This window comes from Schistocerca americana, chromosome 10 (genome assembly GCF_021461395.2).
Source record: "Schistocerca americana isolate TAMUIC-IGC-003095 chromosome 10, iqSchAmer2.1, whole genome shotgun sequence".
Classification (NCBI taxonomy): domain Eukaryota; kingdom Metazoa; phylum Arthropoda; class Insecta; order Orthoptera; family Acrididae; genus Schistocerca; species Schistocerca americana.
The window spans coordinates 177,497,403-177,736,327 of record NC_060128.1 but is presented as its reverse complement, the minus strand read 5'-3'; the positions used below and the strand labels follow the sequence as shown (position 1 = coordinate 177,736,327).

Below are 238,925 nucleotides of genomic sequence, written 5' to 3'. Positions count from 1 at the left end.
GATAAAGGTGTAGAAAATGTGGCATTATATTTTTTAAAAAACACGTCTGGAGTGCATAGTATAATCACAAGAGCAAATAAAACAGGTGCCATGGTAATATCAGGGCCCCTATACATAATAATTAATCACTCATTTTAAGAAAAATGCTCCCCAGATTCTCTAAAGTATATAATGGTGAAGCAGTTATTGAAAGAAGGCTCAAGGAGAGATCTATGAAACTGCTGACCAGTAAGTGTTCCTCCAGTTTTTTCAAAAGTATTTGGAAAAATAGTTGCAGCTCCGATCTAGAACTACAAAGAAAAATCTCATCTCACGTCATTAAATCACTTTAGCTTTGAGAAAGGCAAAAGTACAATATGTGACATCAACAAAATTACTTGAGAAATGATATTCATCTTATGACAGTCCAAAGAGTCACAAGAATTTTTTGTAAACAACTTATGAAGGCCTTTGACTGTGTAGTCCACTGCTTTAAGTTGGGAGTATCCATCGGTGTTCTGATTGGTTTGATGTGGCCTTCCATGACTACCTTGTCAACCTTTTCATCTCCAGGCAGCACACTTACACCTAACATCCTCCGTTACCATTCCATATTGTTCTATAAATTAGAAATTTATAGAATCAATGGTTGTGCCTTGCATTCACATTTAACAGAATTAAAACAACATAAATCGCAGGAAATAGTTTGTCTGATGGAAAGTTATTTCACTCATGGCCTTGCAAGGTTCCATTACAGACCCATTTCTGTTTTTATTTTATAAAATGATTGACCCCTACATATAACAACACATTTCTAAAGAAAGCAGGTGTTGACAGATGTGAAAAATACCGAACTATCACTTTAATAAGCCACGGCTGCGAAATACTAACACGAATTCTTTACAGACGAATGGAAAAACTGCTAGAAGCCAACCTCGGGGAAGATCGTGTTTGGATTCCGTAGAAATGTTGGAACACGTGAGGCAATACTGACCCTACGACCTATCTTAGAAGCTAGATTAAGGAAAGGCAAACCTGTGTTTATAGCATTTGTAGACTTAGAGAAACCTTTTTACAATGTTGACTGGAATACTCTCAAATTGTGAAGGTGGCAGGGGTAAAATACAGGGACCGAAAGGCTATTTACAATTTTTACAGAAACCAGAAGGCAATCATAAGAGTTGAGTGGCTCGAAAGGGAAGCAGTGATGGAGAAGGGAGTGAGATAGGATTGTAGCCTATCGCCGATGTTATTCAACCTGTACATTGAGCAAGCAGTAAAGGAAACCAAAGAAAAATTCGGAATAGGAATTAAAATCCAGGGAGAAGAAATAAAAACAGTGAGGTGTGCCGATGACATTTTAATTCCGTCAGAGATGGCAAAGAGCTTGGACGAACAGTTGAACGTTAATGGATAGTGTCTCAAAAGGAGGATCTAAGATGAACATCAAATAAAGCAGAATGAGGATAATGGAATGTAGTCGAATTAAGTCTGGTGATGCTGAGGGAATTAGAGTAGGAAATGAGACACACAAAGTAGTAGATGAGTTTTGCTATTTGGGCAGCAAAATAACTGAGGATGGTCGAAGTAAAAAGGATGTAAAATGTAGACTGGTGATGGCAAGGAAAGTGTTTCTGAAGAAGAGAAATTTGTTAGGACGAGAAAAGAAGCATTTGAAATGTGATGCTATAGAAGAACGTTGAGGATCAGATGTGAAGATCAGGTAACTGATGAGGTACTGAACAGAATTGGGGAGAAGAGGAATTTGACTAGAAGAAGGGATCGGTCAGGAGGACACGTTCTGAGGCATCAAGAGATCGCCAATTTAGTACTGGAGGGAAGCATGAGGGTAAAAATGATAGATGGAGACCAAGAGGTGAATACACTAAGCAGATTCAGAAGGACGTAGGTTGTAGTAGTGACTCGGAGATGAAGAGGCTCGCATGGGATAGAGTAGCACGGAGAGTTGTGTCAAACCAGCCTTTGGACTGAAGACCGCAACAGCAATAATATAACAACACACTCAGTTTTAACTGCATATAATGCATATGTACTCATTGAAAGTGAAACTGGAGAACAGATTTCCTGAAGGGCCATTGATACCCTAGATAGCTTAGAACACGGATTTGATCTGAACGAATCAAAATTAATCACGACAAAGACCCAAATGACACAGTTTACACTAAACAACAAAAATTAATAGTTTATAAATCAACTGTAAAAATCGTGAACTTATGAAAGGAAATTCTTTGCAATTCCTGGCGATAGTTCTAGAAAAAGATTATCACTGTTTTCACGTCTAAAGGTTTTGGAAACTACATTGAACACTCGTGCATTTTGAATGACCGTATCGTCCTATACTCTATAAAAAGTGCCTATCACAGCTACCCTGAATCTGTTGTAGCTGTGGAGCTGAGGGAGTGTAAGTAGTGTAGTAGTGTAAATAGAGTATTACATATGGCTTGACGACCAGGATCTGAACGAAATATTCCAAGTCACTTGCTGAATGCGTATTTCACGGCTACAGCTGCAATGGGTATAGATGTATTACTCAGTTGTGACATATGAAAATTTGTGTCAGGTCAGGACTCAAACCCAGACTTTCTACTTATTGTGAGAACTAGGCTAAACCAATTTGGCTATCCATGCAAGCTCCCTGGCCATATCCAAACGTCCATATGCCACTGTCCATTTCCTTATATTTTAGTCTTATGCACATCTCCCTTTGACCTTTAAAAACCATTCAAAAGCCAGATCGCACAATTTTTTTTTTTTCCGCAGGTTCAAGACAACCGGTTTCAACAGTCTTAGCTGCCATATTGAGGTCTCCATTTTTTTTTTTTTTTTAGTGCCACATGTTCGTTTCACGCTCATCTCATGTACAAGATGTCACCTGGATGAAATGAGAATGTAAAAAAAATTTAAGACCTGAAGATGACAGGTAAGACTGTTGAAACCGGTTGTCTTCTGCAACCTTGGCCCCTGAATGTTTTTTAACAATTAAAACAGACCGCCCTTGTACTTCTATAATGAGAAAAGTCAATCTTCCTTTAACCGTTTCGCTGCTATAGGCGTGATGCCTGCATTCTGTACTGAGGGCGGCGTTTGTTACGGCTGTACTGCTCGCCAAAATGCTGGTGCCGGTTCTCAGAGACGGCGTTCCGGCCGATGTGAAATACTTGTCACCCTATTTTTCGAAAACTATTTGGCTAACAAATTTTATTTCACATCTTACAGTCTATCTTCATTCGATACAGAACTTTTCGTTATGCGTCATACTTCCTGCGCTGCATCTAATTAAGTAAAACATTGCACGACATTTTAAAGAGTTTGCAGAGCCAAAAACGCGCTGCATAAACTTTGCGTTTGGTTGATTTTAGCTCATACGTTTCAGGGAATGAAACGTAGATAAGCTATCGAAATTTTATTTAAAATTGAGAGCAGAACGACATTTCATTTCGTTCTCGACTTACTGGCTTTTATATCCGAATGATGGTTCGCACGTCGCGGCCATTCATGTCCTTGTGCATCGCGGATCATGTGGACATTACAATAGTCATAATCTCATAAATGATTCAAGATACCGAAATGAGTGTATTTGCAAATGATAGACGCAATGAGGCACATATGTTGAATGATAAATACTCAAAACTATATTTTTCACCGAGGTATGGAAGTAACTCGTCTGCAGCAGTGAGAGGTCGGCGGCTAAGTACGCATTCAGATGTCTGTAGCGCTTCAGGAAATCCCAAGCAGCGCGGTCATACGTGTTAACTCCTGGGGAACGGCTTAGCAGGACGTGTGTACACGTCCACAGCAGCGAAAGTGTTAAGTTCGCAACAACACTTGATTTCCGCTCAGGGAGAATGACACATGCCACAAGATCATGTTATCGTCGTATGCCCCAGCTCAGCTTATGATAGTTACACATGTTTTGACGATCAGCAGCTGGTCTCGATTCCTTGTGGGAGTGTCATTCTCTTCGAGTGCAAACGAAGTAATGTTGTCAGCTTGAAGGAAGACGTGCCTGAGAAACGATACAAAGAAGGGGACAGTAAGATATGGAGGTTTGGATCGGGCCATGGAGCGTGCACAGATAGCCAAAAATGGGTAAGACGGTCATTCTTGATAAAGTAGGAACTCCGGCCACGAGTCCCGGTCCAGAACAATATATGTCACAACTGGTTAATATATCTCTACCAATTGCAGGTGATGTCATGAAATTCGCGTTCAGCGAATAACACGGAAGAACATGGAATATCATCATAAAAAAACTATTATTATGAGTGTGTGTGATGTTAAGCCAAGAGATTCACGATAACTACTAATTTAGGGTCTAAATACACTGACGGAAATAAATCGAATTAGAGTAATGAAATTTCGGTAATATACAGGGTGATCAAAAAGTCAGTATAAATTTGAAAACTGAATAAATCATGGTATAAAGCAGATAGAGAGCTACAAATTGACACACATGCTTGGAATGACATGGGGTTTTATTAGAGCCAAAAAAATACGTTCAAAAAATGCCCGACAGATGGCGCTTCATCTGATCAGAATAGCAATAATTAGCATAACAAAGTAAGACGAAGCAAAGATGATGTTCTTTACAGGAAATGCTCTATATGTCCACCATCATTCCTCAACAATAGCTGTAGTCGAGGAATAATGTTGTGAACAGCACTGTAAAGCACGTCCGGAGTCATGGTGAGGCATTGGCGTCGGATGCAGTCTTTCAGCATTCCTAGAGATGTCGGTCGATCACGATACACTTGCGACTTCAGGTAACCCCAAAGCCAATATTCGCACGGTCTGAGGTCTGGGGACCTGGGAGGCCAAGCATGACGAAAGTGGCGGCTGAGCACACGATCATCACCAAACGACGCGCGCAAGAGATCTTTCACGCGTCTACCAATATGGGGTGGTTCTAATAAAACCCCATGTCATTGCAAGCATGTGTGTCAATTTTTACATCTCTATCTACATTACTCCGCGGTTTATTAAGTTTTCAAATTTATACTGACTTTTTGATCACCCGGTATTTGTCTAGGCTACATATTTAAGTGATTACCATTGCAAGATCACAGGCTATGAAATTGTGAGATAAGCCATTGCAAATGTGAAGTGCTGCTACATTAATAACAGTAAAACTGCGAGAATGCAATGAATGCATTGTGTCACACAGTGATGGATGTCGGTTTTGGGATGGGGTTCGATGCCTGTTGCACCTGGTCGCTCAGAACAAAAAAATGGTTCAAATGGCTCTGAGCACTATGGGACTTAACTTCTGAGGTCATCAGTCCCCTAGAACTCAGAACTACTTAAACCTAACTAACCTAAGGACATCACACACATCTATGCCCAAGGCAGGATTCGAACCTGCGACCGTAGCGGTCGCGCGGTTCCAGACTGTAGCGCCTAGAACCGCTCGGCCACCCCGGCCGGCCGCGCAGAACAAGGACGCTTAATGCTATATGTGGATGACGCTGGAGTTGTCCTCCGATGATGTCCCATATGTGCTCGACTGGTGACAAGATATGGTAACACTGCAGGCCAAAGCAACATGTCGACACTCTGCAGAGCATGTTGGGTTACAACACCGGTATGTGGGCGAGTGTTGTCCTGTTGGAAAACACCCCCTGGAATGCTGTTCGTGAATGGCACCACAACAGGTCGAATCACCAGATTGACGTACAAATTTGCAGTCAGTGTGCGTGAGATAGCCAGTGCTCTTGCTGTCGTACGAAATTACACCCCCGACCACACTTCCAGGTGTAGGTCCAGTGTGTCTAGCACCCAGACAGGTTGGTTGCAGGCCCTCCACTCGCCTCCTTGTAACCACTACAAGTGCATCACTGATACCGAGGCAGAACCAGCTTTCATCGGAAGACACAATAGACCTCCAGTTTGCCCTCCAGTCAGGTCTCCCTTGACACTACTCGCAAATGGCGGTGGTTAGGGGCCAGAGGGATGCACGCTGCAGGGCATCTGGCTCAGAGCTACCCGTGAAGTAACCGATTTGTAACAGTTCGTTGTGTCAGTCTGATGCTAACTGCTGCTCAAATTGCTACTGCAAGTGCAGTATGATGCGCCAGAGCCATTCGCCGAACACGACGTTCTTCCTTATAGGTAGTACCATGTGGCTGTCTGGAGCCCAGTCTTCTTGGGACCACACATTTTCGTGACCACCACTACATTCCTGCCTAGTCTTTCTGCTGTATTGCAGAAGGAACATCCAGCTTCTCGTAGCCCTATTACACGACCACGCTCAAACTCAGTGAGGTGTTGATAGTGGCGTCTGTATCACCTTATAGGCATCCTTGACTAACATCAACTCACCAGGTCCCAATCTCACGATCGCGTGCAGCGTGTATTTAAAACAAACCTATAAGGGCGTTCAAAGAGAAACGAGCTGTAGGCATAATTACAAAAATGTTCAAATGTGTGTGAAATCTTATGGGATTTAACTGCTAAGGTCATCAGTCCCCAAGCTTACACACTACTTAACCTAAATTATCCTAAGGGCAAACATACACACCCATGCCCGAGGGAGGACTCGAACCTCCGCCGGGATCAACTGCACAGTCTATGACTGCAGCGCCTGAGACGGCTCAGCAAATCCCGCGCGGCGCATAATTACACAAACCAGTACCTGTATGTTAGAAGTATTGACCTGGCTGTGAGACACTTGTCCCACTCTGACACCAGGCGGTGAATGGCTGTCTCACAAAATTCCCGGGGCTGCGATGTTAACCAGTTCCGCACGTACAGCTGAACGTCGTCATCCGAGGTGAATCTTTTGCCCCTCTTCTGATTCACTTCCTGCAGCACGGGACAACAGTGAATGGCCAACGTTACTCGCAAACGAGCACCCTTCGTCAAGCAATCAAATCAAAACGACCAGGCAATCTCACCTGTGGAGTCATTCTGCTCCACGGCCAACACAATCGCGGCACTCTCGCAGAAATTCAAATGGCAGGTTCTCGGCCGCCCTCTATACAGTCCGGACCTCTCTCCCTGTGGTTACGCCATTTTTGGTCCCCTTAAAAAGGCTCTGAGGGGCAAACGATTCACCTCGGATGACGACATCAAGCTGTACAAGCGGAAATGGTTAACATCGCAGCTCCGGGGATTTTATGAGACAGCCATTCACCGCCTTGTGTCACAGTGGGACAAGTCAACACCCAGGATCAACACTTCTAACACACAAGTACTGTAATTACGCCTCCGGCTCGTTTCTGTTTGAACGCATCGTCAAAGTGGCTTGCGTCCCTTTTATGCGACTGGCGTAAAATTTGAATAGACATCATCTTTCAGATGTAGAAACACGCCTATAGTCCTTTCATCATAAGAATAAACCTGACGTAAATAAACATAAACGGGGATGATTGGTCAGAAGCCATAGCACACGTACACTGGTGCTGTTACGCTCTTGGCAGTAGACTCTACTTTGTATGAGATACATTATTACTACGTCACATCAAATGAAACTTTAAGACATTCCAATGTATTAATAGCCATCAACGTTTCACGCTTTAGCTATGTAGCGTTTATTTCAAAAGTCGTGTCTGCGCTCTTGTGATCTGATTGTCGCGCTGTTAATACGCAGTGTGAAAATGTCTGAGGCTGCTTACTGTTCCGCAGTGAAACACGCGTTTGGAACACGGTTAAAAAGTGCCGAGAAATTGGTTGTTCTTAATGTTTTTCATAAATTCTCAGGTATAATCGGCTTTGAAGTTTTCTACAGGTATTACATACAGTTGAGACGTCAACTCAAATTGTATTTATAGTGGTATCGGTAGTGTAGTAGGCTGAATATAAACCGTAGGCCATGGTTCGCTCGTTCAAGTTTTACCAGAGTAATTCTTTTTTTTCTCGTTCAGTTTGAAATGCCTACATCCCATAATAGTAATTACGAATACTGCAGTTATGATGGCCTAGCGGTTCTAGGCGCTTCAGTTTGGAACCGCGCGACTGCTACGATCGCAGATTCGAATCCTGCCTCGGGCATGGATGTGTTTGATGTCCTTAGGTTAGTTAGTTTTAAGTAGTTCTAAGTTTTAGGGGACTGATGACCTCAGATGTTAAGTCCCATAGTGCTCAGAGACATTTGACCCATTTTTTTGCAGTTATGAATAAATCACGTCTTCTTGTTTCTAATTACATATCGCACGCGAAATTCCTGTTTTCATTTCAAATATAAATTCTCAATTATCGATATTGTATGAAACACTGTTAGAAAAGGTTGCTTAAATTAAGAAAAAATAACAGTCTAATTTTTGAGGGCAAAAATGAAAAACTATATACTCTTTATTTGGACTGTCCATTATTTTGTACTACAGATGTACGAAGTGTCATAGAATCACAGAAAACAATCATTTTCACAACATCGAGCGCACCATACAAATGCTGCATTTTTACATTTACCGCTATACCATTACAATATGAACCCAACAGAACTGATCTGGAGCCAAGTTAAAGGATTTGGCCACGACAACTAAAAAGGCTGTTAAGCTGCCAGACACGCAGGAACCAACACACGCAGCTTTTTCACATGTCACTGCCGTGTACTGGCGGAATAGGAATAGCACATCATATAACAGAAGAGGAGAAAATGCGCCGCCTGTGTGGCTTCGTGGATTCTGTTGTTGATCGGTTCGTTATCAGTGTAGCAGATGACAGTTCAGAACTGAGACGTATTTCTCGGATTCGGATAACGAAGGAGCTAAGAGATTACCTGACGACTGACTGTAGTTAATACCTTCATTGGCTTCAATATTAGTACGGTGAAATTCTTGCAGCACGCTACTGCATCATATTGTTTCTTAGCTCGTCTCTTTTTACGTCGGAACTGCAAATGCTCACACCATTGCAGGTTAGTTGGACCGCTGGCTGGCCAGTGCTGAGCTGACAAAGTTTAATGCCCTGGTAAAGCTGTTGTCCCGCGTTATCGCTCAGTCTATGTAAGTATCACAGCATAAATCGTATACCTACGATCGTACTTGAATGTACTGGTCACAGCTTGGCTTCTGCTCCACATGAAACGAATTCCAGCGAGATTCAAGCAAACGCAGAAGAGTACATGGCGTAATGTTTACATCAGGTTTATTCTTCTGATGGACAGAGTATACCAACTTTCGTTTATGTCGGACAATTCCTCATTGGTGTTGCGATATTTCTTCTGTCAGTGTGTTTTAGCCAATGCTTTCATTTTGACTTATGACTGTATCGATACACATAGGATATCGATACATAGAGGATATAAAATGTAGACTGGCAATGGCAAGAAAAACGTTTCTGAAGAAGAGAAATTTGTTAACATCGAGTATAGATTTAAGTGTCAAGAAGTCTTTTCTGAAAGTATTTGTATGGAGTGTAGCCATGTACAGATGTGGAACATGGACGATAAATAGTTTAGGCAAGAAGAAAACAGAGGCTTTCGAAATGTGGTGCTACAGAAGAATGATGAAGATTAGACGGGTAGATCACGCAAGTAATGAGGAGGTACTGAATAGAACTGGGGAGAAGAGGAATTTGTGTCACAACTTGTCTAGAAGAAGGGATCGGTTGGTAGGACATGTTCTGGGGCAGCAAGGGATCACCAAGTTAGTACTGGAGGGCAGCGTGGAGGGTAAAAATCGTAGAGGGAGACCAAGAGATGAATACACTAAGCAGATTCAGAAGCGATTTAGGTTGCAGTAGGTACTTGGAGATAAAACAGCTTGCACAGAAACCAGAACGCCATTATAAGAGTCGAGTATAGATTTAAGTGTCAGGAAGTCTTTTCTGGAGTGTAGGCATGTATGGAAGAGAAATATGGATTGGAATAGAAGCGTTTGAAATGTGATGCTACAGAAGAACGTTGAAGATCAGATGTGTAGGTCACGTAACTAATGAGGAGGTACTGAACAGAATTGGGGAGAAGAGGAATTTGTGGCACAGCTTGACTAGAAGAAGGGATCGGTCGGTAGGACACGTTCTGATGAGTCAAGAGATTACCAGTTTAGTACTGGAGGGAAGCATGAGGGAGGGTAAACATGGTAAAGACATGAATACACTAAGCAGATTCGGAAGAATGTAGGGTACAGTAGATACTTGGAGATGAAGAGGCTCGCATGGGATAGAATAGCATGGAAAGCTGCATGAAACCAATCTTTGGACTAAAGATCGCAACAACAACATATCGATACATAACAAATGAGAATATGTATGGGGAACTATTACAATCATGTGAATGATACCAGAAGCCAAAAAGAAATAAACTTCATGCTACCCTCGGATTTGCACATGTGATTTCTCAGTGCGTGAGACTAGTTTGTGAATGTAGAGTAGAGAGAGAGAGAGACAGACAGACGCAAAGAGTGGGCTGTTGACGGTACCTGCCTGTGAGCCATCTTGAGGCGGGAGGTGAGCTGCTTCTTCCACTTGGTGCGCCGGTTCTGGAACCACGTCTTGATCTGCACCTCCGTCAGCGCCAGAGCCTTGCTCAGCTCCATCCGCTTGCTGACGCTCAGGTACTTGTCCAGCTGCCGACAGACACCACCTGTACGTCACAAGCTGACACCCACTTTCTCCATGAAGTTCATATTGTGTATTACAAGACTGAATGCTAGATACATCGTTGAAGTGGCTGTGTCTCATCAGAAATGGAAGGGCTCAATGTGTTATCGTGGTCGATGAAAAAGAGTTGTGGAACATGCAGCCTACACAACATTATTATTCAGAAATTAGCCCAAAAAGCTGTCCAAGGGATACCAAAACTGTGGATATGGTGTGTAAAACATTTTCAATCTTCTTGTCGCTTTAATTCGGGGTAAAACCTCGAGCTTTTGACAATTACCTCCACCGTCTTGATCAGGAGCGACTGACTGTCAAAACTAATGTTGTGGTGGCCGCATGTACACCATAGACTGCTTCTGATTGATAGCTAATTGGATATAGCACATGGTGTCAACGTCTGCACTGGTTGGCGCCATAGTGTATAACATTGCGACGAACATCCTCTGGCTCTCCTCTGCATCGACAGCTCGCTTCCATGCACCGCTAAGATTATATCCGCTATCACGGTTGAAGTTCTTCTCTCGCATTCTTATTTCAACTGCCTCTTTACCTACAGAGCGCTAGTATGTGGGAGCCTGGTACGAAATGTTTGTTTGGTCAAGCAGTATTTTATGTTTTTTTGTGAGGTTGTGCCTAGTAACTGCAGATTTCTGCGCTTCTCGATTTTTAATATGTCGTTGATGTCCTGCACAGCAGTCGGAAACAGAGCGGGTGAACTGACTAATGTAACTGCTTTTGTGCTCAGGATTGTTGTAAATCCCTGGGCCGAGGCTGTCGTTAACAGGGCGGTGGTACCACCAGCGCAAATGTCGACACCATCTGCGACAGCTTTACGTAATTACCGACCAATCAGAAGCCGTTTATGGGCTGCATAAGGCCACCACAGCAGCTGTTCTGACAGTTACTTGCTCCTGACGAAGACGGTGGAGGTAGTGGTCGAAAGCTCGAGGTTTTACCCTGAACTGACTCGGAAAGTAGTCCGAGAATGTTTTATACAACAGTGGCATCGCGAAAGACTTTGTTCTCACAATGTATATGGTATTATGTAGAAAGCAGGCAGCGAATAGCGGCATTAAGACGTGATAACGTAACAGAAAGTCTCATTTAAGCAACACATTTAGCTTAAATACGTGTGGAGTACCGCAGGGCTCTGTTCTAAGACCTCAATTGTTTCTTCATTACGTTAATGATATTTACTTTCAGTAAAGCAAAAAAACAGAAAAAAATTATTTGCAGATGTCACTGGCATTTTAATTACATCAAATTCGAAAACATTTCTTAATGGTGTGCAAAATTATATTTATTTGGTCACGAACCAGTGTTCGGTTTCTTAGCATATCTTCAAGTGACAACTGAGTACCGCAAACATGGATAAAATGACGAGCAACTTACAATGATATTATTTTTACAGAAGATACAAAAATGATACAGAGAGTTTACACAGCAAAACATTACTCTTTTTGTCACATGTAAACAGTTACATTAACTAGAAATGGAGGACAAAGTTTTTATGTGGAGATACATTAACAGTTGATGAGAAATAGATTAATTTATAATCTGAATCTAGTGTCTGTAACGAAAACTTAATTTATCAAAGGAGAGAAAGGAACTGAGTCTGATCATTTAATAATAAGCAGGCAGCAGTCTGTGCCATTTGTTGTTGTTTTACAGCTTTTCAATTATGGTTAAAATGTTTATGGAATCAGCAGTGTATACATGTTAATGTCTAATTACTAACAGGTTTCAATAAAACAAGATAATAAATAAATAAAAAACTGTGTTCATGAACCTTCACTCCTCCCAACTTCTACAAGAAATGTATGAATCGGCGAGTAGGAAAAGGAGTCCATTTCTTTTTTCTTCAACTTACATTTACGGGAGTTAACTGATCTCTGTCGTCTGGTATAACAAAGGATCATGCACCAACAATGGAAGTGCTCGTTAGATGGGTATTGTATTAGAGAAGGGGCCATTTCCAGTAAAGAAGCGTATAGAGGATGTGTTCGAGTAAAAGAGAAGAAACGAGATGATGTAAAGAAAATTCTGCGATACATACCAGACGACCAGAAACCATTTTATAACAGTATCTCTTAGTGGCCTGCGAAGGACTGATAAGTTAAACAGGAAGCAAGCCACCATTTTCTGCTTTGTTGTATTTTGATGGTGGTTGTTACAGTGTGAATAAACCTGTATGCTCATAACACATACTTTTATTCCTGAAATGAATATGATTAATATAAACTTCCAGAACACAATCATTCCTCTGCAGACAGGACGCTAGTTGGCTCATCAGCATCATCAGGCTAGAAAGGGTCACCTCCCGTACGTTCAAAGTGGGTTACTGACCGCGCTCCGTGGTTAAAGTATAACGTAATGGTGTAAATTGTTTCGCCTTCGGCCACCTGCTACATAGCATCTCTACGACACTACTCTTAAAACCATTGTGTAGTAAAACAGTTTATTGTGGCCACTGAAAAATTTGCTTTCTGGGACATGACCGCTTCTCCAACTCACCAACTTGAATGCAATGGCAAGTCTTGACAATACATCACTGAAGTCAGTTACTCAAACAAAAGTTCTAGGAATATGGTTGTAGAACAATTAAAAATGAATTGCCACATGAAACATTTCGAAACAAAGCTTTCAAAATTGTTATGCTCTTCGTGTCTAGGCCACACTGCAAACAGGTCTACAATTGTTCAAACACATTGTGCATGCTTTGATTCATTACTTCGGTTTGGCCTTACCTTCAAGGGAAATTCAACCCTCAGCGAAAGTCTTGATGGCCCAGTAAAAGCGGGCAGGGCTATTTGCGAAGTAAAGAAATTTGAATCATGTAGACCACACTTCGTATAATGAGAATAATGAGCCTGCCAAGTCTTTACATATATGCATCTATCCTTTTTATAAATACTTTTCAAAATATATTTAACTTGTGATTGGTTTTTGGTAATACTTTTGTTTGATTTAATTTCAGTTATTGATTATTTATGTGTAGTAGAGTAATAATGTATCACGTAGACTATTAAATACCGTACTGACAATTTTTTTAAATCACAACGTATTTAAATTTCAGTCTAGTACTGCATTTATTCTTGGATGTGGTATCATTTTGTACCCTGGATCCTTTTTTTTTTTATTGTCGGGATAAACTAAATTTTCCGGAGTAATTTTTGCAATTTCAGAAAACGATTGCGACACGTAAAAATTGAATGCCATCATTTAGAAATGATTTTTTTTGAATCCTCGGTCTTCTGACTGCTTTCATGCCGCCAGCCACGAATTCCTCTGCTGTTCCAAACTTCTCGTCTCAGAATAGCACTCGTAACCTATGTCCACAGTTATTTGCTGGATTATTCCAATCTGCGTTTTCCTATAAATTTTTTGTCCTCTACAGCTCCCTCTAGTACCATGGAAGATATTCCGTGATGTCTTAACAGATGTCCTACCATCCTGTCCCTTCTTCTTGTCAGTGTTTTTCATATATTCCTTTGCTCACCGATTCACGGGGAACCTCACCATTCCTTGCCTAATTTTCAAATTCCTTTTGTAGCACCACATCTCAAACGCTTCGCTTCTCTTCTGTCCTGGTTCGCCCACAGTCAGTGTTTCACTGCCATATAATGCTGTGGGTCCGAACGTACATTGTCAGTAATTTCTTCTTCAAATTAAGGCCCATGTTTCATACTAGTAGACTCCTCTTCGCCAGGAATGCCCTCTTTGTCAGTTATAGTCTGCTTTTGATATCCTCCTTGTTCCGTCAGTCAGTGATTATTTTGCTGCCTAACTGGTAGAATTCCTTAACATCATCTACTTCGTGTCCATCAATCCCGATGTTAAGTTTTTCGCCGTCTTTATTTCTACTACTTCTCATTACTTTCGTCTTTTTTTCGATATACTCTCAATCTACATTCTGTATTCATTAGACTGTTCCTCTCATTCAGCAGATCCTATAATTCTTCTTCACTTTCACTGAGAATAGCAATGTCATCGACGAATTTTATTATTGATATCCTTTCACCTTGAATTGTAATCCCACTGTTGAAACTTTCTTTTATTTCCATCGTCGCTTTCTCGATGTATAGATTAAAGAATAGGAGGGAAAGACTACATCCCTCTCTTACACCTTTTTAAATCCGAACACTTCGACCTTGATCTCCCACTCTTACGTTCCGTCTTGGTTCTTGTACACATTGTATATTACCCGTCTTTCCCTATGGCTTAACTTTATTTTTCTCAGAATTTTGAACATTTTGCACCATTTCACATTGTCGAACGCTTTTCCCAGATTGAAAAAAACCTAGGAAGATGTTTTCATTTTTTTTCTATTTTGCTTTCGGTGCGAACCGCTACTTCAGAACTGCCTCTGTGATGCCTTTACGTTTCCTAAAGCGTAACTGATCATCATTTCATAGATCCTCAATTTACTCTCTATCATTCTGTATATCATTCCTGTCAGAAACTTGGATGAATGAGCTGTTAAGCTGACTGTGCGGTAATTCTCGCACTTGTCTGCTCTTGCAGTCTTCGGAACTGAGTGGATGGTGTTTTTCCGAAAGTCTGGTGGAATACTGCCACTCTCATAGATTCTAGACGCAAACGTGAATAGTCATTTTGTTGCCATTTCTCCTAATGATTTTAAAAATTCTGAAGGACTGTTATCTATCCCTTCTGGCTTATTTTACCTTAAATCTTCCAAAGCTCCTTTGAATTCTGACTCCAATACTGGAGACCCTTTTTCTTCTATATCGACTCCAATTTCCTCTTCCAACACGTCGTGAGACAAGTCCTCCCCCTCATAGAGGCCTTCAGTGTACTGTTTCTACCTATTCGCTCTCTCCTCTGCATTTAACAAAAGGTTCAAATGGCTCTGAACACTATGGGACTTAACATTTGAGGTCATCAGTCCCCTAGAACTTAGAACTACTTAAACCTAACTAATCTAAGGACATCACACACATCCATGCCCGAGGCAGGATTCGAACCTGCGACCGTAGCGGTCGCACGGTTCCAGACTGAAGCGCCTAGAACCGCTCGGCCACACCGGCCAGCTGCATTTAACAGAGGAATTCCCGTTGCACTTAATGTTACCGCCATTGCTTTTAATTTCACCGAAAATTGTTTGATTTTGCTGTATACTGTGTAAGTTCTTCCCACTATGAGTTCTGTTTCGATATCTTCACATTTTTCATGCAGCCATTTCGCCTTAGCTCCTCTGCACTTTTTATGTCCTTCATTCCTAACTGAGTTATGTTTCTGTATTCCTGAATTCCCCTGAACATTTTTGTACTTCCTTCTTTCATCTATCATGTGAGGTATTTCTTCTATTACCCTTGATTTCCTCGCAGTTATCTTCACTGTACCTATATTCTTCTATCCAACTTATGTGATTGACCTTTTAGAGATGTCCATTCCTCTTCAAGTGAACTACCCACTGAGCTATTCATTAGTGCAGTATCTATAGCCTCAGACATGCGTATCTCTTAATCCTGTAGTATTTCTGTATTCCCCTTCTTGACCAGTCTCTTAAATTCAGCCTACTATCACCATTACTAAATTGTGATCTGAATCTATATGTGCTCCTGGGTACACCTTACAATTCAATATCCGGTGTAATGTAACTGAAATCTTCCCGTATCTCTCGCCCTCTTCCTCTTGTGATTCTTGAACAGAGTATTCGCAATTACTAGCTGAAATTTATTGCAGAACCCCATTAGTCTTTCCCTTCTCTCATTCCTTCTCTAATTTCTTCTCTTCTCTCATTCCTAGTACCAATTTTATATTTTCCTATATCCCCTTCTTATACCACTTCCCCTATAAGCGCATGCCAGCCCCCCTTGACTATTACATTTTTGTCACCCTTTACGTACTGAATTACCCGTTCAGTATCCTCATATACTATCTATCTCTATCTTCAGCTTGCGACGTCGGCATGTATACCTGAACTATTGTTGTCAATGATTTTTGCTGTCGATTCTGATGAGAACAACCCAATCATTGAACTGTTCACAGTAACTCTCTCTCTCTGCCCTACTTTGCTATTCATAACGAATCCTACTCGCGTTACACCATTTTATGTTGCTATTGGTATTACCATACATTCATCTGACCAGAAATCCTAGTCTTCTTTCCATTTCATTTAACTGACCCCTAGCACATTGTAATATATTGATTATTCCTTGTTAGTGTTATCTTGAAGCTGTGAGAAAGGTCATCAGTCCCCTAGAACTTAGAACTACTTAAACCTATCTAACCTAAAGACATCACACACATCCATGCCCGAGGCAGGATTGGAACCTGCGACCGTAGCGGTCGCGCGGTTCCAGACTGTAGCGCCTAGAACCGCTCGGCTACTCCGGCCGGCTTTGGACAGCTTTAGAAGCGTTGATTGTCCCTGATGGGTTCTTTTACTCAGATGATATTTAATTACTATTTCACGTTGGAAGTCGCCGAGCTTCGTGACCGTCCCCCTCTGCTGTTGCTGCCTCTGTGCTGACAACACAGCACTCTCGGCCTCCTTTTGTACTGGCGGGTCCTCCTCCCGTCTCTTCTAGTGCTCAGTCCGTGCTACGTGGGTATGTCCAGATACACTCATGCTCATAAATTAAGGATAATGCTGATACATGGTGAAACAACGCTCTGGTGGGCGGTTTGCGGGTTTAAATCACCTCGGGGTATGACCATGCGGTGCCTTTGACCTGCGGTCGTCGCACGGTGGCGCTGACAGCAGTCCACATACGCAGACGTGTGTTAGTGCATGTCAGAGTACGGTGCAGCGAGTAAGTGTGCAGACGTTTTCAGACGTGCTAATAGTGACTGTGTGCTGAAAATGCCTCAAAGAATACACATTGATGACGTTATGAGGGGTACTGGAGGCTGGTCAAACACAGTAGGTCGTAGCACGGGGCCTCCGTGTGCCACCAAGTGTGATCTCAAGATTATGGCAACGATTCCAGCAGACAGGAAACGTGTCCAGGCGCTACAGTACGGGACGTCCACAGTGTACAACACCACAACAAGACCGGTATCTCACCGTCAGTGCCCGCAGAAAGCCACGGAGTACTGCAGGTAGCCTCGCTCGGGACCTCACCACAGCCACTGAACAGTTGTCTCCAGACACACAGTCTACAGACGACTGAACAGATATGGTTTATTCACCCGGAGACCTGCAAGGTGCATTCCACTGACCCCTGATCACAGGGGAGCCCGTAAAGCCTGGTGGCAAGAACACAGTACATGGTCCAGAATTCTCATTCTGGAAACATTCCCCAGGCTGTGGCTAAGCCATGACTCCGCAATATCCTTTCTTTCAGGAGTGCTAGTTCTGCAAGGTTCGCAGGAGAGCTTCTGTAAAGTTTGGAAGGTAGGAGACGAGGTACTGGCAGAAGTTTAGCTGTGGGGACGGGGCGTGAGTCGTGCTTGGGTAGCCCAGTTGGTAGAGCACTGGCCCGCGAAGGGTAAAGGTCCAGAGTTCGAAGCTCGGTCCGGCACACAGTTTTAATCTCCCAGGAAGTTACCGTACATGGTTATCGGAACAGTGGTCCCAGGTTTATGTTCACGGACGAGTCCAGGTATAGTTTGAACAGTGATTCTCGCCGGGTTTTCATCTGGCGTGAACCAGGAACCAGATACCCTCTTAATGTCTTTGAAAGGGACCTGTATGGAGGTCGTGGTTTGATGGTGTGGGGTGGGATTGTGATTGGTGCACGTACACCCCTGCATGTCTTTGACAGAGGCACTGTAACAGTTCAGGTGTACCGGGACGTCATTTTGCACCAGTATGTCCGCCTTTTCAGGGGTGCAGTGGGTCCCACCTTCCTCCTGATGGATGATAACGCACGGCCCCACCGAGCTGCCATCGTGGAGGAGTAGCTTGAAACAGAAGATATTAGGCGAATGGAGTAGCCCGTCTGTTCTCCAGACCTAAACCCCATCAAGCACATCTGGGATGCTCTCGGCCGACGTATCGCTGCACGTCTTCAAACCCCTACGACACTTCAGGAGCTCCGACAGGCACTGGTGCCAGAATGGGAGGCTATACCCCAGCAGCTGCTCGACCACCTGATCCAGAGTATGTCAACCCGTTGTGCGGCCTGTGTACTTATGCATCGTGATGATATCCTATATTTATGTCGTGGCACATGCGCAGGAAACAGTGGCGTTTTGTAGCACATGTGTTTGGGGACGGTTTTCTCAACTTATCACCAATACCGCGCACTTACAGATGTGTGTCGTGTGTGTTCCCTATGTGCCTATGCTATTGGCGACAGTTTTGTGTAGTGACATGTTGCATGGCACCACATTCTGCAATGATCCTTAATTTATGAGCATGAGTGTATTTTTGATCAGACTGCGTATTTGTAAATAATGTGAGAATGCTCCTCGTCTTCGACAAGGAAATCAAGGACAAAAATGTGTGTTTGTTAGCCGTTGTTAAGTGGGCTGCGTGCTCGCACCCCCAGTGGCTTACCTTGAACTCGGCTTCGAGCCGCTCCAGCTGCTTGGCACTGTACGCTTGGCGGGGCTTCCGGTCCAGCCCCGGCTTCCGAGAACGCCTTCCAGAGGGCTTCGGGGCTGCAAGGTAAGGAGGAAATTAGTTACGGCTGGTGTGAACGGGTCAGTAGGACATAGCTTATAAGGTTAGCTTCAGCGCTCAAAAGACAGCAGATTTATTTATTTACCATTGTATGGAACAAGAATTTCCAGAAGGCTTTTGACACTGTACCACACAAGCGGCTTGTAGTGAAATTGCGTGCTTACGCAATATCGTCTCAGATACGTGACTGGATTCGTGATTTCCTGTCAGAGAGATCACAGTTAGTAGTAATTGACGGAAAGTCGTCGAGTGAAACGGAAGTGCTTTCTGGCACTCCTCAAGGTAGTGTTACAGGTGTAAGTAGCGCTCTATATGAAAATCACTGACTGTGCTGTGTGCAGTCTGAGGCTGGTCGGCATTGTTGCAATATTTGCTATTGTAGTGTTGGGCAGTTGGATGTGAACAGCGCGTAGCGTTGCGCAGTTGGAGGTGAGCCGCGAGCAGCTGTGGATGTGGGGAGTGAGATGGCGGAGTTTTGAGAGCGGATGATCTGGACGTGTGTCCATCAGAGACAGTAAATTTGTAAGACTGGATGTCATGAACTGATATGTATATTATGACTTCTGAACACTATTAAGGTAAATACATTGTTTGTTCTCTATCAAAATCTTTCATTTGCTAACTATGCCTATCAGTAGTTAGTGACTTCAGTAGTTAGAATCTTTTATTTAGCTCGCAGTAGTGGCGCTCGCTGTAGTGCAGTAGTTCGAATAACGAAGTTTTTTGTGAGGTAAGTGATTCATGAAAGGTATAGGTTATTGATAGTCAGGGCCATTCTTTTGTAGGGATTATTGAAAATCAGATTGCGTTGCGCTAAAAATATTGTGTGTCAGTTTAGTGTTGATCAGAATAAGTAAAGAGAGAAATGTCGGAGTATGTTCAGTTTTGCTCAGCTGTTTGAAAAGCAAATAACGTAAGGGGTTTTCCAGCACAGTCATTCACTAATTTTTCTAAGGGGACGTTTCATACAGGGCCTCTGTTGTCTGTTATCTACGTGTCAAGGAGACAACCTGTTAGGTTGTCTGCAGATGACGCTGTCGTTTATCGACTAATAAAGTCATCAGAACATCAAAACAAATTGCAAAACGATTTAGAAAAGATACCCGTATGGTGCGAAAATTGGCAATTGACCCTAAATATCGAAAAATGTGCGGTCATCCACATGAGTGCTGAAAGGAATCCGTTGAACTTCGGTTACACGATAAATCAGTCAGATCTAAAGGCCGTAAATTCAACTAAATACCTAGGAATTACAATTACGAACAACTAAAATTGGAAGGAACACATAGAAAATGCTGTGGGGGAGGCTAACCAAAGACTGCTTTTGATTGGCAGGACACTTAGAAAATGAAACAGGTCTACTAAGGAGACTGCCTACACTACGCTTGTCCGTCCTCTTTTAGAATACTGCTGCGCGGTGTAGGATCCTTACCAGATAGGATTGGCAGAGTACATCGAAAAAGTTCAAAGAGGGGCACCACGTTTTGTATTATCGCGAAATGTGGGACAGAGTGTCATTGAAATGATACAGGATTTGGGATGGACATCATTAAAACGAAGGCATTGTTTTTTTTTTGCGGAGAAATCTTCTCATGAAATTCCAATCACCAACTTTCTTTTCCGAACGCGAAAATATTTTGTTGACACCGACCAACATAGGGAGGAAAAAAACGGCTCTGAGCACTATGGGACTTAACATCTGAGGTTATCAGTTCCCTAGAACTTAGAACTAGTTAAACCTAACTAATCTAAGGACATCACACAAATCCATGCCCGAGGCAGGATTCGAACCTGCGACCGTAGCGGTCGCGCGGTTTCAGACTGAAGCGCCTAGAACAGCTCGGCCACACCGGCCGCCCTACATAGGGAGAAACGATCACCACGATAAAATAAGGGAAATCAGAGCTAGTACGGATGGATATAGGTGTTCGTTCTTTCCGGGCGCTATGCGAGATTGGAATAATAGAGAACTGCGAAGGAGGCTCGATGAACTGTCTGCCAGACACTTAAATGTGATTTGCAGAGTATCCATGTAGATGAAGATGTACAAGAGTAATATACAGAAGAACGGAAAAGAGGACTGAGGATTTGTTAGATGACCATGACTTTGGCTGTAGTAAAGGTAGGCACCAGAGAGGCAATTTTGAAGTTGCGGTTGATAATGCAAGCAAGGCTAAAGAAAAATCGAGACACTTTCACAAGATTTGTCGACTTGGAAAAAGCGTTCGACAATGTCAAATGGTGCAAGATATTCGAAATCCTGAGAAAATTAGTGGTAAGCCGTAGGGGTACGATACGTACAATAGCAAAGTACCAAGTACGAAGTGCTCGGATTAAAAAGGGTGTAAGACGAGGATGTGGTCTTTCGCCCCTGCTCTTCAGTCTACTCATACATCGAGGAAGCGATGACAGAAGTAAAACAAAGGTTCAACAGTAGAATTAAAATTCAAGGTGAAAGGATATTAATAATAAAATTCGCTGATGATATTGCCATCCTCAGTAAAACTGAAGAAAAAGTACAGGATCTACTGAATGGAATGAACATTCTAATGAATACAAAATATCGTTTCAGAGTAAATAGAAGAAAGATGAGAGCAATGAGAAGTAGCAGAAATCAGAAAAGCGAGAAAGTAAAATCGGAATTCGTGATCACAAAGCACATAAAGTTAACGAATTGTGCTAACTAGGTAGCTAATAACCCATGACAGATGGAGCAGCAGGACATAAAAGGCAGACTAGCGCTGGCAAAAAGAAGATTCTTGGTCAAGGGAAGCCTACTGGTATCCTACATACACTATGTGATCAAAAGTATCCGGACACCTGACTACAAATGACTTGCAAGTTCGTGCCGCCCTCCATCGGTAATGCTGGAATTCAATATGGTATTGGCCCATCCTTCAACTCTCGCAAACATACGTTCAATCAGGTGGTGGAAGGTTTCTTGGGGAATAGCAGCCAATTCTTCACGGAGTGCTGCACTGAGGAGAGGTATCGATGTCGGCCGGTGAGGCATGGCACGGCGTTCCAAAACATCCCAAAGGTGTTCTATACGATTCAGGTCAAGGCTCTGTGAGGCAAGTCCGTTACAGGGATGTTACTGTCGTGTAACCACTCCGCCACAGGCCGTGCATTATGAACAGGTACTCGATTGTGTTGAAAGATGAAATCGCCATCCTCGAAATGATCTTCGACAGTGGGAAGCAAGAGGGTGCTTAAAACACCAATGTACGCCTGTGCTGTGACAGTGCCCTGCGAAACAACAAGGGGTGCAAGGCCCCTCCATGAAAAACACGACCACACCATAACACCACCGCCTCCGAATTTTACTGTTGGGACTACACACGCTGGCAGATGATGTTCATAGGATATTCACCATACCCAAACCGTGCCGTCGCATCACCACATTGTGTACCGTGATTCTCACTCCTCACAATGTTTTTTCACTGTTGAGTCGTCCTATGTTTACGCTCCTTACACCAAGCGGCGCCGTTTGGCATTTATCGGCGTGATGTGTGGCTTACGAGCAGTCGCTCGGCCATCAAATCCGCCTCCTGCCTAACTATGAACTTGATGCAGTTTGAAATTCGTGAGTGATGGTCTGGATAGATGTCTGCCTATTACACACTACGACCCTCTTCAACTGTCGGCGGTGTCTGTCAGTCGACAGACGAGGTCGGCCTGTACGCTTTTGTGCTGCACGTGCCCCTTCACGTTTCCACTTCATTATCACATCGGAAACGGTGGACCTAGGGATTTTTAGGAGTGTGGAAATCACGCGTACTGACGTATGACTCAAGTGACGCTTGATCAGCTGACCACGTTCGAAGCCCGCGATTTCCGCAGAGCGCCCCATTCTGCTCTCTCACGATGTCTAATGACTACTGAAGTCGCCGATATGGAATACTTGGCAGTAGGTGGCAGCACACTGCACCTAATATGAAAAACGTATGGTTTGGGGGGGGGGGGGGGGCGGTCCGGATACTTTTGATCACATATTGTAGCTCTCCGCACTAATCTTTCTTGCACCAGCCTCTTTATCGCACCTACTGCGGCCTACAGCCACTTGAACCTCCTTACTGTACTGAAACCCTGCTCTCGGTCTGCAATTTTTACCACCCCACCACACTTCCATGCCTGATCAAGCTGACAGTTCGTTGACGTCTTAGGGTCTGTAGTGATGATGCTATAGTGTACGGGAAGTTGTCGAAGTTGAGTGGTTGTAGGAGCATACAAGAAGACGCAGACAAAATTTCTATCTGGAGGCATGAATGGCAGCTGGCCCTAAATGTGGAAAATAAGTTAATGCGGATGAGTAGGAAAAACAGAACCGCAATGTTCGAAAACAGCGTTAATAGTGTCCTGCTTGACGCAGTCACGTCGAGTAAAATATCTAGGCGTAAAGTTGCAAAGCAATATGAAATGGAATGAGCGTGTAAGGACTGTTGTTGGCCGGCCGGAGTGGCCGAGCGTTTAAAGGCGCTACAGTCTGGAACCGCACGACCGCTACGGTCGCAGGTTCGAATCCTGCCTCGGGCATGGATGTGTTTGATGTCCTTAGGTTAGTTAGGTTTAAGTAGTTCTAAGTTCTAGGGGACTTATGACCACAGCAGTTGAGTCCCATAGTGCTCAGAGCCATTTGAACCATTTGACTGTTGTTGGGAAGGCGAATCGTCGACTTCAGTTTACGGGCAGAATTTTAGGAAAGTTCATCTGTAAAGCAGACCGCATACAGGATGCTAGTGTGAACCAATGTTGATTTTTTTTTCGTGTGACATAATCACAAATGAAAAATTTTCGAATTTTTTTCCTTTGGTTGTAGTGTGAATCCTTGCTTCTTGCCAAATTTCTCGATTCTAAGTCGACGGAAAGTACCATGTAGATTCTTATGAATGAATTAGCGAGCATCAAAATACGTGACACAAGTGGCCATATATTTTGATTACATTGACTTAGTAGCTTGACTTTTTTTAAATCGCGAAGGGACCGTAGACCTTAGTATGTGACAGAAATTTCAACTTGATACTCGTTCCCGAGTAAAAAGGTCTTGAAAAGTCGGACGGACAGGAATACAGAGAGGACAACAAAGTGCCGCGCGGGATTAGCCGAGCGGTCTGAGGCGCTGCAGTCATGGACTGTGCGGCTGGTCCCGGTGGAGGTTCGAGTCCTCCCTCGGGCATGGGTGTGTGTGTTTGTCATTAGGATCATTTAGGTTAAGTGGTGTGGAAGCTTAGGGACTAATGACCTTAGCAGTCAAGTCCCGTAAGATTTCACACACATTTGAACATTTTTTTGACAACAAAGTGAGCCTTTGAGGGTCTTGTTTTTACCAACTGAAGTGTGGCACCCGTTTGTCAGTTATTTCGAATTGCAGGCTTCAAGTCATCGAAAAACAGGTATGTCCCAGAATTAGCCACTGTGCTTCAAAAACTGTGAACATAGCTTTTCCTATGCGGGGATTACTGGGTTGGTGTTTCCGTTTCATACTCTGGCGTTTGCTTTCTGATTCAAACTGAGGATCTCATTCTTTATGTCCAGTGATGACTCATTTTAAACACTACATTATTTGTTTATAGTTCATTTAAATTTCTATAATTTTTTGCTTTAAAATTTTCGCATATTGGTACTAAATTTTCTGTATATGTAAAGTGTGCTGTACTGGAGGTTTAAGTTCTTTGCATTGTATATGAATAATGTATGTAAAATACTATGTAAATTGTTCACTACGTTAAATAATTTTCTGATGTATTTAAAAATATATGTGTGTATGAACTGTCCATGTTGATGTCAGTTTAACCGTTGTAAGAAATGATCACGCGTAGGAGCAATGTAAGAAATAGGTGTTACGTAAAAACCAGTGTGCTTTTGTTTGAAACGGAGGTGGATCTTGGGAGTGGAAAAGGTGGCAAGGGCGAATTGGCGCGCTACCTACAGCAAGGGCGGGAAGTAAGTCACACAGTCTGTAGGCAGCAGTGACTGAGGCAACATCCTTGTGGAGCAGGAGAAGCTTTGCCTGCAAATTTCCACAGGAATGCCTCGGATGAAGACTGTAAACGGCTTACGGCAGAGCTGCGAGTTGTTGGGCTACTGTATGTAAGACTGAACGACGGAAAGAAGAGAAACTGAGTCGATACAGCAAGATAATTGCAGGCCGTACTGTGGGTAGTGTAGCCGCCATAACTGCTCGCCACACTCAAGCCCACAGCCACCAGATAAGATTTTTCTTTGGTATTTTACTTTTGTACAGCGTGAATCATTAATTTAAACTGTGTTTTATTAGTGAATAATCATTCTTCAACTTTAAAGAAAATGGTTCACCCTGTTACTTCATCCTAATCATACACCTATATAGGGTTCCCTCCTGGTGTTTGATTGATTCGAGTGTCCTGTTCTACATATTTATGAAGTACCAAGTTAATATAAAGAGGCAACATTCAAATTGTTTCTCTGTTAATAATAAGATGTATGCATGAGGGTAATGAAATTACGTCTCAGTAGTGGAAGAGTTAATGTAATTTGCGCATCATAAAATTAAAGAGTTCATAAATATTTTCATGTTGAGCAATAGTTAAAGAAAAGGCCTCTTAGTTGTTTCACTTAAAAGCGTAATGAAAACTTTAGTTAGAGTAATAACACATCCATGCTTTAGTACACTACAGAAAAATAAAGTCAAACTATTCTTGTTTCAAAAGTTTTCCTAACTATTGTAAAAATTTATAGTAAAAGTTTGCTAACGTAAAATTCAGTCAGAATGAAGCAAAGTTACTAGAATCTGTTAAATGACTATACAGAGTTACTTCAAAGAGTAATAGATTTTGAAATTAAATTCCAGTAAGAAAGTGGTTTTCTTGAAGTGTGCTTTAGTGTCCAACTATTTTAGTATTTAAGTTTTTTAGTTATAGAAGTGCTTTTCTATAGGTCCCCCCTGGCCAAATTTTTTTAGCTTCCTTGAAGTTATCTACTGGGCTTCTCCTCTTTTAAAAACGGAATGTATAAGGGTGTAGTAGTCAAATAATTCCAGTGTCTACACCAGCATTGTTTACGTGGAGTAACATTTTTTTGAAGAAGCGACTTAAACAGTAGCAAGAAAGTAGGCAAAATTGATACTTCTGTTTTGCCAATACTTCACTGTTCCATTGCCTGGATAGACTGGCAACCGTTAGTACTTATTTTAAACCACTAAATGAACCTCGGATTGTGTTGTCCTAGCTTCAATATACTCGTAATATTATTCATACCGCATTTTTTCCAGCTACTGTGTAAGATCTTAGGAAATGAGCTGAATAGTCTGATTTACTTATCCATTAGATATAGCACACGATCAAATCCTGTAAAAAGGGTAACTATATTGATTAGCTTTTCTTATTAAAAGAACTATCCTCCCGTAGTGTACTTTATTTGGAAGTTAAATTTAGTAAGAGGGTTATACGTGGCAACATAAAGATAGGGTTTTCTGTTATTTAGGTAAAAGCATACTAAATTACAGGAGTAGTGGTAGGGTTATAAGGTAAAATACATGCCGTCCGACAACTGTCTCTATCCACACTGTACTAAATCATATCATAAAGGATACATTCGTTGAACGAAACATTTTATTAATAATACTTTGGTGATCATCTGTACGCCGCAAAATAAGTATTCTTCTTAACGAAACGTCGTTTCACACTGAATCTAAGCGCCTAATGACAGTGTCACCAACTACTTGCAGTACACGCTTTCGACTTATTTGACAGTGCAGTGCAATTTCGTACACACGTAAATGAAATAAACAATCTACTAACAACGATTTGGTAACAATGCAAATCACGTAACGTAAATTTTGTTTTCCAAAAAAATGACTTTATTCTTTATTTAAGCACATGTTGGAACTGTTGACCATGGGCTGAAAGGTACATTTGCAATCGCCGTTCGAAAGAGTGATGAACAGAAGTAACCACAGTGGATCACATGGTAGGGTACGCACTGGCGATTCGACGACACATATCGTCTTGCGTAGCTGGGGATTCGTCACAGAGAGAATCTTTGAGCGCTCTCCAAAGAAAGAAATGGAGAGGAGACAAATCGGGGGGACCTCGCAGGCCGTTTGGCAATAGAAATCCGTCATTTCCAACGTCCAGGAACGTAGTCGTTCAGTATGTGCGTTGCAACACTGGGCGAGTGGGCTGGACAACTGTCGTGTTGCAGCCACGTACACTTCCGTGTATCCGGTGGTACCTCTTCTAGAAGAATCGGCAGGATGTTCGTCAGAGAGTGAGCGTGCGAATGTCCATTCAGAACGCGTGTAGTTTCCTATGGCGCTCCACCATACGTTTACGGTCCATGGCCATTGATGTTGTATCTGACGAAGCCAGTGTGCATTTTCTGCTGTCCAGTAGTGCATCTTATGAAAATTTACACTAGTGTGGTTACTAAACGTTGCTTCATGGGTAAAGGGCTCACTTGGGAAAATCGTAGTTTCGACGAAGTGCTGGGCTCTGCCTGTACATCTGGTGGTGGTTTTTCGGCTGAATGGTAACCGGAATCTGCAGATGTTTATTTTTTTTCTTGTTACTTTACGATACATTTTATTATATTGTTACGACGTAGGTAAATTAGATGCCAATTATTCTCGAATAAACACTGCATGGGGGCTTATTTATATAGAATGCAAATAATTTTAATTTTAGTAGCTGAATGTCCGGCTACGAAGTCTCGTAACCGGTTGGCCCTGACTAGTATTAGTACGCAATCTGACTGCATAAAATAACAACCAAGAATGAAAGAAAGTTTCCGTTAACACAATTAATTAATTAAGTCCCCAGCAACAATAAAGCTACGAAACAAAAACTACGAACAACAAAGCCCAAGTGTAACTGTTCTGTGTGTGGAAGTGTGATTCAACGTATACATCTGGCACGATTCTTCCTCAAAAAGACAAGATATTTTAAATACCATTTACACTGAATTAATTAAAAAAAACTGAAATACTATACTTGCACATAGAAACCAGAATTACGCTCTAATACATGAACAGAAGCTAGATGCTTTGTTGACTGAACCTGTGACCAAGAGGCATTATTGTGTAAGACATTTGAAATAAAAATAAAAAAATTTATTACCTTCATATATATTGACGAAACATACACTCTGATCATTGCAACGTCCGCAATCGAACAGCATCGGCTGTCTAGCCCATCAGAACAACTGCGTACAACATGCTCACAACTAGTCACGGCTACATCGGAACTCCTACTGCCCACTTCTCAATAAGCACTCTCCACCACGACTTCTCGACAAGAACTGCCAGTGGAGGCGGCTGAATAATACTCTTTGGCGCAATCTCTGGCGCTGTGACTCAGTGTAGCCACCTTTCAACACTTTATTCACGTTGAAAAATGCAACACTAGTACTCTTAGCACTAAAACACACATGGTCACACTCCGCGTATTTCTAACATCACAAAGCACAACACTGACTGAAGTGCGCGGTAACAGCCAATAATCGCAATTGTTCACTTTTTATCACTTCCAAATTATCGCGACGATTGTAACTTTCAAACTGACTACCTGGCAGCAACTCTGCTTCCCATATATATAATGTGGCTCGGTTCTTTCGACAACATTCGCTGCCAGAATGTACGTTTCCAGACTTTTATGGAGTGTGAACAAATACCCACTGTGAAAGCGACAAGCCAATATGTACCTTACGACGTATAATATAAGGGCGAGTTTCCAACGATGACGTCATCCGGCAATTTACGCGTGTGGAACTTTTATTGTCGATTCCGTTTCTTTCTAGTGCATTCAACAGGGGGCCTATATAGTAACAATGCGTTTGTAGGAATCTTCTCGAAAGTCACTATTACCAGAGATATACACTTCAACAGTAACTATTGCGACGTTATTAGTAAAAATATTGTTACAAGACTCGTAACAATATTTTTACTGACAAAATACTATGAATTACTATTATTAATACTTCACAATCAAGCGACCACTCTCATCATTATCATCATCACACTTGCACTTGCTACAACCAGGACGTTTTACTTATTCATTCTTCAGTCTTTATATTCCTGCTTCTGAATGTAAACTAGCTTCCTATTCGACGCATAGACCGTATTTATAACGCTAGGTGTCGAAGGTTTTCTGTCCCACGTTCTGTGAAGAGTCGTGGACGGCCAACCATTCAGCGGCTACTGGTAGTTACACCGTCCTTTTCCTCTTTCCGTAGATGCTCACGACAGTAGCACGTGACATTCGACCAGTTTCGCTGTTTTCGAGATACTCGTTCACAGGTTCACATCTACATCAACATCTCCAAGCCACCTAATGGTGTGTGGCGGAGGGTCTTTCGGTACCACTATCTGATCCTTCCAACCCTGTTCCACTCGCGAAGAGTGCGTGAGAAGAATGATTGTCGGTAAGCCTCTGTATTGGTTGTAATTTCTCGAATTTTCTCTTCGTGGTCAATGCGGAAGATGTATGTGGAGGTAAGTAATATGTTGCCCGGCTCCTCCTGAAAAGAGCTGTCCAGAAATTTCAGTAGTAAATTTCTCCGTGATGCACAAAGTCTTTCTTGTAACGTCTGCCAGTTGAGTTTGTTTAGCGTCTCCGTAAGGCTCTCTCGCCAGCTAAACTATCCCGTGACGAAACGTGCTGCTCTTTGTTGGATCTTCTCTATCTCCTTTATCAGTTCTGTCTGACGGGGATCCCAGACAGATGAACAATACTCAAGAATCGGGCGTGGGAAGAATGATTGTCGGTAAGCCTCTGTATTGGTTGTAATTTCTCGAATTTTCTCCTCGTGGTCAATGCGGAAGATGTATGTGGAGGTAAGTAATATGTTCTCAGATTCCTCCTGAAAAGAGCTGTCCAGAAATTTCAGTAGTAAATTTCTCCGTGATGCACAAAGTCTTTCTTGTAACGTCTGCCAGTTGAGTTTGTTTAGCGTCTCCGTAAGGCTCTCTCGCCAGCTAAACGATCCCGTGACGAAACGTGCTGCTCTTTGTTGGATCTTCTCCATCTCCTTTATCAGTTCCGTCTGACGGGGATCCCAGACAGATGAACAATACTCAAGAATCGGGCGTGGGAAGAATGATTGTCGGTAAGCCTCTGTATTGGTTGTAATTTCTCGAATTTTCTCCTCGTGGTCAATGCGAAAGATGTATGTGGAGGTAAGTAATATGTTCTCAGATTCCTCCTGAAAAGAGCTGTCCAGAAATGTAAGTAGTAAATTTCTACGTGATGCACAAAGTCTTTCTTGTAACGTCTGCCAGTTGAGTTTGTTTAGCATCTCCGTAACGCTCTCTCGCCAGCTAAACGATCCCGTGACGAAACGTGCTGCTCTTTGTTGGATCTTCTCTATCTCCTTTATCAGTTCTGTCTGACAGGGATCCGAGACAGATGAACAATACTCAAGAATCGGGCGAACAAGCGCCTTATAAGCCACTTCTTTCGTGGATGAGTTACATTTCCTTAACATTCTTATAATGAATCTGAGTCTGGTGTCTGTTTTTTCCCACTACCTGTTTTATATGATCATTCCACTTAAGGTCGCTCTGGACAGTTACGCCTAGATGTTTTACTGCAGACGGTGTCTCCAGCTGTTTGTCATCAATCGTGTAGCTGTACAGTGCTGGATTTCTTTTCCTATGTTTGCCCAGTATGTTAGATTTATTTACGTTCAGGGCCAACTGCCAGAGCCTGCACCATTAATCAATTCACTGCAATTCGTTCTGCAAATTCTTACTATCTTCTAGCGTTGCTACTTTAGTACTGACAACTGCATCATCTGTGAATAGCCTTAGCATCTTACGTTTTCTACTAAATCACTTATACATATATTGTAAACAGCAACGGTCCTATCACAATTCCCTGTGGTACTCCAGATATTACCTTTCCATCTGCTGATTTAGTTCCGTTAAGATGTGTTGAGTTCTATCTGAAAGAAATCTTGATTCCAATCGCAGGTCTGCTCCGATACTCCGTAAGCTCGTATTTTTTTCATTAAACGGCAGTGCGGGACGGTGTCAAATGCCTTACTCAAATCCAGGAACTCGGCATCAACTTAAGTGCCGTTGTCCACTGCGCTGTGGATCTCATGGAGGAACGGATCGAGCTAAGTTTCGCAGGATCTCTGTTTGTGGAAGCCATGTTGATTCTTATGGAGGAGACGTTCATTTTCCAAGAACGTCATAATCCTTGAGCATAAAACATGTTCCATAAGTCTACGTCAACGATGTGGGTCTGTAATTGTGTGGATCTGTCTTACGCCCTTTCTTAAAAACGGGAATAGGCTGCCCTTTTTTCCAGTCGTTAGGTACCTTTCGTTGTTCAAGCGATCTACGATAAATTGCTCCTAGAAGGGGAGCAAGTTCTTTCGCGTAGTCTTGATAGTATCGTATAGATAACTGATCTGGTTCTGAAGCCTTCCCGCTACTAAGCGGTTGTAGCTGTTTTTCAATTCCATGATCGGTTATCTCAATATCTGCCATTTCGATGTTCCTACGTCGACCGAAAGGAGGGACAGTGTTACGACCTTCCGCGGTGAAACAACTTCGGAAGACCGAATTCAGTATTTCGGCCTTCTCTCTGTTATCTTCCGTTTCGGCGCCGGTGTAGTCGCTGAGAGAATGAATAGATGATTTTGACCCACTTACTGATTTTACATACGATCAAAATCACTTAGGGTTTTTACTCAGGTCGGTTGACAACGTCTTACTTTCAAACCATTGAACACTTCTCTCATTGCTTTCCTTATGCTCATTTTCGCTTCGTTCAGCTTTTGTTTGTCAGCTAGGTTTTTACTTCTCTTGAATCTGAGATGAAGTGCTCTTTATTTACGTAGGGCTTTTCTAACACGGGTACTAAACTATGGTGGATCTTTCCCATTCCTTAAAACCTTAATCGGAACATACTTGTCTAGTGCATATTGAACTTTTGAACTTTTTTCATTTCTTCTCCACATCTTCGTCCTCATCACCGAATATTTAATGCTGACTGTGTAATAATAATCTGCCCTCTGTCAAAGTCGCTTATCTCAATGAATTTCCCCATTTTCAGCCCATATCTTCGCTAGGGTGATACGGCGCCTGTGTCAGTTCCGCTTACATACTGTTGCTACCGCGTCAGCTGCCCTCATAGCCACCAGGCGGCATCCGACGTCGCGGTAGCCGGTGGTCATAATGTTTTGGCTTATCGGCGTATATGTTTCAAGTGAGATTACGAAATATTATGTAGACAGCGATCTTCCTCTTGTCTTGAAGGTAAACTCTACAAAATTTCATCAAGATCGGAATAAAACTGCAGATTTTTATGTGTTACAAACAAACAGACACTCTTCTTTACTTATGTACCAGGGCTGTTCGATAAAGAATGATCATAATTTTTTTATGGTCATAATTTCTCGCGCTAAAATTTAATCTTATGATCTTCTGTTAGCTTAGTATGCAACAAACGCGCCGTAGTAGTTTCATTGTTGGGACTCCTGGTTCCCGCCTGTGAGAGGCAGGCAAGGTCAGACATGTTCAGTATCGCCTACTGCTGCAATGGAGGTAACACGCGGGGAACAATACGCGGCTTTGAAATTCTGCTTTCGTCTCAACAAATCTTCAGCTTAGGTCTATACAATATTACAGGAGGCCTGTGGAGAGTCTGTTCTTCCCTACAGCACCGCTCGAAAGCGGTTTAAAATGTTTAAGAGAGGAGAAAATTTTAAAGGAAGGTGGACCCGGTGCTCCAGTTACTGCTCTTAGGGAAGAAAACATCAACACTGCTGCTGTCATTGTGAGAGAGGATCCACGAATTACCTTAAGCTCACTTTCTGAAATACTGAGCATTTCATTGGGTACCACCCACACGTTGGTGACAGAAAAATTACACATGACACGTGTTTGTGCGCGATGGGTTTCAAGACTATCGATTACCGAACAAAAGGACATTCGCGTGCAACTCTGCATGCAGTTAAAGTTGGTTCAAATGGCTCTGAGCACTATGGGACTTAACTTCTAAGGTCATCAGTCCCCTAGAACTTAGAACTACGTAAACCTAACTAACCTAAGGACATCACACATATCCATGCCCGAGGCAGGATTCGAACCTGCGACCGTAGCGGTCACGCGGTTCCAGACTGTAGCGCCTTTAACCGCTTGGCCACACCGGCCGGCACAGTTAAAGTTGATGTTACAGGAAGACACGGAGTTTCTTTCAAATGTAATCACTGCTGATGAAACATGGCTACAACATTTTGATCCTGAGATCAAACAGCAAAGCTCAGTATGGAAATCTCCTTCATCACCAACCCCCAAAAAAGCAAAAGTGGTTGCTTCTGCTGGGAAAGTTACGGTCATCTCATTCTTTGATATTCATGGAATGGTTTATCAGCTTCGTTGTACCTGCACACACATCAGTAACTGGACAGTACTACAGGGATGTCCAGAAAACATTGCAAGTCCATATCAGGCGCGAAAGACCACATTTCCGTGATGCAGGCTGGATGCTGCACCACGAAAATACGCGGCTGCATATAGCAAATGTTATTGCTGAATATCTTGTAAAAATCAACGTGAAGTGCATCCCTCACCCTCCCTATAGTCCGGATTTAGCCCCATGTGACATTTTTCTATTCCCTAACATGAAGAAACGCCTTCGTGGGAGTCATTATCAATCATCAGAAGCAGTGGTGAAGGCTGCAGAGGCGATTTTGAAGGACCTCTCAAAAAAATTGTTTCCAGCATGTATTTGAAGACTGGCAGAAACGCTAGGACAAGTGCATCGCACTCATGGCAGACTACTTTGAAAAGGACCATCAAAATTATGAGTAAAGGTACGTTGTAAAAAAAAAAAAAAAAGAAGATCATAATGGAATGTAGTCGAATTAAGACGGATGATGCTGAGGGAATTAGATTAGGAAATGAGACGCTTAAAGTAGTGAAGGAGTTTTGCTATTTGGGGAGCATAATAACTGATGATTGTCGAAGTAGTGAGGATATAAAATGTAGACTGGCAATGGCAAGGAAAGAGTTTCTGAAGAAGAGAAATTTGTTAACATAGAGAATAGATTTAAGTGTCAGGAAGTCGTTTCTGAAAGTATATGTATGGAGTGTAGCCATGTATGGAAGTGAAACATGGACGATAAATAGTTAGGACAAGAAGAGAATAGAAGCTTTCGAAATGTGGTGCTACAGAAGAATGGTGAAGATTAGACGGGTTGATCTCATAACTAATGAGGAGGTATTGAATAGAATTGGGGAGAAGAGGAGTTTGTGGCACAACTTGACTAGAAGAAGGGATAGGTTGGTACGACATGTTCTGAGGCATCAACGGATCACCAATTTAGTACTGGAGGGCAGCGTGGAGGGTAAAAATCGTAGAGGGAGACCAAGAGATGAATACACTAAGCAGATTCAGAAGGATGTAGGCTGTAGTAGGTACTGGGAGATGAAGAAGCTTACACACGATAGAGTAGCATGGAGAGCTGCATCAAACCAGTCTCAGGTCTGATGACCACAGCAACAACAACAACATTCTTTATTGAACAGCCGTCGTAGATTCCCGCGCCAGACAAGTCGCCAGGCCGTGGCCACACAATGCTACCCATGGGAAGCTGGGGTGGATCGCTAGTCTAGAACGAAAATGCCTCGAGAAACAAACGTTCTCTACTTTTAGAATGATTAAAAAAGGAGCTAAAGATCTGGTCGGCCGGAGAGAGATTTGAACCGTCATTCTCCCACACCCGAGTGCTAACTTCTTTGTGAGTAGTTGTCCAACTTTCCAGGAAAAAGCTCGGTCCCTCCATTAGTGGCTTTCCTCGCGCAGCCGGTCTGCTTCATTGCTTTACAGCGTCTAACAGTCACCGCAAACCACCACTGTGCCCCTGTTTGAGTTTCGCTCCCCCCCTCCCCTCCCCTCCCCCCCCCCCCCCCCACCTATCCGCGCTGTCGACCCCATCCTCTCACTCCATTCCTGCATACACACACAGAGCGCGCTGCCCCCTATAACACATCAACGTTGAGTGACAGCGCGCAGGCAAACAACCTGGCGTCGGGGAGCGGCCGCGCGTTTGCCCACGCTGTTAGAGCCTATACACCGCCACAAAGAACGTCTTTAAGGCCGGACAGCCGCGTTTCTCCACAGCCACCGCCGCTAGTCGGCGACTAACGCGGGTCGCGTTCCATGTGGACAAAGTAATCACCTGTCACTGAACAAGGCAGCACTTACAGAACAGTTACTCCGTAAATATACTAAAATAGTGTGGAATTAAAGGCTTTACCCTTGGTTGGATGGTGGTTCTAACCTTCCCTATGTTCTAAAACTCGGCAGAATCGTTTACTAATACAATCGGCAATCGTCACAAATACACACCACATCAAAACTAGTTTTGTACCTCCCCAGATCCCAGAACTCCTGAAGATAGACGTTGACTGTGGATATTGCATCACAGTCCCTTTGACTGTTCAGAGATGTCACTAGACCTGCCCAAAGATGTAAACAACCACGCATGAGCAGCATCTATTAGACGGATGGGGTCCGACAGCCGATCAGTTCCAGTCATTCCACCAGGAAGGAGGTACACGGCTCGTGTTGTCTGTAGTTCAACCATGCCTAGAGGGTCAATACCGCGGTTCGACCCCATCTGCCTAGTTACTTTGTGCCAGGAAGGGTTCTCAACAAGGGAAGTGTCCAGGCGTCTCGGAGTGAACCAAAACGATGTTGTTTGGACATGGAGGAGATACAGAGAGACAGGAATTGTCGATAACATGCCTCACTCAGGCCGCCCAAGGGCTACTACTGCAGTGGATGACCGCTACCTACGGATTATGGCTCGGAGGAACCCTGACAGCAACGCCACCATGTTGAACAATGCTTTTCGTGCAGCCACAGGACGTCGAGTTACGATTCAAATTGCGCGCAATATGCTGCATGATGCGCAACTTCACTCCCGACGTCCATGGCGAGGTCCATCTTTGCAACCACGACACCATGCAGCGCGGTACAGATGGGCCCAACAACATGTCGAATGCACTGCTCACGACTGGCATCACGTTCTCTTCACCGATGAGTGTCACATATGCCTTCAACCAGACAATTGTCGGAGATGGGGTTGGACACAACCCGGTCAGCCTGAACGTCTTAGACACACTGTCAAGCAAGTGCAGCAAGGTGGAGGTTCCCTGACCTTTCGGGGTGGCATTATGTGGGGCCGACGTACGCCGCTGGTGGTCATGGAAGGCGCCATAACGGTTGTACGATATGTGAATGCCAACTTACGACCGATAGTGCAACCATATCGGCAGCATATTGGCGAGGCATTCGTCTTCATTGACGACAACTTGCGCCCCCATCGTGCACATCTTGTGAATGACTTCCTTCAGGGTAAAGACATCGCTCGACTAGAGTGGCCAGTATGTTCTCCAAGGGCTGTTTATGGACGATGTGACACTCCAACTATTTTCAGGGACCTACAGCGAATCGCCATTGAGGACAATCTGGACCAACAGTGCTTTGATGAACTTGTGGATAGTATGCCACGACGAATACAGGCATGTATCAATGCAAGAGGACGTGCTAGTGGGTATTAGAGGTACCACTGTGTACAGGAATTTGACCCCCCACCTCTAAAGGTCTCGCTGAATGGTGGTACAACATGCAATGTGTGGTTTTCATGAGCAATAAAAATGCCGGAAATGATGTTTATGTTGATCTCTATTCCAATTTTCTGTACAGGGTCCAGAACACTCAGAACCGAGGTGATGCAAAACTTTTTTTGATGTGTGTAGTATAAACGTAATAAGCCCTTGGGTAGCAACTGATGTTGTAGCTGTACAGTGATGTCTTTCATGCTGGTATTGTGTACTCAATGGCACCCCATCCCATTGCACCTGGAGCCGAGGTGGTATGAGGATGACAAGTGCAATATGGCAAAGTTCGTTCTGCTCTGTGCCTCCACACACGGATAGGTCCACCATAGATGCCGTAAACAGAACCGGGACTTAGCGGGCCTCTCATTACACCCTACATTTTGACACTTCAAAGACACTAAGTATGTGTCCAGTGTTGTAGCTGGATGGACCGCTGTCAACCCAAATCTCTCTGCTGTCGCCTCAAGGGAAGACGCAACAATAGTCGATGTGGTGATCCATACGTCATTGTGGACTTTGCTTCCCGTGACGCCAACGCTGAGTTTATGACCACAAATATTTTAGCCCTGGCTTTTCCGACAGTCAAAGAAAGCTGCAGCGGTTGGGGTGGCTCTCTTCGGGGATACCACGATGCAAAACTGATTGGTATTAGGCGTGGGTTTTCCGACCGTCTTGTGACAAGAAAAATCCTTCACATTTTATCCAGGCTTAGGATTGACAATCTACATAGTACATAGCCACGTTTTAATTTTTAAGTTTCTTTAGTTTATTATTATTTATCGTATGGATATACATAAACAATTTCCAGCAATTTTGACACATACAAAGGGAATATGCAAGAGGTCTGGTCTCAGTTGATCTTGCTGCGAGATGTTAAGAGAGTCTATCTCTTCCAGTGTTGTTGGAGTATTGATGATGATATCCTTCGAGCCTCCATTAAAACATCTCGTGGGACTTTCCTCTACAATGTGGTCAGTGGTTTGCTCTGAAGCTTCATGGTCAGACAATGGGGAGTCCGAGAGTTCCCATTTGTACATGTAGAACTTAGTTCTTATGTGTTCACATTGGACTGTGTTCAGCTGACGAGGTCTTTCTAGACATTTACAAGCCTCATATACATGTGGGGTCTTCGAGGTCATGACGATGTATGCTGGTGTTATTTTCCCACGTCTCCTTCAACACAGCTTCAGTCTTCATTAGTTGGATCTGGCGAGCTGTCCACAATGGTTTCTTCGTGCTGGGCAGACTGAGCACAGTTTGCTGGACAGGTAGCCTTTGGGAAAACTCTACGTTAGTAATCTTTTTCCATTCACGGTTCACTGCTTCTTGTTGTCTCATGTGGAGTGGAGCTATGTTATTGAGAGCAGTCAGCCGATGTACAGGGATTGATATGAAGGTGCCTTTTAAGTGAACACTGACGTGCGCACTCTTGTAATATATGGTGTGCAACATTTAGCTGCAGAATATAAAAGGGACAAGGCCGCTGTACGGAGGAGTCAGCTTGAACCATCTAGTTTAAGCTAGTTTCCCGATAATGTTGTTCTTGGTCTTTAACTTTTCTGCAAATGACGTGACGTGAGCCCTTAATGATAGTGAACGTCACAGTATTGTTTCGAGATACTTTTAATCTGATCAAAAATCGAAAGATTAAATTACTGCAAGTGAAACAGGCAGCGGCAGCATTTTTGTACTCTTGTGTGTCACAAATATTTGGCTGTTTATTTCGGAATATGTTGCGATTTCCGAGGGTGTTGTTAGTCAGGAAACCAAGAGCACAGCTTAAATTGCTGCGAACGACAACGAGGAGTAGAGACACTGTAAGGCGATTTAAGGTCTCTAGCTTTTGGCAGTCGATGAGAGTTCTCATTCTGTTTATTGCGTCATAGGCTACTTCATACTTGTTCACTGGATATTTTTCAGACAGATGTCTGTAATAGTCGGTATGTTACGCCACAGAGGTTCTGAGTACAGGCAATGTGATCTTTGCTTGTCAGTAATTTATCGTTGCCAGTGAAGCATTCCCGTTTATTAAGTGACAGTGTGGAGGCGGCTTGCGAAAATAACTAGCGGAAACAGAGATGCAAATGCAGAGCATGTTGATTTTCGGAGATATTAGTTTGTAAAGACTGGTGTTCGAAGTTTGTAGGTGTTCATTTAACGTTGCCGCTGCACGACTTCCTCGCGCGTAATATCTGATTGGTTCGAGAAAGGCAGTACTTTTTTGTATGAATTTTCTTTGTTGATTCGGGTCGGTCAGTCTGATGTCGAAACGAGATTAAGCAAAATTATCTACTCACCTGGACTGGACCCAGAGTCATATATCCACCATTCCTTTACCATTTCATTAACGCGTTACATACAACAGTTATACACTCCTGGCAATGGAAAAAAGAACACATTGACACCGGTGTATCAGACCCACCATACTTGCTCCGGACACTGCGAGAGGGCTGTACAAGCAATGATCACACGCACGGCACAGCGGACACACCAGGAACCGCGGTGTTGGCCGTCGAATGGCGCTAGCTGCGCAGCATTTGTGCACCGCCGCCGTCAGTGTCAGCCAGTTTGCCGTGGCATACGGAGCTCCATCGCAGTCTTTGACACTGGTAGCATGCCGCGACAGCGTGGACGTGAACCGTATGTGCAGTTGACGGACTTTGAGCGAGGGCGTATAGTGGGCATGCGGGTGGACGTACCGCCGAATTGCTCAACACGTGGGGCGTGAGGTCTCTACAGTACATCGATGTTGTCGCCAGTGGTCGGCGGAAGGTGCACGTGCCCGTCGACCTGGGACCGGACCGCAGCGACGCACGGATGCACGCCAAGACCGTAGGATCCTACGCAGTGCCGTAGGGGACCGCACCGCCACTTCCCAGCAAATTAGGGACACTGTTGCTCCTGGGGTATCGGCGAGGACCATTCGCAACCGTCTCCATGAAGCTGGGCTACGGTCCCGCACACCGTTAGGCCGTCTTCCGCTCACGCCCCAATATCGTGCAGCCCGCCTCCAGTGGTGTCGCGACAGGCGTGAATGGAGGGACGAATGGAGACGTGTCGTCTTCAGCGATGAGAGTCGCTTCTGCCTTGGTGCCAATGATGGTCGTATGCGTGTTTGGCGCCGTGCAGGTGAGCGCCACAATCAGGACTGCATACGACCGAGGCACACAGGGCCAACACCCGGCATCATGGTGTGGGGAGCGATCTCCTACACTGGCCGTACACCACTGGTGATCGTCGAGGGGACACTGAATAGTGCACGGTACATCCAAACCGTCATCGAACCCATCGTTCTACCATTCCTAGACCGGCAAGGGAACTTGCTGTTCCAACAGGACAATGCACGTCCGCATGTATCCCGTGCCACCCAACGTGCTCTAGAAGGTGTAAGTCAACTACCCTGGCCAGCAAGATCTCCGGATCTGTCCCCCATTGAGCATGTTTGGGACTGGATGAAGCGTCGTCTCACGTGGTCTGCACGTCCAGCACGAACGCTGGTCCAACTGAGGCGCCAGGTGGAAATGGCATGGCAAGCCGTTCCACAGGACTACATCCAGCATCTCTACGATCGTCTCCATGGGAGAATAGCAGCCTGCATTGCTGCGAAAGGTGGATATACACTGTACTAGTGCCAACATTGTGCATGCTCTGTTGCCTGTGTCTATGTGCCTGTGGTTCTGTCAGTGTGATCATGTGATGTATCTGACCCCAGGAATGTGTCAATAAAGTTTCCCCTTCCTGGGACAATGAATTCACGGTGTTCTTATTTCAATTTCCAGGAGTGTATTTTTTATAAGAAGTGCATTTTGTAAAGACTGTTGTGACCGTTAATACAGTTTCATAATACATTTTTAAAATGTTAGTCTCTTCTATATCATTCAGTAGGTTCAGTTACTTTCACTGTCTCCTTACTGGAGTTTTATTTTGTGGTCGAGTGTCACCGTACTGCACTTAGCGGTACACAGTATTACATTCTTAGCATAGTTGTTTTTCCTTGCATTGCATTTGGACATGCTGTTCTTTGGCCGGTTTGCTGCTGCGCTGCATTCTAGCTGATGTCGACAGAAGTGCCGACACAGTGTGGTTTGAGGAGACCGAAATACACGCTATAAGCTCACTCAGGATGGCGTGAGGTCTGAAACAGGATACGTAATGAATGCTATAAAGAAAAGTACGTAGCTTCTGGAATACTTAACTTTAATCCATCCTTGTGGTACATCGCTCTTGACGATACAAGTGAGACTCTTTAGATACAAGCTATGTAAGGCTAATGGCGCCTTGCTAGGTCGTAGCCATTGACTTAGCTGAAGGCTATTCTAACTATCTGCTCTGCAAAGGAGCGAGGCTTCGTCAGTGTAGTCGCTAGCAAAGTCGTCCGTACAACTGGGGGCGAGTGCTAGTCCGTCTCTCGAGACCTGCCGTGTGGTGGCGCTCGGTCTGCGATCACTGACAGTGGCGACACGCGGGTCCCACATGTACTAATGGACCGCGGCCGATTTAAAGCTACCACCTAGCAAGTGTGGTGTCTGGCAGTGATACCACACTAGCATTGATCACTATGGAGCAGTATCGAGTTTCCGTTGCCGCAAGGTAAGTCACGAAAGTTTCGCTAGGGCCAGTCTAACATCTCTGTTAGGACACGCTACGATTACTTACAGTCAAGCATTGCATTTCAGAGTTATGACCAGGGTCAGATCAGTTGAAATTCAGTTCATATCTTATTTCTTTTGTCAGACATTGTTGCTCTCACAGTGCTGTGTTACGTGTTCGCGTGTGCGACATTCAATGTGCGGGATGTTACTTAGGTTCAGTACGTATTGAGGACGGACAAGCAGAGATGCACACTTTTTTTTTTTTTTTTTTTTTTTTTGGCCACCCACAGATTTTTGTGATTTTGACTTAGGGTTGTTGTGCTGTTGTTATGTTGTGGTCTTCAGTCCTGAGACTGGTTTGATGCAGCGCTCCATGCTACTCTATCCTGTGCAAGCTGCTTCATCTCCCAGTACCTACTGCAGCCTACATCCTTCTGAATCTGCTTAGTGTATTCACCTCTTGGTCTCCCTCTACGATTTTTACCCTCCACGCTGCCCTCCAATACTAAATTGGTGATCCCTTGATGCCTCAGAACATGTTCTACCAACCGATCCCTTCTTCTAGTCAAGTTGTGCCACAAATTTCTCTTCTCCCCAATTCTGTTCAATACCTCCTCATTAGTTATGTGATCTACCCATCCACTCTTCGGCATTCTTCTGTAGCACCACATTTCAAAACCTTCTATTCTCTTCTTGTCTAAACTATTTATCGTCCATGTTTCACTTCCAGACATGGCTACACTCCATACAAATACTTTCAGAAACGACTTCCTGACACTTAAAATATATACTCGATGTTAACAAATTTCTCTTCTTCAGAAACTCTTTCCTTGCCATTGCCAGTCTACATTTTATATACTATCTACTTCGACCATCATCAGTCATTTTCCTCCCCAAATAGCAAACTCCTTTACTACTTTAAGTGCTTCATTTCCTAATCTAATTCCCTCAGCATCACCAGACTTAATTCGACTACATTCCATTATCCTCGTTTTTCTTTTGTTGATGTTCATCTTATACCCTCCTTTCAAGACACTGTCCATTCCATTCAACTGCTCTTCCAAGTCCTTTGCTGTCTCTGACAGAATTACAATGTCATTGGCGAACCTCAAAGTTTTTATTTCTTCCCCATGGATTTTAATACCTACCCCGAACTTTTCCTTTGTTTCCTTTACTGCTTGCTCAATATACAGATTGAATAACATCGGGAACAGGCAGCAACCCTGCCTCACCCCCTTTCCAACCACTGCTTCCCTTTCATGTCCCTCGACTATTATAACTGCCATCTGGTTTCTGTACAAATTGTAAATAGCCTTTCGCTCCCTGTATTTTACCCCTGCCACCTTCAGAATTTGAAAGAGAGTATTCCAGTCAACATTGTCAAAAGCTTTCTCTAAGTCTTGGTTTGCCTTTCCTTAATCTTTCTTCTAAGATAAGTCGTAGGGTCAGTATTGCCTCACGTGTTCCAGCATTTGTACGGAATCCAAACTGATCTTCCCCGAGGTCGGCTTCTACCAGTTTTTCCATTCGTCTGTAAAGAATTCGCGTTAGTATTTTGCAGCTGTGACTTTGATAGTTCGGTAATTTTCACATCTGTCAACACCTGCATACTTAGAGTATGCACCTGATTTTTGAACCTTCACCATTACATGCAAATGTCGCACGAGGGTGGAAAGATCGCAGTTCATCACATTTTCGAGTCTCGAGTACACTGACGTGGACTATTAGTCTACGGATTAATGCTGTAGACGATCTTCATCAGACGCTGAAATCGTCCTGAACGTGGACAGATACTAACGTCAAAACGATCCCCTTTAAAACGAAAAAAACATTTTGTTGCTGTGTTCTGACAAGTGGCATTATCCCCATAAACGACGCAAATGTTTCTGGCTGCATTCGCTGCTGACACCCCTCTACTGAACTCAAACAGCAAAATGTGGGAAATGTTCCGATTTCTCCACTTGCCACTCCATTTTGTAGCATTCCCAGCTCCGTTCACTACCTCCAAACGACAATATCTAAACTCAAATACCAGTAGTTAACTACAAATAGACAGTGACAACTGATATGGTAATTAAACCCATGGCAACCGGTATACCAACATGCTAAACAAAAACACGTCGAAGTTATGCTCCGACATATATTTTGTGCGACTGTGCTGAATTTCTCATATGCAAATCCAATTTCAAATCAGTATGACGTTCTTTTCAACCCACATTTATAGTGTCGCAATTTCAGCGACTTGCTGTGTATCTGATGTAGTTATCTAGCCAAACCGTCGTGTTGTGTTTAACACAGCCGTCTCTAGCTCGCGGGGTCCCGGCTTCGATTCTCGGACGGGATGGAGATTTTCTTCGTTCAGGAACTGGGTGTTTGTGTTGTCATAATCATTTCCTCTCATCTTCATCACAAAGGTGTATTAGTCGCGGAAACGGCTAGGCGTCCGAAGAACTTTAGAATAGATCTCCCAGCAAATAATGCTATACCATCGTTTCATTTCAGTTAGCGAGACTCAAACGACCTCCACACCAGGAATTAATATTCACTACACACACACACACACACACACACACACACACACACACACACACACACACACACAGGGAGCTATAGACACCTTGGAGGCGCATCTGCGTCCACATCTGAGGAGGTGACATGCAAAAGCGAACATGCCCACATTTTAAATCAAATGAGATACGAAATGGAATGGTACATACAGGATAAGCAGAAACTAAATACTTCAGTCTAAGCGAATTCGAACGTGTCCCATTGTTGTACCGGACCCAAGGTAGCCCCTGAGGGCCGGCAACCCATATTAAACCTCAGAGGGCGAGGTTGTCTATGTCCAAGGCGTACCAAAAGCACCATGGTGAACACCGGCTATGTACATACAAGATTATGGAAACAGACATTCCGAGCACTACTTCCTGCAGGGGGAGCTCGAGCCACGGCCTGCAGGAAGTATCACTACGCCAAAACCTCGTTGGCTGGAGACAGCTAGAACCAGCCGCGAAGTTCAGTTCACGCCGCATGCCGACCTCGTGTACTGCGACCGTTGAAGATTACGTCTTCGTCCCGGAATTGGACTGTTACTAATGTGTGTGAGTGTGTTACCACGAACCTTTGTGGAAAATTAGAACTTTTGTTTGCCTCTATTAGGGGATTTTTACTGCCATCATTATTGTTACCTTTCGTTTGTATGTTTAGTCATTAACCTTGTGAACTTACATCTATAAAAGTTGCGTTAGCGAAAAATTGCGAATTGTCAGTCACAACACCCATGAAAAAGCCTGTGAAAATACGTAGCTCACTGCAAACATATACATTTCGTGCTAATAAGAACTATACTCCATTAATCATAAGAATAAAGCTGATGTAAACAAACACAAACGCAACGATTGGTCAGAAGCCGTAGCATACTTACACAGGTGTTGATACGCTGTTGGAACTAGGTCCTATTTATGTATTAGATATATTATTACTAAGTTACGTTAATTGAAACTTTAAGACGTTCAAATGTATTAACAACCATCAACGTTTTTCTTAATCACGCTTTAGCGATGTAGTTTTTATTTCAAAACTGGCGTGCAGTCACGGCCTCTGCACTGTTGTTGCGATTGTCGCGCTGTTGATGCGCAGTATGAAAATGACTGAGGCTGCTTCCTGTTCCGTAGTAAAACACGCGTGTGGAACACTGTTAAAAATGCCAAGAAATAGGTTGTTCTTAATGGTTTTAATAAATTTATAGAAATAATTGGCTTTGAAGTTTTCCGAGGGGCTGTATTACATTCAGTTGAGGGACATATACAAACACGGAGTGTACCGGAATCGGTTCATGGTTCGCTGTTTCAAATCTTGTCTGAATCATTGTTTTTTTCTCGTTCAATGTGAAATACCTACATCTCGTAATTATTTTTATGTGGATGCAGCTGCATTCTATAGGTCCCAGCAAGATTCATAATAGCGGAAATCTCTTCTGAAATGCGGATGGACTATTACGAAACTCTTCTCTGAACCGCGAGAAAAATAATTTTGAGCCATCGAAACTCAGACGACAATAAGAAAGATGTTGACGGTTTACTGTAGACTATTTTCGGAGAAGATTGGGGAAGTCAAGAGGACTGCATCATTGATGATGTACACCCATGTCGTTCAACAGAGAGGTAAATTGTTTAGAAGATGATATTGGTTTGTATTTTGAAGTATAACACTTAAATTTAAAGAACCTTTATGTTGTTGTTGTTGTTGTGGTCTTCAGTCCTGAGAATGGTTTGATGCAGCTCTCCATGCTACTCTATCCTGTGCAAGCGTCTTCATCTCCCAATACTTACTGCAACCTACATCCTTCTGAATCTGCTTAGTGTATTCATCTCTTGGTCTCCCTCTACGATTTTTACCCTCCACGCTGCCCTCCAATACTAAATTGGTGATCCCTTGATGCCTCAGAATATGCCCTACCAACCGATCCCTTCTTCTTGTCAAGTTGTGCCGCAAACTCCTCTTCTCCCCAATTCTATTCAATACCTCCTCATTAGTTATGTGATATACCCATCTAATCTTCAGTATTCTTCTGTAGCACCACATTTCGAAAGCTTCTATTCTCTTCTTGTCCAAACTATTTATCGTCCATGTTTCACTTCCATACATGGCTACACTCCATACAAACACTTTCAGAAACGACTTCCTGACACATAAATCTATACTCAATGTTAAGAAATTTCTCTTCTTCATAAACAGGTAATACCATTCTTACATTATTGCATTCTGTCAGGGTAATATGAAATATTTTAAATAATTGTGAAACAACTATAAAATCAGAAGTTTTGATAAAACATTGAAAAGGAATATCATTGTTGCAGCTGACAATTATAATTATTTTGCGTGATATCGGATAGTGAACTGTTATAAATATGTAATGTGATATAGTGCAGTACATTTAGTATAGTACAGCAAGATGTAAATTATTATGAAAAAAGCATGGTATTTGCTTTTGAAAATCATTCAAAGCCGAACATGTCCAAAGGATTCATGCAAATGAGAACATGCCCATATTCAAATGCACTTTTTAAAGGAATATTTTAACTGTAAATTTGATTTACAGATATGAAATATTTTTTGGCACATAAGTAAAGGAGTTTGCACCACAATATTTTATTTTCATTAATGTGTATGCCTGAAATAAATTTTACATTGATTGTGAAGAACTGAATTTAGTGGACGCGTTCATCTTTGCATGAACACCGGAATGTTTCCTTTGAAAGGGCACGGCCGACTTCCCGTCCTTCCCTAATCCGATGAGACCGATGACCTCGCTGTCTGGTCTCCTTCCCCAACCAGCCATCTTTGCATGTCACCTCCTCATCTGTACTCCGAAAAGCCACATTACGGTGTGTGGCGGCGGGTAATTTTTGTACGACTGTCACCCCTTTTCCTGTTCCATTCGCGTATGCTTTTCGGGAAGAACATTTGGTGGTAAGCCGCCGTATGGGTTCGAATTTCTCTGATTTTATCTTCGTGGTTTTTTCCCGAGTTACGCTTGGGAGGAAGAAATGTGTTGGCTGACTTTTCTAGGAACATAGGCTCTCGTAACGTTAACAATAGACCGTACCTTGCAGAACGCCTCTCTAGCTGCCATTGGAGTCGACTGAGCACCTCAGTGATGATTTCGCGCTTGCTACGAGGGCGTGCCGAAAGGTAACGCCTCTGTATTTTTAAATAAAAAAAACGTTCTTTACGTTCTACATCTTTATTCTTTATATACACTGAAGAGCCAAAGGAACTCGTACATCTGCCTAATATTGTGTAGGGCCCCCACGAGCACGCAGAAGTGCCGCAAAACGACGTGTCATGGACTCGACTACTGTCTTAAGTAGTGCTTTTTTCAAAAAATTTAATTTTTTTATTGAACTAAAGATTTCGTTGCACTTCCCATTTCATTCCACTTCTTTTGAAGAAAAATTTCAGTAAAATCACAGAAAAAAGGAATATTATTATTTGCAATGCAGTTCCTCCAAGCCGTGCGCACGAATAAGAGCAGAAATTTGACATCCAGTTACACTGAGGTAAGAATCTAATTCTGATTTTTTTGCACAGGGCCAAAGACCGATATTTCGGTTTAATTGAATTTTCTTATCACTGAATAGACTTTAATTTTTTTGTGAGGAATTTATATTTGAGTCAGATTGCTAATTTTTGTTTGATTGTCATTGTCAGTACATTTCATTGTGGGCAGGTTACACTTAGCGCAATGTCCATTAGCATTCCTAAATAATATTGACACTCTTTTAAAATTATTGTGGGGAGGTTACACTCGGCTCCCATTTGTATTAAGTATTGTCATTTTTTCTTTTAAAATTTTGTGGGGAGGTTACACTTGGCGACACCCAGTCCAGGATCGTATTTCGTTGAGAATATTTTGAAAAACAGTCAGATATCTGCTCTTATTTGCTTAGATATAATTAGGATTTGGCGCTACGCTTTTATTAACTTGTGACTTTCTTTCCACAGGCCAACGGCAATTCGTTGCTCTATTATATTTGTGTGTTGCTTTTGCATTTGTGCTTATTTGTAGTGTATCGCGAGGTATTATGAACGAAATTACCGACTTAAACAACGTGACTGATAGTAATTGTGACACACAGTGTAATGATGTCAATCCTGCGTTCACTAACAATCAGTGTATTCCAACCACTAATGATGACTTTTATCTTAATGATGAACAAACGAACTCAATTGTATCGTCTGTTAATTTGACGACAATTGATGACGCGGGACGCTCTATTGTAATGAGCGCTGCCGAGCCTAACACAACCGGTTTGGAAAATTTAAGTAACATACAAACAAATTTTTCGAATGAAAATGGTCAGTGTAATGAAAGTACGACGGATTTATCTAATTCCGAAATAATGACTGACAGTGTACGTTCGACTGACAAATCTTTTTGCAAATTACGGAATGACCAAATGGTCACACAGAGCGTGACAATTGCATGTACTCCATCACAGAGCACTGAGAATGCAACTGCTACTTTTGATTTGAATCAATTTATGGCAATAATGCTACAGTTTAAGAGCGACCTTACCAAACAACTTAGTGACCAGGTCAGACAACAGAGGGAAGATAGCAAACAAGATAACGAAAATCTCAAACAGCACTTAAATGAAAAACTTGACAATAATGACGAAAATCTCAAACAACTTAGTGAACAGGTCAAACAAGATAACGAAAAACTCAAACAACACTTAAATGAAAAATTAGAGGACAATTCCAGACAGCTTAGTGAACAAATTAGAGCCGTTGCCGCGCAGTGCCATGACACTAAGGAACAGTTGCGCGCGGAAATTGAGGCTTGTTCACGAAAAAATAACGAAGAAATTAAGTCTGTTGCGCAAGAATTAAGAGAAATGCAAACAGCCGCAACAGAAACACTCAGAGGCGAAATTAGCGGAGTCGCTAAACAATGCTCTGAAAAAGCTACACAATTACGGGACGAGTTTAAAGCAATGACGGTAGAACTTTCGCGCACAATGGATGAAAAGATCGACGCGAAATTCGAACAGCAGAACACTCAGATAAACGAGCGCTTTAATCAGCACATACAAAACAGTGATACGCGTTTCCGCAAATTTATTCAGGATCAAAATAAAGTCAAACGTCAAGTCATGGAAACAATCACTGCTCAAAGACAAGAAGACAAACGTAAAATGTTTGCGAAGGCAAAAACGTATGTAGACAATAATATTGCTGCAGTGTCCGACGAAATTAATTCCATCAAACAGTCGAACACAGAATTACGTGACGAAATTTCCAATCTTAAGTCGAATACAGACACATACACAACCGATTTTCAAACAGTGACCGACAGACTAGAACAATTAGAACTAGCACATGATTCAGATGTCGTCAAAACTGACGTTAAAAAACTGAATGAAACTACGCGTAAGTTGCAAAAACAGATTAATGCGTCTGATTCTAAAACCGATGATCAGGTTAAGATACTGACTGAAAAATGTGATGAATTGGCCAGTCGTATTGATGTTACCGAAAATACTAATGACAATAAATCAGACGATACTGCACCGGTTTCATTTATCCAAACACCTGAATTTCAAAATTTACAGCAGACAATTAATGAGATCGATTCATCCAACAACACGTTACGTAGGAAGTTGTCAAGTTTACAACAAGAAGTAACAGAAATGAAAAATACTTCAGTTAATAACATACCACAACAGACGCCACGTTACGAGCATTTGTCAGACTCACGCAGCGCGTATCATGTGAGCAATTTACAGAGACTACGAGACGTAAAATCCGAAAAGCCACGCGACTTAAAATCTGAAAAGCTACGCAACTTGAAGTACGAAACGACACAGACAAACAGATTCACACACAAACCCGAACGTGTTCTCAAATTCAGTGACGAGAACATTGATAATAAGCAGTTTGCATTTGTAAGAAAATGTAAAGAATTTAATAATGACAGAGCACAGATACACGATTTGCACTGTATACGACAATTTATTTTTGTACATTCACCGCTATTACCTGTAATGCAGTAACTAGCTTTGAACAAGATGCGACAATTTATTTTTGTATTTACAACAGCATTGGCTATAATGAAGAAACTAGAATTAGCATGCAGACAGCAATTTATTTCTGAATTTGTACCGCCATTGCCTATAACACAAAAGCTAAAATTTATTTGCAGTGCGTAAAAGACCTCAGGGGATTCATTACGCTTTAATGAATATGTGCCGTAACGAGCATAGGGCCCCGAGCTGTGCTGTTTCATCTTTAGTTTTCTGCACTGCTGCCTTTTCTTCTACTATCCTTTATATCTATCAAAACTGCTCTTTAACTATTGCTCTTTGTAGTATTAAGAAACGAATAATGAAAACCGGACATGACAAATATTTTACCGAACGTGACAATTTTCATTAGGCACTCCAGAATCACGAGAACTTAAATAACAGATAAAAGTCGTAATCATCAGTATGTGTAAAATCATCAGCAATAGGAACCATATTTTGGTAACAATAGATGTTTTTCACCACAACAGCATGAAAGTCAGCCGCTTAGCATACGTAACCAACAATGCAGTCTACAAGGTCAACCAAACTTCAATGTTTCGCCGCGTGCACGTATAGTCCCAGCTCCAACAAATAGTGACGCATGGCAGCAAAGAAACAACTACGTACAGACAACACTCTATTTCAACTCATATCGCAATGCGCCGTATAGAAATTACTATCTTGACAGACGTAAAAATAACGAGCACAATTTTCAGCGTACATTTAATGACAATCGATCTTTTCAGCAGCAACAACCTTGGCAACAACATATTATGATGAATGGAACAGACAATAGGTGTCATCTATAGCGTAACACGTCAGTAAGAAATAACAGAACAGTTCATATAGTGGATATGCCACAACATTCTCCAGTAAATAATAACACGTACGATAGATTTTAACCAGATACAGCACAGATTGCATAATACAGTAACGCAAATATTACTTTTGACACGCAGAATTTTGTTCACGAGAATGTTATTTGAAACATGCTTTGTTGAATGCACCACTTTTATCGCACCCAGATCTTACCAGAAATTTTTCCATTGCCACCGACAGTTCCAACACCGCTTTAGGCGTACATATTTTCCAGGAAATTGAAGAAGATGGTTCAATAGTAATTAAAAATATCGCATTTGCAAGCCGCATTTTGTCACCTGCTGAACGAAATTATTCTGTTACAGAACTTGAAACATTATGTGTTGTATGGGCTTTTACGAGATTTCGGCATTTTCTTTATGGCAGACATACTACCGTTTACACAGACCACAGAGCGATACAATTTTTGCTTTCAGCTAAATTTACTCACGACAGGTTAAGTAGATGGAAACTTTATTTACAAGAATTTAATTTTACGATTGTCCACATTCCCGGCACACAAAATGTTATAGCAGACGCACTATCGCGTTCTCTCGGCAACAATCAGCAAGACGTAGCAACCAACTTCTGCAAAACAAATTTCAGTGTCATGTACATTCAGCAAGTTGCATTTGAAAACTTTATTTCATCGTCATTACAGGACATAGCACAAGAGCAAAATAAAGACAATGTGTGGAAAGAAATTAAACACCTTTGGCAAGATAAGAATAATGTTACGATTAGGAACCACTACACTGTACGCAATGACATTCTGTTTCGCCGCTCTCATCCTGACAGCAACAATTGGTTATTATGCATTCCTGACGAACTGGTTAACAAATTAATCTGGTACACTCATCTAAGTTACGCACATTACGGAGCACGAAAATGTTTTCTTATACTGAGACAGAACTGTTATTTTACCAACATGGAGAAACGTATACGACGAGTTTTAGCGTCTTGTAAAATTTGCCAGAAAGCTTAATCTGACACCACTTCACATATTCCTCCATCATATCCCATTATACCTGTTAAATTAAGACACATGGCTGCAGTAGACATTTTTGGTCCGATTCCGAGAACTAACAAAGGTTTTTGCTACATTTTTGTCGCTGTTGAGCTCACTTCAAAATTTGTTACTTTCACTCCATTACGCAAAGCTACTGCTAAAACTGTTTCGAAAGCATTTGTAAAACATTTTCTATTTCATGTAGGGCATGTAATGAAAGTAATTTCTGACAATGGATCTCAATTTCGTAGTAGCGTATGGACACGCATGTTACGAGCCAGAAACATTTCTCCGATCTATATATCCAAGTACCACACTTCTTCGAACCCCTGTGAAAGATTAATGAAAGAAATTGGTAAACTGTGTAGAATATACTGCCACAAAAGACATATTGATTGGGATACACACATACTCTCATTCCAAGATGTAATTAATTCCATTCCAAATGAATCCACTATGCTATCTCCGTCTGTTATACTGAAAAACGTTGAACCACCAAACAAAATTAAAGAATTAGTAAAATTCCCCAAATGTCGGCGACTAAGACACCACGAAATAATTGACATTGCGCTGAACAACATCAAACGTGCCGCAGAGCGCCGGAGAAGACAGCAAAAACAGGTTTGTACACGCCGCGACTTTCACGTTGGACAGAAGATATTAATACGTACACACTATTTATCCAGTAAATTAAAAGGTAAGTGCAGTAAATTTGAACTTCTATACGCAGGTCCATATCGGATTCGCAGCATCCCTCACCCCAATGTTGTACACGTCGAAACTTTGAGAACCAGAAAATCGAAAGGCAATCACCATATCTCAAACATTAAACCGTTTATTGAGTGAAGACACTTTAAGATTCAACACACTATGGTGCCATTTACTAATGCAATTATATTCACCTGACTAATTACTGATGATTATCGTATTTTTTCTTGGCAAGTGCCCGGCAAGGTAAGGTTAGCAGGTCGTTTTTCTTGTTGTTACACATCAGACCGTGCATATTTTTTCAGACACACTTACGTATTTTATGACTAATTATGCAATGTTAGCTAATGACATGTTAATTTCATTACATTTTTTTTCCATTAAAGTCTTTAATTCTCGCCTCGATTAACTACACTACATACAAGCTGAACACAACGAACGTCACATTTTGTCTTTTTTATGTACGATTGTATTCCAGTTTTGTTAGTATGCACTGTGAAATAGTTAAGATATAACACGCACCAGTTGACTTTGACATTTTTTTTTGCCTTATGACATCTCAACATCGTGACTGTTTTACATTTTTGCTGCTGCATTGTATTATTCTGTGTACATTTTGCATCTGAACACTGTCAATGTCTTTGACACATTACGTTTTCTGTCATGTTATGCTGTATGGTTAATTATGTCACCATAAACCAAACATTATTTAGTGGGTATATGATTTAAATGCAAGACATTAATCTCTGTTCATCAATTTCAGAAAGAAATGATGCGTGTAAAAGATAAATTCAACAGAAATGGGAATTTCACCTACGGAATAAACGATAGAAGATGCAATAACTTTATGAGGAAGAATAAATGGATCAGGATTGGCAGGCATTAACAAGAATATACAATACTCATCATAGAATAGCAGTCTTAACTAATTTTTTCTTTCAGAATACAAGGTGATTGATGCAGGCTGTCAGACAGAACTACACATCTTAGTTTTTAGTGATGAAATATGCTAGAGATAAGGAATAGTTGTATAATGAGTAATGAAGTGATATTTTGCAGATGATAGTGAATACTGATGAATAATGATGAAGGAAATGGTATTATGAATAATGAAGTTTTTCTTTACAGGTGATGATAATAGTGAAGTTATGATGATATGGATAATGAAGTTTTCTTTACAGATGAGGATAATGTTGAAGTTATGTATTTATGCTATGTAGTTATTTAAGTATTTGTTGCAGTTTGTTTTGACAGCAGGTGTTACATTGCATAGTAGGATGACAGAAAGTTTTGGAAAGGACAGCTATGGAACACATTTTTGTACACATTTCACTACCTGTTAATTCGAAGTTCACTACTTTTCAGCATAGTGTGCGTTTCTTCTTTCAGGTCAATAATCCATTTTGTATTTTTTTTTCAGGAGAAGCTTTTCATGATACTTACTAAACCTGTTACTTATTATACCTGTTCTAGTACTTGCATTTTTATTTTTACCCATTTGTGTCTATCATTTATAAATGTGATCACATATACTGCCTTGTTCCATAATCTTGCTACAGCTGACTCATGACGAATGACGTTACCTATCCTCATTTGCAGCAATAGGTCAAAAACAAATAGTGTTATGCCTCAGCAATTAATTATCGATCCCAACGCAATGCATTGCTAACAAAAAAAAATGTATTACCAGTCCCACATCATGTCACTAGTTTATGATAATTCTGAGTAATACTGATTAGCTCTGAATAGTATGTCACTTGAGTAATGACTTCTTAATGAGACAAAAAAAAAGGTATATACATAAAATAATGCTTTGTCACTGGCTAATAACTGCCACTGTTTATTGTAATGAGACTACTTATAATGTGCATGATTATTAATGCTATGACTAATTAACTGATTTTTAATAATGACTTCGTAATGATCTGAATAATACTGCATGATGAACAATGTTTTATTCTATTCAATACTTGCTGGCCACTGAGTGCCAATAATTAATGTCAGTCGATGAATTGTTATTAATTATGCCATTAATTAGCTCTTGTTTTCAATGTTCATACTTTGTAATTGGAAATGAATGTGACTGTTTCATAATGCTTTGTAATTAGGAGAAGGTTAGTGATTAATACTATTGGAATGACAAATGATTAATTAACTATGCTATACTTTGTAACTGGAAAAGAATGCGATTATTTAATAATGCTTTGTAACTAGGAAAAGAAGGCTACTGATTCTATGTACAACAATTAATGAACATTTTTCTGTAATACTACATACTTGGTACAGAAATGTTCAATAACTGGGCTATGAATGCCACAAACTATCAATGAAGACTGTAATTGTGAATATTATGTGACTTGATGTCCTTCACCTCATGAGCTAACTACCCTGAATTACTGCAATGTCCATTTGTCCTGTTTATCCTAGTGATCATGGAGCACTATATTTGGTTTTGCACTAATTCTACGTTGGTGTGCCTTGTAAGAGAGTGGTGTTGACACGACATGCTGTCCACCACCGTGAGCAATGAAGACGTTATTATGGTCCCACAGTTTGGTGTACCTAATGTACTGCCAAAATGAGAACATGGAACATTACTACGACAGTTCAGTGTCTTGGCTACACTGATAAATTCTGATGGGAAAAGAACTTCAAGTTGTGTTACTTGGTGTTGTACTTCTGTGGAAAGATATGGACTTTCAGAACAGCTGTGTGCAATCTAAAGTGCTACAACCATGATGCAATCCTTCCCTTTCCTATCCTGATTCTTGTCACATAAAAAAAAAAATTTTTTTGGTAACATTATTTATGTTCATGGTTATACATTTTTTTTTAGATTTGCTCAACTCCAGTGCGAGTACACTTATGTCACTTATCGATATGACTTTTTTTTTGCCATTATGTTTATTTATTGCGAAAATGCTAAAGACATTTATTTTTTCGATTTGTTCTGAAGTACAGTATATGTACACTCTTTGTCTTTTATATTGTATATACATTTTTATTTTAATGGTATGTTCTGAACTACAGTGCATGTGCACTTATGTTAGGTGTTAATATGTTTTCTATTGAACTTCAGTGCCTGTGCATTTTTCTCATTCTTCAATATGATTTGTACTATACTGTACATTCAATACTTCAATGCGTATGCACTTATGTCATTTGTTACTAATTGTATATACATTTCATCATTTACTGATATGTTCTCAACTGCAGTGCATTTGCACTCATGTCACTTGTCAACATAATATTTTTTGCCAGTCTGTTTATTTGTTCTGAATATGCCAAAGAATTTTTTCAGTGCGTGTGCACTTTGTTATCTGTCAAATAATTTGTATATACATTTTTCTGATTTGCTACTATGTTTTGCACTCATATCTTGTCTTTGTCTTATATATTTTGTACTTAGTGCGTGTGCACAACATTTACTTTATGTACTACATCTAAATATTCTGTAAATTGTAGAAGTTTATTAATTAAAAAAAAAAAATTTGCCGCGATTGGCAAGTCCAAATGACTCACCATCGCTGCCAAATTTTTGCCCCCCCCCCCAGTGGAGGGAACTTGAAACACGTATGTAACGCAGCAGCGATGGCGAGGCATTGCAGCGTCTCTGACCAGAGAGCCATTTATCGTAGTTAGTCTGCGCTTGACCGCGCGAGTGTTGCGAGCTGTTCGCTAGTAGTAGTCGTGCAGTGCAGTGCAGTAGTAGTCGTCATGTAGAGCAGTTCGCTAGTTGTCGCTATGCAGAGCAGTACTCAGTCAGTAATCGTTGCGAGCAGTAGCTCTGTTCAGTTGCGTGGAGTATGTCGGTAATAGCAGTCGAGTGGAGTTGTGTGTGTGAGGAGTCGGCGAGCGTCGACATGGCATTCTGGTCAAGAGGCTAAATGAGGTATATTTTTATTTAAGGTAATGATCAGATAATGTAAAGTTTATTTGTTGTAATTAATCTCCAACAAGTGCCCCAATAATTTTTATTTCAAAAGCATTTTTTCAAAAAATTTAATTTTTTTATTGAACTAAAGATTTCGTTGCACTTCCCATTTCATTCCACTTCTTTTGAAGAAAAATTTCAGTAAAATCACAGAAAAAAGGAATATTATTATTTGCAATGCAGTTCCTCCAAGCCTTGCGCACGAATAAGAGCAGAAATTTGACATCCAGTTACACTGAGGTAAGAATCTAATTCTGATTTTTTTGCACAGGGCCAAAGACCGATATTTCGGTTTAATTGAATTTTCTTATCACTGAATAGACTTTAATTTTTTTGTGAGGAATTTATATTTGAGTCAGATTGCTAATTTTTGTTTGATTGTCATTGTCAGTACATTTCATTGTGGGCAGGTTACACTTAGCGCAATGTCCATTAGCATTCCTAAATAATATTGACACTCTTTTAAAATTATTGTGGGGAGGTTACACTCGGCTCCCATTTGTATTAAGTATTGTCATTTTCATCTTTAAAATTTTTGTGGGGAGGTTACAAACTGACACCATGAATCCTGCACGGCTGTCCATGAATCCGTCAGAGTACGAGAGGGTGGACATCTCTTCTGAACAGCACGTTGCAAGGCATCCCAGATGTTCTCAGTAATGTTCATGTCTGAGGAGTTTGGTGGCCAGCGGAAGTGTTTAAACTCATTAGAGTGTTCCTGGAACCACTCTGTAACAATTCTGGACGTGCAGGGTGTGGCACTGTCCTTCTGAAATTGCCCAAGTCCGTCGGAATGCACAATGGACATGAATGGATGCTTGCAGCGCCGGCTTTAGGGTGGGGCGACTCGGGCGGTCGCCCAGGGCGCCGGGGCCTAAGGGGCGCCACGTACTAAACGCATGTAAAAAAAAAATTACAATTTACAATCACCCATTTCGCGAAACTAAAATATTATTCAGTCTCATTCAACATACGTCGCTAATCTCACGAATGCGCGATGAATTCGGGGTAGCAGAAGAGAAATCATGCTGAATGCAATCTTCGTATTGTCTGCAACCATCCATGTTTGACGCGGGCTAGCACGGACTCTACCAAAGCGCCTCTCTTCTTTGTTTCAAGAACTGCAACAAGGAAGAGCCCACGCAGCCGCACCATCTCTCGTTTACAACAGAAACTACCGGTCGCTCCAAATAAAAGAAAATACAGACTGTGAAATATATATTACATTATGATTTAATTAATACGAATTTATTTATATCGAATATTTGTGACTTAATGACTCATGTACATTAATTAATAGATCATTCAATGCGTGCACTGCATTCATAGAGAATTCTCCCCTAACTTACTGAAATAATACAGCGCCACACAATGTTTGTTAGACTGCATGTGTTGGCAGCGCTACGATTTGCACCCGCATGTCTGTAATTCTCAGTAAGAGTCGGAGGCAGCGGTCATGTTTTCGTGGCTGAATAATTGTGAGTGAAACGAGTGTCGTGACTGTGTCAACATTTTAATTTTCTGGTAGGTGCGAAAAACATTTTTATCTTTCAGTTCAGGTTTTTTTCTAGTTACGTCTACTGATAGGTGAATTTCTTTATTTGTTATAGATCGAATATTGTGGTCGCGAAATAGAGCAGTGTCCAAGCAATAATTTGTCAAATTATTAAATCATGCCAGAAGAGAAGGAAATGATTAAAAAAAAGCTTTCTGGTTCAGAAAATCGGAAAAGAAAAGCTGAAAAAGAAAAAGTTCTTGAAGAAACTAAAAAGCACATGAATATTTATAAGTACCTTAAAGGAAATTCTAAGGCAAATACTTCAGATATTGAATTAAAAGTCCACGTATCAGCAAATATTTCTTCAGACTGTGAACAATTATACACCAAAAACGTACAATCACCTATTGAAGGTGATCAAATTGACTAGCGCAGTACATCTTTGCATGAATCCTCTGATATTTCTCCAAGTCAAAATCAACACATGACATCTGTGGTCGATGAAAGTATCAACGTTCTTGCAATAAAAGAATACAATGTTTCTGATGTAGGTACGTGGCCAAAAGTACTTAATGCTAGAGATATAGATCGCATTATAATATGTGCACCCTCACAAGTATGTCTAAATAACTTTCCAAAAGATGAAAATGGGCGTCATTTCTCTTCAACTCATTACACAAGAAAACTATCAAACGAAGAAACTATCAGACGACGGTGGCTAGTTTATTCTGTATCAAACGACAGTGTCTTTTGCTTTTGTTGTCGACTGTTTGATTTAAAGTCAACTACTAATTTGACTACCACTGTGGGTTTCAGAAATTGGAAACATTTAAGTGAAGCTCTGAAACTGCATGAAAATAGTCCTAACCACAAAAAAGCATTTACTCAATGGACTGAAGCTGAAATCAGGTTTAAAGCTGGATTAACTATTGACAAGGAAGAACAAAAGCTAATTTCTAAAGAACGTTTACGATGGAGCAATGTGCTTCAAAGATTGATGCACATTACTTTGTATTTGGCTGAAAATAATATGGCATTCAGAGGGTTATCAGATAAATTATTTACCCCAAATAATGGAAAATTCTTAGGTCTTGTACAGTTATTGGCAAAGGTTGATCCAATCATGGAAGAACATGTCAGACTGGCATTGAATGGTGATTTGGCTGACCATTATTGCGGCAAAAATATACAAAATGAATTAATAGAACTCATGGCATCACACGTTATGTCTACAATCGTATCCCGCATAAAGGGTTCAAAGTATTATGCAATCATAGCTGACTGTACTCCAGATATAAGCCACAAAGAACAGCTTTCGATAACTTCAAGATGCGCTGATATAACAGAGGATGGCGTAAGTGTAAAAGAACATTTCATCTCATTTCTGCAAATAGATGATACAACCGGTGAAGACCTCACAGAAAGCATTTTAAAAACATTGAGTGATCTTGACCTTAACATTAATGACTGCAGAGGACAGGGCTACGATAACGGCGCGAACATGAAGGGGAAAAATAAAGGCGTCCAGAACAGAATTAAGAAGTTAAATCCACTAGCTTTTTTTGTGCCATGTGGATGCCATAGTTATAATTTGGTATTGTGTGATGCGGCAAAATCATCAGTAAAATCCGTGACACTGTTCGGAAAATTGCAAAAAATGTTTAATCTATTTGCTGGATCGGTAAATAGATGGAAAATTTTGACCGACCATTTGAAGATATACACCCTGAAAAATGTAAGTGACACACGCTGGGAAGCTCGAATTGATAGCGTCAAAGCGGTTCGTTATCAATTATGCGAAATGCATGACGCTTTGGTTTCCTTGGCCGATGCTACTGAACAAAGCGATGCTGCGGTGTCACACGAAGCGACAACACCAGGAGGACAATCAAAAGACTTCAGCTTCATTGTTTCTCTCGTGACATGGTATGATGTTCTGTTTCAAATTAACGTTGTGAGTAAAGCAAGTCAGTCACCCACAATCAACTTTGTCGAGTTTATGGGAATCCTTGACAGATGTTGCTCTTATTTGGAAACATATAGGCAAACAGGTTTCGAACAAGCTATTGTAACAGCAACTGAACTGGCTTCGGATCTTGATACGCAGCCATTATTTAAACCACAAATGCGATTAAGACGTATTAAACGCAGGCCGGGTGAAGAGGCTGTTGATGATCAAATAACTGACCCAAAAAAGAAGTTTAAAGTAGAGTTTTTCAATGCACTGTTGGACACCGTGCACATATCCATGAAAGAAAGATTTGAACAGATGCAAGAATTTTCTGCGACGTGGAGTTTCTTGTTTGACATTTACAAAAATCAAAATAAAGAAGAACTAATACAATGCTGTTCTAAATTACAAGAAAAGTTAACTGTCAACATGAAGTCAGATATTGATGGAAATTTGCTGTGCGACGAAATTTTAGGCCTGCAACACTATCTCGAAGACAGCCAGGCAACGCCTATTGAAGCCTTAAACTTCATAAAAAAGCATAATCTTCAAGAGTTATATCCCAACATCTGGATAACGTTACGTATTTTGCTAACAATACCAGTGACTGTCGCAAGCGGCGAACGCAGTTTTTCCAAACTGAAGTTGATAAAAACGTGCTTGCGGTCTACAATGTCTCAAACAAGACTAACCAGTTTGGCCTCACTGTCCTTTGAAAATGAAGTTGCAGAAAACCTGGACTTTGCTAATCTGATCAGAGACTTTGCCGACAGAAAAGCGAGAAAAGTAAAATTTTAGTCGTTTATAATTGTTTTTCATTAGGCGTAATATGTGTTCAGATGACTGACAGAAAATATAGGTTTATGGCTTACAGTTATATTAAATTCAATAAAAATATGGTACCCAATTCAAAATTAGTGTTTTTTCGTTATACATATTACCTCCTATATATAAAAATCAATTGTTGTGTGTTAGTCTCACCAAAACAAAGAAATGGCTTGACCAATTTGAATAATTTTTGTTTTGTTTTGTTCGCTTTAGTACAGGGGTGCTTCAGAAAAGAAAAGAAATATTTGGGATATGCGAGCCTGTTTCAACCACATTTTACGCATCTTTTCTTTGTTTGGAACACGCAAAAACAATTTTCTGAAGTTGTTGTAGATGTACAGTGCAGTACTACGCAATATTTTTAGACAATTTCCCAAAACGTGAATGCCCAAACAATATATCACTGCTATACTGACTGTTACGGCAGCGACAGCAGCATGCTGGACTGACGTCACAGGCTACACAAGACTCACATGGAGCGTCTTAGCGGGCTTTCAGATTATTTGGATTTCATTTCCATTTTGAAAAATAAAATACTCAAATTTACGATGGAAAAAACCATGTTATGATCATAAGATGACGCCATTAACCACTTAAGACGATTTCTAGAAAACAGTCAAATTCCGTGTTGCAAAGCACTGCCAGGTTCGCTATTTATACAATAAAGGGCGCCAACTGGACGACTCGCCCGGGGCACCTGGATGGCTAAGGCCGGCCCTGGATGCTTGCGTATGTGTCACCAGTCAGAGTCGTATCTAGACGTATCAGGGGTCCCATATCACTCCAACTGCACGTGTCCCACATCATTACAGAGCCTCCACCAGCTTGAACAGTCCCCTGCTGACCAGAAGGGTCCATGGGTTCATGAGGTTGTCTCCATACCCGTACACAGCCATCCGCTCGATACAATTGGAAACGAGACTCGTCCGACCAGGCAATATGTTTCCAGTCATCAACAGTCCAGTGTCGGTGTTGATGGCCCAGGCGAGGCGTAAAGCTTTATGTCGTGCAGTCATCGAGAGTACACGAGTGGGCCTTCGGCTCCGAAAGCCCGTATCGATGATGTTTCGTTGAATTTGCGGAAGGGTTGCACTTCCGCCACGTTGAACGATTCTCTTCAGTCGTCGTTGGTCCCGTTCTTGCAAGATATTTTTACGGCCGCAGCGATGGCGGAGATTAGGTGTTTTACCGGATTCCTAATATTCACGGTACAATCGTGAAGTGGTCGAGCGGGAAAATGCCCACTTCATCGCTACCTCGGAGATGCTGTGTCCCATCGCTCGTGCGCCAACTGTAACACCCAAACTCCCTTAAATCTTGATAACCTGCCATTGCAGCAGCAGTAACCGATCTGACAACTGCGCCAGACACTTGTTGTCTTATATAGGCGTTGCCGACCGCAGCGCCATGTTCTGCCTGTTTACATATCTCTGTATTTGAATACGCATGCCTGTACCAGTTACTTTGGCGCTTCAGTTTAATTTGCTGGACATGTAAATTTTTTGTAATTTTCCTTTGTACTTTGGTAATCACTGATGCTTCAACCACCTGTCACTCATACCACTTTCATTGTGGTCATCTTCAAACAGGTTAGGCCTATTTATTTTTGTGGTGTCACCGTCAGACACCACACTTGCTAGGTGGTAGCCTTTAAATCGGCCGCGGTCCGTTAGTATACGTCGGACCCGCGTGTCGCCACTATCAGTGATTGCAGACCGAGCGCCGCCACACGGCAGGTCTAGTCTAGAGAGTCTTCCTATCACTCGCCCCTGTTGTACAACCGACTTTGCTAGCGATGGTTCACTGACTACATACGCTCTCATTTGCCGAGACGATAGTTAGCATACCCTTCAGCTACGTCATTTGCTACGACCTAGCAAGGCACCATATTCAGTTACTATAGTCTGAACAGATAATAGTGTGAATCATGTACTGTCAAGAGCGACGTTCATCATTAATGGATTAAAGTTAAGTATCAAGCTAATTACGTCCGCTTTCTGAATTCTCATTCCTTGTCATGTTCTAGATCTCATGTCAGTATAGTTCTTCCCTCCTCACGCCAGCCTGCGTGAGCTAAAAATGCGTGCATTTCGGCCTCCATTAGTAACACGGTGTTGGCTCTTCTGCCAACACAACAATTTTCATTAGGTCTAATATGTTTACGTAACGACTTGGGTCCTGAAAGATATTATGTATGTTGTTTTTAGAGAAGATATTTAGTACTGTTCTCCTAGACGGTCACGCTCACAGCTTAAGTATCCCTGTTGATAGCTGAATGAGTGAAGCCTCCTCCAGTGATTACATACGTCTACGTAGTAGTTGTAAGTAGGCTGTTTAGGTTTTTTTATTGATAACGCCACGTAGCGCTCTGTATGAAAATCACTGGCTGTGCTGTGTGCAGTCTGTGGTTGCTTTGCATTGTTGTTGGCTATTGTAGTGTTGGGCAGCTGGATGTTAACAGCGCGTAGCGTTGCGCAGTTGGAGGTGAGCCGCCAGCAGTGGTGGATGTGGGGAGAGAAATGGCGGAGTTTTGAGAGCGGATGATCTGGACGTGTGGCCATCAGAGACAGTAAATTTGTAAGACTGGATGTCATGAACTGATATAATATGACTTTTGAACACTATTAAGGTAAATACATTGTTTGTTCTCTATCAAAATCTTTCATTTGCTAACTATGCCTATCAGTAGTTAGTCCCTTCAGTAGTTAGAATCTTTTATTTAGCTGGCAGTAGTGGCGCTCGCTGTACTACATTAGTTCGAGTAATGAAGATTTTTGTGAGGTAAGTGATTCATGAAAGGTATAGGTTACTGTTAGTCAGGGCCATTCTTTTGTATTCTTTTGCAGGGATGGTTGAAAGTCAGATTGCGTTGCGCTAAAAGAAATATTGTGTGTCAGTTTAAGCACAGTCATGTATAATTTTTCAGAGGGAAAGTTTCATAGTGAGTAGTGATTTTGTCGGAAGTTTATGATTACATCTGGGGGTGAGTCTGGTGGTCGATAGAAAGATCCAATTACAAAGACTTCACTCCGGTGGCGATGAAGCTAAAGTGAGGCTGTTGCTCCCGCAACAAATTCAAACGTTCTATAGTGGCGGTGTCAACAAACTGGCCTCTCGTTGGGAGAACTCCGTTCGTCGCCACGGTAGCTATGTTGAGAAATAAAGATGTAGCCATAAATAATAAAGATGTAGAGTGTTAATAACGTTTGTATTATTAGAAAAGCTTTATCAGTTTTCCCATAAAAAATTCGGAGACTTTACTTCAAAGCATGCCCTCGTAAATGAACCTGTAGCGAAAATTTCTGTTCCGACACTGAAAGTGTTTATGGAAAAAGTTCAAGGCAATCGTAAAATGCATTTCAGACAGGTACGTGCCGAGTAAAACTGTAAGGGACGGGAAAAACCCACCGTAGTTCAACAACAAAGTTAGGAAACTACTGCGAAAGCAAAGAGAGCTTCACTGCAAATTTAAACGCAGCCAAAAGCTCTCGGAGAAACAGAAGCTAAACGATGCCAAAGTTAGCGTAAGGAGGGCTGTGCGTGAAGCGTTCAGTGAATTCGAAAGTAAAATTCTATGTACCGACTTGACAGAAAATCCTAGGAAGTTCTGGTCTTACGTTAAATCAGTAAGTGGCTCGAAACAGCATATCCAGACACTCCGGGATGTTGATGGCATTGAAACAGAGGATGACACGCGTAAAGCTGAAATACTAAATTCCTTTTTTCAAAGCTGTTTCACAGAGGAAGGCCGCACTGCAGTTCCTTCTCTAAATCCTCGCACGGACGAGAAAATGGCTGACATCGAAATAGGTGTCCGAGGAATAGAAAAGCAACTGAAATCACTCAACAGAGGAAAGTCCATTGGACCTGACGGGGTACCTATTCGATTCTACACAGAGTACGCGAAAGAACTTGCCCCCCTTCTAACAGCCGTGTACCACAAGTCTCTAGAGGAATGGAAGGTTACAAATGATTGGAAAAGAGCACAGGTAGTTCCAGTTTTCAAGAAGGGACGTCGAGCAGGTGCGCAAAACTATAGGCCTATATCTCTGACGTCGATCTGTTGTAGAATTTTAGAACATGTTTTTTGCTCGAGTATCATGTCGTTTTTGGAAACCCAGAATCTACTATGTAGGAATCAACATGGATTCCGGAAACAGCGATCGTGTGAGACCCAACTCGCTTTATTTGTTCATGAGACCCAGAAAATATTAGATACAGGCTTCCAGGTAGATGCTATTTTTCTTGACTTCCGGAAGGCGTTCAATACAGTTCCGCACTGTCGCCTGATAAACAAAGTAAGAGCCTACGGAATATCAGACCAGCTGTGTGGCTGGATTGAAGAATTTTTAGCAAACAGAACACAGCATGTTGTTCTCAATGGAGAGACATCTACAGACGTTAAAGTAACCTCTGGCGTGCGACAATGGAGTGTTATGGGACCATTGCTTTTCACAATATACATAAATGACATAGTAGATAGTGTCGGAAGTTCCATGCGGCTTTTCGCGTATGATGCTGTAGTATACAGAGAAGTTGCAGCATTAGAAAATTGCAGCGAAATGCAGGAAGATCTGCAGCGGATAGGCATTTGGTGCAGGGAGTGGCAACTGACCCTTAACATAGACAAATGTAATGTATTGCGAACACATAGAATGAAGGATCCTTTATTGTATGATTATATGATAGCATAACAAACACAGGTAGCAGTTACTTCTGTAAAATATCCGGGAGTATGCTTGCGGAACGATTTGAAGTGGAATGATCATATAAAATTAATTGTTGCTAAGGCGGGTGCCAGGTTGAGATTCATTGGGAGAGTCCTTAGAAAACGTAGTGCATCAACAAAGGAGGTGGCTTACAAAACACTCGTTCGACGTATACTTGAGTATTGCTCATCAGTGTGGGATCCGTACCAGGTCGGGTTGAGAGAGAAGATCCAAAGAAGAGCGGCACGTTTCGTCACAGGATTTTTGGTAAGCGTGATAGCGTTACGGAGATGTTTAGCAAAGTCAAGTGTCAGACTCTGCTAGAGGGGCGCTCTGTATCGCGGTGTAGCCTGCTGTCCAGGTTTCGAGAGGGTGCGTTTCTGGATGAGCTATCGAATATATTGCTTCCCGCTACTTATAGCTCCCGAGGGGATCATGAATGTAAAATTAGAGAGATTCGAGGGCGCACGGAGGCTTTCCGGCAGTCGTTCCTCCCGCGAACAATACGCGACTGGAACAGGAAAGGGAGGTAATGACTGTGCCACGTAAAGTGCCCTCCGCCACACACCGTTGGGTGGCTTGGGGAGTATAAATGTAGATGTAGATGAAACGTACTGCTCTTCTCCAGTTCCTCTGCCAGCCCTACCTGGCGCGGATCGCAGACACACGAGCAGCATTCAGAATGCGCGATACGTCGCACGCTGTAAATCCTTTAGTGTAATGACGTACTTGTCACGGTATCGTTAAGAACCTAATTCGGGCCCGCCACGCCTGCAGCGCACACTCGCGGCCGATGCGTTGGGTAAACGGCTGTAGCGACAGCTGCCCCGTCACGACGCGGCCGTCTTTGCGCAGGCGGTTAGCGCGGGTTGTATTCCCCCCGTGTGTACTCTTCTCGTCTCTCATGTTTTGTGTGACGGCAGTGGGTTGCGGCAGGGAGGCTATAAGCACGCGGGACGAGGCCTCTAAACGCCGAGTCAGGCTTCTGGAAGGAATCTCGGCTTCGCAGAGCAGTTCCACGCTGCACGCAGGTGAACAAAGTGGAAAATGATCGCTTTAACAGGCTTCCTCGAGGTTCGTCCCATTTTCAGATGTCGGAGAGCTGGTCTAGTGGGCGTTTGGGTCCCCATACCGAGGTCGGTACATAGAGGGTGTTATTATCGTAATCTGTTTGGCCTGAGGGCCTGGAAGATGAGAGGTCGCGGGATGAAATCCGACAGGACGACGGAAATTTTCAATCTGCCTTTAACTTAGCCTTCATGTGGCTCGGATTCCACGTTACACTGTCGGTTCTCTTTCCCCTGGTTGGATAACTGAGGTTGCTATCAGTAGAAAGGCTATCACATGCCCAGTGACATAAACTGTAAGTACACTACTGGCCATTAAAATTGGTACACCTAGAAGAAATGCAGATGATAAACGAGTATTCATTGGACGAATATATTATACTAGAACTGACATGTGATTACATTTTCACGCAATTTGGGTGCGTAGATCCTGAGAAATCAGTACCCAGAACAATCACCTCTGGCCGTAATAACGGCATTGATACACCTGGGCATTGAGTCAAACAGAGCTCGGATGGCGTGTACAGATACAGCTGCCCATTCAGCTTCAACACGATACCACAGTTCATCATGAGTAGTGACTGGCGTATTGTGACGAGCCAGTTGCTCAGCCACCATTGACCAGACGTTTTCAGTTGGTCAGAGATCTGGAGAATGTGCTGGCCAGGGAAGCATGCGGTCGTGCATTATTCTGCTGAAATGTAGGGTTTCGCAGGGTTCGAATGAAGGGTAGAGCCACGGGGCGTGACACATCTGAAATGTAACGTCCACTGCTCAAAGTGCCGTCAATGCGAACAAGAGGTGACCGAGACGTGTAACCGATGGCACTCCATACCATCACGCCGGGTGATACGCCAGTATGGCGATGACGAATACACGCTTCCAATGTGTGTTCACCACGATGTCGCCAAACACGGATGAGACCATCATGATGCTGTAAACAGAACCTGGATTCATCCGAAAAAATGACGTTTTGCCATTCGTGCACCCAGGTTCGTCGTTGAGTACACCATCACAGGCGCTCCTGTCTGTGATGCAGCGTCAATGGTAACCGCAGCCGTGGTCTCCGAGCTGATAGTCCATGCTGCTGCAAACGTCGTCGAACTGTTCGTGCAGATGGTTGTTGTTTTGCAACCGTCCCCATCTGTTGCCTCAGGGATCGAGACGGGGCTGCACGATCCGTTACAGCCATGCGGATAAGATGCCTGTTCTCTCGACTGCTGGTGATACGAGGTTTTAGCATGTGGACGTAATGTGCTGTTCCAGTCTCTTCTGTACCTAAGGTCCATCACCGTTCCCTTTGGATCCCTACGTAATTCGGTGGTCTCCGATACACACGATCGAACAGCGGAGGAGTGGTACTCAAGCGTCAACTTTAGGTTACAATATCTCCGGATGTAATTAACATTTTGCAATGCAACAAACGGCACTGATTACGTATTTGTTTATACGTTCAGATGCGCTAACAAAACTAACGTGGTTCCATTTAAAAAAACGTAGGTTTGTGTTAAAAAACATACTTCCGTGCATTTTTTATGGTTTGTATATATATATATATATATATATATTCGACGCCATGGAGTATAGCAGCTCTAATTGCAGCGCATAGTGGCCACACGACATACTGAATACTAGGGCTGGAAATTTAATAGTGTCAGCTAGTTATTTGCAGCTCGTACAAAATAGATACGTGTTTCAAAGTTTTACTGACCTTCAAAGCAGTCATCAGCATTGTGTATAACCCGTTGCCAGCGATGTGGAAGTCGTAGGATACTCTTAGCAGTGCCAGTTGTGTTGACAGTTCGAGCGGGGCGGTCTATTGCCCGATGAATTTGTAGCAGTTCTGAAGCGAATGCCGTGAAGTGTTTCCTTCAGTTCAGAAATCGAGTTGAACTCACGAGGGCTTATGTCAGGGGAGTGCAGTAGTTAGTATAGCTCTTAGCAGCCACATCAGTCAAACAGATCAGTAACAGCTTGCACTGTACGTTCTTGAGCATTGTCCTGCAGAATGGTGGTCACGTCCTGCTGTTCATTCTTGGAACACAAAAGCGTACATATATATGTACGCGAGATTTCCACACACCCCTAGGTCAACCAGTTCCGATGTGATAGTGAAGTGGAAACGTGAAGGGGCATGTACAGAACAAAAGCGTACAGGCCGACCTCGTCTGTTGACTGACAGAGACCGCCGACAGTTGAAGAGAGTGGTAATTTGTAATAGGCAGACATCCATCCAGACCTTCACACGCGAATTCCAAGCTGCATCAGGATCCACTGCAAGTACTATGACAGTTAGGCGGGAGGTGAGAAAACTTGGATTTCATGGTCGAGCGGCGCTGATAAGCCACACATCACGCCGGTAAATGCCAAACGACGCCTCACTTGATGTAAGGAGCGTAAAAATTAGACGATCGAACAGTGGAAAACGTTGTGTGGAGTGACGAATGACGGTACACAATGTGGCGATCCGATGGCAGGGTGTGCGTATGGCGAATGCCCGGTGGACGTTATCTGACAGCATGTGTAGTGCCAAGAGTAAAATTTGGAGACGGTGGTGTTATGGCGTGGTCGTGTTCTTCATGAAGGGCCCTTGCACCCCTTGTTGTTTTGCGTGGTACTATCACAGCACAGGCCTACATTGAAGTTTTAAGCACCTTCTTACTTCCCACTGTTGAAGAGCAATTCGGGGATGGCGATTGCATCTTTCAACACGATCGAGCACCTGTTCATAACGCACGGCCTGTGGCGGAGTGGTTACACGACAATAACGTCCCTGTAATGGACTGGCCTGCACAGAGTCCTGACCTGAATCCTATAGAACACCTTTGGGATGTTTTGGAACGGCGACTTCGTACCAGACCTCACCGACCGACATAGATACCTCTCCTCAGTGCAGCACTGCGTGAAAAATGGGCTGCCATTCCCCAAGAAGCATTCCAGCACCTGATTGAACGTATGCCTGCGAGAGTGGAAGCTGTCATCAAGGGCTAAGCGTGGGTCAACACGATATTGAATTCCAGCATTACCGAGGGAGGACGCCACGAAGTTGTAAGTCATTTTCAGGGACGTGTCCGGATGCTTTTGATCACATTGTGTATGTGTATACTACTGCTGTCTGCCAAACATTTAATTTCAAAAGGTAGATTGCCAGAGGCTTTTGTAGCTCACCATTGCACAGCTTTCTGTGCCAGAATGTGAGTTTAGTTGAGATCATTACTTCTTCTAGAATTGTGTTGGTGAGTATGTTTCTTATTCTCAAACTTCGCTATGTCGTTTAAAACAGATTTGATGAATGAATTAATATATTGCGAGACTGTGGTTAATGTTTCCATTTGTTCTCTTCTTAAACACCGAGGTGACAAGTCATGCACTAGCAATATGCACGTATTCAAATGAAGGTAATATCCCGTACATGAGGTATAATAGGGCAGTGCATTGCCAGAGTTGTCATTTCTACTCAGGTGATTCATCTGAAAAGGTTTCCGACATGATTGTGGTCGCACGAAGGGGATTAAGTGACTATGATCGCGGGATGGTAGTTGGAGCTAGACGCATGGGACATTTCATTTAGGAAATAATTAGGAAATTCAATTTTCCGAGATCCATATTGTCAATAGTGTGTCGAGAATACTGAATTTCAGGCATTACTTCTCACCACGGACATCCCAGTGGGAGACGGTGTTCACTTAACTACCGAGTGCGCCGGCGATTGCGTGGACTTGTCGGTGCTAACAGACACGCAACACTGCGTTAAATAATCGCAGAAATAAATGTGGGACGTACGACGAACGCAACCGTTAGGACAAAACGCGAAATTTGGCGTTAGAGGGGGACGCCAGCAGATGATCGACGGGTGTGCCTTTGGTAACAGCACGCCATCGCCTGCGGCGCCTCTTTTGGCTCCTGACCATATCGATTGGCGACTGGGAAACCGTGGTCTGGTCAGATAAGCCCGGATTTCAGTTTGTAAGAGCTGATGGTAGGTTTAGAGTGTTGCGCAAACCCCACGAGTCCATGGACCTAAGTTTTCAAAACGTCACAGTGCATGGGGGTGGTGGCTTCATAATGGACCGAGCTGGGTCCTCTGGTCCAACTGAACGGATCGTTGACTGGAAATGGCTGTGGTCGGCTGCTTGGAGAGCGTTTGCAGCAATTCGTGAGCTCCATATTCCCAAACGATAGTACAGGGTCATTCAAAAAGAATACCACAACTTAAAAAATGTGTATTTAATGAAAGAAACATAATATAACCTTCTGTTATACATCATTACAAAGAGTATTTAAAAAGGTTTTTTTTTTCACTCAAAAACAAGTTCAGAGATGTTCAATATGGCCCCCTCCAGACACTCGAGCAATATCAATCCGATACTCCAACTCCTTCCACACTCTCTGTAGCATATCAGGCGTAACAGTTTGGATAGCTGCTGTTATTTCTCGTTTCAAATCATCAATGGTGGCTGGGAGAGGTGGCCGAAACACCATATCCTTAACATACCCCCATAAGAAAAAATCGCAGGGGGTAAGATCAGGGCTTCTTGGAGGCCAGTGATGAAGTGCTCTGTCACGGGCTGCCTGGCGGCCGATCCATCGCCTCGGGTAGTTGACGTTCAGGTTTCAAAACTAACCTTTTTCGTAGGACTGTCCATACAGTTGATTGTGGAATTTGCAGCTCTCTGCTAGCTCTGCGAGTTGATTTTCCGGGGCTGCGAACAAATGCTTGCTGGATGCGTGCTACATTTTCATCACTCGTTCTCGGCCGTCCAGAAGTTTTCCCTTTGCACAAACACCCATTCTCTGTAAACTGCTTATACCAACGTTTAATACACCACCTATCAGGAGGTTTAACACCATACTTCGTTCGAAATGCACGCTGAACAACTGTCGTCGATTCACTCCTGCCGTACTCAATAACACAAAAAGCTTTCTGTTGAGCGGTCGCCATCTTAGCATCAACTGACGCTGACGCCTAGTCAACAGCGCCTCAAGCGAACAAATGTACAACTAAATGAAACTTTTATAGCTCCCTTGATTCGCCGACAGATAGTGCTTAGCTCTGCCTTTTGTCGTTGCAGGGTTTTAAATTTCTAAAGTTGTGGTATTCTTTTTGAATCACCCTGTATTTTTATGGATGACAATGCGCCATGTTACCGGCGCAATTGGTTTGAAGAACATTCTGGACCGTTATAACGAATGATCTGACTATCCAACTCGTCCGAAATAAATTCCAGGCAACATTTACGGGCATAATCGAGAGATCAGTTTGTTCACAAAATCCTGCACTGGCAACACTTTCGCAAATATTGACGGCTATAGACGCTGCATGACTCAGTATTTTGCAAGGGTTTGCAACGACTTTTTGAGTCCATGCCTCGTCGAGTTGTTGCACAATGCTGGGGCAAAGGAGGTATCCTATGACGTTCGGCTTCTCGGTGTATATACACTCCTGGAAATGGAAAAAAGAACACATTGACACCGGTGTGTCAGACCCACCATACTTGCTCCGGACACTGCGAGAGGGCTGTACAAGCAATGATCACACGCACGGCACAGCGGACACACCAGGAACCGCGGTGTTGGCCGTCGCATGGCGCTAGCTGCGCAGCATTTGTGCACCGCCGCCGTCAGTGTCAGCCAGTTTGCCGTGGCATACGGAGCTCCATCGCAGTCTTTAACACTGGTAGCATGCCGCGACAGCGTGGACGTGAACCGTATGTGCAGTTGACGGACTTTGAGCGAGGGCGCATAGTGGGCATGCGGGAGGCCGGGTGGACGTACCGCCGAATTGCTCAACACGTGGGGCGTGAGGTCTCCACAGTACATCGATGTTGTCGCCAGTGGTCGGTGGAAGGTGCACGTGCCCGTCGACCTGGGACCGGACCGCAGCGACGCACGGATGCACGCCAAGACCGTAGGATCCTACGCAGTGCCGTAGGGGACCGCACCGCCACTTCCCAGCAAATTAGGGACACTGTTGCTCCTGGGGTATCGGCGAGGACCATTCGCAACCGTCTCCATGAAGCTGGGCTACGGTCCCGCACACCGTTAGGCCGTCTTCCGCTCACGCCCCAACATCGTGCAGCCCGCCTCCAGTGGTGTCGCGACAGGCGTGCATGGAGGGACGAATGGAGACGTTTCGTCTTCAGCGATGAGAGTCGCTTCTGCCTTGGTGCCAATGATGGTCGTATGCGTGTTTGGCGCCGTTCAGGTGAACGCCACAATCAGGACTGCATACGACCGAGGCACACAGGGCCAACACCCGGCATCATGGTGTGGGGAGCGATCTCCTACACTGGCCGTACACCACTGGTGATCGTCGAGGGGACACTGAATAGTGCACGGTACATCCAAACCGTCATCGAACCCATCGTTCTACCGTTCCTAGACCGGCAAGGTAACTTGCTGTTCCAACAGGACAATGCACGTCCACATGTACCCCGTGCCACCCAACGTGCTCTAGAAGGTGTAAGTCAACTACCCTGGCCAGGAAGATCTCCGGATCTGTCCCCCATTGAGCATGTTTGGGACTGGATGAAGCGTCGTCTCACGCGGTCTGCACGTCCAGCACGAACGCTGGTCCAACTGAGGCGCCAGGTGGAAATGGCATGGCAAGCCGTTCCACAGGACTACATCCAGCATCTCTACGATCGTCTCCATGGGAGAATAGCAGCCTGCATTGCTGCGAAAGGTGGATATACACTGTACTAGTGCCGACATTGTCCATGCTCTGTTGCCTGTGTCTATGTGCCTGTGGTTCTGTCAGTGTGATCATGTGATGTATCTGACCCCAGGAATGTGTCAATAAAGTTTCCCCTTCCTGGGACAATGAATTCACGGTGTTCTTATTTCAATTTCCAGGAGTGTAGATTGTGTATTGCGCGAGAAAGCAAGTGTATCTGTTATGAATATGTTGCGTCTTAGAGGTCAGGAAACCGGTCGATACGTAGGCGACAATCAATGTATCGAATGAATTCCGTACATATGGTATTACATAAAAGCTAATATTGATGCTCACAGATCGGGAGGCGATAACTGAAACGTGTATGTAGTGCAAAACTGCTTCTGACACAGCGTCAATTGCGGCCACACCTCAGTGGACAGAAAGAGCAAAGTTGTGTGAATAACGAGAATAACCTTCTCTTAACTACGACACGATTGCTCAAATTCCACAGTAAGTCCTAAGAAAATCGCCCTAACATTGACGGACTCTTGTTAAATAATTGTCACTACGATAATTACTTTTCCAAAAATGGAAACGGTACCAGTGACTACATAAATGGTAACTTCTCAACATGGTAAAGCCATACACGGATTTATACATTAATTTATCTAGCACTACGTTCATCTATTTTAGTTGTCAGAGTTCATGAGATCTTTAAAAGACCTGAGATCAAATAAGGCACAAGTTACAGACAACACTGCTTTCTAATCTCTGAAGATAGTGGAGCAGACGACAATTAAGGGACTATTAAAGTCTGTGTGTAGAATAACTGAGTCTGGAACCATACCACCGGAATCTCTAGAAACATCATCCACACAATTCCGAAGATAGCAAGAGCCGACAAGTGCGAGAACTATCATACAATCAGCTTAACGGCTCATGCGCCGAAGTTGCTGACAAAAATGTTAGCCGGCCGGTGTGGTCGAGCGGTTCTAGGCGCTTCAGTCTGGTACCGCGCGACCACTACGGTCGCAGGTTCGAATCCTGCCTCGGGCATGGATGTCTTTGATGTCCTTAAGTTAGTTAGGTTTAAATAGTTCTAAGTTCTAGGGGACTGATGACCTCAGATGTTAAGTTCCACAGTGCTCAGAGCCAAGAATAATAAATAGAAGACTGGAAAAGAAATTGAGGATCGGTTGGATGACCATGACCTTGACTTTCTGAAAGGCAAGGGCACCAGACAGGCAGTTGATATTGGAAGCAAGATTTCGAAATTGACGATAATAGGATTTGTCGACCTGGGAAAAGCATTCGACAGTGTAAAATGATACAACACGTTCCGGATTCTGCGAGAAATAGGAGTAAGGTGTCGGGAAAGATGGATAATGTGCAACATATACAAGAACCAAGAGGGAATAGTAAGAATGTAAGACCAAGAACGAAGTCCTGGGAAAAGCTCTGACGGAAATAAAGGAATGGTTCAAGAGAGGAGTTAAATTTCAGGATGAGAGGTGAAACGTCCTATTTGAAAAATTAAGAATAACAGTGCTGTAAAAACTTCTACGTTATTTGATTTCAAACAGCTGAGGAAAACTCAACGTACTCAAACAGTTTTCTCTTTACTTATTCTGATCATCACTAAACTGACACACAATATTTTTAGCGCAACACAATCTGAGTTTCAATAATGGCTACAAAAGAATGGCCCTAACTAACAATAACCTATACCCTTCATGAATCATTTACCTCACAAAAATCTTCGTTACTCGAACTACTGCAATAGAGCGAGCGCCAATACTGCCAGCTAAATAAAAGATTCTAACTACTGAAGGCACTAACTACTGATAGGCATACTTAACAAATGAAAGATTTAGATAGAGAACAAACAATGTATTTACCTTAATAGTGTTCAAAAGTCATCATATATATAATCTATCAATTCATGACATCCATCTTTACAAATTTCCTTTTTCTGGCGGACGCACGTCCAGATAGGGATTATTGAAAGTCAGACTGCGTTGCGCTAAAAATATTGTGTGTCAGTTTAGTGATGAACAGAAAAAGTAAAGAGAAAACTGTTTGATTGCGTTGAGTTTTGCTCAGCCGTTTGAAATCAAATAACGTAGAAGTTTTTCCAGCCCTGTCATTCTTAATTTTTCAAAGGGGACGTTTCAAAGAATATTAGTGATAAGATTCGCTGATGATACTGCTATCCTCAGTGGGAGTAAAGAAGGATTACAAGATGTATTGAATGTAATCAACAGCTCAGTAAGTACAGAATACAGACTGGGAGTAAACCGAAGGAAGGCGGAAGTAGTGAGGAGTGCCAGAACGGAGGTTAGCGATAAACTTAACATCAAATTTGGATAGCAGGAACTAGATGAAGTTAAGCAAAAAACATATGATGGAGGAAGAAAGGAGGACACAAAAAGCAGATTGGCACAGGCAAAGAGACCATTCCTGGCCAAGAGAAGTCTACTAGTGTCGATTACAGATCTTAATTTGAAGAACAAATTTCTGAGAATGTCCGTTCGGAGCACGGCATTGTATGGTATTGAAGTGTGGACTGTGAAAAAAGCGGAACAGAAAGAATCCAAGCATTTGAGTTGTACTACAGAAAATATTGAAATTAGGTGGACTGATAAGGAATGCGGAGGTCTCCGCAGAATCATCGGGGAAAGGAATATATGGAGAACACTGTCAAGAAGAAGGGACGGGATGGTAGGACATCTGTTAAGACATCACGGAATAAACTTCCATGGTACTAGATAGAGGGTAAAAACTGTAAAGAAAGGCAGAGATTGGAATACATCCAGCAAATAATTGAGGACACAGGTTGCAAGTGGAAGATGAAAAGAATGGCACAGGAGAGGAATTTGTACGGAAAAAAAAGGTTGCCTTGTTCTGAAGAAAATGCGACCTAACTTGATAGTAAATAAAGTTATGCTCAAATTAAGGAATCCTTTCTTTCAGGAGTGCTAGTTCTGCAAGGTTCGCAGGAGGAGAGCTTCTGTGAAGTTTGGAAGGTAGGAGACGAGGTAATGGCGGAAGTAAAGCTGTGAGAACGGGGCGTGAGTCGTGCTTGGGTAGCTCAGTCGGTAGAGCACTTGCCCGCGAAAGGCAAAGGTCCCGAGATCTAGTCTCGGTCCGGCACACAGTTTTAATGTGCCAGGAAGTTTCATATCAGCGCACACTCCGCTGCAGAGTGAAAATCTCATTCTGGAAACATCCCCCAGGCTGTGGCTAAGCCATGTCTCCGCAATATTCTTTCTTTCAGGAGTGCTAGTTCTGGAAGGTTCGCAGGAGAGCTTCTGTACAGTTTGGAAGGTAGGAGACGAGATACTGGCAGAAGTTAAGCTGTGAGGACGGGGCGTGAGTCGTGCTTGGGTAGCTCAGTCGGTAGAGCACTTGCCCGTGAAAAGCAAAGGTCCCGAGTTCGAGTCTCGGTCCGACGCACAGTTTTAATCTGCGAGGAAGTTTCGAAACGAGCCGTTGTTCTCTCATGCTGTGGACCCTTCGCCGTTTCTGCAGTCAACCTCCTCATTCGTTACCTTATCAAACCACCTAATTTTCAACATTCTTCTGTAGTACCACATCTCAAACGCTGCGATTCTCTTCTATTCCGCTTTTCCCACAGTCCTTCTTATACCCTGACTGCTTCATCCGCCATTGGTTATTTCACTTCCAAGGTAGCAGAAATCCTTCACCTACATTACGGTCAAAGTTTTCACTTTAAGTTTGTTACTGATCCCGCTACAAATATCGATCATACTGGTCAACTTTATTTGTGGCTCTGGGTACTTCGAAGAAATCGAGGGCATATAGAACTCGCCGTTACTGTGAAATGTATCTAGAGGCTAGGTAAATCTCCATTACTATAGTAGTCGATACCAATATTTGTAAGCGCTCTCGATACTAACTTGTTTCTGAATTATGCAATATGTGTGATCACATACAAGTACTAATTTCATTCAGCATGCGTTGTAATTAATAAAAGCATTTCTCTTGAGCTGTAGTCAAGCACAACAGGTATGTTTAACGTATAGTATTAAAGGCCTGTCCTCATATCATTTATTTTAGAGTAAATGAATTAATTAGGAAGAAAAGGAAAACTAATGGTCCAAATAACACTTTATATGTCTTTTCTACCGTCTAGTAAATACATAACAGCATGATCAATATGTCCCATTTAAATTTTATTAAAGGTGTTTCGCATTAAATTTTGTTATTCAGTAATTAGTTATCAATTTCACAATTGCAACAATGTAGATAGTGTTATTAAAAATATTTTATATAATGAAATATAACAAAATTATAATACCTACAAAAGTTTGTATTGCCTAAAATTAGTAGAAAAGTAAAAATTTTTTGTATGAAATCCGCTTTGTCCACTTTTTGAAGTACGTTTTTCATTTCCATAAACGATTTATTTGAAAAGTGAATGATCATAAAAACTTCCTTATTCTCTAACGTTCTTTTGTGAAATTGAATAAGATTTCAGTGACCAGTACTATAGTCTGCTAAGCATTACTCTCGAGTTTCTAAAAATTTATACTTTTGTCTAAATTAATGTGCTAATCATAAAATTTTTGAAATTAAAAAGGCTGCGCGGAATTAGCCGAGCGGTCTCATTCGCTGCAGTCAAGGACTGTGCGGCTGGTCCTGGCGGAGGTTCGAGTCCTCCCTCGGGCATGGGTATGTGTTTGTCCTTAGGATAATTTAGGTTAAGTAGTGTGTAAGCTTAGGGACTGATGACCTTAGCAGTTAAGTCCCATAAGATTTCACACACATTTGAACAAATCAAAAAGTTTCTGTTTCTCGTGTGAAATGTGAGATCATAAATGTGGGCGTTCCGCCTCAGTTCGTAGAGTCTATGTTTAGCTTTTAATGAGTAAAGATACTATGCCAGCGAGATTGAGTCTGGTTTTTTTATATGAAAAATTCTATTAGAGATTTTGTATTTTGTTTTTGATACGTAGAGATGTTCTGCTACGGAGTCTGTGAGCAGTTTTTGATATGTAAACATACTATGCTAGCGAGCATGTGTACATCTACATCGCTAGTCAGCTTATCACAGTTAAGTGCCTGGCAGAGGGTTCAATCTGTGTTTAGATATTGACGTATAAAGATGCTATGTCACGCGACTGAAGATGTTTTTCATTTGTCTCACTTACAGAAGTTACGTCGTGAACAGCTGATCTGGTGTTAATATGTCACAAGAAAGGGGAGGGAATGTGTTTCAACCACCACTTAACAAACACTAGGCAAAGAGCAGGAAGCAAGGGAGACATTCAAGTAAAACATATTTTGATTGTAGTTATATCTAATCAGTGATAATTAACTAGTGCAAGAATGGTGACTACTCTATTCAACAATGTACTTAGAATGTCTGAAGTTATTTTTGTTGCATACTAGTTGGGGTGAAATATTACGACCTCCACTCTTAATCAAATAAATTATTTATTTACTCTTTTACTAACATGTTTTTCGGAAAGAGGAGGGTCATGATTCCGTCACAGCCTGCCAATGTGCAGAGCATACTGCCTCAGTCTCAAAAGTTTCGTGGCAGAATTAATAAAAAAAAAATAAAGAAAAGTTGAGAAGGTGGTTTTAAGGTTTCAGGTGTTATACATGGTGTGCCACCCCCCCCCCCCCCCCTTCCACGTCACTTAAGTACCCACAGGAAGTTCAAACAACCATGTCAAACTGTCAGAAAATTTCTTCCTCAGGATAAGAATTTTCCTCATTTTGCAGTTCAACCAAATCGCTGCAGTCTTCCATGTGTCGTTGGGGAGGCGCAGTGTGTGGGACAAACTCTGAACGCACTTTTCTCCTCTTCGAAATATGCTGTGAAATATCTAGAACACTTGGTTTAGAGAAGTTTCTCCTTTGTGATTTGTGACACAACAATGTTGGCACACTACTGCCACACGTTGTAAGTGGGCTGCTTCTGTGTTGGCAGCGCTGTGTAGCGCTTTACATTGGATCTCTGGCTGCGCTTTCTTTGTAAGAGACTCTGTGGCTGGTCGGACTCACCCAGTGCTGTAGGGCAGTTGGGCAAGAATAGAAGCTTTCGAAATGTGGTGCTACAGAAGATTAGATGGGTAGTCGCCAGCAGTGATGGAAATACTGTGGCTACGAAGGCTTTCCCGGCGTAATAATTGATAATATTCTTCTCGGGTATGCAGCCGGATCATAACGTCTTCATGACACAATATTTCCGCGGTCCATCTGGCCGCCATCTTCAGGTGAGAGTGCTGGTGCACGAACTCGCCGCTAGGAAGTCAGTTCCGGCGAGTTCGTGCACCAGCACTCTCACCTGAAGATGGCGGCCAGATGGACCGCGGAAATATTGTGTCATGAAGACGTTATGATCCGGCTGCATACCCGAGAAGAATATTATCGATGGAAATACTGTTGGGCAGTTAGAGGTGAACAGCCAGCAGTGATGGATGTTAAATGTGAGAAGTAAGCATTGATGGAGGGTAGAGGTCTGAAGTGTTAGCGTAGGATAACGATCTGTACATGTTCGACTTGGAGATTCAATATCATTCATGATTATATACCTCTGTATTACATGTCAATTACGGTTTATATTCGTGTTTGAACTGGATGTCACAGTATTAAGGTAAAAAAATACGTTATTTGCTTGGCAACAAAAAATTTGTTTTGCTAACCACATGCCTATTAGTAGTTAGTGGCTTTGGTAGTTAGAATCTTTTATTTAGCTGGCAGCATTGACGCTCACTGTATTGCAGTAGTTCGCGTAATGAAGATTTTTGTCAGGTAAGTGCTTAATGAAATGTATAGGTTGTTGTTGTTGTTGTTGTGGTCTTCAGTCCTGAGACTGGTTTGACGCAGCTCTCCATGCTACTCTATCCTGTGCAAGCTTCTTCATCTGCCAGTGCCTACTGCAACCTACATCCTTCTGAATCTGCTTAGCGTATTCATCTCTTGGTCTCCCTCTACGATTTTTACCCTTCACGCTGCCCTCCAATACTAAATTGGCGATCCCTTGATGCCTCAGAAATGTCCTACCAACCGATCCCTTCTTCTAGTCAAGTTGTGCCACTAACTTCTCTTCTCCCCAATCCTATTCAATACCTCCTCATTAGTTATGTGATCTACCCATCTAATCTTCAGCATTCTTCTGTAGCACCACATTTCGAAAGCTTCTATTCTCTTCTTGTCCATACTATTTATCGTCCATGTTTCACTTCCATACATGGCTACACTCCATACAAATACTTTCAGAAACGACTTCCTGACACTTAAATCTGTACTCGATGTTAACAAATTTCTCTTCTTTAGAAACGCTTTCCTTGCCATTGCCACTCTATATTTTATATCCTCTCTACTTCGACCATCATCAGTTATTTTGCTCCCAAAATAGCAAAACTCCTTTACTACTTTAAGTGTCTCATTTCCTAATCTAATTCCCTTAGCATCACTCGGCTTAATTCGACTACATTCCATTATCCTCGTTTTGCTTTTGTTGACGTTCATCTTATATCCTCCTTTCAAGACACTATCCATTCCGTTCAACTGCTCTTCCAAGTCTTTTGCTGTCTCTGATAGAATTAGAATGTCATCGGTGAACCTCAAAGTTTTTATTTCTTCCTCGTGGATTTTAACACCGACTCCGAATTTTTCTTTTGTTTCCTTCACTGCTTGCTCAATATACAGATTGATTAACATCGGGGAAAGGCTTCAACCCTGTCTCACTCCCTTCCCAACCATAGGTTATTGTTTAGATTTATTTTTCGTCAGGGCCATTCTTTTGAATTAATTATTTGAAGTCAGGTTGTAATTTTTTTGAGCAGTAAGATTGCGTTGCGCTAGAATATTGCGGATCAGTGTCGACATGACAAGAAAAAGTAGAGAAAGTAGGCTCAGTACGTTCAGTTTTACTCAGCTCTTTCAGAATCAAATAATATAGAAGTTTCACTTTCTCAGTCATTCTGCATTTTAAGTACAGACACACTCATTTAAATAAAGAAGTTTCAACGTCCAGTGTTGAACACCACCTGCTAACAGCTGATTGCTCCAATGAACATCTGTTGTTTACAGTTGTTAGTTCAGGCTGTCACCATAGTTACTGATCTGACATCGCGTATACGCCAGGAATTAAATCTGTCTCGGAACTATTTCGACGGACGATGTATATACGAGGGATATTTTTCAGAGGTCTTATCTGTCGCGAAATTAACAACAGAGTGAAAATCAGGTGAAGCTTTGCGCAGATGTGTTGCGCAGTGTGCCTCGTATGCACGTCGATAGTGTCGAGTCGCATATTTCACTTTGAACGCACAGTGAGCACGTAAAGATGCCTAGAAGTTCCTGCCGATTGTGAAGTTCGTGCTGAGGGATTCCGCCTGATTTTATGCAGCCCACTTAACGTAGCAGTCATGGGTGACGACAACGTGCAGCAACGGTGCAGGAACTTTGGATGCACGAACTTTGCAGCACGATGTACGGGCATTCGCGATGTACAGGGTGACAATTATTGAATTATGAGGGTCATTAAATAATTAAAGAGACAAATTGGTCTGGGGAAAAACCTGTTAGTAGGGTAAGTTTGGTACTTTTATGGGTTTAAGTTGGCATCACTGGAATGAGCTCTGATCAGCTGATGTATCGACATTGTTTTGTTTATAACCTCAAGAATACATTTCAAGATGACAAGTACGCTTGAAACGCACACATTAGTTGAACAACGTTTTGTTATTCGTTTTTTACATGGTGAAGTGAATATATACTGTAGGATGTCTAAGGTTTATGATGAAGGTTGTAGGGATCGTGCAAATATTTACAAGGGGGTAGAGCAGTTAAAAAATGGTCGCGACTCAGTGACTGACCAACACCGTTCTGGCCGACCAGTTGCAGTTTCAGCTCCCTCACTTGAAAGTCGAGTTGATGACATTATTCGTGCCGACCGCCGTGTGACTGTAGAAATGAAAGTTGATAAAGTTCAAGTTAGTACTGGTACAGTTCACAACCTTATCTGTAACAAGCTGAAGTTCTGCAAAACATGTGCAAGATGGGTCCCAAAGGAGTTGACGCGGCTTCACAAGGAAACAATTTTGAGAGTGTGCACAGAGCTCAAGGAACTTTATGAAAGAGAAGGTGAGCACTTCCTCAACAAAATTTCGACTTGTGATGAAACTTGGGTTCACTATTATGAACCAGAATCAAAAAGACAAAGCATGGAGTGGAAGCACACCACCTCACCTGTCAAGAAAAAAATTCAAAACGCAAGCATCAGCAGGAAAAGTCATGTTGACGGTGTTTTGGGATGCCGAAGGCCCAGTTTTTGTGGTTATCTCGAAGAGCAGCGTACAATGAACAATCAATGCTACTCGGATTGCTTTCAAACAAGGTGAGGCCAGCCACGAGAGACGTCGTGGATCTCAGAGGAGAGGTGTGATTCTCCAGCAAGACAACGTACATCCTCATATTTCCCAACTAATCCATGAAACCATCGGCAAAATGGGTTGGGAAGTGCTACCTAATCCCTCTTACAGTTCTGATTCAGCACCTACTGATTTCCATTTGTTTGGTGGAGGCATTACATGGGATGAAGATAGAGGACGTGAAAAAGTTTGTGGGAAGTTGGTTCAAACATCAAGATAAAGAGTTATTTGCAGCCGGAATAAAGCTTGTAGCCCGTTGGAACAATTCTATGAATGTTTAGGGGATTACGTTGAAAATTAGAAAAAGTACTGTTTTGTAATATAAACGCTTTTTTCTCCAGACCGATTTGTCTGTCTAATTACTGAACGACCCTCGTATATGAAATGAAAAAAAAACATAAATTAGCTACAAACTACGGAGCGCACACACTTTATTCAACATGTAAACGTCACTACAGATATTCAGATTTAAGTTATATTCGATATGCCTGCCCTCATTGGCGATGATGTGACGCAGATGAATTGCGAAATTCTGCATGACCTGCTGAAGTGTCGAATGATCGATACTGTCGATGACCTCCTGAATTGCTCTTCTCAGCTCAGCAGTGGTTTTGGGGTTATTGTTGTACCCCCACAAAAAGGAGCCAAACGTGTTCAGATCCGGACAATATGGCAGGCAACCGAGGCCCATGCCAGTGGCGTCTGGGTACCCCAGAGCCAGAATGCGGTCCCCAAAGTGCTCCTCCAGGACATCGTGGTTCGATGGTATCGAGCTCCCTCTTCCATGAACCACATCGTGTCGAAATCGGGGTCACTTTGGATAATGGAGATGAAATCGTCTTCCATAACCTTCACGTATAGTTCGGTAGTTACGCGCCATCAAGGAATACTGCACCTATTATTCCGTGACTGCACACTGCACACCACACAGTCACCCGTTGAGGGTGAAGAGACTTCTCGATCGCGAAATGCGAATCCTCAGTCCCCCATCTACATCTACATCTACATCTATACTCCGCGAGCCACCTTACGGTGTGTGGCGGAGGGTACTTATTGTACCACTATCTGATCCCCCCTTCCCTGTTCCATTCACGAATTGTGCGTGGGAAGAACGACTGCTTGTAAGTCTCCGTATTTGCTCTAATTTCTCGGATCTTTTCGTTGTGATCATTACGCGAGATATATGTGGGCGGTAGTAATATGTTGCCCATCTCTTCCCGGAATGTGCTCTCTCGTAATTTCGATAATAAACCTCTCCGTATTGCGTAACGCCTTTCTTGAAGTGTCCGCCACTGGAGCTTGTTCAGCATCTCCGTAACGCTCTCGCGCTGACTAAATGTCCCCATGACGAATCGCGCTGCTTTTCGCTGGATCATGTCTATCTCTTCTATTAATCCAACCTGGTAAGGGTCCCATACTGATGAGCAATACTCAAGAATCGGACGAACAAGCGTTTTGTAAGCTACTTCTTTCGTCGATGAGTCACATTTTCTTAGAATTCTTCCTATGAATCTCAACCTGGCGCCTGCTTTTCCCACTACTGCTTTTCCCACTATTTGTTTTATGTGATCATTCCACTTCAGATCGCTCCGGATAGTAACTCCTAAGTATTTTACGGTCGTTACCGCTTCCAATGATTTACCACCTATGGCATAATCGTACTGGAATGGATTTCTGCCCCTATGTATGCGCATTATATTACATTTATCTACGTTTAGGGAAAGCTGCCAGCTGTCGCACCATGCATTAATCCTCTGCAGGTCCTCCTGGAGTACGTACGAGTCTTCTGATGTTGCTACTTTCTTGTAGACAACCGTGTCATCTGCAAATAGCCTCACGGAGCTACCGATGTTGTCAACTAAGTCATTTATGTATATTGTAAACAATAAAGGTCCTATCACGCTTCCCTGCGGTACTCCCGAAATTACCTCTACATCTGCAGATTTTGAACCGTTAAGAATGACATGTTGTGTTCTTTCTTCTAGGAAATCCTGAATCCAATCACAAACCTGGTCCGATATTCCGTAAGCTCGTATTTTTTTCACTAAACGTAAGTGCGGAACCGTATCAAATGCCTTCCTGAAGTCCAGGAATACGGCATCAATCTGCTCGCCAGTGTCTACGGCACTGTGAATTTCTTGGGCAAATAGGGCGAGCTGAGTTTCACATGATCTCTGTTTGCGGAATTTGCTTACTGACGATCCCATCCAAATAAAAGTGAGCTTCGTTGCTACACTAAACCGTACATGCACATACTAATTCCCATCATGCCCCGCGGCCAACCGTGCAGTTTGAATAAATGAAGCTGGTATCTGTACAGGTATCATTGATGATCTTGCAGCTCTCGGAGGATGAAATTATAATCAAATCTAGACCTTTAGCTACTTACAGCCGTTGAACTCTGTTCAGTTGTCAGTAGGCTACGTGCAGCTGAATCCAGATTTCCTCCATTTTCTCCCTGATGTGATACGTCAGGGCTCTGCCCATTCCGGGCTTCCTGTAATGGGGCTGATAAGGTCTCCGCATACGACAGTTTCTGTTGATGTCGCACATCGCCAGCGGAAGTGGGTGCCTGATTTCCCCTCCTTAAAATTTGACACAGGGACAGGTTGCCCTGTGGATCCGCTTACTACGCAGGTCGTTGGTTGACCATCAAAAACAACTAAGGCTCTCAAGCCTTGAACCATAATATACGACGGGATATGCTTATGAAGATCAATTCTAACATTTCGCACACCACTGAAATGTTTATTGCTTCTCCATTTCTCACCAGTAACCTGCAAAACCGTCCCATAATGCGTTAACACTTGTTTGATGAGATCGAACCAGTTCAAATGGGAGGCTGAATATGCTAGCAGATCGCAACCCTAAACCAGCGTAGCTTCATTCACCACTGATATGAAGAAAGTTCGCGAAACCGCCTGTTTTTGCATAATCCGCGCGCACGTTTCAACGTCTCGCACTTTAACATACCAAGGAAATAATTTGACAACCCGTGAACGTCAGCATCTTATAAACCTATCTTTTAGAACAACCAGTCGTCGATTTCATAATATTTCGGCCTGTCATATTCGAACGGGAATGAAAATTTCAACGTAGACTTCCTAACCTGAGCTTCCATAAGTGGACGGCTATGTTGTACAGGGTTATTACAAATGATTGAAGCGATTTCACAGCTCTACAATAACTTTATTATTTGAGATATTTTCACAATGCTTTGCACACACATACAAAAACTCAAAAAGTTTTTTTAGGCATTCACAAATGATCGGTATGTGCCCCTTTAGTGATTCGGCAGACATCAAGCCGATAATCAAGTTCCTCCCACACTGGGCGCAGCATGTCCCCATCAATGAGTTCGAAAGCATCGTTGATGCGAGCTCGCAGTTCTGGCACGTTTCTTGGTAGAGGAGGTTTAAACACTGAATCTTTCACATAACCCCAGAGAAAGAAATCGCATGGGGTTAAGTCGGGAGAGCGTGGAGGCCATGACATGAATTGCTGATCATGATCTCCACCACGACCGATCCATCGGTTTTCCAATCTCCTGTTTAAGAAATGCCGAACATCATGATGGAAGTGCGGTGGAGCACCATCCTGTTGAAAGATGAAGTCGGCGCTGTCGGTCTCCAGTTGTGGCATGAGCCAATTTTCCAGCATGTCCAGATACACGTGTCCTGTAATGTTTTTTTCGCAGAAGAAAAAGGGGCCGTAAACTTTAAACCGTGAGATTGCACAAAACACGTTAACTTTTGGTGAATTGCGAATTTGCTGCACGAATGCGTGAGGATTCTCTACCGCCCAGATTCGCACATTGTGTCTGTTCACTTCACTATTAAGAAAAAATGTTGCTTCATCACTGAAAGCAAGTTTCGCACTGAACGCATCCTCTTCGACGAGCTGTTGCAACCGCGCCGAAAATTCAAAGCGTTTGACTTTGTCATCGGGTGTCAGGGCTTGTAGCAATTGTAAACGGTAAGGCTTCTGCTTTAGCCTTTTCCGTAAGATTTTCCAAACCGTCCGCTGTGGTACGTTTAGCTCCCTGCTTGCTTTATTCGTCGACTTCCGCGGGCTACGCGTGAAACTTGCCCGCACGCGTTCAACCGTTTCTTCGCTCACTGCAGGCCGACCCGTTGATTTCCCCTTACAGAGGCATCCAGAAGCATTAAACTGCGCATACCATCGCCGAATGGAGTTAGCAGTTGGTGGATCTTTGTTGAACTTCGTCCTGAAGTGTCGTTGCACTGTTATGACTGACTGATGTGAGTGCATTCCAAGCACGACATACGCTTTCTCGGCACCTGTCGCCATTTTGTCCCACTGCGCTCTCGAGCGCTCTGGCGGCAGAAACCTGACGTGCGGCTTCAGCCGAACAAAACTTTGTGAGTTTTTCTACGTATCTGTAGTGTGTCGTGACCATATGTCAATGAATGGAGCTACAGTGAATTTATGAAATCGCTTCAATCATTTGTAATAGCCCTGTACTCACAAGCCACAGCCACACACGGCCGACAAGCTCCGGAGGCGGCGGCGGCTGGGCCAGCGCCGAGCCATCGAGGACGCAGAAGATGTGCGACTGTAGGGACTTACCTCTGCCGCGCTCCCCGCGAGACCCACATTTCCAACTTACCGTCCGCTATACTCATTACTCGCGGCTGTCAATCTTCGGATTCCCGTAAGAGTTCGAGCAATGTGAGTGTATCCGCACTGAAGAAGATCATTGGCTGGTAAGACATGTCCGGAAGAACAGATACCATCTCCATATAAATAAGGCTGTCCTCTGTGTCCTCCATGGCTCAGTCAGATAGTCTGCCATGTAAGCAGGAGGTCCCGGGTTCGAGTCCCGGTCGTGCCATACATTTTTCAACTGACCCCGTTAATATTTATCAACGCCTGTAAGCACATAATGGTCTAGATTTCATTATAATTTCAGTGCAGTTTGAACATCCTAACCCAAACCGTTCAGAAGTTGTGGCCATTTTATAATGGCCATTTTACACTACTGGCCATTAAAATTGCTACACCACGAAGATGACGTGCTACAGACGCGAAATTTAACCGACAGGAAGAAGATGGTGTGATATGCAAATGATTAGCTTTTCAGAGCATTCACACAAGGTTGGCGCCGGTGGCGACACCTACACCGTGCTAACAAGAGGAAAGTTTCCAACCGATTTCTCATCCACAAACAGCAGTTGACCGCCGTTGCCTGGTGAAACGTAGTTGTGATGCCTCGTGTAAGGAGGAGAAATGCGTACCATCACGTTTCCGACTCTGATAAAGGTCGGATTGCAGCCTATCGCGATGGCGGTTTATCGTATCGCGACATTGCTGCTCGTGTTAATCGACATCCAATTACTGTTAGCAGAATATGGAATCGGTGGTCGAGCAACTGGCTCGTCACAATACGCCAGTCACTACTCTTGATGAACTGTGGTATCGTGTTGAAGCTGCATGGGCAGCTGTACATGTACACGCCATCCAAGCTCTGTTTGACTCGATACCCAGGCGTTCAAATGGTTCAAATGGCTCTGAGCACTATGGGACTTAACTTCTGAGGTCATCAGTCCCCTAGAACTTAGAACTACTTAAACCTAACTAACCTAAGGACATCACACACATCCATGCCCGAGGCAGAATTCGAACCTGCTGCCGTAGCGGTCGCGTGGTTCCAGACTGTAGCGCCTAGAACCGCTCGGCCACCCCGGCCGGCTGCTGCATAAGTCATAAATGCGTGATAGTTTGGAAGGTTTCCAATATCAGGCTTCACATAATTGCTTGCCATTGTTACTTGAAAGTTGTAAACACGTTTCGATAATTACTAACTAACCCATTCGTGAGAAAAAGTACACAAAGGCACTACTAACGTCAGTTCACACTCAAGTAATATACGTTAGCAGAGCCGATGTCTTGATATTTAACCATCGTTAAACTCTTATTTGCATAAAAATAACACGTATTTTGAGAGAATATTGATTGAAAACGTCTTTTTTTTATGTAATCATTCACAGTAACAACGTAACCATATTTCTAACAAAGGAAAATAGTCATTTATGAACTTACTTTCCAACCGGATGCGTCCTCTGCTGATTGTAGGTGTATGTAAACCACAGCTCACCGATCGACAGGGTCAGACCGAAATCCAAAACCTCTCGTTATGATTGTCGTGAAATCGGTGGGAGGACCGTTCGGTAACACGTCTCAGGAGCTTACTGCATAGGATATTTCGATAAAGATCCGAAAATGACGTCACTAGCGAGTCTAACTTACTACACCGATCGGTATGGACGGTACAGAATAGGGCCCCTGGACAGGGTTAGCCACTTGCAGCCCGGGCGGTGCGTAGTGCATGCTTCCCCCGCCCCCGTTTTTCCTCCCGATTTTTGGTTTTCCGAGAAAGCGGATTCGGGGAAGAGGCTCCAGCCGGCTGTGCACCGCATTCCACGGGCCGGTACGGCCGTGCTGGGCGCAGCAGGACATTCCTGCGCCAGTTATCCCCTGCCTGCCGTTGCTGTTTGACCCTTTTAAGACCTTTTCTGGCTCCCAACAAAACGAGCTGTTTGCGGAGACGCCGCAAGAACGGGCCCGCTAACACGAGCATAGCGAGGCGCTAACTCGCTCGACAAATTGCCGCGACTCACGTGCACACGGCAAACCTCTCTCCCTCTCTCTCTTCTCCTGTTCTAACCTCCCTCGCTCCTTCCCTCCCTTCCTACTCCCCCAACCCCCCCCCCCCTCACCCTACCCAACTTCTACACACTCTCTGCCAATAAACCTACTCCTCTCTTCTCCCTTAAAGCTGCGTTTACCCGGGACGTATTCTACACTGATAAGCCAAAACATTACGACCACTGCCCATCGCGGCGTTGGATGCTGCCTGGTGGCGTTGCGGGCACTTCCCGCGGTAACAAAAGAACGAGGATCACTCCAAAAGAAAAGCACACTATTTTTGTAAAAATACAGTTTTCATTCTGCATGTGTCAAAGTTTTACAGTATGTAGATACATCCTTCCCGCTTGTTTTCAAACTTAGTTCAACCTGTTCCCGTGAGTGGCGCCGTCACAGCATGTCTTCAAGATGCTGCACTTGATGTTCGTCAGAAGCAACGTGCTGTCATAGAATTCCTGTGCTGTGAAAACGAGACAGTGGGAAACATCCACAAGAGGTTGAAAAAGGTGTACGGAGATGCTGCTGTCGATCGCGGTACAGTTAGTCGGTGGGCAAGCAGGTTACCTGGTGAAAGCAGGCGCGGCAATATTGAGGATTGTCCTCGCCGAGGCAGGCCTCGTACTGCACACACTCCAGACAATGTGCAGAGAGTTAACGAATTGGTGACTGCTGACAGACGCATCACAGTGAACGAATTGTCACGCTACGTTGAGATAGGCGAAGGAAGTGTTTGCAGAATACTGAAAGCGTTGGCGTTAAAAAAGGTTTGTGCCAGGTGCGTTCCCAGGATGTTGACAGTGGCTCACTAAGAAAGAAGAAAAACGGTATGCAGCGAACTTCTGGAACAGTACGAGAATGGTGGAGATTTCTTGGAAGAATTGTGACACGTGATGAAACATGGCGCCATCATTTTTCACCAGAGACGAAGAGGCAATCAGTGGAGTGGCATCATGCAAATTCACCCAAGAAAAAAAAATTCAAAACCACAGCTTCTGCTGGAAGAGTTACGGCTACGGTGTTTTTCGATTTCGAAGGACTTGTGGACATCATGCCAACTGGAACCACCATAAGTTCTGATGCATATGTGACGACACTGAAGAAAGTTCAAGCTCGACTGAGTCGTGTTCGACCACATCGGCAAAAGCAGGATGTTTTGCTGTTGCACGGCAATGCACGGCCACATGTCAGTCAGAAAACCATTGAAGCGATCACAAAACTGGGATGGACAACACCGAAACACCCGCCTTACAATCCTGACCTGGCTCCATGTGACTATCATCTCTTCGGGAAACTGAAAGATTATCTTTGTGGAACAAGGTTTGAAGACGATGACTGCCTTGTGCACGCTGCCAAACAGTGGCTCCAACAGGTTGGTCCAGAATTTTACCGTGCGGGTATACAGGCGCTGGTTCGAAGATGGCGTAAGGCAATTGAGACGGATGGAAATTATGTGGAGAAATGAAAATATTGTAACTATAGGATGTATCTACATACTGTAAAACTTTCAAACATGTAGAATAAAAGATGGATTAAAAAAAAATAGTGTGAATTTCTTTTGGAGTGACCCTCGTACATAAGCGCAATTGACACAGACGAGGGACCATCCTAGCAAAGATATGGACTGGGAGTGGGGAAATCCATTGACATAAGCGACGTTGACAAAGGGCAGAGTATCTCGAAAACGTCGAAGCTGCTCGAATGTTCACGTGCTACTGTCGTGAAGTGGTTGAAGGACAGTGAAACTACCACTAGGCGCTAAACGGTTGGACGTCCACGACTCTTCATAGAACGTGGTGTTCGGAGCCTTGTCTGCGATAGATGGTGTTCTGCGGCATCTCTGCCGAAAGAGCACTATGCGGGTGCACGTACAAATGCTTCGGAGCACACCGTTCATCGTACAATGTTGAACATGTAGCTCTGCAGCAGACCACCCATGCGTGTTCATAACTTGACCCAACGACATCATCGGTTGCAGTGGTCACTGGATATCGGGATTCGACTGTCGATCAATGGAATCGCGTCGGAGAATCACATTTTTGCAACCCTAGGTCGATAGTCGTCTCCACAAACGCCGTCATCGAGGTGAACAGCGGCCCGAAACTTACATCGCGCCACGGACGCAGGCTGGTGGGAGCAGCATTATGCTACGGGAGACATTCTCCTGCGCTTGCAAGGGACCTGTGGTAGTAATCGAAGACACGCTGACAGCAGTGAATCACCTGCACCCCTTCAAAAAAATGGTTCAAATGGCTCTGAGCACTTGGGACTTAACTTCTAAGGTCATCAGTCCCTAACTAACCTAAGGAGATTACACACATCCATGCCCGAGGCAGGATTCGAACCTGCGACCGTAGCGGTCGCGCGGTTCCAGACTGTAGTGCCTAGAACCGCTCGGCCACCCCGGCCGGCTGCATCCGTTCAATCTTGATGTATTTCCCCATGGCGATGCCATCTTTCAGCAGTATAATTGTTCGTGTCTCGGAGTCAGAATCGTGCTATAGTGGTTTCACGAGCATTATAGTGAAGTCAAGTTGATGTCTAGGCGACCAGATCTGCCTGATGTAAATTCTACGAAACCCATCTTGGTCGCTATCGGTCGCCATTACTGCGTACGCACATCAGCGACTCGTTATTTACACGAATTACATGGCTTGTGCGTAGGCATCTAACGCCACATACCTCTACAAACCTACCAACAAACTGTGGGATCCCTGATACGCAGGATCACTGACGTATTTCATTTCAGATACGGCAAAGAAGCTATTAAGCAGGCGGTCACAATATTTTGGCTCATCAGTGTGTCCGCGTGTGTCCGCAGTAGTGTTGCTCTCAACCTTGCCACAATAAGACCCCAACACACGGCAATGCTACGATATGGCCGGTCAAGGCTGTTGCAGGTAGTTGCCGAGGTATGGCCGAGGGGCGCTGGGGTTGGCCACTGAGGGCATAAAATATTTCGTAAGAACTTCCTTCTCATTCTCAGCCTTGCTGCTTCTTTCTCACACCGACAGAAACAATGAGACATGTCTACATCTACGAGGGAAATCCCAAGATCTCCAATTTTTTTTTTATAAGTACCGAACCTTGTTTGTGTGGCAGTTGGTCACACTGTTATGAAGAGTGCTTCACGCACTGTGTGTAAACATGCGCACGCCGCGCTGAGGCGCTCAGTCTTGGCTTGGCAGCCGCAGAGAATTGACCTGCCGTTGGATGTTACCGCCAAGCGCGAATTGCGAGCAGTTATTCGAACTGAAAGGGCACTGCGCCGATTGAAATCCATCGCCATCGAAATAAGTGTCCAAGGAATAGAAAAGCAACTGGAATCACTCAATAGAGGAAAGTCCACTGGACCTGACGGGATACCAATTCGATTCTACACAGAGTGCGCGAAAGAACTTGCCCCCCTTCTAACAGCCGTGTACCGCAAGTCTCTAGAGGAACGGAGAGTTCCAAATGATTGGAAAAGAGCACAGATAGTCCCAGTCTTCAAGAAGGGTCGTCGAGCAGATGCGCAAAACTATAGACCTATATCTCTTACGTCGATCTCTTGTAGAATTTTAGAACATGTTTTTTGCTCGCGTATCATGTCATTTCTGGAAACCCAGAATCTACTATGTAGGAATCAACATGGATTCCGGAAACAGCGATCGTGTGAGACCCAACTCGCTTTATTTGTTCATGAGACCCAGAAAATATTAGATACAGGCTCCCAGGTAGATGCTATTTTTCTTGACTTCCGGAAGGCGTTCGATACAGTTCCGCACTGTCGCCTGATAAACAAAGTAAGAGCCTACGGAATATCAGACCAGCTGTGTGGCTGGATTGAAGAGTTTTTAGCAAACAGAACACAGCATGTTGTTATCAATGGAGAGACGTCTACAGACGTTAAAGTAACCTCTGGCGTGCCACAGGGGAGTGTTATGGGACCATTGCTTTTCACAATATATATAAATGACTTAGTAGATAGTGTCGGAAGTTCCATGCGGCTTTTCGCGGATGATGCTGTAGTACACAGAGAAGTTGCAGCATTAGAAAATTGTAGCGAAATGCAGGAAGATCTGCAGCGGATAGGCACTTGGTGCAGGGAGTGGCAACTGTCCCTTAACATAGACAAATGAAATGTATTGCGAATACATAGAAAGAAGGATCCTTTATTGTATGATTATATGATAGCGGAACAAACACTGGTAGCAGTTACTTCTGTAAAATATCCGGGAGTATGCGTGCGGAACGATTTGAAGTGGAATGATCATATAAAATTAATTGTTGGTAAGGCGGGTACCAGGTTGTGAGATTCATTGGGAGAGTGCTTAGAAAATGTAGTCCATCAACAAAGGAGGTGGCTTACAAAACACTCGTTCGACCTATACTTGAGTATTGCTCATCAGTGTGGGATCCGTACCAGATCGGTCTGACGGAGGAGATAGAGAAGATCCAAAGAAGAGCGGCGCATTTCGTAACAGGGTTATTTGGTAACCGTGATAGCGTTACGGAGATGTTTAATAAACTCAAGTGGCAGACTCTGCAAGAGAGGCGCTCTGCATCGCGGTGTAGCTTGCTCGCCAGGTTTCGAGAGGGTGCGTTTCTGGTTGAGGTATCGAATATATTGCTTCCCCCTACTTATACCCCCCGAGGAGATCACGAATGTAAAATTAGAGAGATTAGAGCGCGCACGGAGGCTTTCAGACAGTCGTTCTTCCCGCGAACCATATGCGACTGGAACAGGAAAGGGAGGTAATGACAGTGGCACGTAAAGTGCCCTCCGCCACACACCGTTGGGTGGCTTGCGGAGTATCAATGTAGATGTAGATGTAGAAGTGTATGGTGAGTCGTGCAGGGATGTCAAAAACGTTCGTAAGTGGTGTAGAGTGTTTGCAGCTAACGGACCGAAATTGACGACGAACAAAGGAGTGGAGACCGTCATTATGAGGAGGTAGTGTTGAAGATGGAGCAAAGATGCGTGAAGATCGGCGGATCACCCTGGAGGATCTCTACACGTTTGTTCCTGTGGTTTCCCGAAGCACCGCTCACAGAATTTGAACGGAAACATTGAACTACCGGAAGGTGTGCGCAAGATGGGTGCCACGCATGCTGACTGAGGAGCACAGGCGGCAACGAGTTGATGCTTCCCGCGCATTTCTTCACCGCCTTGCAGCCGAACAGGACAACTTTCTGGACTCAATTGTCACGCGTGACAAAACCTGAGCATACCACTTTACACCTGAAACCGAGCAACAATCACGCCAGTGGCGGCATCCTTCTTCGCCGAAGCCGCGGAAATTCAAACACAGTATGCTGGTAAAGTCATGACAACCGTTTTTTGGGGTCGGAAAGGGGTATTGCTAGTCGACTTTATGCCTACTGGGACCACAACTAACGCTGACAGGTACTGTCAGACTCTGAAAAAACTCAAACGGGCAATTCAGAACCGGAGAAGAGGAATGTTGAGCAAGGGCGTACACATTCTCAATGAGAACGCTCGCCCACACATCGCTCGGCAAACAGTTGCTCTCCTGCAACAGTTCCAGTGGAACATAATCACCCACCCACCCTAAAGTCCTGACTTGGCGCCCAGTGACTATCACCTGTTCCCTAGCTTAAAAGAACATTTGGCCGAAAGCGATTCAGCTCCGACGACGAGGTGAAAGAAGAGGTTCATAACTTTCTCAACAGCATGGCGGCCAACTGGCATGACATGGGCATAGAAAAACTGCCACAGCGTCTACAGAAATGCATCGACAGAAATGGTGATTATGTCGAAAAATAGCTATATGTTCAAGCTGTAAACTGATGTAAACCGCTGTAGAAAAATGGTTCAAATGGCTCTGAGCACTATGCGAGTTAACTTCTGAGGTCATCAGTCGCCTAGAACTTAGAACTAATTAAACCTAACTAACCTAAGGACATCACACACATCCATGCCCGAGGCAGGATTCGTACCTGCGACCGTAGCGGTCGCTCGGTTCCAGACCGTAGCGCCTAGAACCGCACGGTCACTCCGGCCGGCAAACCGGTGTAGAAATACACAGGTCTATGTACTTATAAAAAAATAGGAGACCTTACTTTTAGGATTACCCTCGTATATCTACAACCATGCAAACCAAAATGAAATGAATGGCAGAGAGTACTTCCCATCGCCTCAGTTATTAGGTCGTCTCCCCAGTCATCTACATGGCTACTGTACAAATCACACTGAAGTGCCTTGTAACTTTCCAGTATAAATAAAAAAATATAAAATAATGATGTGTGACCTTCCCGAACAGAAAATAAAAAATAAAAATAATTAAATTTGGATACTTAAATTCTGACGTATGAAAACTGATAAATCTTAACTCATGAAGAAATGATAAATTTTGACGTAAGCAGTGCTACGCCATGGCCCTGTGAAATCAATCTGAATCTGTCCGTGAGAAGTAAACTGAAAAAGTTCTCACCTCGTGATGGTTCGCCGGATAACGCTGTCTATATATCTGGTCGTAAATGGCACAGCTTAATGCAGTGCTGGCCTATCTACTAATACTGGATAACATTTGTCTGATATCTGAATTATTAGAAAAACTGAGTTTACTTAGTGACACAGCTCCATAGCTGCTCGTCCGATTACTAAAGAGCACATGACTATGATCTGACAATAAATCCGGAATATTTTAATTTAGATAAATGACTGCAGCGGGACTGGCAATGACTTAAGGGAAAATTATACTTTTACAGTTCACTGTAAAAACAATTATATTCTGAAAATTTTTTTTACGTTATTGATAAAGGTCTACAATCCATTACACGGGGAAATTGAATATATTACAAATCTGGGTCAACTGGTGCTGACGAATTACAGAGGAAAAGATTGAAACAAATTCATGAGATGTTAATCATCTCAGACAAGTGAATTAACTACGCGCCTGCCAATAAAAATAATTTAATTTACCTTACAATATATGGTTGACTTAATTACACTGTTGATTTTTCATTATATTAACAATTATTCATTTCCACAAAGAGATTTTCACTCTGTAGCGGAGTGTGCGCTGATATGAAACTTCCTGGAAGATTAAAACTGTGTGCCGAACCGAGATTCGAACTCGGGACCTTTGCCTTTTTTGTTTGGAAGGTAGGAGACGAGGTACTGGCGGAAGTAAAGCTGTGAAGACGGGGCGTGGTTCGTGCTTGGGTAGCTCAGTTGGTAGAGCACTTGCCCGCGAAAGGAAAAGGTCCCGAGTTCGAGTCTCGGTCCGGCACACAGTTTTAATCTGCCAGGAAGTTTCAATTATTCATTTGTTCATCATCATTTAGCTCTGCGGCTGATTAAAATTATTATTCAGTTCCATATAATAAAATTTTACAATTTGTTCTGCCCTGTGACTTTAACAGCTACTAACTATAAACTGCGGTATACCAGCAACAGATTACAACTACACTGTAGCTGCGAGCGACTGCAACTGCGTCAGAGACTGCTCTCACCTGCGACTCTATTGCAGCTCTCTTTCTAACAGGGGCAAAGATATTTTATGGCTCAGGCAGCGCCTGTGAATTGTCGTTCTAGCAAGTGAGCCATACAACGAGATTACATTTGCTCCATCAGGGTGGTGAACCCCTTACAACCTTCACAATAATTCTCTATTATTCCACTCTTGGACAGCACGTGGAAAAAACGAACAGCTATATCTTTCTGTGAAATTTCTGATTTCCCTTATTTTTACGATCGTTTCTCCCTATGTAGGTCGGCGTGAACGAAATATTTTCACATTCAGAGGAGAAAGTTGATGATTGAAATTTCGTGGGAAGATTCCACAGCACTGAAAAACGCCTTTCTTTTTATGATGTCCATCCAAAATCCTGCATCATGTCCATGACGCTCTCTCCCCTGTTTAACAGAAAACTTTCTGCCCTTCTCCGAACTATTTCGGTGTATTCCATTATTCCATTAATCCTATCTGGTAAGGAATTAAAGACCCGACACTACGCAGCTCTTCTCCGAAAGACGAACAAGCATAGTGTAGGCAGTCTCTTTAGAAGATCTAAGTGTTCTGCCAATAAAACACAGTCTTTATTTCGCCTACTCCACAACATTTTCTGTGTTCTTTCCAATTTAAGTTGTTCGTAACTTTAGGTATTTAGATGAATTTACGGTATTCAGATCCGACTGATTTATTGTATAACCGGATTCCTTTTAGCACTCATGTCGATGAGTTCACACATTTCATTATTTAGGATCAACTGGCCATTTTCGCGCATATAGATGTTGTTGTTGTTGTTGTCTTCAGTCCAGAGACTGGCTTGATGCAGCTCTCCATGCTATTCTATCCTGTGCAAGCTTCTTCTTCTGCCAGTACCTACTGCAAACTACATCTTTCTGAATCTGCTTAGTGGATTCATCTCTTGGTCTCCCTCTACGATTTTTACCCTCCACGCTGCCCTCCAGTACTAAATTGGTGATCCCTTGATGCCTCAGAACATATCCTACTAACCAATCTCTTCTTCTAGTCAAGTTGTGCCACAAATTCCTCTTCTCCACAATTCTGCTACCTTCTCATTAGTTACGTGATCTACCCATCTAATCTTCAGCATTCTTCTGTAGCACCACATTTCGGAAGCTTCTATTTTATTCTTGTCTAAACTATTTATCGTCCACGTTTCACTTCCATATATGGCTACACTTCATACAGATACTTTCAGAAAAGACTTCCTGATACTTAAAACTAAAACTAAACTCGTTTACTACTTTAAGCGTCTCATTTCCTAATCTAATTCCCGCAGCATCACCCGATTTAATTCGACTACATTCCATTATCCTCGTTTTGCTTTTGTTGATGTTCATCTTATATTTTCCTTTCAAGACTCTATCCATTCCGTTCAGCTGCTCTTCCAGGTCCTTTGCTGTCTCTGACAGAATTACAATGTCATCGGCGAACCTCAGAGTTTTTATTTCTTCTCCATGGATTTTAATTCCAAATCCAAATTTTTCTTTTGTTTCCTTTACTGCTTGCTCAATACACAGATTGAATAGCATCGGGGAGAGGCTACAACCCTGTCTCACTCCCTTCCCAACTACTGCTTTCCTTTCATGCCCCTCGACTCTTATAACTGCCATCTGGTTTCTGTACAATTGGTAAATAGCCTTTTGCTCCCTGTATTTTACCCCTGCCACCTTCAGAATTTGAAAGTGAGTATTCCACTCAAAATTGCCAATAGCTCTCTTTAAGTCTACAAATTCTAGAAACGTAGGTTGCCCTTCCTTAATCTTTCTTCTAAGATAAGTCGTAGGGTCAGTATTGCCTCACGTGTTCCAACATTTCTACGGAATCCAAACTGATCTTCCCCGAGGTCGGCTTCTACCAGTTTTTCCATTCGTCTGTAAATAATTCGTGTTAGTAGTTTGCAGCCGTGGCTTATTAAACTAATAGTTCGATAATTTTCACATCTGTCAACACCTGCTTTCTTTGGGATTGGAATTATTATATTCTTCTTGAAGTCTGAGGGTATTTCGCCTGTCTGACACATCTTGCTCACCAGATGGTAGAGCTTTGTCAGGACTTGCTCTCCCAAGGCCGTCAGTAGTTCTAATGGAATGTTGCATACTCCAGGGTCCTTGTTTCGACTTAGGTCTTTGAGTGCTCTGTCAAAGTCTTCACGCAGTATCATATCTCCTATTTCATCTTCATATACACTCTCTTCCATTTCTATAATACTGTCCTCAAGAACATCGCCCTTGTATAAACCCTCTATATGCTTCCTCCACCTTTCTGCTTTCCCTTTTTTGCTTAGAACTCGGTTTAAATCTGAGCTCTTGATATTGTCCTCTAGCCATCCCTGCTTAGCCATTTTACACTTCCTGTCGATCTCATTTTTGAGACGTTTGTATTCCTTTTTGCATGCTTCATTTACTGCATTTTTATATTTTCTCCTTTCATCAGTTAAATTCAATCTGTTACCCAAGGATTTCTACTAGCCCTCGTCTTTTTACCTACTTGATCCTCTGCTGCCTTCACTACTTCATCCCTCAAAGCTATCCATTCTTCTTCTACTGTATTTCTTTCCCCCATCCTTGTCAATCGTTCCCTAATGCTCTCCCTGAAGCTCTCTACAACCTCTGGTTCTTTCAGTTTATCCAGGTCCCACCTCCTTAAATTCCCACCTTTTTGCAGTTTCTTCAGTTTTAATCTACAGATCATAACCAATAGATTGTGGTCAGAGTCCACATCTGCCCCTGGAAATGTCTTACAATTTAAAACCTGGTTCCTAAATCTCTGTCTTACCATGATATAATCTATCTGATACCTTCTAGTATCTCCAGGCTTCTTCCATGTATTCAACGTTCTTTTATGATTCTTGAACCAAGTGTTAGCTACGATTAAGTTATGCTCTGTGCAACATTCTACCAGACGGCTTCCTCTTTCATTCCTTACTCCCATTCCATATTCACCTACTACTTTTCCTTGTCTCTCTTTTCCTACTATCGAATTCCTGTCACCAATGACTATTAAATTTTCTTCTCCATTCACTATCTGAATAATTTCTTTTATCTCATCATACATTTCATCAATCTCTTCGTCATCTGCGGAGATATTTGGCACATAATCTTGTACTACTGTGGTAGGCGTGGGCTTCGTATCTATCTTGGCCACAATAATGCGTTCACTATGCTGTTTGTAGTAGCTTACCTGCATTACTATTTTCCTATTAATTATTAAACCTACTCCTGCATTACCCCTATTTGATTTTGTATTTATAACCCTGTATTCACCTGACCAGAAGTCTTGTTCCTCCTGCCACAGAACTTCACTAATTCCCACTATATCTAAATTTAACCTATCGATTTCCCTTTTTAAATTTTCTAACTTACCTGTCCGATTGAGGGATCCAACATTCCACACTCAGATCTGTAGAATGCCAGTTTTCTTTCTCCTGATAACAACGTCCTCATGAGTAGTCCCCGCCCGGAGATCCGAATGGGGGACTATTTTACCTCAGGAATATTTTACCCAAGAGGACGTCAGTTAGTGTAATGCAAAGGAAGGCACAATATGTTCTCACAAATAAAGAGCCTACGAAAGAAGTAGTACTTCACAGCTAAAGCTTGCAGTGTTCATTTAGTAAGAGCATCTCGGTGGCGTCCTCGGGATGTGACCGACGTATTTTACGCGAAATATGACGCAAACTGTTTCCCCCTTCCTCAGCCTATTTGAAGGAGACCTGGTGGCTGCAAGCATAAACAGGAGCAACCGGGACTGGAACGTGAATACCACAACAGGGTTCGAGGTGAGGTGTAGTTGGTGAGTGTCTCTTGCCTACAACGGCGCACAGGAGGAAAGCGCCGGTGCTGCAGAAGTAGGTCCGTCAAATCAGTTGGACACACACACACACACACACACACACACACACACACACACACACACACACACACACGTCTCAGCAGAAGCTGCCAGCGTCGAAGCTGCAGCCCTCACCGTATGCAGACTACACATATGCCTTCAGTGCTTTTGGTTCAACTGGTTCTGAGAACACTATGGAACTTAACATCTGACGTCATCAGTCCCCTAGAACTTAGAACTACTTAAACCTAACTAACCTAAGGACATCACACACATCCATGCTCGATGCAGGATTCGAACCTGCGACCGCAGCGGTCGCGCGGTTCTAAACTGCAGCGCCTAGAACCGATCGGCCACACCGGCGGGCTCAGTGTTTTTCTCCCGACTATTTTCTCTTTGACAAGTACTGTAGAACTTCTGGATGCAATAATTTACCAACAGCCGTATGATTTGTAGAAGTTTATTTTATTTTATGAACTTCTATGTGCTACCAAGGGCATTACATTGATGCCATCTTCAGGCCCCAATCGCCATAGTCGTAAAATCGCTATACACCGAAGGGGCCATATAACTGGATCCGTGAATCAAATCGTCCTGCAACAGCTCTTGGTGGCCAGGCGACACAGACTGAGGCGGTTTGCAAACATCGATGTGTGGTCAAAGATGAAACCACAGATCCATAATGGATCAACGAAGGGTACCGTAGAACGCCACTAGAGGAGCCAGAAGAGAACTGAGCAGTCCGCTTGTAAAATGGAGTATCGTTCACTGAATTCGTTTTCTGCGTTTCAAGACGAACAACGCGGCAGCAACCCGTGCCGAGATGATATAGGTCTACAGCAACAGTGGATCATCTTATAACAAAGTGGTTAGGTATCACAGGATCTTCCCGTTCGGTCAGACAATTCGCAGTGATGAAGAACCAAATGGCGGACCATCTCTCTGTGAAGGATCAGAAGTCGTAAGAGATGCTACGCCTCTGGTGCCCGAGATCACAATCGCGGCGACTGAGTAAAAACTGGAAATCAGTTACGGATCAGTTTCCGATAAGTTGAACGAGATTTTGAATGTGACAGAGGTCCTCACCCGCTGGGTAGAGTACGCGCAGGACACGGTGGCCGATGCGCAGTGACCAGTTTTCGTCCAAACCACGTGACGAGTTCATTCTTTTGTCATTCGTTGGGCAGTTAAACGTGCATTGCGCTCTTCATCTGTTTCGTTGTTTCGCTGTTCTTTTTGTTTTCACCGTTCTGCTTCAGAACTGACAAGCTCTCCTCCTCTTTTACGTTTGGGCATTGTCTAAAATATAGTTCAAATCAACTTTTTACTAACGAATACGCTAAGGACATTTTACACACTTTCCACACTTCATTTTCGATTTATATTCAGCCACTGGACCACTTTGACTTCTGACGCGTGACTGTTTGTTTGTATTCACTTACTGTGCGACTTTATCGGCTGGCTCTGAGCACTATGGGACTTAACATATGAGGTCATCAGTCCCCTAGAACTCAAAACTACTTAAACCTAACTAACCTAAGGACACCACACACATCCATGCTCGAGGCAGGATTCGAACCTGCGACCGTAGCGGTCACGCGGTTCCAGACTGAAGCGCCTAGAACCGCTCGCCCACTCCGACGCTTCCTCCTTTCTTTATTGATAGGAAACTGACGTTCGGACTCACGACAGGTCTTTACCAATGGTAGTCCCACCAATGGCGAATTCCAGAAGATACGAAAACGGCTTCGAATAGTCCACAATGTTCCAGAACATTCCACAACATTCGAAAGTGTTCTACAATAATTCACAATGGTCTGCGATGTTCCGGTATGTTACCGAACATTACAGAACATACCAGGTCACTGCGGAACATTCCGGAACATTCTGAAATTTCCTCGAATACTCTCGAATACTTTAGAATGTATTGGAATGTTCTCGAAAACTCTCGAATGTTCTGGGATGTTCTAGAAATTTCTAGAGTGCAAAACTTCCCAGCCCTCATATCTTCAAAAGCACGCTCTTCAGGTAAAAACGGGAACCTTCTTCATGGATGGAGGATCCAGCACGGCGTTCCGTATTACCCTCCTGAACCCACCGATTCCATATTCTACCAACAGTCATTGGATCTCGACCAAGGCGTGGAGCAATGTCGCGATACGATAAACCGCAATCGCGATAGGCTACAATCCGACCTTTATCAAAGTCGGAAACGTGATGGTACGCATTTCTCCTCCTTACACGAGGCATCACAACAACGTTTCACCAGGCAACGCCGGTCAACTGCTGTTTGTGTACGAGAAACCGGTTGGAAACTTTCCTCATGTCAGCACGTTGTAGGTGTCGCCACCGGAGCCAATCTTGTGTGAACGCTCTGAGAGGCTAATCATTTGCATATCACAGCATCTTCTTGCTTTCAGTTAAATTTGGCGTCTGTAGCACATCTTCGTGGTGTAGCAATTTTAATGGCCAGTAGTGTAGCAGATTTATGTGCATTCGGCATATTTTTAGTAGCAAACGTCACATTTCAGCTCTCGCTTCCAAGCTCGGAGGCTTTGGGATACCCATACCACCCATGGAGGCTAAAATCTGTCCTGATTCATACATAGGGTAGATTGTAACATAACCTAACCTCCTTGATCCCGCCATAAACTGACGAAGGATATCAGTACATCCATTCAGTAGGTTCTAGCTCACTTTTCATTTTCTACCAAAAATCACTCGTTTCACTCGTTCTTTTCACTAGAAAATGAAAACTTACCTGGAACCTACTGAATCCATCTACTATTCTGAACCCTTCAGGTCTAACTCATTTAGAAAAATGAATAAGAATGAATATTTTTCAGTATGACATTCACCGATTTTCAAAAATTATTATTACTTTCATACAAAAGATGAGTGTAAGAAAATAAAATTTAATATTTTTTATAAAAGGTGAATGTAAAAAAATGTTCAAATGTGTGTGAAATCTTATGGGACTAAACAGCTAGGATCTTCAGTCCCTAAGCTTACACATTACTTAACCTAAATTATCCTAAGGACAAACACAAACACACCCATGCCCGAGGGAGGACTCGAACCTCCGCCGGGAGCAATGTCAATGTAAGAAAATATTATGTAATACGAGGGTTGTCCAGAAAGTAAGTTCCGATCGGTCGCGAAATGGAAACCGCTGGGAAAATCCGGTAAAGCTTTGCACAGATGTGTTGGGCAGTGTCTCCAGTATGCCCGTCGATCGTGTCGCGTCGCTCTTTTCAGTTCTGAGTGAACAGTGAGCACGTAAAGATGCGTAGGGAATAGCGTCTCCCGCCAAGTATGAGGGCCCAGTTAGAGAGTTCGCCTGTGTGATGCAGCCCACATAACACAACTGTCGCGCAGATCCTTCTTCGTCCCAATTCTCGGCCGCAAACTGCAGGGGCAATGAAGACGCTCCTGCAGGCTTACCGATGAGATGTATTTTATCACTCACAATACAGCACGTAATTGGCTCCCCCTGAGTCTCATCTCCGCTCACAAGAACCGCTGGCTAAGAAGACAAAATTTTTCCGCAGACAACGAGCTGCAGATAGCTGCCCGAAAGCCAGGCGGCTGCCTTCTATGACGAGGATGTTGAAAAGCTGATACAACACTTCGACAAGACCCGAAGTTGGAGCGGCGACTATGTAGAGAAGTAGGTGGAAAGTGTACCTAACTGTTGCAAATAAAACGTTTCTGGTTTTCACTGTGGTTTCCATTTCGCGACCGATCAGAACTTACTATCTGGACAACCCCTGTATTTTTTTTTATTAGAGGTGAATGTAAGAAAATAAATAAAATAAACGAGTGAACATAGGATATCTATTCGTTTCTAATTCTTTCTTCTTGAGCAGCCATGAGATTTTTATGAACTGATAGATAGATAGATAGATAGATATTCAGCGATCACAGGCCCTGCAGACCATGCGCTGCTTCCACAAACTGTCTCCATTCCTTTCTGTTTTGTGCCCGGTTCCTCCAGGTGTCTTCAGTCCCCAGGGCTGCTACGTCCTTCGCCAGGTCGTCCATCCAGCGCTGCCTTGGTCGTCCAATGGGGCGTTTGGTGTTTGGTTTCCCCTCTAGTGCCATCTTCGCCTGTCTTCCATCAGGCACAAGGGCTACAAGGCCCACCCATTGTATTCTTTTGCTCTTTTTTGTAGGATAGTTGGTTGTCGCATCAGAAGGCAGATTTCTTCGTTCTTCCTCCTTCTCCATTCTCCGTTATCTAGAACTGGTTCCCATATCTTCCTCATTACTCCTCTTTCAAATATTAATAGTTTTTCCCTTTCTCGATTAGTCATGCTCCATGTTTCTGAACTGTACATTACTGCCGGACATATCATCGTGTTGTAGATTTTCATCTTAGTGTTCGCTGAAATCGATTTAGAGCCAAGCGCCTCTCTGAGGGAATGCATGCATTTCGTTCCCACTGCTATTCTTTCCTTGACGTCCATTTTTATGTTGTTGTCCGTAGTAAACCAAGATCCCAAGTATTTGAACTGGTGTACTCTCTTGAACCTCTTGCCATCTATCTCAAGAAATTCTACGTCCTCTTGTTTTCTTCATAATTACATGAACTCTGTTTTGTCTCGATTCACTTTGAGCCCTACCTTCTGTGCATTGTTGTCCATTTTCTGGTTTATTTATTTCAACTCGTGCTTTGATTCACTTAACAGTACTATTTCATCTGCATATGCGAGACAATTGAAGTTACTGTCCATCTCTATTCCAGCCCACTCTTGTTGCCTACACTCCTTTATTACTTTCTCTAAGATGACATTGAACAGAACACATGAGAGAGCATCCCCTTGTCCGTCTCAATCTCGAATGTTTCTGATGTGGCTCCTCAGAAACGCGCTGCTGCCTTTGACCCTTCCGTACAAGTTTGCACGATTCTCACTAGCTTCCCAGGGATTCTGAAGCCCCGCATTGCATTGTATAGGCTATTCCTGTGGATGCTGTCATATGCACGTTGAAAATCGACGAACAGGCTGTAGATATATTTATCATATTCCCAATGAACTGTCGATTGTAAATGTTTTGTACGACATGTTTTCGAAATATCCAGACATAAATATGTAAAACATCAGTTTTGGGGTGTTGGATTCAAAGGTGGGCCCTTCTGACTCTTAAGGTGGCGTTACGAAGTTAAAGCATTTTTAACTTTTGTAGCGTGGTGGCTTTTCCTTCATCTCATACACCGACTAGGCAGAACATTATGACCACCGACCTATCATCGAAGTAAACCTATCGAGATGACAACAGCGTCACCTGGCGAGGTACGACTGCTAGTCAGATGCATGCACAGTTCATGTAGTATTATCAGTGCGTGTGCTGCCTGTGTGTAGAATGGGGAAGGCGTGCGGTCTATCTGAGCTTAACCGAGGTCAGGCTGTGATGGCCAGAGGTTCGGCGCGAAAATTTCAGTAACTGCACAACTTGTTGGGTGTTTGAGCAGTGTTGTGGTGAGTGTCTTCAACATGTGGCGAAACCTAGGATAAACTACATCCACACGCCGTGAGTTGGGCAGTCACACCTCATTACAGATGTCGAACATCGTAGGCTGGGCGGACTGGTAAAACAGGTCAGACGACAGTAGTGTAACAAAGCCGGCATCACCCCACTGACGTCAACCAAGATGTCGGCCGTGACGCTGCTGGTGATGCGAGTAGGCGACGTCAGCTGATGACGTCAGTGGGGTGACGCCGCCTTTGTTACACTACTGACGACGCATTGTGGTGGAACTAACATCACATTTTAATGCTGTGCAGAGTACAATGTGAACACATAGTGCACCGAACACTCCTAACGATGAGCCTCTGCAGCCGACGTCACATACATGTGCCAATCTTAATACCACGAGATCGGTAACTACAACTGAAATGGGCACATGACCATTGGCATTGGACGTTGGCGCAGTGGCAGAGCGTTGGATGGTCTGATGAGGGCTGATACCTTCTTCATTATGCCGACAGGAGGGCACGACTTCGTTGTCTTTTAGGGGATTGGCTCCTTCGCACGTGTACTATGGGACGGAGACAAGCTGGCGTAGACTCCATTATGCTCTGGGAAACATTCACCTGGGCATGAATGTGTCCAGTGGAGTTCGTGAAAGGCATAATAACGGCCAAGAATATCGGGCACCAGTTACAGACCATGCACATGTTCCCCGACGGCAGTGGGATTTCCCAACAAGATAATGCACAATGTCACTAGGCCAAGAGTGTGATGGAGTTGTTCGAGGAAGCAGTGACGAGTTCCAATTGATGTGTTGCCCCCCCCTCCCCCAAATCTACCAGATACGAACCCATCGATCTGGGATATGATTGAGTGTCGAGTCAGAGCTCATCTCCTTCCTCCCCGGAATTTACCGAAATTAGGTGAGTTGTGCATGGAGACGTGGTGCTAACTCTTTCCAGCGACCTACCAAGGCCACGTTGCTTCCATGCAACGATGCGTTGCCACTGTTATACGTGCCAAATGTGGACATACAGGCTACCAGGTAGCTGGTCATAATGTTCTGGCTGATCAGCGTATCTCATTGTAGTAGTGGCTCACTGCGATATGGTCCATAGCATGAGCAACGGTGTAAGGTCTCAGGAGCTGAAATTCGACTACTTGGAAAGCACGACTTAGCACATTACGAAAGAAGGCAGTTTGTTGCAGAGGACTATAAGAGCCGCGGCAAATATGGAGGGTGTGACGCACGAGAAGGCACTACAGGCCGTCGTGAAACTTGAGGCAATAACAAGATGATCTGTTTCGAGTGTGTCATTAGCAGTTTGGCGTGTTCTTAGGCGGTTCGCAGAGGTGCTCTAATGGCCGGTACGAAACGTTCGTGGAAAACAAAATGAGGTCGCAGGTGCTAAAGACCGCAGTTTGCGCGCAATTTCAGCTGGAGCACAAAAAATTCTCGAGTCATTCTGTACTCAAACTATCGATGAGCTATGTAAAGCAGTGAGTAAACGGTAGACAAATGTGCGATGGCTCTGAGTTTGATTCGAGAGATGACTGAATAGGTAAGCAGTGCCAGCGAATGGTAGTTGTCCGGGCTCGTACACGGTTCGGAACATTTACACATACGTGTACAGTGCGCATAGAAGGACTCGAAAACAGTTTTATAAAAATAGAAATATAAAGGACACGAAGATGAAATGTGATGTGCGATTCTGCGAAAAATTTTGGCAGGTCACTAGAAGACTTAAGTCGAAACAGGACCTCTCGATTAGCCGATATTCCCACAGAATTATTTAGGTCGTTGTTAGAGCCAGGCAAGAGAACGCTGTACCACTTGGTCTGAACGGTACGCCAGACAGGTGAAACGCCCACAGACTTAAAGAAGAATGTTGTTGTTGATGTGGTCTTCAGTCCTGAGACTGGTTTGATGCAGCTCTCCATGCTACTCTATTCTGTGCAAGCTTCTACATCCCTGAGTAACTACTGCAACCTACATCCTTCTGAATCTGCTTAGTGTATTCACCTCTTGGTCTCCCTCTACGTTTTTTACCCTCCACGCTGTCCTCCAATACTAAATTGGCTATCCTTTGTTGCCTCAGAACATGTCCTACCAACCGATCCCTTCTTCCTGTCAAGTCGTCCCACAAACTCCTCTTCTCCCCAATTCTATTCAATACCTCCTCATTAGTTATGTGATCTAATGTTCAGCATTCTTCTGTAGCACCACATTTCGAAAGCTTCTATTCTCTTCTTGTCTAAACTATTTATCGTCCATGTTTCACTTCCATTCATGGCTACATTCCATACAAATACTTTCAGAAACGATTTCCTGACACTTAAATCTATACTCGATGTTAACAAATTTCTCTTCTTCAGAAACGCTTTCCTTGCCATTGCCAATCTACATTTTATATCCTCTCTACTTCTACCATCATCAGTTATTTTGCTCCCCAAATAGCAAAACTCCTTTACTACTTTAAGTGTCTCATTCCCTAATGTAATTCCCTCAGCATCATCCGAGTTAACTCGACTACATTCCATTATCGTCGTTTCGCTTTTGTTGATGTTCATCTTATAGCCTCCTTTCAAGACACTGTCCATTCCGTTCAACTGCTCTTACAAGTCCTTTGCTGTCTCTGACAGAATTACAATGTCATCGGCGAACCTGAAAGGTTTTATTTCTTCTCCATGGATTTTAACACCTACTCCAAATTTTTCTTTTGTTTCCTTCACTGCTTGCTCAATATAGAGATTGAATAACATCGGGGAGAGGCTACAACCCTGCCTCACTCCCTTCCCAACCACTACTTCCCTTTCATGCCCCTCAGCTCTTATAACTGCCATCTGGTTTCTGTACAAATTGTAAATAGCCTTTCGCTCCCTGTATTTTACCCCTGCCAACTTAAGAATTTGAAAGAGAGTAGAACAATGAGAGTAGAAGAATGTGTAGCATTATTACTGGGAAAAAGGGAAATATTATTTAAAGGGTTAAATGATTTTTTAAGATTATTGTCGAATATACACTGATGAGCCAAAGAAACTGGCACACCTGCCTAATATCGTGCAGGACTCCCGCGAGCACGCAGAAGGGCCGCAACACGACGTGGCATGGACTCGACTAATGTCTGAAGTAGTGCTGAAGGGAACTGACGCCATGAATCCTGCCGGGCTGTCCGTAAATCAGTACGACAACGAGACGGTGGAGATATCTCTTCTCAACAGCAAGTTGCAAGGTATCCCATATATGCTCAGTAATGTTCATGTTTGGGGAGTTTGGTGGCCAGCGGAAATGTTTAAACTCAAAAGAGTGTTCCTGGAGCCACTCTGTAGCAATTCTGGACGTGTGGTGTGTCGCATTGTCCTGTTGGAACTGGCCAAGTCCGTCGGAATGCACAATGGACCTGAATGGATGCAGGTGATCAGACAGGATGCTTACGTTCGTGCCACCTGTCAGAGTCGTATCTAGATGTATCAGGGGTCCCATGTCACTCCACCTGCACACGCCCCACACCATTACAGAGCCTCCTCCAGCTTGAACAGTCCCCTGCTGACATGCAGGGCCCATGGATTCATGGGGTTGCCTCCATACTCGTACACGTCCATCCGCTCGATCCAATTTGAAACGACACTCCTCCGACCAGGCAACATGTTTCCATTCATCAATAGCGGTGTTGACGGGCCCAGGCGAGGCGTAAGCTTTGACTCGTGCACTCGTCAAGGGTACACGAGTGGGCTTTCTTTTCCGAAAGCCCATATCGATGATGTTTCATTGAATGGTTCGCACGCTGACACTTATTGATGGGTTGAGTTGGGTTGTTTTGGGGGAGGAGAGCAGACAGCGAGGTCATCGGTCTCATCGGATTAGGAAAGGACGGGGAAGCTAGTCGGCCGTGCCCTTTCGACGGAATCATCCCGGCATTTGCCTGGAGTGATTTAGGGAAATCACGGAAAACCTAAATCAGGATGGCCGGAGACGGGATTGAACCGTCGTCCTCCCGAATGCGAGTCCAGTGTGCTAGCCACTGCCGGCCGCGGTGGTCTAGTGGTTCTAGGCGCGCAGTCCGGAACCGCGCGACTGCTACGGTCGCAGGTTCGAATCCTGCCTCGGGCATGGATGTGTGTGATGTCCTTAGGTTAGTTAGGTTTAAGTAGTTCTAAGTTCTAGGGGACTGATAACCACAGTAGTTAAGTCCCATAGTGCTCAGAGCCATTTGAACCATTTTTTTGCTAGCCACTGCGCCACCTCGCTCGGTACTTATTGACGGCCCAGCATTGAAATCTGCAGCAATTTCCGGAAGGGTTGCACTTCTGTCACGTTGAACGATTCTCTACAGTCGTCGTTTGTCCCGTTCTTGCAGGATCTATTCCCGGCCGCAGCGATGTCGGAGATTTTATTTTTTACCGGATTCCTGATATTCACGGTACACTCGTGAAATGGTCGTACGGGAAAATCCCTACTTCATCGCTACCTCGGAAATTCTGTGTCCCATCGCTCATGCACCGACTATAACACGACGTTCAAACTCACTTAAATCTTGATAACCTGCCATTGTAGCAGCAGTAACCGACCTAACAACTGCGTCACACGCTTGTTGTCTTATACAGGCGTTGCCGACCTCAGCGTCGTATTGTGCCTGTTTACAAATCCCTGTGTTTGAATACGCATGCCTTCACCAGTTTCTTCGGCGCTTCAGTGTGTTATCGAATAAAGGGGGAGGGGTTTCGGCTATCCGAATACATAGATATAAAAATTAAAAATGTTCCTATGTCCCTTCTTGAAATAATTTCTTATATCTCTTCAACTCGAGGCTACGCGTTGGCTTTGGTTCAAATGGCTCTGAGCACTATGGAACTTAACATCTGAGGTCATCAGTCCCTCAGAACTTAGAACTACTTAAACCTAACTAACCTAAGGACGTCACACACATTCACGCCCGAGGCAGGATTCGAACCAGCGACCGTAGCGGGCACGCGGTTACAGACTGAAGCGCCTAGAACCACTCGTCCACTAGCGGCCGGCTACGCGTTGGCGTTTCCTTCCATTATTACTGGTGTTCTTGCAGATCCAAACATCTGTTACAATGTAGTTTCATGGACTAATAAATAAATATTCAAACAACTTTTTGAAACTGTCCTAAATATATTTTCACACACAACATTTATGTAATACATTCACAAGGTTAAAATTTTTGGCGTGCGTATATATACAGGGTAAGTCACCTAACGTTACCGCTGGATATATTTCGTAAACCACATCAAATACTGACGAATCGATTCCACAGACCGAACGTGAGGAGAGGGGCTAGTGTAATTGGTTAATACAAACCATACAAAAATGCACGGAAGTATGTTTTTTAACACAAACCTACGTTTTTTTAAAATGGAACCCCGTTAGTTTTGTTAGCACATTTGAACATATAAACAAATACGTAATCAGTGCCGTTTGTTGCATTGTAAAATTTTAATTACATCCGGAGATATTGTAACCAAAAGTTGACGCTTGAGTATCACTCCTCCGCTGTTCGATCGTGTGTATCGGAGAGCACCGAATTACGTAGGGATCCAAAGGGAACGGTGATGGACTTTAGGTACAGAAGAGACTGGAACAGCACATTACGTCCACATATTAACACCTTTTTATTGGTCTTTTTCACTGACGCACATGTACATTACCATGAGGGGTGAGGTACACGTACACACGTGGTTTCCGTTTTCAATTACGAAGACGAACACCGACAAGGTAATGAACACACGCGATGCCGAATTTTTGAGCGCATAAGGCTTCACTCAGAACTGCAGAAGTCTCATCTGTTACATCCCCTTTTTACGTAATACCAGTGTCGATCGTCAATTAAATCTCGTGGTATTCACATTTGCTACGTATGTTAAAATCTGAAACGCGATGATTTCTCTGTAATATAATTATTGAGAAGCCACATCAGCCACTAATTTACGACAAGTTAGATAAGTAATTAAAGGTAATTGAGGGTCACTGTAGACCATTTTGATAGTTTTCTCTTTTGTGAAACTTAATTTAAACCTAGATTATAGACGTGATATGGCATAGGTCATCCTTCGATCCATTGTAGAACTTGGAAACCCATTCAGGGAATATTCGTTCACATTTTTCTTGAACGCAGTTGGTTTTTGTCATCCTGTATTAAAATATTTCCTTTTATCAATAGTGCAATTTATAAACAATGTTTTGTGAGTAGAATAAAATTTCCAATGGTAAAGTTAACTGCTTTTTCGACGTTATTTTACCAGCTAACTAAAAATAGGAAAGCCTTGAACGCCTTCCACTAAATTTAGTTAGTATTAAGATTCTTTTACAGGGAGTGCAGTGGAGCTGACGCTCAAATAATTAAGTATTTGGTTATATCATTGCTAGTCTCACTGAACTCTTCTGAATTGTACATGTCATGTGTGGTCTGGCGTCTCCTTACCAGCAACAGGGCCCAGGTTCAAACTAGTCAATTCCCTAAAAAACACGCTCAGAGCGTCGTTGCGCGAAAGTGGTGGGGAGATACGATACAGAACAAACAGACACCACGCAGAATGTTAGAAAATATATTATACTATCACTGACATGTGATTACATTTTAACGCAATTTGGGTGCATAGATCCTGAGCAATCAGTACCCACAACAACCACCTCGGGCCGTAATAACGGCCTTGATATGCCTGAGCATTGAGTCAATCACAGATTGGATGGCGTGTACAGGTACAGCTGCCCATGCAGCTTCAACACGATACCACAGGTCATCAAGAGTAGTGACTGGCGTATTGTGACGAGCCAGTTGATCGGCCACCATTGACCAGATGTTTTCAATTGGTGAGAGATCTGGAGAATGTGCTGGCCAGGGCAGCAGTCGAACATTTTCTGCATGCAGAAAGACCCGTACAGGACCTGCAACATACGGTCGTGCATTATCCTGCTGAAATGTAGGGTTTCGCAGGGATCGAATGAAGGGTAGAGCCACGGGTCGTAACACATCTGAAATGTAACGTCCACTGTTCAAAGTGCCGTCAATGTGAACAAGAGGTGATGGAACCTCATACCATCACGCTGTGTGATACGCCAGTATGGCGATGACGAATACACGCTTCCAATGTGCGTTCACCGCGCTGTCGCCAAACACGGATGCGACCATCATGATGCTGTAAACAGAACCTGGATTCATCCGAAAAAATGACGTTTTGTCATTCGTGCACCCAGGTTCGTCGTTGAGTAAACCATCGCAGGCGCTCCTGTCTGTGATGCAGCGTCAAGGGTAACCGCAGCCACGATCTCCGAGCTGATAGTCCATGCTGCTGCAAACGTCGTCGAACTGTTCGTGCACATGGTTGTTGTCTTGCAAACGTCCTCATCCGTTGACTCAGGGATCGAGATGTGGCTGCACGATCCGTTACAGCCATGCGAATAAGATGCCTGTCATCTCGACTGCTAGTGATACGAGGCAGTTGGGATCCAGCACGGCGTTCCGTATTAGCCTCCTGAACCCACACATTCCATATTGTGCTAACAGTGAGTGGATCTCGACCAACGCGAGCAGCAATGTCGCGATACGATAAACGCAATCGCGATAGGCTACAATCCGACCTTTATCAAAGTCGGAAACGTGATGGTATGCATTTCTCCTCCTTACACGAGGCATCACAACAACGTTTCACCAGGCAACGCCGGTCAATCGCTGTTTGTGTATGAGAAATTGGTTGGAATCTTTCCTCATGTCAGCAGGTTGTAGGTGTCGCCACCGGCGTCAACCTTGTGTGAATGTTACGGTATAATGATAATTTTTACTTATGGGCCGTCTGACAGCAACTAAATAAAACACAATTTTAGTGCCATACGCGTTTCGCCTTTATTTTCTGCAAGGCATCATCAGTGGCAGGCTGCGTGGACAATTTCTTACACATTACGCTCCTATTTTTGGTGTTGTTCTTATGGATGCCAATTTGCAGTTTTTCCCACATTCCACAGCACTATCAACTGAACGCTTGTTTCACTGCAAAAAAAAATAAAAAAAATAAAAAAATAAAATAAAATAAAATAAAAATAAAAATAAGAAATAAAAGAAACGTAAACATTCCATTGAAACAAGCGTTCAGTTCGTAGTGTTGTGGAATGTGGGAAAAAAACCGCAAATTGGCATTCATAAGAAGAAGAACAACATCAAAAATAGAATAGCAGCGTAATATGTAAGAAATTGTCCACGCAGCCTGCCACTGATGATGCCTTGCAGAAAATAAAGGCGAAACGCGTATGGCACTAAAATTGTGTTTTATTTAGTTGCTGTCACACGGTCCATAAGTAAAAATTATCAATATAGCGTAATATTACACGCACGTGAGGAAGACAGGACTACAAAACATGTGTGAATGCCCTGAAAAACTAATCATTTGCATATCATAGCATCCTCTTCCTGTTGGTTAAATTTCGCTTCTGTAGCAAATCATCTTCATGGTGTAGCAATTGTAACGGCGAGTAGTGTAGATTTAAGTGAAGTCTTTTCTGAAAGTGGTGTATAGCCTTGTGTGGAACGGAAACACGCACGCACGATAAACGGTTTAGACAAGAGAATATAGAAGGTTTGAAACGTCGTGCTAGAGAAGAATGCTGAAAATTAGATGGGTAGATCACGTAACTAATGAGATACTGAATGGAAGTGGAGAGAAAAGAAATTTTTTGCGTAATTTGACTAGGAGAAAGGATCGTTTGATAAGACATCAAGAGAGCACCAGTTTATTACTGGACGGAAATGTGGGGTGGGGGTGGGGGTGGGGGTAAATATTGGTAGAGGGAGACCAAGAGATGAATACAGTAAGCAGATTCAGAAGATTGTAGGTTGCAGTAGTTATTCTGAGATGAAGAGGCGTGCACAGGGAGAATAGCATGGAGAACGGGATCAGCAACAAAAACATCTCCAGCGAGTTTCGCTGCTTGATGTTCATGGTTCAAAGGGCTCTGAGCACTATGGGACTTAACTTCTAAGGTCATCAGTCCCTTAGAACTTAGAACTAGTTAAACCTAACTAACCTAAGGACATCACACACAACCATGCCCGAGGCAGGACCCGAACCTGCGTCCGTAGCGGGCATGATGCTCAACCTTTAGATTATTGCTCAGGCCTGGACTCTGCACTGTAGCCGGCTGCAAACACCTCCAGCGCCCGCTCGTATAGGGACGGGGTGGTTTGCGGACGGAGCGGCCGCCGGTGTGCTCCGCCACTTAGCGTGCAGGCAGCTGAAACACTGCCCACTGGCTGGCTAGCAGCCCCTCTGTGTGGTCTACTGTTAGCACCTCGGCGACACTCATACGTCCTTTCCAGGGCTGCAAAGGACAGATGGTCGCCAAGCGTGGCCTTTCACTCCGTAACAGGACCTCTTACTGTAGAAATGTTGGAACACGTGAGGCAGTACTGACCCTACGACATATCTTAGGAAATAGATTAAGGAAGATGAGTTTTGCTATTTGGCGAGCAAAATAACTGATGATGGTCGAAGTAGAGAGGATATAAAATGTAGACTGGCAATGGCAAGGAGAGCGTTCCTGAAGAAGAGAGATTTGTTAACATCGAGTATTGATTTAAGTGTCAGGAAGTCGTTTCTGAAAGTATTTGTATGGAGTGTGGCCATGTATGGAAGTGAAACATGGACGACAAATAGTTTATACAAGAAGAGAATGGAAGCTTTCGAAATGTGGTGCTACAGAAGAATGCTGAAGATTAGATGGGGAGATCACATAACTAATGAGGAGGTATTGAATAGAATTGAGGAGAAGAGGAGTTTGTGGCACGACTTGACAAGAAGAAGGGATCGGTTGGTAGGCCATATTCTGAGGCATCAAGGGATCACAAATTTAGCATTGGAGGGCAGCGTGGAGGGTAAAAATCGTAGAGGGACACCAAGAGATGAATACACTAAGCAGATTCAGAAGGATGTAGGTTGCAGTAGGTACTGGGAGATGAAGAAGCTTGCACAGAATAGAGTAGCATGGAGAGCTGCATCAAACCAGTCTCAGGACTGAAGACCACCACCACAACAACAGCAACAACAACAACTAACCTAAGGACTTCACGGTAAATGATGACAGCCAAAAAGTTGCAGGATAAAGATTTACTTAAACTTTTGACCACGGTTTCCGTATATCTAAATATACCTTCATCAGAAGTAAAATACACCTGAACAGGAAGACACCCTCATTAGTAAAAACTTAGCATCGGATCTGATAAGGAAAAAACACTATAGCTTACGTATTTTTAATGTTTGCTGTTTGTGGTTTTCGATGTGTATGTGTGATTAATTGGCTGTTATGTTTTTATTCACAACGACAGATGGTTTCGTTTTACTTTAACATTTTGGATGTTTTCGCTAGCTATAGTAACTGTAAAATGACCAGAGTATTACACGCACAAAAACTTTTTGTCACTTACTAAAATCACATCCTGCAATGGAGTTTCATAAAACAATTGTGCCAAAGGCGTCGTCATTAGTTACAACAAGTTAAAACATCATCTCCATTTATACAACATAATTATGGACAGAAGGTCGATGCGAACACAACTTAGCATCCGTACTTATCCTGTGAACTAGCGTGAAGAGTATTTTACCGCTTAAGTTACGCGAGATTCTCGCGCATAACACTAGTGCCCTCTCTCGTTAGATGTGTTCCGTAGCGCAAGCTTCATCTGCTTGACACTAGGACACAGGTAACTTGGTTTCATATTTTCTACTTTACGTAGATGTTTTTAAATGGTTCTGATATGTTTTATTTATTAAGACAGAAGGTTTGATTTAGCACAACTTTTAATAATTATGATGCGCATGAGTATGTGTCCATGGATTTTAATGTGCGCGAGTGTCTCGCGCATACCACAAGTGCCCTCTCTCGGTGAAACTGTCTGCCCTAGGGCTTTCACACCCTCTTCACGCTAGTTCATAGGCGAAGTATTGATGCTAAACTGCGTTCGCATCGACCCTCTGTCCATAATTATGTTGTATAAATGGAGAAGATGTTTTAACTTGTTGTAACTAATGACGACGCCTTTGGCACAATTGTTTTATGAAACTCCATTGCAGGATGTGATTTTAGTAAGTGACAAAAAGTTTTTGTGCCTGTAATACTCTGGTAATTTTACAGTTACTTTAGCCGGCCGGAGTGGCCATGCGGTTCTGGGCGCTACAGTCTGGAACCGAGCGACCGCTACGGTCGTGGGTTCGAATCCTGCCTCGGGCATGGATGTGTGTGATGTCCTTAGGTTAGTTATGTTTAATTAGTTTTAAGTTCTAGGCGACAGATGACCTCAGAAGTTAAGTCCTATAGTGACACTGGTATTACGTAAAAAGGGGATGTAACAGATGAGACTTCTGCAGTTCTGAGTGAAGCCTTATGCGCTCAAAAATTCGGCATCGCATGTGTTCATTACCTTGTCGGTGTTCGTCAGGGGGCGGCGGCTGGCGCAGCTCCATCCAGCTCACTATCTCTGAAGCATCTCTCTTTCTAACTTCTCCTTACTACAATTTACCGAAGTTGGTTTAAAAAAAAAACTACCTGGCTGTGTTTTCATCTGACCAATCAGGGTCTCAATGTTAACCTTAAGCTCCACCTACAAAAATTCTGTCCATCCAATGAGAAACGTTATACTTTTCGTGCTGGGGCAATGTTTTTAACGTTTGCAACGTAACAGAGACGCGAAAAAGTCTCACACTAAAACTTGCCCCCCCAGGGGATCCACAACTCTTTTGTGGATACGTGCGTAGCGAGCACGGGGCCCCGAGCTAATGTGGCCTTCCTTCCTTTCCGGGCTGCATACCTTCCCTTTCCGCATCCTTCCCCATCCCCTGTCTTCACCCCCCCCCCTCACCTCTTGCTCTTTCCTTCACTTTCTCCCCCTCTGGGAGTATGGTTTGCGCCTACGTCCGGAGACGGACGCTTGTAAATGTACCGCATTCTTCTTCTTCCTTGCTTGTATGTCTTCATCCTTCCTTTGTCCATCTCCTTTCCTTACCTCTTCTCTTTACCCTTTCTCCGCTGCGGCGTTTGAGACCCCCTCTTCTTTCCTTTCCCTTTCTCTTTCTTCCTCCCTGTGCGTGTCTGAAGGCCGACCCACGCACTTCCATGCGTAGCCGGTGACGGGGTAACGCGTAATTCCCCGCCCCGGGTAGACAGGTAGGACACGTACGTACCCCCTGGTAAAGGCCAGGCCCAGGGAGGGGTGATTACCCGAGCTGATACCTTCCGAAAGTGCCGATTGGTCCCTCCGTCCGTATGTCGGGAGGTGTGACCTGAGGTGTGAACAATCACCTAAGGCGGGTGTGCCCTCGGTGAGGGCCCCCACAAGGGAGGAGCGCGCCATCGGAGACGCCGGTAATCATGGGGGATTCTTCCGCAATGGTTTCCTCACCTTCCACTATGTCTGCTCACAAACGTAAGTTCACTGAGTCTCAGCCACAGACGGTTCTTCCATCGTTGCCACAGTTCCTTGTTGTTTCTCGGTCTGACGAAGGTCACGACTTTTCCACGGTCAACCCTTTCATTATTCAGAAAGGTGTCGACGCAATTGCGGGTCCTGTAAAGTCTTGTTCCAGATTACGGAATGGTACCCTGTTGTTAGAAACACACAGTGCCCTCCAGGCTCAAAAATTGCTGCGTACTTCTCTGCTCCACACCTTCCCTGTCCGGGTGGAACCGCACCGTACCTTAAATTCCTCGCGTGGAGTCGTTTATACACGCTCCCTCGATGGATTGTCTGACGAAGAAATTCAGCACTACCTGTCTGACCAGGGCGTCACCGCTGTTCATCGGGTTATGAAAAGGGTTGACTCGAACATCATTCCAACCCGCACTGTCTTCTTGACTTTTGACAAAGTTCAACTCCCATCAAAAATCAAAGCAGGCTATGAGATAATTTCCGTTCGCCCTTATGTCCCAAACCCTACGCGTTGCTATCGATGTCAGCGGTTTAATCACACCAGCCAGTCCTGTTCCAATCCGGCCAAATGTGTTACGTGTGGCAGGGATGCCCATGAGGGTGCTTGTCCACCTCCATCCCCTCGCTGCATCAACTGTATGGGTGACCACGCTGCTTCCTCTCGAGATTGCCCTGTTTTTAAGGACGAAAAGCTGATCCAGGAAATAAGAGTGAAGGAAAAGGTGTCGACCTTTGCTGCTCGAAAGTTACTCGCCAGTCGACAGCCCACCGTGCCTCAGAAAGGAAAATACAGCGCTGTCCTTGCTTCTTCTCGGCCAACAAAGGAGGCGGCCACGCAGACTTGCGACCTCACATTTAGTACCACGGTCGTCAGATCGGCCAGCGCAAAGATCGCCCGTTCAACCTCACCTCTTTCGCCTGCCCACTCTATGGCTCACCCTTCGTCGGGTTCTGCTAAATCTCGAGCCCAAAAGTCAGACGCCAAGTCTACAAAAAAAGAGCATTCTCGTGAAGAGTTTTTACGTACTGCAACTTCACAACCATCGGTTCCTCCTTCATCTAAACATACCTCCAAGAAGGCTACGAAGAAACACAGTTCCTCTCCTTCTCCGCCAAGGCGTGTCCCATCTACAGCACCACCTGGCGGAAATCGCCCTCGGCCATCTTCTGTGTCGCCGAGGCGCACTGTTGGTGGCCGGTCAACTGGCCGATCGTTGGTGGCAGGAGCTGCTCCTGACCAACCTATGGATCAGGATCTTCTGCCTTCGACTGAATGCCATTCCATGCTGTCGGTCGCAACCTCTGAGCAGTCGTTGAGTTGACAGCACCCTTGGTGCCGTTCCTCCATTTTCTGTTCACCCTATGTCCATTATCCACTGGAATATCCGCGGCATTCGCGCCAATCGGGAGGAATTGTCGATCCTCTTACGATCCTACTCGCCGGTCATCTTCTGTCTTCAGGAAACAAAGCTGCGTCCCCATGACCGCTTTGTTCTCCCTCATTTTCAGTCCGTCCGATATGACCTCCCCTCAGTTGAAGGCACTCCAGCCCATGGAGAACTCATGATTCTGCTCCATGATACTCTCCATTATCACCCAATCCCCTTAAACACTTCCTTCCAAGCTGTCGCCGTCCGTCTTTCCCTTTCTGGATACACGTTCTCTCTTTGTACGGTATACATTCCATCGTCTACACCAATGGCACGAGCTGATCTCCTTCATCTTCTTGATCAGCTTCCACCCCCCTATTTGCTGGTTGGGGACTTCAATGCCCACCACCCGCTTTGGGGATCTCCACATCCTTGTCCACGTGGCTCACTATTGCTAGACGTCTTCCACCAAGCGGATCTAGTCTGCCTCAACACTGGGGTCCCTACATTTTTGTCTGCCTCCACGGCAAATTTATCCCATTTGGACCTTGCGGTCGGTACTGTTCCGCTAGCTCGGCGCTTCGAATGGTTCGCCCTTGATGATACACACTCGAGTGACCACTTTCCATGTGTTCTTCGACTGCAGCCTCAACTGCCATATATGCGCTCGCGACGCTGGAAGTTTGCTCAAGCCGATTGGACACTTTTTTCGTCTCTAGCGACATTCGATGACCGTCGCTTTCCCAGCGTCGACGATGAGGTCACACATTTTACCGACGTTATTCTCACAGCTGCGGAACGTTCAATACCACGCACCTCCGAATTGCCCCGGCGCCCTCCAGTTCCTTGGTGGAACGAGGCCTGCCGTGACGCAATACGTGAGCGGCGACGTGCTCTTCGCATTTTCCGTCACCATCCAACTTTGGCCAACTGTATCCGATATAAGCAGCTCCGTGCGCGATGCCGTCGCGTCATCCGCGATAGCAAGAAGGCAAGCTGGAAATTCTTTACTAGCTCATTTAACAACTTCACTCCCTCCTCGGAAGTTTGGAGTCGGCTTCGACGGTTCTCAGGCGCGCCTAGTTTCTCCCCGGTCTCTGGGCTCACTGTCGCGCATGATACCTTAGTGGACCCCGTCGCAATTTCTAACTCATTGGGTGAGCACTTTGCTGAGATTTCGAGCTCTTCAAATTACCCGCCAGCGTTTCTCCCGAAGAAACGTGCAGCAGAAGTGCGGCATCTTGCTTTCTCCTCTCAAAATCGCGAAAGCTACAATACTGTTTTCTCCATGCGCGAACTCCAACATGCACTCTCTACTTCTCGCTCCTCCGCCCCAGGACCGGATGGTATCCATGTCCAAATGTTGCTGCATTTATCAACCCATAGCCTGCGTCACCTCCTTCGCCTTTATAATCGAATTTGGACCGACAGTACCTTTCCCAGGCGATGGCGGGAAGCTATTGTCGTTCCCGTTCCGAAACCTGGAAAGGACAAACATCTCCCCTCTAGCTATCGCCCCATTTCTCTCACGAGTAATGTCTGTAAGGTTTTGGAGCGTATGGTGAATTACCGTTTAGCTTGGTTGCTGGAGTCCCGCAGTCTTTTAACACCAGCCCAATGCGGATTCCGAAAGCATCGTTCTGCTGTTGACCATCTTGTTGCTCTCTCCACTTATATCATGAACAATTTTCTCCGGAAACGCCAAACGGTAGCAATATTTTTTGATCTGGAGAGAGCGTACGATACCTGTTGGAGGACAGGCATCCTCCGCACACTGTTCTCTTGGGGCTTTCGAGGCCGGCTGCCCCTTTTTCTTCGCGAATTTATGGCAGCGCGCACATTTAGGGTGCGGGTGAACACTACTCTCTCCCGTACTTTCTCCCAAGAAAACGGGGTACCCCAGGGCTCCGTGCTGAGTGTTGTACTGTTTGCCATCGCCATTAATCCAATTATGGATTGTCTCCTTCCTGATGTCTCGGGCTCCCTCTTTGTGGACGATTTTGCGATCTACTACAGTTCTCAAAGGACCAGCCTTCTTGAAAGACGTCTTCAAGGATGTCTCGATCGCCTCTACTCGTGGAGCATCGAAACCGGCTTCCGTTTCTCACCCAGTAAGACCGTTTGTGTTAATTTTTGGCGACGTAAGGAGTTTCTTCCGCCCTCCTTACATCTAGGTCCTGTCAACCTTCCGTTTTCCGACGTCGCTAAATTCTTGGGTCTTATGTTTGACAGAAAACTGTGCTGGTCCTCCCACGTTTCCTATCTTTCGGCTCGCTGTCTGCGTTCCCTTAACACCCTCCGTGTCCTGAATGGTACCTCTTGGGGAGCGGACCGGGTGGTCCTTCTCCGCCTCTATCGCGCCTTAGTGCGCTCGAAATTGGATTATGGAAGCATAGTCTACTCCTCTGCTCGGCCGTCTATTCTTCGGCGTCTCGACTCTATCCACCACCGTGGATTACGTTTAGTGTCTGGAGCTTTTTACACCAGCCCTGTGGAAAGCCTTTATGCTGAGACTGCTGAACCTCCGCTGTCCAATCGGCGGGCAGTCCTTCTGAGTCGTTATGCTAGCCATCTGTCTTCCATGCCTGCTAATCCAACCCATAACCTTTTTTTCGACGCCTCCTTTGATGTCGGGTATGCAGGCCGCTCCTCCTCCCTACTACCCCCGGGAGTCCGCTTCCGTCAACTGCTCCATTCTCTTTCCTTCCGCTTTCCTAAAACCTTCTTGACAACTTGGGGTACAGCACCGCCTTGGCACCGTCCCCGGATCGACTTGCTCAGAGACCTATGTCAATTTCCCAAAGATGGTACCCCTACACTTGTTTACCGTCGGGCATTTGCTGCTCTATGTGCACAAATGACGGAAGCCACATTTATTTACACCGATGGCTCGAAAACATCGTTAGGTGTAGGGAGTGCCTATATTGTTGGCGACACCCCAAATCACTTTCGGCTTCCCGACCAGTGTTCGGTTTATACTGCAGAGCTTTACGCTGTTCTCCAGGCTGTCCACTACATCCGCCGCCATCAGCGGATACAGTACGTAATCTGCTCAGATTCTCTCAGCTCTCTCCTAAGTCTCCAAGCTCTTTACCCTGTGCACCCTCTGGTCCACCGGATTCAGGACTGTCTGCGCTTGCTCCACCTGGGGGGCGTCTCAGTGGCGTTCCTCTGGCTCCCGGGACACGCTGGTATCTGTGGAAATGAGGCGGCCGATATAGCGGCCAAGGCTGCAGTCTCTCTTCCTCGGCCAGCTCTTCAGTCTCTTCCGTTTACCGATCTACGGAGCGGTTTATGTCGCCAAGTTACTCATTTATGGCATGCGCATTGGTCAACACTTCCCCACAATAAATTGCGGGAAGTGAAAGCCGTTCCTTGCGCTTGGCCCTCTTCCTCCCGAACGCGTCGTCGGGAGGAGGTAATTTTAGCTCGACTCCGGATAGGGCACTGTCTTTTTAGTCATCGACATCTTTTAAGCGGTGATCCTCCCCCACTCTGTCCCCACTGCTCTCAGCTGTGGACGGTCAGACACCTTTTAATTGAATGCCCCTATTTTAATCCGTTACGCTCCCGTCTACAGCTATCGCCTGATCTATCGTCGATTTTAGCAGATGACACGCGCTCAGCTGACCGCGTTCTACAGTTTATTAGTGACAGTGAAATGACGTCAGTCATTTGAAGCTTTTTTTTTTGTGGACAACCAACCCCTTTCTATAGTGGACTTTTAAGCATTCCTTCTGCCTTTAGTTTCTCCAATTTTCTGACTGTTTCCATTGCTGCTGATTTTAAATTTCGTTTTTTTCCTGTTTTCTACGTCACGGGCTGGGCGCTAATGACCATAGAAGTTTTGCGCCCTAAAACCACAAACAAAAAAAAAAAAAAAAAAAAAAAAAAACTAAAACTTGCGGCTGGTGTGACCCTTTTAGTGTTATCGTAAGATCTATACTGTTCTTCTGGAGGGCTCTAGCTTTTAACATGGGCTGGGGGGGGGGGGGGGGGGGGTTATCCTGGTGATTAGCTGGCGACGTGGGTGTCCGTCCCTTATCGTAGGGCCTTTTAGCTTAACACAGTTCTGCTCTCGGCTTCTGTTCTCGTTTCTCCCCTCGGAACTGCGTCTGTCTCACCGTGGGAAGGTATGACATGCATTTAAGCATTCTTGTGTTAGTCTGTGGTATTCCATTTGCTCACTCGTTACGCGTATTACTTTGGTTAATTTAATGTCACGATTTATTCGGAACTATGTGACATACTACTGGATTTGCTTATCATGTCAGGGTTTTCATGGAATGTGTTGGATTTGCCTGACACCTTACAATTTGTCCAATGAAAACCCGTTTATCAGCTGCATTTCTTCTTCCTGTAGCAATTTTAATGGCCAGTAGTGTAGTACAAATGCAGTACATGATGTTTGGGTGTTTCTGGGAAAAATGAAAATTACATGTGTGATGTATTGTCTGCTTAGGTTAAGTCCTTCCATTCCAGCAGCCTGTGTCCTGCTGCCACTATCATATCAGTCTCACCACACTATATGGGACGTCATAGGCTGCTGACCAGACATATCTGGCTCCAGAGCTGCTGCTGACAAAGTACTCTACTGTAGGTATCTATACATACTATAAAATGCATGTACACACATAAAAAAGTTTTTCATCACCCGAGTTCCCAGAACTTCTGAAGATAGACGTTGAGTGTGGATATTGAATCACAGGCACAGTCCGTTTGACTGTTCAGAGATGACACTAAACCCGCCCAAAGATGCAAACAACCATGCATGAGCAGCGCCTATTAGACGGAGGGGGTCAGACAGCTGATCCAGTCATTCCACCAAGAAGGGGATACACGGCTCGTGTTGTCTGTAGTTCAACCGTGCCTAGACGGTCAATACAGCGGTTCGATCGCGTCCGCATTGTTACTTTATGCCAGGAAGGGCTGTCAACAACGGAAGTGACCAGGCGTCTCAGAGTGAACCAAAGCGATGTTGTTCGGGCATGCAAGAGATAGAGACACGAACTGTTGATGACATGCCTCTCTCAGTCCGCACAAGGGCTACTACTGCAGTGGATGACCGCTACCTACGGATTATGGCTCGGAGGATCCCTGACAGTAAGGCCATCATGTTGAACAATGCTTTTCGTGCAGCCACAGGACGTCGTGTTACGACTCGAACTGTGCGCAGTAGGCTGCATGATGCGCAACTCCACTCCCGACGTCCATGGCGAGGTCCATCTTTCCAACCACGACACCATGCAGCGCGTTTCAAATGGGCCCAACAACATGCCGAATGGACCGCTCAGGATTGCCATCACGCTCTTTTCAAAGATGAGTGTCTCGTATGCCTTCAACCAGACAATCATGTTTGTTGGCAACACGGTCAGGCTGAAAGCCTTAGACACATTGTCTAGCGAGTGCAGCAAGGTGGAGGTTCCCTGCTGTTTTGTGGTGTCATTATGTGGGGCGGACGTACGCCGCTGGTGGTCATGGAAGGCGCTGCAACGGCTGTACGATACGTGGATGCCATCCTCTGACCAACAGTGCAACCATATCGGCAGCGTACTGGCGAGACATTCGCCTTCATTGACGACAATTCGTGCCCCCATCGTGTGCATCTTGTGAATGACTTCCTTCAGGATGACAACATCGCTCCACTAGAGGGGCCAGCATGTTCTCCAGACATGAACCCTATCGAACAGGGGATAGATTGAAAAGGGCTGTTTATGGACGACGTCACCCACCAACTAGAGGGAATCGTCGTTGAGGATTGGGACAATCTGGGCCAACAGTGCTCTGATGTGGATAGTATGCCATGACGAATACATGCACGCATCAATGCAAAAGGACGTGCTACTGGGTATTAGAGGTACCGGTGTGTACAGCAATCTGGACCACCTCCTCTGAATGTCTCGTTATATGGTGGCACAACATGCAATGTGTGGTTTTCATGAGCAATAAAAATGGCGGAAATGATGTTTGTTGATCTCTGTTCCTGTTTCCTGTACAGGTTCCGGAACTCTCGGAACCCAGGTGATGCAGAACTGTTTTTGACGTGTGTAAGTACGTTGCGCATCTCTTTCTAACGCACTGGATCGACTTCAAGTAAGCTTGTTATACAAATCACTTACTGTCTGGAAACAACCACTGTGGTGATAAAGAATCACTTACCTACATACATGCAGCATTTGAGAATGAGAGCACTCAGTCACTTGCCACGAAATTTACATATTATTTCAAAGCTGTTGTGAAACTTTATTTTTCTGACACAACCTGCAAAATGATGATTGTAATTTTTTTTATCGTTTACTACATTTTCGCTGTTCATGCAATAAAACTGGCGCATCATATACGACGTTCTCATCTATTACTTCTTTACTACTAAATCTATTCGCAACATATTTTGCAGACAGTATGCACATACAGCACTGCATGTACCTTCAAAAGTATATGACACATAGCTCAGGATAAACGACGTCATAAACACGGAGATATGTGAAAACACAATTGCAGGCTGACGTCACTACAGATACAGGAGCAATATGTGTAAAAATATGTGTGGTGCATGTTATACACTGATCTACTATCGATATAAAAACGTCCAGTTGATAGTAGCGTCATCTGGTGAGGAATCACTGCTAGTCAGACACACGCACGGTGCATATAGCAGCAGTGAGTCTGCTGCCCTTGCGTAGAATGGGCAAGGCATGCACTCTGTCTGAGTTTGACCGAGGACAGACTTCTTAAGTAATAGAATGCAGTACGTATTCCTCGATGGTGAGTGTTCATCGGAGGTGAGGGTATCATCTGGAGTGCCCCAGGGAAGTGTGGTAGGTCCGCTGTTGATTTCTATCTACATAAATGATCTTTTGGATAGGGTGGATAGCAATGTGCGACTGTTTGCCGATGATGCTGTGGTGTACGGGAAGGTATCGTCATTGAGTGACTGTAGGAGGATACAAGATGACTTGGAAAGGATTTGTGATTGGTGTAAAGAATGGCAGCTAACTCTAAATATAGATAAATGTAAATTAATGCAGATGAGTAGGAAAAAGAATCCTGTAATGTTTGAATACTCCATTAGTAGTGTAGCGCCTGACACAGTAACGTCGATTAAGTATTTGGGCGTAACACTGCAGAGCGATATGAAGTGGGACAAGCATGTAACGGTAGTTGTGGGGAAGGCGGATAGTCGTCTTCGGTTCATTGGTAGAATTTTGGGAAGATGTGGTTCATCTGTAAAGGAGACCGCTTATAAAACACTAATACGACCTATTCTTGAGTACTGCTGGAGCGTTTGGGATCCCTATCAGGTCGGATTGAGGGAGGACATAGAAGCAATTCAGAGGCAAGCTGCTAGATTTGTTACTGGTGGGTTTGATCATCACGCGAGTGTTACGGAAATGCTTCAGGAACTCGGGTGGAAGTCTCTAGAGGAAAGGAGGCGTTCTTTTCGTGAATCGCTACTGAGGAAATTTAGAGAACCAGCATTTGAGGCTGACTGCAGTACAATTTTACTGTCGCCAACTTACATTTCGCGGAAAGACCACAAAGATAAGAGAGATTAGGGCTCGTTCTGTTTGGGAGTGGAACAGGGAGAGAAGATGCTAGTTGTGGTACGAGCTACCCTCCGCCACGCACCGTATCATGGTTTGCGGAGTATGTATGTAGATGTAGACAGTTCGTAATGACCCAGAGGTTGAGCATGAGCAGTTTGGTATCTGCTCGACTTGGAGTCGGGCAGTCTTCCATCATTAACTTACAGCTGTCGGATATCGTGGGTTGGGCAGACTGGTAAAACAGGACAGGTGGCGTACTGTGGAGAAACTAACATGAGACTATAATCCTGTGCAGAGTATAAGTGTGTCTAAACACACAGAGCGCCAAACACTTCTAACAATGGGCCTTCACAGCCGATGACCTGTGCATGACAATGTCAACACCACAACATTGACAACTACGACTGAATGGGAGCTTGATCATCAGCACTGAACTTTGTCTCAGTGTCAGAGCGCTGCATGGTGTGATGAATTCTGACATCTTCTTCATCATGCCGATGGAAGTGTGCGGATCCATAGTCTTACAGGGGAACAGCTCCTCGACACCTGTGCTGCAGGACGAAGACAAGCTGGCGGTGGCTGCATTATGTTCTGGGGAACACTCACGTGGGCGTCCATGGGTCCAGTGGAGCTCGTGCAAGAGACCAAGATGGCCCAGGAGTCTCTGAGCCATGCACAGTTCGTGTTGATCCCATTAATTGTTTGCCATCTTCTACTATAGTAGTGCCGCCACGTTTTCTCATTCCATTTACTTCCTGACGTACTTGCCTGTGAGTGGCAACAGCAGCGCGTACGATAAGTACAGTCGTACCATCTCTGTTGCGATCGATAGTACTTCCGGGTTGTTGTGTGTCGGGCAGGTAGTCGGTGAATGGAAGACACACCAGCAGTGCAGTCGTGACGAAGCAGCAGTCGCGGACGGACCAGCAGTCCAGTCGGACAGTTGGCATGGAGGAGCACGCAGTCCCCCGTTGTCCGAGGTCGGGCTGGAGCCGCTGGCGGTGTGCACGCGAGGTTGGAGTGTGAGGTGCTGCTTGCGAGCGCTACGAAGTTCGTCGCCCACCGATCTTGAACGTGAAAGTTGAGTCCTCTCTTAATTTACTATCGAACCTCGACTGTATACATTTCTTCATTTGATCCTGGTTGTCGCTTTTGGGACATTCTCGCGAGCAACAACGCGTGTCTATTTTAGTCGGCTAAGATTCCAGCCGTCTTCTTGTGAAATTTAACTTAATTTATTCCCTGTTATTGAAGTTCACCAGCGGTATCATTTGCCTTGTGGCTGTTGACGTTCCGGTCACATGCCCTGGTCACTGACGTAGTTCTGGGCAGTGTATTTTCGTCATCGTGTTGTTGCAGTCCAGCGTGGCATGTAGTTCGACAGCTGAGGTGTTGTTGGTCGTTGTGGGCGCCAATATTCTGTGTCGTGTACTGTTATCTTGTGGTCGTTTTGCTGGCTGCGTGCAGCGGAACTGATGTCGTTGACTGGTCGGCCGGCTGTCTGTCGGTTGGGTTGCCTCCAGATTAAGGAGTCGTTCGACAGCCTGCCTGTCTCACCTAAATAGGCGTCAGTGTTACAATCCCAGGTCGACCCTTGGAAACTTCTGAGCGCCATTCCATGTGTGTTGTGTAGTAATTTCCCAGTTTGGATTTTAATTATTTGGTTGATGTGTGGCTTTCAGCTGAGTATCAATATCTCTTAAATTAATGTTCTTGTCTTGCACTTAAGGGATGAGGTTGTTATATTTCTTTATGGGGCCTTCAGCCGAATTTTACTGGAGAGGTTTTAAAATAAGGCCTTCTGCCTTTTGAATTGAAACTATTTCTAGGTCCTAAGCCATTAAACATACACTCCTGGAAATGGAAAAAAGAACACATTGACACCGGTGTGTCAGACCCACCATACTTGCTCCGGACACTGCGAGAGGGCTGTACAAGCAATGATCACACGCACGGCACAGCGGACACACCAGGAACCGCGGTGTTGGCCGTCGAATGGCGCTAGCTGCGCAGCATTTGTGCACCGCCGCCGTCAGTGTCAGCCAGTCTGCCGTGGCATACGGAGCTCCATCGCAGTCTTTAACACTGGTAGCATGCCGCGACAGCGTGGACGTGAACCGTATGTGCAGTTGACGGACTTTGAGCGAGGGCGTATAGTGGGCATGCGGGAGGCCGGGTGGACGTACCACCGAATTGCTCAACACGTGGGGCGTGAGGTCTCCACAGTACATCGATGTTGTCGCCAGTGGTCTGCGGAAGGTGCACGTGCCCGTCGACCTGGGACCGGACCGCAGCGACGCACGGATGCACGCCAAGACCGTAGGATCCTACGCAGTGCCGTAGGGGACCGCACCGCCACTTCCCAGCAAATTAGGGACACTGTTGCTCCTGGGGTATCGGCGAGGACCATTCGCAACCGTCTCTATGAAGCTGGGCTACGGTCCCGCACACCGTTAGGCCGTCTTCCGCTCACGCCCCAACATAGTGCAGCCCGCCCCCAGTGGTGTCGCGACAGGCGTGAATGGAGGGACGAATGGAGACGTGTCGTCTTCAGCGATGAGAGTCGCTTCTGCCTTGGTGCCAATGATGGTCGTATGCGTGTTTGGCGCCGTGCAAGTGAGCGCCACAATCAGGACTGCAGACGACCGAGGCACACAGGGCCAACACCGGGCATCATGGTGTGGGGAGCGATCTCCTACACTGGCCGTACACCACTGGTGATCGTCGAGGGGACACTGAATAGTGCACGGTACATCCAAACCGTCATCGAACCCATCGTTCTACCATTCTTAGACCGGCAAGGGAACTTGCTGTTCCAACAGGACAATGCACGTCCGCATGTATCCCGTGCCACCCAACGTGCTCTAGAAGGTGTAAGTCAACTACCCTGGCCAGCAAGATCTCCGGATCTGTCCCCCATTGAGCATGTTTGGGACTGGATGAAGCGTCGTCTCACGCGGTCTGCACGTCCAACACGAACGCTGGTCCAACTGAGGCGCCAGGTGGAAATGGCATGGCAGCCGTTCCACAGGACTACATCCAGCATCTCTACGATCGTCTCCATGGGAGAATAGCAGCCTGCATTGCTGTCAAAGGTGGATATACACTGTACTAGTGCCGACATTGTGCATGCTCTGTTGCCTGTGTCTATGTGCCTGTGGTTCTGTCAGTGTGATCATGTGATGTATCTGACCCCAGGAATGTGTCAATAAAGTTTCCCCTTCCTGGGACAATGAATTCACGGTGTTCTTATTTCAATTTCCAGGAGTGTATATTGTTGATATGTGGCTTTCAGCAGAGTATTAATATCTCTTAAATTAATGTCCTTGTATTTCCCTTAGGCATGAGATTGTTATTCTTTATTTTATATGAAATGTTTTAAGATACGGCCTTCTGCCCTTTAAAATTGAAACTATTCTTCTAGGGCTTAAGCCGTTAAATTATTTGTTGGTGAGCGGCCTTCAGCCAAGTTTTAATATCTCTTAAATTAATCCTCTTCTCTTGCCCTTAAGGCATAAGATTGTTGTGCTTTGAATGGGGCCTTCAGCCTAATTTGCATGAAATGTTTCAAGGTAAGGCCTTCTGTCTTTTCAGTGAAACTCCTCTTATTGCTTAATATGCTACCTCCAGCCTAGTCCCATTAAAATTAAATTGCTAAGGCCTCCAGCCGATTAGATTGACGTTTTAGAAAATATTCTTGGGTGAAACCCCCAGAAGAACCTTGTACTTCAATTTTGCTTAAGCCTTCTGTCTTGGATTCAGACTGTAGCCTTCAGCCGATTTAAAGTTTATCTAAAGAGGTCGATTAAAGTTTTGAGTGTTTTGCATCCTTGTTGTAATATTGTGTGTTGATAAATAAAGTTTGTATGTTGAGTGCAACTGACAGCAACTTATTTTGGTCCCTTTCCACAATCTAATCCGCTCTGTCCTGCTAGCCCAGGCATTTCAGTCTCGTACACTGGTTGCAGACCATGTACACCCCTTCATGAAGATCGTTTTTCCCAATCGCAGTGGCACTTTTCAACAAGATAATGCACAATGTCACAAGGTCAGGAGTGTGATGGAATGGTTCGACGAGCACAATTACGAGTTCCAATTGATGTGCTGACTCCTCAACTCGCCACATCTGAACCAGACCACAGACATCTGGGATGTGGTTGAACTTTGCATTTGAGCTCATCGCCTGCCTCACTATAATTTTCGGAAATTAGCGTGTGCAGATTTGGTGGCAGCTCCCTCCAGTGACAACCAAGGCATCACTACCTCCATGCCACGAGCCATCGCTGCTGTTATTTGTACCAAAGGTGGACGTACCAGCTGTTAGGCAGGTGGTCATAATGTCCTGGCTGATCAGTAGAAACGTGAGCTAAGCTGTGTGTAAAAAGGTGCTCCAATACTCCTCCATCGATTTCGACCAAACTTTATCTACATCTACATCTACATCTACATGGATACTCTGCAAATCAAAAATGGTTCAAATGGTTCTGAGCACTATGGGACTTAATATCTATGGTCATTAGTCCCCTAGAACTTAAAACTGCTTAAACCTAACTAACCTAAGGACATCACACAACACCCAGTCATCACGAGGCAGAGAAAATCCCTAACCCCGCCGGGAATCGAACCCGGGAACCCGGGCGTGGGACGCGAGAACGCTACCGCACGACCACGAGATGCGGGCTCTCTGCAAATCACATTTAAGTGCCTGGCAGAGGGTTCATCGAACCACCTTCACAATTCTCTATTACTCCAATCTCGTATAGCGCACGGAAAGAAAGAACACCTATATCTTTCCGTACGAGCTCTGATTTCCCTTATTTTATCGTGGTGATCGTGTAGGTCGGTGTCAACAAAATATTTTCTCACTCGGAGGAGAAAGTTGGTGATCGCAATTTCGTGAGAAGATTCCGTCGCAACGAAAAACGCCTTTCTATTAATGATTTCCAGCTCAAATCCCGTATCATTTCTGTGACACTCTTTCCCATATTTTGCGATAATACAAAACGTGCTGCCTTTCTTTGAACTTCTTCGATGTACTCCGTGAGTCCTACCTGGTAAGGATCCCACACCGTGCAGCAGTATTCTAAAAGAGGACGGACAAGCGTAGTGTAGGCAGTCTCCTTAGTAGGTCTGTTACATTTTCTAAGTGTCCTGCTAATAAAATGCAGCCTTTGGTTAGCCTTCCCCACAACATTTTCTGTGTGTTCTTTCCAAATTAAGTTGTTCATAACTGTAATACCTAGGTATTTAGTTGAATTTACGGCTTTTAGATTAGACTGATTTATCGTGTAACCGAAGTTTGAGTTCCTTTTAGCACTCATGTAGATGACCTCACACTTTTCGTTATTTAGGGTCCACTGCCACTTTTCGCAACATTCAGATATCTTTTCTAAATCGTTTTGCAGTGCGTTTTGATCTTCTGATGACTTTATTAGTCTATTAACGACAGCGTCATCTGCAAACAATCGAAGACGGTTGCTCAGATTGTCACCAAAATCGTTAATATAGATAAGGAACAGCAAAGGGCCTATAACACTACCTTGGGGAACGCCTGAAATCACTTCTGTTTTACTCGATTACTTTACGTCAATGACTACGAACTGTGACCTCTCTGACAGGAGAGACTTGGTGCAGATGTTACTCTCTGGAAAGAAATACCGTTGACATGAGAACCACCAAGTTCCTGTTGCAGTGAGGGTGATAACGTGGTGATAGAAATGAAAGGGGGAGCAGCAGGTGGAGGGAGGCATGTGGGGAAGGAGGAAATGGATACAGATAGGGAGGAGGAGGTGATGGAGAGAGGGAAGTGGAGGAATACAAAGAGAAAAGGAAGAAGACGAATAGACGGAGCGTGGGGAGGAAGAGATGAGCAGAGAGAGGGAACTGGACGTGGACAGAATGAGGGGAGAGGAGGAGGTGGTCAAGGAGACAGAGGACTAGCCGATGGACAGAGAGAAGGGCTGGAGCAGATGGACAGAGGGAGTGAGGAGCAGATTAACAGAAAGAAGGGGTGAACGAGATGGATGGAGAGAGGTGCGGTAGGAGATGAACAGAGAGTAGGGGGAGATGGTGAAGGAGGTGGACAGGGAGAGGGAGAAAGAGGAAATGGTCAGAGTGAGAGGCCGGGGGAGGAGATGGACTAACAAGTTGGAATTAATAGATAGACGGGCAATGCTGGGTGCTCAGCTGGTCAAGTAGTAAAGAATATTCCTGTTGAGTAATCTCTCCTTGACTCTCCACTCGGTGTGGTTGTGGGGATACCATGTCTCAGCCCCCCACATGGACAACTCTGTGGGCAGACCCAACTGACCTCACACAAGTACACTACTGGCCATTAAAACTGCTACACCAAGAAGAAATGCAGATATAAACTGGTATTCATTGGACAAATATAAGCCGGCCGAAGTGGCCGTGCGGTTAAAGGCGCTGCAGTCTGGAACCGCAAGACTGCTACGGTCGCAGGTTCGGATCCTGACTCGGGCATGGATGTTTGTGATGTCCTTAGGTTAGTTAGGTTTAACTAGTTCTAGGTTCTAGGGGACTAATGACCTTAGCAGTTGAGTCCCATAGTGCTCAGAGCCATTTTTGGACAAATATATTATACTAGAACTGACATGTGATTACATTTTACCGCAATTGGGGTGCATAGACCCTGAGAAATTAGTACCCAGAACAACCACTTCTGGCGGTAATAACGGCCTTCGTACGCCTAGGCTTGGATGGAGTGTACAGATACAGCTGCCCATGCAGCTTCAACAGGATACCACAGTCCATGAAGAGTAGTGACTGGCGTATTGTGATGAGCCAGTTGCTCGGCCACCATTGACCAGACGTTTTCAGTTGGTGAGAGATCTGGAGAATGTGCTGGCCAGGCAGCAGTCGAACATTTTCTGTATCCAGAGAGGCCCGTACAGGACCTGCAAGATGTGGTCGTGCAGTATCCTGCTGAAATATTGGGTTTCGCAGGGGTCGAATGAATGGTAGAGCCACGGGTCGTAACACATCTGAAATGTAACGTGCACTGTTCAAAGTGCCATGAAAGCGAACAAGAGGTGACCGAGACGTGTAACCAGTGGCACCCCATACCATCCTGCCGGGTGATACGCCAGTGTGGCGATGACGAATACACACTTCCAATGTGCGTTCTCCGCGATGTCGCCAAATGCGGATGCGACCATCATGATGCTGTAAACAGAACCTGGATTCATCCGGCAAAATGACGTTTTGCCATTCGTGCACCCAGGTACGTCGTTGAATACACCATCACAGGCGCTCCTGTCTGCGATGCATCGTCAAGGGTAACCGCAGCCACGGTCTCCGAGCTGAGAGTCTGTGCTGCTGCAAACGTCGTCGAACTGTTCGTGCAGATGGTTGTTGTCTTGCAAACGTCCCCATCTGTTGACTCAGGGATCGAGACGTGGCTGCACGATCCGTTACAGCCATGCGGATAAGATGCCTGTCATCTCGACTGCTAGTGATACGAGGCCGTTGGGATCCAGCACGGCGTTCCGCATTACCCTCCTAAAACCACCGATTCCATATTCTGCTTACAGTCATTGGATCTCGACCAACGCGAGCAGCAATGTCGCGATACGATAAACCGCAATCGCGATAGGCTACAATCCGACCTTTATCAAAGTCGGAAACGTGATGGTACGCATTTCTCCTCCTCACACGAGGCATCACAACAACGTTTCACCAGGCAACACCGGTCAACTGTGTATGAGAAATCGGTTGGAAGCTTTCCTCATGTTAGCACGTTGTAGGTGTCGCCACCGGCTCCAGCCCTGTGTGAATGCTCTGAAAAGCTAATCATTTGCATACCACAGCGTCTTCTTCCTGTCGGTTAAATTTCGCGTCTGTAGCACGATATCTTCGTGGTGTAGCAATTTTAATGGCCAGTAGTGTAGCTGTGCTGCAAGAATTGGTACCAGACAGAAGTGTCTGTTGTTTCCCTCTTGTGCGAACGGTGTCCATAAATCTAAAATTGTCGTTCTACCACGAAAATTTCACGTGGGGTGGAATACAGCCTACCTTGCAAGCCGAACAGGTGCGGGTGTGGTCGGGCGGCGGATGCGGCAGCAGAGGCGAGCCAGCCGCCGTACAGCAGGGAGCCCAGAGAAGCCGCCGGCGGGGAACCCCCCGGGCCGGCCGCACCGTAATCGAGGAAAGCCGCCGCCGCCGCCGCCGCCGCTGCCGCCGCCGCTGCAGACGCCGACGCCGCCCCCGACGATGCCCCCGAAGAGGACGCTGGCGGCGGCGGGGGCGTCCCGGAACTGCCAGACACCGCCAGCAGTGCCGCAGGTACCGGCCTGGACAGCACACCACGCGCTCTCACCGCTCGATCTTTTTCTTACTTTATTGTCATTTTACACGTCATACAAGGTGGGCTGGCAGCGGCAACTTTACTCCGCTCTTCAGCCACAGGTAGTACAATAAGAGAAAAACCAATGAAGACACAAAGTAACATAACGTTGTTTAAAAAACAATAGACACAGTATTTAAAAAACATGAAGCCGTTCACACGCGAAAAAAAACAAGGAAACTGTCAGTATTGTACACAAACACTGATGATTTAGACGACACACGTGAACGAAGGAGCGTGGGCGGCGAAAACACTTGTAATGTCACCACAGCAAATACCCTCTACCACGCACCAATTAATCATTTTCAATCAAACCATCCACATTCATTCACTTTGGAAAGGTTATCTGATCTGATTTTCTCGTAATATATGCGGCGACAGCTCGTCGATGCCAAAGTATTTTCTAGTGCATTTATTCTTTGAAATAACAGAGATGCAGATATGCATTCTCCATGGTTGTTGGAGTGATAACTAGGACAGCTTCTGTAGTATATTGAGGGATTGACGTGTTTCTAAAAAATGGTTCAAATGGCTCTGAGCACTATGGGACTTAACATCTATGGTCATCAGTCCCCTAGAACTTAGAACTACTTAAACCGAACTTACCTAAGGACATCACACAACACCCAGCCATCACGAGGCAGAGAAAATCCCTGACCCCGCCGGGAATCGAACCCGGGAACCCGGGCGCGGGAAGCGAGAACGCTTCCGCACGACCACGAGCTGCGGACGACGTGTTTCTGAGAGATACATATTCTGATTTTCCTCTCGCTAAAGCGAGCCAATTAACATTTGTGCCGCTAGCGGTTTGTTTTGAAGAGAAAGAGATTGTAAAAGGAAAATCATTAAGGCGTGGAATCACCGGAGATCTGGACATGTAATGGAGATGGATTTAATACACGATTTCCTCCATAAATAAGGTTTTTGGCTTTTTGTTCTGGTGTGAATGAACGAATGAGTTCTTTCTGAATCATTTGTTGATCACGTTGGCCCTGTAATTGGCGGGGAAGTTTCAGCTGTGTCGAAGAGAGCCTGCAATCACTGAGTCTGTGTTAAATCGTCCAAAAAGGCTTCGTACACATCTGGAATTCGCAATCTTTCGTAAAAGGAACAAATTGTCCAAACGATTGATTCTCCCGACTGACTGCAGTGTTTAACAGTAATAATAAATGTAAAGATCTCTTACAGCAAGCCAGCCGCTGGTTACCAAGACGAAGGACTCCAGCAAAGATTCTATTTGGCTGATTCTTTTTATCACTATATCACGTAATGAAATCTTATATTAAAAACTATACATAGATAAAGGAGAGAAAGAGAGAGAGCGAATGAAAATAGAGACAATATTAATAATCCTCCATTACTCTAATTTTTCGCCTGTCTTATCACGGATCAGCCAAGAACTGGGAGGGCCTTACTTTACTTTATAGACTTATGTGTGAAGGTGAAGGGGTCTTAAAGACAACAGATACACGTCTATACAGACAAGACATTACACAGAGATAGCGGCTAGCTGCATTGATCATCTATTCTTACATTAAAGAGACGGCAACTTATTATCCGAACATTAAAAAGTTAAACACTGACGCACAAACACGGCAGCACAAACACTAAACCGATGGCGATGATCTCCGGCGCGCTAAAGTCCACTTAGCGTGTGCGATTCCGGGGACCTGCCAAAAGGGGAAAAAGGTGGGGGAGGAGGGAGAGGGGAGAGCGGAGATGCCAGGGGCAGAGGAGATGGGGGTGGAATGAAGGTATGGGGGGTAGGGGAAGCCCAGGGAGGAGGGGGTAGGAAGGGAGGAGGGAGAGAAGGGAGAGAGCGTGCCCTGAGGAAAAACACAGGAAGTGGAAGAGGAGGATCAAAGTTGATAGGAGAGGTAGATGGAGGGGATGAGGGCAACATCAGGCAGGGGGAGCTGGTGGAAGTCACCTTGGTAAGGAGAGTGGAGAGATGGAGAGCAGGTGGGATGTGGGAATACAGGCGCGGCAGTGGATGGGGGTGGAGAGGATGGGAGAGACAAGTGGGTGAGGAGGGTCTGTTTTACGGGAGGTGTAGAGGATCCTATCCGTTCAAGGAAAAGGAGGAGGTGTGGGAATGGAATGAGGTCGTACAGGATCCACATGGGGGAGGGGAGACGGATGTGATAGGCGAGGCGGAGAGCGTGGCGTTTGAGGATTTGAAGGGATTTGTAAAAGGTAGGAGGGGCGGAGATCCAGGCAGGGTGGGCGTAGCAGAGGATAGGACGGATGAGGGATTTACAGGTGTGCAGGATGGTGGAGGGGTCCAGACCTCATGTGCGGCCAGAAAGGAGCTCGAGGAGATGGAGTCAGGAGCGTGCCTTGGCTTGGATTGTCCGGAGATGGGGGGTCCAGGAGAGGCGACGGTCGAGGGTGACGCCAAGGTATTTAAGGGTGGGGGCGATAGGACGGCCATAGATGGTGACATAGAAGCCAAGGAGACGGAAGGAAGGGGTGGTTTTGCCTACCATGATCGCCTGGGTCTTAGACCGCCTGATCGTCAATGCAAAACTTTTCACTGCTGTCCGCTGCGGAGTCGGGTGTGCACCGTGTACTCTGGAGCAGAAAAGAGGGATGGTTCATGGCAGAAACCCGCTTGGAATACACACCCGACGGCTCCGGTGCGGCCAATGCTGTGGCGGAGTAAAGTCACACTCTAACATAATACCCACGATACTCTGTCTCGTTCTTGTCACCAAAAGTGACAGCAGCGCCCCAAGCGGCCAGCAAACGACACTTCTGGATGCGCTACCGGATGAGTGCGAATACTTACATTTAACTTGATCTGTAACATATGAGGGTCACTCCAAAAGAAATGCACACCATTTTTATAAAAATACACTTTTCATTTTGCATGTGTAAAGGTTTTACAGTGTGTAGATACATCCTTCCCGCTTGTTTCAAAACTTAGTTCCACCTGTTCCCGTGAGTGGCGCCGTCACAGCATGTCTTCAAGATGGCTGCTACACTTGACGTTCGTCAGAAGCAACGTGTTGTCATAGAATTCCCGTGCTGTGGAAACGAGACAGTGTGAAACAACCACAAGTGGTTGGAAAAGGTGTACGGAGATGCTGTTGTCGATCGTAGTACAGTTAGTCAGTGGGCAAGCAGGTTACGTGGTGAAAGCGGGCACGGCAATATTGAGGATTGTCCTCGCAGCGGCAGGCCTCGTACTGCACACACTCCAGACACTGTGCAGGGAGTTAACGAATTGGTGACTGCTGACAGAATCACAGTGAACGAATTGTCACGCTACGTTGGGATAGGGGAAGGAAGTGTTTGCAGAATACTGAAAGTGTTGCCGTTAAAAATGGTTTGTGCTAGGTGGGTTCCCAGGACGTTGACAGTGGCCCACAGAGAAACAAGAAAAACGAACTTTTGGAACAGTACGAGAATGGTCGAGACGAATTTCTTGGAAGAATTGAGCCGGCCGAAGTGGCCGTGCGGTTAAAGGCGCTGCAGTCTGGAACCGCAAGACCGCTACGGTCGCAGGTTCGAATCCTGCCTCGGGCATGGATGTTTGTGATGTCCTTAGGTTAGTTAGGTTTAACTAGTTCTAAGTTCTAGGGGACTAATGACCTCAGCAGTTGAGTCCCATAGTGCTCAGAGCCATTTGAACCATTTTTTTTTTGGAAGAATTGCGACAGGTGATGAAACATGGCTCCATCATTTTTCACCAGAGACGAAGAGGCAGTCAATGGAGTGACATCGTGCAAATTCACCCAAGAAAAAAAATTCAAAACCTTACCTTCTGCTGGAAAAGTTATCGCTACGGTGTTTTTCGATTCCGAAGGACTCTTGCTTGTGGACATCATGCCAAGTGGAACCACCATAAATTCTGATGCATATGTGACGACACTGAAGCTCGACTGAGTCGTGTTCGACCACATCGGCAAAAGCAGGACGTTTTGCTGTTGCACGACAATGCACGGCCACATATCATTCAAAAAACCATGGAAGCGATCACAAAAATCGGATGGACAACACTGAAACACCCGCCTTATAGTCCTGACCTGGCTCGATGTGACTATCATCTCTTTGAGAAACTGAGAGACTCTCTTCGTGGAAGAAGGTTTGAAGATGACGACTCCCTTGTGCACACTGCCAAACAGTGGCTCCAACAGGTTTGTCCAGTATTTTACTGTGCGGGTATACAGGCGCTGGTTCCAAGATGGCGTAAGGCAGTTGAGAGGGATGGAAATTATGTGACCGGCCGTTTTGGCCGAGCGGTTCTAGGCGCTACAGTCTGGAACCGCGCGACCGCTACGGTCGCAGGTTCAAATCCTGCCTCGGTCATGGATGTGTGTGACGTCCTTAGGTTATTTAGGTTTAAGTAGTTCTAAGTTCTAGGGGACTGATGACCTCAGACGTTAAGTCCCATAGTGCTCAGAGCCATTTGAAATTATGTGGAGAAATGAAAATATTGTTCCTAAAGGATGTATCTACACACTGTAAAACTTTCGAACATGTAGAATAAAAGATGGATTAAAAAAAAAAATAGTGTGCATTTCTTTTGGAGTGACCCTCGTAGTTTTTGCAATAGGGTGTGAATGTAGAGCCATAAAAACCGACAATAACCAAAAAATGGCACCGGATTTGTCATTATTTATTTTTCTGCGGACCTTGGGTGGTACGAAACGGTACGTTACTCCGTTGGAAGAGGCCTCGGAAGGCCAACGGCACCCACCGACCGCCGTGTCATCCTCAGACTGTAGGTTTCGCTGGATGCGGATACGGAGAGGCATATGACCAGCATACTGATCGCCCGGCCGTTGTCAGCTTTTGTGACTGGAGCCGCTATTTCTCAATCAAGTAGCCCCTCACAGGGGCTGAGACCACCCTGCTTGCCAACAGCGCTCGGCCGGCCTGGACGGTCACCCATCCCAGAGCTGGCCAAGCCCGAGAGCGCTTAGCTTCGGTGATCTAACCAGTGTTACCACTGCGGAGAGGCCATTGGCAAACGGGACCTTACAGGACAGTCTAGTTACGATTCTCGTAACGTTCAGATATTTACTGAATAAAGTCGTTTTCCTCTAGTAACAAAAAAATTCTAGTAAACACGAGAAGACGTGACTGAGCCGTACGTGGCTCGTGTTCGTGCCGTCTCTTGTCTAACACCCTGTTTTTGCCGTACTGGCGCCTCGTAAAGTTAATTTTCAATTACTGGTGTCACTGAGATGCTGCCTTACTTGCCCTTGAGCGGCAGCAGCAGCATATATCGATAAGTGCACTGTCGTACCATTTTTGGAGCGACAGATAGTATTTCCGGGTCGTCGTGTGTCTGGCAGTCAGTTGGAGACGGACCAGCAGTGCAGTCGGGACGCAGCAGCAGTGAAGTCGGGGACGGAGCGCCGGTGGGGCGCTGACAGGCAGTGCTCGCCGACCGCTGGCGACACACACATGAACTGTCCGACGGAGGGAGATTGGAGCGGGACGACCGTTGGTTGGTCGTTCGGCTGGTCGCCTCATCGGCCGACGTATACTTGGTCCTTTCACCGTTTCCGGGCCTGGGCAGTTGGTCGGTTGGCGTGGAGCAGCGAGGAAGTCTCCGTGGCGCGTGTCTGTCCGACGCCTCTGCCGGGATCCACGTGCACGGTCGGAGTGTGAGGGGCTGTTCCCATTGCTACGAGGTCCGTGGCTCACGGATCCCGGACACGAAAGTTAAGTGTTTACTTAATCTACCAGCCAGCCCGAACTGTTCACATTGTGTCGTTTGAACTTAGTTGTGGGCTGTTGGGACATCATGTCGCTTGGCCCGTTGACTGTCGGTCGGTTGGGTTATAGTCGGATCGTGAATGGTTGGCCCGACTGCCTGTCTCACCTAAGTGAGGGTTAGTGTTTGAATTACAGGCCGATCCCCGAACATCTGAGCGCCCTTGGGTGTACTGCCCTATTCTCTTTTTTAAAATTTCTTCTTGTTGTTTGTACTAGTATGGCTTCTAGCCGATTTTTGTTTTAAATTAGAGTTGTCTTGCTCTTAAGTCCTTCAGCCTAGACTAAGGTACTGTTTCACGTAAGCCTTTTGGCATTTTAAAAATTTTAATTTTGTTGAATTTTTAAGTCTTGGGCCTTCAGCCGATTTTGAGTTTTTCTTTTGCTCTTACGGCCTTCAGCCTAAACTAAAGAACTGTTTCACGTAAGGCCCTTCGTATTTAAAAAAAACTAATGTTGTGGAGTTTTAAGTGTTAGGCCTTCAGCCGATTTGAATTTAACTTGTTTGCTGTTGAAGTGTCTGACTCTTTGGGCCTTCAGCCTAATTAAAGAACCGTTTTAAGATAAGGCTTGCCTTTTAAATTTCTGTTTTGGTTGAGTTTTGCCTAATTAAGAACTTTTTTACGTAAGGCCTTGTTTTTTTTTAAAAAAGGAAAAATTTAATGTTGTTTAGCCTTAAGTGTTGCGCTTGCAGCCGATTTTGAATTCAAATAGTTTGCTCTGAAAATCTCAGATTCTTTGGGCCTTCAGCCCAAATAAAGAACTGTTCAAAGATACGGCTTGCCTTTTAAATTTCTGATTATGCTTGCGTTTTAAGTTATTGGCCTTCAGCGGTTTTTAAAGTGCCTTTCAGCCGGTAATTAGGTCCCAAGGATTAAAGCTGTGGGTTTAAAAATTTTTTTGGACTCTTGTAATGTTTGATCAAAGAATCAATTTGTATGTTCGAGTGTAACTGAAAGCCTCTTATTTTGGCCCCATTCCACAATTTATACTATCTGTCCTCTCCTGCGAGATTAGCAGGGCGTTTCATTGACCTTTTGCGGAAAGACGTCGTATATCTAACCGACAAAGCGCAGTTTTGTTCACTACACTTTCAGCCAAATCTGTGAATGTGGCACGTAGGAAACCTGTACTGAATGTATTACCTGCACTATTTAACGTACCACATAAACCACCAGACTTGTAGCTGAATAAAAAAACCCTCAGACGTGTGTCAATGAAATATCAAAAGCAATAAAAGTGTGTCGCAACAAAAATAAAACAGAGTCCACAATTGTTTCTACATCTGAGTCACAAACGGCAAGAATCTTCAACGCATTGCATTAAAAGCAGAAGTAATTATAGTTTTGTCCGCCGCCGATAGCTGAGTGGTTCGCCGGCACGGTAACTCAGCGTGTTCGGTCAGAGGGTTAGCTGCCCTCTGTAATACACTCCTGGAAATAGAAAAAAGAACACATTGACACCGGTGTGTCAGACCCACCATACTTGCTCCGGACTCTGCGAGAGGGCTGTACAAGCAATGATCACACGCACGGCACAGCGGACACACCAGGAACCGCGGTGTTGGCCGTCGAATGGCGCTAGCTGCGCAGCATTTGTGCACCGCCGCCGTCAGTGTCAGCCAGTTTGCCGTGGCATACGGAGCTCCATCGCAGTCTTTAACACTGGTAGCATGCCGCGACAGCGTGGACGTGAACCGTATGTGCAGTTGACGGACTTTGAGCGAGGGCGTATAGTGGGCATGCGGGAGGCTGGGTGGACGTACCGCCGAATTGCTCAACACGTGGGGCGTGAGGTCTCCAGAGTACATCGATGTTGTCGCCAGTGGTCGGCGGAAGGTGTACGTGCCCGTCGACCTGGGACCGGACCGCAGCGACGCACGGATGCACGCCAAGACCGTAGGATCCTACGCAGTGCCGTAGGGGACCGCACCGCCACTTCCCAGCAAATTAGGGACACTGTTGCTCCTGGGGTATCGGCGAGGACCATTCGCAACCGTCTCCATGAAGCTGGGCTACGGTCCCGCACACCGTTAGGCCGTCTTCCGCTCACGCCTCAACATCGTGCAGCCCGCCTCCAGTGGTGTCGCGACAGGCGTGAATGGAGGGACGAATGGAGACGTGTCGTCTTCAGCGATGAGAGTCGCTTCTGCCTTGGTGCCAATGATGGTCGTATGCGTGTTTGGCGCCGTGCAGGTGAGCGCCACAATCAGGACTGCATACGACCGAGGCACACAGGGCCAACACCCGGCATCATGGTGTGGGGAGCGATCTTCTACACTGGCCGTACACCACTGGTGATCGTCGAGGGGACACTGAATAGTGCACGGTACATCCAAACCGTCATCGAACCCATCGTTCTACCATTCCTAGACCGGCAAGGGAACTTGCTATTCCAACAGGACAATGCACGTCCGCATGTATCCCGTGCCACCCAACGTGCCCTAGAAGGTGTAAGTCAACTACCCTGGCCAGCAAGATCTCCGGATCTGTCCCCCATTGAGCATGTTTGGGACTGGATGAAGCGTCGTCTCACGCGGTCTGCACGTCCAGCACGAACGCTGGTCCAACTGAGGCGCCAGGTGGAAATGGCATGGCAAGCCGTTCCACAGGACTACATCCAGCATCTCTACGATCGTCTCCATGGGAGAATAGCAGCCTGCATTGCTGCGAAAGGTGGATATACACTGTACTAGTGCCGACATTGTGCATGCTCTGTTGCCTGTGTCTATGTGCCTGTGGTTCTGTCAGTGTGATCATGTGATGTATCTGACCCCAGGAATGTGTCAATAAAGTTTCCCCTTCCTGGGACAATGAATTCACGGTGTTCTTATTTCAATTTCCAGGAGTGTATATTAAAAAAAAAAAAACTGAGTTAATCGATCAACAACGAACTTAAACGGATGTCTTACGACGTCCGCCCCGAGCAGATGCAACGAACAAAAGCGAACCAAATGAGACTTCTTTTTTTTTTTTTTTTTTTTTTTTTTTAAAAAAAAAGAGATGGTAGCTGAGTGGTCAGCGCGACAGAATGTCAATCCTAAGGGCCCGGGTTCAGTTCCCGGCTGGGTCGGAAATTTTCTCCGCTGAGGGACTGGGTGTTGTGGTGTTCTAATCATCATCATTTCATCCCCATCGAAGCGCAAGTCGCCGAAGTGGCGTCAAATCGAAAGACTTTCACCAGGCGAACGGCCTACACGACGGGAGGACCAACTCAGACGACACTTACATTTATTTAGTATAGTTTCAAAAATTCTCTTGTGTTAGAAAGTGGAGTGAAGTGTAAGAATGAAAGAATGATTAGTCAGGATAAATAATTCTTTCGTGATGAGGAAACTGCCTATCATCAGAAGAACAGACAACAAAAAGAATATATGTTTGTCATGCATGAACAATGTGGAGTAAGCTGCAGTTGTACACATATTCGCAAATATTTCTTCATGGTACAAATGGCTGTGAGCACTATGGGAGTTAACATCTGAGTCATCAGTCCCCTAGGACTTAGAACTACTTAAACCCAACTAACCTAAGGACATCACACATATCCATGCCTGAGGCAGGATTCGAACCTGCTACCGTAGCCGTCACGCGGTCCGGGCTGAAGCGCCTAGAACCGCTCGGCCACAACGGCCGACTATTTCTTCATGAATAAGTTGTAGCTTCTGTTATAGAATCAGTGAGATTCAGCAGTTTTTAAATTTATTTCACACGATACTTGATGTCTCTTGGTAATTTACTAACGCGTAGAACGACGTGACGACGTGAATCAGGACACTAATAAAGCTGTATGCAGACAATACGGGTTTCTCTTTCCAAACTGAAGTTCAGTTTGTCCTTCTCCGTACCCCGAAATTCAAAGTACAAGAGAGTATTCTGTTAATGTTAATGTTCTTTTTTAAAGGAATGAATATGTTACAGATTTACCATGTTAAGGCTACTTCTTTTACTCCTGTTTTTGATCATAGACTTTTCTTTGAAAAAAAAAATCCTGAAGTTCTTGAACAACCGTATACTATAGATGGTGTTACCCTATAGCGTTTTTTTAATAACTGTACACATAAGGATCATTATACAATATAGGCAAAAAAATTTAACTAGGGCCGTTTCTTTCTTGATTGGGTTTTATTTTAAATGCATTTTTAGTGCTCATAATGGAAGACAGACATATTTGGAATGCTTCTGGACACACCCCTGCCAGCCGGAGTGGCCGAGCGGTTCTAGGCGCTTCAGTCTGGAACCGCGCGACCGCTACGGTCGCAGGTTCGAATCCTGCCTCGGGCATGGGTGTGTGTGATGTCCTTAGGTTAGTTAGGTTTAAGTAGTTCTAAGTTCTAGGGGGCTGATGATCTCAGAAGTTAAGTCCCATAGTGTTCAGAGCCTCAAAACCCAGCTCACCACTCCCGCTACCATCATACTCGTAGAAAGTATTGTAACAGTATCATATCGACTGGTTGCAAAAGTCTTTGGTACATGGGTAGTACTAAAATAATTTACTATCCGGCACAATCACACCAGTTTCAAAACGAAACAACCAGTTACGGGCATCAACAGCGATCCTGAGATCAAAAATGGTTCAAATGGCTCTGAGCACTATCGGACTTAACTTCTCAGGTCATCAGTCCCCTAGAACTTAGAACTATTTAAACCTAACTAACCTAAGGGCATCACAAACATCCATGCCCGAGGTAGGATTCGAACTTGCGACCGTAGCAGCCGCGTGGTTCCGGACTGAAGCGGCTAGAATCGCTCGGCCACAGCGGATCCTGAGATGATAAGACACATGCCGTTCACTTCCTTCACTATTGGTGGCAGTGAACCATGGAATCTGTCTTATGACATGAGGATGGGGCAATGTGGTTTCTGCAAGGATGGAGGTAAATCGTGTCATCTGTATTACAACATGAGGATGGGACAATGTCGTTTTTCCAGTGATGCAGTGCACCATGGAATCTATATTAGGACATGAGGAAGAGACAATGCGGTTTCTACATCTACATCTACATTTATACTCCGCAAGCCACCCAACGGTGTGTGGCGGAGGGCACTTTACGTGCCACTGTCATTACCTCCCTTTCCTGTTCCAGTCGCGTATGGTTCGCGGGAAGTACGACTTTCTGAAAGCCCCCGTGCGCGCTCTAATCTCTCTAATTTTACATTCGTGATCTCCTCGGCAGGTATAAGTAGGGGGAAGCAATATATTCGATACCTCATCCAGAAACAGCACCTTCTCGAAACCTGGTGAGCAAGCTACACCGCGATGCAGAGCGCCTCTCTTGCAGAGTCTGCCACTTGAGATTGTTAAACATCTCCGTAACGCTATCACGGTTACCAAATAACCCTGTGACGGAACGCGCCGCTCTGCTTTGGATCTTCTCTATCTCGTCCATCAACCCGACCTGGTACGGATCCCACACTGACGAGCAATACTCAAGTATAGGTCGAACGAGTGTTTTGTAAGCCACCTCCTTCGTTGATGGACTACATTTTCTAAGGACTCTCCCAATGAATCTCAACCTGGTACCCGCCTTACCAACAATTAATTTTATATGATCATTCCACTTCAAATCGTTCCGCACGCATACTCCCAGATATTTTACAGAAGTAACTGCTACCAGTGTTTGTTCCGCTATCATATAATCATACAATAAAGGATCCTTCTTTCTATGTATTCGCAATAGATTACATTTGTCTATGTTAAGGGTCAGTTGCCACTCCCTGCACCAAGTGCCTATCCGCTGCAGATCTTCCTGCATTTCGCTACAATTTTCTAATGCTGCAACTTCTCTGTATACTACAGCATCATCCGCGAAAAGCCGCAATGGACTTCCGACACTATATACTAGGTCATTTATATATATTGGGAAAAGCAATGGTCCCATAACACTCCCCTGTGGCACGCCAGAGGTTACTTTAACGTCTGTAGACGTCTCTCCATTGATAACAACATGCTGTGTTCTGTTTGCTAAAAACTCTTCAATCCAGCCACACAGCTGGTCTGATATTCCGTAGGCTCTTACTTTATCAGGCGACAGTGCGGAACTGTATCGAACGCCTTCCGGAAGTCAAGAAAAATAGCATCTACCTGGGAGCCTGTATCTAATATTTTCTGGGTCTCATGAACAAATAAAGCGAGTTGGGTCTCACACGATCGCTGTTTCCGGAATCCATGTTGATTCCTACATAGTAGATTCTGGGTTTCCAAAAACGACATGATACTCGAGCAAAAAACATGTTCTAAAATTCTACAACAGATCGATGTCAGAGATATAGGTCTATAGTTTTGCGCATCTGCTCGACGACCCCTTTTGAAGACTGGGACTACCTGTGCTCTATTCCAATCATTTGGAACCTTCCGTTCCTCTAGAGACTTCGGTACACTGCTGTTAGAAGGGGGGCGGTTTCTGCTGTGGTGAAGTGAACCATGGTACCTGGATAGGATGATGTGGTTTCTGCAGTGGTGGGAGTAAACCATGGCATCTATTTAATATTCTGATGATGGCATGATATGTTTTCTGCGGTGGTGGAGTGAACCGTGGCGTCTGTCTTATGACCTGAGGATCGGGCTGTGTGGTCCGGAAAGTGCCTTATGACCTGACGATGGAACAATGTTGTTTATGCAGTGGTGGACTGAATCATGACATCTGTTTTATAATCTGACGGTGACTCAAATGGGTCTAAGCACTATTGGACTTAACGTCTGAAGTCATCAGCCCCCTAGAGTTAGAACTACTTAAACCTAACCTGACATCACACACATCCACGCCCGAGGCAGGATTCGAACCTGCGACCGTAGCAGCAGCGCGGTTCCGGAGTAAAGCGCCTAGAACTGCTCGGCCACTGCAGACGGGTGACGGTTGCACAAGGTGGCTTCTGCAGCGGTGAAGTGATCCATAGCATTGGTCTTAAGGAAATGTGGGCGATTAGACCATTACGCACGACGAACGGAGCAAGTCCGTCGTGGCTGCCGTGACGGTAGGGCGAATGAAAGTAAGATAATATCAGACACATTATCCGTGTGCGGAAATCTAAACTCGGTGCACGCGCACTAGACGACGATAACGCACGCAAAGGGTGCTGGGAGTGTTTTCTGCTTGTTATTTGTTCATGGTTTACTGTTATTGTTGGCATATGTGGCCAGCAGCTACCATCAGCCTTTCTTATTGATGCTTTTACACGTTTTTCGTATTGGTGCTTTTAACATTTTTCATTGAGTAGTTTCCCGGAAAATGCGGTAATTAAATAAATGATTCAAATGGTTCAAATGGCTCTGAGCACTATGGGACTCAACTGCTGAGGTCATTAGTCCCCTAGAACTTAGAACTAGTTAAACCTAAGGACATCACAAACATCCATGCCCGAGGCAGGATTCGAACCTGCGACCGTAGCGGTGTTGCGGTTCCAGACTGCAGCACCTTTAACCGCACGGCCACTTCGGCCGGCAAATAAATGATTCAAATGGCTATAAACACTATGGGAGTTAACATCTGAGGTCATCAGTCCCCTAGACTTAGAACTACTTCCTTTTCTATGTATTGCTTCTGAGAAACGTATGGTTTCTTCTGTTTGCTTCGTATTCTAAAAATGAAATCCAGCGGATGGGACATGACCGTGCTAATAGAGGCGTATAGTGGGGAGGCGTCTATTTGTGCCTCACGGCACTTCGTACCGTAATAAGTTACGTGGGCTTTTGTTGACTTCTAATGTGCAATAACTTTACTTTTTCATTTTCGATTTGTGTATGTAATGACTTAATTGATAAATGTTACTGAGCTGTGCGTGGCTCTTATTTAACATCCTGCTTTTGCTCTACTGCCACCTCGTTATGTTTGTTTCAATTACTGGTGTCACTGAGTTGCTGCCTTGCCTGCCCGTGAGCGGCAGCAGCAGCGCTTATCGGTATAACTCCTGCCGTTCAAATGGTTCAAATGGCTCTGAGCACTATGGTACTCAACTGCTGAGGTCATAAGTCCCCTAGAACTTAGAACTACTTAAACCCAACTAACCCAAGGACATCACAAACATCCATGCCCGAGGCAGGATTCGAACCTGCGACCGTAGCAGCAGCGCGGCTCCGGACTGGAGCGCCTAGAATCGCACAGCCACCGCGGCCGGCAACCCCTGCCGTATTATCTTTGCTGTGCTGCTATTACTTCCCGGTCGTCGTGTGTCGACCAAGCAGTTGGAAGGTGCCAGCAGTTAGTTCGGACCTGGCAGTGTTTGAGTTGGCACGCGGCACCAGTTCTGTCGGGGCGCGGCAGCAGTGAGGTCCGGACCGCCATGACTCGCCCAGTGCCTGCCGACACACGTGATTGGAGTGGCGACGACTTTCGTTGGTCGTCGGTGGGTCGTCTTGCCGGACGACGTGTATTTGGCCGGCGTTCGCTCATGGGTTGGCTGTGTGTGCCGACTCGTGATTCGCCTCTGTTTTTGTACAGTCACTGCCGTTAGCACTGTCTAGTTCTTCGTGCAAGTGTTCGTAAAACTGTGAGTAGTTTGTGTGATTTCGACTGACAAGTTATTTTAAATGTTGTCGGCGTACTGCCTGTGAGCAGTAGGTTGGCGTGGAGCAGTGAGGAATTCTCGGCGGGGCGTAGTTTGGCCGGGGCCCGCTGGAGATTTCGCGGTGTCGGAGAGTGTTGCTCACCAACCCTGGACACGAAAGTTGAGTTTTAATTTAACCTACCAGCAAGTCAAGACTTTTCACATTGTGTCGTTTCGAGTTCGTTGTCGGCTGTTGGGATATTCCCGCGAGCAACAACGTGGTTTTCAAGTTGGACAATTCTAGCCACTCTCCGGCGGAGTTTCACTGTATTTGGTTATTTGAATTGAAGTGCACCAGCGGAATCTTCTGCCTTGTGGCCGTTAACGTTCCGGTTACCTGCCCTGGCCGTTGGCGTAAATTTCAGGCAGTGTGGTTTCAACGTCGTGTCTTTGCTATCCAGCACGGTGTGTAGTTTGACTGCTCCGTGTATGATTGGTTGTGGGTGCCAATATCTACTACGTTGTTCCGATGAACTCCCTGTTGTGCCCTGGTCGGGTGAAGTGGAAGTTATCTTGTCGGTGGGTCCGCTGACTGTCGGTGGGTGGGGTTGTCGTCGGATCTTGAATGGTTCGCCCGACTGTGTGTCTCATCTAAACGAGCGTTAGTGTTTGAATTACAGGCCGACCCTCGAACATCAGGGCGCCCTTGTGTGCCCTGCCTTATTTTTTAAAATTTGTTCTTGTTGTATGTACTTGTATGACTTCTAGCCGGCTTTGCGTTTCAAATTAGAGCTGTTTTACTCTTAAGTCCTTCAGCCTAGTTTAAGGTATTGTTTCATGTGAGCCTTCTGGCATTTTTAAAAATTTTGGAACTTTTAAGTCTTTGGCCTTCATCCGATTTGAATTTAATTTGTTTACTTCAGCCTATTGAATTTTTAGGTCTTCAGCCGGTTTGAGTTTCAGTTGTTTGTTCTTAAGGCCTTCAGCCTAAATTAAAGAACTGTTTCACATAAGGACTTTGGTATTTTTTAAAAAAAATAATGTTTTGGAGTTCTAAGTCTTCGGCCGTCAGCCAATTTAACTTGTTTGCTTCAGCCTAACGAAAGAACGGTTTTAAGATAAGGCTTGCTTTTTAAATTTCTGGTTATGCTTGAGCTTTACGTTATTGGCCTTCAGCCGTTTTTAAATTAAAGTGGATTTTGTACTGTCTGCCTTTGGGTTCCCCTAAATGGCAGGCAGCACCTCATAACGACCACGCTGTGAGGGAAACAAACCCACAGCCAAACAGGTGAAGACATCAGGTAAACACACTGAAGATTCAAGTCGATTAATAGGAACCTTGCCTTGCAGAGGTCGCCGCGACCACTGTTGTGTTCTCCAACAGTTTATTGAATGTAACTTCTTCTACAATACAATAGCGGCTGTACAATAGATGCAGACGTCCGTCGATCGAGCCGGAGATGTGGTTCCTCTCGGTCGGCTGGTACTTCGATCGGCGGTGCAGTACAGCGGCTCTTCTCGGAGCGGTTGCCATTAGTAGCGGACGACCGGGCGGGTCTGGAGCCAATAGAAACCCGGCATAGGAATTCGTGGCCGGATATGTCGCGGTGACCTCTGCAATGAAAGGTTCCTATTAATCGACTGGAATCTTCGGCGGGTTTACCTGATGTCTTCGCCTGTTTGGCTGTTGGTTTGTTTCCCTCATAGCATGGCTGTTATGCAGTGCTGCCTGCCATTTAGGGGAACCCGATGGCAGACAGCACAGCTTTCAGCCGGTGATTAAGTCCCAAGATTAAAGCCCTGTGTTTAAAAAATTTTTGGGCTCTTTTAATGTTTGATCGAAGAATAAAGTTGTATGTTTGAGTGTAACTGACAGCTCCTTATTTTGGCCCCTGTCCACAATTTATTCTATCTGCCCTGTCCTGCGGGTTAAGCAGGGCATTTCAGTTCAAGTTAGATTTGACTGCATCTTATGCTTCCTTTCAGCAAGCCAGGAGGCAGAAACTGGCAATCATCTATGACACAGTCCGATCATAAAATGTGTGAACAACATTGCTGTACCACTTGAGTGAATTCGTTCCTGTTTTATAGGCAGCAGCTTGTCTAAGCAACCACCTTCATCTCACGAAGTTGCGATCTTCGGGCCTCAGTTCCTCCATTAATGGGTAATGCACTGACGGAGAAAAAAAAGCTACACCAAGACGGAGTTTTACGACGTAAACCAATGTTGGTAGGCGTGTTTCTACATCTGAAATATGACGTCTACTCAAATTGGGCGCTAGTCGCATAAGAGTGGCGGTAGTAGTGCCATTATGTGGATGCAAATATCGTTTGCTTTAAATACACACTGTAACGGTTGAAAGCGTTAGTTACCTTTCAGATGGACTTGGTGAGTTGATTTGAATCAAGAATGCTTTTAAGGCGACAAAGAGCAACTATCGACACCTCACTGAGTTTGAACGGTGTAATAGGGCTTCGAGAATCTGGATGTTCCTTCTGCGATACTGCAGAAAGAAATGGGAGGAATGTTGCCACTGTATATGACTGCTATAATCCGTTCATCATAAGAATAAACCCGATGTAAATATTGCACTATGTATTCTTCCGCTTTTGCTGGAACCTCATTAAATTTCCGTTTCACGTGGGACTGTGGTCAAGCTTTCTCGAGTACTGTCAAGTACGTGATACAATATCCACAGTCAACGTCTATCTTCAGGAGTTCTGGGAACCGGGGTGATGCAATTTTTTTTTATTTGTGTATGTGAATGATGCTGGAGTTGTCGTTCGATGGTCGGCCTCTCTGGCCGAGCGGTTCTAGGCGCTTCAGTCTGGAACCGCGCGACCGCTACGATCGCAGGTTCGAATCCTGCCTCGGGCATGGATGTGTGTGATGCCCTTATGTTAATTAGGTTTAAGTAGTTCTAAGTTCTAGGGGACTAACGACCACAGATGTTAAGTCCTGTAGTGCTCAGAGCCATTTGAACCACATGATGTCCCACATGTGCTCGATTAGAGACAGATCTTGTGATGTGATAGAGCAGACCTGTACAACATGTGCAGTGGGGCATTTGGGTGACAGCAGTGGTATGTGTGCGAGCGTTGTACTATTGGAAACACCTCAATGGAATGCCGTTAGTGAATGGCAGCACCAAAGCCCTCAGAGTGGTTGGTCCCTAAACAGCTCTTTTGAATCAATCCCAGGCTTGTTCGATAGGATTCCTGTCTCGAGAACATTCTGGCCACTCTAATCGAGTGATGTCTTTACTTTCAAGGAAGTCATTCACAAGATGTGCACAATGGGGCTGTGAATTGTCGCCCAAGAAGACGAATGCGTCGTCACTATGCCGCCGATATGGTTGCACTATCGGTCGGAGGATGGCACTCACGTATCGTACAGCCGTTACGGCGCCTTCCATGACCACCAGCGGCGTACGTCGGCCCCACATAATGCCACCCCAAAACAGCAGAGAGCCTCCACCTTGCTCACTCGCTGGACAGTGTGTCTAAGGCGTTCAGCCTGACCTGGTTGCCTCCAAACACGTCTCCGACGATTGTCTGGTTGAAGGCATATGCGACACTCATTGGTGAAGAGAGCTGATGCCAATCCTGAGCGGTCCATTCGGCATGTTGTTGGGCCCATCTGTACCACGCTGCATGGTGTCGTGGCTGCTAAGAGGGACCTCGCCAGGCGTCGTGAGTGAAGTTGCCCATCATGCAGCCTATTGCGCACAGTTTGAGTCGTAACACGACGTCCTGTGGCTGCACGAAAAGCATTATTCAATATGGTGGCGTTGCTGTCAGGGCTCCTCCGAGCCATAATCCGTAGGTAGCGGTCATCCACTGCAGTAGTAGCCCTTGGGCGGCCTGAGCGAGGCATGTCATCGACAGTGCCTGTCTCTCTGTATCTCCTCCATGTCCGAACAACATCGCTTTGGTTCATTCCGAGACGCCTGGACACTTCCCTTGTTGAGAGCCCCTCCTGGCACAAAGCAACAATGCAGATGCGATCGAACGGCAGTATTGATCATCTAGGCATGGTTGAACTAAAGACAACACGGGCCGTGTACCTCCTTCCTGTCAGAATAACTGGAACTGATCGTCTGTCGGACCCCCTCCATCTAATACTCGCTGTTCATGCACTGTTGTTCACAGCTTTGGGCGGGTTTAGTGACATCTCTGAACAGTCAAAGGGAGTGTGTCTGTGATGCAATATGCACGATCAACGTCTATTTCCAGGAGTTCTGGGAACTGGGGTGATTGTGTAGTTGGACATCTGAATAGTTTTTTAGACAAGGGAGTGTGACGTGTAGGGACTCACCTGTGTGGAATGGGCTCCACAATATCGGGCGAAGGAAGCCTCGGCTCTGGACGAGCGATGTGCTGCGGCCTACTTGCTGGGTTCGACTCCCGGCCACAGCCCAAGTCCATGAACTCCGTCTCCAGCCTCTGAACCTGCAGGAACATTCAAGATTAACATATACCATGCCACTCGTGCGTACCCCCCCGGTGGTATCTGATCGCTGCTTTAGAAAAAGAAGGGGAGAGGAAGTATGCAAGGAATCGTGCAGTGGCGTCCGACTGTTCGAATATATGTTAACACATACAGAATATACAGTCATATTTCCTATGCTAGAATTTCTGCGCCGTCGCATGAGCAGTTGTGAAATTTCGGTGAATCGAACAATATATGCCTTAGATAAGGGACGTGGACATGGTAACTAACATAGCGAGGTACTCTTTAATCAACAGGTCATGCTTTCGCCCAAGGTGGCTGCAGTGAGAAATTAAGAAATGCAAATGGCTGTGGTGTGAAATTTAAAAGTGCAAGATGGCAGTGGAGGGAAACATAAAAAAAAAATGAGAGGTGGAACTCGTCCAGTTGTATTTCGTGCTCTCTCTCTGTTTCTTCCTCCTCATCCCTTCTTGAACCAGTGTCAGCCTAGTATTAAAATGGAGGAGCCAATCATAACGTGGTATTCTCACAGGTATTGAAAGCAGGGTGCCAAACACAATTAGTTGTCATCTTACGTAAACTCCGTGTGAACTGTGTAAAAAGACTCAAAGTTGAAATGCATTTGCATGAAAAGGCGCCTGTATTGTCTCATTATTAAATTTCATCTTACTTGTGTGCACATAAGATCATAAATTGCGTAGCGTACAATATTTTCACGTCTGCTCATCATCTTCCGACAGGAGGCCAAACTCTAACTGCCCCTCCTTCCTTATTTTCTCTGATTTAGACACACCCTCCGTCATCCCACCCTCCCTCTCTCTCTATCTCTCTGTCTCTCGCTTTCTACTTCTGTAAATACTGTCCTATCTCATAATAAAATTTCCACTTACATGTGTGCACACAAGATCCAAAGCTTGCAATATTTCCCCGCTTGCATCATCATCATCATCAAAGTTCATAATCGTCATTCTGTTTTCAAGTGTGAAAAACTGTACTGCTTACAAGTGTCATATCTCTCTCTCTCTCTCTCTCTCTCTCTCTCTCTCTCTCTCTCTCTCTGTCTCTCTCTCTCTCTCTCTCCCCTTTCCCTCTCCCTCCCTCCCTCCCTGTTGCAAACAGTCGAGTAACTGAAACTGATGAAGCTCGTTGTTTGTATCTGTATTATGCTGGTAACTTGTTTGGGGCACTATATTATTACAACTGTTAACATGTTCAGTTATTCAGTTACTAATAACAGATTTTGACCTGATTGACTTAACTTCTTTAAATGCCATTATCTTAGCTTTATTCATATTTGTATTCTTTGCCCAGCAGATGTATCATGCGGCAAACTGTAAGTCATTCAAAGGCGTATCACATGTTTATCTAGTCTATTTTATTTGTTGCTTACAGATCAGCCATATCACAAAAACTTCGAGCGTTTCTTTTTTCAAACTGTTTTCCCTACCCATTTGCGTTAATTTACGTTTTTTATGCATTTAAAAGAAGCACAATTTGATCAGGTTGTAAGTCAATACACCCTAAGCCAAAAAAAAAAAAAGGCTCACGGCGAAAAAATCATCCGTATCGGACGGAAATCGGTAGATATGTTGCAATGTTTCACGTGTACAGGCGAAAAAAAAACCAACAACTAGATTATTTATTGAGCCGTGGCGCGGCTCTCGGGTGCAAGACGCTATCGATGACTCCTCTGGTTGAGGTTGGCACTATGTGCGATCGCGAGCGCCCCCTGTCGGAGTGGGTCCTAACGGGGGAGTGAGTGCGAGTAAGGAGAGTCTGGGGCGGACAGCAGGGGAGAAAGGACATTGCGGCCGCACTCTGAGGCGACAAGAGATGAGTTGTTGTGCACGGCCGAGAAGGGAGCGTTGAGCAAGGCGGCAGTCAGCATCGCTTTCCGGGGGACAGAGAGTTGCGGCAGTCCAGCGAGCAGACACCAGCTCCGGGAGCAGTGCTCCGGTTTGTGGACGTGACGTGGGTCGTATTTTGGCGCACTATAGTTTGCTCGGTACACATCTGCTGCTCCCTTTATGCCCACGTGTGTTGTTCTGTCCGTATGTGCTTTGAAAAGATTACGCTCCGGCTGGAACAGTGGCTTGTGCTTTACGTTCATGCACCCTGACTCATTTGTTTTACTGCAGGCAGCTGTAATTTCAGAGATTTTTTTTTTTGTCGCGATTGTCTTAGCCCGGTGGTGCCTAATATCCCAGAACAAGAGAGCTAACGTGTGACCTGTTTTGGGTTTTGGAGCCCTGTTTGGGCAACCTAGTTATCATGCACACAAATGTACTGCTGCCGAGTGAGGTTAGCCCCAATCTTGTGAAACTGAGCTTTCAGTGACTGGCTCGTCTGCAAATTAATTTAACCTTTGTGATGTGTTTTTTTTGCTTTCAATGGTGACTTTCTTGTCATTCATTTGTGTATGTTTCGCCGTTAATGATAACTGTAAGATAGCAAGGTCTTGAAGGGCTTGTGTATCGTATTTTGGCTACTGTTTAATTTGATTTCTTGTTTATCGGCCTGTGGTCCGGAAGTTGGTTTGAAGGTAAATCCGTGGGTAAATCTTTACTGGACCTAACTGTTAACTGATCTTGCGTTGAACTAATGCCATTATTAAATCGTTTCTTGTGTGCTATAAATTGTATTACCATAGAGAAGGCACATTCTGTGGTCGAGGGGTAGGCACGGTTGCTGCTTTGCGCGTGGCGTCTTGTCGCTCGCTATCATTTCCCGCGTTAGTACGGGGGGCGTGAGATTTGTTTGCTCGCGGTTGTACGGCCGCTAGTCAGCTGCGCCTGCTCCCGCTTCAGGGTGTGCCGTGTTTCGTAAGGCGTACGCCGACCTTCAGTGACTGTTACTCCTGTGTTGTTTGTCCGTCGCTTACCGAAACGTTAGTCTGTTTTAGCACGGCGGACACTGGGCCGTGACGATGTCCGTTGATGACCAGCGTTGGGGGGCGGTCGTCCGCTATGAGTGGCTTCGGTCGCTCGGACTTGGCAGTTACCTTCTGGTTAAACAGATCAAACTTGTTTGTTTGCTGTAAATTCCTAAGTAGTTTGTGAGAAAATTTGTAACTGAGCTTTTCATGATTTTACACAATTCAAGCATTTTGGTAAGGCATTTTCCTATGTATGTTTTATTTAAATGAGAACTCTTTATTGGTGTTATTCACCTGTTGAAGCTTAACATAAAATTTGTAACTTAGCTTTCATGATTTAATTTAAGCATTCTTGTAAAGCAGTCCTTTACCTACGTTTTAATGATTGGTAATTCTTTATTGGTGTTATTCATTGGCTGAAGGTTAACATATGTTTGTAACCAAGTTTATGCCCTTGCTTAATTGAGATTTGTTAAGAGCCTTCATTGCTGGAAGATCATTAAAGATTGGGTGCTTGTAATTGTGAATACTGTTTATGTTGTGGGCTACCCTTCCACTTCCATAGCCAAGCTGTCCTATCTACCAGTACATTTATTTAAGAGAGCGAGCTTCTCAAATTGAGCAAGTCAGTACCGTGTTGGTACACCTCTCGCCCTCATGCAAGTAGTGACTGACAGGACTGATAGAGGAGATAGAGAAGATACAACGAACAGCGGCGCGTTTCGTCACGGGATCGTTTAGCTGGCGAGAGAGCGTTACGGAGATGCTAAACAAACTCCACTAACAGACGTTACAAGAGAGACGATGTGCATTACACAGAGATTTACTACTGAAATTTCAGGACAGAACTTTTCAGGAGAGTCGGACAACAGATTGCTTCCCCCTCACATACATCTCGCATATTGTCAACGAGGAAAAAATTGCAGAAATTGGAGTCAATACAGAGGCTTGCCGACATTCATTCTTCCCACGCACTAGTCGCGAGTGGAACATGTTTGGAGGGATCAGATAGTGGTACCGAAATTATCCTCCGCCACACACTATTAGGTGGCTTGCGGAGTATGATGTAGATGTAGATGTAGATGCTGCTGGATGCTCTTCTGAAGGGTATCGCGAGTTAGGTCGTCAAAACTCGAAGCTAGCTGGAGGCTCCGGCCCATAATGCTCCAAACATTCTCACCTGGAGAGAGGTCCGGTGACCTCGGTGGCCAAGGTAGGTCTTGGCAAGCACGAAGACAAGCAGTAGAAACTCTCGCCATGCGCGGACAGGCATTATCTTGTTGAAATACGAGCCCAGGATGGCTTGCCATGAAGGGTAACGAAGCGGGGCGTGGAATATCGTCAGCGTACTGCTGTGCTGTGAGGATACTGCGGATGACAACCAAGAGGTTCAAATGGCTCTGAGCACTATGGGACTTAACATCTGAGGTCATCAGTCCCCTAGAACTTAGAACTACTTAAACCTAACTAACCTAAGGACATAACACATGTCCGAGGCAGGATTCGAACCTGCGACCGTAGCGGTCGCGCGGTTCCAGATTGAAGCGCCTAGAACCGCTCGGCCACACCGGCCGGCCAACTAACAGGGTCCAATTGCGAAAAGAAATGGCACCTCAGGCCGTCATGCCTGGTTGTTCGGCTGTACAGTAGGCGATGGCCAGGTTGCTATCCAATCGACCTCTGGGACATCTCCAGACACGTATTCGGCCTGGAATCTCACTGAGTGGAGTAGTGATGAGTCTTGCTTCGAGCTGAGCCCCAATGAGCAGCGAAGATGTGGCTGGCATAGCGGCGGGACTCTGTCGGCCTCCGTGCAGTCCAACAGTGCTGGTCGGGCGTGCCGTTTCATCTCACAGCAGGACGAGCCCTTTGGTTGTTGTCTGCCAGACCTTTACACCACAGATGTATGTCGAAAACATTCTATGGCCTCACAATAATGTTTCCTCAGGGAAACATTTAATTATTCGATGGCCCGTTTGGTGCCCTTCACGGCAGGCCATCCTGTGCTTTGTGCTTGCCAAACCTTGCCCTGGCTAGCAAGCTCGGCGGATATCCCCCCAACTGAGAAAGTTTGGAGCGTCGTGGATAGAGCACTCCAAACAGCTCGGGAGTTTGACGATCTAACGTGCCAATTGGACAGAATCCGGCACGCTATCCTTCAGGACATCCAGCAACTCTACGAATCAATGCGAAGCCGAATAACTGTTTGCATAAGGGCCAAAGGTGGAGCACAGCGATACTGCCTTGCTCTATTTGTGAAGCCCTTCCTCTTGAATGAATCATCAAATTTTTATGAAATTGTACTCGTGTGTTTGTCAAAAATGTTCAAATGTGTGTGAAATCTTATGGGACTTACTGCTAAGGTCATCAGTCCCTAAGCTTACACACTACTTAACCTAAATTATCCTAAGGACAAACACACACACACACACACACACACACACACACACATGCCCAAGGGAGGACTTGAACCTCCGCTGGGACCAACCGCTCAGTCCATGACTGCAGCACCTCAGACCGCTCGGCTAATCCCTCGCGGCGTGTGTGTGTCTGTACATGTAAATCACAGCTAGCGATTTCCGTCCCATTCGGATAATTTCTTCGTGGTGCGTCGTTTTTCCCCCCTTAGGATGCAATTAAAAAAAACAAATAAGTGAAGGAGGAAGAGAGGTGACCCGAGGTAGCACTCACCGCCGTCCCCAGCCCGAGGATGCTGTCTATGGAGAACTTGCAGGGCTGCCTGGCGCCCGCGTCGCCGCCAGGCCGCCCCCGCCGCCCCCGCACGCCCGCGACAGCCGCCTTCCTCGGGCCCCCTGCGTCCTCTCCCTCCTCCTCGGCGTCAGAGCCGGACTCCGCCGGCAGCTGCAGCGCCACAGAGAGCGGGTCCTCGTCGCAGCTGGCCTCGTGTCCCGCCATGGCGCCTGTCCGCTCAGGATCGCCTCTCTGACGTCGCCTTCTGAAAAACACAGCCACGACTCAACACGCTGCGCTGCCTTCGTGGCAGGCTGCGCACACTTTGTGAGTAACTGAGCCCGATGACTATTAGCAAGCTTTCGATACCGGCGGATATCGATCACTTCATTTCTAAAGAAGATACAATCGGTATGCATGAAACAGAATGTCCGACATACACTATGTGATCAGAAGTATCCGGACACCTGGCTGAGAGTGACGTACAAGTTCGTGGCGCCCTCCATCGGTAATGCTGGGATTCGATATGGTGTTGGCCCACCCTTAGCCTTGATGACAGCTACCACTCTCGCAGGCACACCTTCAGTCATGTACTGGAAGGTTTCTTGGGGAATGGCAGCCCAATCTTCACGGAGTGCCGCACTGAGGAGAGGTATCGATGTCGGTGAGGACTGGCACGAAGTCGGCGTTCCAAAACGTCCCAAGATGTTCTGTAGGATTCAGGTCAGGACTCTGTGCAGGCCACTCCATTACAGGGATGTTATTGTCGTGTTACCATTGCGCCACAGGCCGTGCATTATGAACAGGTGCTCGATCGTGTTGAAAGATTCGATCGTCATCCCCGAATTGCTCTTCATCAGTGGGAAGCAAAAAGTTGCTTAAAACATCATTGTATGCCTGCGTTGCGATAGTGCCACGCAAAACAACAAGGGGTGTAAGCCCCCTCCATGAAAAATACGACCAAACAATAACACTACCGCCTCCGAATTTTACTGTTGGCACTACACACGCTGGCAGAAGATGTTCACGGGGCATTCGCCATACCCACACCCTGTCACCGGATCGCCACATTCATTACCGTGATTCGTCACTCCACACAACGTTTTTCCACCGTTCAATCGCCCAATGGTTCAAAATGGTTCAAATGGCTCTGAGCACTATGGGACTTAACATCTATGGTCATCAGTCCCCTAGAACTTAGAACTACTTAAACCTAACTAACCTAAGGACATCACACAACACCCAATCATCACGAGGCCGGGAATCGAACCCGGGAACCCGGTTGCACAATCTCCCAATGTTTACACTCTTTACACCAAGCGAGGCGTCGTTTGGCATTTACCGGCGTGATGTGTGGCTTAAGAGCAGCCGCTCGACCATGAAATCCATCTCTCGCCTAACTGTCATAGTACTTGGAGTGGATCCTGACACAGTTGGGAATTCCTGTGCGAAGGTCTAGCCCTAATATGAGCAACGTATGTTTTTGGGGGTCTCCGGATGCTTTTGATCACACAGTTGGTAATGCGCACGTAAAAACCGGTATGAAGTGAAATCTACATCATAAATAACCGCATGAAGTTAATCTAATTTTAGTGTCGTATTGTCTAGGCACTTATCTAGAAGAGCCACATTCCCGTTTAAAAAATCTTTATCAGGCGCAAAATACAAAAATGAGCCGCACATTCCAAGGCTAAGCACTGCAAATGGCTGTAAGTTTTACGTTATACTTTTAAGACCTCGATCTCTAACGGCTCTGAAAATTTTCTTTATATCTTTACCCGTTTTCTAGATACAGAGGCGTAAAGTCATACTACTTCTGCACGTATAATACGTACATAATATCCGATGTGAGGCAAAAAGTTTACAAAGCGACGTAGCGCGTAGAAACATGCTGTAGAGTGTCTCCATTATCTTCAGAAGAGTTGCGGGCAACTCATGCTGAAGTACTGAAGCATATGCACAATTTTTGTTAACGTAAAATCCGGTCTGAGGGGTATAATTACTTCTGCGTCATTCCAGTTGCAAAAAAAGTAAAGTATCGAAGTTTTACTGACCCATAAGGTCCTTCCATAAGTAACTTCCCGTCCTGTGGTAGGGAAAAAGGAGGAAACTACCGAAAGAATGCTGCTATCGGAGCACAAAAAAAGGCGGATATGCTCCTGTTTAAAAGGATGACTGGAATGTGGGGTATCGCCTGCCTCATTTTACCTTCAAAAATTTTTTCATAATTTTGGCGTGCGAACATATTCGTGCTCCTTCATTCTGAAAGAGAAGAAGACAGTGACACTGAGATTGAGACCGAAAAATAATAAATACGGGAAGATAGTAGACCGTGGTTGTAGTATAGAAAGAGCGAAGGAGACAATTGCAGTGTGAGAGAAGGAGACGGACAGAGTGTCAGTGGAACATATTTCACAGTGACAGAACAGCGTTAGGAAAAGAGTGAAGGAGACAGTGCCAGTGGAAGCGGAATAAAGAGAAGGAGAAAGTTGAAGTGAATGAGAGCTAGTATAATGAGAGACAGAGTCTGTGACGTTGACAACAAGGAAGTGAGAAATAGTGCCAGTGAGAAGACACAGCAGCAGTGGTAATAAATGAATGAAATAGCAACAGTAAGAGAGAGCAAGAGGGAGGCAGTGATAGTAACAGGGGACAGTAGTAGTAGAATAGAACGAACGAGACAGTGGCAGTCAATGAGTTGCATAGAAATAATGGTAATGAGTTTATGATAATGGTGGAAGTATGAGATATGGATTGAAATTTTCGCCACGGCCAGGACTCGAACCTGGGTCTTCTTGCATATTAGGCAGAAATGCTAACCATTACACCACCGCAGCCTTATGGTCAACATTCCTGCATGAATGAAGTCGAGTGCCCTTCCCACCACTAACTTCAATTCATATCTTCAGCTTGTTTTCCCCTTAGATTGTCAGTATGTCTCAGGGAAAATTTAGTTATAAGACCTATAAGCTCACCTACGGTACAGGACTTCCCCATTACGTCAAACGCTAGGGTGCTATTCTGATGCCGGAGAACCCTGGCAATAATGACAATAAAACTAACTAAAAGTCCGAACAGGCTATCAGGCCCAACGGGACCGACCGGCCGCCGCGTCATCCTCAGACTACAGGCGTCACTGGATACGGATATGGAGGGGCATGTGTTCAGCGCACCGCTCCACTGGCAGTGTCGGTTTCCGAGACCGGAGCCGCTACTTCTCGATCAAATAGAGTCTCTGTTTGCCTCACAAGGGCTGAGTGCACCCCGCTTACCAACAGGGCTCGGCAGACCGGATGGTCACCCATCCAAGTTCTAGCCCAGCCCGAAAGCGCTTAACTTCGGTGACCTGACGGGAACCGGTGTTACCACTGCGGCAAGGCCGTTGGCAATAGTGGCATTGTATGGGGAAAATAAGCTGAAGAGATGACGTTTATGTTGGGGAGGGAACTCGACTTGGGTAGTTCGAACAGCAGTGTAGATTGTAGGGCAGTGGTGGTGTAATCGTTACCATTTCTGCCTAATAAGCAAAACGACCTGGGTTCGAGTCCCGGATGTGGTGCAAAGGTGGAAGGAGTATATAGAGGGTCTATACAAGGGCGATGTACTTGAGGACAATATTATGGAAATGGGAGATACGATACAGCGTGAAGAGTTTGACAGAGCACTGAAAGACCTGAGTAGACAAGATTCCATTAGAACTACTGACGGCCTTGGGAGAGCCAGTCCTGACAAAAGTCTACCATCTGGTGAGCAAGATGTACGAGACACGCGAAGTTCCCTCAGACTTCAAGAAGAATATAATAATTCCAGTCCCAAAGAAAGCAGGTGTTGACAGATGTGAAAACTACCGAACTATCAGTTTAATAAGTCACGTCTACAAAATACTAACACAAATTCTTTACAGACGAATGGAAAAACTGGTAGAAGACGACCTCGGGGAGGATCAGTTTGGATTCCGTAGAAACGTTGGAACACGTAAGGCAATACTGACCTCACGACTTATCTTAGAAGAAAGGTTAAGGAAAGGCAAACCTACGTTTCTAGCATTTATAGAGTTAGAGAAAGCTTTTGACAATGTTGACTGGAGTACTCTCTTTCAAATTCTGAAGGTGGCAGGGGTAAAATAAGGGAGCGAAAGGCTATTTACAATTTGTACAGAAAGCAGATGGCAGTTATAAGAGTCGAGGGGTATGAAAGGGAAGCAATCTGTATATTGAGCAGGCAGTAAAGGAAAGAAAAGAAAAATTCGTTGTAGGTATTAAAATCCATGGAGAAGAAATAAAAACTTTGAGGTTCGCCAATGACATTTTAATTCTGTCAGAGACAGCAAAGGACTTGGAAGAGCAGTTGAACGGAATGGACAGTGTCTTGAAAGGAGGATGTAAGATGAACATCAACAATAGCAAAACGAGGATAATGGAATGTAGTCGAATTAAGTCGGGTGATGGTGAGGGAATTAGATTAGGAAATGAGATGCTTAAAGTAGTAAAGGGGTTTTGGTATTTGGGGAGCAAAATAACTGATGATGGTCGAAGTAGAGAGGACGTAAAATGTAGACTGGCAATGGCAAGGAAAGCGTTTCTGAAGAAGAGAAATTTGATAACATCGAGTATAGATTTAAGTGTCAGGAAGTCGTTTCTGAAAGTATTTGTATGGAAGTGAAACATGGACGATAAATAGTTTGGACAAGAAGAGAGTAGAAGCTTTCGAAATGTGGTGCTACAGGAGAATGCTGAAGATTAGATGGGTAGATCACATAACTAATGAGGAGGTATTGAATAGAATTGGGGAGAAGAGGAGTTTGTGGCACAACTTGACAAGAAGAAGGGACCGGTTGGTAGGACATGTTCTGAGGCATCAAGGTATCACAAATTTAGCATTGGAGGGCAGCGTGGAGGGTAAAAATCGTAGAGGGAGACCAAGAGGTGAATACACTAAGCAGAATCAGAAGGATGTAGGTTGCAGTAAGTACTGATAGATGCAGAAGCTTGCACAGGATAGAGTAGCATGGAGAGCTGCATCAAACCAGTCTCAGGACTGAAGACCACAACAACAACATCTTCCGCTTCCATCACTGTCGTAGGTAAAGATGAGACTTAAATGTCTCGGGTAAAATTTAATTATAAGATCTATAAGATAATGAGTTTGTCTCAATGAGTGAGAACTGTCAATTGGTATTGGAAGGGTATGAGCGACTTAGAGCGATGGTCTAGTGAGACCCGGAATGAACAAATTACAGTTAGAGGAGCTTCTGCGAGTGAGAGGCACACAGGTGTAAAAGGGCAGTGTACTGGCAGATCTGTAATTTGAACTGAAGGAGACTAATGTGGTAAGGTCTCCGACGTGATAATGGGATTGCGACGGGAACTAAAAGACTTTGAACGACGAATTACAGTTGGAGCTAGACGCATGGGACATTAAACCTCGGAAATGTTAGGGAATTCAGTAATCCGACATGTGCAATCTCAAGAGTTTACCTTGAATACGCAGTGGCCGATGGCCCCCACTTAACGACTGAGAGCATCGGCGTTTGTGTAGAGTTGTCGGTGCTAACAGACAAGCAGCACTGCGTGAAATAACAGCGGAAATTAATGTCGGACGTACGACGAACGGATCCGTTACGACAGTGCGGTGAAATGTGTCGTTAGTAGGCTACGGCAGCAGACGACCGACGCGAGTGCCTTTGCTAACAGCACGACATGGCGTGCAGTGCATCTCCTGGGCTCGTGACCGTATTAGTTGGGCGTTAGACGACTGGAAAGTCGTGGTCTGGTTAGATTAGTCCCGATTTCTGTCGGTAAGAGCCGACGGTAGGGTTCGAATGTGGAGCAGACCCCATGAAGCCATGGACTCGGCTTGTGAACAAGGCACTGTGCAAGATGTTGGTGGCACCATAATGGTGTGGGCTGTGTCTACATTTAATGAACTGTGCCTTCTGATGCAACTGCACCTATCATTGATTGAAAATGGTTATATTGGGCTTGTTAAAACTGTCTGCAGCAAACAGTGATGGAATTTTTATAGAAGACAATGCACCATGTCACTGAGCCATACCTCATCGAACATTTATAGAACATCATCGAGAGGTTAGTTTGTGCACAAAATACTGCACCGGCAACACTTTCGCAATTATGGACGGCTGCAGAGGCTACATGGCTCAGTATTTCTGCAGGGGACTTCCAACGATCTGTTACATCTACAGAATGAAATGTTCACTCTGCAGTGGAGTGTGTGTGCTGATATGAAACTTCTTGGCAGATTAAAAGTGTATGCCTGCAAGCTTCTGTGAAGTTTGGAATGTAGGAGGCGAGGTTATTGGCGGAAGTAGAGCTGTGAGGACGAGGTGTGAGTCGTGCTTGGCTAGCTCAGTTGGTGCCGCGGGGGGGGATTACGGAAGTGTCCGATTCCACCGGTCTGCTTTGACCCAAGACGACATCACCACGGTGGAAATGGCTGTTCTAAGCGTCTGCAATATGGCGCTTTTGATGTCACTACATACACACGGCAACAAACTCAAATAAGACAATAACATCTCCCTCAAAAATACAATCAAACTAACGGGACAACTTGGGGGTTTTAGGGAGGGGACACGCTAAAAATAACAGTACAAAAAACACACCACGTTCCCAAAACACACAAAATGACGAACAAAATGGAATTACAAAATCTACAGGAATCGGTCACTTCACTTGACCTATACAGGTCAACCGCAGCTGACGATTCCAAAACACCAAAGCCTACGAAAATTGGAATCAGACATTGCACTTGACCACAGCTGACGATACCAAAACACCAATACCCACATAAGACTATCAAAATTGGAATCGGTCATTTCCCTTGACCTATATAGGTCAACCATAACTACTGATACGAAAAAAACCAGCTACGAAAAACAAAACCAAAACCAGAACACCTCAAAAATTCAAAAGTCAAACATCCCTACATATATTAAAACACATTCAATACACAATAAATACACAAAACATTACAACTCGAGAAAAACAGATCCAAAAAAACAATTAGCATCAACAAATTTCGGCGCTGCAAAGTAATTCGGCCCACACACACACATGCACACACGCACACACACACACACACACACACACACACACACACACACACAGAGAGAGAGAGAGAGAGAGAGAGAGAGAGAGAGAGAGAGGGCCATCAAACATAACAAGACGACATCTACAAACACAACCAACTCATAAACTCCGCGCCGTAATGACGTCACACACCTCAACACCCTTACGTCTGGGTCAGAGCAGACGGGTGGAATCGGAGGGTTCTGTTGACCTATCAACGAGAAACCTGAATGGGTATAATTGGAAGTCCGTCCCGAACAAATTCAACAAACAATATAGAGAAAAATGAGATAAAAAAAAGGAAGTTGGTAGAGCAGTTGCCTGCGAAAAGCAGAGGTCCCGATTGGACAAACGGTTTTAATCTGCCAGGAAGTTTGATTTGTCGAGTCGATGCGACGTTGAGTTCCTGCACTACGCCGAAAAAAGGAGTTCCGACGTAATATTGGAAGTATCGCATGCCTTTTGTCACATCAGTGTAGCTCGTTTGTAAAATTTACGTTAATTCATCATAACATTAAATAATTTTCATGTTCTGCACTTCTTAGTGTTATTAGCAGTCTACTTTATAGTTGTAAATAAATTTAAGGGAAACGTTAACAGATCAATTGGTTTTATTCCGAAGTTTAATAATGTGCGTGTAATGAAAATAGACAGAAATCATAAAATTCACGCTAGCCTTTTACTTTTCACCACAAAGTAATTACTATTGCGCCTATCTGGAAATGGTGGCGCTGGTAGCTGAGTGGGTGTCGGCGCGGTAGCTCAGCGTTTTCGGTCAGAGGGTTAAACGCCGCCCTCTGTAACGAAAAACCGATTGAATAGATCAACTATGAACTTGAACGGGTGTCATTGGACGTCCGCCCCGAACAAATACATCTACATCTACATCTACATCTATACTCCGCGAGCCACCTTACGGTGTGTGGCGGAGGGTACTTATTGTACCACTATCTGATCCCCCCTTCCCTGTTCCATTCACGAATTGTGCGTGGGAAGAACGACTGCTTGTAAGTCTCCGTATTTGCTCTAATTTCTCGGATCTTTTCGTTGTGATCATTACGCGAGATATATGTGGGCGGTAGTAATATGTTGCCCATCTCTTCCCGGAATGTGCTCTCTCGTAATTTCGATAATAAACCTCTCCGTATTGCGTAACGCCTTTCTTGAAGTGTCCGCCACTGGAGCTTGTTCAGCATCTCGGTAACGCTCTCGCGCTGACTAAATGTCCCCATGACGAATCGCGCTGCTTTTCGCTGGATCATGTCTATCTCTTCTATTAATCCAACCTGGTAAGGGTCCCATACTGATGAGCAATACTCAAGAATCGGACGAACAAGCGTTTTGTAAGCTACTTCTTTCGTCGATGAGTCACATTTTCTTAGAATTCTTCCTATGAATCTCAACCTGGCGCCTGCTTTTCCCACTATTTGTTTTATGTGATCATTCCACTTCAGATCGCTCCGGATAGTAACTCCTAAGTATTTTACGGTCGTTACCGCTTCCAATGATTTACCACCTATGGCATAATCGTACTGGAATGGATTTCTGCCCCTATGTATGCGCATTATATTACATTTATCTACGTTTAGGGAAAGCTGCCAGCTGTCGCACCATGCATTAATCCTCTGCAGGTCCTCCTGGAGTACGTACGAGTCTTCTGATGTTGCTACTTTCTTGTAGACAACCGTGTCATCTGCAAATAGCCTCACGGAGCTACCGATGTTGTCAACTAAGTCATTTATGTATATTGTAAACAATAAAGGTCCTATCACGCTTCCCTGCGGTACTCCCGAAATTACCTCTACATCTGCAGATTTTGAACCGTTAAGAATGACATGTTGTGTTCTTTCTTCTAGGAAATCCTGAATCCAATCACAAACCTGGTCCGATATTCCGTAAGCTCGTATTTTTTTCACTAAACGTAAGTGCGGAACCGTATCAAATGCCTTCCTGAATTCCAGGAATACGGCATCAATCTGCTCGCCAGTGTCTACGGCACTGTGAATTTCTTGGGCAAATAGGGCGAGCTGAGTTTCACATGATCTCTGTTTGCGGAATCCATGTTGGTTATGATGAAGGAGATTTGTATTATCTAAGAACGTCATAATACGAGAACACAAAACATGTTCCATTATTCTACAACAGATTGACGTAAGCGAAATAGGCCTATAATTATTCGCATCTGATTTATGACCCTTCTTGAAAATGGGAACGACCTGCGCTTTCTTCCAGTCGCTAGGTACTTTACGTTCTTCCAGCGATCTACGATAAATTGCTGATAGAAAGGGGGCAAGTTCTTTAGCATAATCACTGTAGAATCTTAAGGGTATCTCGTCTGGTCCGGATGCTTTTCCGCTACTAAGTGATAGCAGTTGTTTTTCAATTCCGATATCGTTTATTTCAATATTTTCCATTTTGGCGTCCGTGCGACGGCTGAAGTCAGGGACAGTGTTACGATTTTCCGCAGTGAAACAGTTTCGGAACACTGAATTCAGTATTTCTGCCTTTCTTCGGTCGTCCTCTGTTTCGGTGCCATCGTGGTCAACGAGTGACTGAATAGGGGATTTAGATCCGCTTACCGATTTTACATATGACCAAAACTTTTTAGGGTTCTTGTTTAGATTGTTTGCCAATGTTTTATGTTCGAATTCGTTGAATGCTTCTCTCATTGCTCTCTTTACGCTCTTTTTCGCTTCGTTCAGCTTTTCCTTATCAGCTATGATTCGACTACTCTTAAACCTATGATGAAGCTTTCTTTGTTTCCGTAGTACCTTTCGTACATGATTGTTATACCACGGTGGATCTTTCCCCTCCCTTTGGACCTTAGTCGGTACGAACTTATCTAAGGCGTACTGGACGATGTTTCTGAATTTTTTCCATTTTTGTTCCACATCCTCTTCCTCAGAAATGAACGTTTGATGGTGGTCACTCAGATATTCTGCGATTTGTGCCCTATCACTCTTGTTAAGCAAATATATTTTCCTTCCTTTCTTGGCATTTCTTATTACACTTGTAGTCATTGATGCAACCACTGACTTATGATCACTGATACCCTCTTCTACATTCACGGAGTCGAAAAGTTCCGGTCTATTTGTTGCTATGAGGTCTAAAACGTTAGCTTCACGAGTTGGTTCTCTAACTATCTGCTCGAAGTAATTCTCGGACAAGGCAGTCAGGATAATGTCACAAGAGTCTCTGTCCCTGGCTCCAGTTCTGATTGTGTGACTATCCCATTCTATACCTGGTAGATTGAAGTCTCCCCCTATTACAATAGTATGATCACGAAACTTCTTCACGACGTTCTGCAGGTTCTCTCTGAGGCGCTCAACTACTACGGTTGCTGATGCAGGTGGTCTATAGAAGCATCCGACTATCATATCTGACCCACCTTTGATACTTAACTTAACCCAGATTATTTCACATTCGCATTCGCTAATAACTTCACTGGATATTATTGAATTCTTTACTGCTATAAATACTCCTCCACCATTGGCGTTTATCCTATCCTTGCGGTATATATTCCATTCTGTGTCTAGGATTTCGTTACTGTTCACTTCCGGTTTTAACCAACTTTCCGTTCCTAATACTATATGCGCACTATTTCCTTCAATAAGAGATACTAATTCAGGAACCTTGCCCTGCATACTCCTGCAGTTTACCAATAATACGTTAACTTTTCTTGTTTTTGGTCTCTGAGGACGGACGTTCTTTATCAACGATGATAATGTCCTCTCTGGTAAGCCGTCAGGTATTTTATCGTTTCGCCCAAGGGGGGGTCCCTCTAACCTAAAAAACCCCCGTGTGCACGCCACACGTACTCTGCTACCCTAGTAGCTGCTTCCGGTGTGTAGTGCACGCCTGACCTGTCTAGGGGGGCCCTACAGTTCTCCACCCAATAACGGAGGTCGATGAATTTGCAACCATTATAGTCGCAGAGTCGTCTGAGCCTCTGGTTTAGACCCTCCACACGGCTCCAAACCAGAGGACCGCGATCGACTCTGGGCACTATGCTGCAGACATTAAGCTCAGCTTGCACTCCGCGTGCGATGCTGGTTGTCTTCACCAAATCAGCCAGCCGCCGGAAGGAACCAAGGATGGCCTCAGAACCCAAGCGGCAGGCGTCATTCGTTCCGACATGTGCTACTATCTGCAGCCGGTCACACCCAGTGCGTTCAATAGCTGCCGGAAGGGCCTCCTCCACATTACGGACGAGACCCCCCGGCAAGCACACCGAGTGCACACTGGCATTCTTCCCCGACCTACCCGCTATTTTCCTGAGGGGCTCCATAACCCGCCTAACGTTGGAGCTCCCTATAACTAATAGGCCCGCCCTCTGTGACTGTCGGGACCTTGCCGGAGAATCGGCCACTGGCCCAATAGGCGAGGCATCCTGTGGTGGCTCGGAAACGATGTCATCACCACTAGGAACCACCCCGTACCTGTTGGAAAGGGGTAAGGCAGCTGCCACGCGGCCAGATCCCACCTTCGCCTTTCGGCCAGGCACGCGCGAGCCCACCACTGTCCGCCATTCACCCTGGAGTGATGGCTGACCGGTAAGATGCTCACTGCCGGAAGACGCAGCGACATCAGGGGTTCCATGTGATTCCAAGGCCACCGAAGTAGGCATAGGTCTCACCACAGTTGCCCCAACGCCACTACGAGCCGACGCCTGCGCCTCGAGCTCGATGAGCCTAACAGACAAAGCCTCCACCTGCCCCCGAAGAGTGGCCAATTCTCCTTGCGTCCGCTCACAACAACCACAGTCCCTACACATGACTATGTTTACCCTACTCTATACGGTGACAAATTCCCAAGATAATCTTCTGATGAGCTACTCTGATAATCAAGAAACACTCACTGAAATACGAGACGCGAAAACTACGCTAGGTTTTCCCAGAAAAACTATTTAAAAGCCAAGCGCAGCTAATAAGTACAAAAACGCTTTATACAAACAGTACTCGCTGCTGCTGGTGCTCTCGCTCTGGCTGTCACAAGACAACTGCTGATTCAAGTGACTAGTGGCTAACGGCCGCGAAACAAACAAAAGACGGTTTTAGGGCGCTTTCTGTTCTAAACGATCAAGAAAACACTAAGAAATCTAACACGAAAACTACGTAAAGTTTTATCAAGAACTGTTAGTTACTATGCAGAGCAGATAAACACAAATAGAATCCCTTCCTTAGTGGATGGTCGTAAACAAAATGCAAAATAAACGCTTTATACAAACAGTACTCGCTGCTGCTGGTGCTCTCGCTCTGGCTGTCACAAGACAACGAACAATGACGAACAAAAATGAGATAAAAAAAAGTGGTCAGTGCGACTGACTCCCATGCAGATGCGGGTTCGGTTCCCGGTACTGCCAGTGATTTTTTCCATGCTGGAAGGACTGGAACTAGCCTATCTGGCCCAGAACGAAACAGCTGAGATATCGGGAGATATGGCCGCATAGCCCACTATCTCTTTATATTTGTTACCTTTTTGGCGTTAGTCACAGGATATGATTATCATCTGATCCAGTAGAGAACTACAAGGCACAGGATGGTTATAATTACTCACGGCGGTCCAGTCTGGGCTGTAATTATCGCACGGCAGCGGAACATGGTAGATATCCTAACGCGTTTATGCGGGAGCGACTCACGCTGGAAAAACTTAGTTCCAATTTTGGCCACCAGGCGCCAGTCTGGCGCTGTACAGCATCTCGTCGACGTCTCATACTGAACAAACTGTGAAAATGACGGTTAATAATAAAATCGACATTATGTCTTTCTCAGTTGTCTGACCTTTACTGTCCAAGTCCCTCTCCTAAACCATTACATACGGAAATATTCGTATAGGTCTCTATTACATTAACAGCGCCATATTTGCACCTGTTGACCAAAATTGGGAGTAATTTTTTTCCGGCGTAAATCTGTTGCGCATTATCGCATTAGAATATCTACCAAGTTTCGCTGTCATACGATAATTGCAGCCCTGAATGAGCCTCTGTAAGTAGCTGCTCTTTAGTTATAACCACGATTTTTTTATAGATAGCTTACGACGTAATGCACACAGGACTGAGATCACGTTATCTGTTGAAACTATTCTTGAGGACCGTCGATGTAATCTGCAACTCATAAGACGGAAAGATATAAGTCTGGCGCCGCGTGTCTTAGGCGTCTTGTCACGGTTCGCGCGGCTTCCCCCGTCGGAGATTCGAGTCCTCCCTGGGACATGGGTGCGTGTCTTGCCTTTAGCGTAAGTTAGTTTAAGTTAGGTTAAGTAGTGTGTAAGCCTAGGGACCGATGACCTCCGCAGTTTGGTCTCATAGTCCTTACCACAAATTTTTGAGTCTGGCGAGAATGTTATTTATCGATTTTCCTTTTAAGTAAATAACTTATTTATGTTCTGTACGCTAGTTCTGTGGGATGAAATTATTTGTGCGCCTTGCGATCAGGGCCTGGAGGCTTTGAAAATTGTTGAGAATATTTCCGCAGTTTAAAACAGAATACAATACACACATAGCTAGCCGTCAGCGCTCATATTTACTGTACAGCGCAGTAGGTGCAATACTTGTCTAACCACAGAAGCAGTTAGCTTTGTACATCGAAGTGCATTAGGGGCTGGCTTTCAGCGATAAGGTAACTATATCCATGGATATCCACATGTACGTAACTCTCCGTATATAGGTCTAGTATTATTATTTGTTAGTTACTTTCTAGTAACCTGCTGTCTTCTATGTTTGAAAAACTTCTATGTTTGAACTCTGTCCCAGTCGGTCAATAGCAAAATAGTAGTTTGTATTGACATCTTCGACTTTTGTAGTCCTGTCTTCCTCAGTTGCGTGTAATATTACGGTATGTTGATAATTTTTACTTCTGGACCGTCTGACAGCAACTGAATAAAACTCAATTTTAATGCCATACGCGTTTCGCCTTTATTTTCTGCAAGGCATCATCAGTGGCCTGGAATATGTACATATGTTAGCTATTTAATTTACATTTTTGTCACTGGTACCTATAGACTATAAACAGTTCTGGTGGTTGGTATTTCCTATTAAGTAGTAATATTTTGAGCTGTACTTACAGGTTGCGTGGACAATTTCTTACATATTACGCTCCTGTTGCATTTTTGGTGTTGTTCTTCTTCTTATGAATGCCAATTTGCGGCTTTTTTCCAAAACACACACACACACACACACACACACACACACACACACACACACACACACACACACACACACTCACATACACAAACACACACGCAAATGCATACACGAACAGATCACAGATGCTTCAATAATTACACTCGAAAGTTTGGCAATAACATTCGATCTTTGGCAAAAACATTTGACCGTCGGCAATAGAAACCAAAACATTGCATTGAAACAAGCGTTCAGTTCATAGTGCTGTGGAATGTGAAAAAAACCACAAATTGGTATTCATAAAAGAAGAACAACACCAAAAATGCAACAGGAGCGTAATATGTAAGAAATTGTCCACGCAACCTGTAAGTACAGTTCCAAACATCACTACTCAATAGGAAATACCAACCACCAGAACTTTTTATAACCTATAGGCACAGTGACAAAAATCTAAATTAAACAGCAAACATATGTACATATTCCAGGCCACTGATGATGCCTTGCAGAAAATAAAGGCGAAACGCGAATGGCACTAAAATTGTGTTTTATTCAGTTGCTGTCAGACGGTCCATAAGTAAAAATTATCAACATACCGTAATAGCAGTTTGTATGTACAGGGAGTTCATTTTAACTGAAGAGACTGAAATATCGAAAACTATACATCGGATCAAAAAAAGTTATAATTCCAATTTGTTTGTCTCGGAAGGGGACATTGATACCCCATTGGTCCCCCACCCCACCCAGTGCGTGTATGGCGAAGGGCAACTTTGAAATTTTGGTTGGGAACCCTCCCTTTTTTTTTTTCATATTATGATTCTACGGCAAAATCTACATACTTTTTGTCTGAATGATTTTCTTTGTTTCGTTACAGATGGCGCTGTAGTCGGAGGAATAGAAATGGATTCACAATTTACGACATGCTACTCAATGGCCCTCGAATACACAGTAGCACGTGGGACCCCAGCTCCATGCTGCGAGGGGAGGACAGGCCAGTATTTCATAACTTGTAATTGGAAACCGCATTCGCAACGTTGTATTCCTCCGAGATATCGATCAGCGGACTGTTCGACGCGCCACCGTGGCCGTGTAGCGAACTACGACGCATCATAACAGGCGGTACACAGCGACCTGAACTCACGAAGAACGAAGAAAATGGTTCAGACCAAACCTTCGACCATAAATATAACAGTCTGGACCTGACGTCATTTTCGTGGCTCCAACATCTCTGGGCTAAAGTCACGCGAATGTTGGCAAAACATGGTTGTTTCGTGTTGCGCTTACGGCTGTACTCAGCGTTTTGTCGGGGGAAATGGCATTACATTTCACATGTAAGTGTTACTATGATAGTGCAGATGCGTTTATGGAAATCTGCTGAAGTGATTTTTATATGTTTTTTACACTTGAAGTAGAGTATCACGTAAATTAAAGTGTTGAAAGTGATGCCTGTAAAGCCAGACTCATATTACTTTTTGGAAAGTATGTGCGATAATTCGGTTACAGAAGTAAGTATAATTGTTTCTCGTTGCTACTCATAGGTTCCCTAAGGATGAAAACCGAAGGCAGCTTTGGATACAGGCCCTGAAACGGAAAAACTTCAAGCCATCTGCACATACGCGCCTTTTTTTATATACAAGCGTGATTATAATAAGGTAAGAGCACCTGTAGTCGACACATGAAGAGAATTTTTTTCTGGCTTCTGATACTATTAAATAAATGTAGGCTCCAAAATTATTTTCTGAAACTTCAAAGTCTCACCTTTCATCTAAAATATCATTTTTTTAAACTGATAGTTTAAACTTTTGTAAAAATAGTAGGAACTGAACCTTTGAAGTGCACCTAAAATTAGTACTCTAAAATGGACCTGCTCCTAAAGTCGACAATTTTGGCACCTATAGTTGACATAATTCCCATATCCCATTTTCTTTTATAGGTGACTAGAGCTCAAAAGCGCGGCGAATCCATTGTTTAAAAGTTTTGACACGAGCCCACTCTTACTCTTTAAAAGAATTTTAATGACATTTTACTTTAATTGATAGTTTGTAGTAATTTCGTCCCGCTGGCCACCAGAGGGGCATTCGATGTATTTGTTACATTTTATAAATGGTACTGTGAACAAATCCAGGTCAAATGTAGTTCTGACAATTTTTCACAAATAAAAAAATAATTTATGTTGGAAGCGTTTGGCAGTCAATTGAGAAATGTGGGTAAAATACGATACAAACATCGGATGGCAGACCGCTGATTTGAAATCCCGCCACGTTTTGCCAACAGTCACGTGGTTTATGTTGGAGCCACACCAGCCCTATAGCTTCTGCACTGCAAGGCTAGTCTACTGGTATGTATGGTCGAAGGACCAAATGCATGTAGTATTTTGACTAAAGTTCAGTCTTGATCACGTCATGTATGTTTTAATGATACAGGTGACCGGTTTCGGTTCTTTTTACAAAACCATCATCAGACCCTGGCTCCTTTAGGATGGTAGGCGGAGCTCTCCTCGCTGCTCAGTTGAGTGCGTAGCAGCGAGGAGAGCTCCGCCTACCATCCTAAAGGAGCCAGGGTCTGATGATAGTTTTGTAAAAAGAACCGAAACCGGTCACCTGTATCATTAAAACATACATGACGTGATCAAGACTGAACTTTAGTCAAAATATAACAATTTATTGATCACTGCATTCCAAATATGTTTACCAAAAATGCATGTAGATTTTGCCGTAGAATCGTAATCTGCGATAAAAAACGGCAGATCTCTTTGGAGATTTCAAAGTTGCCTCCCTGCCACCCACGCGCGTGATGGGGAGGCGCGGGTCGAACGTGGTATCGTTGGATGTCCCCCCCCCTGCGAGACAAACGAATTGGAATTATAGCTTTCTCTGATCAGATGTGTAGTTTTCGAGATATTTCAATATGTTCAGTTGAAATGAATACCAATATTTTCAACATTTCGCGGCCCTGTCGGCAACTGTATAATATTAATTTTAAATTAACAACAGCCTCTGTTGCTATGTTTACCTAGGTTTCAATTCGGACAACCCAACCTTCTTGAGGATAAAAGAAACTACTATTTGTTTATAATGGACAACGTCAAAAACCAAAAAGTATAATATAGTAATACATCGTCATATTGCGATAAGTTATCTGGGAAACAAAAGTTATTGCAATATGACGATGTATTACTATATTATAGTTTTTGGTTTTTGACGTTGTCCATTACGGACAAATCGTAGTTTCTTTTATTCTGAAGAAGGTTGGTTGGTTTGGTTGTTTGGAGGAAGAGACCAAACATCGAGGTCATTGGTCTCATCGGATTAAGGAAGGACGGGGAAGGAAGTCGGCCGTGCCCTTTCAGAGGAACCATACCGGCATTTGCCTGGAGCGATTTAGGGAAATCACGGAAGGCCTAAATCAGGATGGCCGGACGCGGGATTGAACCGTCGTCCTCCCGATTGCGAGTCCAGTGTGTTAACCACTGCGCCACCTCGCTTGGTGAAGAAGGTTGGGTTGCCCCAACTGAAACCTAGGTAAATGTAGGTAATCATTGCAGCTAAGGCTGTTGTTAATTTAAAATTAATGAAATGAATACCCTGTACAACCAGGAAGACTTTTAAAAAAAATTACTAATAAAACGAAATACATAGGTCTAGTGCACAACATACACACATTATACATCTTGCATCAATGGATCGCGGAGCTATAGGTATACATCCAAGAAAAAATGAAGTTTATCAGTTATCTTATCGTCTCAGTTACAAATTTATTTTTATAATGTGACTAGTTTCCACAAATATGTGATCATGCTCAGATCTATGATGTTGAGTAAGCAACTTGTCGTATTCCTATGGAACTGCGGATCAGAAAACTGTTCCATATGATCGGGTTGCTTACGCAACGAGACGGAAAAATGGAAATGAGCGTTCGGCGTCATTGGCCGGGAGGCCCCTTGCGGGGCAGGTCCGGCCGCCTTGGTGCAGGTCTGATTACATTCGACGCCACTTTGGGCGACGTGCGCGCCGGATGGGGATGAAATGATGATGAAGACAGCACAACACCCAGTCCCTGAGCGGAGAAAATCCCCGACTTAGCCGCGAATCGAACCCGGATCCGTAGGACGGCAATTAACTCACGCTGACCAGTCAGCTATCGAGGCGGACATCTTGAGATGATCAAACATTGATCGAAAATTGTATTAAATTCCGCCTCAGAGGATACAATACGCAAACGCTTAATCCATGATAACACGCGGAAGACAGTGTAGACGATTCACTGAGAGGTGGTGCATACAGCTTCCCTCCCATAGGCAACTATGGCGTCAGAAAGGACACCTTGCCACAAAATTAAGTAACAAGATGAAATTTGCCAAATTCTGAAAAAGTGGACCTTATTCTGGACAGGATAAACGAGAAAAAAAAGAAAAATTGGGTCTAATACACAATACTGTTCTAGTCCCTGCCCTCAAGGAACTGTTCATGTTGTAAATAAAAACATAAACATCTACAACTGAAACATGGAAACAAAATCATCGCACGAGTCATCTCAAAAATGGTTCAAATGGCTCTGAGCACTATGGGACTTAACGTCTGCGGTCATCAGTCCCTTAGAGCTTAGAACTACTTAAACCTAACTAACCTAAGGACATCACACACATCCATGCCCGAGGCAGGATTCGAACCTGCGACCGTAGTGGTCGCGCTGTTCCAGACTGAAGCGCCTAGAACTGCTCGGCCACACCGGCCGGCGACGAGCCATCTACGTAACATATTACGCCCAACGTCAAAGGACACATATCTGAATGAAACTTTAGCGTCTCCACGTGTAAAGACTGGCCGGCTGCTGTGGCCGAGCGGTTCTAGGCGCTTCAGTCTGGAACCGCGCGACCGCTACGGTCGCAGGTTGGAATCCTGCCTCGGGCATGGATGTGTGTGATGTCCTTGGGTTAGTTTGGTTTAAGTAGTTGTGAGTTCTAGGGGACTGATGACCGCAGACGTTAAGTCCCATAGTGCTCAGAGCCATTTGAACCATTTTTGTTTTTTGCGTAGTGAACGTTCAACCAGCTTACGGAAATGAAGCCAGGTAGTGGTTTCGACAGCCGCTGATATTTCGGCAGATAAACATCCAGTCATTTTTAAGGAACAAACGCAATGAGGGAGAAGTTCTTATATTTCGTATGCCTTTGTCCCGCATCGGCAGGTTCGGCACGGTTATAAACGGGTTTGGCATGGTTAGTCTAAGCGGTTGCCGCAGGTCCTTCTTCTTGCCACCCCGGAATACACTATGTGATCAAAAGTATCCGGACACCCTCAAAAACATACGTTTCTCATATTAGGTGCATTGTGCTGGCACCTACTGCCAGGTACTCTTATCAGAGACTTCAGTAGTCATTAGGCATCGTGAGAGAGCAGAATGGGGCGCTCCGAGGAACTCACTGACTTCGAACGTGGTAACGTGATTGAGTGAATATGTGTGAATTCGTAAGGGACCAAACTGCGGAGGTCATAGGTCCCTAGACTCACACACTACTTAAACTAACTTATGCTAAGAACAACACACACACACACACACCCATGCCCGAGGGAGGACTCGAACCTCCGGCGGGAGGGGCCGCGCAACCCGTGCGTGTCGCCTCAAACCGCACGGCTACTCCGCGCGATCGTGATTGTCACTTGTGTCATAAGTCTGTATGCGACATTTTCACACTCCTAAACGTCAACTGTTTCCGATGTGATAGCGAAGTGGAAACGTGAGGGGACACGTACAGCACAGAAGCGTTCAGGCCGACCCCGTCTGTGGACTGACAAATGGTTCAAATGGCTGTGAGTACTATGGGACTTAAATTCTAAGCTCATCAGTCCCCTAGAACTGAGAACTGAGAACTACTTGAACCTAACTAACCTAAGGACATCACACACATCCATGCCCGAGGCAGGATTCGAACCTGCGACCGTAGCGGTCGCGCGGTTCCAGACTGTAGCGCCTAGAACCGCTCGATTGCCCCGGCCGGCTGTGGACTGACAGAGACCGCCGACAGAGGGTCGTAACGTGTAATAGGCAGACATCTATCCAGACCATCACACAGAAATTCCAAACTGCGTCAGAAGCCACTCCATGACAGTTAGGCGGAAGGTGAGAAAACTTGCATTTCTTGGTCGAGCGCCTGCTCATAAGCCACACATCACGCCGGTAAATGCCAAACGACGCCTCACTCGGTATAAGGAGCGTAAACGTTGGACGATCGAACAGTGGAAAAACGTTTTGTGGAGTGACGAATCACGGTACACAATGTGGCGATCCGATGGCAGGGTGTGGGTATGGCGAATGCGCGGTGAACGTCATCTGTCAGCTTGTGTAGTGCCAACATTAAAATTGGGAGGCGGTGGTGTTACGGTGTGTTCGGTTTTTTTCGTGGAGGGCCTTGCACCCCTTGTTGTTTTGCGTGGCACTATCACAGCACAGGCCTACACTGATGTTTTAAGCACCTTCTTGCTTCCCACTATTGGAGAGCAATTCGGGGATGGCGATTTCATCTTACAGCACAATCGAGCACCTGCTCATAATGCACGGCCTGTGGCGGAGTGGTTACACGACAATAACATCCCTGTAATGGACTGGCCTGAACAGAGTCCTGACCTGAATCCTACAGAAAACCTTTGGGATATTTTGGAACGCTGACTTCGTACCAGGCCTCACCGACCGACTGATACCTCTCCTCAGTGCAGCACTGCGTGAAGAATGGGCTGCCATTCCCCAAGAAACGTTCCAGCACCTGATTGAACGTATGCCTGCGAGAGTGGAAGGTGTCATCAAGGCTAAGGGTGGGCCAACACCATATTGAATTCCGGCATTACCGATGGAGAGCGCCACGAACTTGTAAGTCATTTTCAGCCAGGTGTCCGGATACTTTTGATCACATGGTATTTGTATACCTCAGCAGAATGCATGTAGTGACGTAAAGTTTTCTAACTGTTTACGAATCGTATAGATGAGGCAGAACTTGGTACCTACCCTATATTCACCTAGTGGTATGTGGAGAAAAACCTAAAAACCACATCTACGCTGGACGCCACCCAACCCTCTTCTTTAATATGCGGGGCGGATTCGATAAAGCAGCGCTTTATCACGCACAGCTATTCGGGCGTGCAGATGCATTAACAGAAACCCTGTGCAAGGTAATTTACGAGGGCGGTTCAGAAAGTAACCTCCGATTGGTCACAGTGCGGGTTGTGGGGGGAGTAGCGACGCCATCTGTGCGTTCACGCACTCAACAGGTCAGTCGGCATCAAGCCGTGGTCGAGTGAACGTCGTAACTGCGCTAGTTTAGTTTTTGTGGCAGTTTGAAATGTGTGCTGTAATAGAAAACCCCGCCAAATGTGAAGTGCGTGCTGTCATAAGGTTTTTTACAGCCAAAGGATATTCTGCAGCAGCTATTCATCGTGAGCTTTGTGCCGTGTACGGACCAAGAGTTATGAGTGAAGGAGTTGTCCGTGAATGGGTACGTTTATTTAAAAGTGGACGAGAAAACGTTCATGATGAAGAGAGGAGTGGTAGACCATCATTGGTGACTGACGAACTCGTTCAGACAGTTGATGCAAAAGTTCGTGAAAATCGACGTTTCTCAATGTCGGAGTTGTCTACTGGTTTTCCACAGATTTCTAAGACTCTCTTGTACGAGATAGTGACAGCAAGATTGGGTTACCGTAAGTTCTGTGCACGATGGGTGCCCAAAATTCTTACCGACCACCACAAAACTCAAAGAATGGCCTCTGCATTAGACTTTCTGTCACGTTATGAGGACGAAGGAGAACCATTGTTAAACAGAATCGTGACCGGTGACGAAACCTGGATTAAGTACGTGAACCCTGAGACAAAAGAACAATCAAAGATGTGGGCACATTCAAATTCGCCTACCAAACCAAGAAAAGCCTCGCAAGATTTTTCTGCCAGAAAACTGATGGCAACGGTGTTTTGGGATGCCAAAGGGGTGTTGTTGGTTGAATTCATGGAACGTGGTACGACCATTAATCAAGACGTGTACTGTGAAACAATAAAAAAGTTACGACGGGCTATACAGAACAAACGCCGTGGTATGCTGACTTCTGGTATCGTTTATTTGCACGATAACGCCCGTCCTCACTCTGCTCGCAGAACAACGGCCCTTCTTGAGTCCTTCAAGTGGGACGTTATCAACCATCCACCTTACAGCCCAGACCTGGCGCCAAGTGATTATCACCTCTTCATGCATTTGAAGAAATGGCTCGGGTCACAGCGGTTTGATGACGACGAAGAGCTCAAAGATGCGGTCACAGGCTGGCTCCAGGCACAAGCGGGTGATTTTTATGCAGAAGGAATTTCAAAGCTTGTGAAGAGATACGATAAGTGCCTCAATCGCTATGGAGACTATGTAGAAAAATAGTGCAAAGATGTAGTTGTAAGATGTATATATTAAAATATTTTTATTTAACTTGGTGTATTTTTTTAAATCAACCGGAGGTTACTTTCTGAACGGCCCTTGTAAAACAACGATGTGGGGGACTTTCATGAGCCGTAATAACCTCTGTGGTTGCTACAGCATCGTTTCCGTGGAATACCCCCACTTCTGATCCTCTTTCTGCGCCTGCTCATCAGTTGAAAATTTAATTCCACTCATGTGCGCCTTAAGGGATGTGAAAATTTGATAATCTGAAGGTACCAGGTCGGGGGAATACGGAGGGTGGTTCAAAACGTCCAAACCAAATGAGTCCAAAAGCGGCTCGGGGCTCAGGCTGTGCAAGGACGGGCTTTGTCGCGCATTCCCCTCCTTTCGTTCTGAATGCTGCTTTTGAGTTTTACTAACCTCTCGCATTATCGCTGTGCACTGGTGGTCTCACCCTGAGGCAGAAATTCGACCAAAATTATGCCTTTTCTGTCCCAAAACACAGAAGCCGTGATGATGTTTGCCCGAAATTGTGGCCTCTGTGATGAAAGTCTTTTTGTCTCAGACGGTGTTTCATCTCCAGTCGCAATGAAGTTCAGAAAATCCTCACCTTCCAATTTACGTCACTCGAGAAACTCGCGGGCGGTATATAGCCGATTTTTCTTGCGCTGCTCTGCCAGCTGTTTTGGGATCTGCCCTGTGCACAGTTTCCGGTACCCCAGCGTTTCTGGGAGTGTCTCGCAGAAGATTTCTAGACAGTTGTGGAAACGGGGCGCAAATTTCGTCCACTGTCGGCGGTCTTCACGAACAGTTTGCTCGACTTTTTTCACCAGTTCATTAATCAGAATGGAAACTCTTGCATTCCACTGTTCGTCATGAACATTTGTTCTGCCCCACTAAACTCCCTACACCCCTTAAACACAGTCGTACTGAAACTTTCTGGCAGATTAAAACTGTGTGCCAGACCGAGACTCGAACTCGGGACCTTTGTGTTTCACAGGCAAGTGCTATACCGAATGAGCTGCCCAAGCACGACTCACGCCCCGTTCTCGCAGCTTTACCTCCGCCTCTACCTCGTCTCCTACCTTGCAAACTTCACAGAGGCTCTTCTGCGAACCTTGCACAACCAGCGCTCCTAGTAGAAAGGATATTGCCGAGACATGGCTTAGCCACAGCCTGGGGGATGTTTCCAGAATGAGATTTTCACTCTGCAGCGCAGTGTGCGCTGATATGAAACTTCCTGGCAGACTAAAACTGTGTGGCGAACCGAGACTCGAACTCGGGATCTTTGCCTTTCGGGGGCAAGTGCTGTCCCGACTTTTTCTTTTTTTCATTCATGTTCGTTGTATTTGGTCGTAGCGGACGTCACACGACATCCGTTGAAGTTCGTTGTCGATCCTTTCACTCAGTTTTTTTCTTACTGCAGAGGCGAGCCAGCTCTCTGACCGAACACGCTGAGCTACCGTGCCGGCAACTGAGCCACCCAACCACGACTCACGCCCAGTCCTCATACCTTTACTTCCGCCAGTACCTCGTCTTCTACTTTCCAAACTTCACAGAAGCTCTCCTACGAACTTTGCAGAACTAGCACGCCTGCAACAAAGGCGATTGCGAATACATGGCTTGGCCACAGTGTGGGGGAAGTTAGGAGACGAGGTACTGGCGGAATTAAAACTGAGAAGGGCTCATGAGGCGTGCTTGGGTAGCTCAGTCGGCAGAGCACTTTTCAGCGCACACTTCGCTGGAGAATGAAAATTTCATGCTAGGGGCAGTCGTTCTGTTCATATCATCTTCTCCACAAATCGTTTTGGTTTGCGAAAAAATTTCGGTAGATGTTAATCCATTCGCGAAAAGGATGGAAATCACAGCACGCGACTCGCACTTGACGGGATTTCTTACCAATATTTGTCACGCAACTGGAAACTAAAATGTGTGTACGTACTACCGTGTTCCTGCGATGGTCGCTCGCTCAGGGGAATACCACCCGCTCCCCCCCCCCCCCCCCCTCCTCTAAAACTCAGTGTTGCAAACCCTTAAAAAAGAAAGCCCATTATGGTCACAGTACACTTACTTTCTGAACATGTGTCGTATAAGGTCATTTGCTTGTTCAATCTCAACTCAAAGTTTTTGGTAACTAATCAAAAATACACCTGGTCATTAAAATTGCTACACCAAGAAGAAATCTAGATGATAAACGGGTATTCATTGGACAAATATATTATACTAGCACTAACATGTGATTACATTTTCACACAATTTGGGTGCATAGATCCTGAGAAATCAGTACCCACAACAACCACCTCTGGCCATAATAACGGCCTTGATACGCCTGGGCATTGAGTCAAACAGAGCTTGGATGGCGTGTACAGGTACAGCTGCCCATGCAGCTTCAACACGATACCACAGTTCATCAAGAGTAGTGACTGGCGTATTGTGACGAGCCAGTTGCTCGGCCACCATTGACCGGACGTTTTCAATTGGTGAGAGATCTGGAGAATATGCTGGCCAGGACAGCACTCGAATATTTTCTGTATCCAGAAACGCCCTTACAGGACCTGCAACATGCGGTCGTGCATTATCCTGCTGAAATGTAGAAAGAAGGATCCTTTATTGTATGATTATATGATAGCGGAACAAACACTGGTAGCAGTTACTTCTGTAAAATATCTGGGAGTATGCGTACGGAACGATTTGAAGTGGAATGATCATATAAAATTAATTGTTGGTAAGGCGGGTACCAGGTTGAGATTCATTGGGAGAGTGCTTAGAAAATGTAGTCCATCAACAAAGGAGGTGGCTTACAAAACACTCGCTCGACCTATACTTGAGTATTGCTCATCAGTGTGGGATCCGTACCAGGTCGGGTTGACGGAGGAGATAGAAAAGATCCAAAGAAGAGCGGCGCGTTTCGTCACCGGGTTATTTGGTAACCGTGATAGCGTTACGGAGATGTTTAATAAACAAGTGGCAGACTCTGCAAGAGAGGCGCTCTGCATCGCGGTGTAGCTTGCTGTCCAGGTTTCGAGAGGGTGCGTTTCTGGATGAGGTATCGAATATATTGCATCCCCCTACTTATACCTCCCGAGGAGATCACGAATGTAAAATTAGAGAGATTAGAGCGCGCACGGAGGCTTTCAGACAGTCGTTCTTCCCGCGAACCATACGCGACTGGAACAGGAAAGGGAGGTAATGACAGTGGCACTAAAGTGCCCTCCGCCACACACCGTTGGGTGGCTTGCGGAGTATCAATGTAGATGTAGATGTAGATGTTTCGCAGAGATCAAATGAAGGGTAGTGCCACGGGTCGTAACACATCTGAAATGTAACGCCCACTGTTCAAAATGCCGTCAATGCGAACAAGAAGTGACCGAGACATGTAATAATGGCACCCCATACCATCACGCCGGGTGATAAGCAAGTGTGGCGATGACGAATACACGCTTCCAATGTGCGTTCACCGCGATGTCGCCAAACGCGACTGCGACCATCATGATGCTGTAAACAGAACCTGGATTCAGCCGAAAAAAAGGCGTTTTACCATTCGTGCACCCAGGAACGTCGACGAGTACACCAGCGCAGGCGCTCCTGTCTGTGATGCAGCGTCAAGGGTAACCGCAGCCACGGTCTCCGAGCTGATAGTCCATGCTGCTGCAAACCTCGTCGAATTGTTCGTGCAGATGGTTGTTGTCTTGCAAACGTCCCCATCTGTCGACTCAGGGATCGAGACATGGCTGCACGATCCGTTACAGCCATGCGGATAAGATGTCTGACGTCTCGACTGCTAGTGATACGAGGATGTTGGGATCCAGCACGTCGTTTCGTATTACCTTCCTGAACCCACCGATTCCTTATTCTGCAAACAGTCATTGGATGTCGACAACGCGAGCAGCAATGTCGGGATACGATAAGCCGCAATTGCGATAGGCTACAATCCGACCTTTGTCAATGTGGAAACGTGATGGTACGCATTTCTCCTCCTTACACGAGGCATCACAACAACGCATCACCAGGCAACGCCGGTCAACTGCTGTTTGTGCATGAGAAATCGGTTGGAAACTTTCATGTCAATACGTTGTAGGTGTCGCCACCGGCGCCAACCTTGTGTCAATGCTCTGAAAAGCTAATCATTTGCATATCACAGTATCTTCTTCGTGTCGGTTAAAGCCGGCCGGGGTGGCCGAGCGGTTCTAGGAGCTTCAGTCCGGAACCGCGCGACCATTACGGCCGCAGGTTCGAATCCTGCCTCGGGCTTGGATGTGTGTGATGTCTTTAGGTTAGTTAGGTTTAAGTAGTTCTAAGTTCTAGGGGACTGATGACCTTAGATGTTAAGTCCCATAGTGCTCAGAGCCATTTGAACTATTTGTCGGTTAAATTTCGCGTCTGTAGCTCTTCATCTTCGTGGTGTAGCAATTTTAATGGCCAGTAGTGTAGATTATTTCCGCCAGATGGCGCTACAGAAAGTAAGAGAAATAATTTTTAAATAATCTTATTACATTACTCACTATTTTTATCATTCTGTTCTGTGGTGTGGTCACTACTTTTTATAATTATTCACTTTTACGTAAAACTATAGCGTCAAACGATACGTATTTATGTAAATTGTTCCTCATTGGCTGGCGCTGACGTCATGTACCACAAACGCGAGCTCGCCAGATCTATATAACGCATTGCTGCCTAGCCAGCAGGAGCAAATTCATCGACTGAGGTCAACTGACTGTTCTATGCATCGTCAACTTCAGGTGATGGGTAACGACTCTACGATTTTAATATGTGTAAATTACTTTATTTTAAGTCATTGACTTCTTTATGTAGCTAGCACGTTTTATATCTTTCACGGTGCTGTCTGAAGATGCCTTAAGACTAGGCCAAAACCGGTCATTTTAGTAAAATAACCATCGCGATCTAGGCTGTTTCTCACTGATTTTATTAATCTCAGCTGCAATTAAAACACTCCCAATGACGATGAGTACTCGCCAGAATCTCTGCGATGTAACATACCACAGGATGACCTACATGTCATGTAGCAAACACAATTTCTGTACTAGCATATTTTCTCGGCTGTTGTAAGCACGACGCTTTTGTTCTACTCACCTGTCCTCCACGGTATTCATGGTGTAACCGATGTGTGATATGCCGCAACTCCTAGGGATACGGTAGACATCAGCGTCACGCAAACCAACATCGAACCTATTCAGCCCCCAAAAGGACGCTAAGCTTTACATAGAAGTGAACACAAGCGAACGTGTAACGGCGGACGAGAATTCTCTGAAGTGTAAACGCTAGGTGAGGGAGAGAATACGGCATTCGGTCGAGTTCGGTTGGCGCTCGCTTCTGTACACTCGTGTACCACTGGTTGTCCGTCACTTAGCGAACTGTCAAGTTAGTGTCCACTCCTCTTCAGCGCCAGCTCGACAAAAAGCTTTCGTCTCCTAAATTGTCTGCATCTGTTGTTGTTGATGTGAGTTGAGTGTGTGGCGGACGGGCACGAGAATGTAATCGTGCTTTCGGCTTCAAGAGATCGCAGCGAAAATGTGGAAGAAAAAGAAATATGATTGGTACAAAACGCCGAAGCACTCGATGGTCATAAAAGGGACGTCAGAAAGACGATAAATTGATTACATCCATGCTTAAGGCGGCAATGGAATGAAAAACCACGAGATTTGTAATTAAGTAACGGGTAAGGCGAACTCTAGATTGCGATTTATTGGTAGAATCCTGAAGAAATGCAGTCCTTCAACAAAGGAAATAGCTTACAATACGTTAGTTCGTCCAGTCTTGGAGTATTGTTCGTCTGTATGGGACCCTTACGAGTTGGGTCTGATTCAAGAGATTGAGAAGGTCCAAAGAAGAGCGGCAAGGTTCGTGACTGGTACATTTAGCCATCGCGAGAGCGTTACAAACCTCATAGAAAGTTTGAAGTGGGACACACTTGCAGGTAGACGGAGCGCTAAACAGAAGGGACTGCTCACTAAATTCCAAAATCCGATCTTCACCGGGGATGTAGAGCATATATTATTACCACCAACATCCAGATCGCGCAATGATCACCATTCAAAGATAAGGGAAATTAGAGCTCGTTCTGAGGCGTTCAGACAATCGTTTTTCCCTCGCGCGATCCGCGAGTGGAACAGAGTGAGGGAAATATGATTTTGGCACGAATTGTGCCCTCCGCCACACAACGCTTGGTGGCTAGCGGAGTATATATGTAGATGTATTTCTGTTAGTAAGGAGGAACACAGTAAATTTCCTTGAAACTTAACAAGTGTGTATACGCATCTTTGATGCTGATTAAAATGAAAATTACACGAAAGATCTGATCATTCGCATTGTTTACGTTTGTGCTATCCATAAATACATGGCTGATCTATCACCGTTGTCTTAGACATTTTTGATGATAAATAAAAATGCTATACTCAGGATCACTGTATCTGCTCTGTAACAAACTACCTAGCAGATTTTATCAAGTAGCCTATGTCAGGGGTCGTACTTATAATTCACATTTCATTAGTCATACTTTACTGACATTATCTTCGCCGTACGTACTTTAACAAAACCTTGAAATGCTTCGCTTATGTGGCTGCAGACATCAGAAACTATAAAGCGGAGCAGTCACTAACACAAATGTCTCCAGTCGTTAATAAGCAAAGTGTAAATGCTAGCATTTCCTCGTGTTGTATTTGTCTTCGGTAATCAGTTTCCTGCTTTCATATTTCCTCCTGAGGAGCCAGCGAAAAACGTCAGCCGAGATATCTGCAACGTGTTAGAATAACGTTACGGAACTGGTGTTGCAATTCAGTATTAGGAACACTACTTTGACTCACTTCGCGCTGACATACAAATTGGGACACCTGAATTCTTCTCCTACGCCGTTTTGCTTACTTCATCGAAAATAGTGCTCTCGCCTTGTTAATCCGATGTTAATATCAAAGTTTCGTACGGTGGGTCTGACTATACACAGTTTGCATTCTGTGTGACGATTATTAGCGCCAAAGAACAGTAACGCAGCGTTCATAGACTGTGTTCGTTACATCATATTCTAGGGTTGTCTTCCCTTACGCCTAGCGTAAACGCTTGTTCACAGATGTAAGCGAACTGTAGTGAACGCTGGCAGATTTTTGTGTCTATGCTCGTTTATTTGTGATCTCTTCCATTCACTCCAATGTGAGTGGGCTTAAGTGTATGCATTCGTTCATTTTTTAAATATTTTTTCCGCCCTTCGTACACGTATTTTGGTCGTTTAGATTTGTGGAACGTTGTGTTGGATATGAAACTGTATAATGTAAACAAGTCATTTTTGTGGCAAAAAATGTTTTGATTGGTGCAGAAATGGTTATAAACCTTGTCCACCAGGTCAATATATCCTTTGTTCTTTGATAAAACCTCCTGCTCGCACCAAATTCGTGGATTCATTTGTCCTCATCCTTAAGTCTTCGTGATTTTTCGTAAAATTAAAAGCCTTTACCCGATATCATTTCATCTTAACGAACCCGTGCTTTATTTTCGACTGCTCTGAGTATTTGCGCACTAGCCGAAAGAAACCATTTTTAATTAAATCGATCACACAATACTTTTTTCTGTTTATCACCGAATGTACTCGTAATAAACTTATTTCGTAAAATAGGTTTCAGAAGCACCGTAAAGCTTTACATTTATCACTTAATGTGCTTTTTGGAATTAAATATTGCTCACTCGGTTCCGTGATTGTCATTTCAAGTACTGTGATTTTTCTTCGACTTCCTGTATGTAATTTTCATGCCTTTTATGCCCTGAGTTCTTCATTTTTGCGAGACAGAAAAAAAACATGAAAAGTTAATAAGGTATTTTTGCCCGGTAGAATCAGAGATTGGTTCGTCGACACAACTCGAACTCACTTTTGTGGTAGTAAAAATTCCCATTGTTATTATTTGAGCTACACGTTGTCACAGCGCGTAACATAGAGAACAATATCAGTTGCACGTAAAGATGCAATACAAATGTAATACTCCTCACGGTATAAAAATTATTGTTTTAACACCCAAACATGTTTTACCACAGTTGTGGCATCCTCATTGTGTTTTCTGATTAATTTCCTGAAACAGATACGTAAGGTCATTTTTTGGTTAGTAAATATGATACATCAGATATTATTGTCATTTAAATAGTATGTGCATATTACCTTCCATTTTAGCATTATGTGTGCCCTGCGTACGCCAACCAAAATCAGCCGCAGGTCTAAATTAGTATATCACGTTATCTGCAAACATGAGAAATGTTAGAAAATCCTCTGCATTGAATTTTTAATTCAGTCTTTAAAATGTATTTTCTGGTAAAATTCGTGAAACATGTCCGTTTCTGGTTTTACATTGTAGTATTTGCTTAGTCCTGAGCTCTGACGAGTTTGTTTTCGAGTACCACACGTGTTTTCCAACAGCTCAGTTGAACCTGTGGTCATCGCTAAAAGCTTTGTGAAGCTTAGGTATGGCGAACTATTTCGTGTAATTTCTTATTCATGTACTATGTTTCGTATCTTGTCAGTGTTTACCCACGCTAATTTACGTTTCTCTCGCGCTTCCGACTGTAGTTTGTTTGCTGTTTTCTTTCGGTTTGACGTTTGCGAACTTTGATCTGTTCTGTTTTTATCTATTCCAAGTATGTGTGTGTCTGTGTGTGCTTTCTATTTTGTGTTGTCCGATAATTCGTTTAGAGTACTGAATGGTATTTTGTTACATAGTACTGTTTGGTCATTGATAACTTATTGTCCTGAGTGATAGCTTTTTGGATGTGCATCAGAAACGTAAATTAGTGCAGTATAACATGCTTCCAAGCCACACCAACACAACAAGACGCAGTATTTACAAACGAGCAGCAGAAAACGTGAGTGAACACTCTCATAATACGAAACATAGTGCATGAATAACAGACTACGAAACAGTTCGCCGTACCTAATCTTCACAGAACTCTTACCGATGTCCATCGGTTTCACTATTCAAGAACACGCTTGGTATATGAAAACAAACTTGTCAAAGCACAAGACTAACCAAATACTACAATGGTAAGGCCAAAAACGGACATGTGTCACGAATTTTACCACAATACACATTTTAAAGATGATATTACAAACGAAAATTCAGTGCAGACGATTTACTGACATCCCTCATGCTCGCAGATAACATGGTGTACTATTGTACGTAGACTCGTGGCTGAGCACATACAATTTAAATGACAAAAATATGATGTATCATATTTCCTAACGTAAAAATAAACAGTATGTATGTAGATTAGATTAGTGCTTGTTCCATAGATCATGAATACGACACTTCGTAATGATGTGGAACGTCTCAGGTAAATAAAAGGCGTCTATACAAGATATTACATTACACAAAATATTACACGACACTTAATATATTTTTTTGGGGTGGGGGGGGGGGGGGGAAATTACCCACTTACTATGTCAAAAAATTCATCTAATGAGTAGAAGGAGTTGCCATTCAGACATTCTTTTAATTTCCTTTTAAATGCTATATGGCTATCTGTCAGAGTTTTGATTCTATTAGGTAAGTGACCAAAGACTTTTGTGGCAGCATAATTTACCCCCTTCTGAGCCAAAGTTAGATTTAACCTTGAGTAGTGAAGATCATCCTTTCTCCTAGTGCTGTAGCCATGTACACTGCTATTACTTTTGAATTCGTTCAGATTGTTAATAACAAATTTCATAAGTGAATATATATATTTTGAGGCTACAGTGAAGATCCCTAGCTATTTAAATAAGTTTCTGCAGGATGATCTTGGATGAGCTTCAGCAATTATTCTGATTACACGCTTTTGTGCAATGAACACTCTTTTACTCAATGATGAGTTACCCCAGAATATGATGCTATACGAAAGCAGAGAATGAAAATAAACGTGGTAAGCTAATTTACTCAGATGTATATCGCCAAAATTTGTAATGACCGTAATGGCATAAGTAGCTAAACTCAAACGTTTCAGCAGATCTTCAGTGCTTTTTTTTTTTTTTTTTCAGTTCAATCCCTCATCAATGCACACACCTAGAAATTTCTGATTGAAGTCTACATTTATTAATGGTGTCATTCCATTTACTGTGTGGAACTGTATATACTGTGTTTTGTCAAAGTTTAATGAGAGTCCATTTGCAGAGAACCACTTAATGATTTTCTGAAAAACATCTTTTTCAATTTCATCAGGTAATTCTTGTCTGTCGGGTGTGATAGCTATACTTGTATCATCGGCAAAAAGTACCAGCTTTGCATCTTCGTGAATATAGAATGGCAAGTCATTAATATATATTAAGAACAGCAGAGGACCCAAGACCGAACCTTGTGGCACCCCATTCTTGATTGTTCCCCAGTTTGAGAAATCACCAGTTTTTTTTGCGTATTATGTGAACTGTTTATTTCAACTTTCTGCACTCTTCCAGTTAGGTATGATTTAAACCATTTGAGCGCTGTCTCATTCTTACCAAAGTACTTGAGCTTATCTAGAAGTATTCCTTGATTTACATAATCAAGAGCCTTTGAGAGATCACAAAAAGATCCCAACGGGTGACTTCCGGTTACTCGGAACATTTAATATTTCATTAGTGAAAGTATATATAACATTTTCCGTTGAAAGCCCTTTTTGGAAACCAAACTGACATTTTGTTAAAACTTTATTTTTACAAAGGTGTGAAGCTACTGTACAATACATTACTTTTTCAAGTATTTTGGATAAGGCAGTCACAATAGAGACTGGACGGTTGTTGTTGACGAAAACAAAAGACCCACTGCCGATGCCACAACTGTGATGAAACAAGTTTGGGTATTAAAACGAAACAATAACTTGTGTACTTTTTAAAAGACGGACCCATCCTTAGATTATTATTATTCTTCCTCAAGCTCAGGAACTTAGGTCAAAACTCTAATACGGTAGTATCACTCACTTGAAAACAAAACACAACGTTGTAAGAACTCACTATAAACAGATAATTTGTTGCCATTCCGAAATGCATTGTTGTTTTGTTTAACAATCGCGGGAGTGGTATGTTATTCCACAGCTCATAGTGCAGTGAGGCGACGGGTGTCGTCACAAGCGTAGATTTTAGAGAAAGCTCCTGTCCTGTAAACAGACCGTATGTTTACTAGCTGTCGTTTATGTGGTACAAGCGCTAGTGAACAGAGTAAAGGTAAGTCATGGTGTCGCGAACATCCGGTAATTGGTACGCATATACAGGTACAAAAAACATGTTCAAATGTGTGTGAAATCTTATGGGATTTAACTGCTGAGGTCATCGGTCCCTAAGCTTACTCACTAGTTAACCTAAATTATCCTAAGGACAAACACACACACACCCATGCCCGAGGAAGGACTCGAACCTCCGCCGGGACCGGCCGCACAGTCCATGACTGTAACGCCCTTAGACCGCTCGGCTAATCCCGCGCGGCTATACAGGTACATCTACATGCACATTCATACTCCGGAAACCGTCGAAGGGTACGTGGTACCTTGCGGTAGTGTTAGTAATTGCCTTCCCTGTTCCTCTCACAAATGAAGCGAGGGAAAAACTACACTACTGGCCATTAAAATTGCTACATCAAGAAGAAATGCAGATCATAAACGGGTATTCATTGGACAAATATATTATACTAGAACTGACATGCAATTACATTTTCACGCAATTTGCGTGCATAGACCCTGAGAAATCAGTACCCAGAACAACCACCTCTGGCCGTAATAACGGCCTTGATGCGCCTGGGTATTGAGTCAAACAGAGCTTGGATGGCGTGTACAGGTACAGCTGCCCATGGAGCTTCAACACGATACCACAGTTCATCAAGAGTAGAGACTGGGGTATTGTGATGAGCCAGTTGCTCGGCCACCATTGACCAGACATTGTCAATTGGTGGGAGATCTGGAGAATGTGCTGGCCAGGGCAGCAGTCGAACATTTTCTGTATCCAGAAAGGCCCGTACACGACCTGCAACATGCGGTCGTGCATTATCCTGCTGACATGTAGGGTTTCGCAGGGATCGAATGAAGGGTAGAGCCTCGGGTCGTAACACATCTGAAATGTAACGTCCACTGTTCAAAGTGCCGTCAATGCGAACAAGAGGTGACCGAGACGTGTAGGCAATGGCACCCCATACCATCACGCCGGGTGATACGCCAGTATGGTTCAACTGTGGAACAGAGCGAGCTGAGTTTCGCAGGATCTCTGTTTGCGGAATCCATGTTGATTTTTATAAAGGAGATGTTTAATTTCCATAATCGTGATAATTCTTGAGCACAAAACATATTCTTTAAGTCTCTAACAGATTGACGTCAACGATATAGGTCTGTAATTGTGTGGATTTGTCTTACGGCCTTTCTTAAAAACGGGAATGACCTGCGCTTTTTTTCCTGTCGTTAGCCATCTTTCGTTGCTCAAGCGATCCACGATAAATTACTATAGAAGGGGAGCAAGTTTTTTCGCATTAGCGTTAGCTGGCGAGAGAGCGTTACGGAGATGCTAAACAAAATGCTATTCAATCTGTATATTGAGCAAGCAGTAAAGGAAACAAAAGAAAAATTCGGAGTATGTATTAAAATCCATGGAGAAGAAATAAAAACTTTGAGGTTGGCCGATGACATTGTAATTCTGTCAGAGACAGCAAAGGACTTGGAAGAGCAGTTGAACGGAGTGGACAATGTCTTGAAAGGAGGGTATAAGATGAACATCAACAAAAGCAAAACGAGGATAATGGAATGTAGTCGAATTAAGTCGGGTGATGCTGAGGGAATTAGAATAGGAAATGAGACACTTAAAGTAGTAAAGGAGTTTTGCTATTTGGGGAGCAAAATAACTGATGATGGTCGAAGTAGAGAGAATATAAAATGTAGACTGGCAATGGCAAGGAAAGCGTTTCTGAAGAAGAGAAATTTGTTAACATCGAGTATTAAGTGTCAGGGAGTCTTTTCTCTAAGTATTTGTATGGAGTGTAGCCATGTCTAGAAGTGAAACATGGACGATAAATAGTTTAGAGAAGAAGAGAATAGAAGGTTTTGAAATGTGGTGCTACAGAAGAATGCCGAAGAGTGGATGGGTAGATCACATAACTAATGGGGAGGTATTGAATAGAATTGGGGAGAAGAGGAGTTTGTGGCACAACTTGACAAGAAGAAGGGACTGGTTGGTAGGACATGTTCTGAGGCATCAAGGGATCGCCAATTTAGTACTGGAGGGCAACGTGGAGGGTAAAAATCGTAGAGGGAGACCATGAGATGAATACACCAAGCAGAGTCATAAGGATGTAGGCTGCAGTAGGTACTGGGAGATGAAGAAGCTTGCACAGGATAGAGCAGCATGGAGAGCTGCATCAAACCAGTCTCAGGACTGAAGACCACAACAACAACAAATAAAATCCAAAAAAATTGTTCAAATGGCTCTGAGCACTATGGCACTTAACTTCTGAGGTCTGCAGTTCCAGAATGCAGCGCCTAGAACCGCTCGGCCACTCCGGCCGGCAAACAAAATCCACCGGCAGTTGCAATAGAGGGGTTGTGCATCACGGAGAGATTTAGCATTCACAATTCGGAACAGAACTTTTCTGGAGGAGTCTGACAACATGTTACTTCCCCCCCCCCCCCCCTCTCCGCCCCACATACACCTCGCATATTGACCACGAGGAGAAAATTCGAGAAATTAGATTTGGGTCAATACACACGCTTACCGACAATCATTCTTACCACGCACTATTGGCGAGTGGAACGGGTTTAAAATGGTTCAAATGGCTCTGAGCGCTATGGGACTTAACTTCTGAGGTCATCAGTCCCCTAGAACTTAGAACTACTTAAACCTAACTATCCTAATGACATCACACACATCAATGCCCGAGGTAGGATTCGAACCTGCGACGGTAGTGGTCGCGCGAGTGGAACGGGGTTGGAGGGATCAGATAGTGGTACGGAAAGTATCCTCCGTCACACACCATCAGGTGGCTTGCGGGGTATGATGTAGATGTAGATGAATATTACGCCATAGTATCAGTGAAAGCTGTACTTACACGAAACATGACTGTTGTGGAGAAGTTAGGAAACGGTCCGTCCAGTGCAGCTGGTGGGTGGTCGGTCAGACGTCTCTGGAGGATATCTCCCTCGTAGCGTCCAGCAGGTGCCCGTCTGGCCCGATACTGACAGTCCGGTCCTCGCACCACACCTCGACGTAGCCACGTGGACGGGCCGCAAAGTTTACGCCCTATTGGGGGGCTCCAACTGATGGGCTCGCAGGGGAATGGGTGGGGCACGCGGTCTCTCCTACTCCCCCTACAGCCGCTCCCCGCCACTGCGCGGGATTTTCACACCTGCTCGGCCCCTCTTCCGCACAAACGAGGTGCGAATAGCAGGGGGCGAGGAGATGAAGCTACGGGCGAAGCGGGCGCTGCCGTGACCCGGAGAATAACCGCTGTTGGCGGAGCCGCGCACGGCGTATTACCGCCCTCAAAGGACTCTTAAAGAACTAGCTCTCTCTCTCTCTCTCTCTCTCTCTCTCTCTCACACACACACACACACACACACACACACACACACACAAGGTTCAGGACGAGGCAGACACCGCCTAATGGATGTGAACGCGCAGCGAAGCCCAGACTATTTATCAGCGGGAGATGGAAAAAGTTTTGCTGTTCTCAACAACGGAGCGCTTGTTCGTTGACAGATGAGAATGGAGTTACAGGGTAAAGTGGAGCCTCGTTTATCCTTCTCTTCCCTCTTCTTCTTACAGTTAATCACGTCTAGTACTGCACCCGCTCTCTGCTCAAGATTTGGCAAAATTGGGGAACGGAAGTTGTGTGTACATTTCTTGTGACTCTCGGTGGTATCTGTGAAGTGCAGTCAAATGAAAACCAAACACCCACTGCAACGGGGCCATGGTGTGCTTCCATTCCACAGTAATTGCGAGGTGCAGGGGCTAGCAGTGTATTTAGTACTAAATTCTTCTCGAATCTTCAAATGGAAATGATGCTCTAAGCACCCCCTTTTCTAACTCCGACTTTTGCTGTTGCACATGGAGCAAGAAGAAACGCGAACTGACTGTAATCGACCCTGCATGTGGAGTAGAAAAGAGTTTGGCACCAGCCATAATTTAATTGGATAGAAATTAATTAGATAAAGGAAAGTTTCATTAACGTAGTGAGAAATGAAAGGGTTGCTCTACCGATCAACAGAATGAAAGTTCTGTCCAAAATAACAATTCGATTTATTATGACTAAACTCAAATTAATAAACAAAACACATGAAACATTTACAATACATCAAATTGGATACTCAAATAAATGCTGTGAAGGTGAAGTTGTCCATAAACTAGATTGTGACATTTATGACCAAGTGGTATGGGGAGCCAATTCCTTGCAACTCAAATCTTAAGAGAAACACCCAGCCAACCCAACATTAATTGCTGCTACAGTGGTGATAACTCAGACAACGAACACCCAAGACAGAACAAAGTTAGAAAAGACGAACAGGCGCGCTCTGCTGAGCTCTGATTATCACCTAGCAAAATTCCCTAATCTGCTGCTGCTGTGGACATACATTACCAACCTGTCTTCTTAACTGCACGGACACGACCTGGTATACCGGAGGCGATGGCTGGTTGCTTCGACGTCCCGTCGTGCTGATGATAATGTCGCGAGTATATCCCGAAACAAATTGTCCTGGTCTGGTTGTTCCAGACTAAAGACTTCCTATCAATACAAATACGCCTCTGAGGGAGACGAAGAAGGCTCGCTACACAATCAATGACGGTACAGTGCGTGATTTTAACAAGGGAAGCCACACAGTAACTCTGGTACAGTCAACTTTAGCCAAAACTGCTCACGACGGACAACATAGGCCGCTTTTATGCAGACCGCTCAATCGCCAACTGTACTCGGAAAGTTACGTTGAAGTTGAAACTTCAGCAACTTCGTCAAACAGTTACAATTAAATGAAAGTATATTAGACAGCCAACAGAAGGCAAGGTGTCCAGAGCAGCGAGAGTTCAGTCTTGTAACCTACTCCGACCGAACGCCGATAGCCGACTCTCTCAAGAGCACCCTTACAAGCCGAACACAGAACATTCTCGCTCCCACGACAGTGGTCAAGGTTAAACGTTCCAATCAGCAACTCGAAAACCGGCGGAAAATTCTCCCCTATTGCTGGCGCAGTACTATTCCACCAATGAAGATATTTGGCGCCCATTTCTGCGCCGATTTTGCTACGTCACGGAGCTATTCCCTGATCAAGCCAATCACAGTTATGATTTTGCAGAAAACGCGGCAATTTGCCCGCCATGACTGCCTGGGGACACAAATCATTCCCACGCCTCGCTGGTAGCCCGCCAGAAAGTGTTTTCACTAAGTTTCTGCGAAGTAACGGAATCTCTAGCCCAGCCGCTCCGTCAGGCCCCTGTGGGGCGTGTCGCCGCCGCTCTTATGACAATGTCGGCGTCTGGAAAGCATCCACTCGATTCCCTCACACCCGTCGGCTTATCCCTCCCAAGATCAGCAGAACCCGCCTGTCACCGGACCACCCGGGAGACGAGAGACGCTGCGTGGGAAGTTCGTGTGTGAAGGAATAGCGACTTTTCACCGCATGCAATTAGAGAGGAAAATCGAATTACTCAAAAATAGAAATATGAGAGGGGGCTCATGCCACCTCTCATAATCACCACACGCATGAAGACATCTATCCCACTGGCAGACGAGACGATTAATTCCTATAGAAATTCTTCCAATCCATATGTGGCATACAGCAAACCAGTGCTTAACAGTATTGGTTAAAAACAGTCTTGGTTGCAATTTTAGTTTTTATTTTATTTTTCAACGGCGCGTTTCGCCTTATTTAGGCATCTTCACGTTATCCATGTAAAAAAGATAACCTGAAGATGCCCAAATAAGGCGAGACGCGTCGTTGAAAAATAAAAAACTAAAATTGCAACCAAGACTGTTTTTAACCAACACAATAATTCCTGTTTCGTAGGACGCGGCCGGCCGGTGTGGCCGAGCGGTTCTAGGCGCTACAGTCTGGACCCGCGCAACCGCTACGGTCTCAGGTTCGAATCCTGCCTCGGCCATGGATGTGTGTGATGCCATTAGGCTAGTTAGGTTTAAGTAGTTCTACGTTCTAGGGGACTGATGACCTCTGAAGTTAAAACCCATAGTGCTCAGAGCCATTTTTTTTAGGCCGCGGTCGGCCGCTGACGGTTCCACAACCGCCCACACCCAGTCTCACGCTTTCTCGCCCTACTGTAACAAGCATCCACGCATCTCTTTCTTCTGGTGCTGTCATTTACCGTCTTGTAAAGTCATCAGAGTACCAAAAAGAATTACAAAATGATTTAGATATCTGTATGGTGCGAGAAGTGACAATTGACCCTGAATAAAGAAAAGTGTGAAGTTATTCACATGAGTACTAAAAGAAATCCGCTAAATTTCTATTACGCGGTAAGTCACACAAATCTGAAGGCTGTAAATTCAACTAAATACTTAGGAATTTCAGTTACAAATAACCTAAATTGTAATAGGATGACGCTTTACAATAATTATACGGCTTCTAAAGAACATAGTAAGTTTGTCAGCTTATCTTATTACAAAAAAATGAGCACTAGGATTGCAACTGTCCTTAGAAAATACGATATGACAGTGTCTTTTGGTACCAAAAATAGGATATATTCTGCAACACTCTGTAGAAATAAAAAAGATGTTTCATGCATCTGTAGTTATTAAAATTGACCACCAAGACTGTAAGGCCTGTTACGTTGGCCAAACAGGAAGGAGGCTGGAAATCACGTTTGGGGAAGACGTCGCATTGCAAAGAACTGGATGTCATGAATTCCTATATATATTATGACTTTTGAACACTATTAAGGTAAATGCATTGTTTGTTCTCTATTAAAATCTTTCATTTGCTAACTATGCCTATTAGTAGTTAGTGCCTTCAGTAGTTTGAATCTTTTATTTAGCTGGCAGTAGTGGCGCTCGCTGTATTGCAGTAGTTCGAGTAACGAAGATTTTGGTGAGATTATTCGACAATAATAATTGACAATGCCCAATAACACTCGACTGTGATGGATGAAGCTCCAACAATGCAGCGGGGGAAAGCGTTATTTTTTTCTGGGTACAAAGAAATATTCAACTGGGTAAAGTTGAACCTAGCTTGTGTAAGGTGAAGTCAGTGGAACTTGTAGTACTGTACAAGCTAAAAACTCCACCAACTGCGACATGGTCGCGTATACGAACAGTGATCCAATACTGTCAAATGTTTTTTTGTTCCAGTCTTTGATCACAATATGAATTCTTTAGACGATGACTGGTTTCAGTCCGTAATGACCATCCTCAGATCTTTTTTACACCATATCCTAAAGTGAAAAGCCGGCCGAAGTGGCCGTGCGGTTAAAGGCGCTGCAGTCTGGAACCGCAAGACCGCTACGGTCGCAGGTTCGAATCCTGCCTCGGGCATGGATGTTTGTGATGTCCTTAGGTTAGTTAGGTTTAACTAGTTCTAAGTTCTAGGGGACTAATGACCTCAGCAGTTGAGTCCCATAGTGCTCAGAGCCATTTGAACCATTTTGGCTAAAGTGAAAAGGCCATAATGGCATCGTCAAAACATATAAATATAGTCAGCACAGCATCGTCACATAGATCTAAAATAAGCTGTAGAATAGGTCACATCGTCCATACGGGCATTATTGCAACTGGCTACTCAGCATCGTCACATAGATCTGAAATATGGTGTAGAATAGGCCACATCGTCCACACAGTCATTATTGCAACTGGCTACTCAGTTGAGTAGCCAGTTATTGCAGCTGGCTAAGCTGAGTAGCCAGTTGCAATAATGACTGTGTGGACGATGTGGCCTATTCTACACCATATTTCAGATCTTTGTGACGATGCTGTGCTGATTATATGTTTTGACAATGCCATGATGGCTTTATCACTTTAGGACGTGGTGTAAAAAAGATCTGAGGATGGTCATTACGGACTGAAACCGGTCATCGTCTAAAGAATTGATATTGTGATCGAAGACTGGAATAAAAACCATTTAAAAACTCCACGTTATCAGGCCGTCGCAATGGCCAAGGCTAAAGAGCATAGCTTAAACAGGCTTCCTTCGCATCGTGCTCATTTAAATCCGACTGAGAATATATGGCATAGGTGAAAAGTAATGTGGCAGAAAACAACAAGATATTTACGCTCAGTGAAGTTGAAACGCTGACAAAAGAAGTCATTGCGAAAGCTACATCACAGGACTGGTCTCTAAGTTGTCAGTCATACCAAGAATGTAGTCGAGTTTCGAGTAATACGTTACTTTTCTTACTGTTCTGTTAGCATCTGCTGCTTTTGGCTGAACACAGCAGAGTTTACAGGTATACGTATCACTAACATTCTAATTCAGTTGAAATTGTTTCAGAATCCTAAAACAGCGTATTATTAAACTAGTAACTGAGGGCAAGACTTACCAATAATTATGAAAAAGCCGATTCTCAGTATAAAAATAAATGTGCAGCTTCTTCTCTTATAGTTTTGCAAAACCCACAGCGATTCTGGTTTCACACTCTACTCGTGGTCCATAAAAATTACGTTAATATATTTAAAAAATATGTAGTTGCTTGAGTATCGAGGTAGATATGGAAGTTTCGCATATTAATCATATGGCAAAATGCCCTTCTCGTTGCATGCTATGATTTGTCTAAATCTTGTTTCGATATCTCAGACCGTTCATGAGATACGAGAGATTCATGAATATTTCATTCTGGCTTTTTCACTGGCGAGTGTGTTCGTGGGAGCCCTATACATACATTTCGTTTTGTCGACATGGAGATAGATAGCGGTGTCTTTCGCGGTACAAACAACAATTTAATATATTGCGGTGTCTAATATGTGACATTTTTTTAAAACACACTGTATTGCTTCTTCCTACGATTATCTAACGAAATAAACATGATGTTTACCAACAATGGTTGTTCCCGTGAGCCATTCGCGACTGCAACAAGGGAGGGGAAAGGGGGGGGGGGACAAAACTACAGTGCTACGCGAAGTACCCTCCGCCACACACCACAAGATGGCTTGCGCTGTATACAGCGTAGATGTAGACAATGTCACAAACTTGTCTCCGACACTCGCAACCGTCAAGCTGATGAATGTTTCACACACTTTATTCAAGTTTTTATTACTTATGGAATTATAAGTACGCATCTTCTGTGACTATAGTTACAATGTTTTTCCCTTTTCATGTAATCGATGATCGCGTGGAGAGTGTATCACGCTTTTGAAACCTTGCCGCGCAGCCGAATATCTGAATACAAGCAGTAACGCTTCGAAGGCCATCGTTCCAGAGCAACGATCACACATTGCCTCTCTTTTCCCGCGATAATCTTTTTGTGAATTGGTAATTTTGTCATTGGAACTGATCATTTTAGTTCGATTACTATGCAGATTTCGAACAAAATAAAAGTTAAAACTGAGAGAGAGTTAGTGAAAAACGTTCACATAAGATATAGAGGGTGTCGCAGGAGGAATGGTCAATATTGAGGGAAAGAGGTAACGATCATTGGAAGCAAAAATATCATGTAAACATGGGCTCTAAAAGTATACCTTAAGAGCTGTGAGTACTTGTGCAGCACGAGGGCTGTAGCGTAGACGAGGAAGTGCTGGTAGCTCTTAAGCTGTGCATTCAGAACCCATGTTTACTGGACGTTTATGCTTCCCTCTGTCCCTCAATATTGACCATTCCCCATCGGTCACCCAGTATATTAATGGGAAGTAATGTACTGATTTCTTAAGATGACGAAGATTATTTTCATGAAGTGATGTATTTTATTTTTATCATCTTAGAAAACAGGGAAAGAGTTACAGAATATTTTAAACATAAACTAATGGTTTTTGGAAAAGCATATTTTCCGTGGGAGCAGAATTTGATTTCTTCATTTTGAACCGCATATAGAACCTCTGTGCCTCTCAGCGGCGTTTAACGCTCGTTTCACAGTAATTGCCGCAAGGGTTTGTGACAATTAATCCTCCTCATTTCATTCGCAGCAATTTAAACTGTCCTCTTAGGTTCCTACTTAGCCACTCAGAAATCGCCGCACATTCCTTAATAAACAGCAAAATATTTGTGGCGAGGAACAATATGAATCTTAATGCTCCTTATTTCACTCGCAGCAATTTAAGCTGTCCTCTTACGTTCCTGCCTAACCACACACTCCAAAGGTGGCACATATTCGTAAATAAAGAACCACACGTTCAACAGTGTACAAGTAAATGGAAAGTTAAACTGAAACAATGGACGCGCGACTAAAAGCTTGCGTAGTTTACTTTAATTGTTGCCGACGCGTACGGTATGACAGCGGAGGGGATTAACCGGTGCTGGCCGTTGTGGCCGAGCGGTTCTAGGCGTTTCAGTCCGGAACCACGCGGCTGCTACGGTCGCAAGTTCGAATCCTGCCTTGGGCATGGATGTGTGTGATGTCCTTAGGTTAATTAGATTTATGTAGTTCTAAGTATAGGGGACTGATGAACTCAGATGTTAAGTCCCATAGTACTTAGAGCCATTTGAACCATTTTTGATTAACCGGAGGCGTCGTCTCAGGAGCATTGACTCTGTCTGCCTGTTCCTATTCCTCTTCTGTAATGATTTCACTAGGCAGTGGCTTCTAGGTTAGCGAGTGCACGCAATTCTAGGTTGGGGTCAGTCTGTGTGACATCGATACTAGATCGAGCTAGAGACCGCCCGTCTAAATTTTTAAAATATTGTGAACATAGGGCGAAAATATGCATAGTCACTATTTTTTAGTTAAAATATGCAATAAACGGTGAAAGGAGCAAATATGCAAATGCATTTGCAACACGTAAACGCATATAATCCGGTCTCATATTCTATCTAGAAGGCTTGTTTCGTTGATGCGTTATTAGGTGAAATTTAATGATACTGGTGACGTGGTAATGATAAATTTTCAATGCTCCGTTACATTCAAACGGCATAATGCAAATTATAAAAAAAGAGTGTTTCGTTTTTAATTTGTAATTTATTGAAGATAATAACTCACTCCTAAGAGAGCACTCTTATATGAAGGCATTATCTCTCGATAAATCAGTTTATTATAGCAACAATTAAAATAAATCATTCCGAGAATGACGTGTTTTTGTAAATCTCTGGTACGCGCGCAAGAAGTCTTGTGAGAGATTCGTATCGAATGCTAACGAAAGTAGGTAGCCGATCATACTGTGGTCGATATTGTGTGTGTTAAGTCAAAATGACGTCACGTTTGCGGGAATTGTTGGGAAACGAGCGTTACACCTCAGCGGTGGCTTAATAAATTCTATTGATGACAGTAGATGGAGGTTTATCGCAGTCGTCATTCCTTTTCTGAGTATCCTGTTAATTCCTTCACACGCATTTAAAAATGGTAATTAATATTATCAGAACTTGGAGATGAAAAATACAGTGTGCGTCAAAAAATTTATAAACACTTTGAACTGTTATAGAAAATTTATTTCCAGTTCTACATTGATTTTTAATTCCTGGGAGAGAGTAATGTTATCAGCAAGTTGTACCAGAATCGTCACTGATGCTAGTCAACCTGGTTACTGTCAAGGAAGTAACTTCAATATGGCGGACGTAAGTTCAAATGGCTCTGAGCACTATGGGACTTAACTTCCGAGGTCATCAGTCCCCTAGAACTACTTAAACCTAACTAACCTAAGGACATCAAACACACACCCATGCCCGAAGCAGGATTCGAAACTGCAACCGTAGCGGTCGCGCGGTTCCAGACTGTAGCGCCTAGAACCGCTCGGCCACCGCGGCCGGTAGCACGTTGTAGTGTCGCCACCGCCGCTAACCTTGTGTGAATGCTCTGAAAAGCTAATCATTTGCATATCACAGCATCTTCTTCCTGTCGGTAGCACGTCACCTTCGTGGTGTAGCAATTTTAATGGCCTGTAGTGTACAATTACGTTGAATGATAAATTATTTTCTGTACATTTAACACATGTCTTTCAAGAATCACGAAAGTACTAATTCATTGGTCCGTTCGTAATTTAATATGAATAAATATTTCTCTCCCCAGAGTAACCAGTACAAACGGAAAATACATTTTCTATGACAGAGTGTGCATACGTCTTTTGACGCACTCTATATAATTATATACTCTATACAGGCTGAAAAGTATTTAAACCGACAAATTCTGGGAGGCTGTGGGGGACATCAGAACAAATATTTTTCCCTAATGTCATTTTTTCCTATGAGAATTATTTAAACCGGTTCACGCCGTATTACGCTCTTCAGTTGTTAGAGGCAGTATTACGATCTTCAGTTGTTAGAGGGCATATTACGCTCTTCAGTTGTAGGCAACTGCTGTCCACCAGTGTAGTGGTGCATTGTCTCTGTTTACTAATGGAGCGATACACCTGGAGTGAGTACACTGATATGGTTGGTGCGTACTACGTAGCGCACCACAACGGACAAGCTGCACAGCGGGTTTATCAACAACAATAGCCGGCCGCGGTGGTCTTGGGGTTCTAGGCGCTGCAGTCCGGAACCGTGGGACTGCTACGGTCGCAGGTTCGAATCCTGCCTCGGGCATGGATGTGTGTGATGTCCTTAGGTTAGTTAGGTTTAAGTAGCACTAAGTTCTAGGGGACTGATGACCTAAGATGTTAAGTCCCATAGTGCTCAGAGCCATTTGAACCAGCCAACAACAATATCCTAATCGCCGTATTCTGCATCATACGACCTTTGCTGCTGTGTACCAACGTCTGCGCGAGACCGGGTCATTCAGCAGATTACCTGGACAGGGACGCCATCACACGGTAAGAACGCTGCAATTTGAGCAAGCTGTTTTGCAGCATATGGAGCGGGATCCTTCAATCAGCACTCGTGCAATTGCACGTAACATAGGGATGAATCAGACGAATGTAAACACAGTCCTTCGAGAGCAATTGTTGCGTCCATTTCACTTACAGCGTGTCCACAACCTGGAATCAGTTGATTATCCACCCAGAGCACAGTTTTCGCAGTGGTACCTGGAACAGTGTGAAATGCATCCTACATTTCCATCCTCTGTGTTGTTTACCGATGAATCAACGTTCGGGGATGATGGAGTCTTCAACATGCACAATTCGCATGTTTGGAGTGAGGATAATCCACATGCCACAGTTACTAGTGCTCATCAAGTGCGGTTCTTCGTTAATGTGTGGGTCGGTGTTGTTGGAGACTTTAATTGGACCGTATCTGCTACCTAGGCCATTACATGGCAGGCACTATTGGAATTTTCTCACCAGAGCATTGCCAGAATTGCTGGAAGACGTCCCGCTCCCTACAAGACAACGCATGTGGTTCCAACATGACGTGGCGCCGGCAAATTTCAGTCGTCGTGTGCGTCGATTCCTGGACCGATGGTTCCCAGAAATGTGGACTGGCGGAGGTGGTCCTGTACCGTGGCCTGCTCGATCCCCTGATATGTCCCCTCTGGACTTTTATGTGTGGGAAGGGATGCTCAACCTTGTTTACACAACCCTTGTTGCATCAGAAGAGGATCTAGTTGACTAGATAGTAGCAGCAGCTGTAACAATTCAGGATATTTGTTGTGTACATAGTTCCGCATAGTCAGCGCATACACAACTTTCCCACTAGAGCGCGCCCCGCTAAGCACGACAGCGCAGGCGCAGCGCTCGTCCGTCTCTGCACTACGAGATGGCGCTGCCATAAAGACGGACCAAATTCAGCTTCCGCCGATCCGCGTATTAATAAGTAACACAGCCAATGAGATTGCTGCTAACGTAAAACCTTTTCTCCTCCCGGATCACACTCGCACAATGATACATGAACGCGCGAGGTATTATAACGAGTGTACAGACCTCCGATTAGTTTGCATTAGTCTGTACCAGCCTGTACGAGTTCTACATTAGTCTGTACCAGTCTATAGTCAAGTTTCAGTCTGCGCCTAATAAGATTACCATGTTCCTGTACATAGCCATGAAGGTAAATGTATATACACTTTTGTCAAGTATCAGAGATATATGTGAGAATAAGATTAACGTACCAATACCAAAGGAACTTCAGACAGAACATGATCCGACAGCATAACGTTTGTTTACATGTCAATGGAGGCATTTTTGAAAATCTACTGTAATTGAAATTGGGTTGTGTTAATGTGTTGTCTCTTGGTCATAAAAAGGGAAAAGTGTTTGTTGGTTTAATTAATTTGATGCCAGAGAAATCTTCCTCTACCGATTTAAATACTCCTCATAGGAGAAAATGACATTAGGGAAAAATATTTGTTTTGATGTCCCCTACAACCTCCCAGAGTTTGTCGGTTTAAATACTTTTCACCCTGTATAAAAATTACTACACGACCACTGATGAAGACACAATACAAGATTAAATGCGAACATATTTAGGTTAGGCTTTAGCGTGACTGTTACTGACATTAAATGAAACAACAAGTTCACTGTTACCAGTCACCGTTTTATTTATTTCCACGACGCGTTTCGAAGGTTTAAACCTCCATCATTGGGTGGATTTACATTAGTTAGTATGACATTTGTGTGTGTGTTGTGTTACGATTTTTGGACGAACTTGTGGCACTGCCTAGTGGAGAAACAAGACACTATTTCAGAATATGGTCTAGGATTACTTTTGACAAAAAATTAAACTGATATCTGATGGTAAACAGGTCACAGGTTCCTTTTGCTGTCGTAGCAGATCACATGTATACTGCCGCATTTGTAAACAAATATGGCGTCTGGAATCAGGTGGGTGCAAGGTTCGTATAGCAGACCTACTTCAGGTGGTATATAAATCCAATTTTGACCTTGTCAAAATTGGATTTATATACTACCTGAAGTACACACACATATATTCGACACCTCAAAGCAAACACCTCCAAATGCTTCAAACAATTATTCTGTAATAATGTTGTTACGATGTATATTCTTTGCACTTTGCGATTATGTCTTCTCTTCTGCTATACGAACCTTGCACCCAGCTGATTCCAGACGCCATATTTGTTTACAAATGTGGCAGTATACATGTGATCTGCTACGACAGCAAAAGGAACCTGTGACCACTGGAGGTACCCTAGTTTACTTATTTAATGTTTACCATTAGATATCAGTTTAATTTTTTGTCAAAAGTAATCCTAAACCATATTCTGAAATAGTGTCTTGCTTCTCCACAAGGCAGTGCCACAAGTTCCTCCAAAAATCGTAACACAACACACACACAAATGTAATAATAACTAATGTAAATCCACCCGATGATGGAGGTTTAAACCTTCGAAACGCGTCGTGGAAATAAATAAAACGGTGACTGGTAACAGTGAACTTGTTGTTTCATTTAATTAACAACACAAGATGATATCAATTACACGTTCGCCGCGTGTTGTTCAGCGCTTCGCTACACAGCACACGCTCCCACACGAGGCCTGCCTCAGCTCCCGTGCAGACTCCACCTGGGCTGTGATGGATTCCCCCCCCCCCCCCCCCCCCCCTCACTCCACCTGCACTGGCTGACCCCTTGCGGCTCTGCTCTAACCCATCTCCCAGAAACGTACGGTCACGCGAAACGCCGATCTGGCCACCCCCAGAGATCTCCTCCACCTCTCCCTGATGCGGCCGGCCGGCGCCTCCTTTATCTGCGGACAATAACGGGCAAACACCCACTTCCAGAACCATTGCTGCGGCGCCAAAAGTTCCGCGCCAGCAGTTTACTCATTTCGCACCCTCTTACTTCCTTCCAATGTTCCGCCCTTCTCTCATAACACCCCCTCCCCCCTCTCAGCCCCCTCCAAACTCCCACCTTCGCCGTTCTGCGTTTCCCTCCAGCAGCTTCTCACTTCAGCTCCACAGTGCCAATATACAGGGTGGTCGGAAATTCCCGTTACAAAAATGGCTCTGAGCACTATGCGACTTAACTTCTGAGGTCATTAGTCGCCTAGAACTTAGAACTAATTAAACCTAACTAACCTACGGACATCACACACATCCATGCCCGAGGCAGGATTCGAACCTGCGACCGTAGCGGTCGCTCGGCTCCAGACTGTAGCGCCTAGAACCGCACGGCCACTCCGGCCGGCTCCCGTTACAGACTTCTAGGGCATGTAGAAGGTAGTGAGTACATAACATTTTGAATAGGAACCCACGTCCGGAATCGTGTCGTTTTCGTTCTACCACAGTTTCAATTCAGATGTGTACCTCGTCAACGTCTGCTTAGGGCAAGAGAAACGTCTCAGAGTTCCCTGTCCTGGTATGCAACAGGGTAGACACGATGACGTGTACTACGTCAAACGATCCCCAGATGTCACTTATTGTCCGCTTTGCTGTGAGACCGAGTCAATACCTGTGCATCGCCGATAGAGGAAACGTGGTGTGAGCGTGGGGTTGATCTGAGATTCTGTTATTCTGCGCAACGGATTAATCTGAGATGTACCCTTTACCCTGTGGCCCCTGCAAGATGCAATTTCCACCCCCACACTACTACAGAAGTCAGACAGACGCTCCTAACGTTCTAAAGAGAAATGCCTGAAAAACTTTCAGCAATAAATATCTTATGGAGTCGTCCGCTGTAAGGAAATGACACAAAAATTCACAAAATTTCTTATGTAACTAGTGGGATACTTGGGTACTGGAGTAGTGCTAGTTAGTGTAAGAAAAACATGAAACTAACGAAAGTTATTATTTATTTTGCAAAAATTCTGAGAAATCACAATGGCACTTTTAGTTATGAATTGAACAAGTTATATCCTGGTTCTTTTAGGAATGTGAAGTTACCTCTCAAGGATAGGATTCGCTAATGAAATTTCTATACAAAGTTTAAGATTGTTGTTGACTTGGCAGAATGGCTGAGAGCTGCGCCTACTCAACTTGAATAATTATCCGTTAGAACGTTGCTAGGTACGGTCGAGGCTGTCGCGTGTGAAATGCAGTGAAGTGTACTGTTGTGCAGGAAATATGGGGCTCGCAAGATCTCTAGCGCACAATACCATAAGCTGCGATGACTGCTGTCTGCGCCGCTCGCTGCTGACAAATAAGATAATTCTCATTGTATCTGCATTGACCTTCAACAATCAAACTCTCCCTATGCCTTGATGAAGTCAAGGACTCCTATTCGCCCCAAGTCTAACTATTGGCGTGGTACACGGGTCAGATAACCAGTCCACCGCTATGCCACTCAAAAATTCGCTCGCAGGCGTTCAACTATAGCTCTGTCCATTCACACCGCACAATAAGTGTGTTGGCCAACACAGTGAACCACGCTTAATCGCAAGGACTCAATATAGGGAGTCTCACTTCGATTCGCTCTCGACAGAGGTGCTCTCCCAGTGAAGTACTGAGGAGAGACTTGTTCCTCGCTCTTTGAGTACACGTACGAGCGCGCACGTTCTCGTTACGTGTTCTCGCTCCAAGAGCGACAACGGAATGGACCCTCTCCACACCAGGCGTGAAGGGGCATATCTTTCGGTATCTTCCATTACTCCTTCAGCTCAAGGCGTCAGAAATATCGTCTGCCAATCAGCATTGCTCTTCTAAAACGGGAGAGTGACGTTTCGTTTAAGGCGACCAATCCGGAAATCTGTAGTATTGGCGTTTGGCGTTTGCTGTCTCCTTGTGAAAATTTCTGAAACTGCGTGCTGTGTAAAGAATGCGTAGGTTGGGCGCTCCCACACAATGTAGCGGAATTTGCTTTTAAGCCAAACACAGGGTCGTCCCTCCTTTCACTCGGGCGAACGCTATCCGCTCCACAGGCGGTCACCGGCCGACGTAGATGGGTTGGGACCGGCCTCCTGGCGTGCGGTCTGCCTCTCTCTAACTAAAAGCTCCTGTGGCCGTCGTGTCTACAGCCACCTACCTTCGACACGTTCCTGTACACCACAGCATCGTCAGCGAACAACCGCAGATCGCTGCCCTCTCTGTCTGTCTGCTCATTTATGTATATAGAGAATTGCAACGGTCCTATCACATTTCCCAGGGCACTCCTGATGATGTCAGGCAAAATGTACAAAAACATAAGATCGTTAGAACTGGGATCCTACTGAATTTGATCGCCTTGCTTTTTAGCACAAAAAATGTATTTGTTATAAGGCGCATTAAAAAAAACCTTTTTCACGCCAGCCTCGAATATTTCAACCACGGTGCGCACTTGCGATTTATTAGTTATTTGCATATCGTTTACACGAATTCACACAACATTGACTTTATCTTATCGAGTTTGGGTTCGAATGAAGCGTCTTGATGTGCGGAATATTATTGTGAGGGCGGAATATGTAAACAGAGTAGGTCAGGAGACCACGACGTCTTGCAATGGTGCAGTACACGTTTGCGGAATACACAGACATGCTCCTCATGTATGGCGAAACTGGAGGTGACGGAAGAGCTGCTAGTCGGCTGTATCACGAACGTTTTCCACACCGTCACACTCCATCGCACCAACTGTTTGCCAAAGTTACACAAGGGCTACGAGAAACGGGTACCTTCACCGTGAGGAGGCAGGACTGTGGTGCTCCACGGCGACGCCGCACTCCCGAATTTGAAGAAGGTGTACTGCGTCGCATTGAAGATAGCCCGTCAACGAGTTCGCGGACAATTGCGCGTGCAATGGCTGTTAGTTACAGTTCCGTCTTGGACGTCCTGCATGATCAACATTTACACCCGTACCACTTACAAAGTGTACACGCTAAGGGTCCAGCAGACTTTCCACAACGCATCGCCTTCTGCACACGGTTCCTACACCGTTGCATCGACGCGCCCCTGTTTCCACGTCGAGTTCTCTTCACAGATGAATGTAGGTTCACAAGGGATTGTGTTCTGAATGCTCGAAATAGTCATGTCTGGGCGGACGAAAATCCTCATGTCACGCATGTTCAGGGATTTCAAGACAGGTTTGGAATTAATGTGTGGGCAGGTATTCTGGACGGTCATGTGGCTGGACCATACCTCCTTCCATCCAAGCTCACGGGTCCCGCATATTTAGTCTTCCTTCGACACGTAATGGGCCCGTTCTTGGAAGCTGTGCCACTGAATGTCCGTCAGGAAATGTGGTTTCAGCATGATGGAGCACCACCTCAGTTTTCACTGGCTGTCCGGAGACATCTCAGCAGACGGTATGGTGAATGATGGATTGGCCGTGGTGGTCCAACCGCGTGGCCGCCACGATCGCCGGATTTAACCGCTATGGACTACTTCTTGTGGGGTCGTATGAAGAGCCTAATTTGTGAGACACCTGTAGAGACAGAGGAAGATCTGCTGGCACGAGTTCTGGCCGCTGCACAAGACGCTGAAGACACACCAGGTGGGATGGAGAGAGTGTACCAGAACATGCTTCGGAGGTACAGTGTGTAACAACGTTGGTGGCCGCCACATCGAGCCGCTGTTGTAATGCATCGGTACGTTGCGGCTGGTGCCGTAGATGCTGGGTTCTTGTTGTTGTCGACTAATGTAATCCATAAGCTGTAAGTTCTCATGCAAATGCGTAAGTAATAGCGGAATGGATTGCGACAGTTGTACTGGGTCACGCCTAAGTACATTCCTCACGTGGGTGTGGATGAGATAATCATCTGCATTGAAACTATCGTAGAACGGAAACGATACGTTTCCGGACATGAGTTCCTATTCAAAATGTTATGTACTCACTACCCTCTACATGTCCTAGAAGTTTGTAACGGGAATTTCCGACCATCCTGTATGATACACAGAGTAGGGGAGAACGGTGCGCCGGCCGAAGTGGCCGAGCGGTTCTAGGCGCTTCAGTCTGGAACCGCGTGACCGCTACGGTAGCAGGTTCGAATCCTGCCTCGGGCATGGATGTGTGTGATGTCCTTAGGTTAGTTAGGTTTAAGTAGTTCTAGGGGACTGATGACCTCAGATGCTAGGTCCCATAGTGTTCAGAGCCATTTGAACCGTTTTTGAACTTATAAGGTCCAACGGGGAGTGGCGTGTTCTGTCATAGGATCCAGATGCCACAAGAGAGGCGTTGTACATCGTGAAGAGATTTGTTTTTGTTGCAGTTTTCAGTCCAGAGACTGGCTTGATGCAGCTCTCCATGCTATTCTATCCTCTGCAAGCTTCTTCACCTCCAGGTAACTACTGCAGCCTACATCCTTCTGAATCTGCTTAGTGTATTTATCTTTTGGTCTCCTCTACGATTTTTACCCTCCGCGCTGATCTCCAATACTAAATTGGTGATCCCTTGGTGCCTCAAAACATGTCCTACCAACCAATCCCTTCTTTTAGGCAAGTTGTGCCACAAATTCCTCTTCATTCCATTTCGATTCAGTACCTCCTCATTGCTTACGTAATGTAGAGATCTAATCTTCAGCATTTTTCTGTAGCACCAAATTTCGAAAGCTTCTATTCTCTTCTTGTCGTCCATGCTTCAGCTCCATACATGGCTACACTCCATACAAATACTTTCAGAAAAGTATTCCTGACACTTAAATCTAAACTCGATGTCAACAAATTTCTCTTCATCAGAAACTCTTTTCTTGCCATTGCCAGTCTACTTTTTATATCCTCTCTACTTCGACCATCATCAGTCATTTTGCTCCCTAAATAGAAAAACTCATTTACTACTTTAAGCTTCTCATTTCCAAATCTAATTCCCTCAGCATCACCTGATTTAATTAGACTACATTCCATTATTCTAGTTTTGCTTTTGTTGATGTTCGTCTTATATCCTGCTATCAAGACACTGTCCATTCCGTTCCACTGCTCTTCCAGGTCCTTTGCTGACAGACTTACAATGTCATCGGCAAACCTCAAAATTTTTATTTCTTTCCCATGGAATTTAATTCGTAGTCCAAATTTTTTCTTTTGTTCCTTTACTGCTTGCTGAATATACAGGTTGAATAACATAGAGGATAGGCTACAACCCTGTGTCACTCCCTTCCCAATGACTGAAGCCGCTTTTGTACCCCTCGACTCTTTATAGCTGCTATCTGGTTTCTGTACAAATTGAAAATAGCCTTTCGCTCCCTGGATTTGACCCTTGCCACCTTCAGAATTTGAAAGAGAGTATTCCAGTCAACATTGTTAAAAGCGTCCCGTATGTGTACAAATGCTAGAAACGTAGATTTGTCTTTCTTTAATCTATCTTCTAAGATAAATAGTAGGGTCAGTATGGCCTCTCGTGTTCCAACATTTCTGCGGAATCCAAACATCTTCCCCGAGGTCGGCTCCTACTAGTTTTTCCATTCGTCTGTAAGGAATTGGTGTTAGTATTTTACAACTGTGGTTTATTAATCTGATAGTTCGGTAATTTTCACATCTGTCAACACCTGCCTTGTTTGGTATTGGAATTATTATATTCTTCTTGAAGTCTGAGGGTATTTCCCCTGTCTCATACATCTTGCTCACCAGATGGTAGAATTTTGTCAGGGCTGTCTCTACCAATGTAGTTCTAATGGAATGTTGCAATGCCTTTTTCCTATACTGTTGAAATTATGACAGTGCACGTATCAAGGATGTATCAAGTCCTGCCATACACATCTCACAAAATAACGACGTCGAGAAAAACTGATAAGGTAGAGCTCAGACGGACGTATACTGACAGTCGTTCTTCCGAGGCACCATTTCCGAATGGAACAGTGATAGGGGATCAGATAATGGTAGCTAAAGTACCCTCCGCCATACACCATAACGTGGCTTGCGGAGTGTAGATGTAGATGTATGTATTGCTTGCCAGTGCTGAAACATATAACATCGAATATGTGCCATGACTTTTCTGCTGGCCTGCAGAAAGGTGTGTCTAATTACATTGTGCATTACAATGCATTCCTTATCAGAAAGCAACTTTTTTCTGACGTTTCATGTTTTTAACGAGTAGATTCAAACAGGCAGTCTTTCCTGGGGCTATCTGAAGACGTTGCGTTTAGTATTCTTATTGCAAACTTAGCTGCAGTGAAGGCATGCACTGCGCAGCACATTCTGAACGTGAACCGGGAAACACTTCGATCAGTTGTGGAACATGCTGTTTCTCGATTTCAACATGTTGCAGAAAACGATGGACAGCATATTGAACAAGTTTTGCGCCAGACACACGGAAATTAATTATCCGATTTGATTTTGATTGATCCTTTATATGGCGGCCGGCGTGGCCGAGCGGTTCTAGGCGCTACAGTCTGGAACAGCGCGACCGCTACGGTCGCAGGTTCGAATCCTGCCTCGGGCATGGATGTGTGTGATGTCCTTAGGTTAATTAGGTTTAAGTAGTTATAAGTTCTAGGGGACTGATGAGCTCAGAAGTTAAATCCCATAGTGCTCAGAGCCATTTGAACCATTTTTATGCGGTTTTATGCCTCAGGACAATTAAAAAACGACTTTTCCCATCCGATGTGAAATGACCTTGCCATGGTGGATGGGCTTACGTAACTAACACCTCTGTACGCATATGGACACTGAGTAGTACAGTTTAACATCAAATGTACACCTTAGGCATTGTTGTATGATTCATTTGTCATTTGTAGTCCAGTATTAAATTATGATGCCTACAGCGCCTTCTATTGCTATATTTTGTGACTATTTACATATCTTCTGCCATACGTTTTCCCCTTCTCCGATAATATTCCACTGCAATTTGACGTCGTTCTGACCAGTGGTATTAATTCTACAGTGGTTTGAAAGTTTAATTATAACCTCCCTGTTTATTACATAGCCTCTTGATGCCAACTGAGAAGCTACTCGATTGAATAGTAGCGTCTTCGGTCAAAGAAAACCGTCATAATGACCGGGAGAGTGGTGTGCTGACCACATGCCCCTCCTATCCGCATCCTCAGCTGAGGATGACACGGCGGTCGGATGGTCCCGATTGGCCACTTATGGCCTGAAGACGCTGCTGTGCTGTACATTACATAGACAAACGTATTCCCGAAATTTCATTACTACACATTGATTACTTTTTGGTGTTGCAATTCCTTTCCCGTCAGTGTAATATTATTACACTGTTCAAATTACGTGACATGGCACTGCAGCGCCATCTACGTGAGAAAGAAGAAGCAAGATTGAGAGAGAGGGGAGATGCAAACATTTGTAGACAAGGACAGGGTTAAATATCGCCGGGGCCCTGCGAAATATTTTCCATCCTCCATGAGCAAAACCGACAGCACTTCCACGATGCGTTGCTAACTACCAGCTAGACGCTGTTTCACCTACCTCTGCATACGTGACTGCTCCGCAGTTCACAATTAATTGCTTAGCGGAGGGTTCATCGAACCACGTTGAGACTGTCCCTACAGTGTTAGCATTCTCTGACACTGGCAGCAGTAAAGCAATGCCTTATAGTGAAAAATGGTCTGCTTGTCAGACAAGTTTTATTTGTCCAGATCACAGTAATTAAAATGGTTCAAATGGCTCTGAGCACTATGGGACTCAACTGCTGTGGTCATAAGTGCCCTAGAACGTAGAACTACTTAAACCTAACTAACCTAAGGACATCACACACATCCATGCCCGAGGCAGGATTCGAACCTGCGACCGTAGCGGTCGTGCGGTTCCAGACTGTAGCGCCTTTAACCGCTCGGCCATCCGGCCGGCACACAGTAATTACAAACGCGGACTACAAGCTCAGCAAAGTCAAATAGCCGTCTTTAGCTCTGAAAGAAATTTTTAGAACAAAGCTTTTACAACAGCTTTTTACTGTCTAATATTCGAAATTCATTAGGAGCAACATTTTTCCCTTCTTTTTCATAAGGAATTTCGGGTATGAGACTCAAAAACGGTTTTAGAAACGCTGTTCTAAAAATTTCTTTCACATCCGAAGACGACAATTAAAATTTACCGGAACCGGTAGTTCAAATGGCTCTGAGCACTATGGGACTTAACATCTGAGGTCATCAGTCCCCTAGAACTTAGAACTACTTAAACCTAACTAACCTAAGGACATGACACACATCCATGCCCGAAGCAGGATTCGAACCTGCGACCGTAGCGGTCACGCCGTTCCAGACTGAAGCGCTTAGAACCGCACGGCCACACCGGCCGGCCCCGGAGCCGGTAGTCCATGTATGTAATTTCTGCGACATGGGCAAATAAAACTTCTGTCACAAGCGGGTTACATTTTTCTCTACCGTTCTGTACTTCAATAGCACGTGGGAAAAACGACCACTTACATATATATTTTTTTTTTCGAGGTTTAATTTGTGTTATTTTTGTCACGATGAACGTTTTTCCCTGTATGTCGGTGACTACAAAATATTTTCACATGTGGAGGAAAAGTTGACCGCAACAAATAACGCCTTCCTTTGATGATTACCATCCGAACTCGCTTATCACACTCTGACCGTATTCGCGATAGTAAGAGACAAGCTGCACTTCTTTGAACATTTTCGATGTCATCTGTAAATCGTATTCAGTAAGGATTCGATACCGTGCAGAGGACAGGCAAGCGTAGTGTCGGCAGTCTCTTGACGAGTAGCATCTATTAGGTGTTCTGCCCATAAAACGCTATCTTTGATTCGCCTTCCACACAACATTGTCTTTGTCGTCGTTCCAATTTAAATTGTTAGAAACTGTAACCCTTTTATTTAGTGGTACCGATAGCCTTTAAATTTGTATATCTTATCGTGTAACCGAAATTCAACTAATCCATTTTACTATTCATCTGCGTGACCTCACACTTTTCATTACTGAGAGTCAACTGCCAGTTTTCCCTAACACACAGATATCTTATCTACATCATTTTGCAATTGGCTTTGATCTTCTCGTGACTTTTCTGCATGGTAAACGACAGCATCACTTGATAACAATCTAACAGCGCAGCTCAGATTGTCTCCTAAATAATTCAGAAATAATAGGAGCAGCAGTGAGACTAAAGTGGTCCGTGGGGAATGCCGGAAGTAGGTTTCGTTTCACTCAACAACTTTCCGTCAGTTATTGCCAACTGGTATCTTTCTGAGAAGTAATTACGAATCTAGTAGTTCAACGACCCCATAGGCGTGCAATTTGATTAGAAGTCCCGTGTAAGGAATGGCGTGAAAGCAGCCTTCTGGAAATCTAGAAATTTGGAATCAGTTCTGCATCGTGAGAATAAAGAGCTAGTTCTGTTTCAAAAGGACGATATTTGCTGAATCCGCGCTTACTATGTGTCTATAGATCGCTTTTTTTAATGTAATTCATAATATTCGATCACAATGCATGTTCGAAAATTTCCATCACCAATATTGCATGGCCGTACCCCAATATTGTCGCGTATTGCAGCCACACTGCAGCAGTTTGACGACAACGCTATTTGCAGCCACATATTGCCGAAAATTACATGAAAATTACTTTTAAGACGTTCACCCGTTTAGTTGTTTGAACATGGGCTATTAAACGCGAGGAGAAAACCAAGACACCGTATAACTTCACCTGTTGATTTTTATTCTGACATGTTTTTTAAGTTGTTTGAAAATAACATGCCAGCGTATGTTGGCGAGATGTGCATTTCCCCCCTGCCTTTTTTTCTATGCGTTTTTTAGTGTACTATTTTAAAATTGAAATATTCAATTAATGATTTGCAAGTGCACTTTGGTATTTTGTGGTAATCTCTTGGCAAAAAAAGAACTGTTAAGTCTTCACGTGACACACGCCACATAGAGAGCGTTCCAAGACCCTGTCACACCGAGGTCTGCTGTATAGGCTTCAGTTATTATGATCGCTTCTCAGTTTTGGTTACTGATAACTTGATACCAGTGTCTGAGTTTAATTTGTACACCACAGGTATGTTCTTTCCAACAGTTGGTTTATACTCAGGTGTATTTGTGGTTTTTTTGTTTTTATTCACTGATCGCTATGTGGAATTTTTTTAAAAAAGTTTAACTTCCTGCACTGGAGATGATCACTATGTGATTGAAAATCTATTTTGCTATCAATAAACCATCAATATTACGACCAACGCTGACCTTCCTTTTAGTTTAAATCAAGATTCGAAAAATCAGAGGAAATAACTTTGGAAATGACGCCTCAACACATCGTGAAAGCTACAGGCCAATAGCTAAGAGAAATTAAAGCACGATCAACGTTGCGTTAAGCCCTTGAGAGTCGCGTATTATACGGTAAGACTCCGCAGCGCGCGGCGTAAGACACCCCCACCACGGGCGACATGGCTGCGGAGGCGTGCCCGTCTCCCCACCAACGCCGCTGACGGACCAATGGGCTTGTGCCGGTGGATGGCGAAGGGGAAGGGAGGAGACGCCTGCCCCTACCTCGCCCACCCCCCACCTAAACAGTAGACTGAAAGCGAGGCTAACAGCACTCTCTCCCTCCGAAGGAACGCTTCTACAATCCTTGCATCGTCCCTTTTAAGCTGTCCGCCTTCCTTTGTGTCCGAAATGGGTCTTTTATCACGCGGAAATTTCCAGGGCGCCGTCTTTTAAAGCGAGTGAAAGCGGATTAGCGCCGTGTTCCTGCGCCACGGGATACACTCCAGCGTCATTGACGGGCTGAATAAGAACCACAGACTCGCGTCTCACACTTATGGCGTCAAATTTTCAAACGTATGACAACGAGTTAATGTGTTAAATTTTTGACGGCAGTCCCAAGCGACCGAAAAAAGCGCAGGCGACTACAGTATATCTATCAGAAGGGTAAAAGAACGGTCCCGTAAAATTACAGACCAATATTTATAACTTCTGTTTGCTGCAGAATCTACGTACATACGAGGTGTGGCTAGAAAAAAACCGGACTAGTACTGGTGAAACAATAAAACGAATGCAATAAGGCTGAAAGTCGCGTGGCCTGTCACGTGACTCTCGCTCCGCCTACTGCTCGAGTTTCATCTGCCTCCTGCACTCAGTCTGCCCGTGGCGTCTGTTTTAAGTAGTTGACGTTTTGTCTGTGCGTCGGAAAACGTTGAGCGTACAGAAAGAACAGCGTGTTAACATCAAATTTTGTTTCAAACTAGGAAAATCTGCAAGTGAAACGTTTGTAATGTTACAACAAGTGTACGGCGATGATTGTTTATCGCGAACACAAGTGTTTGAGTGGTTTAAACGATTTAAAGATGGCCGCGAAGACACCAGTGATGACACTCGCACTGGCAGACCATTGTCAGCAAAAACTGATGCAAACATTGAAAAAATCGGTAAACTTGTTCGACAAGATCGCCGTTTAACAATCAGAGTAGTGTCTGAGTTAACAGGAGTTGACAAGGAAAGTGTTAGGCAGATTCTTCATGAAAGTTTCAACATGAACAAAGTGTGTTCAAAAATGGTTCCAAAGTGTCTCACAATTGAACAGAAGGAACGCCGAAGAATGATTTGTTCTGACATCCTGGAAAACATTGAAAGTGATCCCACCTTCTTACAAAATGTTATTACTTGCGATGAATCGTGGTTTTTTTACTTACGATCCCGAAACTAAACGCCAATCGATGCATTGGAAAACTCCTGGTTCTCCACGACAAAAAAAAGCACGAATGTCAAAATCGAAATTCAAGGCAATGATGATTGTTTCTTTTGACACCAAAGGGATTGTGCACATTGATTGGGTACCAAAGGGACAAACAGTGAATCAGCATTACTACATTAGCGTCCTGGCTACCCTACGTGAGCGAGTACGGAGAAAACGGAACGATTTGTGGAGAAAAAAGTCATGGATCCTTCACCAAGACAATGCCCCAGCTCACAGTGCGTTGTCAGTGAAGACGTTTTTGGCAAAACACAACATTCCCATCTTAGATCATCCACCCTACTCACCTGATTTGGCCCCCTGTGACTTTTTTCTTTTCCCTAAAGTCAAGTCAGCTTTGAAAGGAACTAGATTTGAGACTGTTGAAGCAGTAAAAGAAAAAGCGACGGAAGTAATGTATGGACTTACCGAAAATGATCTGCAGCATTGCTATGAACAGTGGAAAATTCGTATGGAGCGGTGTAGAGACCGAGGAGGAGAGTACATTGAAGGAGATAACATGAAATTGTAAATAATTGTAAATAAATGTTTTTTCCAGCATCAGTCCGGTTTTTTTCTAGCCGCACCTCGTATTCACAGTTCGAATACAATAAGCTTTCTTGAGACTGAGAAGCTTACGTCAGCGAATCAGCATGGTTTTAGAAATCATCGCTCGTGCGATACTCAGCTTGCCCTTTTCTCATGTGATATACTGTGAACTACGGATGGAATATTTCTAGATTTCTGGAAAGAAATTTACACGGTGCTCCATTGCAGGCTTTTAAGGGGGCTAGGACGTCAAACGGGACGACTTGGAGCTGGAGAGACACCACAGAAATTTTTAACTTCCACTGTCTATACTTTTAAAAATAAATTCCTAAAACTTTGTCAGAATGACCAGAAAGGGTTCAGGATTTACACTTATAGTGGTGGAAGTTCAAAAATATAAGAAAATATTTTATTTTTTGTACATTTATATTTCACCTTTTTTCACTTACCATTGGCTGCATTTGTTGCTATAGGTACATTTTTCTTCATAAGTAAGGGAGATTCTTCAATTAAATAATTTCTAGAGTTTCATACACCTGTAAGTATGGTTTGTATGCTGTGCAAAATTCATCGAAGAATCTCTCTTACTTATGAAGAAACGTGTACCTATAGCAACAAACGCAGCCAATAGAAGTGAAAAATGATGAACTTCCACATGTAAAAAAAAATTATTTTGTTATTTTTTTTTAACTTCCACTGCTATGATTGTGAATCCTGAATCCTTCCTGGTCATGAATTTATTCGTAAAAGTATAGACAGTGGAAATTAAAATGTCCTGTGGTGTCTCTCCTGCTCTAAGAGGGCCCGTTTGACGTCCTAGCCCCCTTAACGAAGGTACGAGCATACGAAATAAGTTCACAGATATGTGACTGGCTCGAAGACTTCTGAAGTTGTCGCGTCCCAGCACAGTTTTGTAGTGCAATCGGAACGTTGACGACAATCTGAGGGTTGTTGGGGTGTCAACTTTCGTTGTCGGAGATGAGTGGGAGAAAGCTCTCCGAGGTAGAACTGTGGTTATTGGTTGCAGTGATAATCTTTTAGGATTAATGGCAGGATGGGTATGCTGAAGAGTTCAGTATTTATTTAAGTAATTCATTTATTATGACTTTGATAACTTATAAAAGAGCTGCCAGTTCCTAACCCCTTCGCCGGCCGGAGTGGCCGTACGGTTCTAGGCGCTACAGTCTGGAACCGAGCGACCGCTACGTTCGCAGGTTCGAATCCTGCCTCGGGCATGGATGTGTGTGATGTCCTTAGGTTAGTTAGGTTTAATTAGTTCTAAGTTCTAGGCGACTGATGACCTCAGAAGTTAAGTCACATAGTGCTCAGAGCCATTTGAACCATTTTTTCCTAACCCCTTCTTTAATAAATATATATCAGACTCAATATATTCTTATCAATAACCACCCACCTAAGCTTACAAGGGACAATTAGTATTCCGTAAATCGTTCTTGTTAATCACGAAACTACAAATGCTATCTATTCCTTGAGACAGACAGATCGTCTCTGTTCAAAGTTATTCCTCAGAATAGATAATGATTACTTATCTTGCAGTTGTGCGTGTCACCAGATGTGATCGCCGACTTCTCGCTGAGAATATTACTTCTGCATTCTTCTGCTCCTGCTGCCTGGAGTAGCTACACGGTGTCTCCTCAAAGCAGCCTCCATTCCTTTCTCTCTCTCTCTGCCTCCTCTTTCAGAATCTCTTGCTTATATACCGTTCTAAGTCGAGGTATATTTCCAGCTGGCCGCTGTGGCCGAGCGGTTCTGGGAGCTTCAGTCCGGAACCGCGCTGCTGCTATGGTCGCAAGTTCGAATCTGCCTCGGACATGGATGTGTGTGATGTCCTTAGGTTAGTTAGGTTTAAGTAGTTCGTAGTCTAGGGGACTGATGACCTCAGATGTTAAGTCCCATAGTGCTCAGAGCCATTTGAACCATTTTTGGATATTTCCATCAGCTGGCTCCTTCGACACGAAAACACTTTAATGTTCGATTTCTCTTATAGGTTTCTACTCGATGTTACCACTGGAAAGCTTCCTTTAGCGTCAGGGCTTGTGACTCTTGGCACACTCACCTTTCATTTGATTTGACAAGTATTGCTTATTAAATCTTTTCTTGGGACTGGACAAAGTAATACAACCCAGCATATACATGGTGTTTCAAAAATGACCGGTATATTTGAAACGGCAATAAAAACTAAACGAGCAGCGATAGAAATACACCGTTTGTTGCAATATGCTTGGGACAACAGTACATTTTCAGGCAAACAATCTTTCGAAATTACAGTTGTTACAAATTTCAACAACAGATGGCGCTGCGGTCTGGGAAACTCTATAGTACGATATTTTCCACATATCCACCATGCGTAGCAATAATATGTCGTAGTCTCTGAATGAAATTACCCGAAACCTTTGACAACGCGTCTGGCGGAATGGCTTCACATGCAGATGAGATGTACTGCTTCAGCTGTTCAATTGCTTCTGGATTCTGGCGGTACACCTGGTCTTTCAAGTGTCCCCACAGAAAGAAATCACAGGGGTTCATGTCTGGCGAATAGGGAGGCCAATCCACGCCGCCTCCTGTATGTTTCGGATAGCCCAAAGCAATCACACGATCATCGAAATATTCATTCAGGAAATTAAAGACGTCGGCCGTGCGATGTGGTCAGGCACCATCTTGCATAAACCACGAGGTGTTCGCAGTGTCGTCTAAGGCAGTTTGTACCGCCACAAATTCACGAAGAATGTCCAGATAGCGTGATGCAGTAATCGTTTCGGATCTGAAAAATGGGCCAATGATTCCTTTGGAAGAAATGGCAGCCCAGACCAGTACTTTTTGAGGATGCAGGGACGATGGGACTGCAACATGGGGCTTTTTGGTTCCCCATATGCGCCAGTTCTGTTTATTGACGAAGCCGTCCAGGTAAAAATAAGCTTCGTCAGTAAACCAAATGCAGCCCACATGCATATCGCCGTCATCAATCCTGTGCACTATATCATTAGCGAATATCTCTCGTGCAGCAGTGGTAGCGGCGCTGAGGGGTTGCCACGTTTGAATTTTGTATGGAGAGAGGTGTAAACTCTGGCGCATGAGACGATACGTGGACGTTGGCGTCATTTGGACCGCAACTGCAACACGGCGAACGGAAACCCGAGGCCGCTGTTGGATCACCTGCTGCACTAGCTGCACGTAGCCCTCTGTGGTTGCCGTACGCGGTCGCCCTACCTTTCCAGCACGTTCATCCGTCACGTTCTTAGTCAGTTGAAATTTTTCAAACAGATCCTTTATTGTATCGCTTTTCGGTCCTTTGGTTACATTAAACCTCCGTTGAAAACTTCGTCTTGTTGCAACAACACTGTGTTCTAGGCGGTGGAATTCCAACACCAGAAAAATCCTCTGTTCTAAGGAATAAACCATGTTGTCTACAGCACACTTGCACGTTGTGAACAGCACACGCTTACAGCAGAAAGACGACGTACAGAATGGCGCACCCACAGACTGCGTTGTCTTCTATATCTTTCACATCACTTGCAGCGCCATCTGTTGTTGAAAATTGTAACTACTGTAATTTCGAAAGTTTGTCCGCCTGAAAATGTACTGTTGTCCCAAGCATATTGCAACAAACGGTGTATTTCTATCGCTGCTCGTTTAGTTTTTATTGCCATTTCAAATATACCGGTCATTTTTGAAACACCCTGTATATGACGGTAGTATCTGTTCCCGAAAGAACACTTACCGTGGATGACCATGCAGCTTTGCTAGAAATGAAATGATAATTAAATGGACACCCTAGCTGCAAACAGGCGTTGATGTACTTCATTGGGGACATGTTGAAAATGTGTGCCCCGACTGGGACTCGATCCCGGGATCTCCTGCTTACATGGCAGACGCTCTGTCCATCTGAGCCACCGCGGGCACACATTTTCAACATCTCCCCAATGAAGTACATCAACGCCTGTTTGCAGCTAGGGTGTCCATTTAATTATCATTTCACAACCCAGCATGTTGTCCTCGGCGGCGGGTGTTCACCAGAGACAAGGGTATCGTCAGGACTGCCCCAGGGAAGTGTGATAGGAGCGCTGTTGTTCTCTGTATACGTAAGTGATTTGAAGGACAGGGTGGGCAGGAGTCTAGGGTTGTATGCTGATGGTGCTGTGGTGTACGCGAAGGTGTCGCAGTTGAGTAACTGTAGGAAGACACAAGATGACATAGACAGAATTTCTAGCTGTAGTCATGAATGGCAGCTGCCCCTAAATGTGGAAAAATGTAAGTTAATGCGGATGAGTAGGAAGAACAAACCTGATAATGCGTGGATACAGTATTATTGGTGTCATGCTTGACTCAGTGGAGTCGTTTAAATATCTGGGCATAACGCTGCGAAGCGATTTGAAATGAACGAGCCAGTGACAACTGTGGTAGGGAAGCCGAATGGTCGATCTAGGTTTATTGGGAGAATTTTACGAAAGAGTGGTTCACCTGTATACGAGACAGCATATACGATGCAGATGCGACCTATTCTTGAGAACTGCTCGAGTGTTTGGGAACCGTACCAGATCTGATTGAAGGAAGACATTGAAGCATTACAGAGGCGGGCTGCTAGCTTTGTTACTGGTATGACAGACAATTGTCTGGCTGAAGGCATATGCGACACTCACTGGTGAAGAGAACATGATGTCAATCGTGAGCGGCCTATTCGCTATGTTTTTGGGCCCATCTGTACCGCGCTGCATGCTGTTGTGGTTGCAAAGATGGACCTCGCCATGGACGCCGGGAGTGAAGTTGGGCCTCATGCAGCCTATTGCGCACAGTTTGAGTCATAACACGACGTCCTGTGGCTGCACGAAAAGCATTATTCGACATGGTGCCGTTGCCGTCAGGGTTCCTCCGAGCCATAATCCGTAGGTAGCGGTCATCCACTGCAGTAGTAGCCCTCGGGCGGCCCGAGTGAAGCATGTCATCGACAGTTTCTGTGTCTCTGTATCTCCGCCAATGGCTGAACAACATCGCTTTGATTCACTCCGAGACGCCTGGACACTTCCGCTGTTGAGAGCCCTTCCTGGCACAAAGTAACAATGCGGACGCGACAGAACCGCGGTATTGACCTTCTAGGCATGGTTGAAATACAGACAACACGAGCCGTGTACCTCCTTCTAACAGGCGCTACTCATCCATGGTTGTTTACGTCCTTGGGCGTGTTTGGTGACATCTCTGAACAGTCAAAAGGACTGTGTCTGTGATACAATATCCACAGTCACCGTCTGTTGTCAGGAGTTGTGATAACCCACGTGATAAAAACCTTTTCTTTCTTGATGGCTTTTGAGGATCGCATAACAGTGAAAAAGATGATAAAGTGAATAACTTTCTTCTCTTCGTTCCCTTCTTTTTAAGTATACTTGAAAACAGAAAGGAATGCGATTCGATCCTCTTATAAGGATGAACTACCGTGAATGTTGATTTTTATTCCTTAGGAAATTTTCTAAGCTAGAGACTCCAAAATATGCCGCGCGGAGTAGCCGCGTGGTCTTCGGCGCCTTGTCAAGGTTCGCGCGGCTGTCCGCCGTCGGAGGTTCGAATCCTGGGTGTGTGTGTTCTCCTTAGCGTAAGTTAGTTTAAGCAGTGTCTAAACCTAGGGAGCGATGACCTCAGCAGTTTGGTCCCACAGGTACGTACCACAAACTTCCAAAAAATTTCCAAAATTTTGGGGTGTAATAATCGTCGATAAGTCAAAGCTTCGCACCTTATCCGCAACGCACGTGATCTCAGTGGTCATAATACAACAGTTTCACATGGATTGGGTTACGTAAGTAAGTTTTTAAATTTCTTTTCTTGGGCGCTTTCTCCCTTTTTCTCCTAACGATTCCATCGGAATCCTCAAGAAACCTCTACTCTCTTTTTATTATCATTATTATTTATTTTATGGCCTTCATTGGACCACTGTAGTCGAAAATACAAAGTTCTAAACAAGTTGTTACACAGGGATACAATTTGGTTCGACAATAACTTAATATGATATTTAGGTAATATAATTATTAGAGGCTATTCTTATATGAAAGGTGTTTTGCTCTTCTGTCTGCCCGATATTTCTTCATTCTTTCAGATATTTTCTTCCTTTCTTCATCTGAGACAACTCTTCCCGTACTCCTTTTATTGATTTTCATTTGTAGTCTGGTTTGCGGGTCTTGCAGTATTCTGGTTTTCTCTGTCTTGTTTTTTAGGTCATCTACTGTAATTTGAAGTTCTTTTATATCTTCCTTAATTTCTGTGATCCATTTAATGTCGCTCTTGCTATTCCACAATTTTTGTATTATTTTTTTTACTAATTCTGTTTTCTGGAGTTCTCATCAGATGTCCAAAGAATGAGATGCGTTTCTTGCTGATTGTGCTCATGACTGGTTCTACTTTCTTATATACTGTTTCATTTGATGCTATTCTCCAATGTCCATTTATTTTATGCTGTTTATTTATACATGTCCTAATTATTCTTCTTTCTATTTTTAGTATTCTGTCAGTTTCTGCTGTATTAGTTGTTTTGTGTAACTGTTTTATAGTGTTTTAATTTTGCATCTATAGATAGGCTTCTTTTGTTGTATGTAGTTTTGGTAATGTAATTTGCATAGTTCAGTTTTCTTATTCTATTTTGCCATGATGGCTTCTCATTTAGATTGTATGTTATTATTTTGCCTAAATATTTAAATTTATCAACATGATTTCCTGTTCTCCTACTGTAATTTTGTTTGCAAGTGGTGGTCAGTTAGCATAATCTCCGTTTTTTCAAATGATATTCTAAGGCCTACTTTCCCTGCTATTTCTTGTAGTGATTTCACTTGTTGCCTGGCTTCTTGAACGGTGTTGGCTAGGAGAGCAATATCATCAGCGAATCCCAAGCAGTTTAAGCTAATATCGTCTTTTGCACTTCCAATTCTTATCCTCTTTGGATTGTCCTTGTACCATTATCTCATTATGTATTCCAGTGCACTCTACTCTCTGTATCAAATTAAATAAATGAATAAAAATAAAAAATAAAACACACCAAGACTTTGGTAGCGTCACTGTAGTGGCGTCACTTCCTGCCATCTTAGTAAAACAGAATGTCGGTTGTTCTTAGCGGTGCCACTAGCCCTCTACCACAAGAGAACCTGCGTAGGCACAGCAGAGCGTGAACAAATTATGATATCATTTCTGACTGGCTGAGGGCGAAGCAGGCCATGTTTTTAATCTGTCTTACGTCTGTTTCCGCTAGTTTAATGCCAGGGCAATGTTGGAGATCATCTTAACGTTCTTAATACCGATTGCGCGATATGTTATTTCTGTATGGAAGTATGGTACGTCACGTCGCACTATTGCACGTCTTCCCTAATTCAGTACTGCACAGTTTAATTGTAAGCCGAGCCTAGTGCGATTATTTGCAATCTAGATTTTCGCAGCAGTTTATGCAGGCTATATTTTGCAGAGCGTGATGTACTCATTAGCAGCAGCATGGTTTATAAAATTAAAAACAAGTAGAAGTGAAGATGACTTAAATATGGAAGATGGAAGACTGATACCGTATGCTGGAAAGATACAAATAATTCCTTTCTTACCAATGACCAAAGATATTTCGCAGTATCTGTTGTTTATTTTTTTATTGGCATTTGAGTATTACGCGAACAACCCTCTACGCAAGTAAATCATAGTGACGTACAAATGGTGTAGATACAAAAGCAAATTGCTAGAAACAAACAGTAATGACAATGACATAAAACAAAGACAATAGCAGTTTGACGTAACATACCGAAATTAAGTTATTTAGTTTACGTAAGATACTTCATGTCTCTCTTTCGGTTCTCTTAGAAAGGATTAAAGTTCTTTATATACACTGCAAAGTCTACGGTTGCAAATAATCAAGTATCTGTTACTGAACGTTCAAATGGCTCTGAGCACTATGGGACTTAACAGCGGAGGTCATCAGTCCCCCAGAACTTAGAACTACTTAAGCCTAACCAACCTAAGGACATCACACACATCCATGCCCGAGGCAGGATTCGAACCTGCGACCGTAGCGGTCACGCGGTTCCAAACTGACGCGCTTAGAACCGCACGGTCACACCGGCCGGCCAGTTAAATAAGTCACATCTGCAAAATATTAACGCGAATTCTTTACAGACGAATGGAAAAACTGGTAAAAGCTGACCTCGGGGAAGATCAGTTTGGATTCCGTAGAAATGCTGGAACACGTGAGGCAATACTGACCCTACGACTTACCTTAGAAGAAAGATTAAGGAAAGGCAAACCTACGTTTCTAGTATTTGTAGACTTAGAGAATGCTTTTGACAATTTTGACTGGAATACTCTCTTCCAAATTCTAAAGTTGGCAGGGGTGAAATACAGGGAGCAAAAGGCTATTTACGATTTGTACAGAAACCAGATGGCAGTTATAAGAGTCGAGGGACATGAAAGGGAAGCAGTGGTTGGGAAGGGAGTGAGACAGTGTTGTAACCTCTCCCCGATGCTATTAAATCTGTATATTGAGCAAGCAGTAAAGGAAACAAAAGAAAAATTCGGAGTAGGTATTAAAATCCATGGAGAAGAAATAAAAACTTTGAGGTTCGCCGATGACATTGTAATTCTGTCAGAGACAGCAAAGGACTTGTAAGAGCAGTTGAACGGGATGGACAGTGTCTTGAAAGGAGGGTATAACATGAACATCAACAAAAGCAAAACGAGGATAATGGAATGTAGTCAAATTAAATTGGGTGATGCTGCAGGAATTAGATTAGGAAATCAGACGCTTAAAGTAGTAAATGAGTTTTGCTATTTGGGGAGCAAAATAACTGATGATGGTCGAAGTAGAGTGGATATAAAATGTAGACTGGCAATGGCAAGGAAAGCGTTTCTGAAGAAGAGAAATTTGTTAACATCGAGTACAGATTTAAGTGTGAGGAAGTCCTTTCTAAAAGTTTTTGTATGGAGTGTAGCCATGTATGGAAGTGAAACATGGATGATAAACAGTTTAGACAAGAAGAGAATAGAAGCTTTCGAAATGTGGTGCTACAGAAGAATGCTGAAGAACTAGTTAGGAGGTACTGAATAGAACTGGGAAGAAGAGGAGTTTGGGCACAAGTTGACTAGAAGAAGCGATCGGTTGGTAGGACACGTTTGAGGCATCAAGGGATCACCAGTTTCGTAATGGAGGGAAGCGTGGAGGGTAAAAATCGTAGAGGGAGACCAATGGATGAATACACTAAGCAGATTCAGAAGGACGTAGGGTGCAGTAGTTGCTCAGAGATGAAGAAGCTTGCACAGGATAGAGTAGCATGGAGAGCTGCATCAAACCAGTCTCTGGACTGAAGACCATAACAACAACAACAAACATGATTATGAACTCCGAGCACAAGAAGTCTGCTCCAAGAAAAATCAGGCCACGTACACTATGTGATCAAAAGTATTCGAACACGTGGCTGAAACTGACTTACAAGTTCGTAACGCCCTCAATTGGTAATGCTGGAATTCAATACGGTCTTGGCCCACCCTTAGCCTTGATGATAGCTTTCACTATCGCAGGCGTACGTTCAATCAGGTGCTGGAAGATTTCTTGAATGGCAGCCCAATCTTCACGGAGTGCTGCACTGAGGAGAGGTATCGATTTGGGTCGGTGAGGCCTGGCACGAAGTCGGCGTTCCAAAACATCCCAAAGGTGTTCTGTATGATTCAGGTCGGGACTCTGTGCAGGCCAGTCCATTACAGGGCTGTTATTGTCATGTAGCAACTCCGCCACAGGCCGTGCATTATGAACAGGTGCTCCATCGTGTTGGAAGACACAATAGCCATCCACGAATTGCTCTTCAACCGTGGGAAGCAAGAAGGTGCTTAAAACATCAATCTAGGAATGTGCTGTGATAGTTCCACGCACAACAAGGGGTTCAAGCACCCTCCATGAAAAACAAGACCACACCATAACACCACCGCCTCCGAATTTTACTACTGGCACTACACACACTGGCAGGCATTCGCCATACCCACACCCTGCCATCGGATCGCCACATTGTGTACCGTGATTCGTCACTCCACCAACGTTTTTCCACTGTTTAATCGTCCAATGTTTACGCTCCTGACACCAAGCGTGGCATCGTTTGACATTTACCGGCGTGATGTGTGGCTTATAAGCAGCCACTCGACCTTCAAATCCAAGTTTCGCACCTCCCGCCTAACTGTCGTAATACTTGTAGTGGATCCTGATTTAGTTTGGAATTCCTGTGTGATGGTCTAGAGAGATGTTTGCCTATTACACATTACGACCCTCTCCAACTATCGGCGGTCTCTGTCAGCCAACAGACGAGGTCGGCCTGTACTCTTTTGGGCTGTACGTGTCCCTTCACGTATCTGCTTCACTAACACATCGGAAACAGTGGACCTAGGGATGTTTAGGAGTGTGGAAATCTCGCATACAGACGTATGACACAAGTGACACCCTATCACCTTACCATGCTCGAAGTGCGCGAATTTCACGGAACGCTCCATTCTGCTCTCTCACATGTCTAATGACCACTGAGGTCGCTGAAATGGAGTACCTGGCAGAAGGTGGCAGCGCAATGCACCTAATATGAAAAACGTATGTTTTTGTGTGTGTCCGGATACTTTTGATCACCTAGTTGATGTATCACGTGTAAGTGTTGCAGAGCCGTATTAAGGGGTATATTGTATTTCGGGGTATAACAGGGTGGGTAGGACGTCGTGCGCAGATTGTGAGGCTACTAGCTTATTTTTTGGTACTCAATGAAAGTGAGGTGAGCTCTATTTTTATTCGCTGTTTCATACTTCATATCTGAACATTGGATATTTTTCGGACGGAGGTCTTTAGTAGCCTATATGTTACGCAACAGAGGTTCTGAGTACAAGCAATGTGATTCTTGGTTGTGAGTAGCATTGCGAGAACGGTAACGACACAGGGTTTTGCACTATCCCCGCCATGTCGTGCCCGCTCTAAACACGTGACCAACGAAACGTCAGGAGTGGAAGACCAGTCGGCAAGTCCTACGTTTCACCCGCAATTTTATGTTCGTTTTCTTAAAAAATTGTTTTTGGCGCATTGAAGATTTATCACAAACACGTCACCCTTGGTGGGATTTCTTATAATTAACGACATATCGATGGAAAACGTTTTCAGGAGATCCTAACATAAACGATAACTTTATTCATTCGTATCCAACGTTCCGTTTCGATCTGTATTTAGAAGCATCGTATTACCGTGTCTAATGCCACGTCTTCGCGTTTGTGACGGATTCTGAGACCAGGAATGATATTTGTATTCATACTTGTTACAAATATTTTACAGTTTTTTCCGACACTGTCCCGAATTTCATGGGTGTGGTTAGGCAGCAACTGAAGACTACAGCTTAAATTGGTGAGAGTGAACGAGCACCAATGACATTTGGAGAGGAAGGTGCCTAATAGCGGACTCCCATTTCGTTTTTATTTAAAAATAGAAAACAGTTAAAATTGTATTTTGAAAGCATGTAATATTTACTTTAAAATATTTTGTACTATTTACATGTTAGTAATAGAAAATAAACGAAAAGTTATTATGAAAAAATACTTTTAAATAATTTACACTTAGCGAGTTCCAAAAATAGCTGTCAAATTCGGATTCCATGTACAAATAATCAAAATAACACTGAACAAACTTAGAGGAAGGAATTAAATTGGAGAAAACATAATTTAGTTTAAAGGTAGGTATAATATAACATGTTCCAGAAAGTTGTAGAATTCCTGTGTGATTTCTTTGCTGAACCCAAGAGCCCTGTGAGATTTATTTCTGACAGCTTGGTTTTGTGCCTTTTAAGAACTCACTACCGCCGAATTTTCTCAGCAATGTCATCTTTGAAAGGGTGTTCAAAGTAATTTCTTTCTGCCAGTTGCATAGTCATTCTTCATAAGTCATTGTTAGTAAGCATGAAGAATGAAGTTTCCATAGCAAGACAACACTAAACCAGCTCTTCTTCAAGATCTTTACCCAAAAGACACTATTATAAGAGTTCACTGACCTTCCAATCTCACGTACTTTTGAACTAGATCAATAGTTTTAGTCATTTGTGGCAGACTCCACTTTCTTTGATCCTTTTGGAATCAGCAAGTGAATTCCAAGGTAATAAGCGTGTGAATCAATACAGTAGGACTTGGTTGTGAAAAGGTAAGGAGCCCAGTTTAAGGAACTTCAGGAGGTTTAGTTTACGTGACTAAAGCCTACGTTTCATAAAACAATAAATTTTTAACAAACATGTCAATCAAGATGTTAAAATGTCTGATACAAGAAATACATCAAAGTGTGATAGACATGCTGTGTTAGTGTACCTTATCAGACACAATTAGGAAAAATACCAATAAATCATATATGCGTTTACACTTTACGTAATTCGTGACACACACATCAAAAAAGTTCTGCATCACCACGGTTCTGACAGTTCTGGAACTGCGCTCTTTTTATTGCTCATGAAAACCACGCATTGTATGTTGTACCACCATACAGAGAGACCTTCAGAGGTGGTGGTGCAGATTGCTGTACACACTGGTGCCTGTGGATCCTCTTGCATTGATGCATTCCTGTATTCGTCGTGGCATACCATCCATAAGTTCATCAAGATGCTGTTGGCCCAGATTGTCCCACTTCTGAACGGCGACTCAGCGTAGATCCCTCAGAGTTGTTGGTGGGTCACGTCGCCCACAAACAGCCCTTTTCAATATATCCCAGGCATGTTCGATAGGGTTCATGTTTGTAGAACACGCTCGCCACTCTAGTCGAGCGATGTCGTTGTCCTGAAGGAAGTCGTTCACAAGATATGCACGGTGGGTGCCGATATGGTTGCACTATCGGTTGGAGGAAGGCATTCACGTATCGTACAGCCGTTACGTCGCCTCCCATAACCACCAGCGGCGTACGTCGGCCCCACATACTGCCACCCCAAAACAGCAGGAAACCTCCACCTTGCTGCACTCGCTGGACAGTGTGTCTGAGGCGTTCAGCCTGACCTGGTTGCCTCCAAATAAGTCTCCGACGATCGTCTGGTTGAAGGCACATGCGACACTCATGGGTGAAGAGAACGTGATGCGAACCCTGAGCCGTCCATTCAGTACGTTGTTGGGCCCATCTGTACCACGCTGCACGGTGTCGTGGTTGCAAAGATGGACCTCCCCACGGATGTCGGGAGTGAAGTTTCGCATCATGCAGCCTATTGTGCGAAGTTTGAGTCGTAACACGATGTCCTCTGTTTACACGAGAAGCATTATTCAACATGGTGGCGTTGCTGTCAGGGTTCCTCCGAGCCATAATCCGTAGGTAGCGGTCATCCACTGCAATAGTAGACCTTGGGCGGCCTGAGCGAGGCATGTCATCGACAGTTCCTGTCTCTCTGTATCTCCTCCATGACCGAACAACATCGTTTTGGTTCACTCCGAGACGGCTGGACACTTCCCATGTTGAGGGTCCTTCCTGGCACAAAGTAACAATGCGGACGAGATCAAACCGCGGTATTGACCGTGTAGGCATGGTTGAACTACAGACAATACGAGCCGTGTACCTCCTTCCTGGTGGAATGACTGGAACTGATCGGCTGTCGGACCCCCTCCGCATAATAGGCGCTGCTCGTGCATGACATCTGTGAACAGTCAAGGGGACTGTGTCTGTGATGCAATATTCGCAGTCAACGTTTATCTTCAGGAGTTCTGGCAACTGTGTAGAAGTGGTTTTAGCACTGCACTAACGTTCAACATTCGTGGTAGGAACTATCCTAGATGCTTCACATTTCACTTCATATACGCATAGTTTATCTGATTTCACTATTTAAAACAGCAGTACGAAAAAAAATTAAACGTAGTTTTCGCGAACAAGTACAATCATCACAATAAATATAATTTTCAGAGGATACATTTTTCACAAATATGTAGGAAACTTTAAAAGTAGAATTAGTGTTACAGACGGTAAGCAAAAGTCAGCTGTTTTTACATGCAGGCGGGTGAAACATAGTGCTATCCGATCGACCATCCACTTGTGATTTTTCATTGCTCGCTTGGTTAGAACTGGGACGATGTGGTGGGGATGGTGCAAAACCCTGTGTAATTTCCGTTCTCGCAGTAGCATTGTCGTTGCAGGTGCAGCATCCAATGAGAAGTGAGTTAGTGAGCCGGGTGTTGGCTACAGCAGATATCCAGCAGAACACAGACGTACAAATGCAGAGGATGTTGCTTTCTGGAAATATGATTTGGTAAAGACTGAGTTGCCGCACGGGTTTAGCCGAGCGGTTTAAAGCGCTGTAGTCATGGACTGTGTGGATGGTCCCGGCGGAGGTTCAAATCCTCCCTCGGGTATGGGTGTGTGTGTTTGTCCTTAGGATAATGTAGGTTAAGTAGTGTGTAAGCTTAGGGACTGATGACCTTAGCAGTTAAGTCGCATAAGATTTCACACACACTAGAACATTAGAACAAAGACTGAGTTGAGAAGTGTGGAGATTTTCAGCTAATGTTATACGTGCGTTGCTTGCTCGTACGTAATTTATAATGAGATTGAGATGGAATTACTCAGGAATTTTCTCTTTATTGGTTCGGGTCAGGTAGTTTGATTGTCCAGACGTAACTAAACAAAGTTGTATGCTTACATAGCTTGGACTCAGAGTCACAAATCCACCATTCCTTTACCATTTAATTAACTAATTTTACAGAAGAGTAAATAGTTTTTTTAATAAGTGATTTTTGTAAAGATGCTTGTAATTTTCAAGGAATCAATTTGATCACACATAGTACATATGCCAGTCTCTTTTTAATCATTTACTAAATGACGGTTCTAGCACCGTCTCCTAACAAAAATTTGGTTCGTGCTCTTGTGTCGTCACTTTGCACTTAGCGGAACACAATTGTTCAAAGTAAAGCGTGATGTGCCTAGCACAACTGGTTTTCGTTGCATTGAACTTGAGCAAGGTTCCTTTTGTTCATCAGGTTTTCTGCAGCGTCGTATTTTCGAGCAGTACTTATCGGGTTACCATTGCCACAAGGTAAGTCGTCAAATTTGTTAGTGCCGGTTTAGTATTAGTAAGGTCTTAGTAAGCCCGCCCAGCTAACCGTGTCGTCCAACGCGCTGCTATCCGAGCGGGAAGGCGTGTCGGTCCCCGGGACGGATTCGCCCGGCTGATCAGTCTCGAGGTCCGGTGTGCCGGCCAGCCTGTGGATGGTTTTTCTGGCTGTTTTCCATCTGCCTCGGCGAATGCGGGCTGGTTCCCTTTATTCCGCCTCAGCTACACTTTGCCAGCGATTGCTGCGCAAACACTATCTCCAAGCACACGTACACCATACTTACTCTACCAAGCAAACATTTGGGGTTACACTCCTTTGGTATGAGAGGTTCCTGGGGGGACCATTGGGGGCCAAACCGCACAATAACCCTGGGTTCGGTGTGGGGCGGCGGTGGGATGGGTGGACTGCTGTAGCCTGTTGTGGGATTGTGTACCACTGAGGGCTACGGCGGGGACGAAGCCTCTGTTTTTTTGGGTCCCCAGTTCAATACATACATACATAATACAAGGACGTAGTAAGATCATTACAGTTAACATTTGCATTTCAAAATTGTTATCACATTCAGTCTAGTCACAGTTTGGTTGAGATATCATTTAGTTTGGCAGACACTCTTATTCTTACAGTGCAGTATTACATTCGCATGTGCATCAGTTAATGTCTGGTTGGCTCTGAGCACTATGGGACTCAACTGCTGAGGTCATTAGTCCCCTAGAACTTAGAACTAGTTAAACCTAACTAACCTAAGGACACTACAAACATCCATGTCCGAGGCAGGATTCGAACCTGCGACCGTAGCGGTCTTGTGGTTCCAGACTGCAGCGCCTTTAACCGCACGGCCACTTCGGCCGGCCAGTTAATGTCTGGGATTTTATTTATTCAGACTGCAGACGCTATTTAAGGGGCAATTTAATACAGGAATTTTGGACAGGACTTCTTTCAAAATCCGTTTTCTAAATTTATGTAGAGCTTTATTCTGTTAGTTATGAGTGCTGGAACTGCAAGTCGCGTACTGTGACGAAACGCATTGTAGCATTGTATACTGCACTGTGCGGTACAGAATTTCACATTATTTAGTATACAGTTTCAAGTTTTCTAATTATTTTTGTTAAAGGTTAATTACGACACAGTTGCAGATTGATTTGGCGACTCTTTTATCAGGCAGAATTTAGGTAAGGAAATCACTCGCATTTTGCAGGTTTACACCACAACACAGATATACATGAAATTTCTAAGAATAGGAAAACAGTTTGGCTCGCAACAACAAACAAGAGCAGCATAAATCATTACAGTTACGAGACATTCCCGGGACTGTTCATTTTCCACAAAATCCGGTAACGCTCAGATGGAGTGCAGATAGGAGCTACTATAATCCCTTCATCATAAAAATATACCTGATGTAAACAAACACAAACGCGACGATTGGTCAGACGCAGTAGCACACGTATACTGGTGTCGTTGCGCTCTTGGATATAAGTCTTACTTATGTACTTGATATATGACACGCATCAAAAAAAGCTTTGCATCACCTCGGTTCCCAGAACTCCTGGAGACAGACGCTGACTGTTGATATTTTATCACAGATATAGCCCCTTTGACTGTTCTGAGATGTTATTAAACCCGTCTAAAGATGTAAACAACCATACATGAGCAGCGCCTATTAGACGTTGGGGGTCTGGCAGCCGATCAGCTCCAGTCATTCCACCAGGAAGGAGGTACACGGGTCGTGTCGTCTGTAGTTCAACCATGCCTAGACGGTCAATACCGCGGTCCGATAGCGTCCGCATTGTTACTTTGTGCCAGGAAGGGCTCTCAACAAGGGAAGTGTCCAGGCGTCTCGGAGTGAACCAAAGCGATGTTGTTCAGACATGGAGGAGAAACCGTCGATGACATGCCTCGCTCAGGTCGCCCAATGGCTACTACTGCAGTGGATGACCGCTACCTGCGGATTATGGCTCGGAGGAACCCTGGCAGCAACGCCACCATGTTGAATAATGCTTTTCGTGCTGCTACAGGAGATCGTGTTACGACTCAAACTGTGCGCAATAGGCTGCATGATGCCCAACTTCACTCCCGACGTCCATGGCGAGGTCCATCTTTGCAATCACGACACCATGCAGCGTTGTACAGATGGGCCCAACTACATGCTGAGTGGACCGCTCAGGATTGGCATCACGTTCTCTTCAGCGATGATTGTCGCATATGCCTTCAACCAGACAATCGTCGGAGACGTGTTTGGAGGCAATCCGGTCAGGCTGAACGCGTTAGGCACACTGTCCAGCGAGTGCAGCAAGGTGGAGGTTCCCTGATGTTTTGGGGTGGCATTATGTGGGGCCGATGTACGCCGTTGGTGGTCATGGAAGACGACGTAACGGCTGCACGGTACGTGAATTACATCCTCCGCAGCATTCGCTCCTCCACCGTACACATCTTGTGAATGATTACCT

The 238,925-nt window shown here is 44.4% G+C and overlaps 1 protein-coding gene, 2 non-coding genes and 1 pseudogene across 3 annotated transcripts; 1 reads left to right on the top strand and 3 right to left on the bottom strand.

The window, feature by feature from the left end:
* Nucleotides 1-2,500: 2,500 nt before the first annotated feature.
* Nucleotides 2,501-160,170, bottom strand: LOC124552360 (NK1 transcription factor-related protein 2). The gene is made up of 7 exons (XM_047126626.1): nt 159,946-160,170; nt 154,245-154,378; nt 151,354-151,483; nt 135,555-135,663; nt 19,010-19,113; nt 10,359-10,505; nt 2,501-2,506 (listed from the first exon to the last, which is right to left on the bottom strand). The coding sequence occupies exons 1-7, from the start codon at nt 160,168-160,170 to the stop codon at nt 2,501-2,503; spliced, it is 855 nt and encodes a 284-aa protein (XP_046982582.1).
* Nucleotides 76,519-76,593, top strand: Trnah-gug. Its single transcript has one exon. It is a non-coding gene; the product is annotated as a tRNA-His (tRNA).
* A 2,539-nt stretch (nt 160,171-162,709) lies between the features above and the next one.
* Nucleotides 162,710-162,782, bottom strand: Trnai-aau. Its single transcript has one exon. It is a non-coding gene; the product is annotated as a tRNA-Ile (tRNA).
* Nucleotides 162,783-163,214: 432 nt separating this feature from the next.
* On the bottom strand, nt 163,215-163,332 carry LOC124552883 (annotated as a pseudogene).
* Between the last annotated feature and the right edge of the window lie 75,593 nt (nt 163,333-238,925).

Coding starts and splice junctions, on each gene's coding strand:
- LOC124552360 (XM_047126626.1), bottom strand. CDS start 160,170: ATGGCGGGACACGAGGCCAGCTGCGACGAGGACCCGCTCTCTGTGGCG. Junction 154,379..159,945: donor TCCTCGGGCTGGGGACGGCG/GTGAGTGCTACC, acceptor ATGTTCCTGCAG/GTTCAGAGGCTGGAGACGGA. Junction 135,664..151,353: donor GACGGACGTCTGCATCTATT/GTACAGCCGCTA, acceptor TGTGCTGTCCAG/GCCGGTACCTGCGGCACTGC.